The following is a 255,528-nucleotide window of genomic DNA, read 5'->3' as shown; positions in this document are numbered from 1 at the left end:
AAAATAAGGAAAAAAATGGACTCATTTTGACCTCCACCTCCTCTAGTGCTGCGAGGTAATCTGGCTGAGACATGGAAACGATGGGAACAAGCTTTTATTTTATATCTTTCTGCAGCTGGAGTTGATAATGTTGCTAAGAGCCGACAAATTGCTATTTTGTTACATTGTATTGGAGAAGAAGTGTTGGCAGTTTACAATACGTTTGATTTGTCGGAAGAGGGGCCACAAGACATAGAAGAAGTACTTGAACAATTTAGGAGATATTGTACTCCTCGTAAGAATGTGATATTTGAACGTTATGCTTTCTGGAATCACTCTCAGAGATATCAAGAAACCAGTGAACAGTTTGTGACTGAGCTTAAACTTAAGGCTAGTAGTTGTGAATTTGGTTCAACAGTTAATGATATGATACGAGATAAGATTGTGTTCAGTGTCAAAGATGAAAAGTTGAAGAAGAAATTGCTTGCGGAGCCCGAGCTTACTTTGGAGAAAGCGATTGAAGTATGTCGTTTAGAGGAAAAAACAAGAGTTCAACTGCAGGCTATGTCAACGTCCTCAAAAGAAAGTCAAGAGTTGCATACAGTATCTGTGATTGATAAAACCCATGAAAGAGTTCCAGTACAAGTTGTTAGATCTGATAAGTTCAAAGATAAATATGAGCAAATTAAATATAATAAGTGCTCCTGTTGTGGTATTGTGCATAAACCTCGAGATTGTCCAGCATTTGGGAAAACTTGTTATAAATGTCAAATGAAGAATCATTTTGCTAGAGTATGCAAAGTAAATGTAGTTGGTGCCAACAAGGGGCAACAAGGTTATTTGATGCATGAGCTGGATTTAAATAGTCTGTTTATAGGAGAATTAACTGAAGCTGGTGAAGATTTGGTGAATGGGTGGTATGTTGATATGTTTGTGCAAGGGCTGTCAGTAAGATTTAAACTGGATACAGGAGCTGAGGCAAATGTGTTGCCTCTGCAAATATTTCATGAACTATCAGACAAGAAGGTGTTGTTCAAAACTGATGTTTGTCTTGTGTCCTATGGTGGAACTCGTATAAAGCCTGTGGGAGCTATTGTTCTTGATTGCCATACTTCAAAAGGAGCGGCAACATTGATGTTTTACGTAACAGAGGGCTCCTCTCTTCTGTTGCTTGGACGAGCAGCTTGTGAGACTTTGGATTTAGTTCGTCGAATTGATAATGTGACTGCGATTCAATCATTAACACAAGAACAGTTACTTAATAAATATTCCGATGTGTTTGAAGGGCTTGGTGAGTTTGAGGGTGTGCACCATATACATATTGATCCTGCTGTGGCTCCTGTTATTCATGGATGTCGGAAAATTCCGTTTGCCATATTGAATAAACTAAAGGAGGCTTTGGGATAAATGAGAAGTGCTGGAGTGATATCCAGAGTTATAGGTCCTACAGAGTGGGTCAGCAGTCTTGTTATTACAGAGAAGAAGAATGGAAAGTTACATATATGTCTTGATCCTCGTGATTTGAATAAAGCAGTTCGTCGACAACATTATACAATTCCTACGACAGAGGATGTCTTGAGTCGTCTAGCAGGAATGAATATTTTTACCATTTTAGACGAAAAAGATGGTTATTGGCAAGTCAAGTTAGATGCACATTCTTCACGGCTATGTACATTTAATACACCTTGGGGGCGATATTGTTTTAATCGTTTGCCATTTGGGCTTAAGTCTTCTAGTGAGGTGTTTCAGCAGAAAAATGAGATAGTTTTTGGTCATATAAAAGGGGTTTATATGATAGCTGATGATATGATTATTGCAGCAGCAACATCGGAACAACATGATCAGATTCTGTGTCAAGTTATGGATATTGCACGTATGAAAAATATCAAGTTTAATATGGATAAAATTCAATTTAAGGTTGACTCTGTAAAGTACATGGGTCAAATAGTTACTGCCCAAGAAGTATGTCCTGATTCTGATAAAGTGAAAGCTATTTTTGAAATGAAATGTCCACAAGATAAACAAGGTGTTCTTAGATTTTTAGGGTCTGTGCAGTATTTATCCAAATATATTCCGGGTGAGGCAGAGCTGACAGCACCTTTCCGTAATTTATTAAGAAAAGATATCTTGTTTAAGTGGTTGCCTGAACATCAAAAGGCTTTTGAGTTGCTTAAAATGCAGCTATGTCAGGCACCTGTACTGCAATATTTTGATATTACCAAACCAGTTACTGTGCAAGCAGATGCATCAAAAGATGGTCTTGGAGCATGTTTGCTTCAAGAAAATAAACTTGTATCCTATGCATCAAGGTCACTTACTTCAGCAGAGCAAAATTATGCTCAAATAGAGAAAGAATTACTGGCGGTGCTATATGCAATGAGAAAGTTTCATCAGTATGTCTTTGGTAAAGTTATTTCAGTTCATACTGATCATAAACCTTTAGAAATAATTTTTAAAAAACCAATTGGTAATGCTCCTGCTCAGTTACAGCGTTATGTTGTTACAGCTTCAAAGGTATGATCTTAATGTGATGTATATCCCAGGTAAGTATATGTATATTGCTGATACACTATCTAGGGCTGCTGTAGATATATCTACAGATGTTGAGGATTCTATGGTGGGAGAGAGAGTAGTACATGGATTGGGCACACTTGTTATCCATCCAAAGGGGGCAGCTACTATAAAAGAGGCTACAAAGCATGACTCTCAACTTCAAGAAGTAGCTGTTTTTACAAGCATGCCTTGTTTGCTTTCTCTTGTGTACATTTACTCTGTGGAAAACGTAGCTTTACTGAAGTTTGATTGCAAAATATACCATTTTTATTTATTTAAGATATATTATTTAAAATAAATTTCCAGGGCCAACTACTTTCGACAAGAAGCATATTTAGGTTGAAAGACAAGTGACTTCTCTCAACAAGTGTCATTATAATTTTCCAAAGCTTTATCACAGTACATATTGTAGTCTACATGAATCACGATTGTTTTGTCAAGTTAAGGCTCATGGAATACCTTTTTGGAATACTTTTTAAAGTTGCTTTGGAAAATGAAATGCAATTGAATGTTTCTGTGAAAAATGTAAATACCGCCGAGGTTTGTTATATTGTCAAAAAGCACCCCCCCTTCCCCCAAATAGTCAAACTTTCATGGATAGGTCTGGTAGTGTGCTACTAGAAACCTCAAGCAGCATGGCTCTGAGTGCCGGTTCTTGGAAAATAACAGCAGGAGAGGGCCAAATCAACATTTTGTAAAATGCTTAAATGACAGTATTTTAAAACAAAATCTCACTCAACAAGTCATTAAATGTTTTACAAAAGGTTGGTAGCGATCTCATGCTGATTTTTCTGGAATAGCCTGAATGACTATTCTATTGAAATGTGTTGGGCAACTTACAGTGCAATCGTATTAATGTTTACTTAAGTGAATCCTACTAATTTTATTCCCAAGTAAATGTAGGAGTACCACCTGACTAAACCTTTTTTGGCACCTGTATCAGGTTCACCTCCTGTTTTTGCTGTTTGGTAACATTGGTGATGCCTCTTTTGTAGTCATACCAACTAGGTAGCCATTGTCAAGTTTGCATTTTTGAAGTCTGAAAAACAAAAAAATGTTAAAACTGGCATTGTTAGTTAAAGATGTATTGGGAGACTTGCAGTTAGTGAAACAACATATTTTTCCATGCACGACCCAGTTTACCGAAGTAGGCTCTATATCCGGGTCTGTAGCATGAATTACAATAAAAATTGATTTGAATATGTTCTTTTTGTCTGAGACTTTGCTAGCTCTATTTAGAAATTGACTGACATTTATTAAAATGAATAATCCAGGACAAGTTGAAGATTATGAAAGATTTCTTATTCATTTTCCCCCCAGATCAAACCTGATGTGTTGCTAAAGAGATTATTCTAAGGACTTATGTTTAAATAACTTGTCAGCATGCTAAGATGATGAATGTGATTACAGATGTTGATAGAAGGAACCCATGGAAGTAGCAGTTGATTCCTTATATTATTGTGTTTTTTTAATGACTGTGAAACTTATTTGAAGGACAGTTGTCTGCCTATAATCGTGGGTATTTAAGTGTACTGGAAGGCATTGTTGGGAATAGATTATGTACAATGCAATCATAGTCATGCTTACCCATAAGAAAGCCTCACTATGTCGATGGGTCTAGCTCCTGGGTCAAATAAGACCTTTTCCTAGGTCAAATTAGTGGTGCACAAGATCATTATTTTCTTCTTATTGATTTCTTATCTGAAATGTTCTGTGTCTGAGGATTATGGGTGGGAGAGAAAATAGAAGGTAAAAGGATTAGGAAATGGGGTTATGGAAGTAGTCATAAGATCAAAATTAACCCTCTGGCACTTACATCCCAAGGGATATTGTGAAGAAAAATTATTTGGGCTGTTCATGTTCAGTGCTTAGTTTGGAAAAATTAGGGGGAAGGGGGAATTGTCCCAGTAAAAATAGTCTGCCTTTTTAGGCTGTGTGTCTGGAACCTGAAAGGGTTTTTTTTAAGTACTGTATGTACTTTACATGAGAATTTGGATTTACTTTCTTTTCAAGGCAGCTCAGTGTCTGTGTGGTAGCAGCTCAGTCTGTGAATCCGAGTGGATTGTTCTTAGAAAGGCAGTTATTTATTTGTTGTACTCATATCCCACTCCATCCTTATGGAGTTTCCACTGGTCAACCCATTCAGGTCCACACTTGCTTAGTTTTGGACGTGATTCTTTTTCTACTCAGTTTTGGCCCTTGCCTTTTCAAAGTAGAAAAATGCTGGAATGTATACTAGTGCTTGTTGTCTATTTCTCTCAAATTATGGTCAAGAAGTGATGAATAAACCATAATCTGAAGCCAAGGTTTGTTTGGAGAGAAACAAACCATGAGGGCTGTTCAAACATAATGCTAAGCCAGTTGCTTCATGGTTTGTTTCCCTGCTGGAGGAACAAACAAAGTAGGAGAGCCAGAGCTGCATGAAGCAACACGCGTCTTGTGCACAGACTAACTTCCTTCATTTTTTTTAAGGTTTAGTATTTCATCGTTTGGGGTCTTCCTGTACTATTTCTTCTGTAAGACTGGCAAAAAAAAAGGCTGGGCAGTTTCTTGATTTCAGAATATTTTTGCCATTCCCCCTTGGCCCTTGCACCAAAGAATCTGACAACTGCTTGTCTCCACGGAAAGTCAATGAAGGTGGAGGATATTTAACTCAGGTCATCCATCTTCCCAACCTACCTGCCCCTGAAGAGAACCCTCCATGGTGGTAGGAATACTAACATGATGTGATGCTGGCTAATAAAGGTACAGCTAGCTTACCCATGGGTTTTACTATAGGATCCTCACAAATCGCCTCCCACCGATCTCAGATGATGTCCTCCCTGAATCTCAAAATGGTTTCCGCCCTTCCAAGGGGAGTGGACATGATCTTCACTGAACAACAGCTTCAAGAAAAATGCCGGGAGCATAATCGACCTTTATATATGGCATTTACTGATCTGACTAAGGCCTTTGGCACTGTGAATCAAACCGCTCTCTGGACCATCCTTCTGAAAACTGCATGCCCTGATAAATTTGTGAATATTTTGTGACTTCTTCATGACAACATGACAGCAACAATTTTGGACAACAATGGCTTTCAGAGCGATCCATTCAGAGTCGGACCAGGCATAAAACAGGGATGCATCATTACTCCTACCTTATTTGCTATCTTCATTGCTATGATTCTACACCTTATTGAGGGGAAACTTCCTACTGGTGTGGAAATCATATGTCGAACAGATGGAAAGCTTTTTAATCTCAGTAGGCTGAAAGCAAAAAGTAAGGTAATGTCAACCTCTGTTGTAGAACTTCAATATGCCGATGATAATGTAGTCTCTGCACATTCAGAGAAAGATCTTCAAACGATCCTAAATGTCTTCGCAGAAGCATATTTATTTATTTATTTAAAAAAAATTCTATCCCGCTCTCTTTCCAAAGAAATTTAGAGCGGCATAACGGAACAGTTATAAACACAAAGTAAAACAGTATCTCACAATTTAAAAGCTAAAGAGAATAAAAAAGTTTTAAGCTGCCGACGAAAAATTAAGAGGGAAGAAGACAGACGTATTTCTTGCGGTAGATTATTCCATAAAGTAGGGGCAATTACAGAAAATGTCTTATTTCTAACATTGGACAGGTGAATCCGGGAAAAAGGAGGGATGGTAAGGGATGGTAAGGGCCGGATCTAAGGCAAATCTCAAGAGCCGAGGGGGTTCATACAAAAAGATTCGATTGGATAAATAGGAGGGGCCCAAACCATGTAGCGCTTTAAAAGTTAAAGTTAGTATTTTAAAATGTATTCAATAGAAAACAGGCAGCCAATGAAGTTGTTGAAGGAGCGGTGTGGTGTGTGCTTGCCAGTTTGCTCCTTACGTATAATCTCTCCAAGAGGTTTCATATATATATTGAATAGAAGTGGTGATAGTACTGAACCCTGAGGGACTCCATATTGCAGTGGCCAAGGGTCAGTGGAAGTTTCCCAGGTGAACTCTCTGAGATCTGCCTTCCAGGAAGGAGCGTAGCCACTGCAAAGCAGTGCCTCGTATTCCCATCCCTGAGAGGCGATCAAGGAGGATGGTATGGTCAATGGTGTCGAAGGCCACCGATAAGTCAAGAAGGATCAATAGAGAAACATTGCAGGGATGAGACTGTGCTGGGACCATCAAGGGGCAAGCATTTCCACCTGCCTTGCCCCACCCCTCTGCCTGGGCCTTATCAGGAGGAGCTGCAGGCTGAGTCGTGCAGCTGCAGGGATGAGACTGTGCTGGGACCATCAAGGGGCAAGCATTTCCACCTGCCTTGCCCCACCCCTCTGCCTGGGCCTTATCAGGAGGAGCTGCAGGCTGAGTCGTGCTGCTGCAGGGATGAGACTGTGCTGGGACCATCAAGGGGCAAGCATTTCCACCTGCCTTGCCCCACCCCTCTGCCTGGGCCTTATCAGGAGGAGCTGCAGGCTGAGTCGTGCTGCTGCAGGGATGAGACTGTGCTGGGACCTTCAAGGGGCAAGTATTTCCACCTGCCTTGCCCCCCACCCCTGCTCTTAGTGACATTTGTTTGGGGACTGTCCTTTACCAGGAAGATGAATGTTTTTGGTTTGCTGTTCCTGTTTTTTTAGCTTTTCCGTTATTGTTAGTTTTTATTGTTAGTCTCTTAATGTTTTGATGTTTGCATGTTCTGCTTTGTATGTCGCTTAGAGTGGCTGACAATTCAGCCAGATAAGCGACTAATAAGTCAAATAAATAAATAAATAAATAAATTCCCTTTATCTAGCTCTATTCGGAGGTCGTCGACTACGGCAACCAGGGCCGTTTCAGTCCCAAATCCCGGTCTAAAACCGGATTGAAGAGGGTCAAAGTAGTTATCATTTACGAAGCATTGAAGTTGATTAAAAAGGACTCGTTCAATGATTTTACTTAAGAACAGTAGGTTGGAGACTGGACGGAAATTATCAAAATTAGAAGAGTTTAAGGAAGATTTTTTTAAAAGAGGTACAACCATAGCTTCTTTTAGACAGTTGGGGAGAGAGCCTTGTTGGAGGGAGGCATTAGTTATCACACAAATCCAGTTGGCCAGGTCCTTCCTAGATTGTTTTATAAGCCAGGATGGGCAAGGGTCAAGAGGACAGGTGGTAGGTCTCATCCCACTCAGTAGTTTGTTAATATCGTCTGGATATATAGGTCAAAAAGAGTCCAATATAGTTGGTAGATAGATAGTATCAGAAGGAACAACCTGCAAATCTGTAACAGGATTAGAGTCCAATGTGGAGCGAATCTGTGCAACCTTATTGTGAAAAAAGACAGCGAAATCTTGGCAACGTGTCTGGGAGTGGTCAATAGTGTTCTCGCAGCGTTTCGGGTTTAAAAGAGAGTTAACAATCCGATAAAGTTCTTTAAGTTGATTGTCAGCAGAAGTAATAGCAGCAGAATAAAAAGTTCTTTGAGCTAAACGTCTGGCTGCTATATAGGTCTTTAAGTAATTTTTTGCACAAATCTGGTCAATTAGGGCCCGAGACTTACGCCAACGGCGTTCCAACCCCCTAAAAGTGTGTTTCATTGTTAACAGTTCTTTAGTAAACCAGGGAGATGATCTATCTCAAGAGCGGGTAGAAGGACGAAGGGGGGCAATAGTATCGATTGTTTTAATCATTGAATCATTCCATGAGTTAACTAGAGTTTCAATTGAGTCCTCACTATTCGAGTCAGGAAACTCTTTAAGCTTCGCTATAAAAATGGCTGGTTCTAAGAGCCTTTTTGGGCGGATCAGTTTGGTGGTTTTCTCATTCACAGGTAGAGGACATGAGATTAATAAATTAAATTTAATCAGGTAATGATCAGTCCAGGATAGAGGGGTAATTAAGATGTTATTTATTCCCAAATTTTTTGAATTATCAGCGTAAAATATAAGATCTAAAGTATGACCTGCCACATGGGTAGGGGTTAGAATCCATTGAAATAGGCCCAGAGTAGTCATACTAGTTAAAAAATTCTGGGCTGCTCCAGAAGAAGGAGATTCAGCATGAATATTGAAGTCACCTAGTACTAACAGTCGAGGGGACTCCAGTATCATTTCTGAAATCAAATTGGATAACTCAGGTAAAGAAATTGAAGTAGCGTGGGGGGCGCAGTAAATTAAAAGGATGGTTACATTGTTCTTAGATCCTACTTTTAAACAAATGGATTCAAATCCTATGGATTGCTGGAGGGGATGTCTAAATACAGGAATATTTTCTCGGTATACTATAGCCACTCCACCTCCTCGGTTATTGAGTCTGGCTTGATGGAATGTAGCAAATCCAGGGGGGCTAAGGTTGATGAGGTTTGTCCCCCCATGTTTGTCTAGCCACGTCTCAGTAATGCATGCGAGGTCAACTTTTTCGTCTAAGATGAGATCCTGAATAATAGCTGACTTGTTATTAACTGATCTAGCATTCAGAAGTAGAAACAAAAAATCAGAAGAAATATTTTTTAAATAAGATTGATTATTTTGTGCAGAGGAACAAGTAGGGGTAAGCAGGTAACGGTTTGCTATCGATTTCCTAGGGTAATGGGAGAAACAATTCTTACTGTGTCTTGCCCCGCTTACAATAACTGGGATGGGGCAATTTAAAATAGTTCCAGATAAGTTATCATTTGGGGGAACTGAATTTAAAAGTAAAGTACAGGATGTTAGCTCAGATTGCGATAAGGGTCAGGTTAAAGAAGTATTTAATTGGTGTAATGTTGCATCTAGCGAAAGGGGATCAGTATACAAATCACCCTTAGACTGTTCAGAAAAGGGGACAGAGGAAGAACAAAAGTTATTACTGGGGCTGCGAACAGTCTATATTTGGTAAGCAAGAGGATTTCGCATTCAGTAAGGTCTTAAGAAGGGAGTGTAAGTCCTCAATAATCTCCTGTTGAGTGTCTTTAGAGAAATTAGGGAAACTAATCACTAATTCTTGAACCTTATCCCCAGAGAGTGGAGATAAGTTTTGTAATTCTTCTGAATTGGGAGTTTTTAATGGTAATTGAGTAGTTGTCAAAGTAATAACAGGCGATTGTGACATATCAGAACTAGCGAGTGCGATGTTGGGAAGACTGGACATATCTTTTAACTTTTTAGGGTCCACTAATTGAGGAGAGGGTATAGGAAGAGAAGGATGTTCTCGGGTAGATTCGCTTAAAGTTGGCATTAGAACATCATCTCTACGATAGGAAGGAGAGCATTTAGAGATTAGAGGGAATGGATTTGTCATATTGAGAAAGAATCTATGCACCAAAACACCTTTTTCAATTAACAAAGTTCCCTTAGATAGTAGAAGATTTACTGATTCACAGGATTTGAATGTTATTAACAATGACATATTGAAAGAGGTTTTAGACAAAGTTTCAAGATTAATTATGTCCCAAGGTTTAATGGAACATATATTCCAAGATTGAAGAAGTTTCACAATGTGAATCTTCAAATTCAGAGGATACCTGTTTAAAGGGCATAGGTTAGAATTAAAAGAGAGTGGAACATGAGATAGAACAATCGCATTCTGGCTAAGTTGTAAACACCAGCGCATGGGGGATTCCCTATTGTTTACATTTTGGGTTAGATGCATAAGTTGGCTATTAGGGGATGAAAGTAAATCAATATTACAGTTAGTTTTATGCGAAGAAAGTGAAGGATTAACAGGTGGAGATTTAGTAACTTCCGGTACTGACTGTACAGGTTGGGAACTTCTCTTGATATGTTCAGCGGAAAGAAAGTCTTCCAATAATTTAAACAGTCTGCAAAAATTCATTTTTCTTCCCGTAGAAGTTCTAAAGGTTTTTACATGTTTACAATTCTTAGTTTTAGTCCTATGTTTGTAAGGTTTCCTCTTTACTTTTACTTTTAAAGTAGGATTGGGCTGATGAGCTGCCTGATTTTCAGAAGGTTTTGAAATTGAGTTATAATTGTAAGCTGTCAAATTCTCAGAAACGAGCGGCATATTGTTAGGTGATAGATTGTCCAAAATATCCACTTTAGGCTCAAGAAGGCTCTTCATAAATTCCTCCGTCAAAGTCTTGAGAAGATCGTTGGTTACAGAAATAAAGTTTTTCATCGACTTTAATTGGTCAGAGATTAATATAAGCTGTGAGGACAAGGACAGCAAAGGAGGGGCATCATTCGGAGTCAATCGAAATTGTTCCAGGTCCTTGAGTAAAAGGGGTGTGGGAGGATCGTCTTGGAGGTCTAAATTCTGATTTTGATTTGGCTTTAAGAGCTCTGCAACAGCTGAGGAAGTGGGCGAGGAAGTTGGTTCCACATCTGGGAAGGTTCTTAATTCAGCTTGTGCCAAATCTGGAAAAGTTCTTAATTCAGCTTGTGCCATTTCAAGGGCTAGATTAGGCGTGGCTGGGGAGGTAGTTTCCTGTAATAGATGAGCAACTTTAAAGTCCAGGGACCAATCTAGTTTATCAAAGTCTGTGATGACTGGTTGTATAGTATCAAAGTCATAAATAGTCCACTGTTCCTTTAAATCTGGTGAGTTAGAGATGACTCTTGAAGAAAGGAAGGAACTAGTATTTTCCTTGTCCTCTCTTTCTTTGTTCATATAATGGAAGAAGTGGGTAATCTTTAATTGCTTTTTGTTCCTCGGCTTTTTGTTCCTCGGCGTAACCCCAGCAGTCTGGACATTTTCCAGCTGGCTTTCACGTTCCTGAAGCATTTTTCTAGTAAGTACCATATTTCGTAGAAGTTGTTAGGCTAGAAATTTTTTAAAATTAATTAGGGAGTGTAATCATATTATTTACAGTCCTAAGATAAGCAAACACAGCTCCCACTACTAGAGTAACGAGCTTAGGTGGAACATAAAAATATAGTACTAGAAAAACGAGGAGAAAGAAAAAAAATTTTTTTGACAATCAACCACTGGAATTTAAGACCAGAAGTCCAGACGGAGAGATCCGGAGCTCTAAGGTCTGAGTCTTCAGATAACGACCCTGTTATTTCTATTTCACTTCCGAGATAACCTTCAATACTATATCAGTAATATAATAGTGAAATAGTAGCCTAACACTAAGAATAGTCTAAAAATAGCCCAAGAAGTCTCACTACTTACTAAAGGAAGGAGAGGACGAAACAAACACTCCTCTCCCTATGGCAGCCATGTTGTTTAATGGAAAGCTTGGGCTCTCACTTAATATTAAAAAAACCCAAAGTGCTTCATCAACAGGTGCGAACTAGTCCCTCTGTAGCACCATCAATCCAGCTTAATGATGTGATGTTGGAGAACGTTGATCTCTTCCCCTATCTTGGCAGCCATCTCTCTGTAAAAGCTGACATCGATGCTGAAATTCAGCATCATCTGAGCTCTGCAAGTGCCGCATTCTTCCAAATGAAGCGTGGAGTGTTCGAGGATCGGGATATTCACAGGGAGACCAAAATGTTTATTTACAAAGCCATTGTAGTACCAACCTTAATGTATGCCTGTGAAACATGGACCATCTATAAATGCCACTCCCAACTTCTTGAAAGATTCCACCAATGCTACCTCCGGAAACTTCTGCAAATTACTTGGGAAGACAGATGGACTAATGTTAGCTTTTTGGAAGAAACAAAGACTACCAGTATTGAAACAATGATCCTTCAACATCAACTTCACTAAGGCCATGTTGTTCGAATGCCTGATCACCGTCTTCCAAAGCAGCTACTTTACTCCCAACTTAAGGATGGAAAATGGAACGAAGAGGTTTAAAGCAAAAGAGGTTTAAAGATGTTCTTAAAGCAAATCTAAAAAAATGTAACATGAACATCGACAGCTGGGAAGTCTTGGCCCATGAGCGTCCCACAAGGAGGTCGGCTATTATCAAAGGTGCTGTGGACTTTGAAGAAGCATGAATACAGGATCCAGAGGTGACTTCCGGGAAGGGTGACTTAGCCTGTGCCTGCTTTTGAGACGGGCTCCTGCCTCAAAAGAAGCTTATTCAGATATATCAGTCAGTTTTTTCTTTTTTTTTGACTGATTAAACTTCTCCCGGGTAGGGAGAAACGAAGAGATTAACCTCAAAGCCTATTTTTGTTGGGACGACCAGATCTCATTAATTTATGGGACGAGGTCCAGCCGACGAAGGTGGGACGGATTTTTAACAGCAAGCTCTATCTGTTAAAGCGAACGTTCATCTTATCTTCTAAGAGAGAACGCATTAACAGGCAAGCACCCTTCTTTCTATATTTTTCTTTTACTTGACTTAAATTGTTGCTGTTTAAAAGAGATTTGCCAGATTGATCGGTTTTTGACATCTCACTGGGGAGCCGTAACTTCTCTCTGCTACGCACTAATTAATAGCTTATCTCTGTTTTTGTTGCAAAAAGCTGTCCTGGATTTGCATTCTAAAGATACACACAGAAGAGGGATTTCTATTCCAGATTTTTATTTTGAAAAATATTATACTGTTTTGAGACTACTCTCTTTTTGGTCTATTTTATTTTGACGAATCTGTTTCTTGACGATTGCCATTAATTGTTTCGATCCTGGGAACTGCATTTTGTTTACTTAACTATTGGAGAGATAAGGCTGTCTGCTCTGTTTATACTGTGATGTCATCAAGTCTGGAGTATTAACCCAATTGTTGCTGAAATAAGAAGTGGTTTTCCTATATTTTTCTTTTAAAATGGCAATTAAGAAAGTGGCTGAGAATCTGGAAATAACTATGTTTCAGAAAATAATGGATGAGATTGAGATAATGAAAATTGAATTGAGTAAAATGAAGCAGGAGATTAAAGATATAAGGGTCCCTGTGAGAGAGGTGACCCTGGAAGGGGTCCCTGTGAGAGAGGAGATCCCGGAGATTGGAACAGGGGTCCCTGTGAGAGAGGAGACCCTGGAGACTGGAATAGGGGTCCCTGTGAGAGAGGAGATCCCGGAGATTGGAACAAACGTGGAACAGGAACAAGATTTGGAGTCTATGGACTTTAGAAATAAAATCTATTGTTTGGAACTCAATGTTATCTCTGAAGAAATTAATGAAGATTCTAGAGATAAAGTTATCAATGGCATGGATTATCTTCTGGACTGGAATGATGTGATGGAGCCCAATATAGAGAAAATCTATGGAATTAACTGCAGCCATGTGACAATGGAAAAACTTTTAAGAGATGACCCAGTGTATTTTGAAAAAAAGAACAGAGATATGATTTTACAGCAGTATTTCAGCAACCTATTCAGAATGGATGGCAAGAAAATATTTGGGATAGAGGTAATTCCCATCAGACTCTTACTATATGACTATGGCTTTGACAGCAAGATTATTATGGAATACTGATAATGGAAGATTGGATATTGAAATTACTGGACTTAACAAGACTACTGAAGATGGAAGATGGAAAATGGAACTAATAGAGATAATAGAACAATGGCTACTGAAATTACTGAACCTAACAGATTCTGATGTGATGGATTAATTGAAATGTTTATTTTGACTATGGTAATGACAATAAGATTATCATAATTAGTAATGAGATGGATTAATCGATATGCTTATCTGGAAAAAAAAATTGATAGATATATTTCTTAAAGAATTGAAATCTCTCTTTGACTTTTTGTGGAAAGAATAAAGTAATGTTTATGAGATTTGATGATTAAGTAAGATAACTACTGGAGGAAAGTGATTTTATAATATGACTTAAGAGACAGGATTGCTATATATTATAGACTTATAACTGATTTGATCTTTGACAAATGGGAAGTCAATATTTTACTCTTTATTTTTTATTTTTGTTTTTTTTTTTTCTTCTTTTTTTCTTTCTGTTTAACTATTTTTGATTTTGTTTTTTGTCTTTGAATGTTTTATGATTTTGTCTTGTATGTTTTACGAAAATTTGAATAAAAATTATTGAAAAAAAAAAAGAATACAGGATCCAGAATTGGCCTCCACAGTCACCTACGGACCCACTGTTAAAGACCTTATCTTGGAAGACAATCTTACTCAGCCACGAGTGATTGCCAATGAATGACATTTCAGAACCAGGGTATTTTGCTGCAGAGGTGCTATGGATTAAACTGCTGACACTGGTTCAAAGGAACAATCAAAGCAATGATGCACAATGAACCACTCAGTTTTTATTGTTAAGTAAATTGTCTTAAACTGGAATACTGGACCATTGCTTGGGCTAGGAATTCTGGGAGTACTGGTTTTTGCACTCGTGATTAAGAAAGTTGCCATGATTATTAAAAAAAAAAATAAGAGGACATAAACCTGAAAGAGCACAGGTTTGATATGGCTGTGTGTCCGTAATAGATTGTGCCTGTTTTGCAATTAGTGCTTCTCTAGCCTGGTGTTGCATTAGGTTGCTCTTGGACTAAATCTTGGATTCAGCAGTGGCAAAATACGTCCATAAGAGTATGGAATTAAGAAGTTAGAACTTAGGGTGGTCCTTGATGGAGCAGCAGACATGCAGTCTGTAACAGTAAATAATGACAGCACTGATCACTTTTTTGCGGGCTAGGGAATGAAATTCAACTCATTATTTTGCTCTGCCTCCCAAAAGGTGACTGGAACAGCCAAAGTTGTCAGTGTACACCATCTGTTTAGCAAGCAGTCTGTACAGTGGATAGTGTGCCATTCAGGAAAGGGCATATTAGGGACGATCTAATTTTCTTCTGCTGTTTCTAATAGCATGTGAAGATTTCTCAGGAGCACCTGTTTGTCTTGTTATTAAGAGGTATACAAAAGTAACCACACAATGTTCTTTATCATACACGACTAGTGTTTTGTTTTATTTTTTTGTAGTTTAATTAGTAATATGCAACCCTTTGAACTTGCTTGTGAATTTTGCCCTGCCTCTGCAACACTGAAATCTCTTTGCCCTTTGCCACTGGAAAAAGTGAAAGGCCACTCTGGGAGTGAAGCTTGGTGTTGTAATGTTGGATGTTCGGCACTGATGAGGTAGATTTTGTTTAATGCATGTACATTGCAGAGTGTTTTGACACAAACTGGAATACTGATATTTATTTTTGCAATGCCATTGATAAAAACAGTCTAAACAATGCTGAGTACAGATGTTATTCTCATAGAAACTTCTTTTTTCAAAACAAGTATATTTCAGTTTCCCACAAAAGTTAAAATTGCATGCAGAGATATGGTTACTCATGTAGGATGCATGAGATAATATTTCAGAAGATGTTTGTTAAAATTAAAAATGGGCACTGAACCACATCATTTTAACAATGCAATTACACAACTAGAAAACTGACTTTGTAGTAAAATATAAAAATCTACAATTATAAATATAAATTTGGTCCATGGAATCCACTCAAGAAATATTTACAGTAAGTATCAGCTATTCTAAATGCCTACCAAAAATCTTAAAATGTTGAATATTACAGATGAGAGTATTATATTTACATTCTACCATATTAAAAGTTAGATTTCTAGCAAATGTAAGGAATGCTATAAATAACAGCAAGTAAACGGAATACTAAAACATGACATATTTGTTGCTGAGAACCATAGCAACCATAGTTACAATAAAATTTAAAATAAAGCCTGAGAAATTAGAAACTAATACCTTAAAAGAGACCACAGTTTCATTCTTAGAAACACAGTAAAGTTGAATGAGATTAGTAGTCCAACCATAACAAAATGCATTACAAGGAATCTTTTAAAAAGGCACACGTTGTTAATGATATAAGTTCAGCAATAAAGTCATTTGCAACAAGAGTTTATTTCAACAAGGGAAATAAAAAGATTATCTAATAGCTGGACAGTTCTTCCACCCCCCTACCCCACAAAATTTTTTAAAAAGGAAAGCAGCCATACTGAAATTTCCAGCTCTTGATAATCATTGTCATCTTCTGTTTATAGTCAAACTAAAGATTCCAAGCTTTCAGCTGCATTGCCATCCGGTAAAGCTGAGCCATTACTGTCTATAGATACTGAAGGATTTTCTTCTTGCCTGGAGCTAACAAGACTGAGTATAGCTTTGTAGAGAAACTGATAGTGGTCCTAAAGGGGTGGGGAAAGTACAAGGTTAGTGTGGTTGGTCTGAACATTAAGAATCACTCCCTCTACTAGAAAGCTCAGTTGGTGTGTGCCAGTAGCACTGTAGCCAAACAAGGCCACTGACAAACAAGAGGGAGATATCAGAGTGCTCAAGGGAACCCCAAAGCTTGTAGAAATAATAAACCCAAAAATTTCAGAAAAAAAAACCCTTTCAGGTAGTGCCTCAATTACAGAATTCCTTCCCATCTGCTAGCTATTAGTCCCTATGATGCAATTTATACACTCCTGCTACTTTACCAAAAATGTTGTATTTAAACCTTTATGTAAACTGGCTCCAGACTGCTATTGCAAGAAAGAGTAGGTTATAAATATATTTAAATAAATAAATGAAAATATATGTTCAGTGGCCACAGAATGCCTGTCTGCTTATGGGAGTATCCTTGGAAGAAGACACGGCAGACTGCCATAAGGTGTATGCAACACTTGCAACATTTTACTGCAGCCAGCCCCAGTTCATTCTTTAAATACTGCTCCATATATGAAAACAGAAAACAGGATACGCATCTTCTGAATTTGTATGGATTATTTTGTAACTTCAAACTGCTTTGCTTTTGTTTTTTTCCTTTCTGCTATTCTTAAGTACCACTAGGAATGGGTGAGCATCTACTTGCTCAGCCCCAAAATCAGTTGGTTTGCCTGAGTGTTCATTGGAAAAAACCTTCATGGGTTTGGGCACCCAAGGGAAGGAGAGTGCAATCCCACAGCTCCCAATCTTCTGTTGTATAAATGGCTTTTAAAACTCCTGCTTGCGTGTTTTTAACTGCTGTTGGTTTGCTTGTTTTGTTTTTGTTTTTATGTTGTACTTTTGTCTTTATTGTACTATTTTGATCTGTATCAATTCTATGCAAGCTGCCTTGTGTACTTCCGTACATAAACATAAAACAAATAATAATTTACTGGGATCATTAGCTCACATACGTGGTTTGGTCTTACATGAAAGTATACATTCCACAGATGTGCACAAAAAGCGTACCATCTCCATTGTCGGGAATATGAGTTTCAGGTTCACAGCTGCATTAGGCTTTTGTAAACCACAGCACACTTTGGCAGCATTTAGTATTATTATGATTGTCTGCTGAGGCCTTGTTCCTCCTAAATTTGGGAGGCTACCAAGGATAGGATTTCTTCTGTTGTGGTTCCCAGATTTAGTAATACCACTTCCAGCTATACAGGTCCCAATCAGGTGCTATATTATTTTTTTGGCACCAAGCAAACATTTTGTTTGTTTGCCTAAGCATTTGGTAACACATGACACTTTTATTTTTTATTTATTATATCCCACCTTTGCTCCAAGGAGTTCAAGGTGGCTTATATGTTTCTCTCCCTCTCCATATTATCTTCACAACTCCTCTGTGAAATAGGCTGGGAAACAATGATTGGCCCAAAGTAAGCATTATGGCTGAGTCAGGACTTGGTGTCCCAGGTCATCATTCAAGACTCTAACCTACCATATCACACTGGCTCCCTGATTTTTCTGGCATTTTGTTCATGTTTTAGTTTCTTGCCTTCTTTGTGTTTTTATGTTCTTATTTGTTTGTTTTTTGTTAGCAACCTCGGAGTCCTAGACTAGTACAAAGGTAGGATATAAATAAGATAAAATAAAATGTTTTGAATTTTGATGTGATGGACAGCTATTCACATATTAACCAGGGAAGGTGAGGCTATTTTTTTTTTAAAGGAGCACACTGCTTTAAGCACTTTCCACCCAGCCCAGTTCCAATATAAGAAGTGAGTCAGCCAGGCAATGAAGCTCTGCAAGGTAAGGCAGGAGAAGGAATAGGTTTCACTCCCCCCTCTCTACACTCTCTTTGTGTAGGTAAAATAGTAGATATTCCACACCTGCTTTATATATGAATGAACAAGAAACTTGCATGGAATATACATGGCCGTCTGCAATGTCTAATTTGGCCCTAATTCATGAGGTTATATAATGACAAAGGAATTCATAGTCCCAACTGAGACCTTTGTTCACATAGGAGAAGACAAGGAATCGAAGACAGCTGGGACAGAGATGAGAATATTGCTTCCAGCTAAGATCCAATTAGAACAGGGGAAGCCAATATGGTGCAAACCAGGCCATGCCGCTGGGACTGATGGAGCCCAACAACATCTGGAGGCCACCACATTGGATCCCCCTGAATTAGAAGGAAGTAAGAAAAATGGAACTGGAAACTCACCTTTCTGGGACATTAAACACTATACAGGTAAGCTGGATAGGTAAGCAAAACCAGGGAGTGGCTGCTCAAGTATATCTATCCCTTACTCATGTCTTCATATTACCAAACTGAGGTAATATGCAACACTTGGGAGCCATAGTTTTAACCACATTAATGTGATCCTTTTCTTGATGGAATTTCATAACATAAAGAAAATTGTTTACTTACAATGTCTGTGAAGACTCCAGGCCTCATCAAATTTACCATCTTAGCTATGTGATAAACATCCACACAGTTTTCATTTTCAAGCTGATGCATTAGCGTTGTTAATGCGCAGAAGGTACCCGCTGTCACTCCTCCATGCCTTTATGAAGGTAAAAAAAAAAAGTGTGCATATATGGGTTGTTTTCTATACTTTGATACAGCAAGATTTCTTAAAAGGGATGCCATTTATAAAGTGCAGCATGATGGGGGGATCAGGTCAAATGTGATTTATTTTTGGAAGCATGGATTGATTTAAATCAGCAAGAAAAAAGGGCTGATTTAAATCAAGTTTCCCATAGACTCTTCTTCATATAGCTCCTAAGCAATGGTGCAAATCTGACCACTAAACCATGTTAATTTAGAAAAAATAGAGCTTTATTTACATTGTTTCATTCTTATAACCTGTCTTTGCATCTATTTGTCATACATTATATATTTTGCACACTTTCCTTTATGACCAGCAGTGATGAGATAGAAGAACAATAAAGATATTACAGTCCTATCAGTAGGGATGGGGGATAAGTTTGTTTGGGTTGTATTTAATGTAAACTTACCAAATTCTCATTTTCTGCACCAATATGTGAACTGAAACACAGCTGTCCATTAAAATTCACACTTCTCCAAATTTTGCAATACCAGACAAAGAATGCACTTAAAAATCTGTGTATTAGTGAAATGTGCATGCAAACCTGCATTCTATTAGTGAAAAAAATGCAAAAATAAAGAAAGTGGCAAAATTGTGTACAAAAATGTGTGCATTATGAGAAATAAACATGAAAATGTATATGGATTTTCAAGCAATTTTTTAAAAAACAAAATCACAAATGTATGCAGAAATATACATTGGATGGTATTCAACACTAGTCCTACTCAGAATAGACCCACAGAAGTTAATGAATAGGGCTAACTTATTAATTTCAATGGGTCTACTCTGAGAAGGATTTAGTTGAATACAACCCACTGTATGCAACTGTATAAAGATTAAAAAAAATACTCACTTCAGATTCACTGCTTACTCCCTGTTCAATCAACTACAAGATAGTCATTGAGTTTTTTCCTTTCCCCTTCTATTTTTTTTATACAGGTGAATTTCTTTTTATTGCTTCCTTTTAGGTATGCATTTATTTATTAATCTCCCTCTGTCCCCACTCCCACCATGACTTAATATAAATATCTCTGTACTGAAAATTGAAAAAAGATACATATATTTTTTTAAAAGACAGGCAAAATTGAGCAGAAACTGAAATTGACAGATTTGTCTGTCCCTACTATCACCTGCTTCTTATGCATGCAGAAGCTTTAAAATGCAAATGCAGCAGTTGTGCAAGGAAAGACTTTTTTCTTGGACCTAAATGGCAGCAAACAGCATGTGTACATTTCCCTTGCATCTTCAGAGTTGTCCCTAACATTAAAACAAGTTATTCCAACTTGCTCCATGCACAAAAAAAATCTGTTGCATGGTCTACAGAGAATGCTTTCTTTATTCGTTTCAGTCCTTCACCATCCTTTGTGTGAGCATTTTAGCTGTTTATAAATATGATAAATAAATATTTATAAATATAGTAAATAAATAAACATTACAACATATGCAATAACAAAACAGTAAAAAGCAAGTAAAACATTAAAACAGTTCTCAAAAAAGGCACCATATACTATATCTGAGTCAACTCATCCTTCTGGGGAAGTTTTTAGGATCTGTTAAAATTTATCCAGTGTTACAGCCTTTCTAACTTCAATGGGCAGTGTGTTCCTCAAGGCAGGTGCTGCTGCACAGAAGAACCTAATGCAAGCTGGCATAGAATAAACCTCCACTGCAAGTGTCAGCATAAAGAAGGCCCCTCTAGATGACTACAGTGAATGGGCAGGTATACATGGTGTATACAAGGCAACCCCTCAGATATCATGACCCCAAGTTGTTTAGGGCTGTATGCACAACAGTAAAACCTTAAATTTGGTCTCGTAGCATATTGGCAGCTGGTGCATCCAAACACTGCTCTGGGCTTGCACAGCCACACCTGATTCAGATGTCACAGAAAACAGAGTTGGATGTCATTAGCATACTGGTGATACTCCAAATCTAATGACTGCACTCAACGGTTAACCATAATGGGAGATAAGATGGCACCGTGTGGGACTCCATAGCATAGTTGCCAGGGGGCCAACCACAGTCCCCCAGTGCTACTCTATGAAACAGAACCTGTAGGTAGGAATGAAAGCTCTAAAGAACAGAGCTGGTCCAGGAGGATACCATGGTTGACAGTATCAAAAGCCACTGACAGACCAAGTAAGAACAACAGAGTCATGTTCCTGCTATTCCAAAGCCAGGCCAGAATGCAGACTGGAATGGGTTCAGATAATGAGTATCCTTTTAGACTGCTTGCAGTTGTTCCACCACAAGCCTCAACCACCTTGCTCAAAAAGGTGGTGTGGTCTAAAATCACAGGGTCTACAAGGACCTCTGTAAATGATCCATGTGTACACTGGAGCGAGAAGACCATGCATTTTGAGCCAGGAAGGCATTGTTACATGCAGTTTTATGTGTGACAGAAAATTGGAGTGGTTCTGTCACTTCCTGTAAATAAGGGTTTGGTAAGTCTGCAGTTGCTGTGTGAAACACACACCCAGATAACAGTATTTCAACAACTGCAGCAGACACAAACTTACTCATCATGCACAATCATAGGTCCATCTCTGTTGGAAGTTTCTTCTTTGATGACACTTATGAGTTCAAATGTTTTACTAATAGGACTATCTGGATTTGGCCATTTTGGACACTGAAAATGTCTCACTTCAAGAACATAATCATCCTAAAAAATAAAAGACACAGAATTAATAGCAACTGATGCATGTTGTTCAAGGCAGAAATTGTTCTTTTTCCTGTCTTGTTGAGTATATATACTGATAAGATATGGCTGGGCTTTATTTAAATATGTGCAAACTTTTATTAGTTCCAAAGGTGGGGAACATCCAGCCCTTTACATGATTTCATCTGGTCCTTAATAGCTCTCCTCAGGCAGGAGACTGCTTAGCCCTGGGTGACCCCAAGCAAGGTGAGCTCCAAAGGTGTGGATTGTGTTAGTTGACATGCTTTCATCTTTAAAGGGGACACCCTGTCAGCTGGCCTGATTTATGCTTTCAAAGGTGTCTCTCTTTTATATTTGTGTGTCCACCATTTGATTTCCCCCCTATGAGCTAATGACCCCTAAAAAAAAAGGTTGTGATAGAAAATAATTGCCATATACAGAATGTTTTCTTGGTTTATTTGGACTGGTAATCCAAATCAAGGAACATGGATCTTCATAATGTCAATTCTGGATAGCAAAGTGACTAACATTTTCAAGTAATATAACTATTGGGAGTGTTCCATACTAACAGAGACAGATGGTGTCCATGGTTTTATTTTGTGCCTTGTGCAATTACAAGGGTACTTCTATAAAAACAGGGATAAAGGCCAATTGGACAACCTAGATATATGAACTATTCCTTCATAATTTTGGCCACTGGGCTGCACAGCTCCATAGCATCATTTTATAAGCAGAAAGCTCTAATATGGTTTACAAACACATTACCTTACTACAAAATGTTTGAAGTCCCTCATGAAAAAAAAATATTAATCGTACAAACTGCAAAATATTAACTGTGCAATTTTATGCAGGGTATGGCTTTTAGTTAGCCATTCAAATCACAGTAGTCTTCAGCTATAAAGGTACAATAGCAAGAATACCTGTGTAGCTTCTAAAATGAAATCCTGGATTATAAGCTTCTCTTCATTTGACAAACATTTGTGTTCTTCAGAAATCAGACTGACTTTAAAGCTCTCACAATTTATAGGGTCTTCTTTGTTTGGCCAGTATACAAATTCATCTTCAGCCTGCTAAAAGAAAAAGAAACACTTCTAAATAAACAAATTAACCAAAAAGGAAAGCTATATTTGGATGTTTTGTGAAGCAAATAATACACATTGTGAGTGGCTTATTTTAACGTAACTGAAATTATTAAATATGATAGTAATGTTATGTCATAGCCTTCCTGGTTTCTTAGCAAAACACGTTTTTTCAAAAACATTTATCTCTCCCCCCCCAAATGAAGTAATACTTACATGCCAAGGAATGCCTTTCCAACCCATTGCTATTTGTATGGGTGCATGGAATAAACATTATAAAGGTCTAAAGTCTCACAAGTCCTACGTTTTAATACCAATATTAATAATTATCACTGCTATGAGAATATTTTCACAGCCCATTCATAAAAACACTAACTAGTAAGGACAAAAGTAGCTCTTTCTTTCATTTTCATATTCCTAAGATCAAAATAACTATTAGTTGAATGGTAATTAAAAGAAAAGATGGAATCTGATATTCTATGTTTGTTGCTGAACTAACGAAAATGCTGACAAAATGATGTATTTAATGCCTTCATACTGTATAATCTTACCATATTCTGACTTTCTGGAAGCATGACAATTATCTGAGCATTGTGGTCCCATATCATTCTCCAGAAATCTTTGATAGTATGTAGCAGAGGATGTTGGGTAATGATGAATTCATTACTTTGATAATAACCCTGCAAAATAAACATATTCAGTGATTTTTTAAATTTTTAAAATTTATTTATTATTTGATTTATATCCCACCCTTCCTCCCAGCAGGACCCCAGGGTGGCAAACAAAACACTTTAAAAACATCATAAAAACAGACTTTAAAATATATTAAAACAAAACATGTTTACAAACATTTTTTTAAAAAAACTTTAAAAACATCTGTTAAAAAAGGTTTCAAAACATTTTTTGGAAAAAAAAGTTTAAAACATATTAAAAAAACAATTTCAACACAGACACACACTGGGATCAGGTCTCTACTTAAAGAAATGGAATCAAATAAACACATAAATAAATATCCTTGAGAGGATGGCCAAAGGTGATGTATGCATTTTTCTTTCCGTTCAACATTTCCCCAGCGCTCTGCAACTTCCCCAGCTGCCAAAACTTCCTGGTCCGAAAAAGCCCCAAGGGAAGGGTTATCTAGGCTTTGATTTCCAGTGTGGCCATCCAGGAAGACGGGACTGTTGAGCACTGGTGTGATGATTTCTTGTAAAGCAAGTGGAGGCCAGAATGAGTCAATGTTTACAGCTACTTAAGCTGATAAATGTGTGCAAGAACACACCAACAAACCCTCAATTGCAGAAAAGGGGGGGGGAAGCCAAATCGACTTCTGACACCATGTAATGCCTGGCTATCAAGGTCCTGCATGGCAAACTCCAACAGGAAACACTCCAGTCTCAGATACGGGAAACAGGTTTCCTACTTAAAGAGGAAGGTCTTCAGTAGGCACCAAAATGATAACGGAGATGGCACCTATCTGATATTGAAGGGGAGCGAATTCCAAAGGGTAGATGCCCCCACACTAAAGGTCCATTTCCTAAGTTGTGCAGAATGGACCTCTTGATAAGATGGTATCTGCAAGAGGCCCTCCCCTGCAGAGCGCAGTGATCAACTGGGTAGGTAAGGGATAAGATGGCCTTTTGGGTATCCCGGTCCCAAGCTGTATAGGGCTTTGTACACCAAAACTAGAACTTGACCCGGTAGCAAATGGGCAGCCATTGCAATTCTTTCAGCAGCAGGGTGACACGTTGGTGATACCCTGCCCCAGTGAGCAGCCTCACTGCTGCATTTTGCACCAGGTGCAGCTTCTGGACCAACCTCAAGGGCAGCCCCACATAGAGAACATTATAGTAATCCAGCCTGGAGGTTACCAGTGCGTGGACAACAGTGCTCAGGCTATCCCAGTCCAGAAACGACCACAGCTGTCTTACCAGCCAAAGCTGGTAAAAGGCACTCCTAGCCACTGAGGTCACCTGGGCCTCTAGCAACAAAGATGGATCCAGGAGCACCCCCAGACTATGAACCGGCTCTTTCAGAGGGAGTACAACCCCATCCAAAGCAGGCAATTGACCAATTATCCGAACTCAGGAACCACCAACCCACAGTGTCTCCATCTTGCTTAGGATTGAGAGTCAGTTTATTGGCCCTCATACAGCCCACCACTGAGTCCAGGCTGCAGTCCAGGGCTTGCATTGCCTCTCCTGATTCAGATGTTACAGAGAAACAGAGGTGAGTATTGTTGCTGACACCTCGTCCCAATTTTCCTGATGACTGCTCCCAAGGGCTTCATATAGATGTTAAACAGCCTGGGAGACAAGATGTTACTCTGCAGCACCCCACAGCACAACTGCCAGGGGGCTGAAAGACAATCGCCCAATGCTATTCTCTGAAAATGACCCTGCAGATGGGATCGGAGCCACTGTAAAACAGTGCCTCCAATATCCATCTCACCAAGTCGGCCCATAAGGATACCATGGACAATGGTATCAAAAGCTACTGAGAGAGTAAGAGTAACAGGGTCACACTCCCCCTGTCCTTCTCCCAATAAAGGTCATCCATCAGGGCAACCAAGGTAAATTCAGTCCCATAACCAGGCCTGAACCCAGGCTGGAATGGGTCAAGATAATCTTTCATCCAAGAATACTTGCAATTGCTACGCCACAACCCTCTCAATCACGTTCCCTAAAAAGGGAGTATTTGCAACCAGGCGGTAATTGTCGCAAACCAATGGGTCCAGGGTGGGCTTTTTCAGGAGCAGTCAGATCACCACCTCTTTCAGGGTGGCTGGAACCACCCCTCCTGCAACAATGTGTTGACTACACCCTGGATCCACTTGGGCAATCCCCTTCGGCAAGCTTTAGTAAGCCAAGAAGGGCAAGGGTCAAGAAGACACGTTGCTGGCCACATCATCACAAGCACCTTGTCTATGTCATCAGGATGCATCAACTGAAACTGTTCCCAAGAATTTGTGGCAGACGTTGCACTGGACATCTCACTGGGGACTACAGTAGATGTGGATGAGGCATCAAGATTGCTGCAGAGGTGAGCCACCTTACCCCAAAGTGCCTTGCAAACAATTCACGGTGGGCCTCTGAAGGGTCTAAAACTCCATTTCGTGTATTTGATGTCAACAGACCTCTGACAATATGGAAAAGCTCCACTGGACGGCTACTTGTGATGCGATGATAGCAGAGAAGTGGGCCTTTTTCACCACTCTCACTCCCACATAGTAGGCACGGTTATGATGTTTTACTCGTGCCTGATCAGCCACACAGCACATCTTTCACCACTTGCGCTCTAGCTGTCATCCAGCCTGTTTCATTGCCCTTAGCTCACTGGTGTACCAAGGTGCAAACCAGGCTACATAATGCGAGAGAGGGCGCTTGGGGGCAACCATGTCAGGAGCCTGACACACCTCACTGTTCCACAGCGTGACAAGGGCTTCACCAGGGTCACCTGTTCTATCTACTGGGAATTCCCCCAGGGCATTCAGGAATCCAGTGGATTCCATTAGTCTCCAGGGGTGAGCCATCTTAATCTGTCCACCACCCCTGCAAGGGAGGATCAGAGCCATAAGTCTAAACTTCACCAGGAAGTGGTCTGACTATGACAATGCGGTGACATCTACCCCCCCATCTCCAGACCACCCCTTCCTCCATCTGGAGCAAAAATCAAGTCAAGGGTGTGCCCTGCCCTATGCGTCGGGCCGGTGACAATTTGAGACAGCCACACGGCTGTCATGGAGGCCATGAAGTCCTGAGCCAGAACACTACAGGCAGCCTCAGCATGGACATTGAAATCACTCAGGACTATCGTTCTGGGCTCCTCCAATACCAAAGCTGAGATGGCCTCCACCAGCTCAGCCAGAGAAGCTGCTGGACAGCAGGGTGGATGGTACACCAGCAGCAACCCTAGTTTACAGTCTCCTTAGCCTGACACTAGGTGCAGACCCTCACAGCCAGCTCCAAGACAAAGTGGTTTCCTCGTGACAGAGATGGAAGTTCTGTAGACCACAGCAACTCCTTCCCCCCCGCCCCTGTAGCCTGTGCTGGTGTTGCACTGAGTATCCAGGTGGGCAAAGCTGGGTCAGATCAACTCCTCCCAGCTCACCCACCCAGGTCTCAGTAATGCACACAAAATCGGCACCTTCATCCACAATCAGATCATGGATGAGTGTGGTCTTTTATGTACTGATCTGGTGTTAACAACAACACACACAGGCCAGTGGGCACAGTAGATGAACAATGAGGAACCCACCCATGAGAGGAGTGAGAGCGAGGAACAAGGCGTAGATAGCCTTGCCCTTGTCTTCTATGGTAATTCACTGCCTCCCCATGGCTATACATCCCTATACTCGTGATCACTGAAATTGGGGTGGCATCACCCCTGTTCCTCCTTACTAAGACTCCTCCTAAACACCCGATATGGACCCAACATGAGTCCACCAACAAAAGCTACCTGAACCAGTTATCCCAGTAGGCCTCTGAGAGAATTGGGAACAGTAGACCCACTCAGTATCTTTCACACAGGACACATCTACTTCCCTCTGTCTCACACCCAGGGAGGCCCAGCCTTCTGCCAGTTGCAGACTCTCACTCTGAAGGCATCTGTTGACTTTCTCCTATCATTTAGTTCACCGCACAGGCTCTCACCCTGCGCAGGAACTGCACATGCGCCATACGCCCTCCCCACTACCAATCTCCTTTAGATTGGTTTAAAAAACAGAAAAAAGAAATAGAAGGGGGTAGTGCCCTCGGGACTTCCTAAGGGGATCCCCAAGGAATGACACTCTTCGATGGCAGCCCCGCTGGCAGCAGCTGGGCTTTTATGCCTCCTGACCCAGCCAGCAGCTGATGCAGGAGGCTACAAGATTAACTGCAGCCTCTCTCTGGAGCCAGGGTCAGGCAGGGGGTCCCAGTCCTTACAGCACTGACCAGTGACTTCAGCTATCTTGAGAGACAGCAACCCAGAGGAGCGAGCAGCAAGCACCCAGGTGCTCAGATACTTACTCCCAGGGCTTCTCTGCCACTAAGAAAGAAAAGATTAGCAGATGGAAAAGGCTACATATTGGTATTAAATAATGCAACATGAAAACGTGTAGAAAAACTGGGCCAGATTCTGAACTAAGCTAGTGATATGAAAGATATGGTCAGCTTGTATTATAAAATAATGGACTCTTCCTAAAATGCCAGGAGGATGAAACTGGGTGCAATTAAAGCTCATCTCCAGATAAAGATGAGGGGTGGGGAGCTGAATAGTGATATGGCTCCTTCCCAACCATTCAAAAGTTGTAGCTGTTTAATGGATTTTTACTTTTAAAAAATATCGGTATGAACTTGGGTTTCAAATACAGAACTAGATATTGTACAATTAGTATTGCACAGTGCTAGGCACAGTTAGCAAAAATGTTGTTGTCTGGAAGCACCTTTATCTTCTGCTTTAGTTCACATGTGTGTATGTATGTATGTATGTGCTTGTGTGCACACATGCGCTCAACAGAAACATGCATAGAACAGCCATGAGTGGAATGCAATCACCTAAGGTTCTCCAGAAAGTTGACAAAAATATGTTGATGAATTCAAATTACAGTATAATTTATGAGGAAACTCACTCACCATAATATAAGAAGCGTTGATGTAGTCTGTGCCTTCACCAGATAATGATGAAATACCAACTCTAGATCTTTCCACTGTAAAAAAAAGAGAGCTATTTCTCTCTTTCTAGTAAACATGCAAATTCTTGCCCCAGATTTGCTGTTGCATCAAATCAAGAGATCTGAAGAGACCACTGACTTAGTGCCATGGGAACCACATTCCTGTGGTTTTTATCCATCACAGCTGTTCTGTCATTTGATGGCTGCTGTTATGTGGGCAGAGAAAATTATGGGTCTTCCCTTCTGTCTGGGCAATGATGAGGGGCAAAGGACCCATGTGAATTACCCACCCTTGTTCCAGGCTTTCAAATCTTATAGGACTAGCACAGAATGAAGCTATGGGGGAAAAAGCTCATATACCTCTCCAGAAATATGTGAAGGGGACCTTAGTTGTAGGGGGAATGTCTCTTTCTGGTCCATTAGAAGCGTACAAAATCCCATGCTAAGCCACTCATGTGGAACAGTTCCCCAACACAGCTGTGTTGGGACTATTTCAACGACACTGTCACAAACTAGGGAAAAGGAGGCTTTATGATTACTTGGATTACCTGAGCTGTATAGGGAGCCTGTTCTCACAAATAGCCTTAAGGAGAGTCCCCCTAACTATTTCTTTTTAATCAGTCACCAACACATCAGGGTGCATGCTGAATCAGGTCTAAGTGAACTACAGCAAAATTAATCTGGGTCATAAGCAACACAGATTTTAGTATGCCAACCATTCAGCTACAGAAATGGTAACAGATATCAAAAGGTGGAAGTGTATAAGAGCAAGATTATTCCCCCTGTTATTCCCTATGTCAGCCTTTCCCAACCGGTGTGCCTCCAGATGTTGTTGGACTACAACTCCCATCAGCCTCAGCCAGCTGAGGCTGATGGGAGTTGTGGTCCAACAACATCTGGAGGCACACCGGTTGGGAAAGGCTGCCCTATGTCATTACTGGAAACATCTACCGATGGCCACTGTGACATATAGGATACTCAACTAATTGGCTTATTGATCTAATTTTGTGGTCAATAAACTTAAGATTTTCTCAACGAACCTACCAGGAATTATGGACGAGGTCCTGTTCTTTTCTCTGTTACACTGTTTCAGCGCAGTAGAATAATCACACTGCTGTATATTAGACTGGCTCAGAAGCTAAATTAATACAAAAACAACAGTTTGTTTTGGGTGTGTGATACACAAGAAATGTGCATGCAAGTGTGATTCAGGCCAGGACCACATATGTCAATCAGCCAAGATTGCTGGTCTGCTAGTCAATGACTCCAACTCTGCTAGCAGTTTACAGAATTATTCATATTGCAGGTGGTGAGGGGGCACTGAGAGAACTTGGTGGGTCCATGTTCAAGGAGAGGTATGAATTGTGGAATTTTTCATTCAGCCACTACATTATTAATGTTATTCATTAATTGAACTTTTAGACCACTCTTCTTTACAAAAAATCACATGGCAGTTTTCAACATACTATAACAAAAACAATAATTAAATAATTACAATTGTCAATCAATTATAAAACCATCATATAACAGCAGTAGTTCAACACATTCTAAAACCAACACATCCTAACAGTCTAGCTTTCAGTCGTCAAATGCTTGGGAAAACATATGCTTTAACCTGTGGTTGGGATTCCATCAAAATTGGGGCATGCCATGCCTCCAGTGGGAGAGAATTACACAGGCATGGCACTGTCACAGAATAGGTCTGACCTCATGTACCACCTAGCATACAACAGCTGACGGTGAGATACTGGGAGAGGTGCTTTGACAAATGTTTGAGTTCCAGGCCAAGAAAAATTCTGCAAATAAATGTTATATGACATCATGCATATACACCTGTCAAAACTCTAGACTGAATTCTGTACTGGCTGCAGTTTCAAGGTAAAGGCAGTGTAGAGTGCATTTTATTCATCTAAATATGTTGTTACCAGAGTACGCAGCACTGTGACCAGGCTCTTCCAGTCTAGGAATAGCCATTGCTGGTGTACAAATCATAGCTGGAAATAAGAACTCCTTGCCATCAAGGTCGCCTAGGGCTCAGTTGATAGTGCTGAACCTAGAACCAGGCACTGAACCTACTCCTTCAGGGTGAGTATTTAGCTTCAGGCGATTGGTTCTCTGCCTCCAGGCACAGGTTCATTGCTGAAACAGATTTATCTGACTCAGTATGGAGAAATAGAACTGGGTGTCATCAGAATATTGATGACACTGAGCTACAAATCCCCTGATAACCTCACCCATCAGTTTTATATAGATGTCAAGAGCCCTATGGACCCACAGCGCAAATGCTAATCAGAAGCCACCCACTGGGACTCTCTGGAAGCAGTCCTACAGGAAAGAACAAAACCACTATAACACCAACTCCCAACCCACAGAACTGCTCCAGAATAATACTATGGTCAGTGGTATCAAAAGCTCAAGAGATCCAGGAGAATCAACAAGGCCCTGTCCATCTCCCAATACATGTCATCAATCAGAGTGACCAAAGCCATTTCAGAGCTAAACCTGGGCCTAAAACCCAACTGAAATGGGTCAGGGTAATCTGCTTCATTCAAGCATGCCTGAAGGTACACGGCCATCAGCTTCTCCAGCACCCTACCCAAAAAGGTGATATTAACAAGTGGGCAACACTTCTCACACACTTCAGGGTCCAGAGAGATTCTCTTAAGAATTATTCCAGTTTTCTGGGATGCATTCCTTAAAAAAGATACATGACATTCATATACCTGATATTCTACTCTACATTTGGAAAGGAACTTAATGGGCTAGTTTCTTTTCTGTTCCTTGCCCCCAAAACAAAACAGTAACATTCTACCACCTGTGGGCCTCAACAGCCATGTGAAGTGCAATGCTTCTGGGTAACATTACCTAGTCTCCATTCAGCTCCCTAAGTACCAGGATGTGCACCCACATGAATGGCCACATAAAAGGCCAATTCCAGTTGTCTGTGATTTTTCAAATCACCAGAGGTGAAATGTTCCTAATTATGTCATCTATTATAATATGAGCCTCTTACTTTTACTGCACGTTCAGCCCTGAGAAACTAGTTTGAGACATCAGTTTTCTATGGTTAAGATGCGATTCCAAAATACTTTTTACGGCCCAATGATACAGTGGCTATATAAACATTTTTGTGCAGAATCAACTGTTTTGAATCTTCCAAATTAAAGAGATCTCACCTTGAATTGTTTCTCTAATCTTGTCTTTCCCATTGGTCCAGGTATTAAGAGTGAATTAACATAGGCATGAATGTGGCTTTCAGGTACTTCCGTTTCTTTGCTAAGTATGGCCTCTACAAGTGCATCATGAATAAAGATATACTGTTCCTAGTTAAAAAGAAAAGAAAAAACATGAGCAAATCATTTTGGTTTTAATATTAGTTATTATTGCTGGCTAAAATTACCAGTTATCTTTGTACATGTATGGTACAGATTAACCAGCAAAAACAGAATGGATCCTGCTAAAGATGTACAAATATCAAAAAGGCAGAAACTGTTTTTCCCAAAATACAAATATTATTACAATTATACAAATTTCTATATTATTTTTTCACAATATTATAGTTATATTAATTGAATAGTATCTACTCTGGGGATGTTGTAGTTTGATCCACTTCTTGGATGGACCTGCATGACAGCATCTCCTTTTTTTTACTCTTTTAGTTTACTATCAGCTTGGAGAAATCCATAAGAAGTCCCCCCCACACACACACAGAAAAGGTGACATGGAACACAGTTGAATTACAGCTTGTGGGATCATTTTAAGTTTTTGCAGCCCAAGGATGTAGACAGGATGCTTGTGGCAGTGAGGCCAACTACATACCCTCTTCATCCCTGTCCATAACGGTTGGTGAAATCTATTAAGATGGGATTTACTGGATAGATCCAGGGAGTGGTTAATGTCTCATTATAGGAGGGAGTTACTTCCACTGCCTTGAAAGAGGCAGTAATGTCACCCCTCTTGAAGAGGTCCTCCCTGGATCCAGAGGTTTAGAAAACTACCACCCAGTCTATAATACTCTCTTCCTGGTCAAGGTAATTGAGAGGGCAGTGGCTAGCCAGCTGCAGGCATGCTTGGAGGAAGCAGATTATCTAGATCTATTCCAATGTGGTTTCCAGCCTGGTTTCAGCACTGAAACAGCCTTGGTGGCCCTAACTGATGACCTTTATCAAGAGAAAGATGGGGCAACGTAACCTTGTTGGTTCTTCTTGACCTTTCAGTTGCTTTTGACACCATTGGACATGATGTTCTTCTGGAGCAACTAAAGGAGCTGGAGATACTGTATTGCAGTGTTTCTATTCCTACTTGCAGGGCTGCTTCCAAAAAGTAGTACTAGGACATTGTTGCTTGGCTCCATGGCTTTTGGGCTATGGGGTCCCAGAAGGATCTGTTCTATGCTATTTAACATCTATAGGAAACCATTGGGAGCTGTCGTTCAGGGATTTTAAAGCATGTTGCCATCAATATGCTGATGAGACACAGCTCTATCTCTCTATTCCATCTGAATCAGAAGAGGATGTGAAGGTATTGGGCAGGTGTCTGGAGGCAGTGATGGGCTGGATGGGGCCCAATAAACTGAGGCTGAATCCTGATAAGACAGAAGTGTGGTCCCATATCTGGGAATTAGGTCTATGACCTGTTCTGGGAGGGGTTGTACTCCCCCTGAAGGAACAGGTTTATAGTCTGGGAGTACTCCAACTTGTCACTAGAGTCCCAAGTGGCTTCTGTGGCTAGGAGTGCTTATGCCCAGCTGAGGTTAATATGCCAGCTATGGCTATTCCTGAATCAGGATAGCCTGGATTCAGTTGTCCATGCTGTTGTGACTTCCTGTCTAGACTATTGTATTGTGCTATATGTGGGGCTGCCCTTGAAGATGGTCCGGAGGCTGCAGCTTGCAGAATGCAGTTGCTAGGCTGGTAAGTGGGGCAGCCAAATGTGACTATGTGTTACTGGTCCTGAAAGTGCTGCACTAGCTTCCAGTGAGTTACTGGGTACAATTCAAGGAGCCTTGAATTTCAATACTAGCCTATATAAGCCCTAAATGCCTTGGGACTAGAGTTGCAAGGTGTCAGGGTTTTTCCCAGAGACTTGATTTTTGGGTCCTCTCTGGGTCTTCAGGTGACTCACCTTAATCTCTGGATTCTTAGCTTTCATTTTAAAAAATTAAGTTTCTAGGTGGTCTGGTTCAAAAGATATAAACCAAAATGTTAGCCCCCCCCCGCAACTTTTGTTACTACAGGCTGCTCTACTCCCTGCCCTTTCAGGTTTTTAGCCAATAAGTGAAGTCAGGGTTGTGACTGACATGATTTGTTGACTCCAGGCAGTAGCTAAACTCACGGTTTCCTTTTTCTGCTTGTCTCACATCAGGAATTCAATAAATATATAGCTTTCAGCAGCATAAACAGTAATTTCTCTGTACAGGATTGGGACTTGCTTCTGAGTAAACATGCATAGGATTGTACTACAACAGAAGCTCACAGCAGGATCTTGGTATGCATAAAAGTGCACATGCAGGGTTTTTTAATTACTTGCAAAAATGGCATATTATGCATTTTATCTTTCAAATAAATTTTGAACAGAAGTTTTAAAAAGTGTACATGCTGCAGTGTTATACTTTTCTAATTAAGGAGTCAAACAAGTTTAAATTTTACTGGAAGAGGGCAGTTTATTTGTCTTATTCATAACCTGTTTTGAAAATCTTCCCAGTACGAAGCTTTTCTGGGAGTAAAGCTGCAATGCTAATTCCACATACCTGACAGCTAACCCCACTGAATTCAGTAGGACTTACTTTTGTGTAGACATGGTTTGGATTGTACTGAAAATCCATGGGACTTTTGAATGAACATAGAAAAGGATTGTGTTGTAAATCTTTTCACCTCTGATCCTTTTTTAAAAGCAGTTAGTCAGGCTTACTTAGGTGTCACTGCTTTTATTTGGCAGGAAACTAATACTTTAAAAAAAAATGTTCTGCAATGGTCAACTGGTTTGGACCTCAAACTATTATATGGGGTGTATGCATTTTTACATCTCTAGTGTGTATGTGTATATGGAGTCTTTCCAACAGCCCTGTGAGGTAAGATTGGAAAGCAAGGCAGCTCACAACAGGAAATCAAGCCATTTAAAATCCAATAACCATAAAACAAGTATAAAACAGTTGCAAAACAGTTTAACGTGGCATGCTCCTGAATTTTGGATTGGGTGAGTGAAGTTCCTTATCACTGAATTGTAGTCCTAGGCATGCTTCCCTGTCTGAGTAAGCCATGGACTTGCTTCTGAGTAAACACACATAGGATTGCACCTTAGGGTGTTCATGGTCCCCCTCTGTTATTTTCACCCTGAGGGGCAGATTAGGCTGATAAATGGTGCGTAGCCCATGGTCACCCAGTAAACTTTGTAGCTTATCTCCATTTTAAAATTTAATTAAAATGATCTATATGCAGGCAAAGTTTATGAAGTAATGCAGATCCACATAATACATTTAAAGTACCCATATATAAAGTGCATGACTTCCCCCCAAAGAATCCTGGGAAGTGTAGTTTCCCCTTACAGTTATAGTACCCACCACCTTTAACAAACTACAGTTCCCAGGATTCTGTGGTGGGATTCATGTGCTTTAAATGTATTATATGGATCTGGCCTAGTATACTATGCATTCACTAGTGAAATGAAAAGAGCAATTTTAAAAGAAACTCTTTTAAACAGGGCTGTAGTTCAGTGGTAGGGCACATGCTTTGCATGCAAAGGTCCAGAATTCAATCTCTGGAAAAGACTATTGCCTGGAATCCTGGAGAGCCAATGCTAATCCATGTCAGCAGTATTGAGCTAGATGGTACCAAGTGGCCTAACTCAGTATAAAAGAGGAAAGAGACCCAAGGGCCACAGTGACTCCAAAATTTATTTATTTATTCTATTTACAACATTTATATACTGCTTTATTGTAAAAAAAAACCCAAAGAGGATTGTAGAAGGAATTAAAACAATAAAATTACTGGCAAAAACAGTTAAAGACAAGTATTTAAAAACATTCAAAATAATAAAACCAACAATGAGTTAAAAATTGAGAAAAAAAAATGGGCTCCTGCCGGGAGGAAGGGAGGGATATAAATCAAATAATAAATAAATAAATAAATAAATAAATAAATAAATAAATAAATAAATAAATAAATAAATAATTAATAGCTTCTACATGCCTGGGTAGGCTTGTCTGAACAAAAATGTTTTTAGCAGGTGCCAAAATGAGTACAATGAAGGCGCCTGCCTAATGGAAATAGGCAGGGAGTTCCAAAGTGTAGGTACTGCAACACTAAAGGATCAATTTCTTATAAGAGCAGAACAAGTACTATGTGGAACCCGTAACACGGAAAGCACACCTTGAACTTGGCCTGGTAGCAAATCAGCAACCAGTGCAACTTTTAGAGAAGAGATATTATGTGTTGATAGGGTCTCTCTCATGTCAGCAATCGTGCCACAGCATTCTGCATTAACTGCAGCGCCCGGGTCAGGTTGTGCTGCATGGGGATTTCTGTGACCGTAGCTGACTGGCTGCCAGGATTTTGTTTAGTTTTGGTTAGGAACCCTGACTGGTTGTGGGATGCTGAGTTTTCTATCTTGCTCATAGGAATCTTGTTGTGGTTGGTATGGTATTACATTTAGGAAATCACCACTGTCTTTTGTTCTGTTTTCCTATTTGCATTTCATTACCTCTGACCTTACTCTATTTCCATAGAAGCAAAAACGTGGTTCCATGTGGTCAGCACAACCCCCTTAAATCCACTGATGATGTACCTTGTTGGTAAAAGAGAATTCACATACTGGGAAGTGTGGCTTCAGTTGCTGTTGTTCCCAATCTACTGTCTATGAAGGTAGACCAAACCATGTGTGCTTTCTCTCTGTCAATTATTACTCACTGGAATTGGGTGGGTTGCCAAAGTGAGTTTATAGCAGCCCATAGAGTAGGCAGGAAAGAGTAGAGAATCTTCTTAACTCTTACTCATTTCTTAAACCTCTCTCTGCAGTGAAGGGTCAAAGTCTGTAAAGAAATTTGGAGCAGCCATGTTAAAAGGCAGGCAGGGGGTTGTCAACCCTGCTTTGATATGGGTATCGTTGCAGAGGATTCCTAGTCAAGCCTTACCAACAGCACAATCCTAACAATATCTACTCAGAAGTAAGTCCTGTTGAGGTCTATGGGGCTTAGTGCCTTAGTAAGTGTGTTTAGAATTGCAGCCTTTAGGTGTATCCATCTTTACTACTGAGTGCTCCCATCTAACATCTCCACAATACTAGGCTTTCTCCCTACAATGGCCTTCTGGTGATTGGCCTGGCCTGGCCTGAGGGCACTTAAACCCTTCTTGCCAGAAGCAAGTAGGCTAGATTAAATGTTCCTTACCCAGGCTCTCTAAACAGGTCAGAAGGAATGATCCCATCACTTCAGCTGGACCTGGAAACACCCTCATTTAGCTAAGATTTCTATCTTAATTTCCAATCAAAGATTTTTGTTTGTTTGAGTGGTATGCTCAAAGCAAGTGTGGTTGATGCTTAATGTATCATGCCTAATGACATCACTAAGGCCTGCCCCCTGTGACATCACTAGAACATACTCCCTGTGATATCATCAGGGCATACCCTCTATGACATCACTAGGATCCACCCCTGAAATCTCAGGGTTTGGGATGCATCTGACCTGGCAACTCTACTTGAGACCCATGTATCTAAAAGACCGTGTACCATCCCAAACCCTACAATTGGCAGGTGAGACCTTGTTGATGGTGCTGCCACTGGGGGCTGCCTGGTTGGTAATGACCTGTGACAGGGACTTTTCAGTGGTTGCTCCCCATTTGTGGAATGCTGTCCTCACTGAGGTACATCTATCTCTTCACTGATTTACAGGAAGAATTTGAAAACATTCCTGTTTACCCAGGCATTTGGTGGCTGAAGGAGACTGCTCATGGTAACCTGGGATGAAAGAATGTTTTAATCTGCTTTTAAAATGTGTTTGACAATTTTTAGAATATTTTTCTTTTGGTTGTTAAATTGTTTAATTGCCTTGTTAATGTGTTTTCCACCCTGGGGTCCTTCAGGAACAAGAGTGGGATATAAATTCAATAAATCATCGTCATTGACACAACACTGGCAACACAGAGTCTTAGACTGTCCAAAGAGAACAACCTGAACTATCATTGCTGTTGTATCCAACTTCTAACATGTACATCCTTTTCCAAAGTCTGCATTGACTTCCTATTATAGGCTGCTGTGCAAATGTTGAGGTGCTGACATTAATCACAAAATCCTAAATAGCTATACTGCATATGCAGATAACTAAACAAAATATCCAAAAACCTGTTTCATGTCTCCCCATCATTTATTTTATTTATAAGTGTATTTCTCACTCAGCTGAAATAGTGTCATGGTGGTGTAAAATAAAACAATTAAAACATCTGTTTTCCTGACTCCTAACTAAGCAGAGCAGAGGGCTTGGCTGGTCCAGAGGATATACAGTGCCTTGCAAATGTAGTCAGACCCCTGACCAATGCTCTCATATTACTCAGTTACAAATGGCACATTGTAATTTTGTTCTGTATGACATTTTATTTTGAAACACTGAAACTCAAAATCAATTATTGTAAGGTGACATTGGTTTTATGTTGGGAAACCCGTTTTGTGAAAGCTCCCAGGTTACACAGATGAAAGAAATTGCCCTATCGAGGACACAGTTGTCACATTGTCAGGATAAAAAACCCACTATTGAAGGATCGTTGTTCAGGCTGTGGATCTGAAGGAAAATAAAGATCAAAGAGTATTCTACAGAAGGGAAAGATAATGTAGTACAAATGCCTAGATTAGGAAAAGGGTACAAAATAATATCCAAGTGTTTGGATATCCCAGTGAGCACAGTTGGATCAAGAATCAGGAAGTGGAAGCTGCATTACACCACCCAGACACTGCCAAGAAAAGGCCGTCCCTCAAAACTCAGGGCTTGAACAAGAAGATTTTTGAGAGAAGCCAACAATCACTTTGAAGGAGCTACAGAGTTCAGTGGCTGGCAATGGAGTTATGGTGCACCAGTCAACCATAAGAGCTCTGCATAACACTGGCCTGGATGGGAGGGTGGCAAGAAAGAACCATTACTCAAAAAGTACCATCAGAAAGCATGTCTGGAGTTTGCCAGAAAGCATTAGAGCACCCCAACTGCAATGTGGGAAAAGGTTTGTGGTCAGATAAGACCAAGATAGAGCTTTTTGGCCAAACCTCAAAGCACTATGTGTGGCGCAAACATAACACTGCCCATGCCTCAAGACACACCGTCCCTACAGTGAAGTATGGTGGTGGCAGCATCATGCTGTGGGGATGCTTCTCATCAGCAGGGTCTGGGCATCTTCTTAAAACTGAAGGAAGAATGGATGGAGCAAAATACAGGGAAATACTGCAAGAGAACCTGCTTCAGTCCACTAAAAAACTGAAGCTTGGTAGGAAATTCACTTTTCAGCAGGACAATGATCCCAAGCACAAGGCCAAAGGAACATTGGAGTGGCTCAAGAAATAAAAGCTTAACGTCCTACAGTGGCCCAGTCAAAGTCCTGATCTCAATCTCATTGAGAATCTGTGGTACTCTTTGAAAATTGCAGTCCACAAGTTACATACAACCAACTCGAACGACTGGAGCGAATCTGTCAAGAAGAATGGGCCCAAATCCCTCCGACACTGTGTGCAAAGCTGGTACATACCTACCACAAAAAACTTAAAGCTGTTATTGCAGCGAAAGGTAGCTCTATCAAATATTGATGTGTGTGGGCTGAATACTTATGCCAGCAACATGTTTCAGTTTTTTGTGTTTCTTATAAACATTTCCCAACATAAAACCAAATTGATTTTGAGTCTCAGTGTTTCAAAATAAAATATCATACAGAATGAAATTACAATGTACCATTTGCAATTCAGTAATATGAGAGCACTGGTCAGGGATCTGAGAACGTTTGCAAGGCACTGTAAAAGTGAGCCAGCTCTCAGAGAGTGAGCAAACAGAGTGAGCAAACGAGTTGAGCTCACAGGAGTTTACCAGCAAAGCTGTAGGGAGTAAAAGAAAAAGGCGAAGAGGAGAGGTGATCTGGAGTAACTCCAGGAGGCTGTCTGTTCTGAGTGACCGTGTGCTGACCATGTGCTCAGCTGTTCTGAGTCCCCATGAGTTCAGCTGGGTAGATGAAAGGCTGAAGGGTTCCATAGCAGCTTGAGTGGAAGGGGTGTGGCCTGATAGCTGTTGATTGAAAGGACACTGTTACAGGAGGTACTGCCAGTGGAAGCTGAAGTAGAAGAGGAGAGTGTTGAGGAGAAGAAAAATGAAGTGCCGGAAACTGTGGAAAAGAGTGACATTTTAGGAGCAGAAGAGCTAAAAGACAACCTGCACTGGTGGAACTATGGAACCGCTTTTAGGCACTTGAGGATGAAAATGAAGAACAGCCTGCAGAGAAAGCATTACACAAGACCCAGTGAGACGAGCGAGAGGCTGAAGCTCAGTCAAACAAAGGCAATGAAACCACGCCCCACAACAAGAAGAGAAGAGCAGTAGTAGTGGAAGATCACCTCTTTCCCTACAGACCCTCTCGGGAGTTGAGATCAGCAGAGGGGGGCCTTTTGGTAGTTCTGGGATCTTTGGAAGCTTGGGGTAGTGGTTACCCAAGAGAGCACATTCTCTGTGGCAGCCCCTAAGCTGTGGAACTCCCTCACCACCACGGTGCATCTGGCTACTTAATTGTACAACTTTCAGTAAATGCTGAAGATGCACCTCTTTACCCTGGCCTTTGACACCTGAGATGTATATTTTTAGGACCCACCCTATTTACTGTGATGTTGTTTAGGTTTTTTTAAACTATGTGTTTTAAAATTGTTGTAACCCTCCCTGGGACCTCTGGGTGAAGGGCAGATTATATAATGATAATGAAGATGATGATTAATGTGATTGAAACCCAAGTATGCCAAGAAGACCCATGGACTTGATAGGTATGCTGTCTCCCTGAAGAACGATTGGAGATGTGACTGAAGGGTTGCTAACACTCATAAAACCCACTGACACATATCCGTCTTCTCATCCATGTATGAACGAATGATACTGCCAAGTGGAGCTATGAAGAAATCATGTCAGACTTTGAAGCTCTGGGAAGGAAACTCAAGGACTTTGGGGCCCAGATAGTTTTCTCATCCATCCTTCCAGTACTTAGAAGAGGAGCAGAAAGGGGGGGGGGAAATACCCCGGGTGAGTGACTGGCTACGAAGGTGGTGCTGACATGAGAGATTTGGATTCTGGGACCATAGCTGCACTTCCTGGAAGATGGACTGCTGGCAAGTGATGGGTTGCACCTCACAAGGACTGGGAAGAATGTGTTTGGCCACAGCATGGAGAACTTCAACAGGAGGGCTTTAAACTGCATTCTAAGGGGAAGGGAAACGTAAACTTGGAGGTAACGATGCACAGTAAAAGGAACTGAGAAAATGGTTCAAATGGGGCCAGTATTAACATTTATAAAAAGGCAGAGAGGAAGCCAGACCATAAATCAATTGGAAACAAACAAGATGAACTTGAACTCTTAATACAGGAGGGTAAATATGATAGGTATAACTGAGACTTGGTGGAATGACTCCCATGACTGGAATACAGCAATTGAAGGATATAACTTGTTCGAAAAGAACAGAAGGAATAGAAAGAGAGGCAGAGTTGCACTATATGTTAAAAATATATTTACCTACACAGAAACATAGGAGGATGAGCTTGGTAGCCCCACCAAGAGTATCTGGATTAAAATGAATGGGTCAAGGGATAAAAGGAACAAGGTGGTTGTTATGAGTAAAACAGTGGAAGACAGCAGAAAAAGCCAATGCAGCTTCACAAAAAGCTTAGAGATTACCTGAAAACAAAAAAGAACATATATACGAAGTGGAAGGAAGGCCAGACCCACAAAGGAAGAGTACAGACAAAAGCAGCAAAGAATGGCAGGGATGGTGTCAGAAAGGCTAAAGCTGAGAATGAGCTAAGCTAAGTGAGGGATGCTAAGAGTACATCCATAGTAAACAGTTCATCCGTAATAAAAGACAGAGAAAAGAAATGGTGGTACAGCTACTAAATGAGGATGGCAAAATGATAACAGATGACAAAGAAAAGGCAGAAGTGCTCAATTCCTACTTTGGGTCAGTCTTCTCCCAAAAGCGGGTCTGTGACCCTCCTGGCAAATGTGAAGTACAAGTTGAAGGGGCAGGATTGCAGCTTGAGATTGACAAACAAATGATAAAGGAATACCTAATTACTTTGAACTAGTTCAAATCTCCAGGGCCTGATGAAGTGCATCCTAGAGTATTGAAGGAACTGGCTGAAGAACTCTTGGAACCACTGTCTATTAAAAATGTAAATGTACTGCTTTCGTCGATTCCGACTTATGGCGACTCTATGAATAGGGTTTTCATGAGGCTGAGAGGAGTGACTGGCCCAAGGTCACTCAGTGAGCTTCATGGCTATGTGGGGATTCGAACCCTGGTCTCCCAGATCGTAGTCCAACACCTTAACCACTACAGGATGCATGATTGGAGGAGAGCTAATGTGGTCCTTATCTTGAAAAAGGGCGAAAAGGAGGAATATGGGTACTACAGACCAGTCATTCTGATATCAATCCCTGGGAAAATTCTGGAGCAGTTAATAAAGCAGTCAATCTGCAAGCATCTTGAAAACAATGCAGTGATTACTATAAGCCGACATGGGTTTGTCAAGAACAAATCCTGCCACACTAATCTTATCACTTTTTTTTTATTGGGTAACCTCCTGGTAGACTGTGGGAATGCTGTGGATATAATATATCTTTACTTCAACAAAGTTTCTGACAAAATGTCCCATTATATTCCAATTAGCAAGCTAGCTATACGTAGGTGGATGGAACAGCTATCAGGTAGATCCACAATTGGCTACAAAATTGTACTCAAAGAGTGTTTAATTATTCCTTCTCAAAGTGGAGGGAGGCAATTAGTGGGGTACCACAGGGCTCAGTCCTGGGCCCAGTGCTTTTCAACATTTTTATTAATGACTTGGATGAGGAGGTGCAGAGAATGCTTATCAAATTTGCAGATGACACAAATTTGGGAGGGATAGCTAATACCTGGAGGACAGAAACAAAATTAAGAGTCATCTTGATAGGCTGGAGCATTGGGCTGAAAACATCAGAATGAAATTTAACAAGGATAAGTGCAAAGTTCTACACCTAGGGAGAAAAACCAAATGCACCATTGTAAGATGGGGGATACTTGACTCAGCAATGCTACATGTGAGAAGGATCTTGGAATTGTTGTTGATCACAAGCTGAATATGAGCCAATATTTCAATGTGGCTGCAAAAAAGGCAAATGCTATTTTAGGCTGCATTAACAGAAGTATAGTTTCCAAATTGTGTGAAGTATTGATTCTCCTTTATTTAATACAGCTTAAGCCTCATCTTGAGTACTACATCCAGTTCTGGACACCGAAACTTAAGAGGGATGCAGACAAATTGGAACAGGTTCAGAGGAAGACAATGAGGATGATCGGGGGCTGGAAACAAAGCCCTGTGAGGAGAGATTGAAAGATTTGGGAATGTTTAGCCTTGAGATGAGAAGACTGAGGGGAGATATGATAGCACTCTTCAAGTAATTGAAAGGTTGTCACACAGAGGATGACCAGGATCTCTTCTTGATCATCCCAGGACATGGAATAATATGTTCCAAGTTATGACACAATGGAATAATTGGCTCAAGTTACAGAAAGCCAGATTTCAGCTGAACATCAGGAAAAACTTCCAACTGTTAGAGTGGTACAACAGTGGAACCAACTACCCAGGGATGTGGTGGGCTCTCTAACACTGGAGGCATTCAAGAGGCAGCCGGACAGGTACCTGTTGGGTATGCTTTAAGTTGGATTCCTGCATTCAGCAGGGGGATAGACTCTATGGCCTTATAGGCCCTTCCCAACTCTACTGTTCTATGATTCTACGATCATAAAATCATAAAATACAAACAAATGACCAACACTGAAGCAAATTAATTAACTAAATGTTTTCAGTAGCTGGCAAAATATAAGAATTGGATGCCTGATTTCAATGAGGTAAAGTGTTCTGAAGTAATGGTGCCACTACGCTAAATGCCTTAAAGTAGAAACTAGGGCTTTTTTTGTGACAGTACTCACAAGTACGAAGTACAGGCACCTTTTTTTTTTTTGCTGCCCATGGCAGCCATTTTGTGTTGGTACCCACAGCACTTTTATCAAGGAAAGAACCATTGGTTCCCTACCTGAAGGGTAGTTCTGTGTTGCTGGACAGAAACTCATTGTGATGTCCCTGTATTTTAATATCTGTAAATATGGTAAGTGCGGGTTTATTAAGGTATATATGGTAAGTGGATTGAGTTAGAGGGGGGAGTACATGGGTTAGAAGGCTGGAGAATGCTGTATGATGATTGGCTGAGCGTTTGAGCGGCTGAAGGTATAAATGAGAGGATGACAGTTGGTTCAGGGTTCTGTTTGGTAGGGAGAGTTGTTGGCGGTTGGTTGTGGAGTGTGGATTGGAGTTGGTTGTGCATTGGATTATATTTGGCTGGTATTTAGGCAGAATATATAAGACTGGAAACATAAAGAGTGATACTATATGAAACCATACGCATGTTGAACATTCCTAAAGTAATCTTGTTATTTCCTGGTGTTATCAAATAAATACTTTTGTTGGTTTACTAAAAGCCTGATCCTTGGCTGGGGATGCACAGACCAGAAGGGAGGGCAGGGTAATTACCAAGGCTGGAGGGAAACAGTATCAAATATATGGTGGCAGCGGTGAAGGGAGATATTGTAACATCGTCAAGTATCCAGAGCAACCCAGGATTGTATGCTTTATAGACAGATACAAGGGGGTTGTGGACAGCAAGGGCACCCAGACACAAAGTAACAAGCCATAGGGAGACTAAGGTGAAGTCTCTGGCAGTATTGTTTACAGGGAGTGACTGGTGGTGCTGCCTAGCAGTGGGATCTTGTGAGATCTGTGCTAGGGTGAGCTAAAGAAAAAATAAAAACTATGTTTCTTCCTGGTGGTAGCCACGGGTGGGAGCCTGACAGGTGGTGCCAGGGGAGGAACATTACACTCATTAGTTTGGGTTATAGCTGCACCTTGTGGTCACAGGCAGGAAAGACAAGTTGAGGGAAGTGGGTCACTCCCAGCATTCCTTAGTTTGCATCCTCGCCAAGCTTGAATAGATCAAAGGAATAAACAACTATGCAATAGTGGAAAACAAGAACCTACTTCCCTTAATTTAGGATTACATGAGAACCCTGGGTAAACAGGCAAACAGGGAAGGACAGCCACAAGGGTGGGGCTGATGAGTTTCTCTCCAGCAACACAGAACTACCCTTCAGGTAGGAAACCAGTGGTTCTTTATCATGTTGCTGGTGAAACTCATCAGCTTGGGATGTTCTAAAGTTTCCCATGTAGGGAGGGCCATATGTAAAAGGCTGTCCATCAATCAGATAGAACCTGCTGTAGAACCCTTTGGCTGGAACATACGTGTCAATTTTATAGTGTTTGGTGAATCAGCTGAGTGATGCCCAAGTGGCCCCTCTACAGATCTCCTCCAAAGGAGCATTGGCTGACAGAGCTGAAGAGGTAGCAGCAGCTCTCGTAGAATGGGCGGTGATTCTAGTCGGGGCTGGCAATTTCTGTGACTTATAGGGGAGTGCTATACATGCCGTAATCCACTTTGAGAGTGTAGGGGAGGTGACCCTCTTCCCCAAGGAGGCTGGGTGGTAGGAGATAAAGAGACAGTCCATTTGTCCAAGGGCTTTTGTTCTATCAATGTATACTTCGAGGGCCCTCCTAACTTCAAGTGAACTCCACACTCTTTTGAGGGGGTGGGATGGATTAGGGCAAAAAGTGGGAAGGATTAACTCTTGCTGTCTATGGAATCTATTAAATACTTTAGGGAGGAAAGAAGGGTCAATACAGAGGATTACTCTGTCTGAATGAAATATACAGAGGTGCTTAGCCACTGGCAGAGCATTTAATACTGAAATCCTATGGGCAGATGTTATCGCCACAAGAAAAAGGACTTTCAGCGACAGAAATCTAAGGGAAACCTTACTGAGGGGCTCAAGGTGGTTTCTGTAAGGCCCTGAGGACCTTATGGAGATCCCACAATGGGTAACTATGCACCGTAGGAGGACATTTAAGGGTTACCGTCCTAAGGAATCTCTTCAATAGAAGGTGATGGGATATGCGAGACACTGTGGACAAGGAAGCTAGAGTAGATATAGCTGCAGCCTGCCTCAGATCTCACCTAAGGCTTCTTTGCCTCTCAGGAGAATCATCAACTCAAAAGGCTCATCTCCAGGTTTCACTCTCCCAAAGCGGAAGCAATGGATGCCTCCTTGGTCTCTTGATGGTGGATGGGAGCCACAAAAGGAATTACTTGACTGGTATGAAGAGTCCTTGCAAGGAAACACCTATTTTCTCTGTGCAAGGAAACCAAAACCTTTCTCTTATCCTGCAGTTTCCACCAGAACATCTTTCAATGCCTCGTCACTGAAGAGCTTTCCTTCTGTATAAGGAGCTGTGGAAAGGTTGACTGTTGAGGTGGTTTCTGCGTCCCAATGCTTCAACCATAAGGTCCTCCTGGTCACCACATCTGCTACAAGGGACTGAGCTGCAAATTGGGTGGCATCCAGAGTTGCATTTGCTACATAGGCAGGCAGCCACCCTATACATTTTCAGCAGGGTCTTGCGTAAGCAATCCGGATTCTGGTTGGGAATTTCAATTAAAACATCAAGCCAAACTAAAGCTGCACGACTGAAGACAGAAGCAGCACAGGATGCATGCATGGTCCAAGCTGTGGCTTCATGCACTCTACATACGGAATAATCTAAGCGCCTCTCATTAGGATCTTTGAGCTGAGCATCCCCATCTTTCGGCAGGACGTTTTTGACCATGAAAGCCAAAACACGGTGGTCAATGACTGGAGTTTTAAGTAAGTCTGTAAACTCAGAGTCCAAATTATAAAGTTTATTAGCTAAAGAAACAGCTTTTTATATTGAAGAGGGGTATCTCATTCAGCTTTAGTAATAGCCTTAAAGGAGTTAGGTACTGGGATACATTTGCCCAAGGCTTTAGGTTCAGGTAGCACAGCCTTACCTTTAGACTGGGCTGGAGGTAGGTCAGTAGGAGGAAAATTAAGTTCTAGAGTGGTCAGTACTCTGTGCAGCAGGGGAGCAAAATATGAGTCATGGAACAGACAATGTTCAAGTGTGTTTCTCCCCCATGGAGCCCTCACTCCATTCCCCTCCCTCTGACCCGGGATCTACAAAAGGGTCAAGAGGATCTGCATTCACAGAAAGGGTGACCTAGTCATTGAGGGAGGTGACCCTGGATGTACCCCTATCCAAAGCAAAGGGGATAGGAGAATTAGAGGCAGATGTATGTTCTGTGGAAGTATGGGCTTGTCTATGGTTAGAGCAATTAGTGTACACCAGCAACTGTCTAGGAGGCCTGGCATGCAATGAGGAAGACGCACCAGGGTCTGCAGAACCATGAGGCGCATTGTGCTGTGTTTCACAAGCAGCAGAAGGGGGAGGAGCAGCCCTTAACTCTGTTGATAATTCTCCCATTAAAGTTTCTTTAATTTTCCTCAGTACATTGGCACTAAGGAGGAACTCTTGGCCAGCATCATCAGAGCCCTGAGTATGGGATGGAGACAGTCAGACTTCAGATAAGGCTGGACAAGTTTGTTGAACTATGGGAGAGACTCCGGAAAGCCTAGAAACTCTTACTGTCCTGAGGTATGAGGAGATGGAGCCCACTGCTGATAAACTTGATCCCCTGTGTCACCAAGGCGGTGGGAAAGGCACCCCTTCCTTAAGTTTGCTTTGTGGCCGCAAGGCGCGAGAAAATACTTGCTGTTCATGACTTGAGGCAGATGGCTCCATGGTGAGCTGCTTTTTTGTCCCCAGGGCTTTGTTTTGGCCGGGGGGGGGGGCTCTAAATGTCTGTGCTTCTGCTTGGCCTTGCAGGCTGCAGGGAGTGTAGGAGATGTAGATGCCTCTGATAAATAACCACTGGACATCATTACAGCGGTCCTGGCTGAGGTAAAGGAGGCAAGCGGAGTGCAACACACGTGCCCAACACGAAGGTGCGGTGGACTCAGGCAGAAAGAATTTGTTGTATGCAAAGGGGAGGTACAGTTTTATTCTCCCTCCCTCCCCTGCTGAAAGGGCTAAGCTAGGAGTAGTAAACAGAAAAAAGAAAAGGGCAGGAAAGACAGATAACTTTTTTTTTTTAAGGAAAAACAGTCACTAGAACAGTATAGCAGGAGAAAGGCTTTAGGAAATGACAATGATAGTTAGTAAGAAGAAAAAACCTGAGGGAAAATGGGAGCAAAGGCAGAATGAAACCAGTTTGATGTAGGCAGGAAAGCGAACTGAGGAATGCTGGGAGTATCCTACTTCCCTCACTTTGTCTTTCCTGCCTGAGACCACAAGGTGGAGCCATAACCCAAGCTGATGACTTTCACCAGCAACACGAGAATGAGTACTAGCACCTCATTATTTTACCAAAAAAGCACTTGTAGAAACTAAATAAATATGAAGTAACTGTGGACAGTCTGGAGGGCTTCTCTAGATGACTGAAATGGTCCTTCTGATAACCTGGTCCTAGGCCATTTAGGGCTTTATACACTAACAGTAACACCTTGAATATAGCTCAGCATTGTACTGGCAAGCCAGAGCAGTTTTCAGCAACTGTGTAATATCATGATGCAGAATGGTTCCAGACAAAAGTTAAAAGTTTTAAAAACAGTTTTTATTACTTTTTGAATTATACAAACTGTAATGATAGATTTTTTTTGAAAGCTCAACATTGTATAGAGTAGAGTGTCTTCATGCTCACAATCACTTTATATTACTCAACATTTTTTTTTAATACTGTAAAGAGTATATTTTTGAGGGCTTTTATCCAGACTTTTTTTAAAAAAAAATATGAATTCTACATATGTACAGTAAAGCATGTAATTCCTAATGCTTCCTAACAATCTACTCCCAATTTTAGGTCTTCTTCAAAAAGCAGCCTCAGATATAGCACAGACAACAGTTGTAAGGGGTAAGATGTTCTGAGTCACCCACATGCATATCTATCATCCATGTGCCAATTTTGGACAGTATGGGCATATAAAGATGAATTCCTGTCAGGAAACCACAGTTAGGAAGCACCATTCCTCTGTAGTTAGACAAGGTTAAACAACTTTTTATTAACCTTTTCGAGGCTGGGGTTTAAATTAGTAATGATAATTGTGTTTTTCAATCCATTATAAAGTGTCTGTTAGCCTTTGTGAGAGGTTTTATAATGAGGCATGTGACACTAAGAATAGAGACATTTTTTTTCCTTACCTCTGTTTGCACCAAGTAGTTCCTTTGTGTCCGTATGTGCTTCAGGAATCCAAATATGTTGACAGTCCCTTCTTGCTGAATTTGCCGTAGCATACTATCTAATACTATATATGTGCCTGTCCTTCCAACACCAGCACTGTTAAACATTAAAACAAATGAATATATCTGAATCTGTGAAACAGCAAAAATGCAGCAGCCCAGATCTGTCCCTTTATGAAAAAAAACCCATGAAAGAAAAATGTATGATATTACATGCATGCTTACAAAACTAATACCAGAAAACACTTCTAAACTCATGGCTCAAAGATTGCTTTGTTAAAAATGTCAGCCAAAGTGCACAACTCTTAATTGAATGGTGAAGCCAATTTTGTGGAAGATCTACGTGTGTAATAGAGTTCACATGAAGCTCTTCACATTATGATACTCATACTCACGGAACCATGCAAAGGTTAATTCTATTATTGCAAATAATGTAAGCAGATTAAAATGGGGAAAGATTTCAGTAAAAACAACAGACCTGCAATGAACCACAACTGGTCCTACAGCATGACGCTTGGCATATGATGCCTTTCGAACAAATGTGAGCACTGGCAAAGTGTATTCAGGAACGCCCATGTCAGGCCATTGAGTATAGTGATACTGAGAAACTATACGACCACTGGGCCTTCCTTTTTGGGAACCCTAAAACAAGACAATAATTATTAGATAGCAATACAGAAAAAAACAGAAATACAAACATTGACTGGTATTCAATGCTAGTCCTGCTCAGAGTAGACCGATTGGAGACTCTCCTGATTCAGGTAGAATGAAGAGATAGAACTGAATGTCACCCACATATTGATGACACCACACCCCAAATCCCAGTGGTTTCATATAGATGTTAAATACCATGAGAGACAAGATAGAACTCTGCAGGACCCCACAGCACAAGTGTCATGGAGCAGAAGTCCTCCAATGCTACTCTCTGGTAGCATGTAGCAGAAGCAAAAAATAAACAACATAGGAGAAGCAGCTTCTATGAGCAGGTATTTATCCCTCTCCAGAGTAACACATTTGGCTACTCTAACATGAGGTTCTGTTCTATTTTAAATTGCTGAGAAATTGATCCAAAACAGAACTAAATTAATCTATGAATTAAACTAGTTAGATTCTAGTTATCCAAGGTTGGATACAGAATGTCCCTTCTGTGAATGCAAAAGCTCTTTTCATTCCTGGAAGGGTCTGAGAACCAACAGAGGTTTCTGATGATATTGAAAGGGTGGTAATTTTTGCTTACTTCGCCTTCCCCCTTGCCACCTTCCCTAATTCTCTGGAGCAGTTATTTTATAGGGCACAGGGGGCGGCAAGGAGAAGGATATGTTTCCCTACCCACTTCCTCTGGCAAGGGTGTCCTATAAGCAGAACCTCACTCACAGGAACTCTGAATCCAAGCCCTAATATCAAGTAACATTTACTTTACTAGTTGGTAAAAAATTAGGAACATCCAAATTCTACACAAAGTGTTTAAAGCTGTGCTTCAACGATTTGCATTGAAAACTGGTTATTTGACTTTTCAAAGGTTGCTCTGCTTCTTCCATCTGCATTAACTGCATCAATCATTTTATAACAAATTTTCTGTTGAGAATAAATCTTGTTGAGAGTCATGTGTGTCTTTGACATCCATAAAATTTACTCCAGTGACCCTAATACTTCTGTTACTAGTATATATAATTTAATACTTAGATTTTTTACTTTTAAGGAATACAGTTACTTTTAAAAAAGTGCCTGTAGCACAAAATCACACACTACATAGTCCTTTCTGGAGGTACTGTTCTTCCCAGTTCCAGTTTTGTACTACAACACTAAATTAGCTCTTACATAATTTGCCAATCAGATACAGCCCTAGAAAATTCCATATAAAGGACACTGTAATATAAACATAAAGGATGCAGTTCTTTGCACACTTTAAACTCAGAGGTCAATGAGAATTTTACTGGTAAGATGACCACCTGTTATAAGAAAAACAATTTGTATCACAATGGTACACATATACACAATGGTATACATTTTTTTGGTGATTTCTTACTGTACCATAGCTATCTTTTTGATTATTACCTACCTTTTTCACCTTCATATTTCTAATAGCAAAATTCCTCACAGTGTAATAAGCAAGTACATGAATGCTCTTTTGAGTGACTAAAAAGTTTCCATATTCTTCACTACCATCAGCAGGCCAGTATTGGTCACATTTTCTCTGAGAGCCAAAGGAATATACAGTGTTAAAAATAATGTTTTATCATTCCATTTGCATATTAACTAGTAGACTCTGTCCTTGGTATGTATCAGGGTACATATGCTGTTAAGTAAGAACATAAGAATTCCCTCTGAATTCAATTTTAAGGAAATAAGAGCATATACACTTGGAGTTCTGGACAAGATTATTTGTTATCAAGAGCTAAACAAGGGAAAACATTTCCTTTGAGCTTTTCCCAGTTTTAACATTAATTTTATTTAAGTTAATGCAATCAGCAAACTAACATTTTGTCAAGGGCAATTATTACAGAGAAAAAGAATTAGGCCAGGATGCAAACAGCCCCTTGTGCACAGTGGGCTTGCCAATTTCCCCTTCTGGTTACAGTACCTTTCATTTCATGAAATTCTACTTTGGAAAATCCCTTAATTTTCAGGAATGGCTTTCTGAAAATCACAGTGCTGTGGTCGCAAAGAGGACCTGAAAAAGTCCAGTGACTATCCAGAACACCACAAGTTAAAGGGACTTCCATAGCCAAAGTGATCCTTTGTGTGCTCTTTGCTATAACTATGAACCAGAAATGCCAGTATTGTATCAAAATCAACATTCAGAGATAAATGAATAAAGAAAGTGACAGTGTGTAAGGGCCAAACTAGACATTTGACTCCCACTGGGAAGCTTCTATTGAAATGTATATATGCACTTCTTTGTATTTTTTGTTATAAAGTTATAAAAATGATCTTAATTGTGTTTTATGTAAACTACTTATAATTTTCACATCTTAACTGGCATACAATAAAAAGTAAATAAGCTATCCTAACCCCACTTAGGGCGCAATTGATTTTGTTCCTGGCTGGGCAGAGTTGGATGAGGCAGTGCCCCTGTGAGCTGACAAGCTCCACCAAAGAAGCCCCCTCTCCCGGCTGAGCTGCAGCACTGCCAGGATCCTGCCGGTGCCGCCAGGGATGGCCAACCTAGCAGATGGAGAGCTGGTGGAAACTGGTGGTAGCCCCCAAAATGGGGTGTTCTGGTGGCATGTGGGAGGGGGACTTACATGAGATCCAAGTCCCTCTTGGAGCACTCCCCCAAGTTCAGATCCACACGATAATTCTGCTGGCAAAAAGGCTAGCGAAGTAAAATAATTTCAGTGGTAGTCTATGGGGAGTTCTTACTCCTCGGTGGACATATTCATGGGAGCCAGCTCTTCCCATCTGGCTCCCACACCCGGCTCCCAAAGGAGCCTGTGTTCAGCTGGGGTGGTGGCTCTCAAGCAGCAAGTGGATGCTGCTGAGCTTCCCGCTGGCTCTTCCTCCACCAGCTCACACTCCTGATGGCTACCCATAAGTTGGATTTTGCTGCCCCCTAGAAATAAGCTTCACTAATTCAATAGGACTTACGTCTGAGTAAATATAGTTAGAATTACATTTTAAATGATTTTTGTTGGGAATGTGGCAGAGAGAGAAGAATTACATTTTCGGTCCCCATCACCTGATCCCTGGTCCCGAGGCTTCTCAGGCTTGTTATTTATATAATACAAATGTGCATATTTGTTACAATCCTTAGTATTATTATTCATAATCTTGAATAGAATCTTGCAGCACAATCCCATGCATATTTACTCAGAAATACAGCCCACTCTTTTCAATGAAAATAATTCCCATGAAAGTGTGCACAGTTTTACAGCCTCACTTTGTTAATTAGATTCATTAACAGGGAAAATGTAATACATAAAAAGAAAATAATGTTTTAAAAGATGCTTATACCCTTCCTTTCTCAACCAGGTTAGTTATCATTACAATGACTTCCACATTATGTTCCCAAATCATTCGCCAGAAATCTTCTGCTGTTGATTTTAAAGGACCTTGAGCGGCAATATATGCTTTTGGTCTGTTATAACCCTATGTTAAAAAAAGAAAAGCACCAATTAATATGTGGCACAAGAAAAGGGAAATAGCTATCAATTGATTGCAGAGAAGGCATGAAATCAGTCTACAGAAACATAGTAATACTTCTGCTTGCAGTAGCTCACAAGAAGGTAGTTTGTCACTGGAAGACAATTTTTCCATAAAAGGGATGGCTGGATTGGATTTAGGCCATGGTTCTGTGAGAGCATTTAATACATATAGTAGGGCCTTGAGGGGCACTACAAAGCTTAACCATTTCAGATTATTTGGATGCCCTTTCTGATATATGTAAATAAGAATAGAACAATGATACCCTCCCCCTCAATCTTCCATGGTACAGTTTGGAAGTACATGATACAGATCAGGAGTTAAAGTAAACTTCTACATGATTATTTTGGGACTCAAGTAAACACTGACAAGTTTCAACTGCAATTTTTCATCGTACTTGCACAAATGATAAAACTGTACTCTGCATACTGTTTTACTGTTGTTTGTTATATTTTTAATGTTTCTTATTTAATTTTCTAATAACAAGTATCAGTACAAACAAATAACCACTTGTATTTTGGAAAATTAATAAATATTAAAAGAAAAGGGAAAGAGAAATATGGTTCATCCATATTTCACAGGCTGAGATAATCAAAATACTCCTCTAACAGAAGAACATTCATTGGAGGGCCTGATACCAGTGAAACAATGTTCAGGATGAAACAGCTTGAATAGCAGGGAACTCTGAGTTAAACCCAGTGTCCCACATGCACTGCATAAAGTTAAACAGGTTCAATTGTATGTCCTTGCACCAGGATGCAGAAACAAGCAAAACATGTTCTAACTCTGCAGAAGAGGGGTAGAAAACCTGTGGTCCATCAGATATTGTTGGACTCTAGCTCTCATCAGCCCCAGCCTGCATGGCCAATGGTCAAGACTGATGTGAGTTGTAATCCAACAACATCTGGAGGACTGCAGGTTCCCAATTCCTGCTATATAAGCATGGATAATCCAATTTCCTGGATCATGGCTATTTAAAACATTTTGTATTAAAAAAATGCTTTTTTGACCAAAATAAACCTAGTTCAGAACACACTGGATTGGGACAATGGAAACACCAGAACTTTTAACCTCAGATTTTATGCCACTGATGGTGTGAATCTCATTTTATAGCATAAAATACAGACAACATCCTTTTAGTTCTTGAATCTAAGCTATTTGAACCAAACTATGAATTTGAAACATTTCTTAGCATGTACTGAAGTCAGGGCCATGTATATTGCTGTGTGATTCACTGGGACTGAAGCATTAGGTGGGTCACCATTTTTCCTGCACCGTTTTCACGATGAAAGCTGTCCTCCTTCCAAGCCGCTCTTTGTGCTGTTAGTGAAATCTCACAGATACACTTAGGTTTTTCCTAATGGAGCAGATAGCTGCTCTCTTTTTCTCTTTGTGGAATGTAAGATTTTTATTAGGGAACTGATGTAGGGGGAAATGGTCAAACTCCTACACCCACAGCATAATGGTTCTGTTACCCTTGCAGCTGCTATTCAAAACAAGTAGAATTGTCCTTTGGTGTCTGGTGCTTTCCATATGAGATATTAAAACTACCACTTGAAGTTTAGGTTTCTTCCGTGGCTAGGAGTGCCTATTTCCAGTTATGGCTAGTTTACTAGCTATGACCCCTTTTAGACAGAGATGGCTTGGCCATGGTTTTCCATGCTCTGGTAACTTCAAGATTGGATTACTGCAATTTGTTCTATGTAGGGCTGTTCTTGAACATGACTTGGAAACTCCAGCTGGTTGAAAATGCAACAGCCAGATTACTGACTACGGTTTCCTTTAGAACTCATATAACTAGCTGCATTGTCAGTTCATTTCTAGGTCCAATTCAAGATGCTCACATTAGTGTTTAAAGCCCTAAATGAATTAGGCCCCAAATATCTGAAGAACCACCTCCTTCCCTACAGATCGGCAGAGGGGGCCTTCTTGGTGGTCCACCATCCTTAGAAGTTTGAGAGGTGGTGGCTGAAGATAAGGCATTTTCTGTGTTCTCCTAGGTTGTGGAATTCCCTCCCCACAGAGGTGCTTTTGCACCTTCATTATATATTCACTAACAGGCAAAAAACCCTTGCAGTTTAAGAATGTATCTACAGCCAACAGCTATTTCTATCAAACTTTAAAAAGCAGGGAAATTGGTCAGCTATAATGAATACACGAGGGGAGCAGGAGACCTGACCTCCTCTCTGAGAGATCGTATTGCCCTACTTGTCAAATTTGTCAAAAATGTGACAAAATGCAAACATAATTTGAGTTGGTCTTTCACAGTCCAATCCACTTCCTGTGTAGCTTGGAAGAATATGGTAACATGTGTGATCAGAGAGGAGGTCAGGTCTCCTAGTCCCCTGGTGCATTTGCTATAGCTGCCCAATTTCCCTGCTTTTTAAAAGTTTGATAGAAATATCTGTTGGCTATAGGTACGTTCTTAAAAAGAGTGGGCTGTTGAACAGTCTGAAATAAAATTTAACCTATAGTTAAACTTTAAAAAGAGGGTACTTGGTTGTTTGGATGTAAGCCAAAGGTGTTTCTAGATAACTAGGGTCATTCACTTGCACAGGATCCCATTTCTTACCTCCCAGATTAAAAAGCAGAGAAATTCACTAGCAGGCAAAAAACCTTGTGCTTTCGGGATGTACCTATAGGGGAGCAGGAGACCTGACCTCCTCTGAGATATTGTAGTGCCCTACAAATGTGTAAAAATACAAACACAATTTGGTCTTTCACAGTCTAATCCACTTCCAGTGTAGGGAGAAGGAGGGAGAAGGAGGGCGGGAAGGGGGAGGAGATAGGGAAGTGGAGGGAAAGGAAGGTTTGATTATTACAGGTACTCTGTGAACATGGCTGATTTTTATTTTATTTATTTATTTGTTTGATTGAACTTTTATACCACCCATAGCAAGCTCTCTGGGCGGTGTACATAAAAAAAAAAAACACTTACAAACAATTTAAAAGCAGCTAAAAAACCAACTAATCATCCAATTATAAAAGGTGTGTCGTATGACTGTCTGTTAAAACATTAGATACAAATACAAACTATTAACAGATCTAAAAATATTAAATATTAAAATATTAAAAATATTAATTAATTTCACCAAATTATGAGACCACTGACAAAAAAAGTCCAACACTTTGAACTCTAGATTTTCTATGAGTGTTTTGCATATCGCCATGAAAACATAGAGGGTTGTTAAGCAAGCATTTCTGAGTTCAGGATTTTGAAAGATTTAGTTTTGAAATGAGTTCATGGGAACTAGCAGAATAGCCTGGGGGGTATTTTCAGTTTAACATGGCAGAATGTGAAAATTCATGCTGGCTACAGTATACAACCACTGAAGATGCACTTCTTTATCTTGGCCTTTGAGACCTGAGATATGCGTTTTCAGGACCCACTCTGTTCCAGGGACGGTAATTTGTTTTAACTGATTTTAACTCTGAATTTTAAATTGTTGGAACCTACCCTTGGACCTGCTGGTAACAGATCTACTACTACTACTACTACTACTACTACTACTACTACTATTACTACTACAGACAACAACAACAACAATAATATCTATGTTCTATCAAGGAGAGGACCAGGTTCAAATGCCTATTCACTGGGTCACCAGTAGCCAGTCTCTAAGCCTAACAAGGTTGCTCTGAGTATTAAATGGAATATCTATCTGCTCTTTGAAGGAAAGTGAAGTTTAGACTTATGGCTCTGCAGGGATGGTGGACAGATTAGGGTGGTCCACCCCAGAAGACTAATGGAATCCACTGGATTCATGAATGCCCTGGAGGAGTTCCCAGTAGATAGAGCAGGTGACCCTGTTGAAGTCCTTGTCATGCTATGGAACAGTGAGATGTGTTGGGCTCTTATCATGGGTTGCCCCCGAGTGCCCTCTCCGGCACTGTGGAGCCCTATTTGCACCTTGGTACACCAGTGAGCTAAGGGCAATGAAACAGGCTGGATGATGGCTAGAGTGCAAGTGATGAAAGAAGTGCTGTGAGGCTGATTGGGCATGAGTAAAACATCATAACTGTGCCTACTGTGTGGTGGTGAGGGCAGTGAAGAAGGCCCACTCCTCTACCACCACTGCATCAGCAAGTAGTCATCCAATGGAGCTTTTCCATATTGTCAGGGGCCTGTTGACATCAGCTCTAGGAAATGGAGTTTTAGACCCTTTGGAGACCCACTGTGAATTGTTTGCAAAGCACTTTGAGGGTAAAGTTGCTCGCCTCCATAGCAATCTTGATACACCATCCACATCTACTGTAGTCCCCAATGAGGTGTCCAGTGCAACATCTGCTGCATGTTCTTGGGATCAATTTCAGTTGACACAGCTCTATGACATGGACAAGATGCTTGCGACAATGAGGCCAGCGTGTTCCCTCAACCCTTGTCCTTTTCAGCTTATTAAAGCTTGCTGAGGGGAGTGATTCCAGCCACCCTGAAACAGGCAGTGATTAACTGCTCCTGAAAAAGCCCACCCTGAACAACTACTGACTGATTGCAAATACCCCCTTCTTAGGGAAGGTGATTGAGAAGGTTGTGGCACAGCAATTGCAAGTACTCTTGGATGAAACAGGTTATCTTGACCCATTCCAGTCTGGGTTCAGGTTTGGTTATGGGACTGAATCGGCCTTGGTTGCCCTGATGGATGACCTTTATTGGGAGAAGGGCAGGGGGAGTGCAACCCTATTATTCTTGCTTGATCTCTTAGTGGCTTTTGATACCATTGACCATTGGGATGACTTGGTGAGATGGGTGTTGGAGGCACTGTTTTACAGTGGTTTCAATCCTATCTCTAGGATCTTTTTCAGAGAATAGCATTGGGTGATTGTCTTTCAGCCCCTGGCAGTTGAGCTGTTCGGTGCCACAGGGTATCATCTTGTCTCCCATGCTGTTTAACATCTATATGAAGCCCTTGGGAGCGGTCATCAGGAGATTTGGGGTACGCTGACGATACCCACCTCTGTTTCTCTGTAACATGTGAATCAAGAGAGGCCGTGCAAGCCCTGGTCTGCTACTTGGACTCAGTGGTGGGCTGTATGAGGGCCAGTAAACTGAGTCTGAATCCTAGCAAGATGGAGGCACTGTGGGTTGGTGGTTCCTGAGTTCAGACAATTGGTCAGTAGCCTTCTTTGGATGGGGTCATACTCCCTCTGAAAGAGGGTCTGTAGTTTGGGAGTGCTCCTGGATCCATCTTTGTTGCTAGTGGCCCAGGTGACCTCAGTGGCTAGGAGTGCCTTTTACCAGGTTTGGCTGGTAAGACAGCTGCTGCCGTTTCTGGATCGGGATAGCCTGACCACGGTTGTCCACACACTGGTAACCTCCAGGCTGGATTACTGTAATGCACTCTATGTGGGGCTGCCCTTGAGGTTGGTCCAGAAGCTGTAGCTGGTGCAAAATGTGGCAGCGAGAATGTTCATTGGGGCACAGTACTGCCAACATGTCATCCCACTGCTGAAAGAATTGCACTGGCTACCTATTAGCTACCAGGCTAAGTTCAAAGTTCTGGTTTTGGTGTACAAAGCCCTATACAGCTTGGGACCAGGCTACCTGAAAGACCGTCTTGTCCCTTATATACCCAGTTGATCATTGTGCTCTGCAGGTGAAAGCCTCCTGCAGATACCATCTTATCAGGAGGTCCGTTCCGCACAACATAAGAAGCAGACCCTTTAGTGTGGTGGTACCTACCTATTGGAATTCCCTCCCCTTAAATATTAGACAGGCGCCGTCTCTGTTATCTTTTTGGTGCCTTCTGAAGATCTTCCCCTTTCAACAAGCCTTTTAAGTATAGACCTTATCCCAGTCTGCATCTGTGCTGGAATTGCTTTTTAGTGTTTTGAAAGCTTTTTTTAAAAAATGTTTTTGAAGCTTTTTTTTTAATAAAAAGTTTTTTTAAAAGATGTTTTAATATTTTTTAACAATGTTTTGTTGTAATATATTTTAAAGTCTATTTTATTATGTTTTAGAGTGTTTTTGGTGCTTTTGTTTGCTGCCTTGGGCTCCTACTGGCAGGAAGGGTGGGATATAAATCTAATAAATAAGAAAAATAAATATAATACACACAAAATGCAAGCTGTTGTAGCCTCCTCACAAATCTCATCTTTTAGAGCTACTATATCTGCCAGTCTTTCTTGACCCATTCCACCTAGCCTTTGACTTGACAGACCTCGATTGCCCTTTTTCCTCCCAACCCCACACTCTTCTATTTTGTCTTCAGATCTTCATTACTTCCAGTGTTGGAAGACTGAAGTCTTTGTCATCTGCTGCTGCTAAAGCAAAAGTCCTGGTGCAATGACTAGACCAACCCTAGCATAGGCTGACAGAAAACAGCAGGACAGAGCAATGAGAAGATGCACTTACATCTACATAGTTGGCATTAATGTAGTCAGTAGGTTTTCCATCCTTGTCTGCAAGTTGTGCAAGTTTAACCCTACTGTGATCATCTACATTGGGGAAGAAAGTTAGAATAAACAGATTTCAGCAACAAAAATGATCTCTGAAAGAAAAAGCCCAAAATTAAGTCATAATATCAATATATAAAATTAGTTTAACTCAAGTGCCAATATTCTATATCTGAACAGACATAGTTGAATTAAATCACCCTGAACCAGCAAGGGAGATCTGTGTCCAGAAGCAGCTTTCCATGTGTGCAGCTGATGCAGATGTACATCTGGATGCCTGCCTGCAATATACTATTTACCTGGATCCCGCTGAACTGGCTACTACATCTTTTGATGGAAATAAATTTTTGTAATGACATCTGGTTGTTGCACATTAGTTGCCCATACCTTGGCTGCATTGAAACAATAGTTTTTCAAAATGTTCTAAACACATTTACTTGTTTCATTTATTCAATCCAATATTACTATAGTGTACCAGCCGTTATGTGAGGCCCATGTATATGTCCAACTGGCCAACTTCATCCTAGAGCAAAACATGCAGATGCTCTTGTTTTGAGCACAAATATCCTTAGAAGGGTGGAGTCACTGAATACATTGGGAAAGATTACATACAGGCCTCCCATAACAGGCACTGGCTGGTGTACTATGGTGAACCCATTCCCAGTCCTGGGAAACAGTTCCAATGGGAAATCTATCTTTTCATATAAGCCCTTGATTTTATAGCCTGACTTCTGGCTCTTAAAGGAGACAAGTCATCATTACATCAAACTGCACAAAGGTTAACTTAGAAAATAAAGGCACTCTCCCCCTCCCCCTGTAGTTCAGAGGAACTTTTCCTGAAAAGCATTAGAAGGCATTATGTTTCACATTGGCTGTCTTGGGTGAAGCTCAGCAATAACTTTTAATGTTTGTAAAGCACCAAAATATTTCAACTGACCACTCCTTGCAGCTTTTAACAATTATATTTCTGCAGCCATAATGTATTTTAACTCACTTGCTTCATTCCAGTGATTTATTACAGATATTGAGGCTCCACGGAGGATCACACATGGATCTCCTTCATCTGCAAAAGCTTTTCTATGTACTTCACTATAGGGATCTGTTCTGGACATTCAAAGGGATACATACTTATCGCTGAAATGGATGGCAAATCTCTGCAAATGAAGGCAATTCATCAATGTCCCTTCATGGACCCTCAATGTCTGTATGAACTTAGCATAACTGGAGTACTCAAAAAACTCTGGAAGAGGCCTCTATGTAAGCTTTTAATGTACATGTACAAACATATGTATGTGATTACTTACAGGCAACAATGTTTATGTATCTGTTCTTGTTCTTGTTGTCTGGATGGTTGGAGCTATCTGATGTAATGCCTAAATCAGCTGTGCAGTTCTGGATTTCCTGAAAAAAGAAAGCCAGAACATTCTGTTGAATGCACAAATATATTTGCATACATGGCCCCACCCCACAAAATATCCAATGTAGCTTGCAACTACATCTTTACAAAATAAAGTATGTTGAAAGAATCCCTTACCTGGTAAAACTCTTTCAGTGTCTAATGAAGAAATGAATGCAAAAAAGTAAAAATAAATTCCACAGCACACAACAAATGAATAAATGTTTATATAGTACAAATACAACAATGGGAAGCAATTATGGTTGTGAGATAAATATACTCATGTACACATTCGTAATAGAACAGTTGAGTATTTCCAATTTACAGCATGCAAATAAAGGAAATTCATGTTGAAATATAATTTCAGTAACTAGAGGTGTAATTTATCTGCCATGGAAGTAAATGGCAGGACACCCACCGATTATAATGAATCAAGATGGCTGATTCAGTGTAAAAGTCACCAACAATTAATCAGTTGATTTCAATAGTATTCTAATCCATAGAAAGTGATTTGTGGATACAAACTTATTTGTTTTACAAATGAAAATATTAATAATGACAACTTTTCCCATGAGAAACATGCAAATATTCAATCATGCATGGAAGAGCTGAAATACATGTATTGCAAATGAAGTTAAATTTTATTTTAGTGATGCAAGACACAGAAATTAGATGCTCAATGAGATTACTCAACATTTTCTACATCTTACAGCAATATTATATATCTATCACTTCATCATGGAGTTATAGTATTAAATTATTTTTGTGCCAGTGACATTGTCAAACAAAGTAAAAACACAATTAGAGCCTCACATTCAGTGTTGAACAGTTTTCCCTATGCCTGTCTGAATTTGGCAAATTAGTGTAAAATGTAACCATTCAATTTTAATCAAGGGCTTCAAACACTGTTCCGCAGATGTACTTATCTATACTCAGAACATGTTCAGATGTTATACACAAGCAGAAGAAAAAACAACTGACTTGCATTTTCTGTTTTTGTATAGCATGTGAATTGGGAATTCAATATCTGCTGTAGTGTGATGTTGAGTTGCAGATCATGGAGCCTTTGCATCTTACTACAGTAACAATTTATGAGTTCCCACTTCACACTTTAAACAGGAAGTGTAAGTCACACAAAATTTCTTGCACCTCCTTGGTTAGTTCCGCTTTTTGTTTGATGTCTTTCTTAATTACTGCACTTCTCTAGATCTCGAGTGCATGGATTCCCCACTATCAGCTATGCAAATGATGTGGTGTTCACACACATGGAATGTTTGGATCTTTCCTTTTTCATACCCATATATGAGAAATCCATGATCTGAAGAATTGTTCATACATTCAACTTGATCACATCTGAGCACATGTTACACTTTGTGGGCATGAACAGTCTTCCATAAAAATTAGTATATCAATATTTCCCTTACCAACCAATTTGCACTTCTGTTGGTGTAGTCACATGAACACCTATAATTTTAACAGTACATTCAAAATGTATGTCAGTCTCTCATTTTAAAGGGATAATATTTCATACCTCAAATTCTTCAGCAAACCCATTACTGGCATGTAAGTCTGCAACGTGCTTCGGAAAATGTTTTGTTGGGATTGCTCCAACATCATCTGAAAGATGGATTTTGAGAAAGAGAGAGAAATGTAACTCAAAACCATGCAACAGACAATGCCATATTTATCCCAGTTATACCAGGGCAGAGTAAAACATGCAAAATGTTCAAATGCTTTTATTAATTCAGCAAGAGGCAGCGTCCCACAATGCTTCATTATAGAACTGAGAACAGAAATGGAAGTGTGATACCAGAAATACGTGTAGAATTTTGTACTTCAGATTCCTACACACACACACACACACGGTCCAGTAATGCATCAGTTGTTTTTTCCATTTGGAGTAGAAGCCATGGGATAGTATATTCTTTGTGGAGAGTAAAAATATTGGCTGAGATAAAGCTGCACGCTTAATACTTAAGAAACATCTGGGAGCGCTCTTAAGGATTGCTTATATATGTTGAAAATGTTGTGAATAAGAGCATCTGGATCTCCTTCATCTTGCCTTCTAGCTGTGTTAAGTTTCTTTCCTTTTCACGCACATGCACAGCCAAGATACCTCCCTTTTAAAATGTACCTAAGAATAAGGAGCTCATCATTCTCCAAAACCAAAAACTATGCTTTTATATGCACTCCACTGTAGGAGAAATTCCATTTGTCTTAAGCTGTCCTGCAGTCACAAACATGGGGTTGTAGTCAACTAAGTCCTACTCAGGGTAGACACATTGAAATTAATGAACCTAAATTAGCCATGTCTATTAACTTCAATGGGTTTATTCTGAATGTGACTAGCAATGAGTACAACCCATTAGTTTATCAAAGTTCCATTTAATCTTGTCTGTTCAGCTATTACAGAACAAACAGGACATTGAAGCAAATTCAGAATGTCCATCACATGAAGCTCCAAAACCACTGATGTCAAAAGAGAAGAGTCAAGAATAACAATAGAAAGAAACCAGGAATGTATAGGTGATGACAATGCCCCGTGATTAGACAGGGCACACTATATACTGATTTTCTGGTGAAAGACTCTACATCCTGTGCCATACATCATTGTTTTAATATGCACATTGAGATTAATTTCTCTTGATACTGTAAGTATGTACATCTGCATATTTTCCTGTAAAGAAGGGCTAACCCAGCCACAAGTCAAAGTGCATAGTACCCAAGGAAAGAAAAGTTATTTTGGCACCTGAGGCAGAAAGTCATACAAGCACATCTCTCCCTGGCAGCAAAAGTGCAGTAGCAACAAATGAAATAACTAATAATTTGCTGCCCTTTCATAGTACCCACAATCAAATATTCGCATTAATTGGTAAAAGGTCACAGTGTTTTAGTCACCTTTGCTTCTAGATGACAAAACATTTCCCTAGAATTCTGCTGATTATTCGTGCCCTGACTATAGACTCTCTGTAGGCATCTGGCAGGCCATTGTTAGACACAGGATGCTGAGCTAGATGGACCTTCGCATGATCCAGCAGGTATCTTATTATTATTTCAAAAGTGCTTCAAATATTGAGGAAACATCGTACAAGCTGCATAAGGAACTGCTATTTACGTCAACAGATGTTTCATCATCTAAGACACCTAATATTTTTTAGGCTTCACTTAGTAATAATTTGTTAATTTGTATTGGGGTCCATCTGTTCTTCTTTTTACTTGAATGGATCTGAATACACAAATTGAATTAGGTATTCAAGCTTACAGAAAATTGTGCAAATGTGTAACACCCAACTTGACACTTTGGAGAAGGAGTCTGGCACAAATGTGTTTTCAAATCAAGTAACACTGAAATCCTATGCACACTGTAACAGAGGAGCTTGGTTCAGGTAGAACTCAGCACATGACTCAGAACTATGTGTTTATTCTAACTTTGCTCTGTTTAATTATGGCAGCATTACTGCAAAGTGACAGAGACAGAAACACTGGTTTAAGATAAATCATGTCCCATAGCAGAAGCTGAAAATATGAGTGAGCAGTCATATTGATAACAACACCGGTGAAAGCCTATTTATTTACTTATTTATTGCATTTATATCCCACCTTTCTTCCAAGGAGCTCAAAGTGTCATACATGGTTCTCCACTACCATTTTAATCAGTCTCTGAAATCTTTACCATATCTAATGCAAGCATACACTGTTATTTAGCTATTAGTTTTCTCTAAAGGCTTCTTCTAGCAAGCATCTTCCACCAGTAACTAAATTAAGTACATGTTTGTATTTCCTAGAAAAGAGCTGCTGCCTTTCCCATGCACAAGGAGCAGGAACTCCTTGTAACTATGCAGCAACTCTGCAGAGATAAAGTTGTTTTGATACCTGCTGACAGCTCACTACCTGTGTCCTTTGTCACTTAATGTCCCTTACATCCTGCCCTATCCTTAACAAGATGAACTTTTGTGTTAGAGCTAATGCCCTTTTCTTTCTTTTTCAAGGCTGCTCTGGCTCTGTGGATTTCTGTGGGAGCCAAACATCTTCAGCCTTAGTAGATTACTTCTGCTTGCCTCCTCTCCCCATCCCTTTGCCTCCCACCCATGTTTGTTATTTTCCTTGGGAATTATGAAGACTCTTATGGAAAGTCAATATTGTTATTTAAGGAGAGCTTCTTCTATTTTGAAATTTTATTACAAGGGTTCAAAGGAAAGTAATGCAATCATGATCCACTTAAACATGTGGACATGTCTAAGGATCCAAATTTACATTTCAAATCTTGTTAAAATGAAAATGGAAAGATGGAAATAACTGACTGTCCTGAGTCGTAAAGAAGATTGCAGGAATATCAGAAGTATATTCCTCATAGGTTGTATACAAAACCTGTTGGTGTAGATTCTTTCTAATTTTGCCTACTTGCTATGAAAAAAACACTTAAATGTGTTAGGATCAATCCTAGAAACAATCTTTTGCAGAGCCTTCCTTAACTGCAAAGTTTAAATAATTCTTTCCACCTCAAGAGTGTGCTTCTGCATCCTTCAAAGTGGCAAGCTTTGGTACAGTAGGGCCCCGCTTTACAGCACTTTGCTTTACAGCGTTCTGCTAATACAGCAGTTGTCAATTGCAGAAAGACCCCGCTCCTATGGCACTTGTTCCGCTTTTATGGAGGTTTTTGGCCGTCAGGCGCCATTTTGGTCATTGTTAGTCAATGCGTTCCACTTTACAGCAGTTTTCGCTTTACAGCGGGGGTCCGGAACGTAACCCGCTGTATGAGTGGGGCCCTACTGTATGTTGAACCCTTGGACTTGTAAACCCTGAAGGAGTTTAAAGCTGCCATGAGTGAAGATTCTTTTGTGGCATTAGAGATTAGGAAAGAAGAAAACCTCGGCGTATAGCATAATTTCCTTCTAACAGTTTCCTAATTAAAATCACTGCCCTCAAAGCTTTCCCATGGGGGAAACATACAAGTATCATTCTGGCATCCTATCATAAAGTGGGGGGGGGACCTCTGGCCTCTTGGCTAGTCATGGCCCTCCAAGCGGTCCACTTTGGTCTGTGAGGCCATTTTCCCCAAACCATGCCCACCTGCACACAAGCTGACATCACTAGTGATATCAAGTGATGGGCAGGAGGATAGGGTTTAATTCTTCCTTGGCTGCACAATCCTGTTTCCATCTGGGAGGGGATTATAGCTTTGGCAAAGGTGCCCTTTGAGGCAGCTTGCATGCAAGCTATTTCAAAGAGGCTTTTGCAAAGACTGTAAGACAGCTCCTGCACTCCTGATGCTCAATCAGAAGAGCAGTAGTGTAGTGGCAAATTCAGAAGTGCAGGGTCCCCTCACAGCCACACCCCTTCTAAGATTATACAATCTTATAAGATTATAGAATAATCTGGCCAAGCATGAACAAGGCTTTCTGCTTCTCTGTCACTGTCACCATTTGACTGTCCTTTCTCACTTTGAGACATATTGCTTGAATTACTGAATTCAGTGTTATGTTTATCTCCTGCTGCTACCAAACTGCCTGAAGATGCTGATGGGATGCTATCACCAGGATTCACTGTCTCTTCTTCTTTAATTTCATGAAAGGGGAGTGTGTTAGCTACCGAGAAGAGTCTTCTCAGTGGCTGACTCACCTCCTTTCACTCTGATTGGCTCCAATTGGCAGGAAAGGGGAAGGAAGCATGTTAGAAGTCTCTTCTCAGTGGCCCCTTCATGCTGATTGGCTTGTAGGATGCTGGAGACACAGGGACCATGCTGGGACCTGGCTCCCACAAAAGTAAGGGGTCGAAGACTCCCTGAGACCCTGGATGACTAAACCCCTGCGGAAGGGCAAGAGCTGTCTTAGTCTTTTCCAAGTCTCCCCTTACTACTCTTAAATCTCTGTGGTTGGGGAGTTAAAAGGGGGACATGGGAGACTTGGAAAATGCTTTTCCAAGTCTCCCCGAGCTTTCCTTTTCATTCTCCCTGATCAGGGATTTAAAGGGGAAGGGGAGATTTGGAAGATCCCCATCCAACTGTCAAATTTGACCCACAAGTCAGATGCAGATCTGGCCCATGGAGCCAAAAAGGTTCCCCACCCCTGTCATACAGGTATCATATGTCTAGTTTGGCCCATGGATGTAGGTTCGAATAGTTCTCTGGGTGGCCTTGGTATAATAGCAATATACCTCACTGAATTGATGACAGGATAAGTATAATTACTGAAAAGTGCTATAGAAATGATAAAAAATGATAAAAAATAAGTCTATTTTACTCCCATTTAAATTAAATGAAACTGAACTGGCTTAAATATACTTCAGTTTAAATGTTGGAAATCAGAATGCCTGTATACTGCAGTTGAGTAAACCTGGTTCATAGAACCACAGAGTAGAAGAGACCTTGGAAGTCATCTAGTCCAACACCCTGCTCAATGGAGGATCTGACATGTAGAATACAACTACAGAATTCCTGACAGACTGCCCAGCCCCTAATTAAATACCTCCAAGTGAAGGAGAGGCCATTACCTCCTGAGGCTACCAAACAATGTTTACCATTAGGAAGTTTCTCCTATTATTTAACCAAAATCTGCTTCCCTGTGGTTCCAGTCCTGCCCTCTGGAGCAACAAAGAACAAAATTGCTCCATCTTCTTCATGACAGTTCTTCAGATAATAAGGCCACTGCATGCTTCCCCTAATTTTCTCTTCTCCAGGTAGAACATACTCGGCCCTTTCAAAGAGTCCTCAAAGGACTTGGTTTGAAGCTGCTCACTAGTCTGGTCTCCCTCCTCTGAACACACTATAGGCAGGGAGAGAGGAGCCCTGCATGGCTCTGTGGAGGGAGGGGAGGCGGATGAGTCTGTAACAGTGGCTTGATGCTTTGTGTGACTTTGGGGTTTTGCTTTTGTGTTTTCAGTGCCAGAGTTATTGCTTTAATAAAGCCTGTGCATAAGCCCCTCACTATCCTCCTCCTCTGGACATGCTTCAGTTGGTAAATGTCCTTTATAAAATGTGGTGCCCAGAACTGGGTACACTACTCCAAATGTGGCTCATCAGTAAAGAAAGCCCTATACAGCTCAGGACCAGGATACCTGAAAGACCGTCTTACCCCTTATATACCCAGTTGATCACTGTGCTCTGCAGGTGAGGGCCTTCTGCAGGTGAGGGCCTTCTGCAGATACCATCTTATCAGGAGGTTCATTGTGCACAATATAGGAAACGGACCTTTATTGTGGCAGCACCTACCCTGTGGAATTCCCTCCCTTTGAATATTAGGCAGGCGCCATCTCTGCTATCTTTTCGGCACCTTTTGAAGACTTTCCTCTTTCAACAAGACTTTTAGGTTGAGACCTGTCCCAGTCTGCATCTGTGTTAGAATTGCTTAATATGCTTTTTAATAATGTTTTAAACCCTTTTTAAAAGTTTTTTTAAAATGTTTTTAATGCTGTTTTGTTTTAATGTATTTTAAGATCTGTTTTTATGATGTTTTAAAGTGTTTTTAGTGCTTTGTTTGCCACCCTGGGCTCCTGCTGGGAGGAAGGGCGGGATACAAATTAAATAATAAATAATAATAAATAAAGAATAGAGCAGAATTATTATGTCCTGTGAACTGGACACTACCTTTCTTTTAAGCAGCTGTATCACACCACTGTCTCATGTTAAGCTTGTGATCAATTAACACACTTTCATCCTTTTCAGATATATATTGTTGCCAAGGCAGATCTCCCTCATCTTACTCTTGTGCCTTTGAGGTTTTTTTACTTAAATGTAGGACACTGGGAATTTCACCTTGTTGGTTTCAGTCCAGTGTTCCAGCCTATTGATATCAAGTTGAATCTTGATTCTGTTTTCTGTGGTGTTAGCTATCCATCCCAGCTTCATTTTGAACAGCATGGGTCCTAGGATAGAACACTGTGGTACGACTTCAGACCTGCAGTTGAAACCTTCATGTGTTCTTGCTCTAGGCTGATGCCGAACCATTAAAAAGCACTCACTGGATATGGTTATTCAATCAGTGGATCCACCTAACAGCAGCAGCAACATCACATTTTACAATGTTGTTAATAAGAATAACATGGGAGGCCTTGTTAAATGCTTTTTTGAAATCAAGGTATGCTTTGTTGAAATCAAGATATACTTTGTCCATGGCATTCCCATGATCTACCAAACTAGTAACTCTATCAAAAAAGGGGATAAGCTTTGTCTGAAATGACATATTCTTGATAAACCCATGCAGGCTCCTAGTGATCAATGCCTTCTTTTCTAGATCCTCATAGACCAACTGTTTAATAATGTGTTCTAGAATTTTTCTCACTGCTATCTCTTTTATTTCTTATCCCATCCCATGTCAACTTCATTATTAATTACATCTGTGTTCCATACGTGTATAATTATATATAAATAGAAAGATTTTCACCATCAGGAACATAAGCAAAATCCACATTTTAAGCAACATAGCTAAGAATGAAAGATGCACCATCCTGCAGAACTGCACTTCACAGCAACGTTAATCAGTATGAGGAAATACGAGAAGCCAGTGCTTTCCACTATTCCTGATTAGGTATCCAAAGAGAGTGGAAGATAAAAATCCACACTGCACACTGAATCTCTGAATGCTGTCTGGATTTCCCTGCATAGCAGCTTGTTACACTCATAGGCCCTGTCATCCAACCTTTTAGCAGTCACAGACTTAAGAACATAAGAACAGCCTGCTGGATCAGGCCAAAGGCCCATCTAGTACAACACTGTGTTCTCACAGTGGCTAACCAGATGACCATGGGAAGCTCATAAGCAGAATCTGAATGCAACAGCTCTCTCCCCACCTACAGTTCCCAGCAACTGGTATTCAGAGGCATATTGCTTCTGACAGAACCACGGGCATCTGCAGGAATCTTTCCCGGGGCAGGGGGAAAGTGGAAGGGGAGAAGCAGTCTAACTTCTCAAAAACTGAGAATAGTACCTGTACGTATCTCAGGTTCTAAAAACACTAGAAACTTGCTATTAAAAAAAAATTAAAGCTGGGAATCTGGAGCCTACAGTTCATCTGGGGGAGGGACTGCCCCCCCAATGGATGCTATACATAGAACATAGCTACAGACCACAGTCAATAGGTCAGAGCACTGGTGTCCATCTACATGGGTCATTCCATAACTTTTGTCCACAAAAGTTATAATTAGAGAACACACTGACATAAACACTGTTAGCCAAATACTTTTTAATTAAAAAACAATAATTAACTTCCCATTGCTAAAACAACAACACAGGAACAGTTTCTAAAATAAACAAATTAATTTGAGAATGAATTAATCACACGCCTAAGTAAATTACCTGACACAGGGAAGACTGGAGCTGGGGGAGTGGATATCACCCGAGGTGATGTGTTATCTTCTAAATAAAAGTGTGCTGTTTGGAAGCATTTCCTGATAGAAAGCAAAAGAAATAATATTTCACATCAATACATATTGGCTACCCCGAACATTCTGAAACAGCTTCTTAGGCCTTTGTCCAAAAATAAAAGAAAGTTAGAGAAACACTTGAAAAAGTTACCTACATACATCTATCGAAGATCTAAATAATCATTAACTGTGCTGCACTTCGAGGTAATGACACTTGACTTGGGGAATGCTGCAGCTAAGTGTATTTAGGTCTCATTGATTTTAATAGGAGTTAATTATTTTTATTTATTTTATTATTTATTTGGATTATTTATAAACCAGCAATCATGAAAAAATGATAATGCTACACCAAAATCAAATAATAAAAAAGTAAAAACAGATAAAACAGTTCTGAAACTAACCAATTAACCAAATGCTTAAGTCTCCCATGAACATTGATGACCCCTAAAAGTAAGTAACTTTGGCTGGATCATGCCCCTCCAATTCATGTTATTACCTTAATAGATGGTACAATAATTCCTAGTTTGAATGCTTTGGTTTTTACCTGAAGAAGACACAGAAGATATTGCAGGCATCTGTCATAACAAAATACTCAAGAGTGCAAATCTGAAGCAGGTTTATATCAGGTTTCAGTGGTACCGATTCAACTGCTAGGTAATTGTACTTGTTAATACTGCAGCTAGCATACACCTTTTTATACCACAGTGAGATACCTCTTTCCCCAGAGATGATGAAGTTGAATGAAAAAGAAAATCATTATGAAGAATAAAATTTAGAAACTCGTAATGAAACAGCTAAAATTCAGGGGAAAAGGTTGGTTAATCCCCAACCCATTACACTGTGACATATCTCATCCATGGAAGTTGCTACAATGCAGAGTGGGTAGTACCTAAATGTTAACTAATGAAGGCAGGTAGGGTTTGGAATCAAAATGTTTACTGAGCTTCACAGTATCATTTGAATCTTCTTTCATACTCCATATGTGAAGATAATAGGAACGACATCTGGTAAGAGATGACTATAAGCAATTAAAATGTCTGTAATAATCAACTTCATCTTTACACAATGTAGCATTTCCTTAATTAAAAAAAATAATCTTCAGATAATTAAGCCTGCTAATAACACTTTATATGGGTCATTTGCTTTGTTTAAAGTATTATTCACAATTGATTAACTTTAAAATGAGATAGTTGTATGAGAAAAAAAAACCTTTAAAATTTAAAATTTATTAAATTCTACTTTACTGCAACTGTGCCTAAATCTTTTTTGCTTTCTTTGCCATTTTGCTGAGTTTTCTCTGGCTGATCCATGAATCAGTTAAGCTGAAATACTTGGTTTTAGTTTTATTTGACTACTACTACTACTACTACTACTAAATGAATAAATACTCTCTCTCTCTCTCTCTCATTCTCTCTCTCTCTCACACACACACACACACTAACTTGGATCAGACTGAAAGTGATTGTTCTGTTGAATTTGCTTCAATAGATTTTGCTTTATTTTGCTTCAATAGTCTTTATGCCACGGCATAAGGGAAATAATCTGGTAAATTACTGCCCTGCTATTACAATACAAATGAAAGGAAAGTCACTTGAAGTTCATATATGGCAGCTTAAATGGTTTGTAAATATTATTTAAATGATCAAGGAGGTGGTTTCAGAAGTCCCCAAGTTTTTAACCTTCAGTGTAGACCAGCTCAAATATATGTAGACAACTACAACCTTCTTAGTACACTTTCTGCACCTGCTTATAAAAACTTCTGTCATAACAAACCATTTCAGCACATATAGTTATTGTTCTCTTTTTTTGGTCATACTACTAGTGTCATGTGTACTGTTGTTACTATGGATTTTATAAATCTACAGATTTTTAAAAAAAGAAATTATGATAGTTATGGTTGAGAGGGCTTTTCTTTTTAGAATTTCTCTAAATTTCTAAATCTAATTTACCACTTTCTCTAAATCTAATTTACCAGTTCTATTCACTAGAAAGAAAAGCTGTGTACTTAATGCATTTGGAGTGAAGCTATCAATGGGATTTTAGTGGATGAGGACCTGATCTGGCTAGCAGGCTTTATGTGCCCTACTCCTTCTGGGCCAAATTTGACAGGTGCGTGGGGTTGCTCAACTGTCAATCACCTGGAGTCAATGATGTCAAGTGATGATCATGAGGACTTCAAAGCACCATGCTAAGGGTGCTTTCACACTGCACTTTATTCCGTTATTCTGATGATTTATTTCCTGTTAATTTGCGCATAAAATTTGAGCTTTCACACGACATAACGGGTAGCTCCGGAATTCTGGTGGAATGTAGTGGAAGTTTAGCACTAAATTCCAAAATAAATAATACCTGAAAAATTCCGATAGCAGGCTGGGAACCTGGAAGATTGCGGGAGTTTTGCGCTACTGCCGCTGCTCACGTGACAGCCATCCTAGCATGCAGTGTGTTCCCACCCTTACCAACTGCCACTGCCGCGATTCCCAGCTGCTCCTGGAGAGCAGCCTATTCTGCTGCTGCTTAACCAGAGCCTCTGCTGCTGCACTGCTGCACCTCTCAGCTGATCGCGATCGCGCCTCCTTCAAACCCCCCCACGCACTGAAAGAACAGGCCTCAAACCGGTAGGTGAAGACCTGTGTGAAAGACTGTTGCGCAAAATGCCGGTATAACAGGTACTGCAGTGTGAAAGGGATTTTTGAAATCCGGAATGAAGCACTACCTTTTTAATCCGTTAAACTAGCGCTGTTAGCCCCATGTGTGAAAGCAGCCTAAGAGTCCTGCATACTGCTCTGAAGCACCGCTGATCAACAGGGTTAATCCCACAGTTTATCAGCTGATGGGTAGTGACTTCAACCTTGCTTCTGCAGTGACTGGCTGTGTGGTCAAGTTTCCCACAATGGGTTGCACAGCTAATCCAGCTGCATCTCTATCTGTCCCACATCTGATGTCACCTGTGGAGCAAATGGACATGGTTTGGGGAAAATGGCATCACAGATCAAATAAATACCTATGTTAGGCCAAATCTGGCCCATGGGCTGGAGGTTCCCCACCCCTCGATTTGAGTATTCCCATTGAAGCATGGGTCATATAATCTCTTGGCTGCCATCAATAAGATATTTAGCTTTTGATGGGAATTTTTTGTAGCATGCATATACAACAGACCCAAAAACATAAAATAGGATAGGATATTTGTAAAGAGCATAGGCTATTTGTGCCTCTTGAATAATTATGAAAGTGAACAGAAATAAATTCCTGTGGTGCATTTGTGAGTTGCACAATACTCAAGCGACTGAGCTACAAATCAGGGTGTCCCCAGATTGAGTCTCTCTTGTTCCAAGGTAGCCTTGGGACTGCTCTTATACCAAGCTTATTTCAGCATTGTCTACACTAACTGGCACTGACTGTCCAGGGCTTTAGATAGGAGTCTCTTTCAGCCCTCACAGCATTTGCCAGGGATAGTGCCTGATACCTTTTGCATGCAAAGCATTTGTTTTCCCACTGAGTTATGGTCGTAGCCAAAGGCAGGATTATTATTTGATAATACACATGAAGCACTTTACCCAATTGAAGATACTATACAAATGTTAAGTATTATTTCTTCAGGATAAGATAAGCGGTAATATTACAGAAAAAATCACTCCACCAAGCAAATATGCATGAATGTATAACTTCATGATGTTTTAATCAAATAAATGGTGGATTCATTTAGCAATCCTGACTTTGTATTAAAGGCAGCAAACAATAAACATTAAGTGCAAAGCACTGTTACTTCCTTTCCCTGCAAAGCTACTTCAACTTTGTTGTCATACTTTGCAAAATGTATTTTAAAATCCGGGTTTAGTTATCATTCTAGCACACAAGGAAATGTGCATTTTGCATGGATCTATGTGCACACAGGTCAATATGCATTTTCATTTTCACATATGATCAAGAGGTTCTTTCTTGTTCTATATCATATTCTTGAATCATGAACATTTTTACATAGACATCAGTCCCATTGATTTCAATGGAACTTACTCTCATCATGTAAGGCTGCTTAATCTTCTGTACACTGAGCCTTTGCAATTTCATCCATCACTTGTACTTAGTGCATGGAGCAACTGTGAGAGACAGATAGCAAAAATATTCTTCTTGTTTTGGGGAGATGAGGTGAATCCAGAACTTATTATGTAAATGTGATTGTACATAAAACCTGTAGTATGCATTATTGTGATACTGTATGAGCCATGCAATGTGTGAAGCAGCTTAGAGGAGCATAGAAACAAACTCTACAAACTAAAAGAGAGAGAATAATTTATAATACAGTTTAGTGCATTGTATTTTATACTTTTCAAACCCAACTATACAAGCACCTGAAGATATAGATTCATGACCAATATTTCAAAAAGAGATTCTTCTGACTTCAAGAGAAACTGTGGCAAAGCTGAGCAATTTCCTGAAGTATTCAGTTATGTCACAGAAACTACAAAAAATGTTAGTTACCTCTTGTGGCTAATACAATTTCTCCTTCACGTTAACACACACACACACACACACACACACAGAGATACAAATTCTATTTTGAAGGACAATGAAAAGACATGAAGGATTAAATTTAACATCTAAGATATATTACCATTAATGGGATATATGTTTTGTTTTTAAAAATAAAGGTTGCAGAACTGCATTTTTTTTCAGGGAAAGATAAGAAAATGAACATAAGGTCATCTGAAAAGAACACAGATCAGAACACATGTAGGATTACTAAAACTATACTATGCAATCCTGGTGTATGGCAGCATTTTCTCTTAAACAGGAAATATTTCAGATATTATTTAGCCTCAAAGATAAAACCTTTTGGAAGATGAACACATTCATGTGTAAAATACCACAAAGCTACAGAAAGGCTTGTCACCAAAATGAAGATGGTTAGCTATAAATCTCCATATTAAACCCAGAATGAAAAATAAGGGGTTGCATCCAACTACTAACACTCATTTTAGACCCATTTAAATCAATGCGGACAACTAGCTTAAATGCGCAGCTCTTTCAATATTTCTCTTCAATGGGCTGGTTTACACAAGCATGTATGTACACAAACAACAGCAGAATGTGTGAACTGACTATTAAAAATTATATTTGAAGGAAGATAGGCTATATGTAAGCACAATCTATGATGTTAAATCTGTGACAAGTTCATTCACATATGCAAGTCAACACTTGAAGCTGCAGCAGTAAAGTGATAAAGTTATATGCCTAAACTAGAACTTATCCCATTATTCAGAGATAAAATATTTTATTTAAAAAAGAAAGGAACTACAAAAAAAGGAAAATGTGTAACAATGGCACACTTCTCTTGTTTCATTCCAAGGCTGTCAAAAATTTCATAATCTACTAAAAATACTACACAGTGTAACTTAAGAACTAATCCTATAGGTCACTACACCAGCAAACAAAAGGTCAGTAGAGTACAGTGGCCATAGAGTGAAACCTTACTACTTTTGATACTGCATACCAACCAGGGTCACATTTTGTGTGCCCGTTTGGCCACAGGCTTACTTAATAATGATTTGGTCTGGGAAGTTGGCCACCCTGTTAAGTTTTCCACCCAACATTGCGGTGCTCCAGAATATTGTAACATGGCAGTCAGAAGCTGTCACCAGATAAGGCTGAAGCGGGGAAAAGGGTAGGCAGAGGACCAAATTGGAGTCAGCACCAGTGGGCCCTTCCAGGGTACCTGAGGCCTGACAGCTGCCCAAGAGTGTCAGTTTCTGATACTAACCTAAGACCTTGTAACAATATTAAGAGTGCATTAGTGCTTCTCTACTGACAATACACATCATAGCCACAGATGGCGTTACGCTATTATGCAAATTTAACCTATCCCAGAAACAGGAGTTCACACACATTTTCATTCTCTGTGCACCCATTTGACTCTTGTTGAGCAATGGGATATGGTGGGGACAGAACTAGGAATGACTTGTCTTCTAAAGAAATTTTAGCTGACCTAGAGTAAGCTATGCTAGTATTAAGATACACACCTGATACATGGTACAAAGAGATGGCAGAATGCACATCAAAGTGCAAAAGACTTGCCCACTTTTCAGACACAATGTGCTGCTTTAGTTACAAGCCACTATGCATCTCACTGTCACTATGCATATATGTTTAGAACAGAATTGGGGATTGTGGCATTTCAATATTCCTGAACAGTTTTATATTGTTCTTTGTTAGAAGCAGCTTCTCTGACAGCATCTAGTTTTTAGGCTATTAACCTATGACCTTATATAAATTCATGAGATGACTTCTAGAAAAACATGACAAATATGTGAAAAAGAGCTGTATCAAGAAATCAAGCATCTAGGATAGCATATAAAGATGCAAAAGGCAATAGGATATTAACAAAAATAACAGCAATATAAACACATATATAATCTTACCTCCAATATATGAGAATACCAACAAGAATCACCAGACAGATGAAAGTCAGGGCAGATACGATCACAAGAGGTATAACTGTCTTCTGTTCCGGGAGACCAATACGCGACTGAAGGCTACTATTACTTGCCTCTGCAGTCAGAGAAAATTGAAACCTTTATTTAAACTTTGGCAAAAGGCACAATATAATTGGCCATGATTTCAAAGTCCTAGGTACTGTTACTTACCGTTCCTATTTTTAAGCATATACTGCACAAATATATTTGCAAACCAGTTTTAAGAAAGCAAGCAGATAGGTGGCAAAGCAGAGGATCATAGCTTAGGCAACTCAACACCCTAGCAGTGCCAAATTTTATTTTGCAGCTACTTCAAAATTATATTTTTGAGGAAAGAATAAAATGAAGAAGTTTGATTCAATTTTGTATTAAAGTTCCAGGATACTGAAGCTATATATATTGACATATCGAGATTGACCTAAAACAATAGTTTTATTTGTACATTCTATAATTAGATATAAATGGAAATGCATTCTTATGAGTAAATACACTTGTAAATATTTTCCCCATATATTTCATGTCATAAGATGTGATAACTTAGTTCCCTATCTGTCCCATTTTCACAAAAAAGCTGATCTATACAAGACAGACTCTTTGTAGCATGCTATTAAATGTCTTGAACATGCTGTTCACTTAGAATAAAAATGTGTATTATAACGTTGTTCTGATAAAACCCACATGAAAGAGAGGGATTTGGATTCTCTTATTAAGGTCAGGGCTTAACTTTTAAACCAGTAGTACTTGGTGGGAAATTGTAGAATGGTTCATACTAAAACATATGCTTTTCTTCATTAATCTATTTAAAATAAAATAATAATCAATGATTCAAAAAGAAAACTGCCATTTTAAGATCAAAGTTAAGGCTATCTCATGCTGGCTCAAGCTTCATAAAGCTGGGTAACAGGAAACTAAGTCTGATGCCTTAACAGGGATGCCCCACAATCAGTAACATATTGTGCCATGTCACAAATTGTACTTGCTTACAACTGACCCTCTAAGCACCCTCACTTTTCCTTAGTCTTTTAGGCCAAACCTAGATGGGAAGAATGAAGTGCCTGGGACCAGCAAAGATGCCCCAAGTTATTTTGTCCTGTGTTGCCTGATGAAGCATATGACACCTGAAATGTATATTTTTAGGAACCCCCACCCCCCATTTTTGTAATGTTTGTGATTTTAATGATGTATTTTAAACTGTTGTAACTTGCCCTAGGACCTCAGGGTGGAGGGTGGGTTAATAATAATAATAATAATAATAATAATATAGCCTTACTGTACTGCTAGAGGAATCCTCCTGAGACTTGACGCATACCTGTTTTGTTGCTAGCATCTGTAGTTGGCAGTAGTGCAAAAGGAGCATTGCATAGTGAATAGGCAACAGGTATCATCAAAGGATTCATATTTATTTAAGTCAGAGCTGTGTGTGCATTTGATTTCAATGGAATACTCTGGTTTTATACTGGAGATGGCAAGACACCTATAAAATACTTCACTCTTTAAGGGGCAACTGATGTAGGGTTCCCAACTTTTTTACTAGTCTTGCTTCAGTGCCTTTAACAAGTGTTTTTAAATTTGTATATTTGTTTTTAATGTTTTTAATTGTTGTAAACCACCCAGAGAGCTTCAGCTATAGCGCAGTATACAAATGTAATAAATAACAATAATAATAATTTAACAATACAACTACCCTCCATACATTGCAATTAAGAAGCAGCAGCTTATTCTGGGCAACAGTAAAAGAGGGACAACAGTAAAAGCTTCATTAGCTTAATTTCATTATGTCTAGCAGTTGTTAAAGGCAGACCATTGATCAGAGCAATCAGGAGCATGGCATGTGTCTAGCATGCCATGTCTGGAGCATACAAATTAATAAACTTTGTTTAGAGTCAAATAACATCTGTGCAACATGTCTGCAGAAAGGGAGTTATAAGCATGAAATAATTTTGAACCTTGCAGGAAACTATAGTAAACAGCAGAACAACAACAAACCAGATATTTCCCCTCAGAAGAATGTTGGGTATAACTTAGATATCCTCTTTCTGCAGCCATAGTTAAATCTCTAGTTAACCCTTAGTCCAGAATCAGAATTAGATTATCCTTTGTGCAGTTGAAGAGCCCACTGAAACAGGGATAGCCAATGTGGTGCCCTCCAGATGTTGTTGGGCTCCAATTCCCATCACTCTTAGTCAGCAATGCAATCATGGATTTTGGGAATTGTAGTCAACATTTGGAGGGCACCTCATCGGCTACCCCTGCTCTATGAACATTTATACTACACAAGGCTTACTCAAGCCTGCTACTTTGTTTTAAACATGATCCTCTCCTCACTGCCTTATAAACATAGGACACATGTCTTCATAAAGCAGAGTTAATGCTTGCAAGGGCTCAGGATGGAGGGGGATCACATTACAAAAGGAGCATAAACAGCAATTCATGGGGAAAAAATGCAAGTGTGCATTTAGATAAATTTTATATAAACATTCAGAATCCAATACCTTTATAAGCTTCCCAAAACATAAATTTGTTTTGTTTGTCTCAATGTTTTTTAATAATCTTAGTCTGGCATCCATAACTGAAAATATAATAAATGAAGCAACTCTCAGATCATGAACATCTATAGCATATGAGTTTGCAGGGAATTAAACTGTGTGCACTTGCACAACTACATTTTATGGGCATCTAGACACAAATCATCTGCATGAAAAGGACATGAAAATGTAACATATTAATTGGTCCTCAAAAATAAGTACAGCTACATCAAATTTCAAAAGTGACAGCATTCTTGACTTTATTTAATAGCAAACCTTGCTAAGACCCTTATTTCCTAAAAGATCACTTTACAGTTTTGAGTGGTAAGATAAAGTGTAGCACTGCAGGTAGGAATAGTCTGTGACTAGGCAGTTCTACTCAGCCATAACTAGGACTAAATACACTAGATAATCTCAGACCTCAAGTCTCCTTCTATCTTATGGAAACAGCAATGCTGGTCTCCCTTAAAGGACTGCCCAAAATAACACACAATATTTCTTTCGCACTTATGGAAAATGCTACATAAATACAGGTCGAACAACCCTTGGAGGGGTAGTCCTCCATTATATTTGCAGCCCTGCTGGCCAGGCAGAAAGTGGAGATTTTCTTTTGTTCTCTTCCAGGCTAGCACAGGAGAAAGGCATAAATTGCACCCCTTTGTGGGAAACTGGTTATCCTAGGATTTAGAAGACCCATGACTGACCCAGCTCTGTCCATGCTCCTAATTATGAGTCTGGTGGCTGGGGCTGGTGAGAAAACTGGTGGAAGTAGCGCCTCAGTGGCCATGATTTAGGTGAGTGCAGCAACGGTCTCTGTGGCTTCAGAGTCCCCTGGCTGGTAGAGTGAGACCTACAACAAATCCTAATTCCCTCCAGCCCAGCAACTCAGCAGGTCAGTATTCTGCTCAGGAGGTTAGTATAGTGCTCTAAGTATTCTTATTACATCTATTGAGTAAATGACAAGAAAAATATTAGGTTAGGATTGATTATTGGTGCAGCTCGAGGAAGTGGACAAGGTGCTTGGAATGGTCCGGGCAACCACGTCTGTTCTGGACCCTTGCCCATCTTGGCTAGTGAAAGCTAGCAGGGCTGGAACCACCGGTTGGGCCAGGGAAGTGGTTAATGCCTCCTTGAGAGAGGGAGTAGTCCCAAGTAGCCTCAAGGAGGCAATAGTGAGACCTCTATTAAAGAAACCTTCCCGGAACCCGGATAATTTGAACAACTACAGACCGGTGGCGAATGTCCCCTTTTTGGGCAAGGTTTTGGAGCGGGTGGTTGCTAGCCAACTCCAGGTGCTGTTGGATGAAACCGATTATCTGGATCCGTTTCAATCCGGTTTTAGGCCCGGTTTTGGCACTGAAACAGCCTTGGTCGCCCTGTATGATGACCTTTGTCGGGAGAGGGACAGGGGGAGTGTGACTTTGTTGATTCTCCTTGATCTCTCAGCGGCGTTTGATACCATCAACCATGGTATTCTTCTGGGGAGACTCGCGGAGTTGGGAGTTGGGGGTACTGCTTGGCAGTGGTTCCGCTCCTACTTCGCGGATCGTCGCCAGAAGGTAGTGCTTGGGGAACATTACTCGACACCCTGGACTCTCCATTGTGGAGTCCCTCAGGGGTCGGTTTTGTCCCCCATGCTTTTTAACATTTACATGCAGCCTCTGGGTGCGGTCATCAGGAGTTTTGGAGTGCGTTGTCATCAGTATGCTGATGACACGCAACTCTATTACTCCTTTTCATCTTCTTCAGGTGAGTCTGTTGATGTGCTGAACCGTTGCCTGACCGCGATAATGGACTGGATGAGAGCTAATAAACTGAGACTCAATCCAGACAAGACTGAGACACTGTTGGTGAACGCCTTCCCCGCTCAGATGGTGGATGTGCATCCTGTTCTGGATGGGGTTACACTCCCCCTGAAAGAACAGGTCCGTAATCTGGGGGTTCTTTTTGACCCTTCCTTGTCTCTTGAGGCTCAAGTGGCCTCGGTGGCACGGAATGCGTTTTACCATCTCCGTTTGGTAGCCCAACTACGCCCCTATCTGGACGGCGATGACCTCGCCTCAGTTGTCCATGCTCTGGTAACTTCAAGATTGGATTACTGTAATGCACTCTACATTGGGCTGCCCTTGAAGACAGTTCGGAAGCTTCAGCTAGTGCAGAATGCGGCAGATAGATTATTGACGAGGACCAGTCGGTCTTCGCATATAACTCCTGTTCTGGCTCGCCTGCACTGGCTACCTATTTGCTTCCGGGCGAGATTCAAGGTGTTGGTTATGACCTATAAAGCCTTACATGGCGTGGGACCGCAATACCTGGTGGAACGCCTCTCCCACTATGAACCTACCCGTTCGCTTCGTTCATCATCGAAGGCCCTCCTCCGGGTACCAACTCATTGTGAAGCCCGGAGGGTGGTTACTAGATCTAGGGCCTTTTCTGTGGTGGCCCCCGAGTTGTGGAATAGCCTCCCCGAAGAGGTACGCCTGGCGCCTACACTATTATCTTTTTGGCGCCAGGTAAAGACCTTTTTATGCTCCCAGGCATTTTAATCACTCTAATCTTTTTAGCTTTTTAATCTTGTATACTAAGTCTTTATTTTTATTTTCTGTTTAACTGTATTTGTTTTTATGTCATATATGTTTTTGTGATTTTATTATTACCATATATGTATTTTACCCTATGCTGTTTACCGCCCTGAGAGCTATTTGCTAAGGGCGGTATATAAATGCAACCAAATAAATAAAATAAATAAATAAATATAGGCTAGAATATGAATTCACAAATATTAAAAATCATACAGTCTCAACACAATGTTTAATTTCTTCCGTTAGCAAGGATGGATTTTTAACTTTATATATACATGTTTAGCTGCTATTGCTGTCATTTTAAAAATAGATTTAATGGGCAACTCTGGTTGATTAGCAAAAGACCTCCTGATAGAAAGCACCTGTGTTTAAGTGCTGTTATGATAAAAGCAAAATAAGGCACATGTCAGAAGAAAATAATTGTCATGAAAGTGCTGTAATGAGAATGAGAGGCTCAGTTGCTAACAAGTGCTGTTACCCAAGCAATATGATATATATAACCCTTTTAAAGTATCCTTTTAGAGACCTTCAGTGTTTTACCTTTCATTACAGCAAATCAGAAATAATTATGTTATCATTTATATAATTAACTAGTTTAACATTTTTTTAAAAAAAACCCAAGGTTCTTTACTTTCTCGTCTAAATTCTACAATCAGGACACAACGTATCATTAAACAATTTAATGAATAATTTTATGTTGAAGCAGTTCATTATGACATATCTCTATGGTTTTCCTTGGGTTGTTCATATATTGATTTTTTAATTTGATTAATTTTAACCTGTATAGCATGTAGGGATGGGTACAAATTTGTTTAGTTCACATTTTAATGGAAACCTACCTAATTGGCACATCTAAATATACAAACTGAAAGCCTTGCCTGTGGAACTCCCTGCCAGGGCCGGTTCCAAAGGGCGGCTAGGTTGGGCACTGGCCCGAGGGCCCTGCAGCTCTAGGAGCCCCTGGGGGGGCCCTGAGGGGCCCTCCGCTCCCCTTCTGCAATCCCGTGGATCGCAAGACGAGCTTCCGAGTCGCCCACCATCCCCCACGCTTCACCTACCTTTCTCTGCTGTTCACGCAGGGTTGCCATCAATAAAGATGGTGGCCGAGGTTTCCATAAGGGACTGAAGCCTCTGCTGCCATCTTGGTTGATGGCAGCAATGCGCGCGCTGCATGCCATTAACCAAGATGGTGGCAAAGGCTTCAGTCCCTTACGGAAACCTCGGCCGCCATCTTTATTGATGGCAACCCTGCGCAAACAGCAGAGAAAGGTAGGTGAAGAGCTGGGGATGGCGGGTGGTTTGGAAGCTCATATTGCAATCCGCGGGATCGCAGAAGGGAAGCAGAGGGGCCCGGAGCAGGCTAATGCCCAAGGGCCCCCGCATTCCTGGAGCCGGCCCAGCTCCCTGCCAACTGAGATTAGACAGGCAACTTCCTTACTGAACTTCAGGTGTATGACTTTATTTTTATTTATTTATTTATTTATTTATTTATTTAATTTATTAGTCGCCCATCTGGCTGGTTGTCCAGCCACTCTGGGCGACGTACAAGATAAAAAACAATACATTAAAACGTTAAAATTTAAAACCATAACAGTAAAAACCTAACCCACCCCAAAAGCCTGCCTGAAGAGCCAGGTCTTCAAGGCCCGGTGGAAGCTCATCATAGAAGGGGCATGGTGGAGATCATTTGGGAGAGAGTTTCACAGGGTAGGGGCCACTATTGAAAAAGCCCTCTCTCTAGTCCTCACCAGTCTAGCTGTTTTAACCAGTGGGATCGAGAGAAGGTCTTCTGAGGCTGATCTTGTTGAGCGGCATCCCTGATGATGCTGGAGGCGCTGCTTCAGATAGACTGGGCTAAAACCGTGTAGGGTTTTAAAGGTCAAAACCAACACCTTGAATTGGGCCCGGTAAACAACCGGTAGCCAGTGCAACTCCTTCAGCACTGGAGTGATGTGATCTTGCCGGCGGCTGCCATTAATCAGACGAGCTGCCGCATTCTGTACCAGTTGCAGCTTCCGGACCGTTTTCAAGGGTAACCCCACGTAGAGCGCATTACAGTAGTCTAGGCGAGAGGTGACCAGGGCATGTACCATTGGTGGGAGCAGATGGTTGGGAAGGTAGGGGCGCAGCCTCCGTATCAGATGGAGTTGATATAGCGCTGCCCGGCTCACAGCCGAGACTTGAGCCTCCATGGACAGCTGGGAGTCAAGAATGACCCCCAGGCTGCGGACCTGGTCTTTCAGGGGCAATCGTACCCCATTGAGCACCAGGTCCACATCCCCCAGCCTTCCCTTGTCTCCCACAAACAGTACCTCGGTTTTGTCAGGGTTCAGCTTCAGCTTATTCCTTCCCATCCTGCCACTCACCGACTCCAGGCACTTGGACAGGGTTTCTACAGCCAACCTCGGTGAAGATTTAAATGAGAGATAGAGCTGCGTGTCATCCGCATACTGATGACATTGCAGCCCAAATCTCCTGATGATTGCCCCCAGCGGCTTTATATAGATGTTGAACAGCATCGGGGAGAGGATGGAACCCTGTGGCACCCCACAAGTGAGAGGCCAAGGATCCGAAACCTCATCCTCCAATGCCACTCTTTGGTACCTACCAGAGAGGAAGGAATGGAACCACTGCAATACAGTGCCCCCCATGCCTAACCTCTTCAGGCGGTCCAGGAGGATAACGTGGTCAACCGTATCGAAAGCCGCTGAGAGATCAAGGAGGACAAGGAAGGTGCATTTGCCCCTATCCCACGCCCTCCGACGCTACTATCTTTTCAGCGCCAGGTGAAAACCTTTTTATACTCCCAGGCATTTTAAAGTGTGTTTTAATAGCATTTTCATTATTATTTTGTATTTTGGATGTTGTTTGGTTTCTTTATTATTTGTTTTTTTTTTTAAATTTATTGTATTTATTGTATTTATACATTGCTTGTTTTTATCTTTTTGTACACCGCCCAGAGAGCCTTTGGGCTTAGGGCGGTATATAAATTAAATTAAATAAATAAATAAAATAAATCTACCAAGGCGACCAATGCTGTTTCAGTCCCATGTCCAGGCCTGAAGCCCGATTGAAATGGATCCAGACTAAAACCTTCTTGTTCCAGCAAGCATTTTAAAATAATGTTTGGTTTTATGATGATTTTTATTATTCTTGGTTTTTTATGTATGTCTTTTTTCTGTGTACACAGCTTAGAAATGACAATTATTGAGAAATAAATATTTTAATTAATAAAAGCAGCTATGCTTGTGTACAAAAATGAGTACAGAAAGCATTATGTTAGTGAAAATAATGTACAAAAATGCATTATGATAGGGGAAATTGCCTTCAAAATGTGTTTATTAGGATAAACACACAAAAATGGCACAAGAATTTTCTTGCACACTTTTTTTTATAAAAAGGTCACAAAACTGATATAGAAATGGACCAAACTGAACTTAAGACTGAAAAACTGAGAGAAACTGAAATTTACAGATATGTTCATCCCTAGTATCACATGCATATCATAGCTTCAGTGAAGCAAACAATTAGGCATAGCAGTAATAGCAGAATACAAAGTATATTCCTTAAATCCTTTGGTTCTATATCTGTGCCTAAAATTCCTGAAATGCATCTAAATAAGGCTGAATCCTCTGGAGACTACATACTTTCTATACCCTAATTGTTTCCTGAATGTGAAATTTCTTGAGTAATACTGAGTAATACTGCGGTCTACAGACAATGGAAATATGTAAAAACAGCCTCAGTCATTTTATATTAAATTTGTCAAGTTAATTTTGAACACTCACAAATAAAATTGTTATAGTATCAACTGATGGGGCAGCTGTCAATGCAATTTGCAGTTTGATCATCTTACATCCATTTTAATTAGTACATATCTATACTACAGACATATCCATCAGCAGCCATGTCTACCTGGCTGCATCAGAGGAAGAGGATAGACAGCAACGCCTGCTCTACTCCATCAGGACTGCTGGGACCAACTGCCATTTGGCTCCTCCTCTCCCAGAACTGTCTCCTTAGTGACCATTCTAGCTTATCACTATTACAAACAATTTTGTAACATTAAGACCTGTTACATGAATATGCTTGCTTTCCACTTTCATCCACATTCTTGTTTTTTTTGTATTATGTCTATTAGATTGGGAGCCTTTGGGCAGATAAGGTCTTTTAAAAATCCCTGTACAGAATCACCATCACCATCATTATCATTATCACCATCAACATCCCCCGTCCCCAGAGAACCCCAAGAACCAAAGCTCTGTAAAGGGGTAAGGCTTCTCAAGACTTTCTTCAAATTACAATTCCTAGGATTCTTCTGGGGATGCCATGACTTGAACTGGTATACAACTGGTATTTGTAATTCAAGATATGCCCTTAGAATGTCTAAAAAAACCCCAATTTTAATTGCTTTTTCACTCATATTAGTATCTGACAGCACAGGTAAAACTTGGTTTAGTAGGAAATTCATATTCTTGGTGGAACCTAGCAGATTTATGACATTTTGCAAACCTCACACCTATGGAAGGAAATGGATTATTATTAATTAGGGCAGATTTATTAAATCCATTAAACTTAAATGAATATTTATCTAGTCGATTTTCTTTTACCTTATTACCTTATTTGAAGAATATACCAGCAAACATAATTAAAAATCACAAAAAGACATAATTAAATCATGCCTTCAGACCATATATAACTTCTACATTTTTCAAAAAGTGGAAACATTCTTATGTCTAAAATCAGAAAACTATCAAACTATTAGTGCTGTTCAATCCACAGAACATGTAAATGTAGTTGACTGCTATTCAGAGGGCTAGAAATATCTAAGAATTAGTACCTTTAGAAGAGTTCCAAAGATCATGAGATTTAAACATGTCCAGTTCCTAGAGTAGACACATCCTTTAATCATCTCATACCTGAGAGAAGCTCTGAATGTAAAAACAAACACCTGACTTGCAGATTTGAATATGGAACTTCAGTTCCCTTCAATTTTCCTATTATATCAGGCCTGTAATTGAAACACACATGCTAATTCTTACTGTTCACATATCTGTGTTTATGTCAAGTTGTTACCTTTATACCCAGTGGAAGAATGCTACAGCTCAGCATGTTATGCAGTAGATGGTCATAACTAACCTTCCTCAGAAACGTTGAATACTGATGAATGACCACTAGGTATGGATGCTACTGATGACTGTTGTGATCCAGAAGTTAATTCTGATTCTGAATTACCTGCTCCAACTACCTCCTGAGGGTCTTGGTCATTAGCATCAGAAAAACTGAAATCTGTTGAAGTCTCATTATCATTAACACTATCTGAGGTACCTTGACCAGAACCACTCTCTTCATCACTTGTAAAAACTGTCCATGATTTAGATTCTGGTGCCTTTTGCAAGGGATTGCTAACAGTCTGAATGTGGTTATCCAATACAGCTGGATCACTGTGTTTCTTAGCTTTTGTCTTTGAAGCCACTGCTGGGGCTGGCGTATATTTCAGCTGGTCCATTGCATAGGTTATCATATTGGCTGATAGAGCAATTGTGGTTTTCTTCTCTTCTTCAGATGTTTCAAAATGTGAATTTATAACTAAATTATGCTGATTGTTTACACTGTCTACCTGTATATCTTGCTCATCTACCTCCTCCTGAGTGTCTCTATGGGAAATGCATGTGTGACAACCATTTACAGGCAAACCACTATCATACTCATCATAATCATCATCAACAACAGAGGGCCACAAATCAGTACCAGAACTGGCTGTGGTGGACAGCTCACTGGATACTTTACCGACAACTAATAAAGTGTCTGAATTTTTATCGCTTTCAGTGCTGGAAGAATCAGTTGTAACAGAAATATACATATCTGGTATATTTGTAAAGGTATGTTGAACAGAATCAAAAATAATTTCAGGCACAGGAACTGTAATATCAACAATACTGATACTTGAAAAGCTATGGCTGTTAGCAGATGTAGCTGTCTTTGGTAAAATATCAGTTGACAGAACAGGGATAGTCACTGTGTTCATTGTTTTGAGGGGAAAGGCACTTGTATTTTCAACATTAGTTGACTGATATGACACATCGTTACTGTACAATGAAGGAGCAACCTGGTGTATGTCTTCATTGTTAAACAACCTAGGTGAAATGTATTCATTGCTTATATGGGCAATAGTTAAACCTTCTGGTGAACCTGTGGGGTTACTGGTAGCATGTGATGCATTTACTGCAGATGGTGGTGATGTATAATGCAACATTCTTTTATTCACAGCAGAATCTAGTGCCATTTGGTGCAATATTTGGTCAACTACAGAACTACCATTATCAGCCCACATGTTTTTTTCAATCAGTACTGGATCACTAGGCACAGTTACAGATGCTCTATGCAGTATATCATCATCAGAAGATTGAAAGGAAGTTTGCAGCAATGTATTATTATTTAGTGTAGCTGAAGCCTCATAAAAATACTGCTGGGTAGAAGGAGACAATATTTCATTAGAAGCAGGGGTAGAGGAAGCTTGCTGTGAGAATGCACTAAGCCAAGGCTTAAGCAAAGTGTCATCAAAGGCTGGAGCTGTAACATGCAAAGGTTGAATAGGAACATGATTTCCTGAGAGTTTACTAACATAATCAAACATCTTAGTAACAGGAAAAGCAATAGATACTGGAAGGATTCCCTTTGCACTAGATACAGTAATGGATATTTCTTGTACAGTTGTATCCTGCTTAGTAATCTCATCATTAGAAACTGTTGCTGGAGGTTCAGTCATTGCACTTTCAGTAGGAGAAACCATTTCACTGAAAGAAGAAATTTGCAGTTCTCCATCATTTTCATGTATTACACCACTTTTGTGAGGCATCTCAACATCACCACCAAACCCAGGTGTGCTGCACATCAATTCATGCGAAGAGGCTTTAAGCATGGAAAAAATATCTGTGTCAGGCAAAAGGGACTCACTACCAGAATATGCTTCAGACCAATCCATTTTACTAGAAAGAGAACATGTAGGCTGTAGCAAAGTGTCAGCTTGTGGGACTGTAGAAGAAGGCTTATGCACCAGCACATTGCTATAGCTGCTAAATAACGGACCCTGATGAAATGTGCCAACAGACTCATGCACAAATTCTGACATATAATAGGAAGCAGCAACATTTTGGCGAGTGCCCACATTACTAAATAAAGCATAGCTAAGTTCAGACATTGTAGACAGTGCATGCATATTTAAATCACTGCTGGATGGTTCAACTTGAGACAAGAAGCGAGTTCTGTCATGACCAAATATCAATGTCTCTGAAGCAGCACGAACTATCTGATGTGATATCACATCAGAAAACTGACCAAGGCTTGATTGCATTAATATGCCACTGTCCGCCAATGTCAAAGAAGCATGCAGGGACACCTTATCACTCTCAATAGCTTGAGCAGTTTGTGGTAATGTTTGAGAAACCATATAAAGATGGTAAAACATTTTACTACCGGAGAAAGCAGAGGAAAATGGAAGCAAAGGCACATCATCATAGGCAGACAGGGTGGATTCAAATGACACATCAACACTGGGAAATGCAGGCGTAGCATGCAAGGTCACATCACTACTTGATGCAGCAGGGAAAGTGTTGAGCATCTGAGTGTCAGACAATAAAGGGGTGACTAGAGAAAACACTTCACTACTGTAGGAAGGCTGAAGTGGTATCTCACCATTATATACTGGTTGAGTTGTCTGTGAGAGTACCTCACTGCCAGCAGAAGCAGAGCCATGTTCTTCAGAATTTGAAGAGACAGAATAAGATGACAACTCAGTAGGGGAGAAAGCAAAGTTAGAAGAATGTGGCCATTCTATATCCACAACTGAAGTATCTTGTGACACCATTGGATCATTGGAATAAGGTACTGTTGTAGGATTTGGGGAACTAATGTGAAAAAGCTGCTGACTATCCAATGGAAGAGAAGTAATATCTGTACCATTATGATACCACAAATCCCCATTGACTGCAGGTATTTTCTCTGCAGAATCTTCAGCTGTTGGAGGTATTATATCTTCTGACAGATTTTTAATATAGTCTTGAGAGAGATCATCATGTGTGCTTATTTCTGGGCTTCCTGAACTAAAGATGTTTTCCTGGGATGTATCCACAGTAACTAACCATGTAGCAGAAGTGGTAGGAATGGAACCCCAAGAGTCATCGGTGTCTATATCGGGTTTAAAAGCAGACACCTCTGTATCGTCTTCATTACTATCAGAAGCAGATGCTCTTCTTGTCTCATTGTCAGAAAAAGTATGTGCATATTCTTCCCCATTACCTTTGGTGGAGCTGTTTGCTGGAGGGATAACTGCAGTAGCTGCTTGAGATTCCATGAAATCATCCTCTTCTTCCTTTGGTATTTCTGTGACAGACTGAGAAGTTGTATGAAAAATTGCTTTGGAATGATCATGTTTTCCATATGAATCTTTCTCTCTTGCTAAGTGTCTGTTTGTTCCTGCTTCATTAAATTTTGTCCCCATTCTCTCCTGACTGTAGCTAGATGTAGTAAACTGGAACTCTTTTTTTCTTATTTGGTTTGCCATGCTGTCTGTACTGGCAATTAGTGCAGCTTCTTCACCCACCCCTGCCCTTGCCTCTTCCATTTCATCTTCATCCTTTAAAAACAATACACACACACACACACACACATACAAAGTCAGTGTCTTTTCAGAAGACATGTTAATAAAGGAAGATATATTATACTGAAATCTCATATCTATATATTTGCATTTCCATAAATCATAGCAGAAATATTGCAATTAAAATTCAAAATATTTTTTATATTGGCTACGAGTTAGAAATTATCATACTGTATATTTTTTCACAAATGGAGTATGGGCTCCCATGCTTAAACATTTTACATATAATCTAACTCAGCTAAAAGTGAGAGAATAGCAATCATAGGTGTTTTTAAAAAATTGTGCAGACCTTTCCAATTTAGGAATTTGGACTAATTTAAATGAAAATAGTCATGTCAAACTAAACTTAATTTTTAGAACAGTTAAAATATAACTAAAGTTTCACAACTGTAATTATTTTGGGCAGAAAACATCATTGTTGCATGCATAGTTTTGTTTTTGCTGTGCTTTTCGTTGTTTGTATATGTTATGATATATTGTATTTTATTTTGTTTGTTCACCGCCCTGAGAGCTATTTCGCTAAGGGCGGTATATAAATTGAAATAATAAATATAAATAAATAAATAAATAGTCAACCACCACAGCACTTGTTCATGGCTGTCATAGCTAGGCAGGGGCAGATTAAAGACGCATCCTCATAATATAATGTTAAATTATTTGGGAACAAGCATAAAGCCAATCAAACAGTGAAAATATGCATACAAATCTGGTCTAGGTATAGCTGAATCATCACATAATAAGCAGAGTTCATTTTTCCCCATTACCCAAACCCAGGGTATTTGTTCCTAGTTTTCCAAGTACTATAATTCATGCTGTTATTCAGTTTTGTGTACAGGCAGTAGGTGTGCTGATTGTTTCTCAGCATAATATGCCCATCTTGACCTATTCCACAGAAGTAGCCAGTGAGGCAGCATAGGTGGGGCACAGTTACTCTGCTGGCTTCTGAACATGCTAGGGCACTGCTGCTGACTGAAGGGGGCCACGCAGGGACCTCAGCACAGTGTGATGCAGTGGAACCAATCCAACACTTGTGCTGCACCATGCAACACTGCATCACACTCCCTGTGCCTACCCCCCTATGGGCAGCAGCAGTGCCCCATTGTGTTCAGAAGCCAGTAGAGTAACGGTGCCCCACCCATGCCACCTCACCTACTGCTCTTCCATATCAATACACATGGCAATAATTACCTTTGCCTAGGCCCCTCAAAGCATGAATGTTTACTGCATTTTTACTGCTGACTTCTCATCATATTGATCAGTAAACTTTTTTTCTAGTTCAATTTTTTCTAGCACTAGTTCAAATTCATATCACACAAGTAGGTTATAAACCATGGCTTAGTGTTACATGCAAACCAGGCCAATGTGAGGAAATATTTTAATTTATCAGAGTGTAATGCATCACAGTTGCTTATCATTTAATGCTGGAAGCTGTAATAATGCAAAAGGTGCAAGAAGATGGGGTTGATTGGTGTAAATGGCTGCCAAAGTAGCAAAGGCACTAAACAACCACACAACAAGTATAATATATGTAGGCCGTCTTGATTTTAATCAAAGAAGCATTTGGGAAGAATTGGTCCATGGAAAGGCAAAATGAAATCTTTAACCTTCCCTCCTAACAATCTTGCAAATAGTATATCTCTCATTCAGGCCAGAGAAATATGGGGAGGGTTGGAGGGATCAAGTAATGTGATATATCATTACAACAGATGATTATATATTACATTAGCAGTATTCTGGAACTTCCAAAAGAAATAGTGAACCTATTAATTGACATCTGTCATTATTATTTGGAAGGATTCTGAATAATAAACAACCACGTAAGAAGGCAGAGTTAGATGCCTGAAAGTTAGATTGCTTTGGGGAAGGGCAAGAGCAAAATAGCAGAGTGCCTGCTTTGCATGCATAAGATCTGAGATTTGATCCATGACATCTCCAGGTAGGGCTGGGAGAGACTCCAGTCTGAACTCCTGGAGAGCCACTGCCAGACAGCAGTAATATAATACAGAACCAGATGGACTGTTGGTCTGATTCTGTATAGGCAGCTTCCTATGTTTTTATGGTGCAAAGGATAAGTAGCTGCCAGGAAAAATGAAACAAAATAGAAGCTCTGTGCATTTTCCTCCTGTTTACCTTAGCAATGGCTATTAATGCAAAACATGTGATGTAATGTACTCAATGTTTGCATGCCCCTATAAACAGCAGCCAATGAGGTGGAGAGGGCTGGGGGAACTTAGAAAGAAACACAGCACTACTATTTTTAGCAGCAGTTATGCATCTTCCATAACATTTACTTTCAGCAAGATGCTTTAGGCTGCAATCCAATACATGTCTACTCAGAAGTAAGCCCCACTGGGTTCAATGGGACTTAGCCCCAGGTGTGTATTGGTGTTAGTGTGTATTGGATTGAAGCCTTAATACCCTTACATCAGTATGAATACATCTGTGATAGGAAGGAGGTTATATTTACTTAAGAGTCATTTTTAAAATTAATTAGAAATTACTTTTAGAATACTGAAAGCCAAGGTGACCTTGTGATTTTGTATGAAATTGTATGAAATATAATTTCATATTTCAATTCAAAATTCAAACTATTCAAATTAGGAGGTCCATATTCAAAAGAGGACAAGGCTCTTGCACCTTTTAATAGTTAGCAGAGTTTGCAGCAGATGTAGGTTGCACAATACTGCTGAAAATCCCTCTTCTACCCAAATATTAAAGGTGCAGAAATCCTGTCCTCTTTTGAATCTGAGCAAAAAAGAATAAAACATAGGAACCAATAGGCAAGAATAAAATGCTATTAATATGAATTGTATAAATAATACAGGCAAGAAAGGAACAAAACATGAAAGAATAATGACCATAAGCTGCTACATAAACATAAAAGATACTCCAAATATTCTAGTAGTTCAGTTATTCAGTTATCCAGTCACTAATTACCTGCCTAATAAACAAAAGTATTCCAAATATTCCAGTTGTTAACAAGATCTCCTGGATTGCATCTCATTTTGTACTTCTCAGATGGAAATGGAGACTACACAGTTTTTGGAGAATAATCACAAACCTACTGATTTACAGAGCAATCAAAGTTATGGGTAGCCAGCAGAAGGGGGAGCAGTAGAGGAGGAGATGGCAGGAAGCTCCGCAGTATCCACTTGCCTTTGGGGAGCTGCTGGGACAGCTGAACGCAAGCTCAGTCGGAAACTACACATACGGACTGGAAGATAAAAGCTAGTTCCAACGAATACTTCTACCAGGGAGTAAGAACTCCTCATTGACTGCCAATGTAATTATTTATCTATGCTGACTTTTTTGCCAGCAGAAATTTTGGCCGAATTGGGACTTGAATTGAATATAGTGGAAGTCCTCTCTCCTTGGCTCCACCTACACCACACCCCGGAATGCCCTGTTTTTCGGCCTTCCGCTTGCTGGCTGCTGAGCTTCCCTGGAGGACTTCTGGCTGAGCCTGCAGAGTTCCAGTAGTGGCGTGGCTCAGCCAGGCTGAGGGCTTCTGTGGCTGAGTCCAGTGGTGCCAAGAGCCTGGCAGCTCAGCCAGGGGTCTGCTAGATACAACTCCTCCCAGCCCGGCGCAAATACAAGTTGGACTGTGCCCTTAAAAGTTTTTTGTAATAGAAAAAATTCAGCCAGTTCCTTACAAGAAACTTTCATTAGATCCATTACTTTCTCTTAGGAGACTTTTCGGATACACACACTGAATACAATGTCTTCAGAGGTTTGAATGATAAGATGAACCTATCTGTATTCATGAATGTAATTTTATAAACTTTTGTATATGTGCCACTATTCTGCAAAGATTGTTCTATAAAGATACTATAAACATGGTTTCTTATATTTTTGTATCATTGCATCTGACCTTGTAGGCCTATCATATATATTTCCCTTTAACTGTTGAGAAACACAGTTGTTGATAGTACTGAGGATGGCTTCTTACCTCCTATATAAGGCCTCAGCTAAATTATTTTTTCTAGCAGCATTTGAATTTTTTTCTGTGAAATTTTCACCTGGTTTATGATTTGTATTTATTTCTTATTTTATTAGTATAATTTTGATATGGTTTATTATTTGATACTTACAGATTTATTATAGTGGCTAAGGTCAAAACCATTGAAATTATTATACAGCCACAAGAGTGGCTGTATGCTACAGCCAGTGTGGATTTTTCACATTCCGCAATATTAAATTGAAAATACCCCCATACCATTCTAATGCTTCCCATAAGCTCATTTCAAAACAAAACCTTACAGAACTTACAGTCCTGAAGTCAGAAATGCTTGCTTAACAACCCTGTCAATTTTCAAGGCAATACACAAAACAGTCAGAGAGAATCGAGAGTTCAAAGTCTAAAAAGAGAGAAAAAAAACCCAGAGCCCTTTTGGACTTTTTTCTTTCAGAGTTCTCATAATCTGTTGAAATTCATTAAAAATCAGCCATGTTCACAGAGTACCTGGAATCCTAATACTGACATTGCCCCATACTCTGACCTTCATCTTCTGCAGTTTAAACGTTTAAAAAAATGCCTGGGTGATCTTTAATTAATTGAAGACATTTTGGCTGGAACCCTATGATAACGCGGGGCATGCTCAGTAAGAACCAACTGTCAGAGTTCTAACAGCCAGACTCACAGCTGCTGGGCTTGCCTAACCAGGGGATCACACCCACACCAGACTTTGATTTCACGTGACACAGTCATGGCTTCCCCCAAAGAATCCTGGGAAGTGTGGTTTGTGAAGGGTGCTGAGAGGAGACTCCTATTCCACTGACAGAGCTCCAGTGGCCAGACTGGTTTAACAGTCAGCCACTCTGATTGAAGGTCTGTAAGGGGAACTAGCAACTCTCAGCACCCTTCATTAACTACACTTCCCAGGATTCTTTGAGAGACACCATGCCTGTTCAAAGTGAAATAAAGGCCTGGTGTGGATGTGGCCAGGGACAGCTTTGGTTTAAATTTGGGTGGGAGGCTACATGTGCCTGCTGTAGAATAAAAAGGTGAGGGAAACGCTGAAAAGCAATGATACTGTTCACAAAGTTTTCATTTTGAAAAGGAAATGCAGCCGTGAGGTCCTGGAAGCAAAATTTAGGTTGCTAGGTAGGATGCTGAAAGCCAGGACCTCCAAGGTGGCTTTCTCTGAAATGCTACCGGTTCCACGCGCAGGACCAGCCAGACAGGCCCAGCTTCGCAGTCTCAATGCGTGGATGAGACGATGGTGTCGGGTGGAAGGGTTCGGATTTGTTAGGCACTGGGGAACATTTTGGGACAAGCCGGGCCTGTACAAAAGGGACGGGCTCCACTTGAACCAGAATGGAACCAGACTGCTGGCACTTAAAATGAAAAAGGTAGCAGAGCAGCTTTTAAACTGACTGAGGGGGGAAACCCGACAGGAGCTGAGAAAGGTCCGGTTCGGAATAAACCTCCCCCCTGGGATAAAAACCAAAGAAATGATGAAATTTTAAAAGGGGTAGGCCTAGAAGTAGGCATTGTGAGAGCAGGGGCACAGGATATAAATTCAGAAGAGCAAAATTACCACAGGCCTAACCACAAGTGCCAAAGACACTTGAAGAGAGACACTGCTTACAAGTGCCTGTACGCTAATGCTAGGAGCCTCCGAACCAAGATGGGAGAACTGGAGTGCTTGGACTTAGAGAAGAGCATTGATATAGTGAGCATAACGGAGACCTGGTGGAATGGAGAAAACCAGTGGGATACGGTTATCCCTGGATATAAACTATATCGGAAGGACAGGGAAGGACGTATTGGTGGCGGAGTCGCTCTATACGTGAAAGAAGGCATTGAATCCAGCAAGCTGGAAACCCCAAAAGAGGCAGACTCCTCCACAGAATCGTTGTGGGTGGTGATACCGTGCCCCAGGAGGGACTTAATACTGGGAACGATCTATCGTCCCCCTGATCAAAATGCTCAGGGAGACCTTGAGATGAGATATGAAATTGAGGAAGCATCCAAACTAGGAAATGTGGTAGTAATGGGTGACTTCAACTACCCGGACATAGACTGGCTGCATATGTGTTCCAGTCATGACAAAGAAGCAAAGTTTCTAGATATTCTAAATGACTATTCCCTAGATCAGTTGGTCATGGAACCGACCAGAGGGACGGCAACCCTGGACTTAATCTTCAGTGGGGACCGGGACCTGGTGTGAGATGTAAGTGTTGTTGAACCGATTGGGAGCAGTGACCACAGTGCTATTAAATTAAACATACATGTAACTGGCCAATTGCCAAGAAAATCCAACACGGTCACATTTGACTTCAAAAGAGGAAACTTCACAAAAATGAGGGGATTGGTAAAAAGAAAGCTGAAAAACAAAGTCCAGAGGGTCACATCACTCGAAAATGCTTGGAAGTTGTTTAAAAACACTATATTAGAAGCTCAACTGGAGTGCATACCGCAGATCAGAAAAGGTACCGCCAGGGCCAAGAAGATGCCAGCATGGTTAACGAGCAAAGTCAAGGAAGCTCTTAGAGGCAAAAAGTCTTCCTTCAAAAAATGGAAGTCTTGTCCAAATGAAGAAAATAAAAAAGAACACAAACTCTGGCAAAAGAAATGCAAGAAGACAATAAGGGATGCTAAAAAAGAATTTGAGGAGCACATTGCTAAGAACATAAAAACCAACAACAAAAAATTCTATAAATACATTCAAAGCAGGAGACCATCTAGGGAGACAATTGGACCCTTGGATGATAAGGGAGTCAAAGGTGTACTAAAGAACGATAAGGAGATTGCAGAGAAGCTAAATGAATTCTTTGCATCTGTCTTCACAGTGGAAGATATAGGGCAGATCCCTGAACCTGAACTAACATTTGCAGGAAGGGATTCTGAGGAACTAAGACAAATAGTGGTAACGAGAGAGGAAGTTCTAAGCTTAATGGACAATATAAAACCTGACAAATCACCGGGCCCGGATGGCATCCACCCGAGAGTTCTCAAAGAACTCAAAGGTGAAATTGCTGATCTGCTAACTAAAATATGTAACTTGTCCCTCGGGTCCTCCTCCGTGCCTGAGGACTGGAAAGTGGCAAATGTAACGCCAATCTTCAAAAAGGGATCCAGAGGGGATCCTGGAAATTACAGGCCAGTTAGCTTAACTACTGTCCCTGGAAAACTGGTAGAAAGTATTATTAAAACTAGATTAACTAAGCACATAGAAGAACAAGCCTTGCTGAAGCAGAGCCAGCATGGCTTCTGCAAGGGAAAGTCCTGTCTCAGTAACCTATTAGAATTCTTGGAGAGTGTCAACAAGCATATAGATAGAGGTGATCCAGTGGACATAGTGTACTTAGACTTTCAAAAAGCGTTTGACAAGGTACCTCACCAAAGGCTTCTGAGGAAGCTTAGCAGTCATGGAATAAGAGGAGAGGTCCTCTTGTGGATAAGGAATTGGTTAAGAAGCAGAAAGCAGAGAGTAGGAATAAACAGACAGTTCTCCCAATGGAGGGCTGTAGAAAGTGGAGTCCCTCAAGGATCGGTATTGGGACCTGTACTTTTCAACTTGTTCATTAATGACCTAGAATTAGGAGTGAGCAGTGAGGTGGCCAAGTTTGCTGACGACACTAAATTGTTCAGGGTTGTTAAAACAAAAAGGGATTGCGAAGAGCTCCAAAAAGACCTCTCCAAACTGAGTGAATGGGCGGAAAAATGGCAAATGCAATTCAATATAAACAAGTGTAAAATTATGCATATTGGAGCAAAAAATCTTAATTTCACATATATGCTCATGGGGTCTGAACTGGCGGTGACCCACCAGGAGAGAGACCTCGGGGTTGTAGTGGACAGCACGATGAAAATGTCGACCCAGTGTGCGGCAGCTGTGAAAAAGGCAAATTCCATGCTAGCGATAATTAGCAAAGGTATTGAAAATAAAACAGCCGATATCATAATGCCGTTGTATAAATCTATGGTGCGGCCGCATTTGGAATACTGTGTACAGTTCTGGTCGCCTCATCTCAAAAAGGATATTATAGAGTTGGAAAAGGTTCAGAAGAGGGCAACCAGAATGATCAAGGGGATGGAGCGACTCCCTTACGAGGAAAGGTTGCAGCATTTGGGGCTTTTTAGTTTAGAGAAAAGGCGGGTCAGAGGAGACATGATAGAAGTGTATAAAATTATGCATGGCATTGAGAAAGTGGATAGAGAAAAGTTCTTCTCCCTCTCTCATAATACTAGAACTCGTGGACATTCAAAGAAGCTGAATGTTGGAAGATTCAGGACAGACAAAAGGAAGTACTTCTTTACTCAGCGCATAGTTAAACTATGGAATTTGCTCCCACAAGATGCAGTAATGGCCACCAGCTTGGATGGCTTTAAAAGAAGATTAGACAAATTCATGGAGGACAGGGCTATCAATGGCTACTAGCCATGATGGCTGTGCTCTGCCACCCTAGTCAGAGGCAGCATGCTTCTGAAAACCAGTTGCCGGAAGCCTCAGGAGGGGAGAGTGTTCTTGCACTCGGGTCCTGCTTGCGGGCTTCCCCCAGGCACCTGGTTGGCCACTGTGAGAACAGGATGCTGGACTAGATGGGCCACTGGCCTGATCCAGCAGGCTCTTCTTATGTTCTTAAAGGATTTTCCCCTCTGCCCAGTGCCCACCCAACCAATCTCCTCCCCTTCCCCTCCCCGGCTCTCCCCCGGGTCAGTGTTGGACTAGGACCTGGGAGACCAGGGTTCAAATCCCCACACAGCCATGAAGCTCACTGGGTGACCTTGGGCCAGTCACTGCCTCTCAGCCTCAGAGGAAGGCAATGGTAAAACCACCTCTGAATACCATTTACCATGAAAACCCTATTCAAAGGGTCGCCATACGTTTGGTTGACTTGAGGGCAGTCCTTTTCCATTTCCAAACATGATTGCACAGAAATAAATCCCACTGAGCTCAAAAAGTATGCACCTGATCAAACTAGGGTTGCCAGGTCTAACCTCTAAGAGGTCTTCTGTATCTTTAAAAGTTGTGCAGGGGGAAGGGAGAATTTCACCTTGTGGTTTTTCCCATTACAGTATTGCAAGGAAACTGTACTTGGCTGAATTTTCTCTTCTCTTAAAGATACAGAATCATTCTCAGGCCCTGAGCCTGGCAACCCTAGATCAAACCCACCCTCCCTTCTCCTTCCTATCCCCTCCATCTTGCCCCTTCCCTTCCCCTTCCTTTGCCCCTCCCTCCCCCTATCTCTACCCCCAATCCAATCCCCTCCTTCCTCTTCCCCTTCCTCTTCCTCCTCCCCATGGTCAGTTTTACCTATCTTAAGCATAATTGCACAGAAGTAAATACCACTGAGCTCTATAAGCATGCAAATGATCAAACCTGCCCTCCCCCACCCTTCCTTTGCCCCCTTCCAATACACTCCTTCCCCTTCTCCTTCCCCCTCCCCCATGGTCAGTTTTTCCTATCCTAACCATGATTACATAGGAGTAAATCCCATTGAACTCAATAAGCATAAATGATCAGACCTGCTTTTCCCCTCCTTCCCCTCTCCTCTCCCTTCCTCCCCCCTTCCTTCTTCCTCCTTCCCTGACCACTCCAGCCCTCCTTCCCTCCCCCCGGTCAGTTTTACCTATCCTAAGCATAACTGCAAGGGAGTAAATCACACTCAACTCAATTAAATAACATGCAAATGATCAAACCTGTCCCTTCCCTCCCCCTCCTGCCTGCTCCTATCCCAGCCCTGCCCTCTGCCTTTCCTCCCCTCCCTCCTCCTCTTCCTCCTCCTCCCTTCCCCATCCCCTGTGGTCAGTTTCACCTATCCTAAGCATGATTGCAGGGGAGTAAATCCCACTGAACTCAATAAGCATGCAAATGATCAAACCATTCTCAGCAAGCTTGCACAGAATTCCATTTCTTACCTCCCAGATTAAAAAGCAGGGAAATTCACTAATAGGCAAAAAACCTTGCGGTTTAAGAATGTACCTATAGCCCACAGATATTTCTATCAAACTTTAAAAAGCAGGGAAATTGGGCAGCTATAGTGAATGCACCGGGAAGCAGGAGACCTGACCTCCTCTCTGAGATATTATACTGCCCTACAAATCTGTCAAAATGCAAACACAATTTGGGTTGGCCTTTCACAGTCCAATCCATTTCCTGTTTAGCTTGGAAGAATTCAGAAGCATGTGCCTCTGAACATATGGTAAGTGGTGGCAACACCTGCAATCAGCCCAAATAACAGAAAGAAGACATGTGCTGAGCTGATCTTGTTTTAGCAGGGAGGAAGCAACATTATTAAGACAGTTGATATAGTTCAGACGGTCACTTTAAATATGTCTGATTTACTTTGCAATTTTAGTTAAGTTTCCTATAGGAAATCATTTTCTTTTGTTTCTATTTCTGTGAATATGTGAAGTACAGCAACACTTTGCAAAATTTACACTAAAAAAACTCCAAACATAATTGTGGAATAATGGCACTGACTTCTGCAGAATAGTCTCCAGTGGACCTCAGGAGTGTCTCAATTTGCATAAGAAAAAATAGTGGGAGGTGAAATATATTCTAGCAAAATTCTAGATGTGCTCTATGTTTTTAATTGACCGTGCCCACCTTGCTTTAAATGAAGTGGTTGAAACATAGCAGGCTGACAACATGCATCCTCTTTTTTCCAACAGCTAGAGTCATTGCTGAAGTAGCAACATATTGTAATCAGTCTGATTTTACATCAAACTGCAGTTTCAGATTCAACTGTTAATGCACTCAAAATAGAAATAGAACATAACTAACAATTTGAAATACAAAAGGCTGTCTTCACCATCATATGACATTGACCAATAAAAAGACGTTGAAATTAATAAAAATAAATTTGACACAGACTTCTAGGATGAATAATGAGGGAAATAAAATTTTCTACTTTAGATTCTCTGTAGAAACAGTAGTAACACAGGAGAAGCAAAGTAAGAACACCAACAAACATACAAAAATGTAATTCTCCATCTTTGGAGATGGCAGGTATTGCCACCACTCACCATATGGTCAGAGGCACATGTTACCAAATTCTTCCAAGCTACACAGCAAGTGGATTGGACTGTGAAAGACCAACCCAAATTGTGTTTGCATTTTGATAAATTTGTAGGGCAGTCAATATCTCAGAAAGGAGGTCAGGTCTCCTGCTCCCCTGGTGCATTCACTATAGCTGCCCAATTTCCCTGCTTTTTAAGAATATCTGTGGGCTATAGGTACATTCTTAAACCGCAAGGGTTTTTTTGCCTATTAGTGAATACCCTTATGCTTGTATGGCAGATGCAGATTTGCAACATGTATATTCATTGCATTATTGCATTGCATTATTGATGTTTTTTCTTAAAATTTAGTTTTGGGGTGATTAATTAAATATTATACATTTTCAGGATTTAGTCTTAGGACGTATTCCTGAAGAAAGAAATGTATTTGACAATAATTTTGAGGCAATAGGGGTTTTAAAAAATTGCCATCCTTGCATAGTCTCCATTTCTATCTGAGGAAGTATGAAACAAGATGCAATCCAGGAGATCTCGTTAACAACTGGAACATTTGGAGTACTTTTATGTTTATTAGGCAGCTAATTAATGTCTGAATAACTGAACTAGAATATTTGGAGTATCTTATTATGTTTACATAGCAGCTTATGATTGATTTAATTTTCTTTCACATTTTGGTTCTTTCTTGCCCAAATTATTTATACAAGTTCATATTAACAGGACCTTATTCCTGCCTCTTGGTTCCTGTATTTTCTTCTTTTTTGCTCTTATATTGGGGACCTTCCTCTTTCTTTGGCTCTTTTGAATGTGGCCACCCAGTTCATACTCAATATTCTGTTAAACTCAAGGAGTATATGTTTGGCAACAATTGTACAAGTGAAGTGCATGATGATACAATACCTCATAATCTTCAGTTTCAGTCAATTCAGGAAAGAAATCATTTTCTATAAAACAAAAACATGCACTATATAAACTAATATTTTAATCTCACAGAACATCAGTATATATATTACACAACTACTTAAGAAATCTTTAAATGATGCCTGCATTACAAATATTTTTTACAGGCTAAACAAATTCCTATTCCCTGGTTACAGGCACAATTAGTTCTGCGATGCTAATTTTGAGGGTTAGCTAGACATCTGTTGGAAAATAGGGAACTATTCAGGGATGACATAATAACTGATAGAGTAAAAAAGAGGGCATTTATTCACAAAACACCCCTATGGTCAGCATTCTCAGTTTTCTTCTAATCACTGTCTCACGACAGAGATGGATGTGTGGATGGAGGTTTAAAAACAATTTGTGGTTCAGTGCTGGAGCTTCTTTAGTCCACAAATAGTGTACATTTTCTGCTTTTATGAAAAAAGTGTACAATTGGTTGGCTGTCCTGCTGTACTATAAGAGCCAAACTATATGTAATGCTGGAGATCTGCAACTGAACCTCTGGACATTATTTTTCTTTGCTTAAAAGCAGCTACCTGTATGTGTGTGTGTGCATGCACACATTATTAGCTATGTATGTTCATGTATTATTAGCCATGCACTGAGAAGGGAAGTTAACCCTTTGCCCCATGTTGTTTTCTTGACTGAACTTCCCCCACTACCATGAAATTGGAAAAAGACAATCTGGATCCCCCCCGGGGCTTATTGCATATGTGTGTGTGTCTTAAACCTAAGAGATGAACATGTGTCCCACCTCATATGTCCTTTCATCATATTATGAGTACCTGTTATGGCAGGCAATTGACTTGCCAAATTCAGATTATTCTTTTCCATTCCTTATAGTAAATTCATCAATTTTTTAACAATCTGTGGTGCTCCTGCCTCTGAATTTGTGGTTCTGTTGTCTTCATGATCTGATTTAGTTTAAAATTCATGCCAGCTAGCTGTCTTAAGTGCTTTTTAAAATGGAAAGGTATATTTTTAATAAATAGAAACAAATGATAATGTGGGGAAAATGGTGCCCTCTTCACAGCTGACACAGTCCTGTTCAAAACTGGCTCACCCCTATAGCTGCTTTTAAGCAAAGAAAAGATGCCAGGAGTTCCAGTCATGGATCTCCCATATCACATTCAAATAACCAGGGGGGGAGGGACCTTACATCTGTCCTGCCTCTTGCACAGTGCTAATACCCAATACCTGCTGTAGATCACAGCCACAAATATTTTTTTTACATCAGACCTACCAAGGTTGCAGTCCTCAAGCCCTCATCCTCACTGAAGTTCCACCAAAATGAATAAGACTGCATCAGGCCTATTCCTATTCCAGAACAAGTAGTTTAAGGATTTTAAAGAACAGATAACAAAGAGCAACATGCTATACATTTTATGTCCAGTAAAAAACAGCTAAACAATTGTTTCAAAAACAAACGAGTAATATGTAAAGAAGCAATTTAGAAGTAAAAGCAGAAGCTGATATATTAAATATTTTTTAAAAAACTGTCTTACCTGTTACTTTCTGGAGATTAGGAGGCTAAGGATAAAATAATGATGATATTCCCTGGCTTCTCAATGGTTTGTAATAAAATTTTTAGATAGCCATTTAAAATATTTAATACAGCAGGTATTTCATATATTTCAGTAGACTTTTCAAACAACCTTCATTTTAAATATAGAAAAGCGTGATTATCATTACTGCAAAAAGTGAATTTTGGCTTGGATCTCCTCCCCCTTCAGTTTCCTGTTCTCTTTTTGCAGTGCTTCAATTTGTTTTTTACACTTCAGGCAGAACAAATCCTTTAGCCATAGAGTTAGAACAGTACAAATGGATGATTAAAAAAAGCTAATGAATGCAATCCTATAAAAAAATCAACAAAACCTCACATTTAAAAGAGCAAGACTTGAACAAAATGTCACTTCAGGAAACACGGTAACATATTACTACTCTGTTGCAAGCACAGTGAACTAATGTTTCTCTAAAGTAGCATGCATTTGTATATCAGTGATTATTTAAGTATTTATTAAATGGATACTTGTGGAATTGTGTTTCTTTTGTCTGTTCCATCCCCCTGTATAAGACTTGGAGCTTCCTAATGTCTTTGTGCTGCATTGTATCCAAAACCTACTGGGGAGACTCTGGTGACTCACTCACCAGTTCTTATAAGCCACTGATGTGAACTAGCCTTCTCTCCCACAAGCCAGGAATTCTTATTTAGACAACACATTTTGGTCAGAAAGTAAACAAACATCCTTAAGCAACACCATACTTTAATTACTCTGTTAAAGTTGTCTGTAAATTTGCTTAAGTCAAAGATGTATAGCAGGACACACACACACAGATATACACACACATGGGGAGCTGTGGGCACACTGAAATTCTGAGAAAGTGTTGTGGGCAACATCACAAAATGGGGATGTGGCCAATCATAACATTACTGAAACAGAACAGCCATTTCACAAACTGGTGAGGCTGAAAGGCCAGTAATTTGCCCCTGAATACAAAGTAGGGGTTGAGTCTGAGCCCCAATACCAAGCCATGTGTTTGACCCCAGATAGCACAACAAAACAATTTTACAGAAGACAAGTTAGCAGTAGCCACTGGAGAGGTAGTAGCACTTACCTGACCTCTTGTCACCAGCATCGCTATGGCTTACCAGTAGGGAGAGGGATGAGGGAGAAGTGAGGTCGGTGTGGTACAAATGCACTGGCAGGGGTACTGGATCAGCTCTGACAGTGGCATTTACACTGCGGGGACTTCACCACCACCTTCTCTCCCCCTCTTGGTCAGTCACAGTGATGCTGGTGACAGCAGGTCTGGTAAGTACCCTGGCCCCATTACTGCAGGTCAGTGAGGCTAAAAGACATGAAAATTATCCAACAACATGAGGATAAGGCAGACATGAGGTCCCACACAAAACCACTCTTTGAATCCAGTTTTTTGGTCTCCATCCCAGTCCCATTGTTCCACTATCCTCCCCATCTCTGTGTTGCTCTGCTGTCCTCCCCACATTAACCTGACCCTGCATTGCTACTCCCCCATGTCACACAGTGGCAATGTTCCTTGTTCCTCTTCCTCTTCTCGTGGGTTCTAGAAAACATTTTTAGCAGCCAGCCAGGTGAATTTCAAAGTGATGCACCAGCCAGCTTAATTTCCTAACATGTAGAACCATTCTGGGAAAATGAAGATGGCAGGTAACTAGTTGCTGGTGCATCACTTTGACACGTACCAGGCCACCTGCTAAAAATGGCTGCCCATAAAGTTTAAAAAAAACAGCTGGAGGAAGAGGTCTCCAAGTACCAAGGGAGATATTTGTAGGAGCTCACTGGGAAAGATAGGTGTATTGGTTACCTGGCAAGTTGGGTAGATGAGTATCTTTAGGTAGGGAGGAGAAAAAATTAGATAAGATACAACACTGGCTGGGCCTGAGCAGCTGGAAATGTTGCATTGCTTGGTATTACTTGTATTAAGGGAAACGAAACAAAGCAAAACACTAAGTTGTTTCAGTATTACATAAATAATTTAAAACAATGTGTTTTGAGTGGGGAAGCATTCTAAAACACATGAACACCAATATAATTTTGCACGAATGATCCAGAATAAAGTCAGTGTTGATTAATGATGTGGCTTGGCTGCTGGAGCAACCTGAACACTGACTCAGCCCCCACCCACATGTAAGAAGATGGCTAAGACACAGCAGCAGCAAGTAAAGGAGGTTTAGGAAGAATGTTACCACAACTTCAGAAGCATCAAAGAAAGCTGAGGAGAGGCAGATCTAAGGGGTAGATGGCTAAAATAGAGGACTGTGAGTGAAGCAACTACACAGTCCTGGGCACTGCAGATACCCTGGGAAAAGTAAAATAGGTCTATAAAATGTTGGTGATTTAAAACAGTATAGTTAAACCTCACAGAAACCATATCATGAGAAGAGTCTCAGACCTCCTTAAAAAAGGAATTAAGAGACTCATCAAGTTGCCTCAACAAACTTGAGCAGACTAGGGGCTCCCAAGGAATCCTGTTCTGCTGCTGTTTGGCATTTGCTGCCTGCCTGTGGCATAACATGAATCAGGGGTAGTCAACATGGTGCCCTCCAGATTCTGTTAGACTATAACTCACATCTTCTCTGACAGTTGGCCATGCTGGCTGGGGCTGATGGAAGATGTAGTCCAACAACATCTAGAGGACTCCAAGTTGACTAATCCTGTCATAAGGCTTATAAAAGAGGATTGTAATGTATAAGTGTGTTTACAAAATTGGTATAAGTAGTATTTTTCTTCCGGTTAGTTATCTGCATTATACTGCTGGCATCTGTTAGAATTTTCATATTGTGGAGTGAAACATACATTTTCATTGAGTTTTTTATTGTTTTAAAAATATTCGGTGTTGTAAGGCTTGAAATATTTGCAATTTGTCATTAGGTTTTGCTAAAGTGCCCTTTGCCAACAACACAACTCTTAATGAAAAATAGAGCATTAGGTCACAGTCCAGACTAAAAAGAAGCTTCCTTTTTGTACGAAGGTGATCAGCTGAAAACAAGCCATGATTTACTAATTCTGGAGAGAAAAAAACGAACGTGAGGAGCCATCACCATAATCTATTAAAAAAATCCTGATGGAAAAAACATATTTTATGTGAGAAGCTATGCAAAACCCACGACAACGCTCTGAAGTACTGTAAAAGAATTTTTCAACTATGTGACTGTAATAATAAATTATAAAAGGATCACATGAAGCCTTTGTCACAACTCTGATGTTCTCTTACCCTAGGGTAAGTTTATGTGGCTGTAAATGAAATGACCACATGTTCCTTCCCTATTTACCCTTGCCTCTACTTCCCTTTCTCTGTTGTTTTCTGTGCCGAATTTTAGACTGTAAGCTCCCCAGAGCAGGGACCTCTCCTCTGATGCTCTGTAAAGTACCATGCATATTTATACATATCTACACAAATAATATAAATACATGGAATATAGTGAAAGGAAAACTAGCCATGTCTATCTTTGACTGATAAAACTCATGTTTAGTGTCCAGGATGACAAACATTTCCCTGTCCTTCTAACTCCCTTTCTTCAATTATCTTATGTTTCAATAGATTCCAGAAGCTATAAGAAAATAGAGTTCCTAGGGTAGGCGGGATTACAAATATAATACAGGTATGAAACAACAATCAAGAGTACAGAAGCAAGCAGGATTACTGCTTCTTTGTAAGTTGATCAGGCACTGGCCTTATGGAAGTTATAAGATTTCCATTGCCTCCAAGTCTGTAAGCAGGCAAAATCAGTGTGGTGAAACAAGCCTCACATAGTATTGCTGTGGGACTATGTGTCTTACACGTTCAGAAGATTTTGAAATATAAATGGAGGCAATACCAATCATTATGAGAAGTTGAGGAGGATGGATACCATCTGCTTTTTGTCTGCCTGGAGTTCAAAAAAGACTTGTATTGTCCTGAAGGTATGTTCAGCTGCCAGTTCCATGGACAAAGGCCAGTGAATCCATTCAAGGAATATTCAACGAGGCATGTGCATAAGCAGAAATTGGAGCCAACAAATGCAATCATGCAGGACCAGGTATCATGGATATTAATAATGGGAATAATCAAAAGGAGATAGATAGCACACCATCCATATTTCACTGAATTAGATCAAAATCTAGAGCAATTTCAACCATCTTAAGATATGTCAAGAAAACATCTGCAAGTTATGATCAGGTTGTAAAATGGTTCTCTAACAAGCTGGTGGGAAAGGAATGGCCAAAGACCTATGTAACTATGTTCAGTAGAAAGAGAAAACATGTATTCATGAGAAAGAGAACCTTCTTATGCCATGAGGTTGTGTTCCTCTGTCCTTTCTCTAAGAGTAGAAAAATCAGCTTTAACAACTGTGTAGGGAGCCAGATACCTGTAAGCGATGGCTACATCTGTTGACAGTGTGAAACCTTTGACATAGCAGTGCTTAACTGGAGGCTATGAACTCTGTAGCTATGACCCAATACTCACATTTTACTAGCGCCGCTGTGGCACCATTCTATCCTACACTGCTGAAGTAATATGAGAAGCCCTGGATTACACTATTACTTCTCCCATACCAGTGTCAAGCCTTTGTTAACACAGATTAATGAAGGAGTTGCAGCATGAGTTTTGCCTGTGTATTACTGGGTTGTGTGAGAAACAGTGGCATAGTTAGGAGTTCCCACACTGACACAGTAATGTAAGAACTAGGCCCATGGGGCCAGTTTCCCAGATGTGGGGTATTTTCAGAGCTTGGAAAAGTTACTTTTTTGAACTACAACGCCCATCAGCCCAATCCAGTGGCCATGCTGGCTGGGGCTGATGGGCGTTGTAGTTCAAAAAAGTAAATTTTCCAAGCTCTGGGTATTTTAAAGTTTTAACTGTGGTGAAATGTGTCTTTGCACAGATCACATAGACCTTAAAGTCATAGTCGTCTCTATAGCAGGTTCTTGCTATGAAGTATCCCACACAATTTAGATTCTGTCCTCTTGGAACAGTTAAAACTGCTGTTCGCTGGAGACTAGATGGGTTAGAAAAAGACTTGTAAACAGACACCAAAATTATGCTGACATCTGCACCATTGTCTATTTTAAACTTTATCGAGAGCCCACTGTATAGTGATACTTTCCAAGGATCTGTGGAATTTTCCACCTGTGTGACTGGACCCAGAAAAAACTGTTCTTGACTTTTCTGCTGCTCCACAGTTTCACTCACCATTCTAGTGCAGCACATAGCAGCAAAATAACCTATCTTCCTACATTTGTGGCATTCTACATCCTTTGCAGGACAGACTGCTCTTTGTGTATGCCCTTTCCCACATCTTGTGCATTTAGGAGCTTTTATTTGAGCATTAGATGCTTGGCTGTATATTTGTTTCTGGTATTTTGAAGTTTGGGGTTTCCATTTCTGCAGGGGTTTCTTGGCTATTTCTTGCAGCCCTTTTAAAACACCCTGGTCTTGGACCTGGCCTTTTATAAGCTCTGAGGGCTTATCCAAACGGAGTGGGATAATCCACGGTTTCCATATTCGGTTTGTCATCTGATAGTCCTCACTTTGCCTTTTAGTTCGCTCTTTCCCAATTAAAAAAAATACATTTTTGCACCCGCACCCACAGCGGTAAGACCCCAAGCTCCGCTTCTAAAACCTCCCCCTATCAACCAATTGGTCAGCAAAAAAATTACGTATGCTCCTCTCCCCCTTTGCAACGAAGGACAATATGGCTGTAAAGGAGTTCTCGCCTCAGAAGGAAAGGCTGCTGGTCGGTTTCACACCTGCCTTGTTTGTATTTGCGATATGCTTAAATGAATGTATGCTTTTCTGCCTTTATTGATATTTAAGGAGATACACACGCTGGCAATTGCATTCATTTCTCCAAAAAAGCAAGAAACGTGTCACACACACGCCTCCTTCTCCCTTTCCTTCCCACTCCGGAGCAGGCTTGAAACTGACCAGAAGCCCTTTTCTTGTTTGTATTTGCGATATTACACTTAAACAAATGTATGCTTTTCTGATTTGAAGCAAAAACCCCAGCAAGTAGAATGAAATTGACAAAGGTTTCGGAGGCAGGCTAAAACCGACCACTCCCCCTTTCTCGCTTGGTGTGCATTGCAGATCTCACCCAGAGCGGCTGCCCAGTTTGCAGGCTGGCAAAAAATTAAATGCATCTGCGCAGTAGTTGTAGACACCCCCCAACACCCCACCATTGCAATAATTGGTTCAATTTTCCCGGGCTTATTCTCACACATGCGCAAAAGTGCAGATGCGTGATTGGCTGGAATGAGGAGAAGGGGCAAGGGGAAATGCCCAAGAACAGCCCATCAGCTGTAAAGTCCGTGGTATTGCATCCTAACTCCTGAAGGCACAGCAGATGATTCCCGATTTTAAACAGCAAATCGCATTTTTGCCGGTATTGCAAGGAGCGGGTTTAACCCACGAAAATGCATAACAGCACGAGACGTCATTTGGACGACCGAAAAATAATGAACACACATAGCGGGCGTGTCACACATTTTGCAGTCGTCTGGATGAACTGAGTTTCTTATCATCTCCACTACCCTCTCCAACATCTGGATTCTATCTGCAGCTTCTGGGACAGGTCTTTATCCAAAATTCCCACTACCAATCGGCCTCTGAGCATTTTACTCCTGGTGTCCCCAAAAGCACATTCATCAGGTTTCTCATGCAGCCATCTTATGTAGGCCTCTGCAGATTCCCCTGGTTTCTGATGTTTCTGGTGGAAGCATCCTGGTTCTCTGCAGCAGCAAACTCAAATGATAAAATATCTGCTCTGCTTGCTGGCCCATGGCATAAATCAAGGAGCATACCTGAATTTCTTCCTTCTCTTCCTTCAGTTTTGTAGCAATGCAGTATCTGGAAAACCTCTGCATCCAATCTGGTCATGTTGCAGGCCTGATGAAATCAAAGGCCTCTGGTGGGGAAAACTTTGCCATTGCTTTTTTCTTCTGTTGTCCCAGGAGCTCTGCTACTCTGGAGACTCTATGAGGGTTTCTGATTTTCTGACACCATGTTACAGGCGGGCCCCACTTTACGGCACTTCGCTTTTTGGTGTTCTGCTAATGCAGCATTGCACAAATGCGGAAAGTCCCCGCTTTAAGGCACTTGTTCCACTTTTATGGCGGTTTTTCTCATTGCACGCCCTTTTCGTGTCATTTTCACGCAACGCGCACCATTATTGTCTATGGGTTCTGATTTTCAGTAGTTTCCACTTTTCGGTGGCAGTCCGGAATGGAACCTGCCTTATTAGCGGGTCCCGCCTGTATATTGATCAGGATGAGGCCGAGGATGAAATAGGGCTTCTTTATTTAATCATTCTTAAACCGTAAAACATCTGGCCTTGTTCTGGGGTAGGCCTCACCCAGCACACACAACACTGACTAACTTCAGTAACTAAATTAGTCTAGCTCTCCCTAGCATGTGTAATACCCTCTAGAGAAAGTTAACCCTTTGTTTGCTGTGCATCTAACTTAAAGACACATTTCACTACAATAACTAAACATCTTTTCACACCTTCACCTTTAGCCTTCAGCTAAGTGTGGTAATAGAAGCAATACACTACAAAAGCAGGCTAGTAGATTTAAAAGCAATCTTAATAATATAAATATTATACAAGGAAATAATTTGTTTGGGTTTTTTTTATTCTGGGGCAGAAACAATAAAAAAGGACAAAAATCATGTTGTTCCTCCATAGTTTCAATTCATTTTCTAGAATTGTCATCCTAACTAAGATAGTTCCTTTAAAAAAAAATCTGTTATGTATGATTACTCCTATAGGAGTCCAAACTAATTGACTGTAACTCAATTATAGGTAGATAATTTGTTTTCGTGGAATGAACATCACAATACTAGAAATAACATGCACTGTGTCCAGTAGAGCTTACTCCCAAGTGGGTGGAGAATGGGATAGTACTGCAGCCTTGGTCATTACTAATCTACTTTAATCAATCTGTAACTTAAGAATGTGCAGGCTCTGTAGTTCTTGATTTCACTGTGGAGCCACTGAAGAGAATCCCCAAAATGTAACTATTTTTGAAGACCAAATGGAGATAAACTGTTCTTTTAAAAGCAGACTATGTTGTCTCTCTCCATTACTTCATACTAGGGTTGCCAGGGTCCTGGCATGAGACTGATCCTGTATCTTTAGAAGAGAAAGTCAGCCAAGTGCAGGTGTTCTTGCAACATTGTAATGAGAAAAACCACAAGGTGGAATTCTTCCTTCCTCCTGCACAACTTTTAAAGATACAGAAGACCTCTTGGTTGCCAGGCCTGGCCCAAGAGGTCTTCTATATCTTTAAAAGTTGTGCAGGGGGAAGGGAGAATTCCACCTTGTGGTTTTTCTCATTACAGGGTTGCAAGAACATCTGGACTTGGCTGACTTTCTCTTCTAAAGATACAGGATCAGTCTCAGGCCATGAACCTGGCAACCCTACTTCATACATATGTTACTGTTTGTATTGTACTGCCAAGGTAACAGATTGTAATTCAAACTCGCATAGCTGGGAGCAAGTCTCATTGAACTCAATGCAATTTACTTTCTGATAGAAATATACAAGATTACACTATCATAGTATATTTCAGAAGTTCTCAGACTTGTCATAATAAGCTTCCTTAGGTCAATACAACAACTGTTTGAGCTGATAGTTGATAAGAGATAAAAGAAAGACAAATTACTGGGAGAGGCTCACTTTCATCCTTGGAACAAACATATCACACAGTAATTTAAATTAACTTCTAGCATGTGATACTTTGTTGCTAAGTATCCTAGGAAAGCAAAAAGAATATAGAAAATTAAAGAGTTTTCCCTATATCCAAGCATCATTAATCAATTCAAACAATCAGACAGACATCCTCCTGGAAAGGGGTGTGATGTGTACTCTCTGATCCAGTGACTGTTGCAGAAGATGGGTGAAGAGTGAGCTTGTATCTGATAGGTGTCTGCATTTTTCTAGGAACTTAGACTGTCTGTGTCTTTCTGGGAATTGTGTTTTATTCAATTCATGCTATTAATGTAAGGATAAGGGTGAAAATCTATCTTTTTATATAATTTTAAAATGCTTTTTTCTTAAGCTGCTGTACCAAATAGTGCTTATATCAATGAAATTATTCTGAATTCAATGAAGTAAGATAGGATAAGTAGTTCAATAGAAACAGATAAAACAATTAATGTAGCATCTTTCACAGTATGGAGTGAAAATAGAAGCTCTGCAATAAATAAAATGTAATTGTTAGTTCTTTTGATTTTTGCTGTCCAACATTAAGAAGCAAGGGAATTCCATCACCACATTTGCACTGAAATCATGTTTCAAAGCAGCAACATGCAATAAGATTTCAAAATCAATGGAATCATATTTTACTAATTCATGGGCCATTCTTTAATATAGAAGCAATTTAACAATCTTAATCTTATTTGTCCATGTGAGATAGATGGTCTAACTATCTCATGGTCAAATAGGAATTGGAATCTAAGGTTTTTTCATTAATTTTATAAAACTACTTTGATATACCTTAGGCAGCAGCAAAATGCTGAAGCCATAATCAGAGTGGGTGTGGGTCACCCCCCATCAATATTATAGTTTATAATCTAAAATAATAAAACATCTGTTTCTAACACTGTAGGAAAGTGCCAGGAAACAGAAAAGCCTGGAAATATTAAGTGAAAAAGATTGATACTGAAATTCCATTGAATTGCATTTTCTGCTGGTTTGCAAATAAAAGAGTCTTGTGGGTTTTCAAATAAAAATTGTGCACTTACCTGGATCATCCAAAGGCATGTCAACAATCACTTGATCACTATATTTTCCATAGAGACCATTAGCACAAATAGCAACTATTTGAAGAACATAACTTGTATTAGGCTGGAGATTATTCAAAATGGCCCCCTGGAAAGATAGAAGCCAATTAACTTTATTAATTATTGAACACATTTCAATAATTAATTTTAAAAGAGAGAGAAATACTAAGGTTATGTTTTATGTATATTACTTGCAAGTTCCCTGACAATAATAAGATTTTCTTCTAAGTACTTTAAAGATAAAAATGTACCATTTGTAATTTTCCTAAAGATACTACTGCTACTACTGCAATCACAACATTTAGAAAGCAATTGAATGGTTCAATATAAACTCCTCTAAGTACATTTTTCTACCAGTAATTATTATTAGTGCACTATTTTGGAATATCCAATAAAGCAGATAAGCAACAACCAATGTCAAACGTATCACTGCCTTAAGTGTTTTGGAGCCCCCAATATTGACATTGCTTATGGAACTCATTACTTCAAAGGGATAACTAGTTGTGGATTATTCAGTGTACCTCATGATATAATCTATGTCAATTGTGGGACATTTGCCACTAGAATATCCTTACTATTAGATAGACTGGGAATTTGTAGCCCATTCCTCCAAAATGTGTGACATTATCTTCATTGCTTGTGAGCAAGATGAGAAACAGCAAATGTGCATTAGGTATCTTCGACACACCTGCTTTTTTTCTTGTCACTGGGCTGTGCATGTTAAAATGGTTGTGTAAATTTGTATAGATACTAGCAGAGATTGTCAGCGGTCTGAGATGCTGTGTGCCAGTGTATGCATTTACCTAAGAAAGCAATTTTTACCCTGCATTGAGATCACTGAGACTTAAGACTTAGTAAAATAAGAAAAGCTATTTTATTTATAGAAATACATAGTAGATAGGAAGGTATACCTAGTTCTAACTAAGTTGGAGGTGCAACACCCAGGTTTGGGAGATGCCCTCGTGGCTCAGGAGAGAAAGAGCAGAGACAAAGGTGTCTCCTCTCTTGGACAGTCGCAGAAGAGAAGAAGGGCGGAAGGAGGAGGGGCAGATAAGCTTCCTTAAGTATATCAGTCTAACGACAGAAGTCAGTCAGTCAGAGCATCACAGGTAAAGGTAGTCAAGCCTAGCCACCTGGACCCTAACTCTATCTCCCTTCTGGAACATAAACAAAAGAACAAAACAAGAGTTGCTCTTGCCCCACTTCCAACCAAAATTAGCATTAAGTTCCCACCTCTGCTTGTATTCTAACTTAGGAGCCCATTATATATAAAATAACCACTATGGAAAGGAATAGTTCTCAAATACAGTGCACTATTCAAGTAGTACACATTCACATTATAGCTGGCTATATATACTTGTCAGAACTGATATGCATTTGAAATAATTGACAGTGGGTAAAGCTACCGAAGAAAGCACTTCTTCACACAGTGCATAGTTAAACTATGGAATTTGGTCCTACAAGGGCAGTGGTGGCTTGGATGGCTTTAAAAGAAGATCAGAGAAATTCATGGAGAAAAGTCTATCAATGGCTAATAGCCATTTATTTATTATTTTATTTATATCCCGCCCTTCCTTCCAGCAGGAGCCCAGGGCGGCATGATGGCTATGCTCTGCTTCCATACTCAGAGACAGTATGCTTTTGAATACCAGTTGCTGGAAACCGCACTCAGGTCCTGCTTGTGGGCTTCCCATGGGCATCTAGATGGCCACTATGAGAACAGGATTCTGGACTAGATGGGCCATGGCCTGATCCAGCAGGTTCTTCTTATGTTCCTATGTTTATGCACTGCCCAAACATTATAACAAATAAAATGAATTCACACAACTTAGCACCAAACTAGACTAAACAGTGATAGTGTTAATAGACTAGAGTGATGCTTGTTTCTTTTTATGTATCTGCCCCATGCACATATAAAGTAGGTAGTGGCTCAGTCTTCCTTTAACAGTAAAAGGAATGCACAGGGGAGAGGAACTGAATCCTAAATCTTGCACATCTTACTTCCCCAAAGTCTGTTGAGAAAATCAGCTGGAGCTTCTCAATTCAATGGCTTGCTTCTAGTATCAGAGCTGGGAGGGACAAAAGTGCTTGAAGCAAAGCAAGTGTGGAGAGACAAGGCGTAGTGGTGGTGGTGATGGTGGTGGGAGGATGAAAGTTCAGTGTCCCACAACCAGCTGTTCCTTTCATGGTTAAAGCATCACTTCATTTTATATGTGAATGGGGCAAACATGTGAATGATGGCTCCGCGATGTCTGCTTTGGCCCAAAGTTTGCCATATGAGAAGTGCATTGTACCAGTTATGTAAATATCACCATGGATAATTAAAGTTATCATTTGAATAAAATGCTCACCATTATTACAGATCTTTAGGTAATGGAAATACTCTGCATATACCATTGTAACAATGACTGCTATTAACAAACAGTATAAACTGTAGTAATACTGTTGATTACTATGCCATAGTTCTTCAACGTGTAAACATTTGAAAGAGGACAACCAGCATTAGGCTTGCCAGCTCTCTGGTTTTTGCCTGGAGACTCTGGTTTTTTGGGGTCCTCTCTGGGTCTCTGGGTGAGTCACCCCAATCTTCGGACTCCTGGCTTTCATTAAAAAAAATAAGTTTCTAGGTGGTCTGGTCCAAGAGATATACACCAAAATGTCAGCCGCCACCCACCGCAACTTCCGTTAGAAGTCGGCTGCTCTAATCACTGCCCTTTCAGTTTTTTAGCCAATAAGTGAAGTCAGCATTGTAATTGATGAGAAATTCCAGACAATAGCTAGAACCCATAGCAAATCCTGAAAAGAAGCTTCCTTTTCCTGCTTGTCTGCACATCAGAAGTTGAATATGTATAACTTTCAGCAGCAGCAAGATTGCATTTCTCTCTACAATAATATAGCAGGAAATCTAGAACTGAAGATCACAGCAGGATCTTGGTAGGCATTACAAAGTAAACAATTATAGTTACGATTATAATAAAAATGTACATGCAGGGTTTTTTTTAATTACTTGCAAAAATAGTATATTATACATTTTATCTTTCAAATAATTTTTTGACAGAAATTTGAAAAAGTATACATGCTACAGCTTATAATGCCATCACAATGTATTATTCTTTTCTAATTATAAGGAGTCAAACAAGTTTAAATTTCCCTGGGCTGTTGAAGAGGGAGTTCATTTGTCTAATTCATAGCCTGTTTTGAAAACCTTCTCAATATGAATCTTAATCCTATACTCACTTTTCTGGGAGTAAAGCTGCAATGTTAATCCCACATACCTGGAAGCAGTAGTATAGTGGCAAATTCAGAAGTGCACAGTCCTTTAATGTTAGTCATAATCACGCCCCCCTCCATTTTGCAGCTGGGTTGGGAATGAAATCCTTGTTAATGCCTTCTCCCACAACAACAGATATCCCTAGGAGCCAATCAGCATAAAAGGGGAGAGTGTTAGCTGCTGAGAAGAGTCTTCTCAATGGCTGACTCACTTCCTTTCACTCTGATTGGCTCCAATAAGCAGGAAAGGACAAGGAAGCATGTTAGAAGACTCTTCTCAGCAGCCAACACACTCCCCTTTCATGCTGATTGGCTCATAGGATGCTGAAGACATAGGGACTCTGCTGAGACCCTGCTCCCAAAAATGTAAAGGGTATAAGACCCCCCTGAGACCCTGGATGACTACACCCCTGACTGGGAGTAAACCCCACTGAATTCAGTAGAGTAGACATGGTTAGGATTGTGCTGTAAATCAATGGGACTTTTGAGTGAACACAGTAAAGGATTGTGTTGTAAATCTTTCTCTTTCCTTCCAAACCTTTTTTTAAGCAATTAGGCAAGGCTTACTTACGTGTCACTGTTTTTATTTGGCAGGAAGCTAATACTGATTTTTTTAAAAAAATGTTCTGCAACTGGTTTTGACAATAAACTATTATATTGAGTATATGTATTTTTAATCTCCTGTGTGTGTATATGAATCTTTCCAACAACCCTGTGAGGTTGTGTTGGAAACCAAGTCAGCTCACAACAAGAAATAAATCCTTTTAAAATCCAATGACCATAAAATAAGTATAAAACAGTGGCAAAATAGCTTAAAGTGACATGATTCTGAATTTTGAATTGGGTGAGTGACATTCCTTATCATTTGAGCTTGCAGTCCTGTGCACACTTCCCTGTTTGAGTAAGCCCCACTGAATACATTCAGACTTGCTTCTGAGTAAACATGCAAAGGATTACATTATAAATACTGTCTCTGTAAATAATAAACATATTTGACAGTCATGATATAAATATTTCTTTATACTATGGTCCAATATGTATCTGAACATCATTCATATTTGTACATTGTTGTTTCCTCTACATTTCAAGTGTGCCCTTCTTCCTTAGGGTGTCTATGGTCCACCTCTGGTGTTTTCACCGTGAAGGGCAGATTAGGCTGAGAGATGGTGAGTAGCCCACGGTCACCAAGTAAACTTTGCAGCTGATTTCCATTTTTAAAAAATAATTAAAATGATTTATATGCAGGCAAAGTTTATGAAGTAATGCAGATCCACTTAATACACTTAAAGCACATCCAACTCGCATTTAAAGTGCATGACTTCCCCCAAAGAATCCTGGGAAGTGTAGTTTCCCCCACACAGTGATAGCTCCCACCACCTTTAACAAACTACAGTTCCCATTATTCTGTGGTGGGATTCATGTGCTTCTAATGTATGTTGAATGTGCTTTAAATGCATGATGTGGATCTGTCCTAGGTATGCTGGGCTCCTGCTGGGAGGAAGAGCAGGATATTATATAAATAAACAAACAAACAAATAAATAAATAAATTGAAAAGAATAATTTTAAAAGAAACTTTTTTAAACAGGGGAAGGGCTGTTGCTCAGTGGTAGGGCACATACTTTGCATGCAAAGGTCCAAAATTCAATCTCTGGAAAAGACTATTGTCTGAAATCCTGGAGAGCCAATGCTAGTCCATGTCACCAGTTCTGAGCTAAATAATGCCAAATGGCCTGAGTCGGTATAAGACAGATTCCTTTGTTGTAAAAGAGGAAAGAGACCCAAGGGCCACAGTGACTCTGAAATTTATTTATCTATTTTATTTACAACATTTATATACCACTTCACCATAAAAAACCGGAAAGCAGTTTACAGAAGGAATTAAAACAATTAAATTATTGGCAAAAACAGTTAAAGACAGGTATTTAAAAACATTCAAAATGATAAAACCAACAATGAGTTAAAAACAGATAAAAAGCATAATAGTTTCTACCTGCCTGGGTAGGCTTGCCTAAACAAAAATGTTTTAGCAGGTGCCGAAAAGAGTACAATGAAGGCGCCTGCCTAATGCCAATAGACGGGAGTTCCAAAATGTAGGTGCTGCTATACTAAAGGATCAATGTCTTACAAGAGCAAGTACTATGTGGCAACCCATAACATGGAAAGCACACCTTGAACTTGGCCTGGTAGCAAATTGACAACCAGTGCATATTTCAGAGCAGAGATATTATCTGCTAACAAGTTCTCACTCATGTCAGCAATCGTGCCACAGCATTCTGCACTAACTGCAGCCCCCAGGTCAGGTTTTGCTGCATGGGGATTTCTGTGACCTTGGCTGACTGGCTGCCAGGTTTCTTTAGTTTTAGTTAGGAATCCTGATTGGTTGTGGGATGCTGAGTTTTCTGCCTTACTCATAGGAATCTTGTTGTGGTTAGTATGGTATTGCATTTAGGAAATCATCATTGTCCTTTTTTTTTCTTTTTCTATTTCTATGTCATTTACCTCCAACCTTACTCCCTTACATCCATAGAAGAAATAACAGTAGTTCCATGGTCTCAGCTCAACCCCGTTAAACCCACTGGTGATGCACCTTGTTGTTTGCATGGTTTATTTCTTGCCCAATAGTGGTAAAAGAATTCACACACTGGGAGGTCTGGCTTCAATTGCTGTTGTTCCCAAGCTGCTGCCTATGAAGGTAGACCAAACCATGTGTGTTTTCTGTCTGTTATTCATTACTCACTGGAATTGGGTTGGCTGTCAAAGAGAGTTTATAGCAGCCCACAGGGGTAGGCAGGAAAGGGTAGATAATCTTCTTAATTCTTACTCATTTCTCAAACCTCTCTCTGCAGTGAAGGGTCAAGTCTGTAAAGAAGTTTGGAGCAGCTATGTTAAAAGGCAGGCAGGGCATTCCAGGCAGGGGGTTGCCAACCCTGCTTGATATCAGTAATCTTTGCAGAGGATTCTAGTCAAGCCTTACAAGCAGCAGAACCCTAACCATATCTACTAAGAATTAAGTCCTATTGAGTTCTGCGGGGCTTACTAAGTGTGTTTAGAATTGCAGCCTTCAGGGGCATCCATCTTTACTCCGGAGTGCTCCCATCTAACATCTCCACAACACTAGGCTCCCTTCTTTCTACAATGGCGTTCTGGTGACTGGCCTGGCCTGAGGGCACTTAAATCTTTCTTGTCAGAAGCAAGTAGGCTAGATTAAATGTTCCCTACCCAGGCTCCCTAAGCAGGTGAGAAGTAATGATCCTGTCACTTGAGCTGGACCTGTGAACACCCTAATTTAGTTAAGATTTCTATCTTAATTTCCAATCAGATTTTTTGTTTGAGTGGTATGCTCCAAGTAACTGTGGTTGATGCTTAATGTATCATATGACATCAATAGGGCCCAGCCTGTGACATCACTAGGGCCTGCCCCTGCCCCTGATGTACATCACTAGGGCCCACCCTGAAAAACATCACTAAGGCCTGCCCCATGACATCACCAGGGCCCGCACTGTGACATCACTAAGGTCTGCCCCTGAAACCCTCTCAGGGTTTGGGATGCTTCTGACCTGGCAATCCTAACCAACATCCTGAGTTCTCATTAGTGCTATCAAAACATTCACCCTCCCAATAAGAATTTGTAAATGAATCATGATCTCTAGAAAACCTTTAAAGTAATCAGTTACCAAGTCCTGATATCCATCTGTTTGAAATTCGTGCTTTGTCTGGTCTTCTCCTTCTAACTGTTGGTAAAAAACAGCAAATCTCTCAATCATTGTGTCATATACAACTCGTGGTCTTTCCCAGGTAACCAGAAGGCTTGTGTAGTTCTTTGGATCAGCTTGAACATTTTCTGGTTCTAAGCTGCAAACTTAAAAAAACAAAAACAAAATAATAGTTACAAGAAATCAGGGATAATACTTAACCTGTATGATATAATAAATTTCCAATACTAAACTTGTGTGATATAATATATAATTCAAAGGCTTCCTGCCCTTATACCATGGTAACAGCATATGAAAGTATAATGAAACAATCTTATTTAGGCTGTGAGCCATTTAAAGTTTCTTTCAAAATAAAACATTTTTTAAAAGCCCAAAACATGTTCCTCAAATGTATGGTGAGCCCAGCTTCCTTTTGGCTTCATAACCAAAAAAACAGACTACAATGCCTCCAAATTATATGCTTTCTTAACATTGGTGTAGTGATAAATTCTGACATGCAGGTGTACTTCATAACAACCTCCATTGCCACACTCTCATAGCCATGCCCCTTTCAAAACTATACTCCCCCCCAAAAAAGTATTTTTGACCAATACAGACATTATGGCTTCAACACCATGCCAGGTTTTTTTCTGATACACTTCCCCTGTTTTCCTTAATATCCACAGCCTGATGAAGAGATCTGGTGAACTCAAAAACTTGCTCACTATTTTGTGGTACTTTGGTTGGTCATAGTAAAAGGACTTCAGAATTTTTCAAAATAAAAGTGGCACTTTGTTAGTCATGCATACTTGCTTAACCTACCTCCTATTTTGCTTAGCTTATTTAAGGAGCAATTCAAACCCAAGATGCACTGGGATGAGCTGAGTTTGGAATAGGTGGATAAGCTCAGACAGGCCTATGCCACCTGAATTCCCGCATCCCAGCTCAGCCAGAGATACGCTGGCATGAGTCCTCCATCCTGGTTCAGCCAGGATATGTGTATCCAATTGCTTACCATGTGGAATCTCTTTCATCATGCTACTTCATAGCAAAAACAATGAGAAAAGCACAGGTTTGTGGAGGCATGGTGAAAATCAATTATTTTCCACAGAGGCAAGAGGCTGTGTATTAGCAGATTGCCATTTGGAAAAGCCTCTGTGTGGTTGGATTTAAAGTGGCTAAAACGCAACTACATGGAAATATACATTAGCCTCAAGACTGACAAAAATTTTAACCCATCAGCTGAAAAGTCACTAGCATGATCAACTTTCATTAAAACTATTTTACTCGGGAAGAGGTTATCTTTCTTTTTCATTATCATCATCTAAGAATTTGCCTCTGGAACACAAGAGGGCACTCAAGGCTCAGGATTGCTTTCCAATACTAAACCTGTATGATACAATTCAAAGGCCCTCCCGCCCTTATACCATAAGTAACAGCATATAAAGTCTAATGAGCAATATTATTTAAGTTGTGAGCCATTTAAAGTTTCTTTCAAAATAAAACACTACATCTATCATTGTGCCAGTTTGTATTTACTACATGTTGTTATGTACTGGTTTATTAAATCGAGCAATTATTGCGATAACATGAAGTATCCAGTGGGGGAAACAAAACTTGTTAAATTGTAGTATACTGAGCCAACAATATTTAATAGCTGAAACTGTAGCAGGTGGAATGAGAACACCATTCACAACATAATAAAAATACATAGTGCTTTCTTTCCTTTTTCCAGTCATAATGATCCTGAGAAAAGAGACTTTGAATTTCTATTTTGGAAAATATTTGTACAATTTATTGACTATTATTATCATGCAACACTGAAACTTATGGCATCCCATCCACTGGAATAAGAGTTGCAAGAAAGCAGTGTTCAGTGGATTGCAAGAGATAGTGGGATGTAGAGGATAGAGTACAGAACTAGGATCAAGGCACCAAGCTCTAGTATTCAATAATCTTCTGTCTCTCCTATATAGAAAAGGGTTATGGGAAGATTTTAAAATATTGATCAACACATTCAGCAAATCTCAAAACTCAGCATTAATTATGAATTCAGTTGTAGGAATGTGTATTCTGATAAGTCTCATTGTGTCCAATGGAGATTGCTTTCTATCAAGTGTGTTCAGGATTGCAGACTGAAACACATTGGATTATGACCTATCCAATCAATCCAAAGTGTCCAATGTGCACATGAAGTTCCACACAAGCAGGGTTCTATATTTCTTGGGGATACAGAGAAAAGTGTATACATATGCATGATGGGTGGAGAGCATTGTCTAAGGAACTTTAAATTTTGCTATATATTTATTTAGAAGATTTATAAACTTCTTAATCAAAGGGCTTTTTAAGAAGTGTACAACAAAACTGTAGATAAAATAAAGCTAAAAAATATACAGAGAACAGAAAGTGAGAGCGAACCATGCTTCCTATTCTCATGGTTCTTTGAAATGTCTGAAGCAAAATTCAAGGATGTTCCACTGAGGAGAGGGGCGTAAGCTACCCATGCATCAGGAGTACATAAATCTCACCACAAGGGCAAGGGCAAGAATTTAACTTTTCAAAGAAAGGTGGGAATGAGAAGTATGAAGCACATATAGTCGGAAGTTGCTATCTGACATGGTAAATAATGGCTTGTATGAAGTTCTATTTCAGCAGAACTCCATGTAAACACTGGAACTCCTGCATGCAAAAAGGTCCCAATGAACTGAAACTCATTTTTGCTAGATCCATAATCCTGATGGATGTCTGTGCTTGATTCCATGTGGATCTTTGCTGAGAGGTTACTCTGATGAGACAGAAATTAACATGTATTTAGACTAAAACCAGATGGATATGCCTCCCCAGTTCCTCAAAATCCTCATGCATCTCAGTAATCTTCCTATTTTCCAATTTAATGCATGCCACCTGGCAAAGGAGAATAGTCCAAACAGCTGCTGAAGATAAAGGCCAGAAACAGTGCAAGGGATAACAGCAACCCCAAATGGATGTTCAGCCAGGGGACAAAACTAAGGAGGGAAGCAAAACAGCTGCAGTGAGAATATGCAGGAAAGTCCCTATTCCAGCACTTAGGACAACATGAGGATAAAAGAAAAGTGTAGCAGAACCTATAGCACAAAAGGAACAGAACTGGTGATGGGATGAGAAAGAAGTAATGATTAAAATTAAAATGTTAATTTAACAGAATAAAAATAACAGTGTTTTTTAATATCTACTAATTCTAGATGCAACTATAATATGTGGAAATCAAAGAACATAACTTTTTTATTGTCTTTTATGTATAACCTCATCCTTATCCTAGCTAATATAGTCACCATTACTTACTTCATTCTTAATAATATATCTCATTAAAAACACCAGCTTATAGTTAAATCACATAAACCATTAGTGAAAAAATATCCTTCAACACATTATGGGTTTTGGACTGATTGACTTATTTACCTAAGTGCTACCTCTGAAACAGGAAAGGGTATCGCTAGTGCTGAACAGTGGTAATTTACTTTATTCATTAAAATACAACTTTAGGTTTTTTACCCTGCCTCTCTGAGGCTTATGTCCCAATCAAGGCAGGTTACATAAATTAAAATCATAACCACAATCAATCATATTTTTAAAAATACAATTACAAAAAATACAGGCATGACATTTTTTTTAAAAAAAAATCAGGCCTCAACATAGGCCTTCATCTAAAGCAGTGCAACAAAAGCCTTCTGATATAGAAAGGTCTTCAATGACCAATAGAAAATTCCAAAAGTGAAGGGAAAGGTGTCCCATAATCTAGTTGTGGCTGGTGAAAATTGTATTAATTTATATGTTTTTGAGATACAAAATGAACACAAATGTCATAATACCCACTGCAGAATTTATGAAATAGTGTGGATCCTATTCCATTTCACCAAACTATATGTCTTTCAATATACATTAGCAATGAACAGTAAAATCTACTTTGATTTAACGGAAAAGGTATTTTGCTCAAGGAGAGGTACATTCAAAGGACACAGCTGGTAACTTGTTCAGCTTTTATTACCCATTGTTCTCTCTGCAGCTACATGGCCATTTCATTATTGAACTGCATTTTTTTTTAAAGTAAAAGTTTTTTAAAAACCCTATTGTTAACTTATTACACGTAAACACTTGCTATCTAAATCCAATTTGGGGAAATATGTGTGTGTTGAAAAACTGCACACAAAACCTTTTATTATATCCAGAACCCCCAATCTCATAATACAGCTGCCAGAACTGCACATACATAGCCCTACTCAGAAAATAGACAATCACAAAGTTCAGCTGTTCAGGCAGGCCAGGTCTGTATTTAATTTAAAAGCACACAACTCTTTTTCCTTGCCAAACAGCTGACTGGCATAATTATTGATTTCCTGACAGTTTTGTTCATTAGTGCATTTGAATCAGAGGCAGTATTTTTCTTATAGAAGCAATTCATTGTGGTTAAAATTGTGATCATATCTGTCAGGTAAGCAAGTTAGCAATACATACCTGCTTCATGAATTACTTCCTGTCCAGTATATGAGGAAAACACCTGGCCAGAAAATTTGTGTTGTTGCTCTCTAAAATTATTTTGCAGGTAGTCCATCAGCATCACATAACCAGATTGTTGCATGGTAAGGACATCACAAAATGCTGACAGCTGCAAAATGCAGTAAATGCAATCACATAGGGAGTTTTCTTTAGAAATAACTCTGCATAAACTACACTAACAAAATGTACTTTTAGGGTGGTGGAGAAATCAGTATTTGTATTTCATGCATCATTGTGATTATATTACAGTTCTCACATAATGCACATTCACATTTAGTGTTTCCACGCTGATGGGTTTTTCCTCCTTTGTGTTTTAGTTACCAGAAGCATAGCCACCTGAACCTTTTTATTCCTCTGTACAGTTCATCTATGGCCAAGTTGCTGCCTCCATCATCAACCTCCCATCTCAGTTGGCTTTTTCTTTCACCCCACATTCCCACCACCCAAGGGTAACTGTTCTAAAACACTGCAATATCCAGCACTATGTTGAAGGAACTATGTCCCTAATACCAGAGCTTGGTAAAGTTACTTTTTTTGAACTACAACTCCCATCAGCCCAATCCAGTGGCCATGCTGGCTGGGGCTGATGGGAGTTGTAGTACAAAAAAGTAACTTTTCCAAGCTCTGCCTAATACCTCCCCATTCAAATCTTTAAAACCTTGTTTGAAAGATACACACACAAAAAGGAATTTGCCATTCCTTTTGCTGCTGTTATTGAAATTGTGATTCAGGATTTGATTCTGGTTTCATATTCTAGTTAGTAAGTTGCCATCAAGCTACTGCTTCCTGGCTGGATTTAAGCAAACCACAACGGAAGCACTGAAACTTGCACACAAGGGGAGGAGGAAAGGGGGAGCATTCAGGTCTGATGCTTATTCTCAGCTTTAGCTTTAAAAACCATAGTTTATTAGTCCAACATAGTTATGTCATATGAGAGAGAGAGAGAGAGAGAGGGAGAGAGAGAGAGAGAGAGAGAGAGGGAGAGAGAGAGAGAGAGAGAGAGGCCAGTTTGGAAAACTGTGTTTCTCCTGAAGCTATGGTGTATAAGACTATAGTATGACTCCTTGCTTTTTGCATAAGTGTGTGTAAACAACTTAACTGTGCAATATGTTATCAATTTGCAATGGATCTATGCCCCAAAATACAGAAAACCTGTACAAATGAATGGTCTATTCCAACAGAATTCCAGTACTCAATGCCACCATGATGTTTTTTGTGCAATAAGGAATAACTATGTCTTCGATACGTCTTATATAAATTACCTGGTTTTCTGAAATGTTAACAGTGTCTTTGAATACAATCCATTCAACTGTCTCTGAGCAGGGGGGAGTTGACAAAGATCCATTATAAGTGTAATATTTATCAGTTGAATTTGGCAAAAGATTCAACAAGACAAAAGGCTTCAGTTCAGTCTTTTTCCCTGCAAAATATAATTTATAAGTAAATAGTGATGACATTTCTAAATCAAGGCTGCATAAAATACAAGTGGAACTGGAGCGCAAACAATATTTTTTGAACAGTAACAACAGAATTCATCCACTGCGGGGTTAGTTGTTTAGGTCTTACATTGTGTACAGGTAAAGAAAACCCAGAAAGTACCTATACGTTAACACAATTCAGTATATTATTTGAGTGATAGGGAGGGAGGGTTGTACCACTCCTCTGGGCTTGGTAAAACTCCTCCCACGCTCTACCCTGATCCTTGCCTGTTTTGAAAAACTGAAAGATCAATTAGAGTCCTTTCACTTCTTTTAGTTCTCTTTGTTTAACCTTTCTACAGTACTATATGCCTAACCTATATTTATAGCCAAGCATGGCAGTAATTATACCTATGTGAAAAATACCCTTAGATATTGTGTCTTAGATATTAGTAATTTACTAAGGCTTGTAAATATCCAGTAATGGAAATTAATCAACTTTGTTCAACTTTTTTTGTAGATGGCATGTTCTACCGAGTATTAAACCCAAACCTGTGCTGCCTGCAGTTAGCTTTATATTCAGAGGCTGAAAATAATAGCTACTTTCCTTCTTCCATCACAGCTGTCTTTCTGATACGTTAAGGTTGCTTTTGTGTGCTCCCTTCTTTAAAAATTATCATAAGCACTCATAGTTATGATTTTCATGAAACAGAATCAGTGTTAAGGAAGTATAAAATTATGCATAATGGACCAAACATTTCCAACAGACTGATGGGATCTGAACTGGCTGTGACTAACTGGGTGACAGAATTTGGCGATGGGGTGAATAGCTAAGTGAAACAGCTCAGTGTGCAGCAGTTGTGAATTAAAGCAAATGCAATGTATTATTAGGAAATGGGTTTAAAATAAAAGACTTGAAAAATCTTCATAGAGATATATAAAATTATGCATGGTGTCAAGAGAGAATTTCTCCCTTCTCTCTCATAACATTAAACTTAGGGTAACCCTAAGATAGATTTGCAGTCAGTTCAGGACAAACAAAATAAAGTACTTCTTTCCATAGCTTTTGCAGTTTGCTGCCACAGAATGTAACGATGGCCACTGGCTTAAGTAGTTTAAAAAGGGGATTAAACAAATTCATGTAGGATAGATTATTAATCAATGGCTATATGTCATGAGAAGTGGGACCTGCAACAAAATGTTGCAGCACTCCTGTTCAGTGTTCTGGTCAGTCAGCCTTGCCCTCTCCCACTATACTTCATCCCATTCCACTTCCAACCTGGTTTCCACTCACCCCCAAACTGTCAGTCAGCATCCTGTGGCCACTGACTCCTCACTGGGCTGTTTTAGGGAGGTCCCCCTTTATTTTTAACCAGATTTTGTACTTTTGCAAACCTCAGCCTTCTTCTTGTGCACGGATGGTGCCATTTTGTGCTGCATATTCATTCATGCCCGAACATCAGAAATAGTGGAAACAAGTGCTTCTGTTTAGGGTTGCAGCCATTCCATTTTCCCTCCCACTGGTTTTTCCTCCAGCCGGTCAACTTTCTCCCATCCCAACAGCAAGCAAAAAAAGCTATTGGCAGGGACCAAGGAGAACAGCTGAGGCAGCATCCTCCTCTGCCCAGGAAATGCTAGGAGCTACTGCTGCAAAAAAAGTTAATATAATCATGTTGAATGCAGCTTTTTTGTATTAGTGATGTTCACAGTAATTACACTTGTAAAATATACTGCCAGTATCACAATAAAAATCCAGAATCAAAAGAGTGAAACAAAATGCTGAGCTGTGCAATCTAACATTTAACAGTCAGGAAATGCCCAAAGAAATACTTTTTAAAATAGGCATCTCAAACACATCACTGTTGATGCCTCTTGGTTTGCATGGGGGAAGGTGTTCCATGGGGTTGGTGCCACTGTGGAAAAAACCCACTTCCACATTGTCACCACTTGGCAATCTACTAGCTATGGCACAACAATATTATTCTTCAAAATGGTGAATATAGGAATACACTGTAGTAGAATTGCTCTAAATTTAGAAAACAATTGTTCTTTTAAAGACCATAAAAAGGGGAAATTCTTATCAGTTTCAATAGAACGTAGATGGTTCCCAGTTGGTACCAGATTTGGAGCTCAAACATATATGCAGGCATCCCCATTCACTTCAGTGTTAGAAGCACATCTGGATATGCAATGGACTATATGTGCAGATAGAGCCAGTGTGGCATAGTGGTTAGAGTGTTGGACTACGACCTGGGAGACCAGGGTTCAAATCCCCACACAGCCATGAAGCTCACTGGGTGACCTTGGGCCACTCACTGCCTCTCAGCCTCAGCGGAAGGCAAATGGTAAACCATCCCTGAATACTGCTTACCATGAAAACCCTATTCATAGGGTTGCCATAAGTTGGAATCGACTTGAAGGCAGTCCATTTCCATTTCATATGTGCAGACAGATTTACCCCGTGTTGAAATTAATGAGGTGGCTCTTTGAAGTAGTCGGAGGGGGGGCTTCAGTGATGGCTTGTAAATCAACTCCCAATTCCCTTTCCCCCTCCCTACAGGTACATTTATGAAAAGCTATAAAATCTGGAGCACGTTTATTTATTTTTATTTATTTTATTTTATTAAATTTATATACCGCCCCATAGCCGAAGCTCTCTGGGCGGTTCACAACAATCATACATCAAATACAATAAACCACATATTTAGACAATTTAAAACAACTTTAAAATTTTTAAATTCTTAAAAAGTTAAAAAACAGGGACCTTGACTCTAATGTTAGGACAGTTGAATCCATTGAGGTACCTAGATCACGGTCTTGTCCTCAGTTGTTGGATGAGTTTCAGTCGGTGCAGCTTGAGGAAGTTGACAAGATGCTTGGACTGGTGCGTGCAACCACGTCGGTACTTGACCCTTGCCCTTCTTGGCTAGTTAAAGCTAGCCGGGCTGGAACTGCCGGCTGGGCCAAGGAAGTGATCAATGCCTCCTTGAGTGAGGGAGTTGTCCCTCGTTGTCTCAAGGAGGCTGTAGTGAGACCTCTCTTGAAGAGGTCGTCCTTGGACCCAGATAATTTGAACAACTATCAACCGGTAGCGAATGTTCCATTTCTGGGCAAGGTCTTGGAATGGGTGGTTGCCAGCCAGCTCCAGGCGTTCTTGGATGAAACCGATTATCTAGATCCGTTTCAATCCGGTTTTAGGCCCGGTTTTGGCACAGAAACAGCCTTGGTCGCCCTGTACGATGACCTTTGTCGGGAGAGGGTCAGGGGGAGTGTAACTCTGTTGATTCTTCTTGATCTCTCAGCGGCTTTTGATACCATCGACCATGGTATCCTTCTGGAGAGACTCGCGGAGTTGGGAGTTGGGGGTACTGCTTGGCAGTGGTTCCGCTCCTACTTGGCGGATCGTCTCCAGAAGGTAGTGCTTGGGGAACATTGCTCGATACCCTGGACTCTTCATTGTGGAGTCCCGCAGGGATCGGTTCTGTCCCCCATGCTTTTCAACATCTACATGAAGCCTCTGGGTGCAGTCATCCGGAGTTTTGGAGTGCGTTGCCATCAGTATGCTGATGACACGCAACTCTATTACTCCTTTTCATCTTCTTCAGGTGAGTCTGTTGATGTGCTGAACCGTTGCCTGGCCGCGATAATGGACTGGATGGGAGCTAATAAACTGAAACTCAATCCAGACAAGACTGAGACGCTGTTGGTGAGCGCCTTTTCCGCTCAGATGGAGGATGTTCATCCTGTTCTGGATGGGGTTACACTCCCCCTGAAGGAACAGATTCGTAGTCTGGGGGTTCTTTTCGACCCTTCCTTGTCACTCGAGGCTCAGGTCGTCTCGGTGGCTCGGAATGCGTTTTACCATCTTCGTTTGGTAGCCCAACTACGCCCCTATCTTGGCGGTGATGACCTCGCCTCAGTTGTTCATGCTCTAGTGACCTCTAGATTGGATTACTGTAATGCACTCTATGTGGGGCTGCCCTTGAAGACGGTTCGGAAGCTGCAGCTAGTGCAAAACGCAGCAGCCAGACTGCTGACGAGGACCAAGCGGTCCTCACATATTACACCTGTTCTGGCCCGTTTGCACTGGTTGCCGATTTGTTTCCGGGCCAGATTCAAGGTGCTGGTATTGACCTATAAAGCCTTACACGGTGTGGGCCCGCAATATCTGATGGAACGCCTCTCCCGCTATGAACCTACCCGTACACTTCGTTCGACATCTAAGGCCCTCCTCCGAGTACCGTCTCACCGAGAGGCTCGGAGGGTAATGACAAGATCTAGGGCCTTTTCGGTGGTGGCCCCCGAATTGTGGAACAGTCTCCCCGAGGAGGTACGCCTGGCGCCTACGCTGCTATCCTTTCGGCGCCAGGCTAAAACCTTCCTATTCTCCCAGGCATTTTAATATATTTCTATGTATTTTACTGTTTTAATGTTTTAGCTATGCTAATATCATTTAGTGTTATTATGAATTTGTATTTTTATCTGTGATTTTGTTCATTTATTGTATTATTGTATGTTGTACACTGCCCAGGGAGCCATTGGCTATGGGCGGTTTATAAATGAAATTAAATAAAAAATAAATAAATACTAAAATGCCTGGGAGAAGAGGAGAGTTTTGACCTGGCGCTGAAAATATAATAATGTTGGTGCCAGGCGTACCTCATCAGGAAGATTGTTCCATAATTTGGGGGCCACCACTAAAAAGGCCCTTTTTCTTGTTGATACCCTCCAAGCTTCCCTATGAGTAGGCACCCGGAGGAGGGTCTTCGATGTTGAGCGTAGTGTACGGGTAGGTTCATATCGGGAGAGGCGTTCCATCAGGTATTGTGGTCCCGAACCGTATAAGGCTTTATAGGTTAACACCAGCACTTTGAACCGGGCCCGGAAACATATAGGCAGCCAATGCAAGCGGTTCAGAATCTGTGTTATATGTTCGGACATTTATTGTTTTAGCTTTAAATATGGTTTATCAAGACTTCATTAATTCACATCACTACTCGGTCTGGGGTGCAATCCTATACTCCTTTACATTAGTTCAATGGAATTTACTGATGGCGAGACATGTATAGGATTCCACTGTTAGTGTATTCAAATAGATAATTGTGCAGATGGTTTCTCGTGTTACACCACTAACTCACCAAAGCGATTAACACTGTCCACCCCATCAATAATTGAATTGTAATCCTGATTATCTTCCAGACCAACCTGTTGAAGAAATATGGCATGATTTATTCTTAAGCAGAGTCCAGAGTTTTATTAGTCTATTAAAACTCAAATTATAAAGTGGTATATTGTATTAGTATCTAAGTACATACATGCGTAAACAAAGCTTCATGCCAAAATATTGCAATGGATAAGGCTTATTTTTCCTCATGCAACATTAATTAGCAACAATACATGCACACACATTACAACTCTTACCTTTATGGTGGAAATAACATTTCAAAGTTAAGATGACCAATATGCAAAACAATGGTTACCTCAAATAAAATTGATAAAGCTCTTAATTTTCCATTTCCTTCAATTGCCTTATCTATATCCACAAACTGATTTGAATCATAACAGTAGATTTGCATCTGTAAATATAATAATAATAATTTAGGTATTTTCTCTTTCCCCCTCCCTAAATATCAGCAATATCAAATGTGTATTTACTTCAGATAAAAGCTTCTGAAACTCAGCCCTGTTCAAAAATACATTGGAAACCTGTTGTACATGCCTTAGACTGAAAAAGGAAATATTATCAGATTCTATAAAACAGGATTGGGAGTCAATGGTGCCTGTTTTAGCCAACAGAAGTCACCATCAGCCACAGGCCCCAGCTGAACTAGATTGTGTACTAACTACCAGTACACACATTAATATCTAGTACAAAATGTATGCAATGTTAAAATGGCAAAATACTCACAAAGCACTCTTAATTATGAAAACAGTGAATGAATGTCAGCATGACTGGGTTTGCCTGCAGGGGTCCATAAACTGACTTGCCAGTTGCATTGGTCTCTAAAGATCTCCCATTTTATTTCCCAGCTCAGAGAAGGAGAAAACAGCCGGGGTCGTTGCTGCAGTTATGCTGGGCTTTGGAGGAGCTTCAAGTGCCTACAAAACTCACCATAATGTCAGGAGAGGGACAAAATTGCTGGCAAGCACAGATTTATGGACCCTGTGTCCCTTCATTAACACAGAAATGGTGAATGGGAAAGGATCACACAACTGCTTCCATATTTATTGCACAGAAGCTTGGCAATTTAAAGGTGGGTATTTTGCACTCTAGTGGAAAAGAAGAAACTACAAGTCAAATTTTGATTGTCCCGAAACAATTTAAAGACCATTTGTACTATAAGTAATGCCAATGAAAAATTTCTGTTATAAATTGTATAGTTTCTGCCCTTGCGGCATCAACTATGTAGTTAACAAGCCTGTTTCAAAGCCTTACTGACCTGGAAAGAATTTATGCTTATACTCTATGGCTCAACATTAAAAGAGCTACCATTTACAAATGCCCTGGAAGAATGGAACACTATAAGGAAGGATAAACAGGGCAGGGAAGGGCAAATAGTCATGAAAAGTAGCTTCAGAAATATGCAAATGCTTGAGGATCAACGTTATATGCTATTAATTTTCTTTGTTCTTAAAGCTAAGAGACAAAGATTTTTCTTGTCAAAGACTTGTCCATTTTGAGAGGAAGCAGCTGTATTCAAACCTCTGTGGAAGCATGATGCTGTCCCCTTGATTGAAGTGAAAGCCCATGTGACTTATCCTTTTACCTACAAGAGATTGCTGAATTGGGTATATGGTTTATTGTAAAAGACTGAGACAGGTTTTGAAGAGATTAGTGTAACCCTGATCAACGCTGTCCTGAGTGTACAACATCAAACTTCCTTAGGTTTTGCCACATGGGCAGAGAAATCCTAAATCATATTTGTGTGTGGGGTAGGGAAATGCCCTGGAAAGCCACTTACAGGGTAGGAGTGGTAGCTTTGTCTTCTTTTTCAAATTGGCTACAATGAGAGGGAATTAATTGCTAGTCCTAGGGGTGGTATACAGTTGCACAGTTTCTGCGGGCACCTCAGGGAAACAGTCGAGCTTTGGATAACCACCCAATATGCTCCATTTCTCCTGCTCTACTTCCACAGCAGCTACACCACTGAAAAGTTCCACAGGGCTGAGCAGCGTAAATGTCACCCTATTGGTGTAACTCTGTCTCCACTGGTGGAGTGGCACTTGTACACCACTTCCTAAGACTCCTCAACCAACTATATGGTAGGGCTAGACTGTTCCCTAAGAGAGATATACTGAACTCTGAAAGCATGGAAAACCATGACAAATTATGAGAATTTGTATTTTAGTATGGCAAAAGATAAAATAAATTACAAATAGCATATTACAAATAACTTCACTAATCACTATTGCATGTTTAATAACTATCACTGTATGTGGCTATTGCCCATTTTAATACCATCCATACACATGAAAGTGCACAAATATCCTGGTATTTCTAATGACTTACTGTACCAAATGTCATTGTGTTCATTACCTCAAGAGGATATTTTTGCCCATCTATACTATGTTCAGATCCATCATGAGATATATTGCATTTTCCCCAGTGAAACATTATCCTGCTTGCTTTAAATACAGTTTCTAGGCTTCCTCCAATTACATAGTATTCATTTGCGAGATTAATTTCCACTAAAGAAAGAAAAGGAGTAATTATTTAACATATGAGGAAAACACAACAGTCTTTCAGTTCAAACATATCAGCATTAGAATGGAAGGGGTGGGGAGCACCATTTTGAAATGCTCAGTATAAATGAAAGCTCAACACTGTGGACTGGATCCTGACCAATTAGTTCAACTTATGTCCTAATGCCTTCAATAGAAATTGACAAAATTCAAACCCCCATTGCACCAGACTGGAGTAGGTAAGCGTTGGATTGGATGGAGATGTCCTTCCACCCAGCTAGCCTCTGCTGAGGTATTCCCACTGGTATCACTCCACCAGTATGGAGCTCCCCTTTCCACCCATCATATGAAGGCACCAGGCCTGAATTGGGCACAGTTGCTGCACAGCTCCTCCCAACTTTCCATCCCAGCTGGTGTGTGTAGCAGGGCTGCAGATACGGCAGTGGTCCTGCTGCTGTATCAATCCTTGCTGGGCAGTGGTCAGAGTATGGATTGTGTCCTAAGTCACTACTAACCTGTCCCGTTGATTCAATGAGATCTAAGTTCAACTAACTTAGGCTGAAATCCCACTTATCTGGGTAAGCCCCATTGAATTCAATATAATTTAATTCTGAGTAGACATTGTTAGGATTGTGCTGTTTGTCTTTATCCAGCCTAATAAATCAGGGGTGGGAAATCTTTGGCCCTTCAGATGTTGCTGAACTACAACCCTCATCAGCCGCCTGTAGCACAGCCAATTGTCAAAGCTGATAGGACCTGTAGTCCAACAACATCTGAAGGGCCAAAGGTTCCCTACCCTTGCAATAAATATTACAAATTGATACTGTTGTGGACTGGGGATATTACAGAATCTTTGGGAGGTTCTTAAGATGAAGCTCAAGGTTCAGCAATGACTTTATTTTCATTCTCTCTTACCCTACCCAAAAACGTGTCCTTGTGATCATGCACCACATATGAACATTTTCTTTTTTTCTTTTTAACAATTATTTATTTATTTAGCTGGGTTGTTTTGTAAATATATTTTATGAATATAAATACATATTGAAATGATCAAACCACGAAAATAAATGTCAATCTTTCTGACTTATATATATGTCTTAGGTTTCTAACAGAGCAATTCAAATGCTGAGAAGCTGGGGGGGGTCGGCGGAGGATGAGTGGGTGGAAAGCTCTGTGGGATCTTCCTCCCACTTGGGAACCGCCGGCCCGGCTAAACAGTGGCTCTGTCGGGAACAATACACACAAGTCAGCCGGGAAGTGTCGGTTCTGACAAACAGGCCTCCTGTTGAGTAAGCGCTTCCCGTAGGCCACAATGGAACCTAATTAAAATTATTTTACTGCACCGACCTTTTGGCCGGCGGAGTTTGTAGGGGGATTGGGACCAGAGGGAGGGCTCTGAACTTGATGAGGATCTTGCGCAAGTCCCCCCCCATGGCTCCTTCCCCACCATGCCACTGTAACGGCCCATTTTCGGGGCTTCCACCAGCTTCCACCAGCCCTCCGTCTACCAGGCTGGCTGTCTCCGGCGACCCCCAGTAGTACCGGCAGGCTCCTGGTGGTACCACAGCTCAGCCAGCTCAATATGTGAATTGGATTGCACCCCAAAATGCATGGGTAAATCATTCATCATGTTATTATCAACTTTAGAGTAAACATCCTCCCTATACATGAACATTTTCTGTCCACTGAACTAGCAACTCTTGCATCAGGATGAGTGCAATCCTTTGCTTCACTGGTTCTAGCTAACATAGCATAGTAATCTTTCTAACTATTTTGAGTTTTAAAATTAAAAACTAATTGAAATCTCAGTGTGATTACTAACAAAAATCTTTCCCAACCAGTAAATATGTCCACCTTCATATTAGCAATAAAAATGTATTGTTTCTTTCAAAAACATTTGGATATCCCTCTAAGAAAAAACACAAATTATACTGTTCTTTATATCAAGGACTATGAAAGATATCACAACTCTCCTGAAAAATCTAGAAGAGTGATAGTCTGCACATTCAGATGACCACCAAATAGCAATCAACAACCTCCACCCAAATCTCCAGTTAGGTGGCTCACCAACACTCTTCCATAGTAAACCTATGGATAAACTTTTGTGGCCAGCCATAGCAACCCAAATAGTGATGGTTTCTCTTTAGAATTCCAGTCCTACACATAAGTGAGAGGTTCATATAAAATGATTTCTCAAACGTAATAGAAAATGTCTTTATATATTGTTCTTTAAAAACACTAGCTGTATAGTTGTGAAAACATTAGCATAGCAGCATGTCAAGTCTAGATATTAACAGTCTATAATGTGAAAAATCTTTATTTTCACTAAGTATGCATTAATGGATTACAGTAATTATGTTATTTCTAGGGCTATTTTTATCTATGCATATGATTTCTCTTTGAGTCCTCTTGACTTGATGTTTGACTGCTATTGCCAGCTATCTTCCCCACAATTGGAAAAATCCTGACTTCAGGAAGATAAAAGAAATAAGACGAAACAAGAAACTTTAAATACATAAGTTCAAAACATTAAATTAAAACATTAAATAAATCAAAACATGAGATATGAAACTTTACCTGTTTTGCCTGTATTGTAGATTAAAGTATCTTCTGATGATTCCTTTTCCCAGCCTTGGAATTTCAGCTCCTTAAGATTCACATTTACTCGAGTTAGATCCTCATCAATATTAATAGGTGACTGCTTGGCACCACTGCATGCTGGATATTTTTTTCCCCAGTTTGTTTGATTTAATGCTCCTAAACATTAAAATAATACAGGTAAGTAAGCTACATAAACTTGTGATGAACATTTAGTTTTATATGAAACTAACAAATTATACAATATAATTAGGGTTGCCAGGTCAGAAGCATTCCAAACCCTGAGATTTCAGGGGCAGGCACTAGGGATGTCACAGGGTGGGCACAAGTGATGTCAAGGGGTGGCTCTTTGTGATGTCACAAGGGCAGAGCCTAATGATGTCATTAAGCATGATTTATTTATGATACCTTTGTGGCGCAGAGTGGTAAGTGGCGGTAACACAGCCGAAGCTCTGCTCATGGCCGGAGTTCGATTCCAACGAAAGGAGGAAGTTGAATCTCCGGTAAAAGGGGTTGAGGTCCACTCAGCCTTCCATCCATCCGTAGTCGGTAAAATGAGTACCCGGCATATGCTGGGGGGTAAAGAAAGGCCGGGGACGGAACTGGCAATCCCACCCCATATATATGGTCTGCCTAGTAAACATCGCAAGACGTCACCCTAAGAGTCGGAAACAACTCGCACTACAAGTGCGGGGACACCTTTATCTTTTTAAGCAACTACAGTTGCTTGGAGCATACAGTTCAAACAAAAAAAATTATCTGATTGGAAATTAAAATAAAAATCTTAGCTAAAATATAGAGCCTGGGTAAGGCACATTTAATCTAATCTATTTACAAGAAGGTTTTAAGTGCCCTCAGGCCAGCCCAGTCACCAGAAGGACATTGTAGGAAGAAAGGAGCCTAGTGTTGTGGATATGTTAGATAGGAGCACTCAGGAGTAAAGATGGATGCCCCCGAAGGCTGCAATTCTAAACACGTTTACTAAGGGACTAAACCCCATAGAACTCAACAGGACTTACTTCTCAGTAGATATGGTTTCAATTGTGCTATTGGTAAAACTTGACTAGGGATCCTCTGCAGAGATGTCCATACCCAAGTAGGGTTGACAACCCCCTGCCTGGAATGCCCTGCCCCTACCTTTTTACATGGCTGCTCCAAACTTCTTTACAGATTTGACCCCTCACTTCAGAAAGAGGTCTGAGAAATGAGTAAGAGTAAGAAGATTCTCTACCCTTTTCTGTCTACCTTGTGGGCTGCTATAAACTAACTTTGACAGCCAACCCAATTTCAGTAAGTAATAATTAACAGAGAAAACACATATATTTCAATCTACCTTCACAGACAGCAGCTTGGGAACAACAACAATTGTAGCCACACTTCCCAGTATGTGAATTTTCTTTTACCACTATTGGGCAAGAAACAAACTATTATGCAACCAACAAGGTGCATCATCAGTGGGTTTAAGGGGGTTGAGCTCAGTGCATGGAACCACTATTGCTGTTTCTATGGCTGTAAGGGAGTGAGGTTAAAGGTAAATGAAATGCAAACAGAAAAAGAAAAGACAGTGATGATTTCCTAAATGCAATACCATACTAACCACAACAAAATTCCTATGAGTAAGGCAGAAAACTCAGCATCCCACAACCAGTCAGGATTCATAACCACAAGCCAAAACTAAAAAAAAATACTGGCAGCCAGTCAGCCAAGGTCACAGAAATCCCCATGCAGCACAACCTGACCAAGAGGCTGCAGTAAGTGCAGAATGCTGTGGCACGATTGCTGACAAGAGTCATACCCTATCAGCACATAATACCTCTGCCCTGGTTGCCGATTTGCTACCAGGCCAAGTTCAAGGTGTGCTTTCTATGTTACGAGAGCCACATAGTACTTGTTCTGCTCTTGTAATAAATCAGTCTTTTAGTGTGGCAGCTACACTTTGGAACTCCCTGCCTATTGACATTATATTTTATTTATTTATTTATTTATTTATTTATTTATTTATTAAATTTTTATCCCGCCTTATGGCCAAAAGGCCCTCAAGGCGGCTTACAAAAACATGAATATAACACATCATAAAGCATAAATACAATAATGCAATTCTCAAAATTAAATAACAAATAACATTATTAAAAGAAAAGAAAAAACATTTAAATGTGTCACAATAAGAGAACCAAACACTTTATAAAAAGGCCTAGATAAAAATCTTCAATTTCCCAGCAAATAAGTAGCATTTTTATTTTTAACATATAAATATACACAGTATATAAGTAGCCAAACAATAATAATAAACAACAAACTAATGAGAACATCTCAATATACAATTAAACAATCCCCACACACTTCACAACAGTGTTTAACAAAAATATGCTATAGTCCAAATAACAGCATATTTTGCTGAAGGCATGAAGATGCCTTCATTGTACTCTTGTTAGCACCTGCTAAAAACATATTTGTTTAGGCAAACATACCTGGGCAGGTAGAAGCTATTGTGTTTTTTATCTGTTTTTAACTCATTGTTGGTTTTATCGTTTTAAATGTTTTTAAATACCTGTCTTTAACTGTTTTTGCCAATAATTTTATTGTTTTAATTTCTTCTGTAAACCACTTAGAGTTTATTTACAATAAAGTAGTATATAAATCTTATAAATAAAATACATAATAAATTTTGGAGTCACTGTGTCCCTTGAGTCTCTTTCCACTTTTAGGAAAAAAGGAATCTACCTTACACAGACTCAGGCCATTTGATACCATCTAGCTCAGTACTGATCACATGGACTAGGATTGGCTCTCCAGGATTCAAGGCAGTAGTCTTTTCCAGAAATTGAATTTTGGACCTTTGCATGCAAAGCATATACCCTGCCAGTGAGCTACAGCCCTTCCCCTATTTAAAAAAGTATCTTTTAAAATTGTTCTTTTCAATTCACTAATGCACATCATACCTAGAGCAGATCCACATCTTTCATTTAAAGCACATTAAACACACATTTGAAGCACATGAATCCTACTACAGAATCATGGGAACTGTAGTTTGTTATGGGTAGTGGGAACAGTAACTGTGAGGGGGAAACTATACTTCCCAGGATTCTTTAGAGGAAGTCATGCACTTTAAATGCAAGTTGGATGTGCTTTAAATGTATTGTATGGATATACTTAATAAACTTTGCCTGCATGTAAATCATTTTAAGAACATAAGAACATAAGAAGAGCCTGCTGGATCAGGCCAGTGGCCCATCTAGTCCAGCATCCTGTTCTCACAGTGGCCAACCAGGTGCCTGGGGGAAGCCCGCAAGCAGGACCTGAGTGCAAGAACACTCTCCCCTCCTGAGGCTTCCGGCAACTGGTTTTCAGAAGCATGCTGCCTCTGACTAGGGTGGCACAGCACAGCCATCACGGCTAGTAGCCATTGATAGCCCTGTCCTCCATGAATTTGTCTAATCTTCTTTTAAAGCCGTCCAAGCTGGTGGCCATTACTGCATCTTGTGGGAGCAAATTCCATAGTTTAACTATGCGCTGAATAAAGAAGTACTTCCTTTTGTCTGTCCTGAATCTTCCAACATTCAGCTTCTTTGAATGTCCACCAGTTCTAGTATTATGAGAGAGGGAGAAGAACTTTTCTCTATCCACTTTCTCTATGCCATGCATAATTTTATACACTTCTATCATGTCTCCTCTGACCCGCCTTTTCTCTAAACTAAAAAGCCCCAAATGCTGCAACCTTTCCTCGTAAGGGAGTCGCTCCATCCCCTTGATCATTCTGGTTGCCCTCTTCTGAACCTTTTCCAACTCTAGAATATCCTTTTTGAGATGAGGCGACCAGAACTGTACACAGTATTCCAAATGCGGCCGCACCATAGATTTATACAACGGCATGATGATATCGGCTGTTTTATTTTCAATAGCTTTCCTAATTATCGCTAGCATGGAATTTGCCTTTTTCACAGCTGCCGCACACTGGGTCGACATTTTCATCGTGCTGTCCACTACAACCCCGAGGTCTCTCTCCTGGTCGGTCACCGCCAGTTCAGACCCCATGAGCGTATATGTGAAATTAAGATTTTTTGCTCCAATATGCATAATTTTACACTTGTTTATATTGAATTGTATTTGCCATTTTTCTGCCCATTCACTCAGTTTGGAGAGGTCTTTTTGGAGCTCTTCGCAATCCCTTTTTGTTTTAACAACCCTGAACAATTTAGTGTCATCAGCAAACTTGGCCACTTCACTGCTCACTCCTAATTCTAGGTCATTAATGAACAAGTTGAAAAGTACAGGTCCCAATACCGATCCTTGAGGGACTCCACTTTCTACAGCCCTCCATTGGGAGAACTGTCCGTTTATTCCTACTCTCTGCTTTCTGCTTCTTAACCAATTTCTTATCCACAAGATTTTAATTAATTTTTAAAATGGAAATCAGCTAGAAAGTTTACTGGGTGATCATGGACTATTCACCATCTCTCAGCCTAATCTGTCCCTCAGGATGAAAACAGCAGAGGAGAACCATGACCACCCCAAGCAAGAAGGGCACTCTGAAAATGTAGAGGAAGTAATAATTTACAACCATAGTGTGAAATCAAATAGTTATCGGGACATAGTATGAAGAAATATTTATATAAGCATGACTGTCAAAGATGTTTATTATTTACACAACCTGTGAAGATATTTGTAGTGCACTCCTATGATTGTTTACTCAGAAGCAAGTCCCAATGTATTCAATGGGACTTACTCAAACAGGGAAGCATGCACAGAACTGCAGCCTCAAGTGATAAGGAACACTCACCCAACCCAAAATTCAGAATCATGCTACTTTAAGCTGTTTTGCAACCGTTTATACTTTTTATGGTTATTGGATTTTAAACGGAGTTGTGAGCTGCCTTGGTTTCCAATCGGCAATCCTACCTCACAGGGTTGTTGGGAAGACTCCACACACACACACACATACATTGTAGATGTAGAAATACATAGGCCCCATATAATAGTTTATTGTCAAAACCAGTTGGTCATTACAGAACATTTAAAAAAAAATAACATTAGTATTAGTTTCCTGCATAATAAAAGCAGTACCTATGTAAGCCATGCCTAATTGCTTAAATAATAGGTTTGGAGGAGGAAAGATTTACAACAAAAGCACAATCCTTTGCTATGTTCACTCAAAAGTCCCATTAATTTACAGCACAATCCTAACCATGTCTACTCAAAAGTAAGTCCTTTTGAATTCAGTGGGGTTTACTCTGCATATGTGGGATTAGCATTGCAGCTTTACTTCCAGAAAAGCAAGTATTGGATTAAGGCTTCATATTAGGAAGGTTTTCAAAACAGTGCCATCTTCAACAGCCCAGGAAAATTTAAACTTGTTTGATTCCTACACACAACAACAACAAAAAAGACTTTTGGTACTGCTGAAAGGTATATACTTAGTTTATGAGATTTTCAGATAAACAGGGAAAAAACAACAGTTTTCTACATTTGCAATGCAGTTTAGGTACTGCCTGGAGGCCCAGAAATCCCTTGTCAATCACAACCCTGACTTCACTTATTGGCTACTAACCTGAAAGGGTGGGGTTAGAGCAGCCAGCGAAGAAATCATTACACTGAAGTTGCGGTGTGTGTGTGATGTTTTGGTGTATGTCTTGTGAACCAGACCACCTAGAAACCACACATATACAGGAATTTCCAAACATACACACACACACCTCCCAAAACATCTCCCCTATACAGAGGCAACTCCCCAAAGCCCCACCCACCCACCAGCAACTTCCAAACTGGTACTTGCCACCACTCAGTTTAGGCTGCTTACCAGCCTCCCTCCTGGCCATGCTACCGCTACCACCCTGCCTCAACTGCTTACCCTGCTTCCTGCGTTGTTGTCACTACCATTTGCTCACCAGCCTCCCTACTCCCATTTGTTCACCCCCAACACCTGCTCACCCACTCCTGATGCTCGCTCACCTGCCTGCTCACTCACCTGCCACCAACGATGGCCCATCTGCTCACCTGTGCACCCACTTGCCACCTGCTTGCCCCAATGCTCATTCACTCATCCACCTGCCATCCTAGTTTCACTTGCTCCCCCCCACCAGCCCCCCTGTCCCCTTGCCACTGCCCAGGCACTCACAGTCTCCATCTCAACCTACTTGCCTCAGCTGTTGGATCAGCCATCTTTGTGTTTTGCTGCCCTGCCGCTGCACCCCCGATTTCACACTGCGGGACATCAGGAGGTGTAGTGTCTTACCTTTTTATTATATAGGAAGAAAAGGTTGGGAGTGAAGGAAGGAGTGGCAGGCATGTCCACACATGCTCAGGCTGATGTCCACCAGTGCAATGGCAGTTATCCCAAGGAAGAGATTTTCTGAAGGAGGGTTGCCCAAGGTGTGTGTGCGGGGTGAGTGAGAGAGAGACCTGGCATTTTGGTTTGTTTCTTAGTGAAATGCAGTGGGGAGGGGACTGTGAGGTTGAGTGTATCAGCAGTGCAATTAATTAAGGGCTAGAGGAGGTGAAGGAAGCTAGGGAGAGAACTGAAGGTTTCAGCAGTGATAGAAAATATGTCTGGATGCCATTTCCACCCAGCAGGTCTACCATAGTTGGGTACACATGAAATGCAAGTTTCTCATAGGCCAGGACTACCTAGGCCTTGTCACCACTCAGTCACCAAAACAACCAGAAATGGTAACTAGCCTCAGACAACAGTTCTACATTTGTTTATTTATTTATTTGGAGTATTTTCCTCTCCTACTTCCTCCCCTCAAATTTCTGCAGACTCCTATGGGTTCAGGTGAGAACAGGGTGCCAATAAGGTGGTCCTCAAGCCAAAGCCTGACTATTACCCTAGGTTTCTTAAAATCCTCCCAATGAAGTGAGTTATATTGTAAAGAGGAAGAAATCTGTATAAGCAATTATTGATGGAATTATTATCCTTTTAATGTGATTTATTATCTGCAACTTTATTCTATTTGAAAATTAAAATAAATTAAAATAAAAAAATCCTCCCAATGAAGTTGAAAAATAGAAAAAAAAACTTTTCTTTTGTGATAATTCTGGTGTATGCTTTCTGCAAGCGTCCTCATTAACTCATAAAAATAACGAACATGGTGGACAGGCCAGGAGTGTGAAACCTAGCTTAGGCTGAAGAACAAGTCTTGCTATGCAGGCATCCATGGGGCCATAGTAGGCATGAAGAAAGAGAAGGTGGAGCAGCCTAATGAGCATTAAACCTACAAGACCGAACAGTTAATCTGATCCTAAACCATTTTAGTGATTTAAGGACTGGAACCAGCACTTTGAATTGAGCCTGGAATCACATAGGAAGCCAATGAAATTAACAAAAGATTGGAATTATATGCTTTGACCTACAAGCACCATTAGGGTTGCCAGGTCGGAACCATCCAAAAACCTGAGAAAATGGGGGCGGGCCCTAGTGACATCATGGGGCGGGCCCTAGTGACGTCATGGGGCGGGCCCTAGTGATGTCATGGGGCGGGCCCTAGTGACGTCACGGGGCGGGCCCTAGTGACGTCACGGGGCGGGCCCTAGTGACATCATGAAGCATGATACATTGTATCAACCACGCTTGCGTGCAGCATACCATTCAAAAAAAATTTCTGATTGGAAATTAAAATAGAAATCTTACCTAAAAGAGGTCCAGCTGAAGTGACAAGGTCATTCCTTCTCACCATCTTAGGGAGTATGGATGGAAAATGGAAATGGAATGCCTTCAAGTCGATCCCAACTTTTGGTGACCCTATGAATAGGGTTTTCATGGTAAGAGGTATTCAGAGGTGGTTTACCATTGCCTTCCTCTGACTTTGGACACATATACTTTGGACACATAATGAGAAGACATGATTCATTAGAAAAGACAATAATACTGGGGAAAACAGAAGGGAGTAGAAAAAGAGGAAGACCAAACAAGAGATGGATTGATTCCATAAAGGAAGCCACAGACCTGAACTTGCAAGATCTGAACAGGGTGGTTTATGACAGATGCTATTGGGGTCGCTGATTCATAGGGTCACCATAAGTTGAAATTGACTTGAAGGCACATTAACAACAACAACTGAATTAAAGATACAAAAAAGGAAAGTGGAAGGTGTTTTATTTTATTTTTTACAGCCTGGAGAAGTGGTAAGAGGTAAAATCAGGAATGAATGCATTTTTTTAATGAACAAGATAGCATGTTGAACTATCTTGTAAAAATGAACTAAGAGTGCTTGCAGCAGCTATGCTAATGCAGAATGAGCCAGTTGTTATCTGCATGGTGCTATGAAGTCAGTTGTATGTTAACTGTATGCTCATGCAACAGATGGTATAGCACAGTGGGGAGGAGAGCCTGGCTGGGAGTCCAGAGTCTATGAGTTTAAATCCCCGCTCGTGTCTCCTGGATGTCAAGGGCCAGCTAAAGATCACCCCCACAGTGAGTGGCTCAGGGATTATGTGCCCTGCCACCTGTGGGCAAGGTGCATAGTCGCAAGGAGCCGTTTCCCCCAGCTGGCAGTTGCGGACAAGGAAGGGACTGGCTTGTGCAGCTGTGGCAAGCTGAGCAGGCCCTAGCCAGGTGGGGAGTACTAGCCTTAGATGGTAAACCGCCTCTGAATACCACTTACCATGAAATCCCTATTCATAGGGTAGCCATAAGTCGGAATCGACTTGAAGGGAGTCCATTTCCATTTCCATGCATATAATTAAACAGATGCAGTCAAGTTTTTGGACTTTATTGTGATTGCTGGCCAAGCAGGATAGGGCTCATGGGAGGTTTAGTACAATATCTGGAGGATACTACTTTGGCTGCCTTTGGGATAATAGATGACAGCCTTAAGTCTGAAATGGTGTTTGGAATTCTGTAGAGACCAGCCAGTACACATTATGTCATAAGGCCAATTCTTAACCATTTGGCTGTGGCAGTTACCTGAAATTGCTCTTTCGTGGGCTCTCACAAACACCACCAAGCTTTTCTTTTAAAACAGACCAGCTTGTTTAAGTACATACAAAGAATAAAAAAGGAAGTCAACTGACAAGAACAAGACACTTTTTTCCTAAGCAAAATTGATCAAAGAAAAAAAGTATGCTTGTGTGTGTGCCTGTGCGTTTGTGTGTAACACACACACACACACACACTTACATGTAGCATAGAATCACAGAGCTAGAAGGGGCCTTTTAGTCCTTCTAGTCTAAGCCCCTGCTGGAAGTCCAAAACCCAGAACAAGATCAGGTCTGTTCGCTTAAATTGCCACATTAGAGACTTAATGAGACAACACGAGTCAGTTTAATGGGAACTTTCCCACAACAGGGTGACCATATGCTTAGATCTGATAGACCTGAAGCAGCTGACAATTTAGGGCAGACTTCCCCAGCTTGGTGCCCTCCAGATGTTAGCTGGTGGCAGCTGTATGCCCAAAGATATCTGGAAGGCACCAGGTTGGGGAAGGCTGCTTTGGGGAGATGGGAAATGTGCAGAAAAATGGAACAATGGCACACATTCCTATTTGTTGTCATTTCAATCTCACTCCCACATCCTGTCAAGAAAAGACAATTACATGATGATTCTGTCCGTTTCCAGCAGTGCAATTATCCAGAGGAAATAGTAAGAAACTGAGGATTAGGGCCAAACTCTCTCTTTCTCTCTCTCCAGCATCTCTCTCTCTCTCCAGCATCTCTCTCTCTCTCTCTCTCAGCATCTCTCTCTTTCTCCAGCATCTCTCTCTTTCTCTCTCTCTCTCTCTCTCTCTCTCCAGCATCTCTCTCTTTCTCTCTCTCCAGCATCTCTCTCTCTCTCCAGCCTCTCTCTCTCTCTCTCTCAGCATCTCTCTTTCTCCAGCCTCTCTCTCTTTCTCTCTCTCTCTCCAGCCTGCTACCCACAGCAGCAGTGGACGCCGGATGGGGCCAGCTCCTTCTTAGCCCCGAGGATGCCCGGCCGCTTCACCCCTCGTGCTGTGGGCGCCGCTGGGCGGCAGCGGCAGCGATGCGCTCCCCAGCCAGAGACGCTGCAGCCGCTGCAGCCGCCACCGCCGCCGCCGCCGCTGCCACTGCTGAGCTCCATCGCGGCCACTCCCGCCCAGCGGCGCCCACAGCAGGAGGGAGAATGACAGCGCCGCGCTTGCCCGACTGGCCTTTTAAGCAGCGCCCGCCTCGCGCGCCCAGGGCCAGCCCCTCGTTGCCGCTCCCGCCCGCCCCTGTCCAAGACAGGCTGCTGCCTGGGAAGACAGAGCCCGGCCCCGGCGGCACCAGCTCTCCCTGCCTCAATGACAAAGGGCGGGAAGGCGGCCAATGAAAAGCCGGAGATCATCCAGTTTAAGCAAAGTATTGCCGGAGGCCGGAGACGGCCCCTTTTTCCCTGAAACTCCGGCCAAAAAACGGAGACCTGGCAACCCTCAGCACCATACATAAGTCTGGTCATCATATTATGGGCCAACTAAAGTTCCTCGCCAATTTTCAAAGGTTTAGCATGCATTACTGTAATCCCGTCTGGAGGTAACTGAAGCCAAGTCTGCCTTCTCTAGGAAAGGTTGCAGCTGGTGAATCAGCTGAAGCTGATAAAAGGCACTCCTGGAACAATTCACAACCTGAGAATCTAGGGGAAGCAATGGATCAATGTAGTACCCCCCAACTACAGTTTATTTATTACATTTATATCCCACCTTTCCTCCAAGGAGTTCAAGGTAGCGTATATGGTTCTCCTCCCTCTCCATTTTATCCTCACAACAACCCTGTGAGGTAGGTTAGGCTGAGAGACTGTGGCTGGCCCAAGATTATCCAGTGAGCCACCAGTTCTCTTAAGGGGAACGTAACCTCATCAAGAAAAAGTTGAACCATCTCACCTTGACTACCAGAGCCCTTGACTAAATAGCACCTGTCTTGTTTTGATTAAGTTTCAGTTTGTTTCCATCCTCTCCTGAACTGCCTTTGATGTTACCTTCCTCAGTTTGACATGCCATTCACAACAAGCTTACAAATAAATATCTGGAGTGGTAGCAGCTAATTATCAGTTCTGTGGGATTTCTTTTGGATTTTAACAAGGAACTCTATGCTTGGTCCTGGTTTCCAACAGGACTATATTAATCTTAGGGCACCTCCAAACATATGGTGCCAGAGCCCCATATAAGCTTGGTGGTAGTAGTAGAATTACGTGAGTGTTGCACCTGGCGTTGCACCATGTGTCTTTTTCAAACGATTTGAATGGCCAAAACAAAACAGACCGTTTACTGTAGTGCAACACTGCTTAACATGACTTTCTACTGTCACTGCAACAGCACTGATGCAGAGATAAGAGCTGTCATTTCAGACAAATACATCTGTGGAAATGTTTATAATAGATTTTTTAATGACATTCTTTGTTTTAAATTTCTGCAATTTTATTTTTTTTGCAGTTTTAAATTTTGTACATTATATATTTTTATTGTTGTAAGCCTCTTTGAGACTTATATGGTGAAAAGCAAGATATATATATTTAAAACAAATAAATAAAAATAAGAAAATATCCACAACTCCTGTAAATAACTGCTCATGCATTTTCTCAATGTGATAACTGTAATCTATCAACAACCAACTTAAGTGAGCATTTTCCTTCCCTTTCATGAAATAAAAAACTGCAGTTCATTGACAGAGCTCATGCAAGCAACTATCATGCTTTGAAAAAGATTCTGATGAGCTAGTCCTATAGCTGTTGCAGGCATTAGTCTCGTAATGAGGCACCAAAAGTACAGAAGCTTTTCTGAACTTTTCCTGGCTTCTGGTTTGACCACCAACAAACCACAGCTTCTCCTTGCCAGAAAGAATGAGAAGTTATCTCAGGGTTGTCATTAGATATTTCTGGGCCATAAGTAGACTTAAATATCTGTTCTCTCACCTTGTTTCAGTTTTAAACCAAAATGACAATTACATTTCTACATTTTTAGAGATTGTGTTTTGATTATGTAATCACATACCAACTTTTAGCACATTCTGAAAATCTTGTTTCAAACAACATGCCAAGTGAGAAGGGAATAAAAAAGGCACAGACAATTGTCCTAGAAATAAACAATAGCAAAACAGTCCTCAGTTCCTGCTGTATTCCTTCTGATGCAAGAGAGACGGCACCCCACTATAGCAACAGCCCAGCCAGCAAACCTGCATAGTATGCTTCTCTTACTTACATGATGCTTTCTGCTCTGATAATTGGAAGAAGGAAGAAAACAGGAAATCAGTTGCTGCAAGAGAGAAGAATGAAAACAGGCTGTGCAGCAATTTCCTTGTACCTTACAAAGAAAATTTGGAAGCACTTTGAAGGTAAGCAGCCCTCAATTCTATGAGAGTGAGGGACAAGGCACAGGATGGACGGTGGCAGAATGTTGCTATCCACAGACTACATTAACATATCATGCTAAGCTATTGTTTAGCACCATGTTACAAGCAGTTTAAATAAGTTAGCTTCATTACATGTGGTTTTGAAGTTGACTTCTTTTGAAACTGACACTGGTTACTCTTACACCAAGTTCTGTAGTCTAAATTACAAGACAAGCCATCTTTAAAGGAAACTGAATGTAGAACCATTGAACTTTTCCTGGCCATGCAAGAGGAGAAGGGACAATGCAGGCCCATTGTAGCTCCTTGCTGTTTGTGCATGATGCACTAAACCAGGAGTGGGGACCTCTTTTCAGCCTATGGTCTCCCAAGCAACCTTCTGGGGGCAACATGCCAGTGGTGGGCACAGCCAGAGGCAAAATATGGGTGGAGCAAGAGATGTGACTCTTTTCTTTGTAGATCAGATCACATTTCAGCCACACAGAAGTCAGGTCTCTCTGTCCTCCATCCAAGCAAGCAAGAGGCATTGTCACAATTCAAGAACACATTCCAGACAGGCAAAGAGGAAAGTGTAGAGCAGGGCCAGTAAGGGTGTGGCCTTAGGAGAGGAGGTATGGTCTGAGGAGGAGCTTAGCTTGTGAAGTGTCCCAAGAACCAAACAGAGAGGCCCAGAAGGCTGCTTTTGAGCTTGAGTTTCCTCACCCCTGCAGAAAGCCACGGTTTAGCAAGATGTGTGAATGTAGCCATCATGTGCTTCTGTAAGAAAGAAATGTGTGAATCAGCCCCTGGAGTGCAGCAGTTTAATTTCTCAGGCAAATAATAACCAATAAAAACAACAACAGAGTTGTTACTATCAAAACAAAAAAGTGGAAAAAAACTAAAGCCAAAATATAAAACAAAGAACAGAAGAAACCATGAACATTTAGGAAACAACTGAAGACATTCCAACTTGCTAAGTCCCATTTGTTCTTGTGGTGTTTAACTGTGATTTATTACATTCTACTTAGCATACTTAGGTCATAATTCAGCTTTGAGGTAAGTGCACTGAAGTCCCATCACAGTCCAAATCTATCAGTAGCTGTATCCCATCTTAAAATTGAAAAATTAAGAAAAATAGTTACATTATTTATTTCATAGAATCATAGAATAGTAGAGTTGGAAGGGGGCTATAAGGCCATTAAGTCCAACCCCCTGCTCAATGTAGGAATCCAAATCAAAGCATTCCCCACAGATGGCTGTCCAGCTGCCTCTTGAATGCCTCCAGTGTCGGAGAGCCCGCTACCTCTCTAGGTAATTGGTTCCATTGTCGTATGGCTCTAACAGTTAGGAAGTTTTTCCTGATGTCCAGTCAAAATCTGGCTTCCTGCAACTTGAGCCCATTATTCTGTGTCCTCCACTCTGGGACGATCGAGAAGAGATCCTGGCCCTCCTCTATGTGACAACCTTTCATGTATTTGAAGAGTGCTATCATATCTCCCCTCAGTCTTCACTTCTCCAGGCTAAACATGCCCAGTTCTTTCAGTCTCTCCTCATAGGGCTTTGTTTCCAGTCCCCTGATCATCTTTGTTGCCATCCTCTGAACCTGTTCCAGTTTGTCCAGATCCTTCTTGAAGTGAGGAGTCCAGAACTGGACGCAGTATTCAAGATGAGGCCTAACCAGTGCTGAATGAGGGGAACTAGTACTTCATGTGATTTGGAAACTATGCTTCTGTTAATGCAGCCTAATATAGCATTTGCCTTTGTGCAGCCACATCACACTGTTGGCTCATATTCACCTTGTGATCAACGACAATTCCAAGATCCTTCTCACATGTCGTATTGCTGAGCCAAGTATCCCCCATCTTATAACTGTGCATTTGGTTTCCTTTTCCTAAGTGTAGAACTTTGCATTTATCACTGTTAAATTTCATTCTGTTGTTTTCAGCCCAATGCTCCAGCCTATCAAGGTCTTTTGAATTTTGTTTCTGTCTTCCACGGTATTAGCTATGCCCCCCAATTTTGCATCATCTGCAACTTTGATAAGCATGCTCTGTACCTCCTCATCCAAGTCGTTAATAAAAATGTTGAAGAGCACTGGGCCCAGGAACGAGCCCTGTGGTACCCCACTCATTACTTTTGCCCAATTTGAGAAGGAACCATTGATAAGCACTCTTTGAGTACAATTCTGGAGCCAACTGTGGATCCACCTGATAGTTGTTCCATCCAGCCCACATTTAGCTAGCTTGCTAATCAGAATATCATGGGGCACTTTATCAAAAGCTTTGCTGAAGTCAAGATATATTATGTCCACAGCATTCCCACAGTCTACAAGGGAAGTTACCTGTCGGGAGGCAGAGTTGGGGTCCCGGGGGTTGGAAGAAGGGGATTCAGACGGATGGCAGGGAGGAGGGGGAGCAACTTCGCCCAAGTGGAGTGAAGACGAAGCAGAGGAAATGCCAGAGATAGGGTTGCTTAGCAACGGAGAGCCTGAGAGCTTTGGAGTTTCAGAATCGTCCCTGGACATTCCCACACCTCCCCTTCTCCGAGGCTCAGAACAGGAGGGAGAAGAGGGAGGGCTGCCCAAGGCAGAAAAGCCGTGAGGCAGTTTACCATCAGCCCCCCCATCCCCCATACTGGAATTGGAAACTTCAGAAGAGGAGGGGCCGATGCCTCCCCCTTCGCCACACACACGAAGACATTTGAAAAGACAAGAGAGAAGGGGGGAAGGCGGGTAGTACCTGAGGGGCAGTTAAGGAGGAGCGAAAGGTTGCGCGCCCGTTTGGCCCCTTCTTAAAGAACAAGCGGGAAGCAGCTCCTTGCTCTGTCAACTTTCTCTCAATGCCGCAGGACCTGTATTTCTGTACTGCTTCATGAGAAGACGCAGTCTTTGTTTGGACATTACTCTAATAAAAACTGAATTACTTACAACCCCTGGTCTGGTTCCTGAGTCTCATCCTGGGCCTGACAGCTTGACAGAGCCACCTCAATCACCCTCAACGCTCTCTTCACTTGACTGGGACAAGATGTCAAAGGGAGCGGGGGGGAACGAACCCCACTTCCGAGACGGAAGAAGTGAAACTCTTGAGGACTAAGGTAGCTGATTTGCAGACGGATGTCCAAGCCCTGCTAGCAGCCGTCAAGGTGTTGAAAACGGATAATCAAGCCTTGAAGACGATGATAGACCAGATGCGAACAGCCCCTCCAGTTGCCGCAGTAAAGGTTCCCATTGGATTGCCCCAAAAATATGCGGGACAGAGTGATCAGTTGGCAACTTTCGTGGCTCAATGTGAATTATATCTGGATGTCAGGCACACAGAATTTCCAGACGATGGGGCTAAAGTCGCCTTTGTGATTAGCCTTCTGGAGGGAGAAGCTGCAAAATGGGTGACTCCATATCTGGTGAGAAAGGATACTGTCCTAAGAAGATACAGAGGATTTATACAGGAGATGACCGACATGTTTCAAGACCCGCAAAGAGCTGAAACAGTAGCGCGGCAGCTAGGCGCTCTGAAGCAAGCTAAAGGGACTGTTTCCGAGTACACTAACGCTTTTAAAATTTTGTCCCAGGAAACGGGTTATAATGATGCCGCTTTGATGTTTATGTACCGGAGTGGATTAAATGCTGAAATCCTAGATGAGCTGGCCAGGACCACCCCTCCCACCGACCTGCCAGGGCTAATCCGGCTATGCCTACAGATAGATCACCGGATGGAAGGAAGACGCCTGGAAAAGAAGCAGGAGGTCCCGAGATACTCAGCCTTGGCATCCCGCAGCAAGGCCCTTTCCACTGCAGGGGCGGCAGGTAATGCAACTGAGGGACAAGGAGGGGCTAGGCCAAGATTGTCAGAAGAAGAAAAGGAAAGACGACGTCGAGAACGTTTATGCTTTTATTGTTCAAGACTGGGCCATGTGGCCAGAGACTGTGGACTGAAAGGGGGGAAAGCCGAGCCGTTGGGAAACTAGAACACCCAGTCCACGTGCAGGCCGGTGGACTGGGGGCCGCGATGTATAAAGGCCCTCCAACGATCCAACCTCCCTCAAAAGGGGTGTTGGTCTTACCTATTCAGATTACAACTTCCAGAGGTGTTTAATTCTACTGCCTTGATTGACAGTGGAGCCTCCACAAATTTTATTGATGCGAAGCTAGCCAAGCGTCATGGAATTTCCCGGTGGAAACTGGACGCTCCCCTAGCTGTGGAGACCATCGATGGGAGACCCCTGAAGTCAGGAGAGGTGACACAAGCCATGGAGGAAGTGAAACTTCAAATCCCTGGGCATGAAGAGTTCATTTCGCTATACGTGTCAGATCTCTTGAACTTTGAGGTGATTCTGGGAATGCCCTGGCTAGCAAAGCACGAACCCAAGATAAGTTGGAAGGAGGCGGTGGTGTGGTTCACCTCACAGTATTGTCAGGAGAACTGTCAACCCGAAGGAATCAAGAACACCCTGGCGGCGGCAGCGCAGGAGAGCGAGCAAGTGACCCTGCCGCTGAAGTATGAGGAATTCAAAGATGTATTTGATGAAAAAGAGGTAGAGACTCTACCCCCCCACCGCCCTTACGACTGTGCGATTGATCTCATGCCAGGAGCCAGCATCCCATCGGGGAAAATTTACTCGCTCACAGAGACTGAGAGGGAGGCCCTGAAGGAATTTCTGGATAAAATCCTGAGGCGAGGATTCATACGTCCCTCACAGTCCCCTGCTGGAGCGCCACTATTGTTTGTGAAAAAGAAAGGGGGGGAACTCAGACCTTGTAACGACTATTGCGCATTGAACCAGATCACCATCCCTAACAGCTACCCGCTGCCCCTGATTTCAGAGCTGCTAGACTGACTGCGCTCCGCAAAAGTCTTCACGAAGCTGGATTTGAGGGGAGCGTACAATCTGATCAGAATGAAGGAGGGAGATGAATGGAAAATGGGATTCTTGACCACTTATGGTCAGTTTGAGTACCTGGTCATGCCGTTCGGGCTTTGTGGAAGTCCAGGAGTTTTTCAAAAGTTCATGAACGACATGTTTAGAGACCTGTTGGACACGTATGTAATCTGTTACTTAGATGATATCCTGGTGTTCTCAAAGAACCAGGAAGACCATGATCAGCATGTGAAAACGGTGCTGAAGGGACTGAGAGAGAATCACTTGTATGCCAAGTTAGAGAAATGTGGATTTGACCTCAAGTCTTTGGACTTCCTTGGGTACCGAATCTCAGCGGAAGGAGTGGAGATGGACCCAGGGAAAGTAAGCTGTATATTGGACTGGGGCCTGCCTGTTACCAAAAAGGATGTACAACGGTTTCTAGGGTTTGCCAACTATTACAGAAAGTTCATTCCAGGGTTTTCCAAATTAACAGCTCCTCTGACTGACTGCTTAAGGGGAAAGAAGAAGTTTCAATGGACAGAGAATGCCACCAAGGCCTTTAAGGAGCTGAAGAGAAGGTTTGCTTCCGAGCCCATTCTGCGCTTTGCTGACCCAACCCGCCCTTTTGTCGTGGAAGCAGATGCTTCGGATTTTGCCATTGGGGGGCTCCTTCTGCAATTAGACCAAGGGGGAAAGGAGCTGCACCCCTGCGCGTACTTCTCTAGGAAGTTAAAGCCAGCAGAGAAGAATTACACAGTATGGGAGAAGGAGCTGCTGGCCATCAAGGATTCTTTTGAGAACTGGAGACAATACCTAGAGGGGGCCTCTCATCAGATTGAAGTGCGCTCCGACCACAAGAATCTGGAAAGCCTGCAAACAGCCAGAAAGTTGAACCAGAGACAGATAAGATGGTCCCAGTTCTTCACTAGATTCAACTTCAAGATTATTTATCATGCCCAAGCCAAAAACCAGAGAGCAGATGCCTTATCCAGACAGCCACAATTCAAAGAAAGTGAATCAGAGGACCAGCCTCAGTACGTGATCCCGCCAGAGAAATTAACGTTGGGATCATGTCAGCCTTCATGGGAAGAGGAACTCAAAAAGGCACAACAAGAAGATGTAGACATGCTAAGATATAGGCAGGAGACGGGACAAGATCAAGACTCAGAAGTAACTTTCCACTGGAGGGATGGACTGTTATGGTTCAAAACAGCCAGATATGTGCCAGAAGGGGAATTAAGGCTCAGAATCCTACGCCAGTGCCATGATTCCGTCATGGCGGGACACTTTGGGATTTACAAAACCATTCAGAACGTGGCCAAGGACTTTTGGTGGCCTAAAATGCGTCGGGATATTGAAAACTATGTAAAGTCCTGCTCTGTCTGTATGCGGACAAAAACACAAACAGAAAACCAGCAGGACTGTTACAACCGTTACCTGTCCCACATGAACCCTGGAAGGACCTATCCATGGATTTTATAACTGATTTACCCAAGTCCCAAGGAATGACAGCCATTCTAGTAGTGGTAGATTTACTCACCAAAATGGCGCATTTTCTTCCTTGTGCAGGGGCCTTAGAGGCTAAAGAAACGGCCAAGTTATTCATCAAAGAAGTCTACCGGCTGCATGGGTTGCCAAACAGTGTAGTCTCGGACCGAGGAACTCAGTTCACAGCCAAATTTTGGATAGCCATGTGGAAACAGCTGCAGACGGAGTTAAAACTCTGCTCCGCCCATCACCCCCAGACAGACGGCCAGACGGAACTCTTGAACGCTGTTTTGGAAAGATATTTACATAGTTATGGGACCTATCAACAGACTGATTGGGTATCATATTTGCATTTTGCAGAGTTTGCCTACAACTCCCTGCATTCCAGCACTCAACAAACCCCATTTTTTGCTAATTATGGATTCCATCCTAAAGTCTTTCCAAGCAGCTCAGAGGGTATGCTGGTACCGGCGGCAGAGAACTTTCTTAGGGAATTGCAGGCGGCGCAACAGACGTTGAAACAACAGTTAAACGAAGCCAAAACGGAGTACAAGCGAGTTGCTGACCTGCACAGGAAGGAGGCCCCCCCCCTGCAGCCGGGAGATCGGGTCTGGGTGTCCACCCGCTTCCTCCAAATGCCAGGTAAATGTAGAAAATTACAAGACAAGAGGGTGGGTCCTTTTGAAATAGAAACTCAAATTAATCCCGTGGCGTACCGACTGAAGCTACCTGACACGTTTAAAATACATCCTGTGTTTCATCGATCCCTGTTAACAAAAGCCGCCCCTCCCAGTGAGTTACGGCCGGAGGAGCCTCCCGGAGCTCCGCTCCTGGTAAATGAGCAAATTGAGTTTGAAGTTGGGGAAATCCTAGACTCCAGAATAAGATGTCGCAAGTTGCAGTACTTGATTCACTGGAAAGGCTATGGACTAGCTGATAGATCATGGGAAGATGAAGTTGACGTGCATGCTCCAGTCTTGGTAATACTTTTCCATCAATGTTTTCCCCACCGCCCCAAGTCAGCAAAAGGGGGGGCAGCTTGGGAGAGGGGATGATGTTGGGAGGCAGAGTTAGGGTCCCGGGGGGTTGGAAGAAGGGGATTCAGACGGATGGCAGGGAGGAGGGGGAGCAACTTCGCCCGAGTGGAGCGAAGACGAAGCAGAGGAAATGCCAGAGATAGGGTTGCTTAGCAACGGAGAGCCTGAGAGCTTTGGAGTTTCAGAATCGTCCCTGGACATTCCCACACCTCCCCTTCTCCGAGGCTCAGAACAGGAGGGAGAAGAGGGAGGGCTGCCCAAGGCAGAAAAGCCGCAAGGCAGTTTACCATCAGCCTCCCCCTATCCCCCATACTGGAATCGGAAACTTCAGAAGAGGAGGGGCCGATGCTTCCCCCTTCGCCACGCACACGAAGACATCTGAAAAGACAAGAGAGAAGGGGGGGAAAGCGGGTAGTACCTGAGGGGCAGTTAAGGAGGAACGAAAGGTTGCGCGCCCGTTTGGCCCCTTCTTAAAGAACAAGCGGGAAGCAGCTCCTTACTCTGTCAACTTTCTCTCAATGCCGCAGGACCTGTATTTCTGTACTGCTTCATGAGAAGACGCAGTCTTTGTTTGGACATTACTCTAATAAAAACTGAATTACTTACAACCCCTGGTCTGGTTCCTGAGTCTCATCCTGGGCCTGACATTACCCGATCAAAAAATGAGATAAGATTAGTTTGGCAGGATTTGTTCTTCATACATCCATGTTGGCTCCTAGTAATAACTGCATTGTTTTCAAGGTGCTTACAGACTGACTGCTTTATAATCTGCTCCAGAGATTTTCCAGGGATTGATGTTAGGCTGACTGGTATGTAGTTCCCTGGTTCCTCCTTCTTGCCCTTTTTGAAGATAGGGACAACATTAGCTCTCCTCCAGTCATCCAGCACTTCACCAGTTCTCCATGATTTTGCAAAGATAATAGATAGAGGTTCTGAGAGTTCTTCAGCCAGTTTCTTCAATACTCTAGGATGTAGTTTATCGGGCCCTGGAGACTTGAACTCATTCGAAGTGATTAGGTATTCCTTGACCATTTTTCTATCTATCTCAAGTTCCAATCCTGCCCCTTTTACTTCATATTTCCCGGGAGGGTCATAGACCCTTTTTTGGGAGAAGACTGAGCCAAAGTAGGAATTGAGCACTTCTGCCTTTTCTTTGTCATTTGTTATCATTTTGCCATCCTCATTGAGTAGCTGTGCCATCATTTCTTTTATTACATTTATACCCCATTTGTCGTCTAAGGCACTGTTCTTCAACCTTGGGTTCCCAGATGTTGTCGGACTACAACTCCCATCAACTCCAGCTAGCTTAGCCAATGGCCAAGGATGATGGGTTGTAGTCCAACAACATCTGGGGACTTGAAGTTGAAGGACAGCGTTCTAAGAAGTTCAAGGTGGTATACATGTTTCTCCTTCTCACAACAACCCTGTGAGGCAGTTTAGGCTAAGAGAATGTGGCTGGTCCAAGGTCACCCAGCAAACATCATGGCTGAGTGGGGATATGAATCCTGGTCTATCAGGTCCTGGTCCAACACTCTAACCACTTCAATTCTACTGAGATCTTGATCAAAAGAATGATGACTGGAAGTAAACTGTTTCAAGAGCCTGGGAAAATTGTGAATTATGGATGGCCCTTAGCTTAAATCAGGAGTGGGGAACTTGTGGCCATCCATATGTTATTGGACTATAACATCTCTCATCACTGGCTGGCATTGGCCATACTGGCTGGGGCTGATGAGAATTGGAGGTCCACAGCTTCTCCAACCCTGGGTTAAATATTCCGGGTGATCAAATTATTTTTGTTCTTACTGTGAATTCCCAGCTGTTGTATACAATTTTATTGTTTTTCTGAGTTTAGGTAACATCTAATGCTGCTTACTTGCACAACAGTCTTCCATGCATAAAAACGTAAGAACCACCCTGCTGGATCAGGAACAAACCAAAAGCCAATTCACTAATAGGCAAAAAACCTTACGGTTAAGAATCTACCTATAGCCCACAGATATTTCTATCAAACTTTAAAAAGCAAGGAAATTGGGCAGCTATAGTGAGTACAACAAGGGAGCAGGAGACCTAACCTCCTCTCTGATATATTGTACTGCCCTACAAATTTGTCAAAATGCAAATATAATTTGGATTGGTCTTTCACAGTCCAATCCACTGTCTGTGAAGCTTGGAAGAACTTGTTAACATGTGCCACAAATTTCTATCTTCATGTACCACAACTATGGCGATGCCTGCTGCAAGGCAGGGCCAGACCTCTCCAACAAAATATAATGTTCACTATTCTTTTCTGTGGCAATTGTTCCCTACCTTATATTCCCAGAAAAAGAGGCATGGGAATGAGCTATGGTCATCTGGAATGAGTGTGGGGGGGGAGACGGATGGGGTTAGTGCCTGTGATGGGAGACTAGTGGGTGGCTGTCTTGCTCCAGGAGTGTGGAGAGGTGAGGAACAGCTTCAGCATTCATTGCAAAAAGACAAAAAAAATGCCCAGTCCCTAAGACCAGTTATCAATATACAACTTTGTGTCTAACAGAGAAGCTAGCATAGTTTTAGAATATATATTTCAAAGATGAGACATTTCCTGTGGTGACAAAATCTTTCTGTTGCCCAGTAGCATACCACAGAACTGCTGATCTTTGCATGCTACCACCAAATTCCAGGAAGGATAAAAGAAGAGAGTTTCAAAAAGTGCTGCTCATGAAAGACCTAAGATTTCCGGCTAAGATGAACTAATCAAGTGGCGCATATGTCAGGAAACATTAACAGCAGTCAAAAAACTTTGGGAGGCAGAAGAGTGGGTTGCAGATATTGGGAAGGGGCTAGGGAAATCCTGTGGGAGACACTTCCAGAAGCCTCTGGAAACTGTTAGTTAGGTTAATGTAGCCCATTGCCCCCCATCTCTGACAACTGACAAGGTTCCCTCACTGGCACCCAGCCCAGACATAGCTGTTGAATAGATAACAATTAATGAACAATCTGGAGTCTTCCAGAGAGAGGAAAGCAAGATCAGTCTGTCAGAGAGTTTACACTTTTTCCAAAGTCAAGGAGATTAGAAAAAAGGGCATCAGAAAATACTCTCCGCTCCTAGAAGCAGCCTTCGCCTTGCAGCAAAAGCATGAAAGTACTAGAGAATGCTTGGGCAAGTATGTGCCTACCCACCTCTCTTATAGTGAGGATGAGCTGCCAACGTTAAGGCATAGCAACACCAGTCTGCCATTGCCTCCACATACCTAGTTTTTATCCTGACATATGTAGCCTGCTGATGCTTCCATTTGCCTAGTTGTATCAGGAGACATGCCTAGCCTGTTTCAGAAATATGCCTAGCCTGTTAGCTTTCTGAATCCTGAATCATGTCTAGAATGTCTGAAGCTTCATTCCTGTACTGACAACTGGAATAAAGCTTTGTGTAAAACCCAGCCTTCAAGTCTTGAGTCTGCTTTTCTGGTGAGGAGCCAGGATAAAAACAGGGTTCTTGTGTCTTTTAAGAGCTGTATTTCCACAATCATGTATTGCAGTGGAAATATATTGCAGAAATAACTGAGTCTCTTAAGACTGGTAGTTGAAATAATAAAGAAACAAGGTTTATTATTACTACAGTCACACATACTGAAGCAGCCAGACAGCCTGCACTCAAGGAGCCATTACTAATTCACTTAGAACAAAGACAGGAAGAGAAGGGAGGAAGGAGAGGAGCAAAGCCTGTAAAAACAACAAACACTTTAGAGAAGAAATCAACAGAGGGAAGAAACGATTGCCTTGATATTTATAACACACACACACACCGCAACATGCGTTGGTGCTTTATTCCCAACAGTCAGGACCAGCAAGACATAACTGACTTCCCATGGTAAATATGAGGTTGTCTCGGGGGTGCCAGGGTGTTGAGAAGCAGCAATTACTGCAACTGCAACCACAGGGACCCCTTCTGAACCAGGCAAGACACTTTTAGATGCTAAATATTTGTAGAACTGCTTAAGCACCCACTGTTTCTTTGCAAGAGAGCAGGATGGGGACCTCATAGGCTCCTCACCAGGGGATTAGGTTACACCAGCCTCCACTGAGCCTTGGGGACATGGCATGTGAACTTGATCAGGATCATGATGTGTATGTGTGTGTGGTAGATAGGCTTTAACCCTTTGCCCCTGCCATGGTCCCAGTCTAAATTGTTTCATGGTCCCAGTCCACACACTATCTCTATGCTTGCTATTTGCCCCAGGAGGAAAACTTCTATTGGTGCCAGTGGAAACTGTCCTCCCAAGCAAATAGCAGACATTTGGGGGGGGGATGAACAGGGCAGGTTCTAAAGGGCAGTCAGGTGGAGCACTGGCCTGACGGCCCCTGGAGCTATAGGGGGCCCCTCAGCAGCCCCTCCACTCCCCTTCTGCGATCCATGCCCCCCCACCTACCTGTCTACTGTCTTTTACCATTGCCCTTAACAAAGATGGCGGCCGTGGTTTCCCTAAGGTACTGAAGCCCCTGCTGCCATCTTAGTTGATGGCAAAGATGCATGCGCATAGCACGCACGCGTGTCATCAACAAAGATGGCGGCAGAGGCATCATCCCCTTAGGAAAACCGTGGCCACCATCTTTGTTAAGGGCAATGGTAAAAGACAGCAGACAGGTAGATGGGGAACATGGGGGGCCACATGCATGCGTGCATCCGTGCGCGTGCACACACACACTGGGGCCCAGGGCAAGCTGATGCCCAAGGGCCTGGCATTCCTGGAGCCGGCCCTAGGGATGAACCCTGTCCACCCCAGTAGGAAGATACAATGGTTCTCTTATCCCACCAAACAACTTTTAGGCCGGCTGGGTGTAGTGTGATTTACATGACACTCCCTGTGCATCTTCCTCCCCATTGCAATTGCACTCCTGCCAGACTGTTTTGCAGATAAGGCAGACTGCATTTTACATGACACTCCTGCCCCTGGCAGCAAAATTCAGCAGCTGAGAGGGGCAGCGGCTTGCACATTTGCAGCTGGCCACATAAAAGGCCTGCAAGAATCACATGTAGTCCGCAGGCCATGGCATACACACAGGACTGGTTCTAAAGGACGGCCAGGTTGGGCCCTGGCTGAGGGCCCAAGAGCCTCACAGGGGCCCTTCACCAGCCTGAGCCCATCCCTGACACCCCAGCACTTCTCCTCCTTTTGCCGCTGCCTGCCACCTTAATATTTTGCCTCAAAGCCTCAATCTTTTCCCTCAGAGTCAGCTCAGATGTTCCTCCTTCTGCGCATGCCTGGTCTCCTCCTCCTCCTCCAAGAGGGAAGAATCACCACAGCAAGTGAGGAGCAGAGGCACACATACACTTCCTGCTCTCTGTCGTGCTGCCGACAGAGGAGCAGTTGCAATAGGCACAAGGAAGCCATTTTGGAGTGCTATAATCAGTTGCATTTCTCCTATTGCTCCTGCTGCCACCGCTATGAATGAATGAATGAATGAAGTTTATTACGGTCACATGACCAGCATATCCAAGAGCATTTTACAATTAATATAAAAATTTAAAAATATAAAATCTTAATTTACAAATTCCATCATTCGATATAAAAAAGACATCCCCCCTTTAATATTCAGCAACATCTCATATAATCAATTAAACTTGACTTTAGGTCAAAGGGACCACTAAATGATTGTCTGTGATAAATGTTCTAGGGTTATCTTAATTCCTTTTTATTTTAAAAAATTAGTAGTGAGTGTTAATTTTAGATCTTCTCTCTGATATAGCTGCTAGAGTAAATTTTGCTACTGCTAATGTTGTCTCGGAGTTATAATCTCCTAATAAATAAATAATAAATAATTATTTGTTGTACACCGCCCTGAGAGCTTTCTGCTATAGGGCGGTCTAGAAATGTAATTAAATAAATAAATAAATAAATAAATAAAATTCAATTGGGCGGATTCAGATTTTAGAGCATATGGTGCTAAGAGTGGCAAGATTAGTTGTAGTCTCTTTTGGTCGTAAAAAGAGCACCTTAAGAGCACATGGGCATTCAATTCCTCCTCCCTTTTTCCACAGGGGCAGAGTCGTTCTGCATATGGTATTTTGTTGTATCGGCCCTCAAGTAGGGCAGAGGGAAGAATATTCAATCTAACTAAAGTAAAAGCTTTCCTATATTTAGCCGTACACAGGTTGGATAAATATGACATTGGTATAAAGAAGTTTAGATTATGTCTATATCTTTTTGCTTGTGCGATATGATGTTGATGATCAATATCTCTTAATCGTTGTTTTACATTTAAGCGAGCAGATTCTATTCCCATCTGCATAATAGATTGCATGGAGAAACCTAGGTATTGTAATTTATTTTGAATTAAAATGTTCCAAGTTGATTTAAAATTGTCATTAAGGATGAGTGGAGCTAATCCTTGTGGTTCTAGAGCCAGTTTTAACCAACAGTTAATTCTCAGTGTCCAAATAATTGACTCTATTGATTGTAGACCTGTTTCAAGTCGGATTATGCAATTTGGGACACAGGATGGTATTGCCATACTTATCCGTATGAAAGAGGTCATAACGGCTTCTTGGTCATTAAATTTATCCTCTGTTGTTACTTGCATGCCATAGGTTAGTTGAGGGATAATTTTCGCTTTGAACACTTTAATGGCAGGAGCAATCAGTTGTCCTCCATTAGAGTAATAGAAAGATATCAGCGATTTTGATGTTTTTCTTGCATTCAACAATATCGATTTTATATGATGGCGATGGCTACCTGAAGATTGGAAGGTAAAGCCTAAATATTTAAATGATTTAACCTGCTCTATTGGCTTACCATCTAGTAGCCACTGATGTTTCAATCTTTTTTTACTAAATACCATTACCTTAGTTTTTTGATAATTTATCTCTAAGACCTCAGTATGGCAGTATTGGGCTAATCCTCCTAATAACCTCTTTAATCCAACCGATGTTCTTGATAACAGAGCCAGATCATCTGCATATAAAAGGGCATTTCTAGGGGTATTGGCCAGCATTGGCGAATGGATAGCATAAAGAGCTAGGTTCTTTATAACATCATTAATGTATAGGTTAAATAACAAGGGCGATAAAATACATCCTTGTCTCACCCCTTTAGTACTTAATATGGGGTTAGTTAGATGACCTTGAGTGTTACATCTAACTTGGAGCGTTGTATTTCTATATAGGCCTTGCATCAATGATATTAAACGTCTATCCAATCCTAGGTTGTATAACTTAGACCACAGCCGAGCTCTAGATATCGAGTCAAATGCAGCTTTCAGATCTATATATGCTACATAAAGAAAACCTCCCTTCCTCTGTGCATATTTAGAAATAATATGTTGCAATACTAATATATGATCTATTACAGATCTTTTTGGGCGAAAACCTGCCTGTTCTGGGGCCAATAAATCTACCTGCTCTAACCATGCAATTAATTTGTTATGTAAGTGAGCCGCATATATTTTGCTTATTACATTTAAAAGACTTATTGGTCTATAATTTGTTGGATCTGACCTAGAGCCTTTTTTAAAAATGGGGATAACCGTTGCCATTCCCCAGTCTTCCGGAATGGTCATAGTAGAATCAATGTGTGAGAATAATGCTGCCAACACCGGTGCCCACCAGTTAGCATTTGCTTTAAATACTTCTGGGGGGATATTGTCTGGTCCGGGGGCTTTGTTAGATTTAAGGTTACCAATCAAACTTAAAATTTCCTCACACGTTACTGGTGGCCATTCTGGTAGATCAATTAAAATTGTATACTCATAAATTCTTATATCAGCTGATCCATTAAACAAATTACCATAATACTTTCCCCAAACTTTAGAGGTAATATTACAGTTAGGATAGGAATATGATTTTGGCCAATAATATGTAATTAAGCGCCAGAAAAGGTTCGAATTTTTTAGCTTTGCTGCATTCTGGAGGCAAAGCCAAATTTCAGTTCTTTCAGCTCCTTTTTTATTTTTAATTACTTGTTTGTATTTTTTCTTTATTAAGCCATATTTTTGCAGGGCTTCTTGAGAGCCTGACAACCTATACAATTGGTAAGTTTCCCTTAATTGTTTTTTGATCTTAATACAGTCCTGATCAAACCATGATTTTGATTTCTGTAATCCCTCTTTCGGAGTTTTGTTGGAATACTCATATAGTGTCGATTGTAGAAGCATAATTAATTTCTGAAATTTATTCAAAGAATCTGCTGAATAGGGATAGATTAATATATCTTGTTTTAGAGACTTGACCTCTGGTGTTATATAAACTCTATTAATTTGTTCTTCTATTTTGGGAATCCATCTGATTCTAGCTGAATGCATAAGGATATCCTCATCTGGGAATGATTTTTTGTTTAAATGTATAGATTTCTTCATGCAATTTAATACTATACTAATTGGGAAATGATCACTCTCCGTACGGCTAATAACAGCATAGTTAGATATCATAAAGAACAATTCATTTGAAATAAAACCTAAATCAATAAGGGATGCTCCTGAGTGAGAAACAAAAGTGAATTCACCCTCTAAATCTCCCGGGGATCGGCCGTTCAATAAGGTGAAATTTAGTTTAGTTTAGTTATGAGAAGACCCGCATAATTTATTCCCGAATCTTTCGAGCATCTTGGAGGGAAGTTCATGTTCTCCTCAGAAATTAAATGCTGTTGTGAATATTTAGAATATAATGCTTCATCAGAGGAGCCTCGCCTCGCATTGAAATCTCCTAATAATATAACCGGAATATCCGGATAAGTTGTTATCAAATTAGTGAGAAATGATTCCAGCTTAGCAAAATAATTACTAATAATATCTTTAGAACGACCTGGGGGTAAATAAACATTGATAAAAATTATTGAAAAATGAGGGAATTCTAGCATTAAAGCAATAGCCAGATCTTGGAGTGAATTCAATAATTTAATATTAGCTGTTAGGGAGGTTGAGACCGATATAGAAATCCCCCCCCATGGGTTGCCCTCCCTTTAAACTAACAGAGGCTTGGATGTCAAATGTTGAGTATCTTTCCATATGTAATTTATCTTTATGCCAAGTTTCTTGGAACAGGATTATGTCAAAGGAATGTAAGAATGATTTAAGGTCACAGTCTTTTACTTTGCTCTGCCATCCCGTAATGTTCTATGATATTATTTTAAATTGATCTGATGGAGAGGATGTTTGCAGTCAATGCGGTGAGTAATGAGAAGTGTGATTTCTGTTGAGTTGTTTCCTATTGGATTGAGTGTTTAAGAAAGAGGCATTCAATTTTTTCTTCTCATCTTGTTCAGAGGACTTTAGTAGAGGATTAGAGTCCACAAAATCTTCAATGTCATTTATAGGAGTCGTTTGTACTTTTTTACTATATGATGACTCTGATTCCTGTATTTTGTTTGAAGTAATTGTATGTGTTATTATCATTCTTTCCTCAATAGCTACAATTAAAGCTCTGAGGCGGCCAATCATCTTTTCACATTCCTTTGTATCTTGCTCAGTGCATAGATCAACAAGCATCTGTTCTTCTGGTACAATTGATGAAACTAAAGAGTTTTCAGCCAATTCGTACTTATCTATATTAACTTGTATTTGTCCTATGGAATTTTCCGTAGGATCCTGTGTCTCATTTGAACTTGTAATCGATAATGTCTTTATATTAGTTTGCATAGAACCTGTTTCGTTAGATGTAATATAAGTTGGCAATTTCAATGGAGGTGCAACATTCTCAAATAGTCTTGATACCTGGATATTTTGGGAAAGAAGGGATGATCTTTTATCATATATTAAGTTCGCAATAGCAGGGCTTCGAAAGGTAATCACTGCTCTAGCCTTTCTGTAGTTATGGAATAAATATTGAATCGATAGGATTCCATCTATATCTAGAGGTCCTGATTCAGAAGCTTTAATTATTTTCCAGAGATGAAGCCTTCGTTGGGGCAAACTTAATAATCCTCTAGGTTTTGGATAATTTATGAACACTAACGTGCTCGTGTTTAAAACTAATTCCCATGTTTTCTCTTTTGGGTCTAATTTCTCAGTGGGTAGAGTCCCAGGAGTGGCGGTATGGTAAGAGATCTGATCCATCCTAGACACATCCTCTAGGTCCTCGGCTAATTTCTCCTCAACAGTTCCTTCCTTGATGCCGATGGGATTAGGAGGGGTAGCATATAGTATAGGTAAGTTTTGTTCAAGATCAGATTTGCAACTGCGTTTCTTACGCTTCCTATTCCTTCTTTTCTTTCTCGGTTGTTGCTGTGAGGTGTCTAGGAGCGTATACAATTTCTTAAAATTCAATGAAGTATGATCTTTTACTTTGGTGTTCTTAATGTTCTTACTTTTCTTACCTCTAAGTACCTTCTGATTCTTTGTTTTATTTTCCTTTATTAATAATGCAGAGTTTATCCGAGTTGTTTGCAAAAACTGAGATTTCATGATCGGTTTTTTATCTCCGCTAGTATTGGAGCTTTTCGTATTTGTAATTAATTCTGTTAAAATTGTCAGCAAAGGGATAGCTTCTTCTATAAATTTGGAGATTTGTGATAGAGAAGCTGTAACCATTAATGGCCAGGTCCCCTCTTTTGTACTTTTATCATCGAGTATCTGAATCTCTGTTTTTCCCCCATTATCTATTGATGTTTCCATATGTAGATCTTCATCTTCCTGTATATTCCAAGGTTCTATATTCGAAAGTTCCATAGAGTTCAAGTTATCCAGCCCGAGGTTTTCGCCTATTTTAAGTTCCTGATTAATTACCGACTGCTGTGCAATCATGTCTCTTAAGGGGGACTTTATCGAATCAAGTAATTCCTCCTCCTGCGATGATTCTAAAGTAGGCATAGAACTACTTGTACTGATGCTTGCATCATCATATTCAGGGCACGATAAAAAACCTGCTAACTCTCCTTCTGTCTGTAATTCAAAGGCTATGCTTTCTCTTGGCACGTTCACTTTACTTAGAAAGGGAGGGAGGCATTCGTTAGTTAACTTGATCTCTTCCAAGTTAGCAGGGGATTCAAGCTCCTTCGGCATGGAGGAATTAACCTCTGGTTCTTTTACCTTATAATACTGTGTGATTTTAGGTTGTTTTCTTGTTGGCAATCTGGAATTATTTCTAGATGAATCCATTTCAGGGTAGAGAGTAATGCCCAGCTCTTTGTATGAATGTCTTGTTAACACCATTGCTGCTAATCCCGTCTTTACTCTAGAGTATATCTATAAGAAATCACTTATCTTTCCTGGAGAGTAAGCTTGGACCTTGATTTAAAATATGCCAAATAGGGTTAGAATTGTAGTAAAAAGCTTGTTTTTCTTTCTGCTCAGAGCGTTTGTTCACTCTCCCAATTATTTATGTTCTTATCAGTGGGAGTTAGTCGCAACATGAGGTTGAAAGGCAGACTTTCAGAATGTTAAATACTGATAGTCGTCTCCTGTAAATACCAATTTAGAATGGGAAATACAAGGGGGTTTGTTTGTTGCATGACTTGTTCAGTGCATAAAAACCCATTATTCTTCTCTCCGACTTATAGATGACCTCATAAACCAGCTTAATACTATTTCAGTTCTTCAGTACTTCAAAGAGAAAGTTCTTAAAGAAAGTATAAAGCATAAATACGGAGCCTTGTTGTTCAGCGTCCTCCCTCTCGAACAGCCGACTGGAAGTCTCCTGCCACCGCTATGTTTCCCCTCAAAGCCTCAATCTTTCCCTTCGGAGTTGGCTGGGATGCTTCCCCCTTTTTGCATGCCTGGTCTTCTCCTCCAAGAGGAAAGGATCACCGTATCGAGCAAGAAGGAGAGGCATACATACACTTCCGGCTGCAAATCCAAATCCAAAAGGCGCAAGGAAACCCTTTGGGAGCGCTCCAGTTGCTGGAATGGAAAGCAATAGCAGAGGCCAGCAAAAGCAGAGTGAGGCAAGGGACCCTCTTGCCTTGCCTGGCAGAAGCTGCTTCTCATAGTAAAGATTTGCAAAGTTGTAGTAGGCACAGGAGGTAGGGTGGGGTAAACAGAATGTGCATGCCCACACCAAAGTCAAACACTGGGGAGTGAACAGGAGCGGCAAAAGCAGCTGTTGAAATGCTTAATGTGCAGTGCACGTGTGCTCCTCCTCATTGTAAACCTAATCTACTTTAGATTTTGTGGCCACCACTACCAGGCTCACCAGTACTCACCAGCTGACCTGGGTTTGGAAGAGATCCTCTCACAGCAGCAGCAGCAACAGCAGCAGCAGCATCAGTAGCAGCAGCAGCAGCAGCAGCTTGTTGTCCTTGCTGCTAGACTGAGGTACATTAATTCTATGCACTGGGGAGCATTTTTATCTTTCCTTCCTGTCCACATTATTTCATACACTGCCCAAAGATGCTGCCTTTGCATGTACAAAATACAGTTCCCTGGCTTTGGTATGTTTTACTCAGTAGTAACTCTGTTGAAATAAATGAGGCTTCATTTGTATTGAGGAAAAACTGCTGATATTGCAATGCCACCCCCATCCCTGGTTTTCTAAGGAATCTCCCTCTCATCTACCCTCGCACAGTGGCTACTAGTGTGCTTCTCATCATTGTGGTGTTGTTTATTATGATACAGTAAACTACAAAACAAAAATAGAAACGCAAAATAGAAAACCAAGTAGCAAACACAGATTTATAACACCAGCATCAAATTACATTTCCTATAGACTGTACTTCAACTCAAGGATACTTGTTGTTTATCAAGATTGGCAAAATGTGTGTGTGTGTGTGTTGCTGTGAAACTGCACGTGCTTATACAGGGCTGGCAGTAGGTAGCAAGCTGCAAGGAACTCCCTGGGGGGCCAAATGTAAAGTGGGAATTGAATGACAATGAGATGTACATAATACACTCAGTGATATGGATGTGAAAGTTGGACAGTGAAAAAATAGGGTAAGAGAAAAATCAACTCATTTGAAATATGGTGTTGGAGGAGAGCTTTGCGCATACCATGGACTGTGAAAAAGACAAATAATTGGGTGTTAGAACAAATTAAACCAGAACTTTCACTAGAAGCTAATATGATGAAACTGAGGTTATCATACTTTGGACACATAATGAGAAGACAGGATTCACTAGAAAAGACAATAATGCTGTAAATAAATAATGCTGTAATAAAAGGGCCAAGAAGATGCCAGCATGGTTAACAAGCAAAGTCAAGGAAGCTCTTAGAGGCAAAAAGTCTTCCTTCAGAAAATGGAAGTCTTGTCCGAATGAAGAAAATAAAAAAGAACACAAACTCTGGCAAAAGAAATGCAAGAAGACAATAAGGGATGCTAAAAAAGAATTTGAGGAGCACATTGCTAAGAACATAAAAACCAACAACAAAAAATTCTATAAATACATTCAAAGCAGGAGACCATCTAGGGAGACAATTGGACCCTTGGATGATAAGGGAGTCAAAGGTGTACTAAAGAATGATAAGGAGATTGCAGAGAAGCTAAATGAATTGTTTGCATCTGTCTTCACAGTGGAAGATATAGGGCAGATCCCTGAACCTGAACTAACATTTGCAGGAAGGGATTCTGAGGAACTAAGACAAATAGTGGTAACGAGAGAGGAAGTTCTAAGCTTAATGGACAATATAAAAACTGACAAATCACCGGGCCCGGATGGCATCCACCCGAGAGTTCTCAAAGAACTCAAAGGTGAAATTGCTGATCTACTAACTAAAATATGTAACTTGTCCCTTGGGTCCTCCTCCGTGCCTGAGGACTGGAAAGTGGCAAATGTAACACCAATCTTCAAAAAGGGATCCAGAGGGGATCCCGGAAATTACAGGCCAGTTAGCTTAACTTCTGTCCCTGGAAAACTGGTAGAAAGTATTATTAAAGCTAGATTAACCAAGCACATAGAAGAACAAGCCTTGCTGAAGCAGAGCCAGCATGGCTTCTGCAAGGGAAAGTCCTGTCTCAGTAACCTATTAGAATTCTTGGAGAGTGTCAACAAGCATATAGATAGAGGTGATCCAGTGGACATAGTGTACTTAGACTTTCAAAAAGCGTTTGACAAGGTACCTCACCAAAGGCTTCTGAGGAAGCTTAGCAGTCATGGAATAAGAGGAGAGGTCCTCTTGTGGATAAGGAATTGGTTAAGAAGCAGAAAGCAGAGAGTAGGAATAAATGGACAGTTCTCCCAATGGAGGGCTGTAGAAAGTGGAGCCCCTCAAGGATTGGTATTGGGACCTGTACTTTTCAACTTGTTCATTAATGACCTAGAATTAGGAGTGAGCAGTGAAGTGGCCAAGTTTGCTGACGACACTAAATTGTTCAGGGTTGTTAAAACAAAAAGGGATTGCGAAGAGCTCCAAAAAGACCTCTCCAAACTGAGTGAATGGGCGGAAAAATGGCAAATGCAATTCAATATAAACAAGTGTAAAATTATGCATATTGGAGCAAAAAATCTTAATTTCACATATACGCTCATGGGGTCTGAACTGGCGGTGACCGACCAGGAGAGAGACCTCGGGGTTGTAGTGGACAGCACGATGAAAATGTCGACCCAGTGTGCGGCAGCTGTGAAAAAGGCAAATTCCATGCTAGCGATAATTAGGAAAGCTATTGAAAATAAAACAGCCGATATCATAATGCCGTTGTATAAATTTATGGTGCGGCCGCATTTGGAATACTGTGTACAGTTCTGGTCGCCTCATCTCAAAAAGGATATTATAGAGTTGGAAAAGGTTCAGAAGAGGGCAACCAGAATGATCAAGGGGATGGAGCGACTCCCTTACGAGGAAAGGTTGCAGCATTTGGGGCTTTTTAGTTTAGAGAAAAGGCGGGTCAGAGGAGACATGATAGAAGTGTATAAAATTATGCATGGCATTGAGAAAGTGGATAGAGAAAAGTTCTTCTCCCTCTCTCATAATACTAGAACTCGTGGACATTCAAAGGAGCTGAATGTTGGAAGATTCAGGACAGACAAAAGGAAGTACTTCTTTACTCAGCGCATAGTTAAACTATGGAATTTGCTCCCACAAGATGCAGTAATGGCCACCAGCTTGGATAGCTTTAAAAGAAGATTAGACAAATTCATGGAGGACAGGGCTATCAATGGCTACTAGCCATGATGGCTGTGCTGTGCCACCCTAGTCAGAGGCAGCATGCTTCTGAAAACCAGTTGCCGGAAGCCTCAGGAGGGGAGAGTGTTCTTGCACTCGGGTCCTGCTTGCGGGCTTCCCCCAGGCACCTGGTTGGCCACTGTGAGAACAGGATGCTGGACTAGATGGGCCACTGGCCTGATCCAGCAGGCTCTTCTTATGTTCTTATGTTCTTATGTTCTGGGAAAAACAGAAGGGAGTAGAAAAAGAGGAAGGCCAAACAAGAGATGGATTGATTCCATAAAGGAAGCCACAGACCTGAACTTACAAGAACTGAACAGGGTGGTTTATGACAGATGCTTTTGGAGGTCACTGATTCATACAGTCGCCATAAGTTGTAACTGACTTGAAGGAAGATAACAACAACATATGTATGTTCACAGAAGGCACACCATTCACAGTAGCAGACTGGTGATAATTAGGAAGATAGGAAGCTGCTTTATACCAAGTCAGACCATTGGTCCATCTAGCTCATCATTGTCTACGCTGACTGGCAGTGGCTTTCCAGAGTTTCAGACAGGAAATGTTCTTAGTCCTACCTGGATTTTCAAAATAGATGCTTAGTTTCTAAGCTATGACCTTTCTCCAAAAGCAATCAGAAAAGTCCCAGAGTATGGCTTGGAGATAAATGGGTCCACTACCTTGATGAAGCCAACCAAGTCTGGACCAATCATCATGTGCTTTACCACTGATCTATATTCCTAAGTGTATGCCTTTTGCACGAGGTTCTTGGTGGATTTTGGAGTGCTAGTTTAAAGCAAACTAGATCCTGCAAGCCTGAAGTGTAAATGCTCCATGCAGGAAATAAGGTTCATGGAGCAGAATTCCTGATGATGAGCATAATTCAGATAACTGGTATCTAGCACAATAACTTCAGGAAATGGGGTTGAAGTGGATTTTGGTTGATGTGACTGAGATTGTGCCATGAGGCCAAACTCTGGTATCTTTTGCAGCAGCCATTACTTAAATGCATTTGTTCAATAGACACAATGGATCCTAAGGAGTATATCCACCAAGAAACAACACCTGCAAAGAAACACAAGTCTGGACACCATAAAAGAAAGGAAAAGGTTTTACTGGAAGAAAGATCCAAGAAGGTAACATCATCCGTTGACCACTTCCTTCAGAAGAGCAGTGTGCTTGAGAACACTGAGGGAAGTGGATGTTCTGCCTCCACCAGCACATCAGATACTTCACAATGCATTTGACAATGTTCCTACACTGAGAAGAAAGTCACAGCTCTGCCTTCTGGTTCTTGCTAGCAACCCCAGATCCACCTTTCTGAACCACTTCCAGAGTTCAGTGATGATCCCGGAGAGTGGCCAGAGACCATCAGTGATCTGCCTTCTGGTTCTTGTCAGGAACCCCAGATTCATCTTTCTGAACCGCTCCCAGAACTCAGTGATGATCTTGCATAGTGGCCAGAGACCATTAGTGATCTGCTGAGCTGCCAAGCCATCAAAATGGGTCCTAAGCAACTGAAAGTCTCTGATATGCCAAATGGAGACTTTCAATTGAGTGACTTTCCTGATGGTCAAAAGAGGAGATTCTCTTCAGCATCTTATTACAGAACTGTGGGCATTGGTTGCAAGGTTGAGAGAGACTGGCTGGTTTACTCACCACTAAATTATTCTGCATATTGTTTCTGCTGCAGATTGTTTGATGCAGATGCTAAATCCACATACTCAAGTCGAAGAGGATTTAAAGACTGGAAGCATCTCTCTGGCAAGGGGTCCTTGCATGTACACGAGCTCTCTAGCTTTCACCTGAATAATTACTACATGTGGAAAAAGTTGGAAGCTAGTCTAAAATCAAACACTACTATTGACAAAGACTTGCATAGACAGCTCCAGTTTGAAGAGCAGTGCTGGTGTCAAGTATTGTGGCATTTACTGGATGTGATTCACTGTATGGCAAGAAACAACAGGGGGTCATCAGACAAGGTTTTTACAGAACATAATGGACTTTTCCTACGGCTCCTTCAAGTGTTCTCAAAATATGACACTGTTTTGGATGAACATTTGCAGCGTACAGCTAAAGAGAGGACCAATGTCCATGAAGCAAGAACATGCAGAATGCATTTCTTCATTTGCTTGCAGCTGCAGTGACAAACACTATTATTAAAATATGATGATGATGATGATGATTAAAAATGCTACATATTTCAGCATCATAGTAGATTGTACCCCAGACATTTCAAAGCAGGAACAACTCTCACTTGTGGTCCGATATGTTGCCACTGATGAAATTAACAATCAGTGGAAGCGAAGGAGAACTTTCTGGAGTTTCTTCATTTCACAGACACCACAGGAAAAGGTCTAGCCACTGTAGTGTTGGACACATTGACTGAAAAATATGGGTTATTGCTGTCTGACATTCGTGGCCAATGCTATGACAATGGAGCCAATATGAGGGGACAATACAAAGTAGTGCAAGCCATTATTTCAGAAAAAAATCCTCAGGCTTTCTTTGTACCTTGTTCATCCCACAACTGGAATCTTGTATTAGTGCATGCTGCAAGCAGTTCTAGCCTAGCAAGAGGTTTTTTTTGGAAAGTTGAATCAGATTTATGTGTTTTTTTTCTGGAGCAACAAAACTCTGGGAAGTGGCCTCAAAACATTTGACAAAGCTGACTTTGAAAGCTCTTTCTCAGACACATTGGAGTGCTTGCCTAGATGCAGTTAAATCTGTTCTGTGGCAGTTGCCACAACTTGTTGAAGCTTTAGAAGAGCTTACATATGGTACAATTCTTGGTCATGATGGGTACTCTTAGGCAAATCAATTACTAGGTTTCATTTGTGAATTTAGATTTATTGTATGTTTATGTATATGGTATGACATTTTGTTCCATGTTAACCAGCCAGTCCAAAAATATAGATCTCTCAAGTGTTATTTCATTGGTTGATTCTGTGGCTGATGTTTTTAAAATTATTTAAAAACCAGAAGCAAAAAACTGAGAGGAAGAAGGTTGGACCCCTGGGTGACAACAGAGCTAAAGGTCTGCAAAAAGAGGATAAGAAAATGGCAGTAAACAAAATGTTCTCTTGTATTCATGCATATCTGTTCTATAGATCATGGCCATAGGATGCAGTTCAGCGTGAGCTTGCACTTCCTTAGAGGACATATGCAAAAGGGGAATGGATTACAGCTATGTATCAAATTGTAAAGATTATCAAATCAACATAATAATCTCTCAGCCTTACTTATTTATTTATATCCCATCCTTCCTCCCAAAAGGAGCCCAGGGTGGAAAACAAGTGGCAAAACAACAAAAACATCTTTAAAACTTTTCAAAAACAAATATATAAAGGTAGAATTTCTTACCCAATTTCAAAGTCTATTCAGTCATCTTGTGAGATACTATATCTACACTTATATGATATAAATATAGGAACACAAGGAATTCTTATACAAATAAACTCCAAAGAAATACTCAGACTAAAATAATAGTTGTTGAGATCTAAGTGGAGAAACCTGTATCTTCTGACAGGAAATAACAATACCCAGGATATGGCTTTTTATCAGAATACTTCAGCTGAGCAGGCTTAATTGAGATTTTAATCATTTAGGAATTGAACACCCAAATATTAACGTAATAAACTCTGAAAAAGATGAAAATGGGCATTACGTACCTTTGAATGTACAGATATCTAATCATAATTACAGCTTAATCTGTGTATATGCGCCATTAATCAGACAAAAAAAATTTTTTATAGAACAATAAACAATTTAATAAAAAATCATACTCAAGGAGAAATCATTCTTGGAGGAGATTTAAATGGAGTAATATCATCTACAATGGATAGATCTAAAAAAAAAGCATTTCAAGGAAAATTACCTAAAAAGTTTATAGAAATGATGAAGCAGAACAATTTAGCAGATGCTTGAAGATTCTATCATCCAGATGATAAAGATTATACATATTTCTCCCATGTACATCATATTCAAGAATAGATTACTTTCTGACAACTCCGTATTTACTCACTCAAATAGAAGAAATTAAGATTCAACCTATGACATATGCAGATCATGCTCCAATAAAGATAAAACTAAAATTACAACAATGTCAAGATAATAGATTAGGGCAATTAGACAATACTATTTTGCAAAATGAGGATATTAGAGAAACAATCAAACAACATTTGGAATTATATTTTGAACAAAACATAACTCCAGATGTAAACTGGTCAACTATATGGGATGCTGCTAAAGCATACATAAGAGGGATCTTAATACAAAAAACAATTGAGCAAAGGAGAAAACGCAAGCAAAAAGAAGAAGAATTAATCTTGTTGATCGTCGAAAAATAAACTGAACATAAATGAACTGAATCATCAGAAGTATTAGAACAATTAAATATATTGAGACAGCTATATCAAAAAATGCAAAATGAAAAACTAGAAAAATACACTAACAGTATGAAGCAAAGATGGCATCAATATGCTAATAAACCATCAAGAGCGCTATCTAAATTTTTAAAAGATAAACAAAAGCTCTAGTTCCATCTATTAAATATAAAGACAGAAAAACAACAAATTCAACAGGAATAGCAGAAAGTTTTCAACAATTTTATCAACAATTGTACTCTTCGCAAAAACCATTAGGGGAACAAACGGATAAAATATTTTTAAATATCAACTTGCCTAAAGTAACAGAACAAGATTTAAGAACCTTATAGATAAATGCATTAGAAGAAGAAATAAGAACTACAATTAAAGCATCAGGAAATAATAAAGCTCCTGGACCAGATGGGTTAACAAGCGAATTTATAAAATATTTGTGGATACATTAACTCCTCATTATCTAACAATGATAAATGAATCAATGCAACAAAGAAAACTACCAGCATCATGGTCAGAAGCCATTATTAAAGTTATATTAAAACCAAACAAAGATCCCACCTTGCTGGAATCATATAGGCCAATTCATTATTAAATTAAGATCCAAAAATATGGACCTCCATTATAGCAAAAAGGCTTAATAATATAATACCAAGCTACATTAAGCAAGACCAAATGGGATTCATAAAAAATAGGAAACTACAACATAACGTTAAAAAAATTGTTGATTGCATAGAAATAAGTCAAAAGCAAAATTTACAAGCGTTATTTTTGTTCTTAGACGCAGAGAAAGCATTTAACAGGGTGGAATGGTAATTTCTGATTAGAACCCTACAAGAAATGAACTTGGGAGGGATATTTAAATCCTGGATAGAATTAATATATGAGAAACCCACAGCAAAAGTATATGTTAATAATCAAGTATCAAAACCTATTTGGCTGAAACATGGAACTCGTCAGGGATGCCCACTCTCACCATTATTATTTGCTATTTTTTTGGAACCATTAGCAACATTAATAAGAAACAACCAACAAATAACAGGAGTCAAATACGGTACGGAGGAATTCAAAATAAACTTATATGCAGATGATATAGCTTTAACTTTAACACACCCAGCAATATCTATTGAAAGCACTTTTAAGGTGTTACAACTATATAGTGAAGCATCTGGATATAAAATAAATATAGATAAATCTGAGTGCTTTGGAGTTAATATATACAAAAGGCAAATAGAAAAACAGCTAAAGGACACGGGTTTACAATGGGAAGATAAACCAATAAGATATTTAGGCATTTGGCTACATCCTAATCTTCAAATAATCAAAGATTATAATTATAAAAGATTGCTTAAACAGATTGAGGAAGATTTAAATAAATGGGGGAAATTACAACTGTCATGGCTAGGAAAAATAGCAGCTATATCCATGATGATCCTACCTAAGATTTTATTTATTTTTATGACCTTACCATGAGAAATAGAAAACTATGAACTTATTCAAATACAGAAAAAAATATTGAAATTTATCTGGTCAAACAAGCCAAGTAGAACAGCAAATGAACATCCGTATCAAAAAATTAGTAATGGAGGACTCAGAGTACCCAACATTATTAGGTACTACCAAGCAGTCAAATTATCATTAATTACGGATTGGTTTGAAGATTGCGATAGTATCTTATTAAAAGCAGAGCAAGAAATGTATAGAAGATTACAGGAACTACTATGGATTAAGCCAAAAACAATAATAACTAAACAGAATTTCCTTACATCTACAAACACAGTATTTAAAGTATGGATTTATTGTGTAAAAAAGCTGGCCCCAGGTTTCTCCCCCCTGACTTCAATTTTGAGAAACGAATTTGTAAACAATCAACTACAACAAACGATTAATTACCATACATGGAGAAAACTGTTCAAGTATAGTGACTGGTTTAAACAAGGATTTATTATTTCTTATGAAAATGCAGCTGAAATTTTGAATAATAAGAGGCCTCCAATCTTTCCATTCTTTTAATTAAGGCATATAGTAGAACAAATAAAAACAAAACACGGAAACCCACGTCCTCCTACGGCTTTTGAGACTTTTTTACTACAATCAGAGAAAAAATGCTATTGCTAAAATATATCAAATCCTCTCCTCATTAAGTATGCAACAATTACATTCAACATATAAAAAGAAATGGAGCAGAGATTTAAAGAAATTTAATTTATCAATATCGGAAGAAGAGTTGATTTGGTTGTTTAAGAATATCCCAACCACATTATCAAATAGTAATTTGAAAGAGAATTTTTTAAAGCAGTTTATCAATGGTAAACACCACATAGATTAAGCAAAATATTTAATCAAAATATGTACTGTTGGAGATGTACAAGAAGTAACACATATTTTATACATCTTTTTTGGAGCTGTGTTAAAATAAAACCTTTTTGGAACGAAATTTTAGGTATAATACAGAATATTACAGGTCAAACGTTATCCAGAAATCCTAAAATAATTATTTTGTGCTTATTTCGTGAAGAAATTATTAATGTAGATTTTCAATTAGTAGCTACTTTGCTCACAGTGGCAAAAATATGTATCGTGCAAAAATGGAAGAATAACAAACCCCCAACATTGATTGATTGGTTGAAAAAAACTTGGGAGACAGTATTAATGATAAAAATGACTTATAATAGAAATGCGATGAATTATAACCATCAAAATAAATTTGTAGAGAAATGGGCTTTATTTATACAATTCTGGAATGATAAAGTGATAGATGAAATAGCTCCATTTAATTTATTTACCTCAATATAGGAAACTGTTGTATTATATTATTATGCTTAAATATGAAGGGATAAGAAGTTAACCTTAATAATTACCTATTATTACTTTTGTTCATTTCATATTTTGCTTTTGCTGTTGTTGCTGCTTTATTTTGTAATGCTTCTGTGTAATCGAATTAGAACATTTGGTACTTTTACTTTATCTTGAATAAAAAAAAATAAAAAAGGAATTGAACATGAGAAGTTAATTCCCATGCATATTATCCAGTTGCATGTCTGAAAACCAAGGAAAAAAACAAAAGAGCTGCAGGTGCTATAGAAGCCCTGAGGCTACAGGAACAGCTATAAAGCAGATCTGCTAATACTTTGTGATTTGAGGGGAAATTTTGTCCTCTCGAATATATGGTGATATCCTACACAAGGCCAATCTACAAAAATTCTTTATCAGGGTTTTCATCTCCCATGTTTGTATACAGAAGGAAGACAGGTTATACACAGTTTGAGCACTATTGCTCCCCAGGGATATATATCCACCAATGGGCCTCTAAACTGAGTTTAAACTAATTTAGTTATTTCTTTTGAATATATATGACTGTCTCTAGAAAGGGCTAAAATAAAACATACTTCTGACTGGTTTCTAATTTATAATAAGGTGGTTTAGCCTATCACTGAGGCACTCGTAAGCCCAGTTTGCATGTCACACTAAGCCAAACCATTGCTGTGAATGCACAAGCATGTGAATACCTGTTTAACCTGTTTTATTATGCTGTACACCGCCCTGGGAGCTTATTGCTATAGGGCGGTCTAAAAATGTAATAAAATAAATAAAAATAAATAAATAAATAAATACTCACAATAAAAAATGTGCCATTTTCACTCTTTCCACAGTTCCCTGCTCCGCACCCGGGACTTACTGGGTCGCGGGGCGTAGTTTGTGGCCCGGAGTGAATCCAGAGCCTCCATCTTGGAAGAGGGCAAGCGCGCCGGACTGGCATGACGTCGTCACGGTGCGCTGCCAGAATGGGCGTGGGCGGCCGAGCTTATTTAAGCTTGCGCCAGCTGCCCCCTCTCCCTCTTCATAGGCACCTTTGGAGGTGATAGGCAGTTCTGGATGTCTGCAGCTCCGGGTTACACGGCCCGAGGGCAGGATACGGATCGCCTCTGGGGCCAACAAGTCTCATCCACTCGGAGTTTCAGGGCACCGAGGGGCGGTGACACAGGTTGGCCTCCCTACGCACAATTAGAGTGTGGTCGGGGCAAGGGGTTGACAGATTGGCACCCCCTTGCCCGGCAGGGGTTTGGGTCGCCCAATAGCTGCAAGCAGGCTTTGCCTGACTCATCAGTTGAATCCCGCACTTATGTTCCCCTTTGCAGGTTCATTATCATAATATGAATTTGGTTTAATAAAGTGGCCCGTTATTTAACCCATCATATTGTGTCTGCGTCTTATTTCACCCCTGGGTCGCAACTGCTGCCATACTACTTGGAGCTAAGTCAAGGCTTGGGTTTGCATCCAAACAAAGGTTTGTGGTTTGTCTCCCCCAGAAAAATCCCAAGTGGAAAGCCAACAACAAACTTTGGCAACAACCTGTGAGATACTTTAGGCCAAGAAACAGTGACTGGCCCAAGGTCACCCAGTGAGCTTCATGGTTGAGGGGGGTGTTGAACCCTAATCTCCCAAATCCCAGTCCAATACTCTAACCACTACATCATGATGGCTCTTAACTCTAACAGTCAATTTTTACTCTCAATCTGTTTATTTTCATTTTACTACTGCAACATATATTTGGAAAGAAAATCAATTAATTCAGAAATAACATATTTACTTTTCTTGGTGGTGGCATTGTACAGTTTCTCCAGTTAAGGGGGGCATTTTTTCATGGTGATGAGGAATCATGAGTTTCCTCAGATAGGTTAAGGCTGTATGTCTATACAAACATTACATTTATATCCGTCCCTTTCTCCCAAAGGACCTCAGGGAGTAAGTAAACCTACCCTTTCAAATATTTAATAACTAAACTAAATTTGTTTATGTTGGTCTATTAAGCATTTGAAGGACTGTAGCTCAGTAGTTAAGCATCTGCTTTGTCTGCAGAAGGTCCCTGATTCAATCCCTGGCATCTCTAGGTAGGGTTGGGAATACCTGCTGTCTGAAACCGTGGAGATCTGGTGCCAGTCAGTGTAGACAATACTGAGCTAGATAGACCAATGGTCTGACTCAGTAAGGCAGCTTTCTATGTTCCTATGTCACCTCTAGGAACATGGGAAGTTGCCTTATACTGAGTTAGACCACTGGTCCATCTAGCTCAATATTATCTCCACTGACTTGCAGCAGATCTCCAGGTTTTAGGTAGGGGCACTCTTGGCCCTACCTATTGTCTTTCCTCCGTGGTTCCAATATACACAGTTTGGCCTTTCAAAGAAATAATATAACAGGAAACCACAATAGATAACTAGCAGATTTAAGCTGGGAAAATGCAGCAATGCATTTCACTAACCCTTTTGTCTAAGTATCTCTGACAGAAAGATCTCTGGCAGAAAATCTGACAATAGTTATGAGGTTAATCCCAGACCAGTTTTTTTTTTCCATGAATGAGCTTTTAGAGACCATAATCACTTAAGCAATTCAGAATTTCACAAGGTTGTTTATGAACAACTGAAAATTGGGATTTAAGCTAGAAAGCAGACTCAGTTCTAGCAATTTCTTCATTCATTTTAAATAAGGAATCCAGTGTAAGAGATCTGTAGGTTCTCATCCTGTTTCACATTCAGCGATTGATCACCTTCAGGTCTTTTTTTTTCTTTTTTAAGCTGGGGGAAATCTTAAGTATCCAACCAATCAAAGAATACTTCCTGATCTCTTCATTCTTTTAGTATTTAATATTTAATGTTATGTGGGAGTAGCGTTTTTCCCAGGTGGTTCAGTGTGCATTGCAAAGAAAACAGTTTTCTGATTTATAATAACTAATCATAATAAAATACCAGACAATGCACTTACCTGAATAGGACCAATCAACCTCAATATTTTTTTGTTGCTGTCTAAAGTATCCAGAAGCCAATTCTAAAATAAACAAGCAACAATAAAACATGTCAGTATTAGGTAATACAGAGGAACAACAACAACAATAATAAACAACAATCAGTGTCAGTGATTATAGACCTTTGCTCTGTATTCACACAATGGACAAATAACATAACTGGTTTAGTGGAAAATTCTGAAGTGCAGGTACTGTTCATGATGACCGCCATAGCCACACTCTCATAACCGCACCCATCTAAGTCTATGTAACAAAAAAATGAATTTTTGACCAATGCAGACATGATAGCTCTTTGCATAACATCCAGGCTAATAAAGAGTTCTGGGGGACTCAAAGATTTGCTCACTATTTTGTGACTTTTTGGTTGGTCACAGGAAAGTGAAGTTGGAAGCTTTCCAAATAAAAGTGGCAGTTTAATCCTTAGCCATACATAGTAATATAACCTACTTCTTCATTTCCTTAGATAGTTGTTGTTCTTATGTGCCTTCAAGTCGACTACGACTTATGGCGACCCTATGAATCAGTGACCTCCAAGAGCATCTGTCATGAACCACCCTGTTCAGATCTTGTAAGTTCTGGTCTGTGGCTTCCTTTATGGAATCAATCCATCTCTTGTTTGGTCTTCCTCTTTTTCTACTCCCTTCTGTTTTTCCCAGCATTATTATCTTTTCTAATGAATCATGTCTTCTCATTATGTGTCCAAAGTAGGATAACCTCAGTTTCATCATTTTAGCTTCTAATGACAGTTCTGGTTTAATTTGTTCTAACACCCAATCATTTGTCTTTTTCGCAGTCCATGGTATGCGCAAAGCTCTCCTCCAACACCACATTTCAAATGAGTTGATTTTTCTTGTATCCACTTTTTTCACTGTCCAACTTTCAATCAGGAATACCATGGTCTGAATGATCCTGACTTTAGTGTTCAGTGATACATCTTTGCATTTGAGGACCTTTTCTAGTTCTCTCACAGCTGCCCTCCTCAGTCCTAGCCTTCTTCTGATTTCTTGACTATTGTCTCCATTTTGGTTAATGACTGTGCCAAGGTATTGATAACACAGCCCAACAAAAACAAATTTTTTTTTAGTTACCAAGGATGTTTGAATGACTTTAGGGTATTTTGGGGGTGCTAAATCCAAAAATGACATTAGTTTTGCCGAATTGGCTCTAGTTTTTGAGATAATGGATACCCCTCAAATGACGATTGTACCCCAATACGACCTGTAGCTGCTGACATATGCAGCAGGGTTTGGTCTGTCTTTTTACTCTTGAACATTGTTTTGCAAGTTTATCCATTGCATATAATATCATATTGATACTTTTTTTTTTGAAGAGGAATATGAGTTCATCACGAAGAGGCTGCTTTAACAATCCTAATGCATTCTGCTACATTTGCGGTGAACAGGGCCGGGTCCAAAGGGCGGCCAAGTTGGGCACTGGCCCGAGGGCCCTGCAGCTCTAGGGGCCCCTGGGGGGCCCTCTGCTCCCCTTCCGCAATCCCGCGGATCACAAGACGAGCTTCCGAACCGCCTGCCATCCCCTGCGCTTCACCTACCTTTCTCTGCTGTTCGCGCAGGGTTGCCATCAATAAAGATGGCGGCCGAGGTTTCCGTAAGGGACTGAAGCCTCTGCCGCCATCTTGGTTGATGGCAGCAATGCGGGATGGCGGGCGGTTCGGAAGCTCATATTGCGATCCACGGGATCGCGTAAGGGAAGCCGAGGGGCCCGGGGCAGGCTAATGCCCAAGGGGCCCCACATTCCTGGAGCCGGCCCTGGTGGCGAATACACTCTGCAAAAACAAAGAAAAAACATCACTGACTTTGTAAAACAAGCATATCTTGCTTATTTTGGAGTGAAGCTTGGAGATCAAGATAAGTCTTGGGCTCCCCATAAGGTTTGCAAAACCTGTGTAGAGTGCCTACGACAGTGGAAAAATGGAGAAAGGAAACGTTTAAACTTTGGTGTGCCTATGGTGTGGAGAGAGCCACAAAACCATCACGATGATTGTTATTTTTGTGTTGTGAATGTGAAAGGCTTCAATTGCTACAAGAAACATAAGTGAGAGTATCCTCAGCAAGGACTCAGCAAGGCGACCTGTGCCACACAGCGAAGACGTTCCCATACCAGTGTTTACCTCACTGCCTGACCTTCCATTGTCAGATGTTGAAGAAATGCTGGACGTGGAGTGTAGCACAGGTGGTAGCCCTGGAAGTGGATATGAAGAAAGCTTTTCAGCACCTGAGCAGTTCTCCCAAAAAGAACTCAATGATCTGGTACAAGACCTCAGTCTGCCAAAGCAAGCATCTGAACTTTATAGCATCCAGGCTAATGGAAAAGAACTGTCTACAGCCAGAAGCTAACATAACAGCTTATCGGACAAGAGAGGAGGGACTTCTTCCATACTTCAGCCAAGATGAAGAGCTTGTATACTGCAATAACATTCCTGGACTTCTTCTCCAAATGGGACTACCGGAATATCAACCAGAAGATTGGTGGCTTTTTATAGACAGCTCCACCAGAAGCTTGAAATGTGTTTTATTGCACAATGGTAACTGCTATGCATCTCTTCCAATTGCTCACTCAACAAAACTTAAAGAAGAATATGAAAATATCAAAATGGTCTTGCTATCATGAGCACCAGTGGTGTATTTGTGTTGATCTAATGATGGTGAACTTCTTGCTTGGGCAGCAAAGTGAATACACGAAGTACCCTTGTTTCATCTGCTTGTGGGATAGTAGGGCAAAGCGAGATCATTGGAAAAAAGTGGCATGGCCTTCAAGGGAACACATGACTAGGTGCAGCGAACATCATTAACAAGCCATTGGTTGTCAGAGAAAAAATCATTCTCCCACCACTCTATATCAAGCTTGGACTAATGAAGCAATTTGTTAAGGCCTTGGACAAAGATGGTGATTGCTTCAAATACATTTGTAGATCAATCCTTGGACTGACTATGCAAAAACTAAAAGCAGGAATATTTGATGGTCCTAAAATTAATAAACTCATCAATGATTTGAATTTCGCTAAATTTATGAATGATGTTGAAGCTTCTGCCTGGTGCAGTTATGTCTCAGTTGTCAAGAACTTCTTGGGTAACCACAAAGCAGACAATTATGAAGAATTGGTGCAAAACATGCTCGCTAACTTTAAACATTTGGGTACTAATATGAGCATAAAGGTACACTATCTCCATAGCCACAGACAGATTTCTGGAAATCTTGGTGATTTTAGTGAGGAACAAGGGGAGAGGTTCCATCAGGATATAAAGGTGATGGAGGAAAGGTATCAAGGCAGATGGGACAGACACAAGATGGCAGACTACTGCTGGAGCCTCCAACGTGATTGTCCTGGTGCCCCACATAAAAGAAAATCGTACACACAGTGTTTTTCTATGCATTAATTGTGATTATCTGAATCGGCTTACTGTGTTTTAATGTTATTGTACTGAATACAACACCATTAGGTATTTCATGTGTTTACTTTTGTATGATTTGAGACAGTTTCCATGTCATTTGTGGGTAGGCTATGCCTGACCATCAAATTTTTTGAATTTGTTACGTTTTTCAATGGGGGCATCCATTATCTCAAAAATTAGAGCCAATCTAGCAAAACCGATGCCATATTCGGAATCAGTGACACAAAGTTACCCTAAAATCGATCAAACATCATTGGCAATAAAATTAGTGTTGACCAGTGTAATCCTTGAAAAGTTCATTGGCCTCATTGTCAACTTTAAAGTTACATAAATCTTCTGTTGTCATTACTCTTTTTGACGTTCAGTTGTAGTCCTGCTTTTGTGTTTTCCTCTTTAACTTTCATCAGAATTTATTTTAAATCATTACTGGTTTCTGCTAGTAGTATAGTATCATCAGCATATCTTAAATTATTGATATTTCTCCCTCCAATTTTCACACCTCCTTCATCTTGGTCCAATCCCGCTTCCCGTATGATATGTTCTGCATATAGATTAAATAAATAGGGTGATAAAATGCATCCCTGTCTCACACCCTTTCCGACATGGAACCAATCAGTTTCTCCATATTCTCTCCTTATAGTAGCCTCTTGTCCAGAGTATAGGTTGCACATCAGGACAATCAGATGCTGTGGCACCCCCATTTCTTTTAAATCATTCCATAGTTTTTCATGATCTGCACAGTCAAAGGCTTTGATGTAATCTGTAATCCATGCCATTCTGTTGCTTCCCATCAGCTCATTTCAAAACAAAACCTTACAAAACGTATCGTATTAAACTCAGAAACGCTTGCTTAACAACCCTGTCAATTTTCATGGTGATACACAAAACAGTCAGAGAGAGTAGAGAGTTCAAAGTATAAAAAAAGAAAAAACCTCAGAGCCCTTTTGGACTTTTTTCTCTGAGAGTTCTCATAATCTGTTGAAATACATTAAAAATCAGCCATGTTCACAGAGTACCTGGAATCCTAATACTGACCTTGCCCCATACTCTGATCTTCATCTTCTGCAGTTTAAAAGTTAAAAAAATGCCTGGATGATTTTTAATTAATTTAATAAATTTTGGCTTGAAGCCTATGATAACGCGGGGCATGCTCAGTAAGAACCAACTGTCAGTGTTCTAAAAGCCTCACAGCTGCTGGCCTTGGCTAATCAGGGGGCCACACCCGCACCAGACTTTGATTTCACTTGAGACAGTCATGGCTTCCTTCAGAGAATCCTGGGAAGTGTCGTTTGTGAAGGGTGCTGACAGGAGACTCCTATTCCACTGACAGAGCTTCAGTGGCCAGACTGGTTTAACAGTCAGCCACTCTGATTGAAGGTCTATGAGCAGAACAAGGAGTCTCCTAGCAACTCTCAGCACCCTTCATTAACTACACTTCCCAGCAGGGCTGGTTCTAAAGGGAGGCCAGTTTGGGCACTGGCCCGATGGCCCCTGGAGCTACAGGGGGCCCCTCAGCCACCCCTCCGCTCCCCTTCCATGATCCGCAGCCCAGCACGTCTCCCCACTTACCTGTCTGCTGTCTTTTACCATTGCCCTTAACAAAGATGGCAGCCACGGTTTCCCTAAGGTACTGAAGCTCCTGCTGCCATCTTAGTTGATGGCAGAGATGCGTGCGCATAGCACGCATGCGTGCCATCAACAAAGATGGCGGCGGAGGCTTCATCCCCTTAGGGAAACCGTGGCCGCCATCTTGGTTAATGGCAATAGTAAAAGACAGAAGACAGGTAGGTGGGGGTGGGCTGCACACATGCACAAACGCGCACATGCACACACACTGGGGCCCAGGGCAAGCTGATGCCCAAGGGCCCTGGCATTCTTGGAGCCGGCCCTGCTTCCCAGGATTCTTTGAGAGAAGCCATGACTGTCCAAAGCGAAATAAAGGCCTGGTGTGGATGTGGCCAGGGACAGCTTTGGTTTAAATTTGGGTGGGAGGCTATATGTACCTGCTGTAGAATAAAAAGGTGGGGGAAACGCTGAAAAGCAATGATACTGTTCACAATGTTTTCCTTTTGTTCTCTGCTATCTTTTTGGTGCCTTTTGAAGACTTTTCCTCTTATAACAAGCCTTTTAAGTTGAGACCTATCCCAGTCTGCCTCAGTGTAAGAATTGCTTTTAATATGTTTTCTATAATAATGTTTTTAACCCTTTTTTTAAAAAAAAAAGTTTTTAGAGCTTTTTAAAAAATATTCTTAACATTTTTTAAAATGTATTTTAAGGTCTTTTTATGATGTTTTAAAGTGTTTTTATTGTTTATATTTGCAGCCCTGGGCTACTGCTGGGAGGAAGGACAGGATATAAATCAAATAATAAATAAATAAAGGAAAGGGGCTTCCCTTCTGCCCAGTACCCACCCACCCACCCACCCAATCTCCTCCCCCTCTCCTCCCTGCCCCTCCCCCAGGTCAGTGTTGGACTACAACCTGAGAGACCAGGGTTCGAATCCCCACACAGCCATGAAGCTCACTGGGCAACCTTGGGCCAGTCACTGCCTCTCAGCCTCAGAGGAAGGCAGTGGTAAAACCACCTCTGAATACCATTTACCATGAAAACCCTATTCATAGGGTCAACATAAGTCAGGATTGACTTGAAGGCAGTCCATTTCCATTTTCAAACATGATTGCACATAAATAAATCCCACTGAACTCAAAAAGTATGGAAACAATCAAACCCACCCTCCCTTCTCCTCCTACCTATTCCCTCCCTCTTGCCTCTTCCCTCCCCCTTCCTTTGCCCCTCCCTCCCCATCCCCATCCCCTTCCAATCCCCTCCTTCCCCTTCCCCCTCCTCCCCATCCCCTTCCTCCTCCCCATTGTCAGTTTTAGCTATCTTAAGCATGATTGCACAGAAGTAAATATCATTGAACTCTATAAGCCTGCAAATGATCAAAACTGCCCTCCCATCTCCCTTCCTTTGCCCCCTCCAATATGGTCCTTCCCCCTCCCCCCTCCCCCATGGTCAGTTTTTCCTATCCTAACCATGATTGCATAGGAGTATATCCCATTGAACTCAATAAGCATGCAAATGATCAGACCTGCTTTTTTCCCACCTTTCCCTCTCCTCTACCTTCCTCCTCCCCTCCCCTCTTCCTTCTTCCTCCTCTCCTGCCCACTCCAGCCCTCCTTTTCTCCCCCCCTGGTCAGTTTTACCTATCCTAAGCATGATTGCACAGGAGTAAATCGCACTGAATTCAATAAACATGCAACTGATCAAACCTGTCCTTCTCCCCTCCCTGTCCTGCCTGCTCCCATCCCAGTTCTTCCCTCTGCATTTCCTTCCCTCATCCCCTGTGGTCAGTTTCACCTATCCTAAGCATGATTGCAGGGGAGTAAATCCCACTGAACTCAATAAGCATGCAAATGATCAATCCATTCTCAGCAAACTTGGCCAAGATCCCATTTCTTACCTGCCGGATTAAAAAGCAGGGAAATTCACTAATAGGCAAAAAACCTTGCGGTTTAAGAACATACCCATAGCCCACAGATATTTCTATCAAACTTTAAAAAGCAGGGAAATTGGGCAGCTATAGTGAATGCACCAGGGGAGCAGGAGACCTGAACTCCTCTCTGAGATATTGGACTGCCCTACAAATTTGTCAGAATGCAAACACAATTTGGGTTGGTCTTTCACAGTCCAATCCACTTGCTGTGTAGCTTGCAAGAATTTGGTAACATGTCCCTCTGAGCAAAACAGAAGGGAGTAGAAAAAGAGGAAGGCCAAACAAGAGATGGATTGATTCCATAAAGAAAGCCACAGACCTGAACTTACAAGATCTGAACAGGGTGGTTCATGACAGATGCTCTTGGAGGTCACTGATTCATAGGGTCGCCATAGGTTGTAGTCGACTTGAAGGCACATAACAACAATCATGATTGCACAGGAGTAAATTCCACTGAACTCAGTAAACATGCAAATGATCAATCCATTCTCAGCAAATGTGCACAGGATCCCATTTCTTACCTCCTGGATTAAAAAGCAGAGAAATTCACTAACAGGAAAAAAAAGTTTTAAACTGCCTATAGCCCACAGATATTTCTATCAAACTTTAAAAATTAGGGAAATTGGGCAGCTATAGTGAATGCACCAGGGGAGCAGGACACCTGACCTTCTCTCTGAGATTTGTCAAAATGCAAACACAATTTGTTTGGGATGTTGAATAATCAACAGGAAAACACACTGACTGACCGAGATGAAATAAAAGGAAGATGAAGCAATACACTGGAGAACTCTATAAAAGAGATGCAAGGATGACAGATTCATTCACGGGGGAGCCGTATGATGAAGAACCAGAAATTTTAGAATGTGAGGTGAAAGCTGCTCTTAAAATACTTGGAAGAAACAAATCACCAGGAACAGATGGCATACCAACAGACTTGCTGCAAGCTACTGAGACCGAATCTGTCCAAATTTTGACAAAGATTTGTCAAGAAATATGGAAAACTAAACAATGGCCCACAGATTAGAAGTGTTCCATATACATCCCAATTCCAAAGAAAGGGATCCCAGGGAATGCAGTAATTATCAAACTATTGCCTAAATATCCCTTGCAAGTAAAGTAATGTATAATCTTGAGCATTGAACAAAGGCTCTTACCATATATGGAGCGAGAAATGCCAGACATCCAAGCTTGATTTAGAAAGGGAAGAGGCACCAGAGATCATATCGCAAACATATGTTGGATAATGGAACAGACCAAGGAATTTCAGAAGACAATATGCTTTTACGTAAAACAGCCTGGAACGGCGACTTCCCAGTGAGCCGGACCCACCAAATTCACCAGTCCCACATGACTACATGGGATGCATGGAATAAGACACAAAACGTCCGCGCAAACCACATTCCGATACCCGTTCCAGGCTATAATACGCTTTTACGTAAAACAGCCCGAAACGGCGACTTCCCAATCAGCCAGACCTACCAAAATTCACCAACCACTCATGTTGCTGCCTCTCCTTTTGTTGGGAAATGGGAGATAACACAGGATGACCCAGGAACCTCTGGGGTGATCAGCAATACCCTTTCTTGCTGTTTGTAGGTCCACTAAGCAGCACTATTGGTGCTGCTACCAGGTTGCGAATGGCTGGTGAATTGGGGAGAGAGAGAGAAAGAGAGATTGGAGGGGCAAGTCGGCTGGCAGAAGGGGGAGAGAAATTGCGTTTGCCTTCTGTGAAATAGATGTGCTATCACAGGAAAAAAACGGGTCCCAAGAAGTGCTCTTGTGTGCTTGGGGTCAGACTCCACCTCTGCCTTGTATTCAAGTTCTGGGCCAAACCTCACCAGTTTGCTTTCTGTGAAATGAGTTTCTGACACAACTACTTTCAAAATCAAGGCTAGTAAAGTCTGGAACCTATGGGAGGGACTCCTACTCACTGGGCAGAGCGCATGAGGTGGAGGCAGAAGAACTTTCCAGTCAAAAGGCTCTGAGGCAAGAAGGCTGGAGAACAGGACCTTGGACAGCCACTGCCAGTCTGAGGGCCAAACTAGATGAGATACCAATCATGCAATAAACAATTGCATGATGAGCTTTGCAACACTAAATTGAAGGTGCAGGGCAGCTGATCCCTAGTGGGGTCCTGACATGGGGGCATTAGTCCCTGCACCTGCTATTTACATTGGGGATTATTATTATTATTATTATTATTATTATTATTATTATTATTATTATTGTACCACCTCCTTTGCCAAAAATGCCACACCACTGTACCAGTGTATATCAACAAAATCACAAAATAAAGCAATCAGATGTCAGGGTTGAGGTCAGTCCCTCTGACATTATCTGGCCTACAAAGTGGTGGGGCAAGCATCCATTCCTCCACCCAGAAAAGGTTTAGCATACCTGTTCTATGTACAGCTACGATGACACAAATAAATAAATATAAATATAAAGAGTAGTTCTGAAATACTGTGATGATTTTTCATTCTTCTAAATATATTTTAACATATAGCATCATTAGCTATATTCTTTGGAAAAATATGAATCCAGTAAAAAATAAACACACACAGCAAGACGTAAAACAATGTATACAAATATGTGTGTATATATATATATATATATATATATATATTCTAAAACAACATTAGGATATAAATGTAACATAATATAAATAGCAGCAACTGAACCAATATTTTTGTAAATATTTTGCAAAATAAATAGAATACAAATGTACTCTTTTGTGCAGGTAGGCGTGCAAGATCATTTCAAGTAGAGAACAGTATTTATCAACACTGAAAATAATCATATAACATTAGATAAGATCATGTTACAGAGGAAAACATTTTTGCCTGTGGCATGGATTCATTTAATTTTATTTATTTATTTATTAAATTTTTATACCGCCCCATAGCCGAAGCTCTCTGGGCAGTTCACAACATCAAAATATCAACATACAATTTAAAACCACACATTAATCAATTTAAAACATAACTCATTAAATTTCCAAATAAACCTATACTAAACTAAAATACTAAAATACTAAAAATACTAAAAATGAATGGTACTAAAATACTAAATGCTACAATACTAAAATGCTAAAATGCTAGAATGCCTGGGAGAAGAGGTAGGTCTTAACCTGGCGCCGAAAAGACAACAATGTTGGCGCCAGGCGTACCTCATCAGGGAGATTGTTCCATAATGTGTCACAACACTTTGGACATTTGAATATGCCACGAGGAGCTTGATTTATCTCAAGGCAGGACAGATGGTACCAGTCCTGACAGACTCCCTGGCAGAGAATCATTGTGTCCTCCTTGGGTTTATTGCACAGATTACCCATTAAACACAATGACCAAGATGAATTATAATACTGTTGTACTGCTGAAGATAAGAATGCAATTGTAGACAATGATCCTTTAGGCACATTTCTTAAGACAGGAGTGTTGAAAATGTTCAAGACTTTCTGATTTATTTGTTTCTTTGTTCTCTGCTGCTGTCATTGAGTTGCACTTGGTTGTGGAAGTAATGCATTCTTGCTGAGCAGTTCCATAGCAATCCACTGCTGTACAGGGACCATGTCTACTGGGAAGGGGATTGGAGAGCCACTGCACAACACATGTGCAAACAGACATACAAACACCCCACAGTTGGAAGAGTCCTTTTGAACTGGTATGTCAAGAGGTGCATGAATGATCCACTCTGACCAATTCATTGCTGAAGCTGACTGCATATCTATGAATGTTTGCAGCATGTTGGTGTACTTGGTGGAGATGCCGTGTTTGGAATCAAGATACAGAATAATTTTCCACTTGAAGAACACAATCATTAGTACCCAATGAGAACTGTGTACATTGGTGGGGATGAGCCAGATGTCCTTCATCACAACATCCAAGTTTGTGCCAAAGTTATGAACACTTGTTGTGTATCCCTGTAATTCCATGGACCGCATAATAAATGGGCTGAAGACACACGTCAACATCTGTACTTGTCACAGTCTCTAGGTTTGTTCTAGTAATTTGGAATCCCTCAATTACAGCATCAACTAGCCAGTTTTGATTCAGAAGAGACTTCATGTCATCTGCATCGATGTAGACCCTTTGTATGGTTGAATTTCTCATGCATGGATAGCATGTTATAGATTCCCATGGAACAAGTTCTTTTTCCCCGTCAACTTTCCTTGAGTAGGTTTTTGAGGGGTACTTGAAAAATAGGGGGCTTCCTGCTCAAGATTAACGGCAAAGGATGATAATTGCCTTTCCTTGCTAGCAGTTTGATTTTCATTTTTCTCATTTCTCTCTTGGGAGGCATCAGTTGTAGTATAACCGTGCATCAGAAGGGAATCTGATGCAGCCAATATGGTTAACTAATCTTTTTGTCTAAGTTTCTTTCTTCCAGATTTTCCTTTTCATCCACTCATCCTCAATTTCTTCAGAGAATACATTACCTTTGTCCGATGAAGACACGCAGCTCTACTTCTCCTTTTCATCTTCTTCAGGTGAGGCTGTCGATTTGCTGAACCGTTGCCTGGCCGCGACAATGGACTGGATGAGAGTTAACAAACTGAAGCTCAATCCAGACAAGACTGAGATGCTGTTGGTGGACGGGTTCTCTGATCGGATGGTGGATATATACCCTGTCCTGGATGGGGTTACACTCCCCCTAAAGGACCGGGTTCGTAGTCTGGGAGTCTTTTCAGACTCTTCCCTCTCACTTGAGGCTCAAGTAGCCTCGGTGGTTAGGAATGCGTTTTACCAACTTCGGGTGGTAGCCCAGCTACGTCCCTATTTGAGTAAAGAGGACCTTACATCAGTGGTACATGCTCTGGTAACCTCACGTTTGGATTACTGTAATGCGCTTTATGTAGGGCTACCTTTGAAGACAGTTCGGAAGCTACAACTAGTGCAAAATGCGGCGGCCAGATTGCTGACAAGGACCAAGCGGTCCGAGCATATAACACCTGTTCTGGCCCGCTTGCACTGGTTGCCAATATGTTTCCGGGCTAGATTCAAAGTGTTGGTATTAACCTATAAAGCCTTATACAGTGCTGGACCACGATACCTTGCGGAACGCCTCTTCCGATATGAACCGGCCCGTGCACTACGTTCTGCTACGAAGGCCCTCCTCCGGGTTCCAACTCACAGGGAGGCCCGGAGGGTGATGACAAGATCTAGGGCCTTCTCAGTGGTGGCCCCCGAACTATGGAACAGTCTCCCCGAGGAAGTACGCCTGGCGCCGACTCTGCTCTCCTTCCGGCGCCAGGTCAAAACCTTCCTATTCTCTGAAGCATTTTAAGTTACACTGATTTACTTTTTTAAATGTTTATTGTATTGGATTGATGATTGTATTTTAGTATTATTTTGTTATTCATTGTATTTTTATGCTATTTTATGTTCACCGCCCAGAGAGCTATTGCTAGTCGGGCGGTATATAAATTTAATAAATAAATAAATATTCCTTCTCACCATCTTAGGGAGTATGGATGGAAAATGGAAATGGAATGCCTTCAAGTCGATCCCAACTTTTGGTGACCCTATGAATAGGGTTTTCATGGTAAGAGGTATTCAGAGGTGGTTTACCATTGCCTTCCTCTGACTTTGGACACATATACTTTGGACACATAATGAGAAGACATGATTCATTAGAAAAGACAATAATACTGGGGAAAACAGAAGGGAGTAGAAAAAGAGGAAGACCAAACAAGAGATGGATTGATTCCATAAAGGAAGCCACAGACCTGAACTTGCAAGATCTGAACAGGGTGGTTTATGACAGATGCTATTGGGGTCGCTGATTCATAGGGTCACCATAAGTTGAAATTGACTTGAAGGCACATTAACAACAACTGAATTAAAGATACAAAAAAGGAAAGTGGAAGGTGTTTTATTTTATTTTTTACAGCCTGGAGAAGTGGTAAGAGGTAAAGTCAGGAATGAATGCATTTTTTTAATGAACAAGATAGCATGTTGAACTATCTTGTAAAAATGAACTAAGAGTGCTTGCAGCAGCTATGCTAATGCAGAATGAGCCAGTTGTTATCTGCATGGTGCTATGAAGTCAGTTGTATGTTAACTGTATGCTCATGCAACAGATGGTATAGCACAGTGGGGAGGAGAGCCTGGCTGGGAGTCCAGAGTCTATGAGTTTAAATCCCCGCTCGTGTCTCCTGGATGTCAAGGGCCAGCTAAAGATCACCCCCACAGTGAGTGGCTCAGGGATTATGTGCCCTGCCACCTGTGGGCAAGGTGCATAGTCGCAAGGAGCCGTTTCCCCCAGCTGGCAGTTGCGGACAAGGAAGGGACTGGCTTGTGCAGCTGTGGCAAGCTGAGCAGGCCCTAGCCAGGTGGGGAGTACTAGCCTTAGATGGTAAACCGCCTCTGAATACCGCTTACCATGAAATCCCTATTCATAGGGTAGCCATAAATCGGAATCAACTTGAAGGGAGTCCATTTCCATTTCCATGCATATAATTAAACAGATGCAGTCAAGTTTTTGGACTTTATTGTGATTGCTGGCCAAGCAGGATAGGGCTCATGGGAGGTTTAGTACAATATCTGGAGGATACTACTTTGGCTGCCTTTGGGATAATAGATGGCAGCCTTAAGTCTGAAATGGTGTTTGGAATTCTGTAGAGACCAGCCAGTACACATTATGTCATAAGGCCAATTCTTAACCATTTGGCTGTGGCAGTTACCTGAAATTGCTCTTTCGTGGGCTCTCACAAACACCACCAAGCTTTTCTTTTAAAACAGACCAGCTTGTTTAAGTACATACAAAGAATAAAAAAGGAAGTCAACTGACAAGAACAAGACACTTTTTTTCTAAGCAAAATTGATCAAAGAAAAAAAGTATGCTTGTGTGTGTGCCTGTGCGTTTGTGTGTAACACACACACACACACACACACTTACATGTAGCATAGAATCACAGAGCTAGAAGGGGCCTTTTAGTCCTTCTAGTCTAAGCCCCTGCTGGAAGTCCAAAACCCAGAACAAGATCAGGTCTGTTCGCTTAAATTGCCACATTAGAGACTTAATGAGACAACACGAGTCAGTTTAATGGGAACTTTCCCACAACAGGGTGACCATATGCTTAGATCTGATAGACCTGAAGCAGCTGACAATTTAGGGCAGACTTCCCCAGCTTGATGCCCTCCAGATGTTAGCTGGTGGCAGCTGTATGCCCAAAGATATCTGGAAGGCACCAGGTTGGGGAAGGCTGCTTTGGGGAGATGGGAAATGTGCAGAAAAATGGAACAGTGGCACACATTCCTATTTGTTGTCATTTCAATCTCACTCCCACATCCTGTCAAGAAAAGACAATTACATGATGATTCTGTCCGTTTCCAGCAGTGCAATTATCCAGAGGAAATAGTAAGAAACTGAGGATTAGGGCCAAACTCTCTCTTTCTCTCTCCAGCCTCTCTCACTTTCTCTCTCTCCAGCATCTCTCTCTCTCTCTCTCTCTCTCTCTCTCTCTCTCTCTCAGCATCTCTCTCTTTCTCCAGCATCTCTCTCTTTCTCCAGCATCTCTCTCTCTCTCTCTCTCTCCAGCATCTCTCTCTTTCTCTCTCTCCAGCATCTCTCTCTTTCTCCAGCCTCTCTCTCTTTATCTCTCTTTCTCCAGCATCTCTCTCTTTCTCCAGCCTCTCTCTCTTTCTCTCTCTCTCTCCAGCCTGCTACCCACAGCAGCAGTGGACGCCGGACGGGGCCAGCTCCTTCTTAGCCCCGAGGACGCCCAGCCGCTTCACCCCTCATGCTGTGGGAGCCGCTGGGTGGCAGCGGCCGCGATGCGCTCCCCAGCCAGAGACGCTGCGGCCGCCACCGCCGCCACCACTGCCGAGCTCCATCGCGGCCACTCCCGCCCAGCGGCGCCCACAGCAGGAGGGAGAATGACAGCGCCACGCTCGCCCGACTGGCCTTTTAAGCAGCGCCCGCCTCGCGCACCCAGGGCCAGCCCCTCGTTGCCGCTCCCACTCGCCCCTGTCCAAGACAGGCTGCTGCCTGGGAAGACAGAGCCCGGCCCCGGCGGCACCAGCTCTCCCTGCCTCAATGACAAAGGGCGGGAAGGCAGCCAATGAAAAGCCGGAGATCATCCAGTTTAAGCAAAGTATTGCCGGAGGCCGGAGACGGCCCCTTTTTCCCTGAAACTCTGGCCAAAAAACGGAGCCCTGGCAACCCTAGTTGGAAGGTACCAGGAAAAGGGCCTTTTCCGTGATGGTCCCACACTTGTAGAATTCCTATCCCCAGAACTCCATTTGGCCTCCTTTTGTGGCCTTTAAGTGATTGCTAAAGACATTTTTCATTCTGCCAAACTTTATTGATCTCACTGCTAATTATGCTTGTTTGTTTTATTTTAATATGTTTATTGTAAGCTACCTTGTAAGAGCTTGTCCTAAAAAGTGGATAGAAATATATTAAGTAAATAACAAATGAAGTTTTTGAAGCAGTTGTGATGCATGTATCTCTTCCCAATCTTGGCTCCTTGAAAGCTCACAAGGCAGGTCATTATCCAGGCCTTTGGTGGCTTCTGCCCCACTGTACAATATTCCAAACATGGAATTAGAGACTACAAAGCAACAGCTATACACTGTTATTGTTTCAACACCTCTGATCCACATACAGCTATGAGGCTAATGAAGGAGAGGAATATGCATTGGTCTTGAAGAGACACCATATCCAGTTAATATTACAGTTCCAAAACAGAGATAAACAAAGCAATCCAAATTCTGAGTAAGCCTTCAGAAAGCTAGATAAATATGATGACATATTTGATATGAGTGACATAGTTCTATCCAAGGCCCTGCTAAATTCAGACAACATAATCAAAATCTAAACAATGCCGCAGAAAGCCTATATATCTCTTCTTGCAGGAACACCCTAACACGATCAAAACTCAGATATTCTTCCTCTACAAAGGTATAGTAGTGGAAATGGCCATCACAGACATAAACCTTTGCTTTTTTGTACTAACATTTCAACTAATATAGCAGTGAAGCGTTTATGACTTCTCTAATAGTACTGACAACATGAAAAGGCTTATTTTGGTTTGTTGAACCAAATAATAGAAATCATGACCTTTTCACAGTTGTCATTTTTTATTCTATTTATCCCCGTTTAAACAGGAAGCCCTTCAGCACAGACACTCTCTTACAGGCTTCACATTAGCTGACTGTAAACAGAAAGGTCACACATTGTGATACTAGATTATCAGTGTTCCACAGCCAAGTGGAAACAGTTCGTGGGTCTTTCCAAGACTTTCTGCAACCAGAAAATTGCGCTTTAGAAAAATGTGGGACCACACAGTTATGATTTTGTAAATGGCAACTATGTGGATCAGCTGGGTCTAGGGATGACAAAGAATTTTGATCCAGGCCAGATTTTATAGCGAACCCTTCATTAATCACATTGAGCAAATTCTTAGGATGGAACATAGATCTGCAATTTAGTGTCTACAGAACTACAAACCTTTCAGATGGCTGGTTCAACCATTACAATTAGGGGGTATACCTTAGGGGCTGTTCTGCATTCACCCCTTGCTTTTGACAGTATAAAAATTCTTGGAGCAGCTTCAAAATGTATCTCCACTGTACAGGATAAACATGTTTTTTAAAATGGCACAGGAAGTGACCACATGCCATTTCCTATATAAAAGGGCAACTGTACATACAACAAAATGTACCCATCAGCCATTGCATTATATGTACAATGGCCCTTTGTGCACAGAATCACACAGGAAATGATGTGCAGTCACTTCCTCTACCATTTTTAAAAACATTTTTCCCTGCATGGTGGACATACCACACATTGAAGCTGCTCTAAGGAGTTTTGCACTGTTAAAAACTAGGGGAAAAAATACAGAACAGCCCTCAATACACTCCATAAATACTCCTCAAATTGTGTTTGGGAGGATATGGATGATTGCTTTTATGTGTGCATTTTTTAGGATTTCCCTGGAATTACCCTAAATTCTAGATAATGCAGTTTAAGTTTGTCAGATAGCTTTTACTGATCTGTCTTTCAGAATTGTTTTAACAATGAAACATAAAGTGGAGCAGAAATTCATCTAGGCAATGCCATGTCATGACTCATGACCAGATCACAGAGCACCCTGGGAAAGGCTACACCAAGGTAGAATGGTAATGACTTGATGTGAAGACTCCAATTCCTATACACATAATATAGGAATATAGGAATGACTGGGATGCTTCTACACCGGAGTATAATATTGTAAACAGTTGTTCGGATATCACAAAGAGGTTATTGTCAACAGGTGGTTTTTTTTTTACTTACCAGATTTTCCCTGGAAAAATTAAGTCCAGATTAAAATTGGGGGGAGGGGTATATGGGTTGGCATTCTGATGCCAATGACATCATATGGATGCTGCTAAAAAATAGATTATTATTATTTATTATTATTATTTATTAAACTTATATACCGCCCGACTAGCAATAGCTCTCTGGGCGGTGAACAACAAAAAATACAATAAAATTACACAGTAATACAACAGAGCATATAAAAAGTACAAAATCTAAAATCAGATTACAACACATTTAAAATTAAAATTAAATTAACTTAAATTAAAATGCCTCGGAGAAGGGGAAGGTTTTAACTTGGTGCTGGAAAGATAATAATGTCGGCGCCAAGCGCACCTCCTTGGGGAGACTATTCCACAGTTCGGGGGCCACCACTGAGAAGGCCCTAGATCTCGTCGCCACCCTCCGGGCCTCCCTATGAGTCGGAACCCGGAGGAGGGCCTTTGTAGTAGACTGTAGTGTATGGGCGGGTTCATATCGGGAGAGGCGATCCAACAGGTATCGTGGTCCCGCGCCGTATAAGGCTTTATAGGTTAATACCAACACTTTGAATCTGGCCCAGAAGCATATTGGAATCCAGTGCAGGCGAGCCAGAACAGGTGTTATATGCTCGGACCGCTTGGTCCTTGTTAACAATCTGGCCACCGCATTTTGCACTAGCTGAAGCTTCCAAACTGTCTTCAAAGGTAGCCCTATGTAGAGCGTGTTGCAGTAGTCCAAACGCGAGGTTACCAGAGCATGTACCACTGATGTGAGGTCCTCCTTACTCAAATAAGGACGTAGTTGGGCTACCAACCGAAGTTGGTAGAATGCATTCCATGCCATCGAGGCTACATGAGCCTCAAGTGAGAGGGAAGAGTCTAAAACGACTCCCAAACTATGAACCTGCTCCTTTAGGGGGAGTGTAACCCCATCCAGAACAGGATATATATCCACCATCCGATCAGAGAAACCATCCACCAACAGCATCTCAGTCTTGTCAGGATTGAGCTTCAGTTTGTTAGTTCTCATCCAGTCCATTGTCGCGGCCAGGCAACGGTTCAGCACATCAACAGCCTCACCTGAAGAAGATGAAAAGGAGAAGTAGAGTTGCGTGTCATCAGCGTACTGATGACAACGCACTCCAAAACTCCTGATGACCGCACCTAACGGCTTCATGTAGATGTTAAAAAGCATGGGAGACAAAACCGAACCCTGCGGGACCCCACATTGGAGAACCCACGGTGTCGAGCAGTGTTCCCCAAGCACTACCTTCTGGAGACGGCCCGCCAAGTAGGAGCGGAACCACTGCCAAGCAGTGCCTCCAACTCCCAACTCCGCGAGCCTCTCCAGAAGGATACCATGGTCGATGGTATCAAAAGCCGCTGAGAGATCAAGGAGAATCAACAGAGTTACACTCCCTCTGTCTCTCTCCCGACATAGGTCATCAAACAGGGCGACCAAGGCCGTCTCAGTGCCAAAACCAGGCCTGAAACCCGATTGAAATGGATCTAGATAATTGGTTTCATCCAATAGCTCCTGGAGCTGGCTAGCAACCACTCGTTCCAAGATCTTGCCCAGGAATGGAACATTTGCCACTGGTCTGTAGCTGTTGAAGTTTTCTGGGTCCGAGGAAGGTTTTTTCAGAAGTGGTCGCACCGCTGCCTCTTTCAGACAGCCAGGGACCACTCCCTCTCGTAAAGAGGCATTTATCACTTCCTTGGCCCAGCCAACTGTTCCCTCCCTGCTAGTTTTTATTAGCCAAGAGGGGCAAGGATCCAGTACCGAAGTGGTTGCACGTACCTGTCCAAGCACCTTGTCCACGTCCTCGAGCTGAACCAACTGAAACTCATCCAATAAAACATGACAAGACTGTGCTCCGGACACCTCATTAGGATCAACTGCATGTATGAGAAGCACCAATACCACAATAGAAATCCATCTGGAAGCACCCTATGCCGTTTGCATGGCAAAGGCATACACGTTTTAGTTTTGCAAGCTAGCTCAAAAGTCCACTTTCTTCTACTTGGGGCAACATACTGGGAATATAATGGCAGAAACTTTGATGAACAGGCAAAATTTCAGTCAAGTAGGAATGAAACTGGTCCTACAAGACATGTTTATGTTTTTATGTTAAGGCAATAGGAAACAAATAGAAAAGCAGATGTTTAAATGACCCTCTACTTCCTCTCCCAAGTTTTCTATACATCTCTCAAATTAATAATATCATTCAACCTTATAAAAGAGGGGGGTGGGGGGAAACCCATATTTAGCTGTTTGTGCTGGTAAAACACAATGCTGATAACGGCATTACTAGTAAGTAGTATTTATTTATACAATAGATATTTTATCATATGGTCACAGAGCAGGTAGAAGCCAATTAAAACACCAAAATTATTTGGTGGCCACTATTGCCACTTCTGAATAGAAATCTTTACTGAAAGTTGCTTAGCTCTGATTAACATGGCTATATGAATGCAAAGCTTGTCTTGACTGCTGTCCATGAAAAGAAGCAACCCTTTCCATGGGTTAATGCCATTGTAACTTCCTTTACACTTTGAACTGATTACCATGGACAGAGATTCAAAACTCAACCATTCATACCAGGTTTCTGAAAGTTTACATAAGTCTACACAATGAACAGAGTCAATACTTTACTAGCGCAATGTTTCTGGTATATCTTCTGTAATATATCCTTTTGTCTCTAAATACAAAGTTACTGTTAAATTATACATATTAACCAACATGTAAAGTTAGTATTTTTCTTTGCAGTCATGACACCTAGTTGCACTAAAGCTATATAGCATATTTCTCAAATTATACAATATTTTGATTTATGATACTTGATGTGTTCTGTTTAACAGAGAGTGCTGTTTTGTTATATACAAGGCAGACAAAGCTCCATAGTTGCCATTTTAGTGGAACATCCACTACTGGGGAAAAAATGAACATTTTGAGAAAAATAATAAAGTGGTCAGTCTGCCTGAAGTACGGATGGGATCCTCTCCTCTTTTTATGTTTCATTTTTAAGTGTGCCCCCCTAGTGGTCATTAATGATCCAATTCCTTTTCCTTCCAATATCTTTTCATTTTCTTCTGATGTTTTCTTTGCTTTGCAGAGAATTATCGATATTATAATTGTTATTTATTCATGAGTCTCAACTGGTGTCAATCTTTATTCTGAACTCTGTAATAATTGCTTGTTTACATTCCTTTTCAAGTGCACTGCTGATAGATTAAGGCAGGTAATCAAGTCAGTGTCTTCCCCATGCTGCTTACAATCCATTCCCTTCTGCTGCTTTCATTCTGCCAGTTGCAATCAACACTTCATTGGCATCAGTGAAAGAACATAAAAACATAAGAACATAAGAAGAGCCTGCTGGATCAGGCCAGTGGCCCATCTAGTCCAGCATCCTGTTCTCACAGTGGCCAACCAGGTGCCTGGGGGAAACCCGCAAGCAGGACCCGAATGCAAGAACATTCCCCTCCTGAGGCTTCCAGCAACTGGTTTTCAGAAGCATGCTGCCTCTGACTAGGGTGGCACAGCACAGCCATCACGGCTAGTAGCCATTGATAGCCCTGTCCTCCATGAATTTGTCTAATCTTCTTTTAAAGCCATCCAAGCTGGTGGCCATTACTGCATCTTGTGGGAGCAAATTCCATAGTTTAACTATGCGCTGAGTAAAGAAGTACTTCCTTTTGTCTGTCCTGAATCTTCCAACATTCAGCTTCTTTGAATGTCCACGAGTTCTGGTATTATGAGAGAGGGAGAAAAACTTTTCTCTATCCATGTTCTCAATGCCATGCATAATTTTATACACTTCTATCATGTCTCCTCTGACCCGCCTTTTCTCTAAACTAAAAAGCCCCAAATGCTGCAACCTTCCCTCATAAGGGAGTCGCTCCATCCCCTTGATCATTCTGGTTGCCCTCTTCTGAACCTTTTCCAACTCTATAATATCCTTTTTGAGATGAGGCGACCAGAACTGTACACAGTATTCCAAATGCGGCCGCACCATAGATTTATACAACGGCATTATGATATCGGTTGTTTTATTTTATTTAATTATCGCTAGCATGGAATTTGCCTTTTTCACAGCTGCCACACACTGGCTCGATGTTTTCATTGTGCTGTCCACTACAACCCCGAGGTCTCTCTCCTGGTTGGTCACCGCCAGTTCAGACCCCATGAGCGTATATGTGAAATTAAGATTTTTTGCTCCAATATGCATAATTTTACACTTGTTTATACTGAATTGCATTTGCCATTTTTCCGCCCATTCACTCAGTTTGGAGAGGTCTTTTTGGAGCTCTTCGCAATCCCTTTTTGTTTTAACAACCCTGAACAATTTAGTGTCGTCAGCAAACTTGGCCACTTCACTGCTCACTCCTAATTCTAGGTCATTAATGAACAAGTTGAAAAGTACAGGTCCCAATACCGATCCTTGAGGGACTCCACTTTCTACAGCCCTCCATTGGGAGAACTGTCCGTTTATTCCTACTCTCTGCTTTCTGCTTCTTAACCAATTCCTTATCCACAAGAGGACCTCTCCTCTTATTCCATGACTGCTAAGCTTCCTCAGAAGTCTTTGGTGAGGTACCTTGTCAAACGCTTTTTGAAAGTCTAAGTACACTATGTCCACTGGATCACCTCTATCTATATGCTTGTTGACACTCTCAAAGAATTCTAATAGGTTACTGAGACAGGACTTTCCCTTGCAGAAGCCATGCTGGCTCTGCTTCAGCAAGGCTTGTTCTTCTATTTATTTTATTTATTTATTTTTTAAAACTTATATACCGCTCGACTAGCAATAGCTCTCTGGGCGGTGAACATAGATACAATAAAATACAATATAATACAATATATGTATTATGTGCTTAGTTAATCTAGCTTTAATAATACTTTCTACCAGTTTTCCAGGGACAGAAGTTAAGCTAACTGGTCTGTAATTTCCAGTATCCCCCCTGGATCCCTTTTTGAATATTGGTGTTACATTTGCCACTTTCCAGTCCTCAGGCATGGAGGAGGACCCGAGGGACAAGTTACATATTTTAGTTAGCAGATCAGTAATTTCACATTTGAGTTCTTTGAGAACTCTTGGGTGGATGCCATCTGGGCCCAGTGATTTGTCAGTTTTTATATTGTCCATTAAGCCTAGAACTTCCTCTCTCATTACCACTATTTGCCTCAGGTCCTCAGAATCCCTTCCTGCAAATGTTAGTTCAGGTTCAGGGATCTGCCCTATATCTTCCACTGTGAAGACAGATGCAAAGAAGGAAACACATATTTGAAGAGCTCACACAGAAAGTAGCTCAATAAAAGTATCACTCACACTATCAATTATTTCAAAGTGAATTAAAAAAAATTAATCAGAAAAGAAGAATAAATCGGAAACCAGGTACAGAGAGTTGCTACTTCAAAATTCTGTCCACAAAGATAAAGAATATCAGAAAAAATAATTAATCTGATTGCAAATCCAATCATTGCTGAAATGGAGCCCGTTGCTAGCCTCTAGCATGGCTATGGTGGGGTGGATGGGTGAGACAACATTTCTTCTAGACTAGTAGTTCCCAAACTCTTTTCACCACACACCACTTGAACATTGCTGAGCGTCTTGGCACAGCACTTAACAATTGTTCTGCCTGTTGTACCAATTGTAGTCCACTGTGCTAGATGCTATATGATTATAATTATATTTTTATTGCTTCTTTCATTTCTTGTGTTGTATACAAGAAGCAATAAAATACAGTTAACAATCAACATGACTGATGTGGACATGCTGCAGGCCATCTGGATGAAGCTTGTGGACCACTGGTGGTCTGCAAACCACAGTTTGGGAACCCCTGTTCTAGACACTGTATGTGTATTATTCCAAGACGAACTGTGGGAAAAAACAGCTAATTCTACAGCAGAAAACATGCATGGAGATATGCCCATATAAAGCCTAAGATTTGGTCTAGGCTGCTTCACCTCTGCTCTTCCTCGACAAACAAGCAATTTGTGGGGTTTTAACCTTCCTCACCATTCAGAAGGCATGGAAAAACTTCTGCTCATAGCAAAGCCTCAAACTGTAGAAATTGTGCCAGTATTTGCATTATTATAAAACAGGCATCTTGTTTATTCCTTAACCAAAGCAACCTAAGGCTCTTATTCCACTAAAGCCATTTTCCCTTTTACAAAGCTCATGGGTTTTAATAAATGGTCTTTTTTTCATCTGGAATCTAATTTTGTAGCATATAAAGCTAATTATGGAGCTACTGTATTTGCCTTTGATCCCAAAGCCTGGAAATTTACTAAGCTTAGGGTTAATTACTACTTTCTATCACAAGCTTTTTAAAAAATCCTTCATAAGTCAAGGGTAGATGTAACTATTCTAATCATATACTCTTATAGGAATAGAATTCACTGCACACACACAAAGCCAGTAATTACCATGAGGAGGAAAGTAGCACAGAACACAAATAAGCATCATTTCTGCCTTCAGAATGGTTTTCCTCTTGGTATGAATTGCTAGATCATTACTTTTTCTAGAGATAAAGCTTGAATTTATCTATTTAACAAATCAGCATTTGTAAACTCTTGCCATTCATATCCAAAAGGGTTGTTTTGTCTTCCTGGTATATTTGTGTTTTAATCTGTTAGTGATTATGATTTATTATGTTAATTATTTTAGGTTATATTAATGTTTAAGATTTTTTTAAAAAATGTTTTGTATTGTCTTAAATGTGTAATTTGGTTCTTATGATGTTTATTGTTAATGTTAAGATGTTACATGTTTAAGATGGTTTAAACATTTTGTTTTGTTTTAAATGTGTAATTGATTTCATTTTTTTTCAACACTGTAAACCTCTTAGAGGCTTCTTTTCAAGTATGAAGTGGTATACAAATTAAATAAATACATAAATATCCAGACTGGATTCATTTTAAGGATCTTCCTAAACCTTTGCATAGACATATTATTTAGTCATTTACTTACCCATATTCCACCATTTCTCCAAAGAGAGCAAGTTAGCCCACATAATTATCTTCCTCTCTATTTTAGTCTCACAACAACCTTGAGAGTTAGGTTAGTCTGAGAGAAGGAGTGACTGGCCCAAGATCATCTAGAGAGCTTTGTGGCTAAGTGGGGATTGAAATCTAGGTCTCCTCAGTCCTTGTCCAACACTGGTCATAAAATGGCATAGCTGCAAAACACACTGCCTTATTCCATAAAATGTCGTTTCCTTAGACTACCCTTTCCCAACCTTTGGGTCCCTAGATGTTGCTGGACCACAATTCCCATAATTCCTGACCATTGGCCACACTGGCTGGGGCTGATGGGAGTTCTAGTCCAGCAACATCTGGGGACCCAACATTTGGGAAAGGCTGCCTTAGACAGCTACAGTTATAATATTCAGAGTTCTTTAGAATTCTTATCTCTTCTGTATCACAGGCTCCTCCCAGCCAAAGACTGAATTAATTTTCTCCACCTTTCACATTTCACATCCATTTTCAGCACTGAAAGCTTAATTTCCCAGCACACTTTCTCTTCCTTCTTTCATCTCATTTGTACCCCCAGGGAGTAAGCTCATAGGCCTCTCCTAGTGAAATTAACTTCCTCAGTTGATTCTTTCTGGCTGTGAGTTAACCTTTTCCTCACACTCATGCAGAGGGAAAGTGGATGCCAAAGCCATGCTAGGGCTTCAGTAAATATTAATCAAAAGTAGTACAGAGACTAAATGTTTAGGAGTGAAGAGGCTCATAGTTTGTACATCTTATAAAAGACTTTTCTAATAGCTTCTTGCAAAGATCTTGACTCTCACCTTTCTTTTTCCCTATATTTGGAAAATATGTAGTTTACATTCTTTTAACATTTTAAAAATAAAACAAAGCTGTGTATATTTTTAGGGATCTATATGGCCCTGGATGTCCATCCACCGGCAATAGATACCATTGGCAGAATGGATTCACCCTCCCTCCTACAGCTCCCTGTATGTCCCAAAACCTTCTCCAGAGGTATGGGGACCCTCCAAAGCAGATGCTGGGGAGACACAAGGGGTTTCAGGGGGGAAGAGAGGAAAGGAAAGTTCTATCATGTGGATGTCACCCACAATACCCATCTATAGCATGCAGCCCTCAAGAGTCTTAACTGTCTAACTAGTATAGCAATGAACAGCAAATTCATGGAACTCAAACTAGGGATGTTTAGTAGGCTGTGGAAAAAAAGTAGATGTACTGATTGTAACAGATGCTGGAAAGAGATCCTTTAGAAAAGAAGCCTCATATTCTTCAAAGTGTTGGGTTAAAATGAATCATGGAAGATATAAAATTGATTTCAGTTTATTTGCCCCTAACCTGACCCATCCCAGGAAGCTTTGCAGAAAGAACTTTGGTCCAGAATGTAAGCTGAAGACACCTTTTCATATGCTCAGTGTGCTTTAACAGATATGTGCCAAAGGATGAAACCCTTTGTCCACTCAAGGAGATGTTTTGCGTTTGTTTATGCTATGTCTGTGTATTACAATCCTCTTCCTGGTTGTTTGAGCTCTCTGGCTCCAGCCTTTATCTCAAGGCTGTAGCAGTTGGCAAATTCTGATTTACAAAGGGCAGCATGCCCCGGCAAATCCGCTCATCTCCCCCTGCTCTCCTTCTCCCCCCTTCCATGACCTTTATGCCACCGTGTCATTTCTTTATGCTGTATTAGGTTCATCCCCCTGATCTGTAGTCCCTCCTTGAGGGTATATAATCTGAACCCCTTCCAATAAACGGGGTTCCCATTTCTGGAAGGCACCTTGCTGGACAGGTTTAGGTCCCCTTTGTCAAAGGTTCTTTGTTGTCATTATTTCCTGGGTCTCCGGCAGTGGGTTCAAGTGACTCAGCTCCACACTCTTCCCGGGGTGAATGTGACGTGAGTAAGGTTAAATGGACAGCTCAGAATTTTAGTTTTGACCTAACAATTTGGGGGCTCGTCCGGGATCTCCTGTGTGCCCCTCTTGCTGGCAGCATCCGCTCTCTGATTCAGGCAACAGGTGCCACGAGAGATTTCTCTCGGTTGCTCTGGACAGAGACCTTTGCTGCCAGCTTGCAGGATAAGCAGCAGTTGAGGAACCCCAGTCAGACGCCATGGGACAAAAAGGGAGTATGGGAAATTGCCAGTTCAGAGAGGCATGAAGAAGAAAAAGATGATTGAGTTATGCATGGAATGGTGGACACGCTTCACTGCAGTGTTGGCCCCAGTGCAGAGGTGGCTGAGAGGTGGTTCCTTTGAAGCTGCCGCTTTGAGAGGAGTAAGGGGGCAGATTGAGGTTAACAACCCAGGACAAATGGATTTCTGGTTCCTGTGGAAGAGAGGAGCGCAGAAATGGAAAGGAATAAGAATAATGGCTGTTAGATCTTTGACCAGTGAGGACCCCCCTCCTAGTTATTTCACTGATGATTCAGTAAGAAGGCGCATACAGAGTCGCAGCCTAATACCTTCTGCCCCCCCTTTGCTTCCCAACCCCTGAAGTGAAATTCCTCAGGTGAGGGCAGAAGGGACTCCCCTGACCTCTGAGGAGGAACGGGAAAACGGAGAACCGGAGGGAGACTCAGGGGGAGTGGTCACGCGCTTGTGAGAAAAAGAGAAAATTAGAAAGAAAAAAGAGAAAGAGGAAATTGAGGGGAAAAAGCAGGCAGCAAGTTATGAATTCCCACTGATTTTGCGCAGCCAGCCTTGTGTGGACAACGCAGGAACCCTGAGCCACATGATGGTGGTTGAGCACAAGATGTGGTTGGAATGGGATCTTAAGGAATGGAGCCAGTTGTCAGGCTTTTGGGGGGAACAACCAAGGAAAGTGTTGGATTTATTGAATAGATGTTGACAGGAGAGGAACGAAGTAGATTGTGGGCACTGGAAGTGGCTTGGGCAGCTGAAGGCGGATTGAGGCTAACTTGGTCCGAGAGGACACGAATGGCAGCGGGCTGGACTGTGGAAAATTGGATACAGGCCAACCGCACCCAGTTGCAGGCAGATAGGGAGAGGCTTTTGGGGCATCTTCAACAAATGTCACAGAAGCCGCCTAACCAGGGCAAATTTCTGGCTATAAAACAAGAAGCCAATGAGTCCCCGAGGCAGTTTTGGACTCGCCTGCTTGAAGGGGCTCATAGTTTTACTAATTTGGATCCTGAGAGGGCAACAGACCACCCCTCCTTAATTTCTTCTTTTGTTCATCCGTCTCAGCCAGCAATTCGAGACTATTTTCTAAATTATAGACCTGGTTGGGGCGGGGAGTCTGTGGTAGTTGCTCTGGATGTGACTGATTTTACTTGGTAGAATGAAAAGGAACGTTGCAAGAATAGAGATAAAAAGGAGGATTTTCAGATGTTGGCTATGGCTTTCAGAGGTGGCCAGATGGGCCGCGGGTTTCGCGGGCAGAGGAGGGGACAAGGGAGAGGGTTCTGTGGGGAGGGCAGCCTGGGAGGGGGCAGGCATGCCAGTCATGAGGGGGGTGAAAGGGCTTGTTTCAGATGTGGGGATGAGTCTTTTGGTTATAATAATAATGATGAGTGTTCAGATTTCTCAGGGGCGCCTGTGAATTTTCCTCCACCACCTCTTCCTGCGCAGCAACAGCAGACTTCTGCTGCATGGGCACAGCTTGGCGCCTGCCCACACAACACACCCCAATGACTGAGCCCCGGGGACGAAGGCATGCTGAACACAGGACTTGCAAACCTAATGTCTTTAGCCGGCACCTCTCTCTCTCTCTCTCTCTCTCTCTCTCTCTCTCTTCTCCCATAGTGGAACTGCATCTCTCTTAATGTTCAGGGAACCAGATTTTCTTTTCTCATAGACACAGGATACCCAATTGACTATGGGGGTGGATGGGAATGCTCTGCCTATGAGTCTCACTCACCCTCTGACTCTTGAATGTGGTTCTAAAAAGTTTATGCATTTTTTTTGTATTCCAGGACTGGAAGTGTGGGGCTGACGTGTATTGTTCCTTGAGATCTGCACTGATACTACAGCATCCGTATCACTCCTTCTCAATCTGTTGATTTGTACATAAACTTACAAAGGTACAATCAAAATCCTTCAGTCTTGCCTTCATAGGAGAATGACCCTACCAATAATCCCTTGAACACATCATTTAAGGGAAGAGGATGGAAAAAAGACATGCTCCCATTAAAATGTCTGAAGTCATAGTTAAGTGCTACTTTTATGAACAATATTTTTTGTCACCCATAGCTACAAGGTCATCTAGTTCACATATAGATGTTTGCCAAAGCATTTCTATCCCCTGTGACATTTCTTCCATAAATAAGTGTTAGCAATAAACAACAAGCACCGAATTCACTCAGATCACCGGGACCAGCTAAACAAGCACATAAATTCTCTGGACTGGGCATACCACTATAAGCAACACAATGCACAAAACACTGAGTTACATGGTGACTGGAACAAAGTTGCAGGTGAGTAATAGAGGGGAAACATTTAGATCCAGGTACTAGAGATAACTTGCTTTCAGTCTCAGCAATACAAGGGCTATTCTGATTGTGTCTGCAGAAAATTAAGGTGCTGCTGAATTCATAATAAAAGATGGATCAAGGTAGAAATAGATTTGCATGCCTGATACTACACAGCTAATTTCATAAATTCATTGAATTAGTTTTATTACGGAATGCAATGTTCTAAACAATGCACTTTCCACTCAAAGTAATTTCCAGCAGGGAAAAAGGTGGCGGCTGTGGTGTGGTGGTGTGGATCCTATGGTAGAGCAGAAAACTATCATAGGGTTATTGATGTCTAATGGAAAGCGTAAAATAATGTAATGAAATAAAGATCAGGCATTGCAAGCTGAATTTTTAAAAATGCTTACTTAGTTATTAACTGTTATTCTACAGTACTACCTAATGGATTTTTGAAGGCAAAAAAAATCTTTGGCCTGACAATTAATAAATGTAAATTAGATGTTGTCTTGTGTTCCTTTACATGCTTTAAAAATAAATGGAAGGGGGCCTGAGGCCAAAGACAATATAAAATGAACCAGTTTATAATTATTGGGCTTTCCTGTATGAGATTCTGTCAATATGCGACACTGAATTCAGCTCTATAATCCTTGCCTAGTTTATTTAGTTATTTATATAATGTTTTGTCCTGCTTTTAAGCCCCAGATGCTCTCAGTGCAGCCTATGAAGGTTATTACTGTAAAATCATAGTTTTCTTTTAAAGTTTTCTTTGCATCCTCTTCATATTAGAAAAGCTTATTTCATTTCTCAAATAAATAAATGCATGCACACAAGAAAGAAAGTCTCTATGTGAGTGGACTTCCCATGTCATTCTTCTGTGTTTAAGCTTTCTGTTGAAGTGGTCTGTATGTGAACAAATTTGCATTTTACCACATTCTAAGTTACCTTTAAGCACAAAGATGCTAGTATAATACAAAAAAAGAAATTATGTAGCAGAGATCAGGATACAATGGCCAGGTTTTCATATAATGCTAACTCAAACCATGGCTTTGTGAGAATGCGCAAGTAAGTGGGTACAGAGAGCAAATAGTGGTCAATTGGCTTAGCATTACTTCCAAATGCTGGTGCATCAAACAAACTATGAGCAGTAAAACAAGAACAAACTTTGATTACATCTTAGTTTGTTGGGACCATGACAAACCACAAGTGTGGGTTGGCACATAATGTTAAGTCAGACTATGTCTTAGCTCCTGGTAGTGTGGCAGCAGTAAAATCAGAGAAGGAGCCACGGTTTTCGCTCTGTGTACCCACATGCTTGCTCATTCTCACTAAGCCATGGGTTGGTTTAGTGTTACATGTGAGTGAGGCCATTTATTTAGAACACAACTAAGTATGCCCACTGCAAAATTCCCCAATGGAAACAAATACCTAGTTGATATTCTATTGTGTTACTTTACTAACGGCAAAGTTTTTCTAACCAATGCTCACAATCTCTTTTAGGATTCCATATGCCTAGGTTATTGGCCAACATTTTGGAAGATTTCCAATTCTTGTTCTAAAGATATTTTCTAGAATCAAAGGACTGCAGTGCTGAGAAAATTCTTTTATCAAATCCAGAAAGGATATTCCACAATACTCACCAGATTAGTTCTAAGTTAGTCATTTCCATTCATTTCAATGGGTCTATTCTAAATATGACTAACACTGAATACAATACATAATGTATTCCAGCTAGACAGCAAGAGAAAGCTGTGCTATCAAGGTTCAGCAAACTATTATAGCAAAGATAGGTCTTGCAAGCCTGTCACACCACATCCTGTATGAGAAAGCAACATATACAGAGATCAGCAGCAAATCTGATGTAGGCGGGGGAAAGCCTTTAGGGCTTTAGATAATAAATATGAACACCAAAAAGAACCCATATAGGGGGAAACTAGGGAGACTCAAGCAACTATCTTGCTAAATCAGAGGTAGCTAACTTTTTTCAGGCTGAAGGCCACATTGAAAGTTGGTTGACACTCTGAGAACTTCAATGGTGACTATGGCCAAAGTGGCCAATGCACACTCACGTACATGCACACAACTAACTACATATGCACACATAGAGATCACACACTCATCACACATACACACCAGACACCACACATACACACCAGACCACACTTGTAGCACACATACACAGATATTCAGACACACCTTTAGATGTCATAGCAATGGCAATGCACCAGAGGGAGAAGAAGTGCTTTTGAAAGGTAAGTTCAGGCCAATTTTTGGAGAAGTGAGTGGGCCACTTGAAGCTTCACAGGCCACTGCAGGTTCACCACACCTTAGTTAAAATAGTAAAACATAGTGGAAGCATATTTCTTAAATAACTAGTGGTATTTCATATTTAGACTCTGCAAAGCCACCCAAGACCTGCAATTTCCCCACAATATGTGCTCAAAAGCTGATCTGAGCTGGAAGAGTCAGCATAATGGCACTATGACCATATTGCAGTTAATGATGCAGCTCTTGACCTTCAAATAGTTTTGTATAACAGGAATTACAGGTAGGTGCAGCTTGCCATGTCACAGTGCTGTAGGGATAAAAAAAGTTGCATCTGCTAAAATCCTTTGTCTACACAGGTATCAAATGGTTATTAGGTTCATCCTGTACTGCATTTGGTAACCCAAATAGGATATGTGCTAACAGTCCATCTCTCACAACAAAATGAAGGTGGCCTGATGTTCAGAGAAGCACACTTGCTCTTGTTCATATGCTGCAGCTGGTGCACCATGTGAACACTGGGATTCATTGTTCTGGCCTGCAACAGAGTCAGTGTCTCAGCTGGGACACAACAACTATAAGTAGCACCCAATATAAGTGCCAGTTACATAAGCCCCCTCTAGGATGCATACCTTAATGTGGTGAGGGGGTTTGAGAGTGTTGAAGAAGCTGACAGCAATGCCATCAGGAGTCTAGACCAAGAGGCTAGACTCCTAGCAGAGGCACCCAAGGCAGAATGGCAAAAGCTGAGACACCAGACTAAGAGGAAGGAAATGGGAAACCACCTCTGAATACCTCTTACCACGAAAACCCTATGAACAAAGAATCCAAAATGCAACACGAGACAGTGCTGGAAGATGAGACCCCCAGGTCAGAAGGCACTCACTGAGCTACTGGGGAAGAACAAAGGACAAGTATGAGTAGTGCTGTGACTAATGACGCAGCTGGGTCAAAGCCAAAAGGAAGCACAAAGGCTGATGTGCACAGATGTGAAAGGAGAGTCCGGAGTTGTACGACGCACACAATAGGAACATGGAATGTGAGAAGCATGAACCAGGGAAAGTTAGGAATTGTCAAGCAAGAAATGGAAAATATCAACATTACAATACTTGCCATGAGTGAATTAAAATGGATGAGAATGGGACATTTTCAATCAGGCAACTACAAAATATTTTATGCAGGAAATGTGAAATTAAGAAGAAATGGGGTTGCTTTAATAGTGAGAAATGATGTAGCGAAAGCAATTAGGAGCCATAACGCAAGGTCTGAGTGAGTGATATCAATGAGATTAAATGGGAAACCTATTAACATAACCATCATCCAAGTCTATGCTCCAACGGCAAATGCAGAAGCAGAAGAATAGGAGAGATCTTACACAGAAGTACAGAAAGAAATTGATCACACACCAAACCAAGATGTGCTGATAATCATGGGGGACTGAAGAACTAGGAATTGTGGGGCAATGGGGCTTACGAGACAGAAATGAAGCAGGAGAAATATTTATTGAATCCTGTGAAGCCAATAATTTGTTTCTTGCGAACACATATTTTGACCAACCAAAAAGATGACTGTACACGTGGACATCACCACATGGTTAATATAGGAATCAAACTGATCATATAATTGGTAGCAGAAGTTCCATACTGTCTGCAAAAACAAGACCAGGAGCAGACTGTGGTACAGATCATGACCTGGTTGTATCGAAAATAAAAGTAAAGCTAAAGAAGAACAACGAAGCAATCATAATGCCAAAATACAATTTAAATAACATCCCAGAAGAATATAAAGATCAAATAAGGAACAGATTTGAGGCTTTAAACTTAGTTGACAGAGAACCAGAAGAACTATGGAGTGAAGTCAGAGACATTACCAGGGAAGAATGCAAAAAGACAATACCTCTAGCTAAAAAGAGAGAAAGACCTTAATAGATGACCAAAGAAACTCTTAAAATGGTTAAAGAGACAAGGAAAGCAAAAGCAAAAGGAGATAGAAACACAGTCAGAACCCTAAATGCAACAATACAGTGACTAGTACGTAGGGATGAAGAGAACTATTGCAATAGTTATTGTATAGAAATAGAAGAGGACAACAAAAAGGGTAGAACAAGAGCCCTATTCCAAAAGATTAGAGAACTGAAAGGGAAATTTAAACCAGGAGTAGGGATGTTGAATAATCAACAGGGGAACACACTGGCTGACCGAGATGAAATAAAAGGAAGATGGAAGCAATACACTGAAGAACTCTATAAAAAGAGATGCCAGGATGACAGATTCATTCACAGAGGAACCGTATGGTGAAGAACCAGAAATTTTAGAATGAGAGGTGAAAGCTGCTCTTACAATACTTGGCAGAAACAAATCACTGGGAACAGATGGCATACCTATATATTTGTGACAAAAATCTGTCAAGAAATATGGAAAACTGAACAATAGCCCACAGACTGGAAGCGTTCAATATACATCCCAATTCCAAAGAAAGGAGATCCCAGGGAATGCAGTAATTATTGAACTATTGCCTTAATATCCCATGCAAGTAAAGTAATGCTCAAGATTCTACAACAAAGGCTCTTACCATATATGGAGCAAGAAATACCAGACATCCAAGCTGGATTCAGAAAGGGAAGAGGCACCAGAGATCCAGAGCTTGGAAGTTAGAAAAGTAATAAATTACTTTTAATATAAATAAAGTAATAGTTAGAAAAGTAATAAATTACAAGTAACTCGTTATTTTTAACGAGTTACTTGTAATTTATTACTTTTCTAACTAACGAATGGGTAATTCCGTTACATTTTGTAAGTAATAGAACGACTAGTAATTTCCCTACTTTTCAACCACCATTTTAACGTTTCCAGCGTTACGTTTGGACGTTACTTGGGGGTGGGATCAACCGCATGTCTTCAGCTCCTGTGACTGGTGGACACAAGACATGTGCCTCACACTGAGCTTTTGCACAGCCTCTCTCTTCCCTTGTGCTCTGTGTTAGGAGGCATGAGGGAGGAGGTGAAGAGGCAGGGAATCGTGGAGCTCTGGAGAGAAAAAAATGGACGGTGGAGGAGAAGGCAGCAGCAGAATGCAGGTGAAGAGCTGTGGAGGTAAGTGATGATGGTGTGTGTGTGTGAGTGTGTGCCTCCCGCACGTCCTGCCGCCCCCCCCCGCTCATCACCCCCCTCATGCTCCCCGCATCTCCTGTCATCCCCCTCACGTGTCCTGCTGGCCCCCATTGCCACCCCCGCCCATCCCCCCGCTGCTGCCGATTGCCGCCGCCACCCATCCCCCCCGCTGCCCATCCTCCTGCCACCACTGTCAATTGCTACCACCGCCCATCCCCCCGCCGCTGCTGATTGCTGCCTCCTCCCATCCCCCCTGCACCTCCGATCGCCGATGCTGCCCATCCCCCCGGCACCTCTGATCGCTGACACTGCCCATCATCATCATTGATGGGGCGGTGTCGCACACACACACACACACACACAGAGAGAGAGAGAGAGAGAGAGACCCCTTACCTGCAGTGGGACAGGAAACCAGAGAGAGAGAGAGAGAGAGAGAGAGAGAGACCCCTTACCTGCAGTGGGACAGGAAACCAGAGAGAGAGAGAGACAGAGACAGAGAGAGACCCCTTACCTGCAGTGGGACAGGAAACCAGAGAGAGAGACAGAGAGAGAGAGAGAGAGAGAGAGAGAGAGAGAGAGAGAGAGAGAGGGAGGGAGGGAGGGAGGGAGGGAGGGAGGGAGGGAGGGAGGGAGAGACCCCTTACCTGCAGTGGGACAGGAAACCAGAGAGAGAGAGAGAGAGAGAGAGACCCCTTACCTGCAGTGGGACAGGAAACCAGAGAGAGAGAGAGAAAGAGAGAGACCCCTTACCTGCAGTGGGACAGGAAACCATTGTCCTTATTTGTACACAGCTCTTAACCAACCCCTGGTGCAGGGGAGGGCTGGGGAACATGAGATCCCTGCATTCTCATAATGAGAAATTCTCCAGTTGCATTTATTGAAGTGTCTTCCACCCCATTAGGGCTAGCTGAGCCTTTAGTGTTCTTTGAACCTTGAGTGACATTTTACCTATTCATATCATCACCTTATCTCCTCCCTCAGCCATAGACAGTTCTTATTCCTTGTTTGGGAGCTGCCACCTCCTGAAAAATGGAAATCTCCTTCACAGGAGAATGGGTGGTTTCCTATCCTCAGGAGTTTTATGTACCTAGAAGTTTAGGAATACCCCCTTAACAAGAACATAATTTCTTTTACTAGGTGTGTGAGGTGGGGCTTTTTTTTTTTTTGTTTACTGGCAGGCAAATCTTATCTGGCTGCTGGTTGCTGGGAAATCAGTGTCTTCTGTCAAAATCTTTTTAGAAATGTAATGTTGAATAGTTTGCTGAGGATAAACTGTCCTGGTAATATAATTTAAGGGTGAAATAAAATATTTATAATAAATAAATATGCAAATGATGGATAGAACTTCTCAGTGTGCAGTTAGCATTGTTTTTTGTACCACTTCATTCTCCCCTACTAATTTTTTAAAATTTATTAAATTTATATCCCAGCCTTCTTTCTAAAGGAGCCCAAGGCAGAATTTAGACTCTTTCTAAATCCTTGCTTCCAGAAACTGCATGCACTAAAACTGAATTTGCCCAGTTGCACCTGCATGCCAACTAGTAAGTGAAATGCCATATGTTGAAAAGCAGGGTGACAGTCTTCACTTTGAATCAGGAAGGTCCAAATTTGAATCTTGTGGAGGAGCTGTTGCTCAGCTATAGAGCATGTGTTTTTCATGAAGGAGTCTCTAAGTTCATGCATCTCCAGTTTTAAAGGATCTTTGCTAGCAGAGCTGGGAGAAAGTCATGCCTGAGATCTTGAGAAGCAGCTAGCTGCCTGTCAGAGTAAATGATACTGGATGGATTACATGGATCAATGGTCTAGCTCAGTAGAAGCAGATTTATATGTTCGCATTTCTTTTTTAATCAATTTTCTCACTGTACCTTTGATAACTTGAACCTGTTCTTGTGTAAAAACTGCCTAACTGTAGTAGTAAATGGGAATTGTAGAGTGCAATGTGGGCTGCTTTGTCCAACTTGCATGCTTCTTAGTACCAAACTAGACTGAAGATGCTGTTTTGGATGCACTTATAAGTGACTAGCTTCAGAGTGGTACGTGTGTTAGTGTCTTGCAGGAAAAACAAGAGTCCTGTTCTTGGCCTTTTGGCCTCTCTGTGACTCTAAAGCAGGGGGGTCTCTGTTCATCATGCTACAATAAATGTAGCAATAAATAAATGAGGGGGGGCAGAGAGAGCAATGGGCTGCATAACCTCAGAGAGAGGGGCAGCGGCTGTGGGCTGAACAATTCTCAGCGCTGATGTGCCTGTCCCTCCACCTTTATCTTGCTGTAGATAGCCAGGACGAGGTCCAGAACATCCAAGAAGCATGCACAGCAGGATCTTGGTAGACATGCCTTTATGGAATCATATGGCTTCCTTTATGGAATCAATCCATGTCTTGTTTGGCCTTCCTCTTTTTCTACTCCCTGCTATTTTCCCAAGCATTATTATCTTTTATAAAAGATTATTCTTATTTTGTATAATCTTTTATAAGACGTTTCATCTTGATGCAATTAAAAAACATTCAATTGCTTCAGCAGGCAAAAAAAGTCATTAAGTGGTCTGCCAAGACCCTCAGTAATGTTCAAGTAGTGGTGGTGGTGAGTTTGGAAACCCCTGGTCTATTGCCTTGCTGTCTGGTTGTGAGCTTACAGGATGCGTTTGACTGGCCAGGGTTGGATGCTGGGTTTGAAGAATATAAGGAGAGCCCTGCTGGATCAGCCAAAGGCCCATTTAGTCCAGCATCTTGTTTGCACAGTGACCACCAAGATGCCTGTGGGAAGCCCACAAGCAGGACCCGAGTGCAGCAGCGCTGTCCCCACTTGTGATTCCCAGCAAATGTTACACAGAGCCATATAGCTTGTGATATGAAGGGCCTTTACTCTGATCCAACAGGGCTCCTCCAGCACCATTGTGGCATACTTGTGTGCAGGGCTGGATTACCCACTAGGCCCCTGCATTAGTGCCTATGAAACTGTTGCATGTGTGCGTGTATAGATCATCCAAGAGCCGTCTAGAACAGGAATAAAAACCCTGTCTGTGAGTCTCACAGCATGCTTCACTGACCAACAGAAACTCCTACAGGTCTACAAGAAAGTTTGGGTTCTACAAAATAAGTTAATTAATGCAAATTATTGTCTGATGTAGCAGTTTAATAGTGAATTAAATGTCTGGTGTGAATGTGGCCTGAGTCTTAGCAAATAGTGGCAAATTCAAAAGTGCAGAGTCTCTTCATAATAGTGACTCCATGCCCTCTCACAGCTATGCCCACTTTCCATCTTCTCTCATCTTCCTTGTTCTCCTTGTCATCTCCAAGTCCGCACTTCACTACAATAGATGTCACTTGGAGCTAATAAGGGGGGCTGCATGTTAGCCATTGAGAAGAGTCTTCTCAGGGCCTGGCTCACTTTCTTTCACTCTGTTGGCTCCAATCATCATAAAAGGACAATGACTCGATTCAGTGGCTAATGTGCCCCCCTTTCATTCTGATTGACACATATATAGGAATCTGGCTGGGACCCTGGTCCCAAAAAAGTTAGGGATCTATGACCCCCCCCCACAACCCTGGATGACTACATCTCTGGTTAGAAGTAGAAAGAAAATAAAGTGTCTTTTTGTACAACATGCAATCAAGTTAAGGAATTCAGGGCTGGATGGCCACTAATTTGGATGGCTTAAAAAAAAAGATGCATCTATGAAGGATTGTGTGTATGAAGCACATGATAGCTAAATGGAATCTACATTCAGAGGCTGTATACTTCTGGTTGGCACATCCTGATTTGCTTATGGGCATTTGAAGTAATTTGTTTGGCTGCTGTTGAAGACAGAGTAGTTATGTTCAGATGTAATGCTAAACCATGGTGGCATATTGTGTGAATGAACAGCTATAGGTCACATACTTTCTTGTCCCATGCAATCAGAAGCAAGGGACACATTTGGGAGATATTTGGGAGCTATTTGTTGTTGTTATGTGTCTCCAAGTTGACTACAACTTATGGCGACCCTACGAATCAGTGACCTCCAAGAGCATCTGTCATGAACCACCCTGTTCAGATCTTGTAAGTTCAAGTCTGTGGCTTCCATTATGGAATCAATCCATCTCTTGTTTGGTCTTCCTCTTTTCCCACTCCCTTCTGTTTTTCATAGCATTATGGTCTTTTCTAGTGAATCATGATGTGTCCAAAGTATGATAACCTCAGTTTCATCATTTTAGTTTCTAGTGACAGTTCTGGTTTAATTTGTTCTAACACCCAATTATTTGTCTTTTTCGCACTCCATGGTATGTGCAAAGCTCTCCTCCAACACCACATTTCAAATGAGTTGATGTTTCTTTTACCCTCTTTTTTCACTGTCCAACTTTCACATCCATACATAGAGATTGGGAATACCATGGTCTGAATGATCCTGACTTTTGTTTTCAGTGATGCATCTTTGCGTTTGAGGATATTTTCTAGTTCTCTCATAGCTGCCCTCCTAGCCTTCTGATTTCTTGACTATTATATCCAGTTTGGTTAATGACTGTGCCGAGGTATTGATAATAATCCTTGACAAGTTCAATGTCCTCATTGTCAACTTTAAAGTTACATAAATCTTCTGTTGTCATTATTTTAGTCTTCTTGACGTTGAGCTGTAGTCCTGCTTTTGTGCTTTACTCTTTAACTCTAATTATAATCATGGTCTGTGGGCGGGTAGGAGGCGACAAGGGAGGAGGTGCAGAATGAGACAGGGTGGAGTGGAGAAAACAATTGTTTAAAAAAATGGAGTGGAGGGGAAAAGGAGCCAGAGGGCACGAACATGGATAAAGGAGGAGAAGGAGGCAGCAGCAGAATGGAGATAAAGAACTGTGGAAGTGAAAGATGACATGTGTGTGTTTGCACTTGGTACACAAAGTGGCCTCCACCACCCTCTCTGGCTACTGTGCTGCATTTGCAGTATTTTAACATTTTTGCATCTCAGGGGAAATGTTTGCTTGGGTGAGTCTCCCTTAGTTGGTGGCAGGGCAGGGTCCAGCAGGTGGTTAAGTGAGAGAGATTATGCTTGCTGGCTGAGTGGGGGGGGTTGCACTTGATTTTACATGCAAAGATCTGAGTAGTGGCCTCTGCCTCCCTCCCTTACCAGTGGAGAGACCACCATTGCTATAAAAAGAATTATTCTACTCCGTCTGTATGTGTATGTGTTTATTTTTAATGTTGTTTTAGGCTATTTAGATGTGCAGCAGCCAAGGCCAGCACCTTGTAGACTTTTTTTAAAAAGTAACTGAAATGTAACTGTAGTGATTACTTTTGAGAAAAAGTAAAGTAATCAGTTACTTTCAGAGCAACCGTAATTGTAACGGTAATTGCTACTTTTTTGGGCCATGTAACTGTAACTGTAACTGATTACTTTTTAAAAGTAATCTTCCAAGCTCTGCAGAGATCATATCGCAAACATACGTTGGATAATGGAACGGACCAAGGAATTTCAGAAGAAAATCACCCTGTGCTTTGTAGATTACAGCAAAGCTTTTGACTGTGTAGATCATGAAAAACTATGGATGCTTTAAAAGAAATGAGAGTGCCACAGCATCTGATTGTCCTGATGCGCAACCTATACTCTGGACAAGAGTATTCTGTAAGTACAGAATATGGAGAATAGTTGGTTCCAATCGGACAGGGTGTGAGACAGGGATGCATTTTATCACCCTATTTGTTTAATCTATACGCAGAACATATCATACGGAACACGGGATTGGACCAAGATGAAGGAGGTGTGAAAATTGGAGGGAGAAATATCAATAATTTAAGATATGCAGATGATATCATGCTACTAGCAGAAACCAGTAATGATTTGAAATGAATGCTGATAAAAATTAAAGAGGAAAGCGCAAAATCCAGACTACAGCTGAACGTCAAAAAGAGTAAAGTAATGAAAACAGAAGATTTATGTAACTTTAAAGTTGACAATGAGGACATTGTGCTTCTCAAGGATTATCAATATCAATTATCAGCACAGTCATTAACCAAAATGGAGACAATAGTCAAGAAATCAGAAGAAGGTTAGGACTGGGGAGGGCAGCTATGAGAGAACAAGAGATGGATTGATTCCATAAAGGAAGCCACAGAGCTGAATTTACAAGATCTGAACAGGGTAGTCCATGACAGATGCTATTGGAGGTCACTGATTCACAGGGTCTCCATAAGTCGTAATCAGCTTGAAGGCACATAATAATAATAATAAATCCTTATCTCTCTTTCCCCACCCCCTCACTTTGGCTTACTAAAGTAAGGCTGGTTGGTTGCATGACTCAGTAAAAAGTATTGATCCCCTGAACTTTATCATGTCTTAGTTGTGGAACTAGGTTTGGTCCTTTATTAATTTAGACTGATATAACCTATTTGGATGACTTGTGAAATCTGTGCCTTAGTTTGCTTTTGGGGTCCTGATGCCACCCAGTTTATCTCCTGTAATTCTATAGTAACACTTTTTGACATTCAGCTGTAGTCCTACTTTTATGCTTTCCTCTTTAACTTTCATCAGCATTCGTTTCACGAGATAATAACGGGGGATGATTTCATTTCGAATTAGGACAGACTCTCTTTAGTTTACTGTCTGTTTACCACCTTTATAACTTTGTTAATAAACTTGAATTAGTATATCCACACTGAAAAGAATGGAGAACTATGGTGCTTTTTCCCATTTTCTAGCCTTGTCTAGGCCAGAGCTGTTTGTAAAGCTGGCACAGGCAGCAGGCGGGCTGTTGGATAGACAGTTTCCTCTTCCTCCAAGGCCTAAGTCTAGCAGAGACTTGGGGCTCTGGTTCTGAAGGAAGAGAAAGCTCCTTTTGTAAATGCCTGCATCTCCCAGCTTTACAAACAGCTCTGACCTAGGTAGGGTTGCCAGGTTCTTGGCCTGAGACTGATCCTGTATCTTTAGGACAGCCTTTCCCAACCAGTGTGCCTCCAGATGTTGTTGGACCACAACTCCCATCAGCCTCAGCCAGCATTGCCAATGGCTGAGGCTGATGGGAGTTGTGGTCCAACAACATCTAGAGGCACACCGGTTGGGAAAGGCTGCTTTAGGAGATGAGAAAGTCAGCCAAGTGCAGGTGTTCTTGCAACTCTGTAATGAGAAAAACCACAAGATGGAATTCTCCCTTCCCCCTGCCCAACTTTTAAAGATACAGAAGACCTCTTGGTTGCCAGAACCGGCCTCCAAGAGGTCTTCTGTATCTTTAAAAGTTGTGGGAGGGGGGCAGAGCTTGGAAAAGTTACTTTTTTGAACTACAGCTCCCATCAGCCCAATCCAGTGGCCATACTGGCTGGGGCTGATGGGAGTTGTAGTTCAAAAAAGTAACTTTTCCAAGCTCTGGAGGGGGGAGGGAGAATTCCACCTTGTGTTTTTTCCCATTACAGAGTTGCAAGAACACCTGCACTTGGCTGACCTCTTCTCCTAAAGATACAGGATCAGTCTCAGGCCATGGCCTGGCAACCCTAGGTAAAGTGACTTCACAATGCTGGTGTAACTCTGTGCAGCATCCTAGGAGGGTTTTACAACCACTGAAAAGTGGGGTAGTTTTAGGTCCACCTGAAAAGAAGTAGGATAGTACCCACCCCATCCCATCCCACCCCACTTTGTAAACTGCAAATATACACAGACTTGACCTACTGAGTTAATATTCAGCTACTGTAAACATTTGAATATTTTGGGATATTAGCACATTTGTGCACACAATAACATGGGGACATAGAGATGTATAAATCCATCTTTGCCACAGCCACATTCCCTTTGACACTTCTGCTTTAGGAGATGACACTATGAGTTAGGCAAATCTCTCTGCACTGCAGTCACATTGCCACAAAGGAAAAAGCTGGAGCTTCCCATGTGTAGATAATAAATAATAATGGCTCATGGTAGAACATCTCTCTGCCAGATTGATACAAAACAAATCCCACAGCTGACAGTATGATTCAGAAATGCCACGGAAACAGTGAGAATCAGATCATTTTGTATAGACCTATTGGCCATAAATGGGGAAAGAGAATACTTCCTAAGCTAAAAGTATTTGTATGAACACTTGAATGACAACTATTCAGTCTATTTTGTATTCAGTTGCTGACTACTGAAGTTTGCTCTCTTGCGTCAACCAACTAATGCCAAGCATTGAAAACTCTCACAGAAAATGGTGACACGGTAGTACAGAAAAAAAACAATTTTACAGAACAATTGAAAAACTTTTATATGAAAACTCTTGTTTCCTTGTTTTATGTTGGGCATATTTGGGAGTGCATAGCCATATTGGGGCAGATACAGGTTCTTTTTATTTCTGCAGCAGGACAATATGAAAAGCTATTGCAAAAATTTGGTCGTCTGCACAGCTCTTAAAAGGTTCCTCCTTTTGAACCAGATTGCCCTGACATCAGGTCAAATAGATGTTCATAGCTGTTCATATAGAACACTTTTATTTCATATTGATCCAATATACTTCAGTGAGATGGTCTGAAGTGCCCAGATTAATCTTTCACCAACCACTTAAAATATTCATTCTTACATACCCCCTGCTGAAACAATCAACAGACTATATAAGGGGATGCTAAAGTCCATACAGAAATCAAGGAACTTGCTCAGGACAAACTAGGAGGCTGAAACAGCCAGTTCAGTCCCAATATAGTGTCAGAACTGATCTCAAAGAAAGGCTATGAATAAATTTTGTATCTGTATTTTTGTTATATTTTAACATGGTCGTCCTCCAAGGAACTCTGCTTAGTTGGATGCCTCCCCCATCTTTATTCTTACAGCAATGTGAAATAGGGTGGAGTTTGTATTTCCAAACTAGAAAAGGCTTGATTTCTTGAATTTCTACCTCTCACACAGCTCTTAAAGACACAGGAACCCTGATTTTCCCAATGCCAACCCCAAACAAAAGCCTAGGCTGCCACCCTGTACCCAGTTATCTGGAAGTAAGCTCCAATAAATACAAAGGGAATTACTTCTGAGTAGACATGTATACTGCTGTACTCTAAGTTACCTATACAGTGCATTCTTAATGAGTCCTTAGCTCCTATAAAGCAGGACATGCCTAAGCCTCTTTGCAAAGTTTTCACCCTTTTCCTTTTGAGGGAAGCGGGATTCTTTAACATTTACCCACACTTACTGTGTAGTAACATGCATGGAAAATTTCTAACTTCTAGGCACAACCTGATTTCAGGCAAACCCAGCACAGGAAAGATTCATCTGGGTTGCCAGGGAAAAAGGAAGGGCAAACCACAGAGATTCCAAGGGTTAGAAAAAAGACAGAGGCAGGAAAAGTGTACTAAAAGGGAAGGCAAAAGTAGCTCTTTAGAACCCAGGGGTTGCTTTTGCCTGGTGTCTTATCAATCACAGCTCTGACTTTACCCACTGGCTACTAACACTGACAGGAAGGAGCAGCCAGGCTGGCTCATATCACAGAAATCTCTTAGGCTGCTTTCACACATGGGGCTAATAGCGCTAGTTTAACAGATTAAAAAGGTAGCGCTTCTGTCCTGATTTCTAAAATCCCTTTCACACTGCAGTACCTCTTGCGATAAGGAACAGTACTTTTTCAGCCGATATAACAGCATTTCACGCAACTGTCTTTCACACAGCTTGTTTTTGTCCCTCACCCATGCACACTGTTCCCCACTGTGTAGGAAGTCTAAGATCTCATCCCATCGCCGTGCATGCCCTCTCCCTTTAGGATCTGACTTTTTAAATTGTTTTAGTTGTATCAAGACGGGTGTATGTGTGAAATGCTGCTGCTATCTGTGCTGATGCCGGAATACCGGTACAACGTTCATCAGGCAAAAAAAAAACCTGTGCGACTAAAGGACGGGAATGCACTGCATGCTGGGATATCTGTCACGTGAGCGGCAGCAGCTAGCGAAACACTCCCACGATCTTCCAGGTCCCCAACCTTGCTAACGGATTATTTCTGGTATCATTTATTGCGGGAATTAGTGCTACACTTGCACTACATTCCACCAGAATTCCGGAGCTACTTGGTATGTCGTGTGAAAGCTCAAATATAATGCGCAAATTACCAGGTAAGAAATCGTCAGAATAACGGAATAAAGTGCTATGTGAAAGCACCCTTAGAAAGGTACCTGCACATTTTGATCTACTTTCTAGTGGGGCTAGAGACTTAATTTTTTTTTTAAAAAAATGAAAGCTCAGAATCTGAGCTGTCCAATCCAGTGTGACACCATGGAAAGCCTTTGGGGATGCCATGGCATCTGCGGGCAATGGGTTGGTGACCCCTGATCTACAGATTATTGGTTTGAATGCATGGCCTGTTTTGTTGCAACTCACTGAATATTACTCCCGTGTGCCTCCATTTACCACAGTTACAAAACAATCAGAGTTAGAGGAAGAATAGTGAGGATTAACCACCTTGCTATGCTAGTCCATCCTCAGTTTTGGAGGTCTTCTCCCTAGGCAGCATGAGAAATGTTGCAGGATTATTGCTTATCCCTTCCACTATTTTTAAAAGGCCCTCCAGCTCTATTATGTGTGCACTACACCATAATGATGGCTCTTCCCCTCTTACACTTGTTGTTGTATGTGCCTCCAAGTCGACTACGACTTATGGCGACCCTATGAATCAGTGACCTCCAAGAGCACTTACACTCAGCACTACAATTTCTGAGGGAGGAACCCCCAAAGGCACTTTTTAGGGGAACTTGCTATGGTCCAGTTTTTGCACTCATGTGCAGACATTGCCAGGGAAGATTGTCACTGACAGAGCAGAGAACACACACCAACACTCGTGCCTGCTTGGCATGCAGACTGCACCTTCACACTGGTGCTGTGATTTCTCTAAATATGTTTTGCAAGCAAATGGAAGGCCAGCTCAGGATCCAAATGGTGTAGCTAGCAAGGATCAGATACAATATAAAGGTGCATTCAAGTCTTGAGAAAAACTAGTCATGCAGACCTGCATGGGGAGGCACAAAACTGATGAAAAGCAACAGATAGTTTGACCATCATCACTGACACAACAGATTTATAGATAAATACACAGACTAGAAGCCCCCCATAGTAAATCTGACCTTCCCACTTGTTGGTGCATATCTGTGAGGATCAATACAACTTGAATGAAGAGAATGGAAAACAATTTGTGTGGAAATTATGTCACTTGCCTTGGGCAAATAACTACCTGTAGGGCTGGGTTAAGCCAAAACATGGATCAGATAACATCCTGTGTTGCAGTGGCACAAAGAGGATGGTTCAATACTGTGCCTCCACCAGAAGAAAAGTAGGGAAGAAGACCTTGTACCTGCCTTTCCTAGTAACTGTCTGCATCCCCCTCATGAAGCTGGCCAGATGCCTTCCTTACATTGGTATTCAAAATGAACTTTCAAACTTTTTAATTTTCAGGTTTCCAGAGGTTCATTGGATATTCATACTAGATAATGTCCGTCTTAAGACTTAAATTGCTTAAAGGAAACCATTCCTATTACATTCAAATTAAGAATTTTCACTGACTGCTGGAATATTGAAATAAGCTGATATACATCATTCAAAACAACATAAAGCTAGTCACATTAAAGGAAACCCCTAATGACTTACTAAGAAAATTTAAATACACACATTACTGTGTGTGAAATCAGCGTGTGCACAGGAAAGAGGTTGCAATTCATACTTCTGGATCTATTTGTATACAACATTCAGTACACAATGCATTTAAAAGAAGCTAGAACTGCATGTTGATACAATTTTTAAAAGCTATTTGTTTCATTTTCCAAAAACTTTACAGTGCTCCATTCCTTATTGTATTACCAGAGATAAATTATTAAAATTATTACTAAGCTATAACAACTTTTCAGATCTATTTTTCATATCTAATTTTTCAGATATGTCTAGACATCACTTAACAGAAATGCTTGGATTTAAGCCAATTCAGTTCTACTGATGCCTTGACTTAACTGATTGAATGATTAAAGCTTTATTAATTCTTTACCAAAGCCAGAATTCTTCACATATACAAATTATGTGAATTTAATTTTGCGAATAACATAAAGGTTAGAAGCCCATAAGTTTCAACATGGATCACAGGAATGGGTACTGAACAAAGACCAACAAAATATAAGTGTTAAACTGCATTACTCTGGCCATTCCAGGATATAATAACTCTACTGTTACAGTGACACTTTAACCATAACTATCTACTGCAGCAGCACATGACTCAGATCACTCTGATATTCAGTTTTGCACTTTTATTAAATCAAAAAGGATTGCATTGCTTATCAACCATGGGAACACATTTTTGTCAATTGTTTTCTTTTTTAGCTTACTCTCCTTTTAACTTTCTTTTAAAACCTGCACTCCATCTCTGTATTCTTGCTTCTCTCAATATGACCATCCTTTTCTCTCCACACATACTGTTCTCTTACTGTACCTCCACCTGTTATCACTTCTTCTCCCCCTCCATTTTTGTTTTTATGCTCTATTCTTGCCCATGCCTTCCAATCAATAATGCTCCTTGCTAAATAGCATCACCGCACAAGGTGTCCACCTCCTAGTAATTCACACACTAATATTTTCTAGATATTTTTCTAGATATTGCATGGCAAAAACGTGGGTTTGCAACTATGTAGGGCCCTGGTGTCTAGAGATGGTCAAGAAATTTGATTCAGGTTGCATTTCAAGCCGAATCTATCAAATGTGGACTTTCCAAAACAATATGAGAATTGAAACAGACATTCTTTGAAGTTCTCACTTATTTGAATTTTGCAATGTAGTTCGCCAACCACACAATGTTTACAAAAATGCATGTGCTATGGGAAATTGTGCATAAAAATAACACAAAAATTATTTATTTATTTATGAAATTTATATCCCGCCCTCCTTCTCAGTAGGAGCCCAGAGTGGCAAAAACGCATTATATGATGAGAAATTGCTTGCAAAAATGTGTACATTAGCCAAAACTGCTGACAAAAATGTGTTTATCAGGAGAAAATCACACTAAAATGCTGGAGAAGTTTCATGAGGATTTTGACTTTTAAAAATTGCAAATTGCTGCAGAAATATGGAGAACTGAATTGAAGACTAGAAAAATAAAAAACCTAGAAAAGCCAAACTGACAGTTTTCCATCCCGACTGGTGCCCAACATAGTCACTATTCGGTATGTGTGGTGAAATGGCTATTGATCTGTGGCGAATTGATGCTTTATTTCTACTACTTAGTTGTAATAAAATTTTAAATAAAATTGTTTTATATATGTACTAGTTCAAAAAAAGGATCTACCCTCCATCCTTAACAATCACAGATTCATCCTTGGTCCTATACACTGCAAAATGCACTTGCACTATGGGTGAAGTCCACACTTGACCATTGTTTTTGAACACTGCATATATAGGTTGCAAATACTGGATGAAAATTTGGAGGGAGTGTTGAGACGTAGTCTATCTGATTTTATGCCTGATTTCCCCATACTACTTAATGAAAAGATGTCAGATTTCTCACTATTTCTATCAATAAATAATTAAAAAATATTGTACATTTGCCACAATTTTGGCAAGTATGAAAAAACGGACACTGCTGATGTAGGGAATTGCATGCTCTCTCTGTCCCGTTTCAGCCTTTTCAAAGACCTCTCCTGTCCCCATTTATAGGAATCAAGTACAGTCCATCATTTATGCTATAGATGCTTGTGGCAACTAAATCTGAGGCACAGAACAGGCATTACAAACAACGTATCTAAGTTGTATAGATAAAGCTGATATTTGGACACCCTGTTATTATTGTGATACAAAAAACCTGTGATTATTGATCACAATAGGGATGTTTATACCAGCATTCCTCATGCACTGACATGCCCCTGTATGGGGGAATGGGGGTTACGCATGGTGGCCACATCCCTCTGTCACCAAGCATACTGGCTACACCCCCTGCCAATACTGCATTTAGCCAATGTGTGAAGTGGTCCTACATGCACAGAGTGCCTTCACTGCCATGAGGGAAGACTAGGCTTATCAGGACCCAACCTTACATGGAATTATTTTACATGAGTAGGCAGTATGCACATTGGGACACTTCACATGCTAGCCAAACATCCAGCTTGCAGGGGGTGTTATGGCATGGCTGATGATTGATGACAAGAGATCCAGCATTTTCAGTGACTGCACCAATGTTGTGGTTGCCTCATGTGGCTTTCATCAGCTGGTAAAAACATTTTTGATCCACCAGGCTTTTGCCTATTGAGATCATGTTTACTTGTGGTAAAGCCATCTAAAGCCCACTGTGACATATTTGCTAAGCATTTTGAAGATAAAATCACTTCCATCCGCAGGGATTTGGTCCCCATTGTTGATGCTGATGATTCAGATGAGGTTTCTGGAGCACTTTCTTGTCTGATGTAATTGGATGTGTTTCAGTTGCTGCCGCCTGAGGACATGGACAAAGTTCTTGGTCGGGTTTGTGCAGTCATGTGTGTCTTGGACCCTTGCCCTTCATAGCTGATAAAACCTGGCAGGGAGACGACAGCTGGATGGGCCAGGGATAGTGGTAAGACCACTCCTGAAGAAGCTTTCCCTGGACCCAGGACATCCTAATAATTTTAGACCAGTGGCAAATGGCCCCTTTCTGGGCAAGGCTCTTTAGAGGGTAATTGCCAACCAGATCTAGGTACTTTTGGAGGAAACAAATTTTCTTGATCTATTTCAATTGGGATTCAGGTCTGGGTTTAGTACGGAAACTGCCTTGGTCACCCTGTACAATGACCTGTGTCAAGAGAGAGATGGGGGAGTGGAACTCTGTTGATCCTCCTTGATCTTTCAGCAGCTTTTGATATCACTGAGCATGGTATCCTTCTGAGTGACTGTCTGAGTTGGATGTTGGGCGCACCAGATTGCAGTGGTTTTATTCCTACTTGGATGATTGGCTCCAGAAGGTGGTTCTTGAGGAGCATTGCTCAGCTCCGTGGGTTCTCCAGTATGGGGTCCCACAGATATCAGTTCTACCCCTCATGTTGTTTAACATCCAGATGAAACCACTGAGGTCATATGGCATTTTGGAGTGCATTGTCATTAGTATGTCCAGTGGATGTGCTGAATCAGTGCTTGGTTGCAAAAACAGACTGGATGAAGGCCAACAAACTGAAGCTGAATCCAGACAAGACTGAGATGCTGTTGGTGGGTGGCTCCTCTGACCAAATAAGTGGTGTGTGATCTGCTCTAGATGAAGTCACACTCCCTCTGAAGGGGGATTCTCCTGGATACATTGCTATCACTTGAGGCACAAGTGGCCTCAGTGGCACAGAGTGCCTTCTACCAGTTTATGCTCATGGCCCAATTGTGACCCTATCTGGACGGTGATAACCTGGCTACAGTAATCTATGCTCTGGTAACCTCAAGGTTGGATTATTGCAATGATCTTTACATGGGGCTGTCTTTGAAAACAGAAGCTTTAATTAGTGCAGAATGTGGCTGCCCAATTGTTAATGGTCTCAGGCAAACAGATCATATAATGCTAATTCCAGTTACACTGGCTGCCTATACACTTCCAAGCCCAATTCAAAGTGCTGGTTTATGGCTCTTTATGGCTCAGGATCCCAGCATCTTCTGGGATGCCTCTCCCAATATGAACCTACCCAGACTCTTCTTCTGAGTTCCCCCTTCTAAAGGAGGCATGGAGGTAACAAGAGAGAGGGCCTTTTCAGTTTTGGCTCCCCATCTGTAGAATATGCTCTCAAGTCACAAGACTCTTTGTTGGGTTTGCTACAGTAGCTTAAGATAGCTGTTTTGAAAAATATTTCAGATTCCATGATGCCCAACCTCTGTCTATTTTTCTATTGCATCAACTTCATGTGATCATGCCTAAGCTTCATTTACAATGGCTACCTGAACAGTAATGTATGTTGTTGCACAGCATAACATCTTATGTTGGGTTCAACACTGGCACAGTTCCACAGGTTGTCACTTTACACCAGTGCAATAGTCACTACTCTGTATCCTGACTGCTTGTAAACCAGCATGATAATTCATAGTATCACATCCTGCCTAAGATGGCACCAGGGATGGAAAGATCTGACAATTTTGGTACTCTCAATTTATCATTTTTCCAATCTTAAATTTGGTTCTTCACATTTCTGCAGCAATTTGTGAATTTTTCTTTTTTAAAAACCTCATGAAAATTCTCCAGCATTTTAGTGCGCATTTTCCCTTAAAAAACACATTTTTGTAGGCAGGTTAGACTAATGTACATATTTTTGCAAACTATTTATCATAATATAATGCATTTTTGTATGTTATTTTCACTCATATATTCATTTTTATGTACACTTTACCCTAATATATGCATTTGTGTAAACCTTGTTTGGTTGGAAAACTGCATTGCAAAATTCGGATAAGTGTGATTTTCGAAGGATGGCTGTGTTTCGGTTCTCATATAGTTTTGGAAAGTGCAAATTTGATAGATTCAGCTTGAAATGCAAACTGAATTGAATTTTCTCCTTTTTCTCTATTCTTAATCCAGAAAACACTTTGCATTTTAGATATATGCACTGAAAAACACCGAATTAGTATTGACCTTTGCCACTATTTTTTTTAAAAACAGTAAGCTTCAAAAACCATGAAGTAATATTTTATATTAGAGCAAGTCAAGGCAATTGCTAGCAAGTAAGTAGCATGCGACTGGGATTTTTCATCGCAAGATTTTCCTTAAAAATCACATATGGGCTATATGGGTTTCTTAAAAATCACATATGTCACTGATATGAAAATTAACTGTATGCCTGTTAGGCCCTATACATTATTGGCCTGAACACAGAAGTAATAGAAAACCCTCCATGGCAGCACTAATTCATCCTAGAATGACTTACAACATGGATCACTGATATTATGTGGACTGTTTTCATGCCCCTGGAGTGAGCAACAGAATCTCCAACAAACTGCAGAGGGCAAAGTTTCCCAGACATCAGTTCAGCCTCTTTGAGAGCTATATATGTGTAGTGATTAAGAGATTGCAACATGAACCAGGAAGTTCCCAATTTAATGGTGACCTCTCAATCCAAGCTGTGACCTCTCAACCCAAGATCCTTGGGTTGATAATACTAATGATGATAGTGACTTACTTCATAGGGTGTCACTCATGTAACAGATTAATCCAGACTTAAGTCATGGTTGAACAGACCTATTAATTTCAATGGGTTTATTCTGAGCATTACTAAGTCTGGATCAAGCACAATGTATCTGAAGTGCTCTGAGCACTTGGGAAATTTTATTACATTACTACTACCATGTAGTAGAAGATCATGAAAAATGCTCCCTCTGCTGTGGAAACTCTCTACATAGTAAGCCACTCTTGACATTACAGCTGCCACATGGAGTAGACACCAGTTGGGTGGATGACTTATTCAAGACTGGATGTAAATTAGTCTAAAATCCAACTATGGTACTCTATGCCCCCAGCTTCAATCTGATTACTTCATGGTCTGAGGATGTATTCACATGATAATGGCAATTGCAGTATAACCTCAATGTGATTACTTCCATAAACTTCCTTGTGTATAGATATTGCTCCATATAGATTTTACATGCTCCATTGGTCAGAGATGAGAGGAAAATTATTTTAATCTACACATCTTAAATTAAATACAGTAAGGGAACAGAACTGCTTAATAATTAACCAATACATTTCTGGCAGCCACAGAAGAGAATTTTTTAAAAAAAACTCATTTAAAATGCCTGTAGGATTTTTTTAATGTGAGGAAGAATATTCTGAAACAAAGGGAGCAACATCATAAATTAAACAAGTAATTAGGAAACAATATTCAAATGCCTGGAGTAATTTCATTAGCCTCTCTAAATAATTCTCTGAAGCTGATTTGTGCACTCAGCGTTTCATACTTCTTGACCACATTTTCTGAAGAATAAGTTTGTTTTTATATAAAATCTGTATCATACAGGGGGGAAATAGTGTATCTCCAGAAAAATAGTTCAGAATTTTTTGGAGCTAAAAAACCCAGTATACATTGCTAGTTTTTTTGGAAGTGTAGCCTGTAGAGTGATAAGGACATTTTCAGTTTGCTTGCTCTAAGCTTTAAATACTTTTTTCCTATTGATTTATGTTTTCCTCTTCAGAACCTTCTGATATATTCAAACAGTAACTTGCCTTAATGAGGAGTCTATAAGGATAGTGACAAGTGATGTGTAATACTGGGAAGGTTCACAAATGGTGTATGAAGTTGTCAGAAAAAGGCTTTCAGCTGTGATACTGGAGTTCTGAAACCAACCCAGATTTCCAGTCCTTGAAGGAGAACTTGAAGAACACTGACTGTTTCAAGAGAAATTGAAATTGTCAGCAAAAGAGCTGAACCTTCTCACCCTTAAATTCCTAATTAGACCAGTCACAGTGGGAACTGACCATTTAAATGACAAGTGCAAGAAAGAAGGAAAACAAGACCTGTTAAAACGACAGTATTCAAACTAATTACTTCACAGTTATCCCACAGTCTTCAGTGGAACTATGTCAGATACAAAAACAATGCAGGAGCACCAAAGTATTATTTAAGTCCTTTTCAGGACTACTGAAGAAACTGTTCCTAAATAGGCTGAAATCCAATACACTGGGACAACTGGGTTGTGGATTGGACTGTAAGGGATTCAAGCACTTTGGAAAATGCTGTGAGGGGAAAGAGAGAGTGTTGTATCAATTCATTATAGCAGCCTTCCTCAGCTTTGTGTCATCCAGATGTTGTTGGACTCCAACTCCCATCAGTTGCAGCCAGCATGGCCAATGGTCAGGGATGATAGGGGTTGTAATCCAACAACATCTGGAGGGCACTAGTTTGGGGAAGGCTGCATTTTAGTATCATCATTGCTTTTTAAATGTTCTTCTATCTATATGATGTACTGAATGCATCCAAAGAAGAGTAAATAACATTGTCTCATTAAAATTATCACAATGTACTAACAATGGAAAACTTGACTCTCTTCTCTTATATGTAGTTCCCACAAACTATTTTCATTATTAAGCATTTCAACTCTCTTACAACAACCTAATGTAAAATTTCAGTAACTTTCTATGTATTCCTATACATCGTATGGGTTTGGAGAAATGACCATGCTATAAAAATGTTAGTAAATTCCTTTGAATCTGATTCAAAAGTATTTGTGGGTGGAACATGTCATACAATTTATATCATCCTTGACCCTTTGTTCACCCTCTGGTTTAATCTGTGTATTACCATTTATTCTCATATGGTCAAGATTCACTAAATAGGCCCCAATAGTCTCAGTGAAGAGGAAAACACAAAGAAAATACAAAAGATCATTCAGTTCAAACAGGAGTTACAGTTGGCCATGAAAGTGCAACCAGCTGATCCTTTCCAGAGGTTTAAGACTGGGAAGAGGCAAAAGACCAGTGAGGATGCCAAATACCCACACATCCATTTATATAGCACAGCTGAAGATATGAATAAGAATGCTCCCAAAAAGAGATTTCATAATATTACAAACAAAGCAGAAAAAGTCAAATTAAAAGGAAGCAAATAAAATTGCAACAATGCCCCATGAACTAAGTCTACAGATTTTATCCTCTCATGATGATACAAACCACTAGAATCTTTAGCAGTATCATGCCAAAGATTCTGAATGCTGGGGTTATATGTATGTCCCACATGCACAAATGCAAAGACTTCCTCAAAGTTTTGCAACAAAAATATAACAAAATACAAAACCAAACATTAACCAAAATGGAAATGTTGCATAGAAAACAGCAGCAGGTAACAAGCATCCAAATTTACTCTGATAGTACAGAGTACAGTGTATTCATATCAGAGAGCAATCACATACTTCAGCACACAAGACTGTCTTGCTCAATAGGATCAACAATAGACTACCACTGAGAATAAAACAATACATCACTTGTTAAGGTCCCTTCATGTTATACTTGAAAAAATATCATGGGCCATTCAGAGGTATATAGCTAAAGTTACACCTGGTATATGAATAAAACTTTGCTCTTATCAATGTTATATGCTTTTGTGACTCTGGGCTTCATGTCATATCACGTTAGCATTTTATTTCCAAATATAAGTTTTGAAAATCTTCAGGAAGGAAAAAATTCCTTGAGTCTACAAAACTTGGGTTCTGTTTTATGCCTTTTAAGTAAGACTTGATAATGTACAGCTACAGGAAAAAAACAGGCAATTAAGAAAATCTCAAGTAATATCAGTTTTACAAGCAATTTCATATTACATTGACAAAATGGATTCTTTGCCTGCAAACATTTCAGCAGCCATGGAACTGTCACATATCATGAGAAAATAAGTGGAGTTCATCTGCCACTGAGTTTGCATTGACTTCAATTTTCAGCTACCACAAATGTTTTTACATACAGTTATTTCTGGTCCGTATGGGCCTACTAATTTCATTAAGATGATCTCTCTGTGAAAAATCAACTTAATGGTGACTGTAAAGAATGCTATTTAATGTTAAAGTCATTCAAATGTAACGTCTGTCGAACCAATCACAGTTAGTTACAAATTAAGCCCTTCTAGCAGTCTTCAAAATGGGAACTCAAATTACTTTTATATGTGTAATAAATCATACATTTATTATAATGAAATTTCTTGCATAGCTAGAGTATGATGCTGATCCTTCTGGTTTACAAAGGTTTAATGAACCAAAAGCAGCAGCACCTATAAAATGTAGGTTAATATCTACTTTATCTGTTGTAAAACTGAACATAGGTATACATTACTGCAGGAAATCTTTACTTTCATTCACTGAACAGGGAACAATCTGTTGCAATCCTCTGTTTAGCAAAGGCTACTAATGTAACAACATACATTATTGTAAGACAAATAAGAACCCAATTCTTTTTTTAACAAATATTTTATATTTATATATTATTTATATATATAAATATTTTATCTTTATCTTTATTGGACTATTAGTTGTTTTGCTCATAGATGTTTCACACAATTCATTTGAGAAATTCTCACCCACCCCTTTCACTGCATCCCAGTTATAACATTCCATTCCTAACCTCATTGAAGATGAGTGCCATTAACTTCAATGGAAACAGCTTTCACATTAATGGATTGTGGTTGCACCCAATGCTAACTGCCTGAACATGCAGTACAATCTAACACTGAGCACACTGTACAGGCAGGTTGATGCCTGTTCTAAACTCTCTGTTGGACTGTAGGCAATTTCTCATTCTCTGTCATTCTCTCTCTCTCATCATGCGCAGATGCCCACATGAGTGCTTCATCCTACCTGGCTAGGTAAAGAATGAAAGGATGAAATAACAGGGGCTCCTGTGCCCCCACTTTCTTATGCAAAGCTTGTGCCTAGATGGCATCCTTCCTTCACAGCAATGCAATTTGTATTAGGCTGGTGATTTCAGTCAAGGCAAAGAAGGAGAGAATGCGACCCTGGAGCTTTTCCAAATCAATGGATCTGCTGGCAATGTGGAACAGTACAAGTACAACCCCTAGACGGTGATTAACAGGAGCGGCAGAGTTAGAAGCATGCTTGTCAGATCTTGAAATGAGGAAGGAATGACCCTTATTTTAAAGGGAGTCCTCTTATTACAGAACATTATAGCCCCTGAGAAAATAACAGGTGCTTCTTTCCATTGTGGCTCCCCATTCTCACATGACAGAATGGCTGCCCTTCATTCCAGGCACCACATCCCAAGAAGTGTTGTTTGTTTTGTTAGGGGAAGCCGTTCCTATATCCTACCCTCGAAGATGGCAGAGGCACGTTTCTAACAAGGCGCAAGGCGAGGCAACGGGGCGGAGGTGGAAAAGCAAAGTTGCCGAATCCAGTGCCACAGACACTCACCTATTCGGAGGACACAGAAGAGCTGGATGGAAGCGAGGAGCAAACGCCCAAGGTGTAACATTTCCAACCGTCTTGGGCTTTTCCTTCCCCCCACAAACCTTGCTCTGCCGTTTTCTCTGTTCCCCAGGCAAGGCGCGCTTGGTCTCACCGGGAAACAGTTCCAGGCTGAGGTTTTCAATGCTTCCGAATGAAGCAACCGGGAGAAGGAGGCGGGGCGGGAAAGAGAAAGAGAAATAATTCCTTTAGCAGGAACCTGCGAAAGAATCTTGCAGGAGCTGCCTCGAGACGCGCATCTCTGAGAGACTTCCCAGCCTCCTCAGACCAAATGCGCTCAAAGAGGAAGGGAGCCTCGCGCTGCCGATGTGTGTGTGCATGTGCGCGCTCACTCGCGCTCGTGCGTGAGAAGGAAGGGAGCGCGTGCGCAGCGGAGAAAGAGAAGCTGAGGAAGAGGGATGGTGAAGATGGGGGTGGGAGAGGAGTGCGCGCAAAGCGAAAGAATGTGAATGAAAGCGGCTTCAGTGTAGCCACGGAAAGCATCCTTAGCTCTTGTTTGCTTCTGCTTAAAATCCCGGCGCTGCACATTTCACGCGCTCTTTTTCCTCAAGAAAGCAGGCAGAGAAGGAAGAAACTCAGCTTTTTGTGCATTAAAGAAGAAGATGATGCCTTCCTCCTCTTTACAGAGGTTTTTTTTTAAGGGTGGAGGGATTGAGCATTGCCAGTGGTGTGCTGCTGAATATTTTTCCCCTCAGTAGTATATCCAATTGGACGAGGGAAGCGAATTTGAGGGCGCCTAGTGCCCACTGACTCACACAGTAGCTGTGTCAGTAAATGGCAACACACAACCCCTTGGGGAGTCTGAGATAATGTTTGTTGTCACAAAAATTAACAGTGACAATTATTGCCAGTAGTGATTTTCCTTGCTTAGTTTGTTTTTGGGCCACCCTGGGCTCCCACCCTTCCTGGGAGAAAGGGTGGGATATAAATTTAATAAATAAATAAAATTAAACAGAGATGGCGACGTGGTTCTCTGGGCACTCTACCAGAGGCCCACTATGCAGACCCCAATTTTGCTGTTAGGCACAATGAGATAGCACAGCTAGGGAAATGTGAAGATTTTCTTTCTTGTCTTTCTTCAACCTCCTCTTCTGATAGCAGGGAAGGGCTTCCAAGACTGTGCAAGGTATTTGTAAGGGATACAAATGCTGGATTTCAAAGTTGCTGGTTTGACATGCCACGGTGAGTAGCAGAGCATCTTTCAGAGCTGTACTAAGATTCAGAACTGTGCCAAGATACTTTGCTGCTTGATGTGAAGGGCAAAATAGCACCCACCCCTTCCATATACAGAAGCCAGCTGGACTAGCAGACTCTTAGTACAATACTGGCAATGGGGCAGGGCCCTCCACTGCACCTAGTTAAGGGAAACAAGCTAGTTTAGAGAATGCAGGACAGGCCATGTGGTACACACAGATCTGTCCTCTAACAGAGAGGAATGGTAGGGGGAAGGAGTCCTCGGGAGAAATAGTTCCCCAGGATCTGCTGCCTTCCTCATTCTTCCAAATGGTAGGGCCAGCCCTGTGTTCTCTCCCATGGAAAGCAGAATCCAGACTACTCCAGCTGTGGCGATTAGCAGTGCTGTGTTAAAATGTCACTTCTCAGGAAATCAGATCTGTGAGAGGTACTTTGACCTCTCTTAGTAATGATGAGTAAAGGCTATGTTAACCTGTACAGCTGGCTTCACTCATTGAGTGTGGGTCTTCTCAGCAAAAGAGTTATCTTCCTTATCTAGGGCCATTAATTATACTTCCTAGTTGTACACTACAGCAGTTAGGCACATGAGATTCTGCCCTTATTGTGATTCCTGAATATTCACAACTATTAGCATTCTTGGGTCATCAAGGTTTAGAAGAAAGGTCCTCTGGACCAAGAGTGTGGCATATGCTCTGGCACCACCTATTTTAGACACGAAGCATTAGAGTTCAGTTTGCACAGTTCTCCACACACCTGAATCCCAATAAATGAGAGAAAATGGCACATTCTGGTTTAGCCATTCTAACACTGAGGAGCCATTTTAACATTTATATTTTATTTTGGCATCATTTCCAGTACCTCACCTATATATATATCAATAACTCTGCTTCTCTATGATTAGCAACCTTCACTGTGACATATTTTTAAAGGGGCTGTGGAGCTATTGTTTCTTAGTTGTAAGAAATGTGGCAGATTTAAAGCAGCTGGAAAGTACTTAGTTTAGTTCCAAATTGTGAAAAAGAAATAATTCGATATCTGTTGCCATAGTTGTCTCAGGGAAAAAGAAATGTGATAAAATAAGTAATGTAATGTAAGTTGGAACAATTGTTTGTTGGTGTAAGATTAAGCCAATTTTGGGTTATAGAGACTGAACTATATAGGGCTGAATGAAACAAAGAGTCTTGTGGCACCTTAAAAGCTAATATATAGTAGCAAAAGCCCACGTCAGATGCATGAAATGATTAATACTGTGAATACTTAAAAATGGAGTGGGTGAGGATGCTTTTATGAGGTGAGGCCAAATGGCTAAGCAATGCAGAGCACAAAGGAAAATGAGATCTAGTCAGAAGAATAAAAAGTAAAAGATCCAATGAGGGGGTCTGTGATCAACTCTCAACTGCAAACTGAATTGGCAAAGACAATACAAGTCAGTGTGGGGTTCTTCAGCCCCTGCTTGGTCCCCCTCATCCACATGGCAAAGGCAGATTGGAGCATCACAAAGAAGCAATATAGTTATAAAGGCAGCAAAGCTTTATTAAAAGTACACGTTTTTATTCAGTTGCTCAGACAGGAATAAAAGTCCTGTGGCACCTTGCAAAAGTGACGTCATGACTCACATGATCATCCCTCAGTAAAACTGACCTTATAATGATGTGGCACCTTTCTATCTTATTTTTCTGATTATTCATACATAATATATGATAGATACATGACAAGCTACTTTCCTCCTTCCATTTCAAACACATACACTACAAGGACCAGAAGGGGGAGCTATGCAAGATATCACGATAACTGCAGTCGCCCGGCCCACTTGATATCCTTTTGTCATAAGATAATAAATGAGTTTTCATGTCCTGCTACATCTTAAAGTTTCTGTAGAGATGCAATTTTTATGACAAGGGCTGAGATTTCAGAGACAGAATAATCTCATTGGGAAAAATACTCCATTTCAGATGGCAAGCTGTTTTTAACTGTAGCTTAATTTGCCATGCAAGTTCATACAAGATATAAAAGATTGTTTGGTTTCACCCTCTAGAACTTCTGGAGCTTTGTACGGGAAGCAGTTTAATTCAGCTTTGGTATAATGTTCTTGCCTTACAGTATCTGCAAATGGTTTAATCCCTGAATTTCTCCACGGCAAGCATTCAGTAACCACTAGGCTGAATCCTCACTCCTGCAACAGGTAAAAGCAAGGATCCTATCACATCCTGTATACTGCCACATTTAACTGAATACATAAGGTCTACTTTTCTATCTCTTTTCTTTCCCTCACACAAATCAACCACTTCAGCTGAGGATCTAACTATATGTTACCCACAAATGCAGGAGCGTCACTAGGGGGGTGCGGCAGGTGCGGGTCGCACTGGGTGACACCACCAGACAGGGGTGACACCCAGAGCCGCCGCCCCAGGCACCGCCTAGAGCCTTCGCATGGCCGTGGTGCGCCGCACCGGCTGCCTTCCTGTTAGGAGGTGGAAGCGGCGGCAGACAACGAGGCGGCAGCACACTCCTGGGCCCTGTTGTTTCAGCCGCGCATGTGCGGCCGCGCACTCGCTCGGAGTCAGAGAGAAGGCACTGCGGGCTGCACCGGGTGACACCAACCCTAGTGACGCCACTGCACAAATGTATGTACTGTTTGGCTATATGTTACTGAGCCAGGTTCAAGCCTCTTGTATTCATTTACATGGCCCTTAACAACGTGGGTATAGGATCCCTTAAGGATCCCTTATATCCCTGCCTGATCACTGAAATTTTCGGGGAATCTCTTTAGTGTTCCGTGAGGCTCAGATACATGGCTCCTATCCACCAGAAACTGTGCATTCAGTATTGTGGGCCCATATCTATGGAATTCCATTCAGTTGAGATTAGGCAGGACCCCTCCCTGTTGAACTTCAGGTACCTGACAAGGCTTTTCTTTTTTAGCAGGCATTTTAAGGACGTTTTCTGTTATTATAATTAATTTTAATTGATTTTATAATATTGATGTACATTTCTTAGAGACTTTGGTAATTAAGTGATATGTAAATGCATTAAATCATAATAATCATCTTTAACTCTTAACTTCTCCACTTAAAATGGCATTTATGTTGCTTTAGCAACATTCAAATTACAAGGATCCATGGCAATGCAATTCCCATAATCTTGACATCTCCCACAGATTATTGCACAGCAGTATCCAAGGCTCAAGGATCCATAGGTAGGTCCATCTCTGGGGTCAAATCACACTGTGTGCCCTCCCCCTGCAGCTGCCTTTATTTTCCCCTGCCTCTGCTGCTTCTACTCATCAAAGCAATGATGGTGGTGGCCTTCTTTCTCCCCCTAGCTTACTCTTTTGTTGTTGTTTTGTCACTGCTTTAGTGTCACATTGCTGGTGAGAGCCTCCATCTCTATGGAGGCAGGGCTGGCCAGGCATGAGGGCTGCTGGTTGCGGTCACTGGTGCCAGGCACAAGGCCTCCCAAAGTGTGGGCCCAGGGCAGTAGCTGCTATTCATTTTCCCCATGGAATGCCTCTGTCCATAGAAAATAAAACTCCCGTGCTCAAGACTCTTCCCTGGACTAATGAGGACCAAAAGTAAGGACACTGCTACAGGCTCAGCTACCAAGCTCAGCTTGGAAGGGACATGGAAGAGAGTGATTGTTTTTGGAGAGAGCTGGCACTGGGTTGAGCCTGTACTAGCTAGGCTTTTGGGCTTGCCTTGTAATAGGCTTGGAGTTTCTGAACCTTCTCTGTTCTGAACTTCAGGATTCTCATTAATGATGTCCAGCCTAATTAATAGCAAAGCCAGTCCTGTAGATTTATATACAAATACATCATCTCCTGTTCAGAATTTTACTGTTCAGAATTGTCACCACGCATAAAGCCTGCTTTGTAGCAAAATGCAGAGGCCTCCCCACCCCCATATCTCTTCATTCCCCCCCCTCGCCTTGGAACTAAGGAGGAGAGGAAGATTACATGAACACTGACAGAACGGGTGTTGACAGAGTGAGTACAATTTGTGCAGGCTCCTGCTGTTACCCATATTTCCCCACGGATGACTACAGAGCTAAGTGCTGGGAGTGAAAAGGAGGACACATCACATTGGTTGTGTGGCCAACAATCCACATGGCCTCACAATTTGTCCACATATCCATAAAATCAGCCATCTCAGTCTGTTCTGAGAATTACCATTATTATCTCCTAATGGTCCCCACCTACAGGAGTGATAGGATATGTGTTTGTGTGCATATTCTGTTATTCTGTTTGTGTGGCCAATTTATTGTCAGAGTTAGAAAGTCAGCAAGTATGTAGAAAAAAAGATTATCCAACATTCATTATTACTCCATGGAAAAGATAAAAGGTGGTTTTGGAGAAAATACTCTCTGTGTGTATGCATGTGTTCGTGTGTGTGCAGGATATGAATTTATTATCTTAGATTATTTACCTCCTTTTGGGAACAATCCCACTATCTATTTATACCGAATACACCTCATTTCAAGCTCTTTTTCCAACTGGGAAGATAACTTTTTAACAGCTTAGTTCACAAATAATTTGTTTTACATTTCATGTTTTAACTCTTATTTAGCTATACATGAGGACAGCCTTCCTAAAAATACTACTTTTATTTCCAGTCCATGGAAGGGATTTTAATAAACGTTAGGTTATACAACAGTTCCATTGCTCCCCCCAAATCTCAGAAACTACTGACATGGTTGTGTGTTAATACATAGTCTGAGTCAACTTCTGTGCATGCCAGGGGTATATGTGTACATGCATACACATGAACACACACACATGTGTATGTGTGCATGCACACACACACCTGTCTAATAACAGCTGTGGATGGAAATGAGGCAACTGAAAACTGTCATTCTCTGACTGAGAGGGCCATGTCAACAAACTTAGAAACTTTTAGTACAATAGTCCTGTCCATCTCTAGACATAGAAGGAAACTCTATCAGATTTTTATTTTTCATTTCTGATGTCAGAATCACCTCATCCAACTCCATGAGTGTGTTCCCTTGCTATCTGAGGTATGGCAACAGGACATGAGAGAGAGAGAGAACTGTGGTGTTCAGATTCTGGAACAGCTTACCTGAGGAAATGCCCCTGACCTTCTTTCTTACTGCTTGGCTTTCAGTAGAGAGCAAAGAGGATTTTATTCCAATGAGAGTTCTCCTAATCTGGCCTCTTTGATGCTTTTACTGTTGGTTTTTAAAACTATTTTAGATGTTGATTTGCATTGAACCTTGAACAACTCAATATGGAAAGGAGCTTATTTCCTTTTTAAGGAGCTTCTATTTCTCATGGTTTTATTTATTTATTGAATTTATTAATCACCATCTACATGTGTGCCAAGGCAATTTACAAACACATCAGAAAAACACCTAAAACAGTTTGAAAAAACAATACAAAAATAACTGAAGACAGGTTTAAAAACAATACAAAATGAACATCTAGACCTTTTCATCAATCTGGAAAAGGCTGTTGAAACAAAAAATGTCTTCTATTTTTCCAGAAAGTACAGATAGTAGGTGCCTGTCATATCTCAACAGGTATGCTGTTCCACAGAACAGAGGCAGTCACACTGAAAGCCCGCTCTGAGTTTTGTGCAGTGGGCTTCTGACATTTTTGGGACTTGAAGGAAAAATTATCCTGCAGAACACAGTGACCTACTGCGTATGTAAGAGTTAAGGCGGTTTCTCAACATGGTCCTAACTTGCATAGGGCTTTCTTTGTTAGTACCAAAACTTTGTATGTGGCCTGGTAGCAGATTGGCAGCCAGTACAAATCCTGCAAACAAGGTGTTATATGTTGGCACTAGCTGGCCCCCACAAGCAATCTAGTCACTGTATTCTGCACTAGCTGCTGCCTCATGAACAACCTCAAGGGTAGCCCCACATAGAGTGCATTGCAGTAATCCAACCTTGAGGTTGTGAATATAAGGTTGAAATGATAAATTTGAAGCAATTGATTGAATTTTATGGTTTGCAGTTGTTTTACTCTGAGCTGTCTTAAATATACTTTGGTGTAGAAAAACAGAATAAAAATATTTAAACAATAAATAAAAATACAGCTAAATTATTTCAGCAAATATGAGCTATCCTGACATAAAACATATTGGAGCTGTTCTAAGAGAACAGAAATTATCCAAGAAGCTGCCACTGTTACTTAGTAATTTGATCACAAGCAACAGACTGCTGGTCTGGTGTCTCTAATACTGCACTATCAGCATTCCTCATCAAATTTTATCATCATGACCACACAAGACTGCTTCCTTAGTAAAAGAAAAGGGCCTAAATGGTATGGTTTTTTTTAAAAAAAAAATTAAGTGTAAAGAAGTTGTGTCCTTCAGTCAACTAGTGGTATTCTGGATGGAAATGAAGAATTTGCATTTAGTTTATTGCCAAACTACTCCCAATGAGCACAATCACACACCTGGTATTTCTGAAAGGGATACCACAAAGCCCAACGATTGTATCCACCACTTCATGACAGGAATGTGCAACCGATTTCCCCCTCCTACTGTAACCCATAAGGCACAGCTCACAATTTCCAGAAGGTCTGCCTGATCTTCTGGATACTGGAGGTTTTTAAAGGGATACGGAGGGAGGAAGGGAAAGATTCATTTTGAGAGCCGTCTTCCAATCATGCAATGTTGGATACAGCATATTAGACCAGGGGTAGTGAACCTGTGACCTTGCAGATGTCAGTGGGCTCCAACTCCCATCAGCCACATCCAGCATGGTCAATGGTCAGGGATGATGAGAGCTGTAATTCAACATCTGGAGGGCCACAGGTCCCACCACTGCATTAGGTCCTAAAGCTTCTAAGAAGTCTAACAACCAATGATACCATGGCCTGTGGATCAATAGGAAAGGCAAGGACCATGCAAGGTTTAGGGAATGAAGATCTGACTCAGTGCTGTACTTGGCACAAAAATCAGCGATTTCCCTATATGTGTAAAGCAACAGAGTGACTTCTTTTTAAACAAATATTTCCAAAGGGAAGAAAGTTGCTCCAAGCTATACCTGGACAGGCAAACAATAATGTTACAGCCCACCTTATTTGGGGAAAGAGACAGCAGCCATAGGGAGCAGTCTTCATAAAACAATAAGAAGGCATCAGCAACCCATACCAACAAAAGGCCTAGCTTTTCCTGGCTATGTTTCACTGACCAGCATTGGTATAATTTTTATGCACAACTGGCCACTCAGCCTAAATAGCCCTGTCAATGTAAGGCAGTTTGATTTCAAATTCTTATGAACAAGCTATCTCAGACTTCAGGTAGCATCTGATTTCCCATCCCAACGTCCGCCACAAGTACAATAGCATCTTGTGATTTCAAATATATTTATACCATACAGTATATCCATGCAATGTCATAAACATTTTAATCAGGACTGCCTGTGTGTGGGTTGCATATTATCAGTTACACAGTGTTAAAATAAAACAGGCAACATTGCCCAGGTACCATTTGTTATGTGGGAGGAGGAACTGAGACATGCTTTACTAAAAGCAATTCACAAGATCCAGAGAGGCATAGTAAAGTCAAAAGTGAAGCTAACCAGGCTACAAAAAATTAAGCTGAATTTGTTTAATATATCTTCATTTTTCCTGTTACATTTTTTGAAAATTTCTTGTGTCTTTTTTGCTACTTATGTTATTCGAAATGCATTTTTTGCCATAAAATTGATACCTGAAAACCATTCCACAACTTACACAGTGAGGTGGATGGTGTGTGGCAAATAGCCAGATTGTATTCTCTTTTATTTATATTGTGTGGCAAGTAAGTTAACACACCATATGTGCTTTTCTGATTGCTGTACACCAATTAGGCTTCATATCTGATTTGTTTTTCTACCTCCAATGTGTTTGCTATCATAAAAATGATACCTGCATACATTGTCTTTCATAGTTTTCTCTTTCCTGCCTTGTGGCAGCTACATATCTTTCCCTAGATTAGCAACCCTATTCTGTGTGCATTTTCTTGGGAATAAACCCCAATGAATTCAGAGAAGTTTATTACCTCTGGGGATGGGGAGAAATTTGATTCAGTCCACATTTAAAGGCAAATCTGCTAAATCTGCACTTTCTGAAACAATACATGAACCAAAAGTCACACTTCTCCAAATTTTCCTATGCAGTTCTCCAGCTAAGTAATGTGTACAAAAATGTGTATATCAGTGAAACTAACATACAAAAGGCTTTATATTAGATAAAATTGCTTTGCAAAAAATGTGTATATTAGACAAAATTGCATTCAAACATGTGTATATAAGGAATCAAGTACTGATGAATTTTCATGAGGACTTATAAAAAATTCACAAACTGGAAATGTGGAAAACTGAATTTAAGATTGGAAAAATGAGAACGGAGAGAAATGAGCCAACAGTGTGATGTGGCTGCAAAAAAGGCAAATGCTATATTAGGCTGCATTAACAGAAGTATAGTTTCCAAATCACGTGAAGTACTAGTTCCCTTCTATTCAGCACTGGTTAGACCTCATCTTGAATACTGCATCCAGTTCTGGTCTCTGCACTTCAAGAAGGATGCAGAAAAACTGGAACTGGAGGGCAACAAAGATAATCAGGGGACTGGAAACAAAGGAGGAGAGACTGACAGAACTGGGCATGTTTAGCCTGGAGAAGAGAAGACTGAGGGGAGATATGATAGCACTCTTCAAGTACATGAAAGGTTGTCACATAGAGGAGGGCCGGGATCTCTTCTCGATCGTCCCAGAGTGCAGGACATGGAATAATGGGCTCAAGTTGCAGGAAGCTAGATTTCGACTGGACATCAGGAAAAACTTCCTAACTGTTAGAGCCATACGACAATGGAACCAATTACCTAGAGAGGTAGTGGGCTCTCCGACACTGGAGGCATTCAAGAGGCAGCTGGACAGCCATCTGTGGGGAATGCTTTGATTTGGATTCCTGCATTGAGCAGGGGGTTGAACTCGATGGCTTTATAGGCCTCTTCCAACTCTACTATTCTATGATTCTATGACAATTGACAGATTTGCCCATCCCTGTAATATTGGAACTTTATTTTTATGGACAGTCTGGTAAAATGTATTACTGATTTCAATGGGAAATACATGCTCAAATTTCTCTAATTTAAATCAATACAACTTTAGAATGATTTGTTTTGGCTTGGTGATGCCCAAAGTAAAATATTTAGCATTCAGCTCTAAACACTGGGAAAACTGCAGCAATGTTTATGAAGGGTACATTCTTTGCATTTCCCCTGCATTTCCTATATTTCCAAAGTGGGACATCCTTCTGCTTGGGGAGAGGGAAAAGAGTAGGGAAGGATAATGGACTGCCACTGGTGGGATAGCAGAGTCCTCCCTCCCCCACTGTGGGGGCTAGAATCCAGGGAGGCCCAAAAACATTGATGCCTGCCTGCCCTCCCATTATTTGAGATTCTGGACACTGCTGTGCAGCTGTTTAGTGTTGGTGGGGTTTTTTTGGGGGGGGGGTTGCTCTGTCAAGCTGCTGTGGCTTGTGGGTGGTTTTCATTTTGTCAGCAGCTTGAACAGTTCTATTTATTCTCCTGCTTGCTAATGTCCTTGCCCTGGTAAGAGACTGCAAGCCCAGCAGCAGAAAGACGAGGGAAAATATGTGTTTGCTTCAGCCAGCTTGAACCCCAGCACTTTTCATTTTAGAAATTAAACCCTGCTTTTGGTACACAGTGATATACCTACTGGTTCTTTTCCCATGTGGTCATCTTTTACTTTGCTCCTGCACACCACTTTCTAAATCAGGTCAGTGGGTTGGCAAATCATGAACTGTGCTTTCAGTTAAAAAATACTTAATAGCTGCTAAATCTTAATAGGACATGACAGTAGTGTAATCTAGAACACTGGTTAGCAGAGTGAGCTACTGGAGTCATTAAATGGCTAGACCTCTCTCTAGTATATTTGTCAAAGATTCTCCATCTAGCCAAAAGCTGACTCGCAGTGCCTCTTGGAAAGAACAGTTGGGTTATGTGGAATGAATACTAAAGGTGGTTTCTAGATATAAAGCAACTGCTACTCAGAAATATTAAAAAAAACTCTTCACCCTGCAAAATGTTTACTTTATCCTATCTGTTTGCAGATGAGATTAACTTTACATTTATGTTCTTCTGTGGTTATCTGCCATACTACATAGTTTATAATACACATATTGTCATGGTTTAAGATTTGTTTTAATTATTTTTACTAACTTACAATTACTGCTTACAATGTCTCTTACAATTACTGCTCAGAGCTTCGGCTATGGGGCTGTATACAAATGCAATAAATAAATAAATTTTATGAGCCCATGAAAGAGGCAAAAGGACAAAACAAAGACTACGTACCCAAAGTATGACATTACAGTAGTAATAAACATATTGAAAATATTACAGGAAAGAGGGAAGCATTTAATTCTGAACCAAGTTTCTCCTTCAGTACCTCTCCCAAGAAAATCTAACTGTATTGCATTGCTTGAGTTATTTTATAAATATTTCAAGGAAACATCAAGAGGAGTGCAAAGCATCTATTTCATCAGACAAAAGTATATTTTATATTGACTTTGCCAAAGCTGATACATTCCTTCCTTCCTCAGTAGGAGACTGCTCCTGTTACTTTTCCAAATAGTAAACCACAGATTTGTAGATCACAATACAATGCTGTCAGAAACAATGAGTAGATAATTGCGGCCCAGGGGTGAAATAAGACACAGACACAATATATATTTGGGTTAAATAATGGGCCACTTTATTAACCAAATTCACATTGCATAACGAACCTACAGAGGGGAACATAAGTGCGGGATTCTCCTGGTGAGTCAGGCAAAGCCTGCTTGCAGCTATTGGGGCGATTCAACCCCTGCCAGGCAAGGGGCTGCCAATCTGCCAACCTCTTGCCCTGACCACACCCATAGGGTGTGTAGGAAGGCCAGCCTGCGTCACTGCCTGCCCCCCGGTGCCCTGAAACTCTGGGTGGATGAGACATGTTGGCCCCAAAGGCGACCCGTATCCTGCCCTCGGGCCATATAACCCAGAGCTGCAGGCCTCCGGAACCGCCAATCACCTCCAAAGATGCCTAAAGGTGTCACCTAGCTGCCCTTCACCTTTACACTTTCCCACACTTCCTTGCCATAAAGCGACCAATTAAGATATTAAGATCAAACAGCCAAATCAACCTATAACCAGAAATGCACCCATGCTAACCCTGAGCACCCTCACTGCTAACCACAGTATGGAGTAGGCAAAGAAACCCGCCGGCTAAAGCGCAGGCAAGCCAAAAATTCCTAGTCGGCCCCGAAGCGACCAAATTAATCACACTGCAGCAGAGGGAGGGTAGGGAGGGTGCCAAAGAAGAAGAGGAGGGTGAGGGGCCGGCGCGAGCTTAAATAGGCTCGGCTGCTCGTCGCCCGCGGCACACCTTGATGACATCATGCCAGTCCTGGTGCGCCTGCCCTTCCTCTAAATGGCAGCTAGGGCTTCACCCCAGGCCGCAAATCTCACCCCGCAGCCGGTAAGTACCGTGTGGAGCGGGGAGTTGCTCGTAACGTTTTATTCTCCTAGGCACTGAACATGCAGTCTTATTGTTTTTGAACCTCATGATTCTTCTGTGTATCTCTTTCCAAGATCTGTTATCCTGGGATAATAACCCACTATCATGCTACAATCTCTTATCTCTCCCCCATTCCCTGGGAAATCTAGGGATGAAAAATGGATGCAAAGGGAGTGATTTGTTTCCATGATCAAATTTACACAGACTGAAAAAGAGAAGCTCCTAGCAAAATCAAAGTCTCTTTATTTCTTTTCAAAGCGATTATAAAAACTGTATGTGATCATGGAACCAACAACAGAGTTTTTTATTGCTGATGATGAGTGAAGTCTGCAGTTACATATAGATACATAATGGCTTATGAGTAACCAAGGTAGCCAGATTCCCTTCTCAGCTATCTTTGGTCAACAATCTTTCCTCGATAATTTTCTAAACAGATGCAGAAATTTTTAATTTATTTTCTCTTTTTAAAACATTGTAATGGTCTAGATAATTAAGCTTTGTCTATGGTAGATATGACCTTCATTGCCAAATACTTTGCTGAAGCAGCTTTGCAAGCTTTTCTTCATTTTCCACATTCTAGTTTTTTCTTCTTTACCTTTGCTGCTGCCCCCTCCTCCTTTTCTTTTCAGCTACTCTCACAATTCTTTCCCCGCTTCCATTCAGACCATCCCTCTGCATTCATTTCTGCTTTCCATGCCCCATTTGTTCTTTCACCACCATGCCTGCTGCTTCTTCAGGTTCAGTACTTCTCATTCTAGGCCTCTTTTTTGTTGTTTCTGTGATTTGAATAATCACTCTTCTTTGTGTCATTGGACATCTCCATAGATCTTACCAACCTTCTCCTTACTTAAAAGGTAGGATTTTCCAAAAGACCATATTGCTGTATTACAGCGGAAAGACCCTGTGAAGCTCAGTGACCCCTTCCTAATCAGGGCATCAGGGGTGCACCATGAGGCTACAGCAGATCATTGCAGCAGAACATAAACATAATTAGAGTACTTTAATCGGTGAACATGTTACATTTGTTGCTGTACTCAGTAGAGGCTGGTGCTCTGATGTCAGTGGGGCAGTGAATCTGCTCCAGGGTTTAGTCTGAACTTTCAAGGGGCTGTCCAAGGTGCACCTTGGACTGCTCCTTGGAAGTTCAGACTAAACCTAAAGCAGATTCACTGTCCCACTGGAATCAGAGACACCAGCTTGCACTGGCTATACTAAATTATTAGTACTATTAATCAGGCAGTTAGTAAGCTGGGCTACATTGATTTGAGCAGAATTCAAGCACATGTAACTCAGCACTGGATTTCAGCCTTGGTATAAGTAAAATATGGTGCAATCCAGATAAAATTAAGTGTGCCTGAGACAATCCAGTAAAAGCAATGGGATTTAAGTACACTGTTAAAAAACATTGATTCCAAGGAGATTTGGGCACATCTAAGTTCTCTGGATTATACTGATGTAGCTCAAAATTTGGGCAGTGTTTCAAAACAAGCAAATGATTTTTCATCTACTACTGTTTCAGCACAAACAGTAGAGATTGGCCACCAGATTCAGGGTTAAGCCCTGAGAAGGATTGCTCCATGCACATATTATACAGGGCACATTTGGCCCTTACTCCATGTACATTCACTTGCCATGGTTATCTCGTGTAAATACAGGTGTTATCTTTCAGGTTAGAGACTGTAACCTTTGGAGTTCAAAGAAAATTATATAGTTTTGCCTCATTCCAGTGTATGATTCTTTGGGAGCATATGAGCTTCAGTAAACACATTCTGAACTACTTCTGGCAAGCTTCCCTATTAATCTAAATGGAGGAAAAATATTTGCAGACTCTTCCTTCCTGAATCAGTGGGGAAGCTTGCCTGAAGAGGAGCTCATTATGTATACTGGAGCACACATGGAGCTCTGGATCAGAATCTTTGCTTTCATGTGAGGCGTTGATGGAATCTGTGACTAGCTGGTTTAGTTTCCTACCAAGCAAACACATGGACACTGACTTTCCACAAGAGCCATAACAATTCTGAATGGAAAACACTGGCACAAAGAGGGCAAAGAATGCCAATTCAAGAGGTGGGTGTGAAAGTAAGAATTGCTTCCATGCCTGCTAAAGTGTATATTACAAAACTGGCACTTACTTGGCAAATCACCCATTCAGGAACTGGCATTGGCAGCGCTACAGGGATAATCCATGTGTGAGAGGGTGCACTGTTAATTAACAATGTCTCTAGTATATCTGGCACTGAAATAGTTTTATACAGCAGCAGATTTTCCACTCTTATTTTCCTGTGCAAATCAGAATTTTTTCCCAATGGATCTCCTTTATATTAAGAACTAGATCATTCTATATTGGCCCTTAATTTAGTTCAAGTCTTTATGCCATGGTTATTCCCTTAATTGCTTGTTATAGAACAAAGACCCTAGTACAATTCATTTAAAGAATATATTCTTGATACTGACAGAGCTTATACTCAACTAAATGCATATCCATTTGTCAAGCATCTTAAGGTTTGTATGCACTAAGAGTATGACTGTAAGCCTTTGCTGCAATCATAATTTCATTTTCCTTTGGTCTCTCTCTCTTTCTCTCCCTCTATGTCTCAAGAGTGATTATCATGATTTGTTTGTACATATGTACCTCTTCATTTTGGGATTAGAAGGCAATAATGTGAGATAGGCTTAGGATTTTTTTTGTTAAGTCGGTGTTTTCACAGACCAGTTGTAGACACCAATAACACCAACACTATATTTGCTGGAGGGATAGTTTGAAAGGCAAAGCCTAGTCAGCAGCACCACTACCTCTTCCACCAAGGACCAAGAGAGGGACAGCTCTTGCATCCTTTGTGAGTGTCTTGCTCTGGGCAGGACAGTGAGCAACAGCAGTAGCGATGACATGCCAGGAATTGCTAGATCTGGATCTGGAGCACAGCCGTGTCAGCATACCAAGTCTCAGTCTAGTCACTGCCACTGCCACCAAAAAAGAAGACAACCTACCCCATATTTATATAAGTGGTTCAGTTGCACAGCAGGCTTTCCTAAGCTAAGGCCTGATAGGCCACACTGATTAAAGATGTCCTTCCCTCATGATAGATAGTTAAGTTTCAGTAGAATCCTAGAGGGACTGGTGTTAACGGAAACACTTTTCCAGATGATTCAATTCTACAGTAGATTCCAGTAAGCACCCCTCCTAAGACAATTCTGCCATGGTGGACGCCAGAATATGCTACCAGTTTCTGGTATGTGCATTCATATTTTCGGTGGAGTTCTTGCCTTCACACAGGGACAAACAAAGAACTGCACAAGTTCAAAGTGCAACAATACCTTCTGTGAAATGATTATAAAAGCACAAGAATATCTCACAAGTTTTCAGTGGGGCTTTGTGAGCATGCTTAGGACGGCAGCTATTTTCCATTAAGGATAATATATTTACCCAAAGGAAAACTGATGTAAAATCTGGTGCTAGAATAGACAACAATAGAATAGACAATAGATGAGGTGCGCCTGGCGCCGATGCTACTATCTTTTCGGCGCCAGGTGAAAACCTTTTTATACTCCCAGGCATTTTAAAGTGTATTTTAAACAGCATTTCCGTATTTTGGATGTTGTTTGGTTCGTTATTGTTTGTTTGTTTTATTATTATTTATTGTATTTATTGTATTTATATATTGTGCTTGTTTTTATCTTTTTGTACACCGCCCAGAGAGCCTTCGGGCTTAGGGCGGTATATAAATTAAAATAAATAAAATAAATAAAAATAGATAAATAAACCCCTTCTCCCTATATATATAATGCATGTGTATCAAATAATATAGGAATAAAAGGGTGACTTCCTCCCTGAACAAACAAATTATTCACTAATAGGCAAAAAACCTTGTAGTTTAAGAACATACTTATAGCCCACAGATATTTCTATCAAACTTTAAAAAGTTTGATGTCTTTTAAAAAGCCAGTGTGGTGTAGTGTTTAAGGTGTTGGACTATGACCCAGGAGAGCAGGGTTTGAATCCCCACACAGCCATGAAGCTCACTGGGTGACCTTGGACCAGTCACTGCCTCTTAGCCTCAGAGGAAGGCAATGGTGAACCATCTCTGAATATTGCTTACCATGAAAACCCTATTCATAGGGTCGCCATAAGTCGGGATCGACTTAGAATCATAGAATAGTAGAGTTGGAAGGGGCCTATAAGGTCATCAAGTCCACCCCCTGCTCAATGCAGGAATCCAAATCAAAGCATTCCTGACAAATGGCTGTCCAGGTGCCTCTTGAATGTCTCAAGTGTCGGTGAGCCCACTTGAAGTTAGTCCATTTCCATTTTTAAAAAGCAGGGAAATTGGGCAGCTATAGTGAATGCACCAGGGGAGCCGAAGACCTGACCTCCTCTTTGAGATGTTGTACTGCCCTACAAATTTGTCAAAATGCAAACACAATTTGGGTTGGTCTTGCACAGTCCAACCTACTTCCTGTGTAGCTAGGAAGAATTATATGTGGGCTATAGGCACACTCTTAAACTGCAAGGTTTTTTGCTTATTAGTGAATTTCTCTGTGGGAGGTAAGAAATGGGATCCTGTGCAAGTTTGCTGAGAGTGGATTGATCATTTGTTTGCTTATTCAGTGGGATTTGCTCCCTGCAATCATGCTTAGGATAGGTGAAACTGAGCATAGAGGATGGGGAGTGGAGGAGGGAGTGGAGGGTGGGCAGAGGGAAGGAGGGGGATGGGAGCAGATGGGAGGGGGAGGGGAGGAGAAGGACAGGTTTGATCATTTGCTTGTTTATTGAGTTCAGTGGGATTTACTCCCATGCAATCATGCTTAGGATAGATAAAACTGACCGGGGGGAAAGAGGGAAGGCTGCAGTGGGCAGAGGAGGAGGAAGGGAGAGGAGAGGGGAAGGAAGGGAAAGGCAGGTCTAATCACTTGCATACTTACTGAGTTCAATGGGATTTACTCCCATGGGATTTACTCCCATGCAATCATGGGTAGGATAGGTAAAACTGACCGGGGGGAGGAGGAGAGGGAAGGAGAAAGGGAGGGGAGAGGGGAGCAGAAGGAGTGGGAGGAGGAAGGAGGGGATTGGAAGGGGAAGGGCAAAAGAAGGGGAAGGGAAGGGGCAAAAGGGAGGTGATGGGAGGAAAGAGGGGAGGGCAAGTTTGATCATTTGCATTCTTATTGAGTTCAGTGGGATTTACTCTCATGCAATCATGCTTAGGATAGGTGAAACTGACCTGGGTGAGGGGCAGAGAGGGGAGGGGGAGGGAGGGATGGGGAAGGGCAAGGGAAGAGATTGGGTGGGTGGGCACCAGGCAGAGG

The 255,528-nt window shown here is 40.9% G+C and overlaps 1 protein-coding gene across 8 annotated transcripts; it reads right to left on the bottom strand.

Moving 5' to 3' along the window:
- Positions 1 to 15,267: 15,267 nt before the first annotated feature.
- PTPRZ1 (protein tyrosine phosphatase receptor type Z1) lies at positions 15,268 to 237,837 on the bottom strand. 8 transcript variants are annotated; one of them, XM_061640122.1, is made up of 31 exons: positions 237,455 to 237,470; positions 181,651 to 181,713; positions 155,520 to 155,752; positions 136,853 to 137,032; positions 134,130 to 134,281; positions 132,073 to 132,168; positions 131,731 to 131,797; positions 126,437 to 126,594; positions 125,133 to 125,283; positions 120,624 to 120,808; positions 113,640 to 113,766; positions 102,326 to 102,369; positions 86,937 to 90,432; positions 76,637 to 76,766; positions 70,153 to 70,244; positions 62,395 to 62,480; positions 61,002 to 61,022; positions 60,772 to 60,868; positions 59,427 to 59,509; positions 52,886 to 53,020; positions 50,991 to 51,125; positions 49,410 to 49,573; positions 48,893 to 49,028; positions 31,656 to 31,802; positions 29,524 to 29,617; positions 28,442 to 28,515; positions 23,381 to 23,509; positions 22,671 to 22,820; positions 21,611 to 21,753; positions 18,911 to 19,046; positions 15,268 to 16,469 (listed from the first exon to the last, which is right to left on the bottom strand). In XM_061640122.1, the coding sequence occupies exons 3-31, from the start codon at positions 155,530 to 155,532 to the stop codon at positions 16,329 to 16,331; spliced, it is 6,762 nt and encodes a 2,253-aa protein (XP_061496106.1). In that variant the 5' UTR covers positions 155,533 to 155,752; positions 181,651 to 181,713; positions 237,455 to 237,470; the 3' UTR covers positions 15,268 to 16,328. The 8 variants fall into 8 exon arrangements, with proteins under 8 accessions (XP_061496106.1, XP_061496104.1, XP_061496105.1 ...); XM_061640120.1 differs by lacking the exon at positions 155,520 to 155,752 and having other exon boundaries at positions 237,455 to 237,837; XM_061640121.1 differs by lacking the exon at positions 155,520 to 155,752 and having other exon boundaries at positions 22,671 to 22,817; positions 237,455 to 237,837.
- Positions 237,838 to 255,528: the final 17,691 nt, after the last annotated feature.

Source organism: Rhineura floridana, chromosome 8 (genome assembly GCF_030035675.1).
Source record: "Rhineura floridana isolate rRhiFlo1 chromosome 8, rRhiFlo1.hap2, whole genome shotgun sequence".
Classification (NCBI taxonomy): Eukaryota; Metazoa; Chordata; class Lepidosauria; order Squamata; family Rhineuridae; genus Rhineura; species Rhineura floridana.
Note: the sequence above shows the minus strand (reverse complement) of the source record. Positions and strands in the feature narration are given on the sequence as shown.

Coding starts and splice junctions, on each gene's coding strand:
- PTPRZ1 (XM_061640120.1), bottom strand. CDS start 237,515: ATGTTACACCTTGGGCGTTTGCTCCTCGCTTCCATCCAGCTCTTCTGT. Junction 134,282..136,852: donor CTACAATACAGGCAAAACAG/GTAAAGTTTCAT, acceptor TTCTTTCTTTAG/TGGAAATTAATCTCGCAAAT. Junction 16,470..18,910: donor CTGGAGTCTTCACAGACATT/GTAAGTAAACAA, acceptor CCACCCCTTTAG/GACCACTATCAGTTTCTCTA.